This window comes from Harpia harpyja, chromosome 4 (assembly GCF_026419915.1).
Source record: "Harpia harpyja isolate bHarHar1 chromosome 4, bHarHar1 primary haplotype, whole genome shotgun sequence".
Lineage (NCBI taxonomy): Eukaryota > Metazoa > Chordata > Aves > Accipitriformes > Accipitridae > Harpia > Harpia harpyja.
This window is the reverse complement of record NC_068943.1, coordinates 64,252,543-64,496,335: the sequence shown is the minus strand read 5'-3', so window position 1 is coordinate 64,496,335 and position 243,793 is coordinate 64,252,543. Positions and strand designations below refer to the sequence as shown.

At 39.3% G+C, this 243,793-nt stretch overlaps 1 protein-coding gene and 1 long non-coding RNA gene across 3 annotated transcripts; one reads left to right on the top strand and one right to left on the bottom strand.

Moving 5' to 3' along the window:
* Nucleotides 1–298: 298 nt before the first annotated feature.
* Nucleotides 299–183,536, bottom strand: PDE7B (phosphodiesterase 7B). Of its 2 annotated transcripts, XM_052784442.1 has the most exons (14): nucleotides 183,407–183,536; nucleotides 183,157–183,271; nucleotides 118,732–118,792; nucleotides 38,252–38,335; nucleotides 24,775–24,926; nucleotides 23,445–23,508; nucleotides 21,748–21,843; nucleotides 19,939–20,039; nucleotides 18,332–18,463; nucleotides 12,051–12,142; nucleotides 10,231–10,375; nucleotides 8,135–8,231; nucleotides 4,635–4,715; nucleotides 299–4,080 (listed from the first exon to the last, which is right to left on the bottom strand). In XM_052784442.1, the coding sequence occupies exons 2-14, from the start codon at nucleotides 183,175–183,177 to the stop codon at nucleotides 3,863–3,865; spliced, it is 1,344 nt and encodes a 447-aa protein (XP_052640402.1). In that variant the 5' UTR covers nucleotides 183,178–183,271; nucleotides 183,407–183,536; the 3' UTR covers nucleotides 299–3,862. The 2 variants fall into 2 exon arrangements, with proteins under 2 accessions (XP_052640402.1, XP_052640401.1); XM_052784441.1 differs by lacking the exons at nucleotides 118,732–118,792; nucleotides 183,157–183,271; nucleotides 183,407–183,536 and adding an exon at nucleotides 84,572–84,970.
* On the top strand, nucleotides 85,217–90,591 carry LOC128140528 (uncharacterized). The gene is made up of 2 exons (XR_008234767.1): nucleotides 85,217–85,625; nucleotides 86,210–90,591. It is a non-coding gene; the product is annotated as an uncharacterized LOC128140528 (long non-coding RNA).
* Nucleotides 183,537–243,793: the final 60,257 nt, after the last annotated feature.

Genomic DNA, 243,793 nt, shown 5'->3' with positions numbered 1-243,793 from the left:
AAACCAATAGTTTATACAAGCATAATTGACCCATGTTGTAGATTAGGTTAGATACAACTGCAGATCATGTGGGGTTTTTTTCTGCTATAGACTCTAATCTCAGCTACTCCTCTCTCTGTTTCTGTATTTCAAAGGTACACGTTTTCAATAGTCTTTTTTTTTCCCTTTTGACTGGTGGCTGGAGCACTGACCCTTAAAAACCCAAAGGTAGGTAAAATCTTTACTTAATGAAAATGCATGCATATGCATTATTTTAACCAGCTTAAAAGTTTCACTTATCACCACTTTATTATTATTATTATTATTGTTATTATTATTATTGTCGCTATTTATACAGTGCCTCTTTGATAGTATGAAATCTGCATATAAAGAAACTAGATTTTAATCAAATTGATTGTATTTGTGGGGCATAAAAGTGTTTTAAGCTCCTGCTTTTAGCAGTTTTCTGCTTCTTTCCTTATATGAAAAACCTAAGTCAGTTTTAAAACTTCAGAATCTTTTAGCTGCACTGGCCCAATAAGAAAGAAAAATAATTTACAAGGGCTTTCTGTAAAGTGGCTAACAGGGCTGACAGGACAGAAATTTGCATTGTCTGCATAAATGCTTTTCTATTCTGTGCGTCTAGCATTCTGTTGGCATCCTGGGGAGAAATCCCAGTACAGAGATGTCCTCCAAACTGGAGAATACCCAATATATATCACAAATGCACATACTGAGCACTAGTGCTGTTGGGTTGGCTGTATCAGGTACGGTTTGGCTGCTTCTATGGGAAATCAAATGGTAGCATTTTGCATTACAGACCCCAGTGAATCTGGCTGCCAGGCATCTGCTGCCAGAGCCTAACTTTTCAGTGCTCTTCTCTCTACAGCACCTGAGGCAAACTGGCCCAGACCCAAACTTGTGTAATGGGTTTGGCGTGCAAGAACAGAAGCATTTCTGGAGCCACCCTGAACCGATTTCAAGCATTAGACAAGGTGATTGAGATCTAGCAGGTATGTTCGGTGCACCAAAAAACCCCACAACCTGTTCATTTTAAGAGCAGCTTTTCAAAGTTGGGAAGTTTTAACTTGGTAAGAGCAGACTTGTATTGGACCCTGTAGGCTCTAATTACAGAAAAGGTCTTGGTTTTATTGTAGCTGTAACAGAACTTGATTTGTACCTAAGCTTTCCTGTTGGACCTATTTTCTGGAAGTTCCTCAGAAACAGCTCAACAATGTATCTGTCAAGAGCTTTTTATGCTGCTAGACACTGAGTTTGTTTAACTAAACCTCAGAACATTTAAAAAAAATTCTTTGAACTAGATGGAAAATGGCTTCCATTTCTTAGTAAAAAGACAAAACAAGGGAAATTATATCCTTTTGTATCTATTTAAGGATACTTAACCAGCACATTACACTGCTCACGTAATGTCCTAGTAATTGTCCTTAATCTGTCAGGAGAAAGAAAGATACACCTAAAAAGCTGCAAAGTGGTGATGCTCCTGCCCCCACCATCAGGTGGTTGAAAAGACATTTTTGTCCTGTAGTTAGGAATAATTTTATTCGACTACAACTCTCTCTTTGCTTGTTATGGTACTTCTAATATGCAAGTCCCATTTACAAGAGGGAGGAAGAAGAATGTTTTCTACTGCTTATAGCTTACAAAACAGCAGAGAAGAAAATCATCATTCTTAGGATGCTTTGTGTTCTCACAGTGATTTCCACCTTCCTACTTCACTGGGTTTCATCTCTTGCTCTGAAGATACATGTCCAATGAATTAGTAGAGTAAAACATCCTTTACTAAAGCTTACGCTTTTTATTTTCCTTTAAACATATTAGTGACCTCATGAGCATGAACACTTTGTCTAATCAAGTCAATATTCCCCGTAATTGAGAAAAATTCTATTATATCTCCCCTTGCACTTCTATGAGTAAGTATTACCTTTCTCAAGTGCCAACTTAAATAGTTCTTTCTTTGTTGGCCTCTCCAAGGTATTCACGTCCAAACATGATTATATGGCCATATCTGCTAGTTCTTTTGGAAAACAGCTATACAGATTTGATGTACTGGGGGTTTACAACACTATTCTTTACCTGAATGCAGTTAATTTTTCTGGGGGCAGAGAAGGGGACAATCACTGTGGTGCAATGCAGTAGTGTCCGAGAATACAATCTCACTGAAATGATGGAAACTTAAGTGAAGTTTTATAAAGACTATCTACGTGAACTGAGGTTGTTTATAGCATAGATAAGGCCATGTATCTTTCATGAACATGAGACCATAGAAAATTCCTCAGCTACTATGATAGTTAAGAGGATTTTTCTTAATAGTCTGACTGCAACACTTTTTTTTCCTTCATTGAGTGAGACTGATCTAAAAGTCAGTTGAAATATTTTTTTAATGAAAAGAAAAACACAAATGCATTTTGATGCTGGCTATCTAAGGAGGGAATGTGGGGAAAAAGTCTGCTACACTTCAACATCACTCGAGAAAACAACTGGACTCCAGAACTATTACAATGTGGTGCTTTGTAGATCACTAAGCTATTTAATAAAAATTCACACTCTTTAATTAAATGATAATCAGGTTGAACTGTCAAATTATGTGTTGTTGCTGTGGGGTTTTGGTTTTTTTGGACTTAAAACTTCAGGCTCTGTGAAGCATTTCCCCTAGACCAAATGTGCAAGGTGCCATGGATTAACAACACGGACCCATATGGAATGTGTTTGAAGTTTTCAAGAAGTTATCCTGCCAGACTTCATTCCTTAATGACCTTTGATACACCTTGGATAGTGGAAAGGCAGTTCAGAATCATATCTTGTGATCATATGATTTTGGCAGCTGTCAGAAGATGAAGGATGCTAAAAGTTAAGGCTTTTATCCACAAACAATGGTGTCTATTAATAAACTCTATACCGTATTTACAAATGCTTTCTCTTGTATTAAAACTAACAGTATTCTGTTCACAGTGCCAATGTTTTTACAGGTAGCAATCCCACAGTACTCCAGTATTTTGGCATGGGAATCAGTAGCGCTTTGTATTTACAGAAAATGTACACATATGAATATAAACATGTTACTTGAACCAGTACTCAAAAGATAGATCTGTTTGTGTTTCAAAGGTTTAGACTGTACAACACCTTCCCTTTTGGTTGTGAGGGAATACTGTTCCTTGCAACGAGAAGATGCCTGTCTTTTATCCAAAGTGGCATAAAAATGATTACCAAAATGAGCCTTGTTACACTGGAGTTGTGTATACGGAGAGTAACTTCAGTCCAAGGTTTATAGATCTGTTGTTTAGTGCACAGAATACAAAAGTTAAAAAGGTTTTTGTTTTAATTACTAAAATAACCAGACTCTCTCTGCCCTCTGTGAGCGCTGTCTCACTCAGCCAGTGTCCTCTAGATGCTGAAGATGCTGGTGGTTTAATGTGCAGCCCAGCTGCCAGCCTGGAAAGCATATGGCGCTCTGGGCCTATATACATATGTCACAGTATGAATCGTGGTAAATGAATATATAACCTAGAGTGCCTCTATCTATCTCCCTCATTCTCTCAGCAACCCTCCCTGCATTGCAGCAGCCGTAACTGGTCTGGCTTCAGTACTGCTGACTGGGATTCCGCATTCAGGCAGTTCAAGATCAGAAGTGATGAATGGCATCAGGCATGTGCAGAATGAAGAGAGGGGAGAAAAACATGAGGGAGATCCAGAAAGGAACCTAGCAGAACCGTGGGCTTGTTCGTGAGGACCCTTACAGCTTCTGCTTTGCCGTTTCTTCCCTTTCCAGGGTGTTGACAACAGGCTCCTACCTCCCCGGGATTTTGTTTGCTGCTGTGATCAAGACAGAGATAGCAGTGCTATAAGGAAAAGTGCAAAGCTGCCACTAAGGAGTCTCTTCCTTATTTAAAGTCTGTTCTTGGCTGCCAGTCACTTGACCTGAGTGGTCATTGCTCCTACTACTGCTGTGTTGCTTGTGGAGCAAGCTCCTCCACTTGGCCTTGTTCCTCCTGAGATGGTTTAGCATATTTTCAGATAGGGGGGTATCGCCTGTAAACTGGGCCCACCTCTCAAAGAGTGGCTCTACGATGTACGTCATGAACCCTGGGGAAACACAGAAAGGACAGCAGGTGAGGAACAAATTCATTCCATGACTCCATTGCCCCACAGAGTGCCTCGAGATGATACAGCAATATAAGTGGCAAAAGCCCTGATGAGAAATAACAATAAACCCTCAAGAAGCCATCAATTCCTTCTGAAATGCACAGCTTTTGACCAGCACACATAACAATATGTGGCTCTATCTGTATGTGTAACAGTAAAATCTGTGAGAGGCAGCATCCTTCTATGAGGAGATTTCAGACTAGAAAGAAACGAGTGTTTAATCACATGTTGGCTGCAGTTTTTCTCCACCGATATTAGAATGGTCCCTTTTTTCCCTATGCAATGACTCCTTTGTCTTTCTACTGACTATTTGGCTTGGATAAGTTTCTTTTTGAACATTTTTCTTTAGAATGTAAATCATGACTCTTATAGTACCTGCAGTTCTTATTGTTAAAACAACTAGATTGGGGGGAGGGGGAAGGGAAGAAAGTTTCTCTTTGAGTCTGTGCATATGGAGATAAACATGGAGAGAAGGGAATTAAACTAATACTTACCGATCTGTATGCTTGGTATTGTATCCTTCTGCTGATTACAAAGGGGGCTTACTTCCAGTTCAAATTTTTGTTCCAGGTCACCTGCAAAAAAAAAAAAAAAAAAAAAAAGAAGAGAAAATAATTTTCTGCGCCACTTTTATCTCCTCCATACCTATGCCAGACTCTTACAGTGACTGCAACTGTGTGGATTTGAGCAGTTGGCATCTTCCACCATTGACAACCATGTTAAATGTCTAAATACCTAAAAAAAAAAAAAAAAAAAAAAAAATCCAAAAAATGAAGGTATCAGAGAAACTGAATATCCATACAAAGAAAAATCTCTCTAAGGAAAGATGACTTTTGAATGAACATTAAATCTGAGCACTTAAGTGTTCTGGGGACCTTAGTTTTTAGAATAGATTCTCTCACATGAAAGATTTTTAAGACATTCTTGTTCCTTTACTCACTGTTCAAATGTCTTCCTACTAGAAAACTGCAGAATGTAAATTTTAGAAGAAACATGCCTCCATTAGTACTGTAGTGCGAGTTGCTACTGTGTGCTTGTGGAAATGGCTGTTAAAGGGCAGCATGATGCAGCCTGGCAGTCTGCAGCTGTGTCTGCACTAACAAACTAATAAGAGCCAGAGCATGGGCTCAGGCAACATGTGTTCATGTGTCAAGAGCTATGGAGTTCAAGTTATAAATGTGGAAAAAGGATGAAATTGTGTGTGGGTTTTTTTGTTGTTGTTGTTTTGGTTTGGTTTTTTTTTAACAAACACTCTGTGAGTGCAACACATTCATCCTTTGTGACTGTGAGCCTTCTCTGCTACACTGCCAGGGTACAGTCTTGGTTACTGCATGAGGTACAGGACCTTTTCTGTCTACAGTATGGGAGGGAAGGGAGACTAACTATCTGCAAGCTAAGATGTGCCACTTGCCCTCAGACAATAATATTTCATCCATTTGTTTTACTACTAAGGATGTAGTGAGGGCTGGTTACACAAAACTTTCCCGTAAGGCAGGCAGACCTGCTAGATCAGACAAAACAATGTATTCAATCCATAAAGAAACATTTTGCTTTAAATCCACTGTTTTTGTTTAAAAGCTCATTTTTCCCCACTAATAGACAGTTTTGACTTAAATGCTATTGTGCTACTCAGGTTCTATAGCCCCACATAAAACACCATGTGCATTTTTAAGCCTGGCCTTTCTTCTCTCTGCAGCATGCAATTTCTTCTTAAATGTGAGGGGAATATTTTCAATTTTAATTAGATATTTAGAAAATATCAGGGAAATATTTTTAGCTCCACAATCAAAAGGAACAATTCAGCAAAACTGAGACAAAATAACAGTTTGTCATGTTTCTAAATGTGCAGTTTGACTGTCCTCTTCTTCTCCTCTACCCCGTCCAAAAATTTTTGACTTAAGAAAAGAGTATCAAACTCCAGTGACATCCCCTCTATAGGTAATCTGGGTTCAAAATGGTTGACCTGTCTGGGTCAAAGTGTATCAACACCTTCTTGTCTTTGACACGTCATTTAACTGACAAAAATAAGATTTTTTCCTTTGCATGATAAGAGCTTAAATGATGGTGAATTTTCTTACGTTTCAAGTTACTATAAAAGTAACTGCATGAATTAGTTGCTAAGAACTTTCACACTGGGGAAAACCTTCCAAACAATTTTAAAACCTTACCAGAGAAACTGATCATTAATGTTCCTTAAACATTAGCCATTTTCTTGAAACTTGCTTCTTGCCAGTCCTAGTTTTATATAAACAAATCAAGTTGCATGACTTACCCTGTGTGCCTAATTTACTTTATCTGAGAACAACATAAAGTATTTTTCTAGGAAAGGTTCATGTTAGGAGCTGCTGTAGGCATCAGGCACTCCCTGAAACATACCCGAGTTGTATATTTTATTTGCTAATAGATGTAGTGTAGATGCACCAAATGACTGGAAGATCAGGATCTGAGTCTCTATTAAAGTGGCACTAGAAATGTCTGATACAAACAAATGTTGAAACTTTGTATGCGTTCCAGAAGGAAGATTCAACAAGGCACTAGTTGTGGTATTATCTGCCTCATCTACACTTAAAAATCAGAACACGAGCGCTATGGTTTTCAAATGTTAAACTTGGTGACAAAAAGTAGTTTCAAGCCCCAGCATTGTGTGTAAGGGAGCAGACAGGTCTACAGTAACATTTTTAAAGTGATAATTGTATCTAAATACATGCTATTTAATATTGGGTTTTGTATCACTTACCAGGATTATGCAGCCACTAGTGACAGTCAGACCACAGTTTCTGTATACTCTCCCACATGAAATGCTCTTTTTCTCCCTGTTACGCTTCTAACTAGTCTCACATGCTCCAGTGTCCCCTTTCAGAGGTATATTTTAGATGTTATACTAATAAATCTTGAATCTTGGGGAAAAAAAGCTTACGTTCATAAGAGAGTGCTGTCTTTCTCAGCATGGTCCCTCAATACACTAAAGGTGAGGTATCACACAACTGGGGTCCTGTCCTCATGAGTTGGATATTGATTATGCCTTGACTATACATCTGACTAAATAAACCTCCACCTGGCAAGTTGCTTACATTGCTTCAAAAGCATCAAAGTCAAAGACATTTCACCAGCTTAAACTGACATTGGCTGAAAATTAACTTGCTGACCTATTTGTCCTTGTTATGGACTAATTGTACCAGGTACCAGCTCGGATGTGGCTTAATTTTATAGTGCAGAATTTTAAATGAATTGAGAACCTCATTGTGCACTCTTCCAATGTTTGTACCACTTGCCTTCGGCTCTCGGGATGCTCCGAACAAAGAATTTAGCAGTGATTAAACTCGGCTGCACCCTGCGTTGTAGCACAGCATGACCTTGCCTATGCAGATGGAGCCAAATGGTGTAATTACTGCGTTTCAAAAAAAACCCTGCCTGACTGTGCTCTCTGCAGGGGTTTGAAAACATTTGCAATGGGTCCTAGCTGAGCTTTGGCTTGCCTGCTTTGGCCCTTTCAACAGCGTGCTGGGAAGTGCGTTTGAACCCTTTCTCTGCGTTTGTAGGCAGAAGAATGTGTCATATTTGGGACACAGCGAGGGTAAGGCTCCCATTGGAGTTGTAGTGGGAGTGTGAAAGGCGAGATAAAACACAGTGGACACTGGTAGGATTTTGGTGCAGTGTAGCCCTGGTGCCGTTCCAACTCAGAAATGCTAACAGTGACTGGAAGGGTCTCACAGAAGAATCCAGCTGTGGGCTCTCCAGCTGAATTCAAGCGCTGAGGCACAGCAGACCCCCCCCCCCCCCCCAACACTGCTGCAGGAGAAGCGAGGGCAAAGAAATACTTGCTGCTCTTCTACCCCTTCCCACTTTTCACATGAGGCAGAGCATCTCTTCCACAGCTCGCTCTTGAGGGACATTTCAAGACAAACTGGGTAGGCTGAGTGCTACCTCTGTCTCGCCACAAAAAAGGCCTGGAAAGCCGAGGTGAAAGGGGACTGCCACACGTGAAGGGGCTGACCTTGCCGGTAAAACTCTTCGCAGACCCGTTCGCTCCACTGTTTGCTCAGATCCCAGAGCCGGCAAGGGTTGCAAATGTCAGCGCACTTGAGTGCAATCTGAAAGCAAAGAAGAAAAGTAGCATTGAGAAAAGAAGTTACTGTCTAGCAGTGCTTCAGCAGTAAATCCGCAGTCATGAAACTTCCAGGCCTCACCAGCGACGTTAGGAAGGGCTAAGATCACCTTTTAGAGACTCAGCCTCACTCAAATACGCCTTTTGAGGAAAGAGCATTTAAGCCGCAAGCAAAACTTTCATTCAGCCCTCCACTTTACCATAGCAAGAACAAGAGGAGGGCCAACTTCCAAGCCTGTAAAGTGTTTTGGATATTCCTTGCAAGGAATAAGCCAACAAAAGCCTCAGGCTGGCTCCTGCTGACTGCCTGGCTCAGCATCCATGGCTGATGACAAGGAAGGGAAGAGCCAAGCTGGTGTATCTGGGCATCATTTCTCTGCGGTCTCAGTGAGTGACCTTGCATCTCACTTCAATTACACTTCATCATAATGTCTGCATATTTTTGTTTACAAAGCTAAGCACAGGGTTCTCTGCACTGCCCCTGGCTTAGTTTCACTTAATTAACTAGTACTTTTAAGTGCTTTGCAGGGGAATGAGTACAGGAGGGCAAGAGGTTTTTAAAATCAAGTAACTGGTTCAGAAAAGTAAACCATGTAATAGTCTGTCTGTCTTACTGCCTTGGAACAAGATGTCACATGCCTCGTTTCTTCACAGATTGAACACAGTCAGTTAGCCTGACAGAGGTCAGAAATCATTCTGGCACCCAGGAGGAAAACATAAGAAATATTTCCTGTATAAATTCAGACCTGTGAACTGGCAGAAGGAAGTCTTCAAGTCACTTTTCTCTCTGGATTAAATTGATTAGCCTTAATGTTACTGTCTATTACAATGACCTTTCAAACATTCTTTAACTTATCCTGATCAATCAAGATTTCTTGATTTTTTTTTTTCTTTTCTTCTTCCACAGCTAATCCACCAGATAAGTAAATCTCACCAAGTCTGTGCCCTAGTTCCTGTCTTCAAGAAAGCACATAAGAATCTTTTTGCCATAGTTGAGATCTGCAATCCCTCTGCCTTTGGCACTTGCACAACTTTCTTGCCTAATCTGTCCAGAAATATGATAAGCCCATCATCTTGCCCTGCATGGTCCATGCAAGAGTCTGACAGAAGACCGTGTTTGATGGAGGACAGACAAGCAGATTACTGCATTTCCCATGCTGCTGGAAGGTGAAGAATTAACAGATCAGCACTTCTTTCCTTGCAACTGTCACCTTTCCTGTAACCTCGACAAAGTGATAACCTGTAGATGTTTGTTTTATTAATGATTACTTAAATTCCTTTATGTACTTGAGAGTGAAATTAATATCATTTCTCCAGAGAAGCCTGTATATGCAGCTACTTTAATCACAATACTGCTTTAATAGGTAGAGGTTTATTCCAAAGAGCCCGTTAATGACTGCAGCTTAGCTGGAAGAACCAGTCTGAATCTATTGGATTTTTAAATAAAGTGTGGTTTCCTCATTAGCTGGGCAGACCCACCAGAGAAGCACCTGCTGCCATGGCAACAGCTGTCTCTGCAGAGGCAGTTTCTGAACATCCATCACAGGAACAGGGCTTGGGCACCTGATGTCAGGCTGTCTTGGAAAGGACACCGACAAAGGGGCTCTCCTGCACGGTGCTAGAAAATAACACCAGTGAAGTGACGTTTGCCAGAAGAGAGACTATAATCGAAGCACTACCTGGCAAGAGAAGCAGTGGTCTGGAAATAAAATAATTAATAGCTTATCTTCATTTCTCAGCATTTGACACTCTCCAGTATCTGTTGCATTCACAGCTTTTTAACTCAAGGAAATTACATAAGGAAATACTGGAGGCACCTTATGCTTGCCTGACATGCCAGATGGCAGAAGGAAAGCATTTCTGGTGATAGGTAAGGAGATGCTGATGTCCAGCTACACTATCGTATGCTATTCTAACATATACTAGGAAACACTGCAACTCGAAAAATGAATAAAAAATAGTGGAAAAATATTTTTTAAAGTTACCTGAAGCATAAAATGTCTGTCTTGTGCATCCTCCAGCCTCAAATCCTGATTGTCAAGGTGAGATTTCAGACGGATCAAAAACTCATTCTGCCTGTTGATGTCTGTTGCCAAGATCAGGGAGCCCAACTGCTGCTCGATGTCCTGTCTGCAATTAGGGAAAATAAGCCCTTTCAATCATGGAACCATTGAACATTTAATAGCTCAAAACAACCTGCTATGGATCATAGCTAGCATAAAGCTTCCTCTTTCTTTATGGATCTAGTCTGATCTGTTTGGTCAGTCTCTGCTGGGGTTTGCAGGGTACAACTGTTCTAGCTGCCTAAATGGGTTCAGGAGGAATAGGTAATGTAGAAGAAAAGTGCTTGTTGGCATAGGTGGTTCTGAAAGCTTCTGAAAAGTGCTAGGAAAGTAAAAAAAAACCACAAAACAACAGCATGGTGCATCTAGAAAAATGCTCACATCTTACTTCAGCTGCTCAGAGCTGGGTGGTGAATACCACAACTTTTTGATGTTGCAGTTAAAGTTGTGAAGGACTGGACTACAGTCCTTTAAAGTACAACCAAAGTTCTTGGTCTGACACAAAGGACTTCTGGAGGGATATGGAGCTTATTGCTTCCAGGTAATTTGTTGATATTCTTGGTAAGGTCACCTGTGATTAAAATTTAGTATTGCAGGCTGTTCATTGGCTCAATCTCCATTCCTTGGTAGGAGTAACACTGCACAAAACCAGCAGGTAAAAAGTAAGCATCGACTTGGCCAAGGTGCTCATGTTGCTGCATTTTTTTTTTTTTTTTTTTTGCTTCACCCAAAAAGAAGTTCAGAAGACTGAGCCACCCCTCCTCAGTCAGGGTATGGAAGTCCTGACCAGTCTTGATGCTACTCGACCAACTCCTTAATTTTTCTCTCTATTTAATGCTTTTTAATCAGTAAGTCTTTTCATATTCGGTTGGTGCTATGTAAAATGAAAAATGCCAACACTGGATCTGAAAGGGTGCATTCCTGCTGGGACTCCCAGTGTTCCTGGTGCTGACAGTGGCCATTGCTGTGCTGCAGAAGCAGCAAGGTCTTCGAAAATACTTCTGCTGTATAACTTTGTCTCATGATTTCATACTGGCACCAAGAGAAGGCAGGAAGTTTAGCCTACTCTGAAGCTGGGGCCTCTTTCTTTGCTAGTGTCGTGGTTTAACCCCAGCCAGCAACTAAACACCACGCAGCCGCTCACTCACTCCCCCCCACCCAGTGGGATGGGGGAGAAAATCGGGAAAAGAAGCAAAACCCGTGGGTTGAGATAAGAACGGTTTAATAGAACAGAAAAGAAGAAACTAATAATGATAACACTAATAAAATGACAACAGCAATAATGAAAGGATTGGAATGTACAAATGATGCGCAGTGCAATTGCTCACCACCCGCCGACCGACACCCAGCCAGTCCCCGAGTGGCAAATCCCTGCCCCCCACTTCCCCGTTCTTATACTGGATGGGACGTCCCATGGTATGGAATACACCGTTGGCCAGTTTGGGTCAGGTGCCCTGGCTGTGTCCTGTGCCAACTTCTTGTGCCCCTCCAGCTTTCTCACTGGCTGGGCATGAGAAGCTGAAAAATCCTTGACATTAGTCTAAACACTACTGAGCAACAACTGAAAACATCAGTGTTATCAACATTCTTCGCTCTGAACTCAAAACATAGCACTGTACCAGCTACTAGGAAGACAGTTAACTCTATCCCAGCTGAAACCAGGACAGCTAGTGTCCTTTTAAAAAGGGTGAAGGAAGCCATGGACTAGTGTCAGTGATGGATTTCCTCCAGCAGACACTTACGTCACCTCCTTGGGCAGATGGGCAAGGAGCCGTGACTCTCGAAGCATGCCTATCGTAGATCGCCAGTGATGATTTTCTAGCACTGAAACGTTCTAGGGAGGAATAAAAGAAATAAATTCAAGGATTAGGCAGGTATCCATGGCACAGATACAGATTTGCCATATCAATGATGCCTAGAGCTGGTTGGAAGTCCTGTAACATGAGTCAAAAATGCGTGCTTTTTAGCCTTTTGGATTTGAGGAATTGGTCTGGATTTCTATGGTTAAGGACCTTGTGCTTCTACATGTCCTAGCTAAGGCAGCCCTAGAGTCCTGTTCTACAGTTTTTGAGTCCTGCTGTGAACAGAGAAGCTAATCTCATCTGAGTGGGAGGTAGCTTGCATTCTAACAGATTTATTAACAAATGAATTAAAGCATGTGTGCAAAATCATATTTTTACCTCCTACTGATCCCAGGTTGACTTCTCAGCTTCTACAGTCTGAACGCAGAGTGGACAAGAAAAAGAAAACTAAACTGCCAAATTTCCCTTGGGGTCAGGGGACGGGAAGCTGCCTGCAGCTGCTCAGTGAAAGCAAGAAGAGTATCAGCGTCACCGAGCATCTGCAGGCTTCAGTAACTTAGTCTGCAACAAATTTTGCGTCCTTTTTGTTTGTCTGCTTCCAACTAAGTGGAACCAAAGTTAGGTGGGAAAAAATTCCTAGAGAACAGAAACCCAGCTTTCTAGGTTGTCCGTAAATTACAACAAATTGGGTATCTTGTGTCTGATGACTTTATGTTACTATCGTAACACACAATGCATTTGCCGATCATCACTCATTTAGTTCACAGAGTACTTTCTACCACTGAACACCTCAGAAATGTCACTTGTTCAGAAACCTCTAACACAATTCTTCTAATTCACAAAAGCATCTGCTTGCTGCAGAGCAGCAGTCCAGCGGAGCACCCCTCCAGTGAATGGCACAGTTCTCACTTATCCAACAGCGTGCACAGTGTGAACAAGAGGACTATCACCTAGCAATAGGGACACTCTCGGGGGAGTTATGGCATCTGATGACTGTTTTGGGCAGTTTATGGCTTTGCAGTAGATGAGCACTGGATTAAAAAAAAAAAACCCAAACGCAACCAAACCTTTTGGGCAGGTAGCAGAGCAAGGACTCCACCCTGTCACTGCCAACTGGGAAACTAGAGTCGGAATCCCTTTCTCCAGCCACTGTTAATCTCTGGCTCCCTTCTGCACAGTCCCACAGCTCTGAGGTGTAGCTGCGGTAGTGCTGCCTTTCCTGTTGGATGTAATGCACAGCTTCCACTTCCCAAGAGGGACTGAACAGTATTTTCTCCTTAAGGCTTCCCCATCCTCATTTGTAATCCTGTCATATCTAACAACTGTTGAGACACTAAACATTGCCAGTAACCAAGTTCCAATTTGCATTTCGATCATCTTGTCAGTATTTTTCTTGAAATTTAGTGCAAAGGTGAGAGTGCAAATTGGGTTGTTTTCCTGTTGCAATATTTTCTGCAGTACATTCTGTTGCTTTTGAATTCACACAATCACTGATATGTTGCTTTGGTATTTCTTAAGTTGTTTTGGGGTGGGGTTTTTTTGTTTGTTTTGTTTCGTTTCCCTAATAGAAATCACAGATACCAGGGGAAAAAACAAAATAAAACCAACCCCAAAACTTTCCAACCATGCAAAGACTAAGTCCTTTTCCTTGGACGAGCTAACAGACCCAGAACTCAGGATCAGCTATGCAATATCTGAATTACTTTTGACAGCAATTCTGTTCATTAGCCAGCTTAAATATCCCTCCTCCTTTTGCCTAAATACATCAGGATGGACTTCTGCAACCCTACACTCTGACCAAGAAAAACAAGGGAATGTAATGGGACATAACAACAAATTTTTTTTGCTTCTTTCACCTCCCCAGTCTCAGAGCTGAACCCCGGTCCCAACAGTCACCCCAAGTCCACAGGCTGCCACCTTCCCACCCTAAGGTAAATCAGACAAACCCTGCCTGCCTATCACCTTTGGGTTCTGGGAAGGCTTACAGTCGTTTAAGACAGTGCCGGTGTGCACAGTTCCTGTGACCCCTGAAACATCCTGAGTGGGGAGATCCCCCTCAGAGCACCCTGTGCCCCCACGTCCCTCCAGCACGGCAGTGTTACTTGCTGGGAGAAGCTGCTTCAGCAGCACCTACCTCAACCGGGGAATTACACTCCATGGATGCAGTTGCTCTTTGGCCATGCTCAAGGCCAGCCAGAACAGGGCTGAGCATGTAGGCATCCAAGAACTTTCTTGCATCCAACTAATAGTTACTCAAAGGAAAAAGCAAAAACTCAGGTATCCATCCTAGAGTATTTCTGCTTCTGTAAGTTTCTGCTCTTCGCTTGCTGCTATAGGGAGAACTTAAATGGAAGCTGCTGCACTTAAAGTACATGGAGGAGGAAAAGGGAAAGGTCAAGTTAACAAGCAACAACTGAGCATGAAGTCATATGACTTCCCTCTTAAATGCAAGCAGCCAGAATCCCTGAAGCTGCTGCCAACAATTAGTAGAGTCAGCTATTCCACCTAGGAATGCTCTACTGCCTTATTAAGACTAATTGCCATGAGCTACCTGATTGCCTAGGCTGGTGGGGAGATAACCCATGCAGGGAAAAGTCTATGTACTGGCTTGCAGACTGGGGTTCTCAGCTCTGCTTCCCCTAACTTTTTTTTTTTTTTTTTTAAAAACTGACCAGCACAGCTTTGTTTTAAAGGCTGCATGATAGGAAGCGTCTGTCACACCTACTGCCTGAAACTCGTGGATTGCTGTAACACAGACTTCAGGACTGCGAGGAAAAACCCTGGTTTTTTTATTTAGACTATCACAAAGTCTCCAAGCTGTGACTTTCCCTGAGCCATTCAAACCACTGCATTTGACATACTCATTTGGAAAAGAATAATAAATTGAAGAGAGGAAGACTTGCTATTAACTAGATGCAGAGAAAAACTTCAATTTTAATTCGGAGTCGAAGGGGATCTAAATTTCTTTCAGTCTGGTCATCTATTCTTAGTTATTGAGCAGTTGGTTTAACTACACAATGTTAAATACCTGAAAATGACACTTTAATTAGAAATGGTACTTTTAAGGAAGACTGCAAAGTAGAACTGTCATAACTGATGCCCAATACATATTTTCCTAATTCTAGTTTATATACATCTATATTAAAGTTGTAAAGTGTTCTTTCATGTATTTCTGAAATCTGTTTTGTACTACAGATGTTGTATGTGATCATTCCAGACTTCTAAATTATTACGCTTCATTTAAGAGCCAGATAAAGACAGATCTCAACTCTCTATTACTGAAGTTAAAAAATAACATTTTATTTAAATCAATGCCATTCGTTTTCTTAGGAAATTCGTAAATAATTTTCAGTAAAATAGAGTTTCTTTTTTTTTAAAAAAAAAAGCAGTATGACTTTTTCTGGTGTTAGGTTTCATGTGGAGTTTTGGATAACTACAAGGCGGGATTGTATCATCTGGCTGAGCAACCTTGAATTGTATGCTGCTTTCAATCAAAAGAAGCAGAAATAATGTTCGATACGACAAACATATCAACCAGAATTTGAGTTAATTGTGACTTTTAAGACTAGAGAGACCTAAGACAATGATTATCAAGCAAGAATAAAACTTTTATTTTTCATTTTAATGGCCAGTGAAAGCTAGAAGCAAAGTCTGCATCACATAACAAGGAAAGCTGTTGTGCTCCCCACAGGAGAAACAAGTGACCTCCAGATCCCTGCTATCACCTTCTATACTCTCAACTGTCTTTGTAATGCTGGAGACTTGAATGAGGCACTTTTTCATTTTTGGTGGAAAATTATGGTGCCTCACATGGAATAGACTCTTGTGGAAATTAGATTACAAAAAAAATGTCTTGCATCGTAAGATATGGATTTAGCTTGAAAATAAATATTGAAAGTTCTGAACTCCTTGGTGATGACACCTATCTTCCTGAAACATGATTCTCCTCATATATACACTTCAGACTTTGCATCTTTGTCAAATACTGACTGACCTTGTTTTGTAAAACCTTTTTTTCAGATAATTCAAATGTAAAGTTCTAATTTAAATGTACAAACAATCAAGAGCAAAGAGACGCCATAAACAGATAACCCTTAGTCTCAGCTACTACTGTCTCAGTGACAGATGCCTACCAGCTATGTTAAAAGTTACTTACTTTTGTTTGATCATTTTTCTGATTAGTCACAGCAGTTCTGTGGCTCTGCTACTTAAAAACCGAAAACCTAGAACCTTTTTGTTTCAGTTTCAAGCACATGTTAAAGTACTAATCTTGAGAGGAATATAATTTATTGTTTTAAAGACTATTCACTTTTGACTAAAAATGTTTTCAGCGAAACTTTTTTACAGCATTGTTATTTTTATTGGCATCCATGTATTGTATACTACTGAAATCTTTGGAAACAATCTGGGATCAATTTCAGATGAAATAAGTCAGTCAAACTTGCCAGTGAAACAGGATACTAAACAGGATACTTAAAAATCACATTTGCTGTTGAAGGATTGCCTTTTCTGTATTGTCACTGCCTTTTCTAACCAACATTTGAAAGAACAGTCAAGCCCAGTTAGCTGAGCAGAAACCACCTCTCCAAGACACTAATATTTTATTTTAGCTACATTTCTTTCAGATTAGCCTGAATTTTCAACCTAATTATATATTACTGTTTCCCACTATTAATTTGAGAAGGAGTTGTTTATACCTTTTCATAGGACAAGGGTTTTTGTGGAACGGCTCTAGCCACTCCTCTTCAAAGGATCCTTAACATAACCTTCCCAAAGTCCCCTGGCTTAGTCCCTGGCTTTTCTCCCTCCCCACTCAGCTGGCCTGACATTTAGAAAAGACTGGAGCAAAATGCACCGGACACCTATGGGTATGACTTAATAAGCTGCATCAGCTTGTGACGAGGCCAGTCACAAAGTATGAAGTGTCTGAGCATCACTGTGCCCTGGCTGGGGCAGCCACAGTCCTGCCCGTCCCATATCTCGGGGCAGGACAGCTGTACTGTTACACAATCCACTTCTTATAGGAAAACCCAAACGTTGCTTGAGTAGGGGAAAACAAGAATCTCTTTTCAAGTAGTAAGCACATCACAGCAAACTCTCGATTTGCTAAGTATGTGTAGAAAGGTACGTAGCTATTAGTGAGTCTTCTTCAGTTAGATTAATTTTTAACTTGGGATATTCTGTTTCTGACCCCTTATTACAAAGGCTGAAGTTGACTCTTTCAAATGCTAGAAAACAGTACCATCTCCATTTATTAGCTATGAATTACACTTAGTGCAACCAAAATGATTTACATCATTGCTCCAGCATGTGTCTTAAAGAATAGAGATGTGCATATATAATGAAGTACACATACATGCAAAGTTTATACACATAAGACAGTTGTAGACAAAATCCAGAGCTACAGTGGTTGCCATGGGCCGGAACTACAAATATGTTCAAAAAGAACCACAAAAATCAGGGCAGGATGGGTTCATTGGTAGTTATTGAACAAGAAGGTCTGTGTTTTTGTTTCAGGAAGTATTCTACTACTGCTTGCCAGAGCTGGGAGGATGTATACCAGGTGAAGGACAACTCTGTACTTATCCCAGGCTTATGTTTCTCTCTGAGATCTTTTACTGGCTGCTCTTAGAAACAGGATACTGGTCTAGACAGCCTGTGGTGTGACCTACAGTGGCTGTTTTTAAGTTCTTTCTTTTTATCTCTAGACACGTTTCTGTAAATATCTACAACTTTTCCTTTGGTTTCCTCTATCTTCTATTTTTCTTTTTTTAAACTGAAGTATTCATTAAGTGTTTAATTTTACTAGAGCCACATGAAGCAAAAGTTTCTTTTAATGCAACTCCAATTTACAACATGCCTGCTGCTTACTTGCTCACTGAAGGAAGATGAAGTACAAATTGTCTCACTGTGATTTTAAATCTCCTACCCACAGTTCCTTACCCCAGATGATCTACAGCAGAAATAACCCAGGCAACTGATTTGACTTAAATGTCCTCAAAAAAGCTGACATTTCCACCTTTTTTCTCATGTGCATCAGCTTTGCTGTAGGAAGAGACGCTCAGTAAGGAGCTTAACTGCAATTGTCCAGACTCTAAAGTGCAGGTTGATTTGATCAACATCCTCCCAGCTGCCAGATTTTGGCATTAAAGTTCACTGCAAATTGCTTAGACTCTCCTTGACACCATTTTACATATTATCAACTTGATGAGCAGTTTTACCTGGTACAGGCTGGCAAGGTGGTGTTTAGTTTTGATTAGAAAGGGTTGGTTGACCCCTGGATGATCCACGTCATGAGCTGCAGCAGCTAGCAGTCCGAGCATGATGTCCGATGGGGTGAGGAAGTTGGCAAGCTGAATCACATGCGTTAATCACAACAAGAACATGAACAGTAAACACTTTTTTTTTTCTTTTGGCAAATAAACAAACCAGCTGACATCATGGCATTGCTCAGGTTTGTAGGCATTTGTACACAAATGTCAAATACAAAATAAATAATATGTGAACAACGGTTTTAAGGTGACTATTGAACAAACATCTATAAAGATATCAGACTATATACTCATATTTTATTACAGTTTGTATTTCTTATCTCTTCATCATTCATGGCAATATAAGGATGGTTGTTACAGAAATGCTTGAGCAGAGTCTAAAAGATTCAGTTTTAAAAAGTAAGTAAGTATACTAGCAGGTTGGCATACATCAGCATACACAATAAGAGCTCTGCTTCACACAGTATTTAGTAATACCAACAATACATCAGGCTTCATTTTTCTAGCACAGCACTGTGTTGTAAAATGCAGAGTTTATAAATTTTTGAGATTTCAAACTTGGCTATTAGATATCTCAGTTCAAATATAGGTATTTTATTAGAGACCATAATTTCCCTTTCTAACTTCAGACATCCAAGTCGGAAAACCTGCCCAGATTTTTTTCTTCTCTACAGCTTATCATTCAGAAGCAAATTTTGTTATCACTGGAAAAAAAATAGGAATTCTTAGCATTTTCTATTTCTGAGAGTGAGGTAGTTATCACCAGCCCAACAGGGTACAGGTCTACGAGCTGAAAGAAGCATCCTGAGATGAGAAATGAAGAGCAGTGTGGTATGGATTCTGGATGTTGGCTGTCCTCCGCACTTCCAGACAGAAGGGACTTGCAGATCTTGCAGGAGATGGAAATACAGGAAAGCTGGGGCCTGCTCCTATCCTCACCTACCATTGCTATATTCTGGTCTAACAATTTGCTAATTCTAGCAGAACTTCCTTTCATTTAAGTCAACCCAGGAAAGATTACTTATATTCTTACACTGTGGCTCAGCATTACAGTGCCTTCCTTCCAGTAATGCATAAAGCAACATCACACCCTCACGCCGAGGGCTTGCTCCAGCAGTCAAAAGCTGCTGTTTGCTGGCGCAGAGGAGACCCTGCCAACAGACCCAGTCCAAGGGACCAGTTTCCCCTTTTCTGGTGTTGCACTGCCTAACTTGGTATTTTGAAATATTGATGTGAGGGGCTTATGCCCCGAGGTGACCGAGGCACGGGCACGCGTTGCCTTCTGCTGGCTTTGATGGGAGGACGGCAGCCACTGGTGGGTGGCTGGAGCTCATACAACAGCACTTTGATACATTGTCTGCATGATGAGAAGTGACTCCGCTAGCTTGTTTGAAATGTCTGTAATCTGTAGCTGACTCTGGTACCGATTCATTGCTGACTTCAAGCAAGCAATCATTTTCCGCTATCTAAAAATAGCTTTTTTTTTTTTTTCAATCCTGGGAAAAAAAATTTGAGAATTATCTGAAAGCAACATCAGTGTGAAAGGTTGTCATTACCTTGGGCTCCCTCAGATAGCAGTGCATAGCTTGTGTGACATCAGCAGCATGGACAGCATTGTGGTATGGGTTTTGGCTATGGTAATCTTCTTGGACCATAACTGGGAACCAAAACAGAAAACAAAGATCCTTTTGTCTCTGAATGCCATGGCCACAAGTGGGAACTGGATTTAAAATACAATCTGAGGTTTTACAGACAGCTGCCTAAGGAATTTCTTCAAATAGCTGTAGCTTACTTAGACTGGTGCTCTTATTGGGATACCTTTAGAGAAAAAAATGCATGAAAGGATTTGTGAGGCCCAAGGGGATATACTGGGTCTAGTTCATAAATCAACTCTTTCTTGCCTTAGTGAAGGCTCTCATTCAGGAATAAAATAAATAAGGAAGAGAGGCAAATTTATCCACAACGGAGTGTAATTATTTAGGCTGCTGTCATAGGGGAGTAATATGTCATTAAGGCAGTACCACCTATTTTACAGCAGCAGGGGGTGAGGCCTTGATATCCTGGCATCATTTGTTATTTGAGTGACTAACTACCGTCAAAGGCATTCCTATGTCCTCCAGGCAGAGAATCAAAAGATACAGCATTGGGGTATTCAGAGCAAAATCGTCTGTGATAAATTTAGTCACATCTGTGTGTTCATTTCAAAATACCAGTCCCTCTTGTTTTAGTTTGCAGTGCTGGAACTGGTCCAGCTGGACCAGGAGCACCAACCTTCTAACTCTCAGCTTTCACTCGCACAGAAAATCATCGAGGTGCGTGCTTCACACTCATCTGTTCCTTGCAGCAGTGCCTGCACCATTAGGTGGTCTCGGGGCAACACCACGTGGACACTGGAAGCTGCCCTTGATCTTGCCCAAAGCGCTCTCTTAGACACTATCAAATCAATCAAACAGAAAGGTAATGGGCAAATTTCCCATGGCACTCGTCGCCAGCATGGGGAACGCCAAAGAAAGTCCTAGCCTTCAGTTCGTTTCCAGCTCCACAAGCATCTGGAGTTACAGTGGGTAATCCTTTAAACCCTGAGTACCACTAGCTCTAATTATCTGAGCGTCCACTTCATGGCTGCCCGCAGGAGCTAGAAACGGCGGGGAGATTTCGGGGAGATTTTGTCTGTCTCCACACCGGAAGAATGCTTTCCAGATGCGACAATTAGGCACTCTTAAAGAAGAGACCCTGCCTTGGAAACTCCGCCTGACAGCCTAACAACCCGGCATTCAGCTGCATTCAAAACATGATGCAAAAAGTAATTGATTTTGGCCAATTTCTTCTTTTGGTTCACTGACAGCATGGGGCTAATACTTCTGTTGGCAGTAACAGCAGCAGGGGCTTTCATCAACACTATTCAGTGCAGACAGCTTGATATAATTTGTTAAATTTTGCACATAAGCTTTTAACTGCCCTGGGTCTCAGTGGTCTATTACTCACTAAAATAATTACACTGCACCACAATTGTACTGTGCATGGGTAGGTTCTGCAATGTCTGTCTGTCTGTGTGGGCCTACTCGGCCGGCGACATCTCTGCACGACATACTTTTTTTTTAAATCACCAATGCAATTGTGGTACTGGGATGCTTCAGCACAATGCAGAGCCTTTTGAAGTCCCTCCATTGACTTAATAGGTACTGAACCAAGTACCTGAGTGTCTGTAAATTGTATGCTAATATATATCACAGAAATATTTTACTGAAATATTTGCAACAACATCATGATTTTACATAGATATGCAGACCAAGGCAGTGCCTTCTTTGATGCCCCTACTTAAGCTGTAAACTGCATTTAAAGATGGCTTTGAGGTGAGCACTTACCTAAAAACCTGTGTAATGTAACCATATCTAACTGGAAATGGTGAATAAGTCCATGCACATTGAAGAGGTGACAAAGCAGTGTTACGAGACTGTTTCCTAAAAGCAGAAAGGAACAACTCTTAGATTCCCTTGACATGTAGTTATAAACAAGCAAGACTAAAAATCTCAGTAATTTCCTATCAGTCAGCTCCTATCACCTTAGCTCCTACCATACGAGCTTAGATGACACCCATATACTCAAAAGTAGCCTATATAAATCACTCCTGTATACAATCAAGATTTGATGGTATGGCTGTGTGGAGTGCCATTCCTGTGTCTTGACACCATAAAGTCACATTTGCCGTTTCAACATGACACAGAAGGTGAATTGATATGGCTTTAACTGGAAATCTTTTGACAGGCTTGTCTGAGAACCACATCATCTTCATAATCCAGGTCTACCTCCAGAAATGACAGAAAGGAGAATGGCTTTTCTGCCACTTCAGTTTGCCATACTGTACTAATTAATTAATTACTGAGAAATCAGCCATTTGTAATTAAATTTTGTATTTTACACATGGCTGTACAAACATGTAATTAACCCACGTATCTAGCTCAGGTACAATTGCATCTCATAATGACAATGTAGACAGGAAAAATGAGGTGCAGCATTTATGGTCTCAAGTCCCATTGTAATGTTATGTTGGCCTTACTGTGAATCCAATACTGGGAACACTGGCAAAATTGAGCCCAACCAGTATTATACGATCAACTATACATACACAGAGTATTTAAAAAAGTTTGCACTGCATAATTCAGCAGCAATGTTTCCAGAAAAGTTAGAAACGCCCCCCCCCCCAACCAACCAACCCATACAACACATAAACAATGTTTGAAGGGAGTCTTTTCTTATTTAATGTAACTCAGGAAAGAAAATAAATATATGTACGAAGAGGACATGAAAACTTATTTGGCCTTGACTACTGAGCAGGGGCGCAGAAAGGTAATTTAGAAGAATTATGCTTCTGCTTCCCTTGCAGTCCTTTCCACTCTTCACTGCCAGTCACTCAGCTGAATTACCCTCCAAACCAATGTTTTTCTACACCTTCTGCCCCAGCCAAACCTAATTAGACTGGGGGTGAGGAATAAGGGATCTCATTCCTATGAGCAATACAGAAAGGAGAAAGGTGTGATCACGACCCTCTTTGGCAGTTACCTGGTCGAGAGGTATTGCCTAGGCATTGGGGGGTGTGTGTGTTGTTACAGGTATACATTTAGACAAAACATTTCACAGATTTTTACCATCCTAATGAATCTCCTAATTTTTGCTGCTGAACAGAAGCAAGGGTATCTTCAGTTAAAGGTATTTCATGTTGATAGAAAGTGACAGATTATGGAGGTCTGGACTTACAGACCAGTGTATCTAATAGGTATACTTAAAGTACCTTTAAAATTTCCCAGGTAAAGCAAACTAAAACACCTCCTTGAAAAGGTGACCATAACAAATGTAGGAGATTAGATTAATACAAAAACATACTTTAAACATTATCCTATAGTTCAGGAAAATGTTCAAGGATATGATTTTAAGAGAAGTTAACTGCATCCAATTTCTTTTCAGTAATCTAAACTGGAAACTTTTAGCAATTAATTAATTAGGTTTTTTTAGAATAGTCATATATGAGAGATAGTAAAATAAAAACTTTTTAAAAATCACTTACCATTTGTCAAGCGGTCAAACAAGAAAATGTCAAAATCCCACATCCCCACTTTGGATAGCATATGCTAGAAAAAACAAATATGAAAAGGCAAATGACTGGTATGTCAAACTAAAGCAAATTTAAATTATTATTCCATGTTAATCAATCACTGGATTGATTGCTGCAGCTTTAAAGTTTTGTTTGGGAAATCTATAGAGACGTAGTTGAAATATCAGACATCAAGAACCAAATTTAGCTATACTGTATAGAATACCATTTGCACTTTTAACTGAGGAGGTTTTGAACTTGACACTAAAAATACCTTCTAAATGGAGCTCAAAACATGGAATAATATAAAACAAAATATTATGAAAACATTCCCTTTTACTGCACAACTTTTTTATTGTTCTTTCATGTCCCCAAATCAATTCACTACAAATTCTCTTAGGTTTTTATTACAGTAAAACACAATCTTAGCTCTTATGGTGAATATAAATTACATTTTGCTAAACAAACCAATACACAGGAATAGCTTTTATAAACTTAGGCACAGTGCTTCTCTGAAGCCCGCTAAGCCACAAAAAGAATCTATCATTACCACCATACCCAGTGCTTTTACAGCTACATCAGTTCAGTCAAGAGACTGAGTCTGGACTAACTGTATGACCTACAATGGCATATGTGTGAATGAAATGTGCGTTCACTCCCCTTAGTTAGTCTATATTCAAACCAGTTCTCGATTCTTAATTACTTTCCAACACCCAGCACGTAATCTTCTCTTGCAGAGAATAAAAATTGCCTAGGCACATAATCCCAACGCCACCAGTTGTGCAACCTTTGTTAGAAAATATCAGCCAAAGCAAGTATAAGAGCTGCAAAATAAGAGAATTATATTTTGATTATTGTGAAGTTCTTTGCAGTGAATGTTCCCTGCTTCCTAGCCTTTGCTAGGAAGAGCTATTGTGAGTTGCCTAATAGCTGCTCCATACCAGTTGAGAGACAGCTGTCTTTTTTCAAGCGGATGAACTAAATCCTGTATTGAGGCTACACTTACTTCAATCAGTAACTCAGCCAGGGATCCTTCATCCTTTAATAAATCCAGATTATAATTTCAGTTGACAGAATCTGAAAATGCTGAATGGACTTAGACATTTTCTCGTTGCTTTGAGACTAAGCCTTTAAAGCTGTAACCATAAAAGAGGAATGGACAGTCTGTTTGCTGTAAGGCAGGCAAATAACATGGGTCATTTAAGAAAGATCAGCCATACATTGGTTTATCTGAAGACTGAAACAAAACTGACACTCTCTGGAATATTAGTAAAGGAAATGGAGATCTGGAGACCCGTCTTACCCTTGCTTGCCCAAGGTAGTCCTCATCCAGTAGGTACAGAGAGGCTTGTGGTACAATTCCACGCAGTAACCGGGACGCATGGAAATACCTCTGGAAACTTAACAGTCTTTTCACTTTTTTCTTGGTGCCGATTTCCCCTGAGAGTGTAGTATCTGTGAGAACCAATCAATCAGTACAGAAACCATGAAACCCAAGATGAAGGATGACATTCTCAATTATTTAATAAGAGAAATAGCAAAAACTTTAAAATAGTGATACAAAAAACGTAAAGTTCATGCTTCTTGCCAATCCACATGAAGGAGCAGTATTCAAATCCCTATACTTCAGCATAATACATGTGTTCATTTCAGAAAGGAAATACGTTCCAGTAAAAGAGTACTAATGTAGGACTTGGAAGATCTGAGTTCAATACACTGCCTGCCACAGACTTTAATGTGATCCAGACTGTCACTGGGGAGGGGTGATATATAAGTCACTGAGGGGAGTGATAGATATATGTCTAGAGGCAGCCTAAATGACTAGGCAGAGTTAGGTACGGGAAAGCTGCTCTTTCTTACTCTTCTGTGCCTCTGTTCCCTAGCTGTACATACAATTGAAAACAGCATTACCTTGCTACCTCACAGGAGTGTCATTGGAATATATTCAAATTGCATAGCACTAGCATACAAGGTGATCTTGGATATAAAACCAAGAAAGTGACACCAAAAGAGACCTCAAAATACAGTTTGAAAGCAGAACTGTATGACCCACTTTTGGAAAATGAGAGAAAAGAGAGGAAGAAGTAAGAATAGGTTAATAATCCTATTGTATTGTCTGCTGTCCTTCCTACATATTAAGGCAAATTATAAATGAAGACAATATTTTAGTTCTACAATTAGGAAAGCAAGTATATTCACGCAATACATACATTTCTGCTTACACAACAGAATATGTTCATTTCACTCAGTACCAGGATAATTCTAATTCCCTAATGCTGTATTAGGAGATTTTCATATAGGGCTAAATGTGACACAAAACCCAAGGCAGTTTTTATACAGTGATTAAATCAGTAATTAAAGTAATTAAATTACCTTATTGTTAGTAAGAAAAATATGCAGGCTTCCTAAAACCGATAATGACTTAGGTAATTTCATCTGAACTTTTAACAGAAGCTTGTACAGTTGTGATGTTTTCCTTTTGCAGTCTGGTATAAGTTTTGGAAAAAGCAAGGACAGAAACTGGACATTCAGTTCAAAGGCATTAAGATTCAACACAGTTTTATTTGTAAGAGGAACCTTGTAAGAAACTGAAGATTAAGCATTCCTTCTAGGGAACAGTAATGATTGCTTGAGATGAGAAGCTGCATAGCAATTAACTGGATTTCAGGTTTAAATAAGAGCTCAGGAAAAATATCCATGGACTGAACGTGACTCTCTCTATTCTGCTATTTCCTTTTATGAAAAAATGCTGAGCATTTTTGTTCTGCTGTGAAATTAAAATATGACTCTGTATGCTGTTTTATGAGTATTATTATTCTGAGAGGTTTTTCAGAGACGTCATTAAGGTTTTTTTGGATGATAGATGGTTCTAACATGTCCAACAGCAGATGTGTGAGCACCTTCCGGAGCAAGTTTCTTCCTTAAGTAATCCAACAGCTATTGAGTGACACAAAGTCAGTAACAACAACAAAAAATACATACTTACAAACTGAGTATCAATAATTAATATATTTACTTATACCTGTAAGTCTCACCCTTCTTATGGGCAGCCCAAAGACCCCACTGAGTTTTAATATATAAAAGCACAAAATAATTTTATTGTAACTTGACAAGCCATGTGTTTTCAAGAATGCAAACAGTAACAATGTCACTACTGTACCAGCCTGAAGGTTAGATTTTCATTTATGGTGTGCCAGCACCTGCCTTAATTCTCTCACACATTTTAAAAGCTGGTACAATTTCATGGCCTGTTGAAGGAGTGACTAATGTAGGTGCTAACAGTTACCCAGTGACAGCAACATGTGGAGGAACTGGTAGACTTGTTTTCGCATTTCTTTTCATTTATATAGTGCTGCTAAGAAGTGGCTGACATTCAGTTTAATTCCTCGATAACAAAACATTCTCAAAATTAATTCACTTTTTAAACTCGTGTCAGCTGTTTCTTGACTTACCAACTCTCCTAACTCCATCTTTGCCCCCAAACTGTCACTGCTTTCAAGTGACAAGTTTAAATTTTAAAGTACAGAAAACTTCCCTTTTGTACATTAAAAATGAGTAGTTGCTCCAACTAATTTTTTATCTAAGTTAATATCTGTTTTTTCAGTTTAAGACAGATGACTGAAATTACCACCTATGTTCCCTAAACTGTCTTTAAAATTCACACGTAGAGTTGCTGTGGATGATCTGAAGGTCAAAGTTTGGCCCAAGTCCCAACAAGCAGCCGTAAGTTGGATTATGAAGAAGTGGTTATTTTATCCTTTGGATTACCAGATTATTTCAGTAGCACAAATAATCTACCAAACCACAAACACATCAGGTAGAAATAAGTAATTTGTTATTGTGAAACATATTTTCTGAATTGAACCATCAAACTTGTTGCCACTGCTTTGTCACATTGCTCTGTATGGTTGTCACAGGTCTCAACTGAAATTTCATCATCAGCAGACAGTGCCTCTGAAACATGACTTGCTGCTCAGATGAGCACTGTATTGCGATACATTATGCAAAAAAGATTTCTCAACAATAATCTGTTTCATTCGTAAGTGAAGGAGTTCATAATACTGATAAAGAACAGTAGGAAAGGTATTTTCAAAGTTGGGCTTTTGACAGAACAGCCCAAATCCCACACTGCAGGCTATCCACATGCAAACTCTGGATGTTGACTTAAAGGATATCATGTTAAAATCACATCTGTCGGGTCATTTCAGTAATAGTTGATTTGTCTATGAATCACAGGACTTGTCAGATGATTGCTATGACCCACAACAGACTACTATGCCATCTACAATAATGTACCTTATTATGATGGTGTCTTGCATAAAATTGGAGTAAGACTCTTCCCCTCTCTGAGCACAACACTCCCCAAACTATTATAATCTCATCAGCATTTTCTCTTTCCCCTCCCAAGATCAGTGTCAAACAAAAAAGAAAAGCACAGCCATATGAAGTTGAAAGAAAAGGGATGATTAAAAGAGCAAAAGATGAAGCAGCTGAGAATGAATGCCTAAATTCTGTCCTCAGCTCAGCAATTGCACCTGAATCTCCCAGCAGCAAAGAGCCATTCCTAGCATATGGGATCCACCAGATGACACAGATCAAGATGCAGTTTTAAGATGAAATTAAGGGTTTATGTGAATGACTTGTAGTAACACACTGAACATACCACTTCTTTATTGACAACTGTAAATTTCAATTTAAATTGTAAATATAAAATTTCAATGATGACACCTGATCTAAGTCATACAGTGACTTTGAAACATAAAGAGTTATTGATAGCTATTTCTAATTAGGTTAAATTGAATTACAAGTAAATGAATCAAAAATATCATTACAGATATCACTGAACTTCAATTGCAGAACTTTGGGTACTAAAACATATGCTATATTATCTAGTTAAAGAACACAAGCTGCAAGGCTCACATGGGATTTAGTAATTATGTGCAATTTTGAAATGAATGTGAAAGACGAACAAGAATGTCTTTTGTTTATACCCATAAAACTTCCCTTGAGAACTGTGTTTATCTTTAATCACTGTAGCAACTTCTGAATGTTTTGTTTATCTAAAAAAAAGCATCATCTGTATCTCTTAGAAGATGCCCATTCTCATATCCTGTGGAGTTACTGCCTAGCACAGTGGGTGGAGAAACCCTTCTTTGTATACCGAACAAAGTTATTGCATGAATTACATAAACATATTGTATGAATTACATACATATTTACAAAAGTGTCGGTATAGGCACTCCTCACAAACCTTAACTTCTGCCTTCAAAAACACAGGTGGCCTGAGCTGACAGCGTACCTCCTGATGTGTTTTTAGCAGGCAGCAAAAGTGGTTGCATTTTTCTTTAGGCAATTCGATAGCCACATCACATATACACACTATCAGACCATGGATGATGTCTGGATACTGAACATGGCCCTCAAGACGTTAATAAGCTACAGGAATCAATGGTTGCCTTCTCTCCCCTAACAAAGTTCCTCCAGTTACACAGATCTGCTCGCCTGAACATGATCTACAGCTCGCTACACCCCAACCTCTGTTATTTCAGGGAAAGAGGTTTCCTGCACTAGGAACTGCTACCAGTTTTCTTTCAGATTTCTTTCACATTGCTACACTAGCACGTGCCCACAGGCAGCATGAATATAAAAATGATGGAGGTTATGTTAACAATGGTTGAGTTAACATCCAGAAACGATCACATAAATCAAACGTGCACAAGGATGTACTTAACTCTGCACCAGACATTCATTACATTGTTATTGTTCTTACAAAGTAAACAAACTTGGTTATGCATTCAAATAAGGCCTCTGAGTTTTCCTTCACAGTATCGCCTTTTTTTATTTTATTGCACCTCAGCGTAGTACAATAAAAACAGGTCATTCAGCAGCATGAGTGGATAACTACAGGTTCATTAATTTTCAAAAGCTAACTGATTGAGGAGCAGAAAATGTCTTTCCTCTTCTTTCCAGAAAGATGTAGAATAAATCAGGTCGTCAAGCACCTGACTTTGAGTCATACGGTTTATAATACCCTTTCCCCCCCTTCCAAGGATGCAAAGACATTCTGTACTCAGCCACTGCTTCTACAACTGTATGCCTGAAGAGTCAGGCAGGATTGGTAGAAAAGTGCTGGAATATCTGGAAGAGAGGGTGAGAGGATCAGACCTGCAATTTACTATCATCTGGACAGTTTGCAAACAGCGAGGACTCTGGGAAACAATTTGCCTCTGGTCCTATACGTTATGGAGGTAATTTCCTGCACTGCTTCCTGGCTTGACAGCTGATTAGAATGCTTTTATATGAGAGCCCAAGAGATATGTAATTGACTTATGAGGAATAACTGGTGTTTGTCCATTTTTTTTGTGTGTCAAATCATGCCAGGCATTTAGATCACCTTTACTGACGTCTTGTTTGGCATACTCATTGCATGACCTGGTTGCTAAATTTTTCGTATAAAGAAGAGTGCATAGCACTGATGATAGAAAAAAAATTGCTGTGCCTTCTTAATATCTTCTTCTTACATTATGGATTTATCATATTATCCAAAAGACAACAGCAGCATGAGTAGGGACAGCAGAACTAACACAGGTAATCTAAAAATCAATTTCAAACTTAATATTTCAAACTTCAGTTTTGGAGAAGGCACTCCTAAACTAGAAGAACAGATAACCTCTTCTCTCTGCACTGTGTAGGCTTTCCCGTTACCTTGCACCTTGCAGTCCAAAAACCCTTCAGAAAGGAAACACTGCAGTTTTCAAGAAAGGCCTGAGAAAACGCACAAAGCACCAGAAACCTATGTAAAAGGATTGTTGCTTGAAAGCTTTCAGTCTAGTCTAGAAGGACCCAGTTGTACTTCCCAAACTTCTGCGGCTGGTGTGAGAAACTGACAAACAGGTTTGATTCAAAAATAGTAAGATTGTGTCAGTTTTATCATCTGAATATATAGTGGTCACCGCAACTAAGATGACAGAGCTCAACACCTTGCACTATATCACATCTACAGATATCTTGTAAATGTAGAAATCCTCATGAGTCTTCCTCAAACTACATGGGAATCCAAAAAGGTTGTGTTATAAACATTTTGTTTTTACTTGCTTCTGTAATGTCTAAAAATTCTTTGTTCCCTGACTTCTGATAAAATTCATAGAGGTCAAGTGCCTTCTGTCAGCTGTCATGGTTCATATGGGTTTCAACTGTATTATTTCTCTTTAAATGGGTAAACATATTTTTTCAATTAGGAAGAGGCTGTGGGAAAGAGAGGGGGACTCTGAACACATCAGAGAAAAGCAGAAAATTAGAAGAAGTAAAACAAAAGATCTTTAAAATTTTCCACTTTGAGTCAAGATTCCATTCTTCAACCACCTGCACAAGTGCACAAAATCCATGCAGAGCACTGTTTACAGAAAAGGTGTTCATGTACTCCTTTGGCTAATGTAGTTAATATAGTGTGAGAGGTTCTGGCACACCAACTTTCTAGGTAACCTTGCTGTGGGGTTTCCTCTTTTTTGATGGCTTGTAACAGCTCAGCTTCCAAATCATAAAGTTCCTGCATAATTGTTGGCATCTTGAAGAACACTAGTCATGCAGTTTCCCTCCCATCCCAAAATATATTCCTTTTGATACTCTTTGAAAGAGACTACAGAACTAAAGAATTATGCTGGTTGTCCCACTTTTATATACTGAGTTATCCCATTACACCATGTTCTGGAGAAACTAGAGTTTCAAAGACCAGTTAGGTAACAGAATATTAGCCTTAATAACAGGAAGAAGAATAGATTAAATCCAAATTTAAGATGAATTTAGATGTGTTTCTCTTCACAATTTGCAGCCTTTATTGAGGTCATCAATCATCTTTATGCAAACAAACATCTTGGCATCTTTTATTAAGCCTCCTACAAGTTCTTAGGAAAGAGCATGTTGTGTTCCGTTTCACCACAAAGTCATTATCATTTCAATATGAACCTTCACTTTGCCACTTCAATCTTCATACAGCAGCACAGTCAGGACCTTTTTTTCCTAAAACTGCAAATGTTCTATAGCTGATTATAGTTTCTCCAACAGGAAATGGTACATCCCCTCCCCCTTCACTCCCCTTGAGAAAAAGCAACATAACCTGTAATAACAGCAAACCTAACTTTCATTTATCATCTTAATGATCCCTTCTCCTTGTTCTTTCTTTTCCTCTGGTCATTTGGAAAGTATCCTCAGTGTTATCTTCAGTACACCCTTTCCCTTTTCTAATCAGGGAAAAGAAGGTGGGGTGGCAGAATGGGTCACGCATCATTTGGAAACTTTTTAAAGGGACATTCTCAGTTGAACTGAATCCCAAATCTGTATTAAAAAAATAAGTTACAAACCTGTATAATCAGGTCAGTGTTCACTGAGACTTTGTGTGTGAAGCACACCTAGTTTTTTGTTTGCTCTGCTTGCTTTCATGAGTTCTCCTGAAGCATTCATAACCCAAACTGCAGCATTTTGTTAGCATATGAGAGCATGTGCATCAATCAGTTTTACATTCTGGCTTTCACTTTCTACAAATGTAGTGTAAAAGCTAAACAAGGAGCATGAATGTCAGGAAGGAGAATATACTTTTCAAGCTGTCTTGTTATTAAATTTTGCAGATAACAACTCTTAAAAACACTTAAAAATCCAAACAACACCCCAAACCAAAAAAACCTTGCTGTTATTTGATGAAAAGGGGGAACCAGACTGATTTCCAATGACAGGAAGAATTTTTTAATATAGTGAAGTGTTACTAGAAAACAGAACAATCTTTGTCCTGAAACATTATTAAGAGAATCCCAATTCCTCTTCCTTAAATAGGTAACCAAAAGCAAGGCCATAGGCTGACTTCAGTTCTGAAAATGTTCTTCCCATTCAAACCAGACACAAGCTAACCAGATTAAGAAGCCTGTGTGCCTTCGGGATGTTGATGAGTATCTTTTGGATGTGCTTATCCATGAGGAACTAAGGGAGGTATGTAGAAATGATGCAGACCTCATAAGATCTCTCCCTTTCTAATTTAATAATCATCTGGAACTTTGGATTCATCTCCACGGGCTGGGTTGGGATCCGAGTAATCCAATCAGCCCTTGAAACTTCCTCACAAGACCTTTAGTGTCCTAATTTAACCTGGGTCAGAAATATCTAAAAAGGCATCTCTCACTCCCACTTGTTTTTCTAGCCAAAGGCAACAAAACAAGACAGTTAACCAAACTCTTTTTAACCTCACTCATTTGGGTTCAGGTTACTTGATGGTTCAGTTTTGGGTTGGTGGCTATGGTTAAGTTTTATTTTCCCTGGAGATGGGCCCTACCTGAAAGCCCTGGAGTGTTCAAAATCCAAAACCAAAAATGAATGTAAATTTTGCAAATGGACCCTTCCGTAGGCAGGCAGAAACCACAGATTCAAATGTCCACAGACTTTGGTTCTCTGAGATGAAGACTTTTTCATGAGTTCCTATCTTCCCTTACTAACCCTGACAACACTCTTCATTTCTGTAGTACCTAATTTATCACATGCCTGCAAAGCATCACTTTATTTGCAAACAAACTGAAAGCCAGAGTATTTTGCTTGACTCAAATCAGACAGCAAATCAAGGACAGAGACTGAATGGTACCTAATATCATCGTTCATCACCATCTGGCACTAAACTATCACCCATACTAACTTAATTTGCTAAGCTAAGCTTAAAGCAGGTGGGGTTCTTTTGGACTCAACTTCTGCCTGCATGACAATACCAAGATCCTTGGTAATACCCAGATATACCTTTGGAGTGTCTAGAGACATGTTTTGACCTTTCAAATAGTCTCAGGTCCCACTCTTATGTTCCTGTTGTGCAAGGTGTAAGGAAACAGAAATCTCTTTGGCTAACACCATTTTGGTACAGACACTCCACTTTGCAGGTCACATACTACATCCTTTCCCTTTCCTTGTTATCCCTCCTAGATCAATATATAGAGAAGTGAATTCTGTCAGACACCAGGATACTGTGGATGGCTTACTGAAAACACGTGGGTGCAAGGTAACGAAAACAATGGTATGACTGATACTGTGACAAAAACAAAGTGCCCCTAATGAAGAATTTTTCAGAAAAAGTTAAAAATGCAAGCAGAAACAATTTTAATTATATTACTCCATGACAGACATATTTAAATATAGTCAAGTAGAGGCTAATAATTTTGTCATTTGCAAGCAAAAATTCAATCCAGAGAAAAGCTTAGCATAAACACGGTGGGAACTGGAGAATCACTGTTTTAAGTCTTAAGAATCTCCTTGTCTTCTGACTTAAAGCTTGACAAGCAAATTTGTAAATAAAAGGTTACTCATCTCAGATGTAAACTATGTTATTTTGTTACTCTACTATTTCACCTGGCAATAAAACAAAGTATCTAACATAATTGGAGCAGGGTGAGGTCGTCTTGGTTATTGCTGCATGTTTACCTACAATTCTAGATTTATCACAAGGAATTCCCTCAAACTTTTGGTTAATGCAATGAAGAAATGTACCATCACAGTCACCAGCACAGCTCATCAGGAGATAATGAAATCTATTTTAATCAATACTGGTGGGATCTGGTTCAATGACTCACTGAGCAACTTTGTCAATCAGAGAACTAAATTACTGCTGCCTTACCCTATAGTCCTTTATTTCTCAAATCCAAACCACGCTTTGCTAAAGAAAATTGGATCAAGTTAATTTTCACTGCAGCAATGTTTCAAATTCTAACTTACTACCCTGCAAATATTCAGTTTAACTCCTTTTCTGTCCTGTGAACACAAAAAGGTTCATTTAATTCACAGAAATGCAAAAGTGCCAATAAACTGCCATCATTGATTTCAACCTGCATTATGTTCAGTTACAAGCTAGAGCTACCAAGTTCGGAGTCAAACTTTCCTAAAGTTTGTGAGGTTTGGTTTGGAATCAATCTTACATCATTTATACATCGTATTCAGCTGCTCAATGGCACCTAACACTTGCCTATTTCATCCATTTACTCCTTCTGGAGAATAGGTTTCTAATGCTAAGTCTTTTTTTCTTCTGCTGCTCCTATTTTAAGGAATGCCTTATTTGCATGAAGAGAAAACCCTCTCCCCATTTTCCTATAAACCTGTAGGGCTGTGAAAAACTTGTATCTTTTAGTTTAGGAGTTTGTAAAATCTGAATATTTGTTCATAAGCACCCTAGTGAACGTGGAGCCTCACGTCTGCCTTGTCCAGCTTATTTTTTTCTGGGGTATATCTGTGGCTATCAGGAGCAGGTGGTACCCTTGCCTTATTACAGCAGGATGGAAAAAAGGATGGTCGGCTTGCTTCCTGGGGGTCTTCACACCGGCCTGGCTAACACGCATCGGATGCCGCAGCTTCCCTGGGGAGAGGAGCTGCTAGGTCGCTTCCCCTCAAGCTTCTGGCTCTATACTGTCAACACAAACGAGTATCTGGTTGGCCATGTGGGTCTCCACAAGTTGCAGGGACTGACTCAAGAGACTGAGGCAAACATACGCTCCTTGCAATGCAGAACCGAGGAGTTCTGGGTGACACAAGGATATTTTACATTCAATTTTGTATTCCAGAGTCATCTTAAGAGTCCCAAAACCCACCAGTGCAACTATGCCTCAGTGAAAACTTGCAACTAGGCAAAGACAGTTAGATGCTAAAGTCTTGCATCTCCTCCAGACAGGATCCTGCAAAATCCTCATGGTCCTGACAGCCTGGCACTGACAAGGTGAAATAACACTCACTAACTTTCTATATATTGCAGAGAGGCACCGGAGGAACGTGTAGATGGCATCACAGACGTTAGCTCAAACAGCAAGAAGCCAACATTAATCCTGTTGGCTTTGATGAGGGCTACAGAAGATCCCATTTTCAGAGTGCAGGAAGTTTTCCTATCCAAAAAGACTTAACGGTGTCTTAAGTTACACAGCGGACTTTACTGCAGGGCTCCAGAAAAAACAAAAGATATGGTCTACCCGGTGTTAACCCTTAATATCCCTAGTAGGGAAAAATCCACTAGTTTGACTGAATCTGTAAGTATGTTAAAAAAGTTACATTTAAGTAACCTTTAGTCTGACATTAAATAGCAATGCCCTGAATTTTTTCTTTAAATGTCAATTTTCAGAATGAATGTGAACTGTGTTCAAGAATGAGCTTCAGTGTTTTCCCTTACTTTAAAACAAGGGTGGTACTGTTATTTGGAGTAGTATTTCAGATGGTAGAGGGAACAATCACTATTTAAGCTCAGTTTGTCTGAAACTTAAGTAATGTTAAGAAGATGGAGTAATGTTTATGCTGCATTTCTTTATAACTTCTGAGGATATTTATGATAAAATTTTCTCTGCCTCATCCCTCCCTTACTGTAACAGCTTTCAGTATACAGCTGCTGCCTGTCAGTTATTGCCCCCGAACAAATGTAACATGGTGCCAAAATTTTACTGCAAGTATAAGTTAGGCACTTTTCAAAAAAGTCTGCAGTAGCGACATTTGTGTATGTTTCTTTTGGATAGGCACCATGGTTTTTGCTGCTTATATGGTATGCACAGCAGAAATGGATTTCACAGATAGATTTATATGAACAAATAATAGAAAAGTCTATTTACTTCCTGGCAAAACACATGTCTGTGTGCTCTGACACTGAGCATCTTCATTTACCTGTAGGTCACCGAGTGAGCCAGGCCCAGTGCACTTGCCATCTACAAAATTAGTAGTCAAGTGCCTAGAAATCTCACTTCATTTTGCACTGAAAAATTAAGCCAACACCACTCCCTAGGCAGAAAGCAGTAAATACATAAAAACCTGAAAACAACAGGAAATCCAAAACCAGGATCACTGGTTCTCCTTACACAGAGATCATGACTAGCCGTAGTGACTTCCTTCAGATTACGGAAAAGCAGTAAAAAGGAGGAGTAAGTCAGAGGTCCCAGGGACAGTGAGCACCGGAACATAAAACCCCAGGTGCCCCACCTCTGCGGGACCAGAGGTGCATGCAGAGGGAGGCACTGCTTTTAAGTTCAGCAGTTACAGGAGAGGGGTTATGCAGAGTGCCCTGCTCCATGTATGACCAAAGGCTGAGTATTCACCGGTACATCTCTCGCCATGGATCTCTCCCTAGACAGCCCATGGACAGCACCAGCACCTCCCAGAAGCTGGCAGGATCTGAAGGATGGCAGGATTCATCTACAGGGGATAAAAGTGAAAGCCCTATGACCAGAAAAAAGAGCTGAAGAGTTTTTGGTTTCTTTAACCAGGGAAAGGAAAAAACATATGATGAGAATTTTAAATAATGTGTATGTATTCAAAATAAAAAGGAAAGACCTATTAATTTCTATTATTTTAGTCACACTCGAATGTGAATATACATTCACTTCTATTTCATGAATGAAAAGAAGTTTTATTTTGTCTCAGTCTTTTAAGGCCATCAACGGTAATATTTCCAGCTAGCATAAACCAGGTTTTTCTTCACATTTTTCATTGGCAAGCCAGGACTAAATTATCCTCAGAGCTCTGCTCAACCAGTATGTTATTCCCTTTGTCCTGGGAAAACTGCTGGACCCATCTTACCCCTCGTGTCCTTCTACCTCAGCCATAGCAAGTACGCTGATGGACTTACGACCTAAAAGACACCTTTTAGTGGCAAGACTGAAAGCAAGCACTTTGCCAGGCAGTGGTAACTTTGCCAGCTTGGGTGAATGCAGCCGATCAGAGCCCAAGTCCTCCCCTTCCTATTAGCCCCTCTTTTCTCCTGACCCCCAGCCAGACCTCACCCTTTGCGGCTGGGCTTCTCCCCAAACTCCCTGCCACCTACCTCCCTTCCCCACGCACTCGGGTAAGCAGTTACAAAAAGGAGACATAAAACTTTGGTTTGATAATTGCTTTTTAATGAAAAGCATAATCGCTAGAAGCTTAAAAGTGTCATCACTAAACAAACTTGGAGTTTCAGTCTGTTTTGACGAAGACGGTGAATAACTTTTATTGAAAGGCTACACAGAGTGGTCTGTGCAGTACACAAGCACACATCGAGATCTGCCTGTGCCTGAACACTGGAGTTAACACAGCATCCAGACTGAATGCTACAGAGCCCAAGACTAGGTGCTCTCTGTCTTTTTATTTTATTTTAATTTATTTTTTACACACTGGTTAATGGGTCTGCATCAGTATAGAGAATCCATCAGGTGAAAAAAATCCAACAGGATCTCTTTTTCTTTTCTTTTGTTTTAGATTTGCCCTCCTTTATTTACAACAGTGGCAAAATAACTTCAATCAAAATGAGGTTAAGATTATTTTTAACAGATGTTCACTGCTGGCCTGACCCAAAATCCATTGACGTCAATGAGAAGACTCCATGGGGCTTTGGATTGGGTTCTAATTGTTGGAAAAATTAATGTTATTGTAAACCACTGGTCAGTGCTGTCACATGCTCCTCTTCTGTGCCAATTCTATATGACCGGATAACAGACTCACATAAATCTGTTCCAACTGTTGGCTAAGAGGCTAAAGGACACAGAGGTTTATCTTTTTAATTCTGAAGCACCTCCTGTCCCCTCCAGCACATCCCATGGCACTACTGTATTTACTTGACAGACTCAGCTTTATGGACAGTATTCATACAATCAAAACATTTCACAGTCAAACACTGGGTGGGAATAACAGAATTATTAATGCTGACTGTGTGAAGACAGCTGAACTACAGATACGTATGAAATGAGATAGTTTGGTTTGTATACTTTCAATACAGATTTTTTTTTTTTTTAATGCAGACCTGAAGGAAGGGTTGCACTTACTGTTAAGAAGACGGAAGTCTATAAACGGGTAGGAGCCACGGCGCTCGGAGAGAACCCCTGTCTGACCTCTCACCCGTGCATCTCCTGCAAAACACAAAATCCCCAGAGATGTTAGAAGGGGCAGCTGCCTTTCTCTGCTGTTTAGATCTAGATCTATTTTCTATTCAGAGTGATGACATTACACTCCTCTAGTGGGAAAACTAAGGTCCAAAAAATCATCTCCCATGACATCCCTGGGTAATTGGGTAAAGCAGTACAGCTGATCCTCTTATCAGAACAAAGTGTTTATCATATTGAACAGCTTCTTGCCCAGTAAGTAGACTCTCACTGCTTCAAGAGTAGTCCATTTTTTTGCCCATACAAGACCAGTTGGATTCTGACTGTCATGGCATCACACACAAAAGTCTCAACCTTGGACTAGGCTCACAGTCCAACTGACCTCCAAAGCTGTGGGACTGGTCTCAAAATCATGAGCTGATGAAAAAAACCCCAAACAAAATAGGACCTTTCTTTTTTTAAGGTGTTTTTGTTTGGTTGGTTTTGTTTTACTTTCTGCTCTTTAAGCACTCTGGAAAATGTCAGCCTTCTCCTCAAACACTGAAGCTGCTTTGTGTAAGTGAAACCTGATGTTCTTAGATAAGCATTACTCCAGAGCTTTAGGATGTATATTTAAATACCTTAAAGTGACAACACAATACTAAGAATTAGCATTGCTGTGTAACTCACATTGATTAGTACCTGACTTACCATGTAATACTGATGAAATAGGCAAAACTCATTTAAGGAGAAAAATGCTACTCAGGATGAGTAAGAGTTACAAAACCTCTCCCCAAGTAGATAGGAAGTAGTCGGAAGCAGATGTCATTTTTATATTTCCATAACCTTAAATAACTTGTACTGTAATGTAATCGTTTCTTTATAGGCAAAAAACAAGACCAAAATATTAAAATTTCTTAACTAAGATTAAGTTTGGAGATTTTGGAGGTTCAGGTTAGAGTAGTCCAGTTCTTCACAATATCAGTTCCTCTTCTACAGAAGCACAGGCCATAGTGTTGAAAGCATACCCACTGCACTTCCTCAGACAGCTCACATGGTAGGCCTCTCAAAGTTTGCAATAGAATGATGAATTATTAGTTTGAATTGTTCTTCCTCTGGGATACGAATATAGCATCTGACTAATCTAAACAAAAATAATTCAAGAATTTGGCTGCTAGTGCTAGCTTCTACTGCTTGTGTTTAAAACCAAGAAAACATCTTGCAGCGTAAAAGAAGGACCTAGTTAGATGCTGTTATTTTTTTCTATCTAATGTTCACTTAAAATGTGCTTACAATTATGTTTAAGGGATGAAAGCCAAGGAGACCTATTAAGTTAAATATTCGAGGTGGAGAAAAACCTCCGTGCCCTCTAGGGGTCCTTAGAGGTATGAAAGACACAGGAGCGTGCACTCAAATTAAGAATATTTCAAACACAGTCACTTTTGATTATAAATATAAATCTATTTTCTCTCATCCTTACTTTCACTTTGCTTTTTTGTTTCCAGAGACAGAACATGCGTTCCCTGTACTCAGCTCCTGCTTGCCAACCGTTCACTCTAAGGAACCAGCCCAAAACAGCTCAAGCTGTTGTTGACCCCACTTACCCCTCCTGATAGCAGGGGCAGGAGGTGCAAACCTCTGCCTGCTCTTCAGCTGTTGCACTTCAAAGGTATGATAACAGCACGGGTCTACCTTCATCAGCAGTTTAAAATCACGTGCAACTTGTGGCAACAGAGGTATATAAACCTATTCCCCTGCGATCCTTCTGTTAAAGGGCAGAAGGGTGGAGCAAATAGCTGGAGAGTTTGTAAAACACCGAAGCAAGATTCATCAGCACCCACGAGTCAGAGCTCATAAGGCAGCACCCAGACTTGAAAGCATTGCTCTCCGCCACAGGTAGACCCATCAGATTGGCTGATTCGTGCAGAACGAGTAAGAATGGCAAGCATATGGTACACATTATATAAACCCCCCAAAACCAGACAGGCTTGAGCCTGTCACTAATACAAGCATCAGCAAATTAAGAGTGGGTGTAAATTCAGAGCACAGAGCATGCCTTGATTGAGGCTTTTGTTTCTCTGTAAGCACCAATGAATTAACAGGAAACTGCAAATAATCCCCTGCATTAACACACTGATAAACGTGTCACTCCTGACTAAATCAACAGGTACTTCAAAAAAAGAGAGCAACTTAAACTCCAAAAATCTGAAAAACACCCAAGATGTGATACTGCAAACCCAGAAAGATCAATTTTCTTTCTGGACATGAAATAATATATCTATCTATCTGTTCAAGAGTGGTACCATAGTACTAGAGAATAACAAAATCATACACATTTACATATCGGAAAAATTGCCTAACTCTGATCTTAATAGCATGACCCCAAATTTTGAGGAAGAGATCACTAAAGGTAGGTAGACAACTGGAACACAGAAGAAAACACAATGTGGGCTTACCAAAAGTAGACCATACAAGATAAAACTTGATACTTAACTACCTTGAATAAAATAGCTACCTGTTAGACAAGAGGAAAAAATCAATACTGTAGTGCATTTCAACCATATGCACTTTGTTAAACATCTAAGAGAAGGCAAGAGATGAGTACAAAAACCTAAGTCAGAAAAGACTAAAAGTAAGAAGATAACAAGGTGCACTGAAAGGAAACTTTCGCTTGGGACCAATTACTGCATGATTAGAAGATTCATATTGCGAATGATCTTCAAACTTTTTAGTGATGATCTTGACACAGAATTAGGAGAGCACTAGTGAGACTTGCTGATAACACAAAGCTGGGAGATACCAGGTATATACAGCTACAGTTTTTAAAAATAAAGTTCACTGCTACTGTCACCTTCTCTGCCTCAACTGCTTTATGGCCCAGCTACCTGCAGCTTCCACTTTCATTTTACTGCTAGTCCAGCTTCCTCTCATGGTGCTGCTGATGTCTCCCACAGAACTAAAGACTAGCCAGCTCAGACACGTATGTGCACTATTCAGGCAACGTAATTCCAGTAAAGAGAAGGAAAGCAAGGGAGGTATTGATGCTATTAGTCAAAGCACACTGTCTATGAGAAGGCTGAATTCCTCCTGGAAAAAGTAGAAAGAAGGACCTCTAGGAAGATGATCAGGGCACTGAAGAACCATTTCATAAGACGAAAATCACCCTGGACTAATGCCCACCATTGCTAAGCAGCAGAGTAGGAAAAGAACCATTTAGGTGAGCAGAAGAATATCATTCCGAAGGAGGAGATGAAAACAACTGAAGCAGCTGATGGCATGGGCTTTATACATGCTGAAAGATGACCTGAAATACTTAAGGACTATGCATGATGATCGATAAACTTGCTACCAGCTCTACGTTCTTCAAACTAAGAAAATGTGAATAAGTTTTACTTTACCAGCAAAGCTGAGGGCCTGCAGTCATGGAAAATTACTGATGATTCCGATCGGCTATTTGTGTCATTTTACATTTTTTACAGACAATAAAAGTTTGGGCTGTCTCTAGCACTATCGGAATCTATATGCAGAATAAATCTGCATCCTCGCTGACTTAGTAAAAGCCACTAAAATCCTTATATTCGAGGACTATTAACTTTACCCTCAGGGAAGGCAAGTTTCTGATGAGTCAAAGATGTTATCAAGCAGCTCTACCTCATGAATCTGTTATTTCAAAATACTTTGCCAGGTGCCACCTAGTCTTTTTCTACATCATTAGAGAAAGACTAGTTAAGAAGCGATGGTGGGCTACATCAACCACACCTGCCTTCCTCCATTTTTTCTTGGCTCACTGATTTGGAAAACATTTATATTCTTCCCTATTACTTTTAATTACCTCTAAGTACACTCAACAGAGAGGCTAAAAATAGGGATTGCACCAGATGTACACCATACCAGATGATTTTTACTGTCTGAGAGGCAAGGGTCGTTCATGGCAACACACCACTCTCTTTTTCGCTCTGACAGAGGACTTTGAGGGTGATTTTCACCAGTCCAACAGACCTTTACATCTCTTTGCTCTCCACCTTAAAATCAAGCTAAACAATTGTTCTGACAATTTATGCAATTAGCAGTTTTAGATAAATAATCCTTTTTGGAGCAAAAGGAAGGATTCTGTGGAAACAGGGCAGGAAATTTTGACAGCTCATTGTGTTCCCAAGTGAAACAAGCAGGGTGAAGGGAAACGGCAAGGGTACAGGTTCTCCTTGGCTGCTTTGGGCTGAAGATACAAGGGTGGAACATTTGCAGCCGCAAACACAAAGGGCTGCACCCTTGCCGGAGCCAAGCTGCCACAAGAGCTTCCAGCGGGGACATCTCCCAGGGGCCACCGTGCTCTTGAATTTTACTTTGTCCTCATTAAAACAGAAGAGAAAACAAACCAAACAAACCAAAGCAACCTACATTAGATAACAGGAGCCCGTGTGGTGCATGCTGCAACGGACACGCAGGACAGCTTATAGTCACGGGAAAATCGGATACGGGGCAAGAACCACAGTACTACTGCGGCCACAGTGTCAGCGTGATTTCAAGAAAAAACGAAGCAGCTCTTAGCTGCCTGTCACATCTGGAAGAAAGAGCCATCTGCACCGAGGAAAACAACTTCTCCAAGACTTGCCTGAAATGATGTGGGATTCAATTTCACTGAGCAAGCACAACAAATTAGGAGAGAAAACAGGGCCATAGCTGCGACAAAACAACAGAACAGCTTCATGGAGCAGAAGTTAGGACCAGCCACCAAATTACTGATTTTATTTAGTATGCAGCTCCATGTGGTAAGTCAGGAATACCACAGCAAACTCATGAGAGGTTACAAGTATTTATTCTAGTCAAGCTTTTCTACAATTTTCATCCAAATATTTCTTAAGCTGACTGTTTTAGGACACATACTGCAGTGGCTGAGTACTTTCCATGGAAAACCGAGTGGCAGTAGTGTAAGGCCTCTTGTGGATTCCATGGAGACCCTGGCTCCTTCACTATTTCACTTATGAAAAGGCTTGGGATTTCTAAGATGAAGGAAGATGAGCTGTTGATGTTTTAAGCATCATTCTGGTTTTGGTGGAAACTTTTTCTAAAAGAGGGAAACGTTGTTGTGTAGAAGTAGCAAACTTAGATGAAAAGTTAGGTTAAAAACAAGTCGCAGAATTACTGGAATTATTTTTGATTTGAAGATGTGTAATGCTTGTTCATGGTGATTTGTACTTGCTTGGATTATTTTCATTCTGTTGTATTAGTGTTATAAAGGTTACTGTAAATTCTTGTCTGCAGATTTCTTCATGTGCATAAGATCTTCAGTGAACAAGAACACTTCCTCTGAACAGACACGGTGAGACTGATGTTGGAGGTTACAGAGACAGGATGACTCTCCTTTCCAGCAGGAGAAACTGGGGCAGCCACCTCACCTCACCGATTGTAAGCACTGAATTTTTAAGCATGTAAATATTCCAAAACATGAGGCTTTCTGTGCCATACGATGCATGGTTCTATTTCTGGTAATAGTCCTAATGAGCTCTTAAGTAGTAATTTCATCCAATGTGTTCTGCAGTTTCATTTCAGAATGCCCTGCAAAGGAAGGTAACTGTTGGTACTCCCTTTTTACCAAAAGGGGATGAAATGATGGTGTAGAAACCATCATTTGGTTTTGCAAATGTTTTTTACACAGAAAATCACTTAACTTCCCCTGCAGTGGTCCTACCCCATGAATGATTTTTTTTTTTTTTTAACCAGTGAATTACTTGAATTTCAGCTACTCAAAGTTCCATCTCCAGACTAGCAACATTTGCAGATGAAACATTTCACTCATCCTCTTGTTTTCTTACAAAACTGTATTTTGGAGTAAATGGTGGTTCTTATGCTCAACATAAACTAGTGGCACTGCCTGACTGTACTCGCCAGCTGTAATTTCTGCCCTCCTTTACTGACCAAAATCCATACAACTGCTGTATCTTCATCTCTTAAACAGTATTATCACCACTGCTTGTGCCAATGAGTAAAAGGCAAGAAACAGAAGCTGACAACCTGTTCATAAAACCCTCCTCAATGTTAAAAGTCTCCTGTTAAGTTTGCTTTTGCACTGAGGCATAGCCTACCTGGAAATACAGCCAGAGGAAGATGCTAGGATTCACAGGCATGCCTTTAACAGCTGGTCATATCAGATCACATCAGCAACTCCGGTGAAAAGATTTTGAACTGAAATATCTTGAGGCAAGGCTATTACAACATGCAGACTTTGGGAAAAGTGCTTGCAGACAACTGAAATCCAAGATTAGAAAACTGCCATAGAGAACCAGCTAACAGCAGCCATCAGAAGTTCAGATATTGAAGCAGTACCCACATTGCCCTCTTCACAGACCTGTTTGTTGCATGAGCAAACATAGAGCCTGCAAAACTAAGTAGCTACCTCTGACTGAAAAAATGGTCAGAATCAATTAGGATAGATAATCCTGCACATGCCAAAGAAGGTAGCTTTCCAAAATGTCAATACATTACACTGCACTGGAAATGCTTTCAACTGTTTCTGAGTTTGATAATGGGCTATGAATTATTGCCTTAAGGTCAGATGTATTTCAGGTACTCGTAGGTGTAAGTCAGTGGAGAGAAGTAGGTGCCTCTGCCCAGTGACTAACGCTTAAAGAGACTGAACTGCCTTTCAGAGTTACATGTTTTTGACTTTGACTGCAGATGGAGTCTAAGACACTTCTGTTCCTAAATTAAGTGCCACAATTATGAGCACAGCATACCGGGGGAAGAATCTGAGACCTTGCCTGTGAGGATCGTATTCAGACAGCTGAGACCACACCAAACCTCTTACCTTTAAGTATGCTTTTCACTGTGATTATCCCTGTGACTGTTACTATTTATTTAGTAATAAGTATAATAGATGCATATACCTTCAGTTCACAGCAATGTGGGCACACCTGCAAAACACGTACTGTGTATGCTCATACAGTGTAGTATTATCCCACAGCTCAGTTAAACAAAAATCAGCACTTGTTATGCAATAGTAACTGGAGTACTGTTCTCTATAAAAAGAAATAACTAGCTCTTTGATACTATTGTGTGATACTTACTTAGCTATCAGTATTTTCTAGACAAAACCACAAAAGTTAATATAAAAGTTTACATGAAGTGCTAAACCACAGGACACAAAGACAGAAAGGGAGCATAAGAACACTGGCAAATTACAGACTGCTTGTTCACGTACAAACTTTTCATTTTGGAGACATGAGAAATCCAGATATAGGAGTTTGCCAGCACAAATTTTGCAAAATTCAGCCAATGGCTTTCATATGCAGAGGAAAAGACAGACAAATGTTGGTATCTAGCTGCAAAGAAGAGAGTTATTGAACTAAAAGGAGGAGACAGGTCTTGGAAAAAAGAATCCAACGAGAAAGCACAGAGACTTGTATAAATACAGCATTGTAAGTGTAGAAGACAGAAGTCATCTATCACCACCTCCATACCTGAAAGGAACAGTTTAGATAACCATCCTGACTTTGGTAAATATATCGCTGGAACTATATTGCAATGTGCTAGCCATCTACTACTACCTACGGGGCTGAACTCACCAGTAAAAGATGAAAATGAAAGCCTGGGAGAACAGGCAGCTTGAAGGAGACGTTACTCTGCTTTTTTTTTGAGTGATCAAAAATACAGTGTATAATTCCCATTCTTGCCTGCAGTTTATAGTACTCACAAGCAGTAGCATATGACTGATGGCATCCCGAGTCTCACTGTTGCTGTGGTCCTGAATGGCAGCACTTTGGCTGACCTGAGGCTTATCATACTGCTGCTGCTCAGCAGGGTCCAGGGTACTAAGAGAGGTCCCAGGGCACTTTGCTGGAGCAGGAAATGAGACTTGCAATGGACAAGATCCTCTTAGTAAATTGGATATTACCATTTCTAGTGCTAGTGCAAAGGACCACCTGTCTGTATTTTGAAGTTTTTATACTGCATTATTGTTGGGGCTTTAGTCTTTTCTGTCTCCAAATAACGATCACTGACTTTCCAGGGAAAGTGGGTATTAATATAGATAGGGCACTGAACTGTCTTGATAATTCTTGTCTTCCTAAATGGTTAGATAGCTTGTAAATGACTCTGCGTTAGAAGATGGGAGCTATGTTAGCGGAATCAGGTTCTTGCACTGCTGTCATTGCTTTTGCTCTAGACCCCTGCTGGGAAGTGGCAAAACTTACTGGTTTTCTTAACGTATGAAACTGAATCTAAAATAACACCTTAAAAACTAAAGGATACATCCTGAAATGTTAAGAGGTGTAATAGAAGTAATAACAGCTACAGCATGTTCTTAGCAACAGGTAGTAGGTTGCATTACCATGGCAACTTTGAAGATAATACCTTACTGACATGCTACTCCCATCCCTCTTCCAAATAAACTACAGCATAAATAAAAACACATTATTAGTTACTGAAATTGTACTCTTTGGATTCTACTCTTCTGCTAGACTCCCAACTATTAAAATAAACATGTATTTAATAACAAGCTTCTAAGACTTGTACACTTCCAATTCCATATACACCAATTTCCAAAATAGGTTAAGTAGTTTCATATAATGACATTCATTTTGTGTAAAAGAAAAAGCACAAAGAATCTGTGTTTTGTCCAAGACTAATGCCAAAAAGAGGTATAGAGTTCAGATCTCTATGCATAGTGCATTAGGTCAAGCTACTTCTATTGCCAGTGCCCAAAAGATATGATTTTCTTCACTCACAGTTACACCCAGACTAAGTTATCCAAACTATAAATTATATTTTCTTAACTGTAACAATGTTCTAGATATAGCTGCTCTTTCAGAGACCCCTTTGCATTTGCCTATGTATTGCAACTTAAAACTGAATTCTCTCAAACATCTACATCTTACTCTATTACATAGATTTCTGATTTGACCATTATCAGCACTTTAAATGCTTCCACTGTGAGAACACAATTGGAATCCTTGAATCCGCCAGTGAGGGTTTTGCCATTGAAGAACAGATTCTCTTTCTGCAGAAAGTTGAGGTAATTGTCGAGCATTTATTCAACCAAGTTTGCTTTACTGTTCTGCATTCTCATTTCTCACCTACCTATAACATGTTAAGTGATCTTTTTTATTAACTTTTCATTTTTTAATTTACAGTTTCCTCAAGAACCACTGTTTGCAAGTATATGCATTTTATGGGTTGCACTGAGGAGCTATCCGAGCCACAAGGTATCATTCTCATTTTCTGCTAAGGCACTATTAGGTAGACAAGCAGAAACTGGTTGACACTAAGATCCAAGTTTACCCAACATTGATTAAAATTTGGTATATTATGTATACTTATTTTATGTAAAATAACAATGGATATAATGACATACATATTAATAGAAAAATACTGATAAATTCCACTGATAAGTGGAATAGAACAAATGGAACTTGTTTTGGGGAAATGTTCAATAAGCTGAGATTGACATTTTTTATTTCTGAGAGAGAAAGAGAGGGCACTCTTGGAATTAAAATGCAGAATGGCAATAATAAGCTCGGAGCTCATTTCCTGATTTCCTTTGGAACAAATTGTTTCCTTTCCATGCCTCAGTTTTCCACTTCTGTGTTTTGTTTGTGCTGTGTAGACAGTGAGTTCTCTAATGCAGGGCCTCAGTGGTTCAACAGCATCTTCTACCTGCAGTCCTGGTCATGGTTTCTACATCGCCACAATGCAAACTCTAGTTATCTCTGCTTTTCGTACTAGCAACAGTTAAGTTAGACAACATTCAAAGAAAATGACTGCAGAGGCTTTTACTCATGCCATCAAACCAAAACTTGCTTTCAACTCTTAACAGGACACTTAAGAAAATTTCCCTCTATTTCCACAGCTTTGCCCACGAGATTTCTACACCCTCCCTCTCCAATGAAACTACAGAAGATACGTGTTCAAAACTCTAAGTGGTAATACAGCAGTTGCCATTATAGCAACACATCACCTACTTTTGAAATGCTTAACATCAGCCAAAACCTGAAGTCTGTCAATAGTTTTTACAGAATGGCAGTTTTGCCTGTGGAGGATCCAAGTAGGAAAAGTACAAGACCTTTGGGAGTTGCTCCCTTCTCATTTTGTGCTAGAATTGCATGGCTGCTATTCACCTCACACAAGAGGAGACTCAGTCTCTACTGATTCAGCCTGTCTCCCCGTATCTAAAACTTCTGTCTAAAGATCGTATGGTGCTTGCACAACCCTTCAAGATACATCAGTACAGAGTCAACTTTAGAGGTAAACTGAGACACAATAAAGTAAATGAGTCTCAATCTTGTGCATTTACCACAGGATGATCCTTCTTCATCAGTCTCTGCATGTTCTTCACCTCCTCTTTTCCAACTCCCCTCTGCACTATACATATATATATATATATACACACACATATTCCTAACTCAGGTGTGACCCTTCTTCTTCCTCCCCTTCTCTCTGACTCACTGGTAATTCAGCCTCCCCTCTACTCAATGCCTTCTCCTGAGGCTGGAGTACTGCACGGCTTTGTACCAGCAAGCCCAGCAGTGTTGGCCACTTACTCTTCCTGATGGGGCTGCCCCAGGAGTCTCCATGGCTGGGAGAGAGCAATGAAAGGGGGAAGGAGGAGAAGGAAGTGCTGAGCGTTGGCTCGGCAGCACAAGAAGCTGCTTGTAATATCTTGCAGGAGAAAACTTTGCTCACCACCAGAAGCTTTGCTCTGATTGAGAGCTTTATCTACAGACGAGACTGCAAGAAAAAATGTTTGAGATTAATGATTTGACTTTGTTTGTACGTCATATATTGCAATAAATTATTTTTTGTATTCAGAAGCAGTATCTATGGCAAATAGCTGAAAACCTTCTTTCTTACTGGTTTTAAATTTTGTTTAGTTTCCTTGTGGAACATACAAATGCCTCCATAACTCAGTGAATTATTGAACCATAAGGCAAGAAACCTTTGTCCAAAATAAGTACAGGTAACCTTAGTATTATTTGCTTGTTCAAGATAAGTATTTCCTGAGCTAGCCCACATTTTATCATGTAATATTTCTTCACCAGAGAAAATTATTTTGATAAAAACCTCTTTTTCTTATAAGAATGTTTTTCTGTTTAGAAAAAAATAAAAATAGCATATCTAGGTAATGTAACTATTTGGAGTGGAACCTTTTTAATTTTGATGCCAGACACAGGAATAAAGCTGCATAAATTGGAAGCTGAGCTTGACTCTTCTACCATTTGAAAAATGCTCTTCTCTTCCTGTTTTGACACTGGATTTTTTGGGGGAAAAAAAAAAAACGCAAACCACCAAATCCGGAACCCTAACCTTGCCAGAATTTAGCAAATAAATATGCTACCTCTTGCACTTAAACAGATCACTGATCTGGACTATCTTTGCTATGTACTATGCATTTAAAATTTAAAACTATAAAAGTGTGGCATAAGAGAATCAACCTCATATTACTCACGCACTAGCCTACTCTCAGTGCCCCATTCTCTGTTACGGTTCAGTTGCATTAAATATTTACTGTCTAAAGTACAATTACATAACAGTTTACCTTCTTTATTCATTGCACATTCTTAAGAGAGGTGAGCATGAGCTGCCTCAAAGAAAAATAATTAGCTACATATTTCTGTAATTACAAAAACAGTTGATAAACAAATCTAATTAGGTGCTTGCCATTGGCAAAGACTGGTATTTCCCCAGAACCTGGGGAACCTTTGTGTTTTCCTGACCGGGACGTCAAGCAGCAGCAGGAGCAGCTGGTGCCCAGGATTCTTCCCCAGCAGGTGTGCTGGCAACCGTGGCCTCGCTGAGCCCATCAAATGTGCAAGCTGCTGCCAGGTAGCCTCTGCCCAACTTGTTCTGGTGACTCTGGGGTTCTGTCCCTGCTCCTTATTCCAGAAACTGCAAAACCTTAATATCTGAAAGGAAGAACAACTAGCAAGATATGCAGAGAGGCTTAAACACAGCTCACTGTAAACAGAGGCCCTTTCAATGATCCTTTACATCACCACCTTCTTCCCTCATCCTGTAATTATGTACACCTAGTCTTGATTTCACTTTGACACTGAAGTTACAAATAGCAATGTCACATAAGGGACCTGCACCAAACACTACGCTTTGGGAGAAAAGGCCAGGCATACCTGAAGGGTGGGAAACCCTGTCTTGCCCTGGGAACAGAAATGGATCATGCTTGGCCCCTTGCTGAGGAGGATGGACAGAGCAGGGGAAGGAAAGTATTTTCCTCCTTCCTCCTACTCTGTACATCCTTCCAGAAGAAGTGGGAAAAAATCCTGGTTTTCAGACAGTCAACTACTTGCTGCTCAAACTTTGCACCAATACGTGTTCTTTTAATAATCTTCCAAAACCACCGTGAATGGACAGAAACATGAATCAACTTTGTAAAAATTGTACTACTAATTAATCTGCTAACAGGCCTAACCAGAAGTCTCCATTCATGAACCACTATGCTGGAGCTATACCTAGAAGCCAGGTCTGCGATTTGGGCCCATCACTGGCATAAACTTTGCCAAAGCTTCATCTATTGCGTCAGCACCAAGAATGCTACCGGGAGGCATGTGCAGGCACCCCACGCCCATGGAGCCAGCAAGGCAGCTTCCCGGGGATGCTGGCAGCCCGGAGTGTGCCGGCATCATATCCCTTCCAGAGGCCAAGACACCCTGTAAGAATTTCCTATTTAACGTCTTCCAATTACTTCATCATTTAGGAAGTGTCACTAGTAAACATCCTTAATTGTACTATGTACATTACTTTGTATTTGAAGTTAACTAAAAGCCCTGTGCATTTTATCCCTGTTTTTTGTTAATATAGAAAAACAACAAAACCAAACCAGCAAAAAAAATATTGTGAATATTTCAAACTATTTTACATGAGAAGTACCTGGTCCTCTCACTGACAGCACGTGCTGCAACACTGCCTTTCTCCACAACTAGGGCTGAAAACAGAAGCTGAGGTTTTTGTCTCCTGTGTTTTAACATGTTCTCAGGGAATTCAAATAATTGTTAAAGTCTTTCAGAAAGCGGAGGAAACTGCAATCTAAAACTTCTAATACAACAAACAAACAGACTTTTTTGGGTGGAGGCAAAAAATACTGGAGTTGTTTTTATAAATCCCAAAGGAACAATAAACTGTACAAACAATAATTTAATTTTGTTTTGTCTCAAAGTTTACCTTTAAATTACAGCTTAGCAACTCAAGAGTTCTATCTTACATATTCATTGAACAGATCCTTTTATGAGCAATCCAGCTCCTCAGGCTCCTCCTCAAATAGTATTTTAAAGGAGAAAGAGCAAGACAGTGCTTCAGTATTTGCTCTTCACAAACTCCTGTAAATTCCAATAGAGAATAACTCTGGCAGGGACTTCTTGGCATGTGTGTGTGAAGGCATATAAAAAGTATTTCTCGACTCATCATAGTCTTGTGCAATTCATACTAAGCAGAGATTTTTTTCTTTTTGGTTTTTTTTTTGTTTGTTCTGGGAATTGCAAGACATTAACACAGAAAAAGCAGTAAGATTACTGACTTTTTCTTCAAAACAGATCGGCTTGTATAAACATTGAGTATAACTTAAAGTAATATCCAGAAAAAAGTTGTTTTTCCTAGACTCTACCTGAACAGTATATTCAGTAGCTAATGGTTACCAAAGAAAAATCAAGAACTGTATGAAAAATAATCTTAACTAAACTACTTAGACTCTACTCACAAATGATATCTAATACAAAGGTTCTGCAAATTAGCTTTTGAATTTATTACAGAAAAGCAATTCAGAAACTCTGCTAGAAAACTCACAAGATCCTTCTCTCCCCAAACATTTGGCTAGGTCTCACTGAACCAGTGAAACGCTTACCTAAACACTTGAAAACTTTGAAAAGGTTAAATTTTAATTTGGTTATATACTGAAGAGAAAGTCCATGAAAATTTGTAAGAATCAGCTCATCATTGTCACATTACTGAAGACTGTCATAAAATTCTGTCTATAGTTGTAAAACTGACTAATGTTTTGGACCAGGCTCTAATACCAGATGTGTATTACTGGGAAAAAGGCTGTACTCTGTTAGTTCCCACACAAGTGTAGCAAGGTAATGTACACCGTATTCATGGATATTCAAACACAGATCTGATATCAACTACATGGAGAAAAACATTGATTAAAATTCTGCCAGCAGACAGAAGCATGCCTAAAATACTAACGAAGGATGTATATTCCAGTTCACCTTAAACTAAGTTTCCTGTTTTATTCCTCCTCAAAACCTAATGGCTGAGTAATTCTCTCTCCAGAATGCAACAGGATCCATTGCAGCACGAAGGGACTATTATAGAGAAAAATAAATCACTTCTTCCAGGACCATCTTATTTGTGTGGCAAGTATACTGCAGCTGTGAGCCCATCCTTCAGTTTTGTTGTTTCAGTATGAGATGTTCCTGTTCTCTCCCTTTTTATGAAATAAAGCTCAGCAACTGTTTTCTTCCCAGATCTAGGGAGAACAGTTTTTCCTACTACCTGTGCATGCAGTCCTTGTGTTGGCTCCTGCAGTTGCTCTGAGATCTGCTGGCCCATCTCCAGGTCTCTCAGCAGCCTTGGATGCAGATGGCTGCTAGGCAGAGAGATCTCATGTGCACAAGGGCTGGTGGAAGTGGCTACAAGTGGTTACTCCCCACAAGGGAGCTGAACAGCCTGTCCTGTTTTTTCACCTGAAAAGACAAATCTCATTTTCCTGAACTGACTTCCCATTTGTATATAAAAGGGGAAAATTAATTTCAACTCTATGGAAACGGGAATGAGGCTCTGGAGGTGACCCAGTCACTTTCCCATTGCTTGATCTTCTCTGCAACCTCATTTTCCAATCTCAGTAACTGATATCATCACTGGGGCTCCTGGAAAAGTAAATGTCTTGGTCTGGGGAGGTGTTGGGAGTAACAAGAAGAAAGGAACACGTTGCCGTGAGCCTTCCACAGGAGGAGCAGCCCAGCCAGTGCTCTCCCAGGCCCCTGGGGCAGAGGCAGCAGTCACTGTTCCCAAATCTTTCTTTTTCAGAAACTGAGTGGCTGCATGTGCATTCAGATGCTGCAGAGTCTGCAGATACTGCAGGAACCACTGGGGTCACTGAAAGAACAAAAGTTGTTGGGGCTGGTTGGGGGTGGAAACAACCTCAGGCAAACAGGGTCCTATCATAATTATAAAGACACGCTATTCTGTTTGCATATGACTGAGGAGTCTTGACATTTCAGATCAGAAACTGAGTTGGAAATTACAACTTGAAAAAATCACATGTATTCAAGACCTTGATCCAGCAGCCACAGAACTCCATCTCCTGAAAACAAGCAGTGACACCCTGCACTCCTAGGGCAGTAATGTCAGGCTACAAGGACAATTCAGCAGAGACCAATACAGTTTTCAAAAAATACATCCAAAATTCACTTCTTATCTTTTTTTTCCTAGTCAGGTAAAAACCTGGAGTGGAACAGACAGAAATTGCAAGAAATTGAGGTTAATATTTACTTTCTAAAATGGAATATATGTAACTGTTAGTAAGAAGTAAGGCTTGCATCCATCCTCAACATGCTAACACATACAAAGGAAAAATACTATATTATACACTAGCATCTATTGGAATTCAGAAGATTCTGGCTACAGAATGTTTGTCCTTCAGATATGGATCCCCTTCTTTTTTTTTTGATCGGTCTAATCTGATGAGAGACATGATGGAGAAACTCGGCTATTAGCAAATCGCGGGGTTTGATAGGGTAGGAAACTATTGCTTTGAGCAATAACTTGCCTAGCAGTTGTAAAAGGTAGCATATGGATTTTCTTTCTCTATAAAATGAGCTTCTCAGAGAAAAGCATAGGTAGCTAAACCAGAGTGGTACAGAGGCTGTTATTTGAGTTTCTTCCACAACTACAAGGTACTGCAAAAAGAAGCGCCTTTGCTAGCAACCTCTGTAGCACTACTTACCATCACCAGAAAATGTGCATGATCATAAAGAGAAACAGTAGCCATAGAGTACAAATGTTTTCTTTACACTGCAGTTAGGAGAGGATTGAGGGAGCGGGGGAGATCCAAGGCAACTATTCTACATCTTTCCCTACTTGTTTAGTTCAAACTTCTTTCCTTGATTTTTTTTCTCTGAGATTTTACGTGCTAAGTCTTACCATATTTCTGTTGAAGTCAAATAGATTTTAGCTCTCATGAAATCCTATGTCATCTAATCAATAGCGGAACACGTAGTGTTATGAGAACTTTTCTATAAATATTAACATTACATACAGTAAAAATAAACATACTGAAAAACCCCTCCTACACCATAGGGTATCTTCAAATATCTCCAGATGATTTCACACCCAACTCCTGGCAAGGCACTATATTCCCTGACCAAAACAGGCTTACATGTTTGATAGATTCTGAGAAGAAATTCTTTAACAATGTTAATTCTCTAATTTTAACAACAGCAATAAATAGGACAGGTGTGAAATATATTCATTTTACTGAAAGCTATTCTGCACATCTGAGAAAGCTTCATCTCTACCCATTCTTCAAAGGCTTTTACTATTTTAAACAGTACAATAAACTTTCAGTAAGACCTTGTGTTTTTCTGTCACAGTAGCATGAATTCTTACCCTACTTAATGAATTTGAGGGGGTTTTCCCCTCCCAGTGTAATTTTTTCAAAGTAGCAGGCACTTAACATTTCAGATTTATCATAATTAATTTTATACCCAAAGACTGCCAATGATATGTGTTTGCTATTCTATTGCTTTTAAGAGGAAAAGTGGGTTTGTATAAACAGCCCTCCATCATCTGCCTGGCAAGCTATCCGTTCCATCTGTGAGCGGCCCTTTAGTTTGGAAATTCCTGCCTAATTGCTGCAGACAGATGTTCTCCTGCTGTAGCTATAGACACCAGGGAGGTTCCTGCCATGTGAATTAACCAGCTTAAAGATGTTCCTTTCCCTATTTCAAAAGCCTAAAAACTCTTGCACACAGCAGAAATGCAAGGTCTCACCTTACCTCCAAAGCCACATTTTCCTAAATGCAATGTTTCTAAATAACCCCTCTAGCTGCTCAATGGCATTTTCTTTGTCAGGAGACCCCCAGATAACTTACATATTATTAGTCTGCGTTGCATAGCTCATGGTAGAGCTCCTCTATTATTATGTGAAATTTGTCCCCCTACCATGAATCCATACTGCACTGGGTATACATACCTAACATGTTACTAGTCTGTCAATACTAGTGAGAACTAGTCAATCAGCATGAATGAAATACGTATAGATGACAAGCAGTCTCTTCTTTTAATAGTATTACAAATATCTTTGCTTTCTTCCAGGAGGAAGGAGTTTCTCCCCCTTAAGAGCATTGATTAAATAAGCCTTACAATGAGTTTGCTAACTTTTCTGTATGCTGCTTTGTGTAGCTATCAGTCATCTGGATTGATCAAGGGCTAGACTTGTAACCTGCCTACTGCCTTTTCCCCCAACACAGACTACTCAGGAAGTATTTCCCCCAATATTTTGAGGAGAGGAGACTGCGCACAGCAGCAGTCCTCATGTTCTCAGGTATCTCCTTCAGGCCACTCATAAATGCATGTCTTACAATGGCACAATAATACATCCGTCTCTTTGCTTCATATAAAGAAGGGCTTTTCATCCCTTTAACAGTTACTGAAATAATTTTTATTGGCTGATCTTTTCCACCATAATTTACTAAGTCCCTACCCTTTTATTCTCTTTGTCTTCAGGACATAAATCTGTTCCTCTCATAAACGTAAATCCGGCCAATGCTTTTATAGACCTGTTGAATATCACCAACTGCAGTAGCAAGTTCATTGATGAAAACTGCCTTTATTTCTCTGACATAAGAGGGAATCATCACCCAGGTTACTTTTCCAGTCTCTTTAATTAGGCCTCATCTTCTTTTGCCTCTCCTTTATGTTTTCACCTTAAAATGTACTATAGTAAGGCAGTCACAGTCAGCTCCCACCTTTGTCAACCACTCAGTTGTACATCCCATCCACCTGATCCTTTCCTCTTTTCTTTTTTTCCCCTCTTTCCCATAATGTGGAAATTCAGCCTAGCTTGGTGACAAATATGTTTAACCTCTGCTCACCCAAGCAGTGGTCTCCTTGTCAGATGGTTTTGGGCAACCACTCTGAGACACCGGTGGCGTACTACATTTGCCAGAGACTACTTTTCACTAAAGTAGCCTGGGACGATGCCTGAAACACTCTTACGTCCGTCCTCCCACACAAGTCGGAAGACTCTAGCTCTCTCTTGAATTTTCTTGAAGAAGAGGTTGCCCGCTGAGGCTGTGCAGTCTCCATCCTCAAGATGTTCCTAAGACCTGGCTGGGTAATGTCCTGAGCAACTGGGTCTGAGCTCACAGCTGAGCCTGCTTGGAGCAGCAGGTTGGACTGGAGACCTGCAGAAGGCCCTTCCACCTGTGTGGTTCTGGGGATTTTAACTCAGTGTTGTGGCTCTGGGCTTGTTTGAGAGTAGAGGATGGCAGAGTTGCAGGCAGCTCTGCGCAATTCTTTACCGCTGCAGCTGCTCCTGCTTCTGGAAAGGAAAACATGTCTTGCTTTAAATATTTAACAGGATCTTCCTTCTCCACTTTGGGAGATTTTAAAGTTATTACTTTCTTTCATGAATCTGTATATCCACTATATTCTCTGAGACTTCTGCTCCCAACGTTTATCCACATTCTCTAGGTCACTGGCCCCACTAATCATTCTTTCTACATCACATTTAATCCCACCAAATCTCATTTCTGCTGAAGATTTTGAAAGAGTTCATTTCTGAGATTAACCTATCAAGACTCTCTCTGGTAGTGGTGTCAATTTATTTTCCATCTTTGCTTTGGCAGGAAACAGAACAACATCTTGAACCCTACAAACCTCGCCTGCTGTAAGATCACATTCTCCTCCCTGAATTTCTTCTGGCGAAGCTACTTTTCAAACTGTCCCCTTCTTCTCCTCCAGTTGTCATTCCACGCACACGGGCAGCACAGGCAGCCTCCAGGCTGCAGAGAGCCTGGGCAGGTGCAGCGCTGTGCACCATCTGATCCCATGGAGGTCTGGGTCCAGGCAGCCATTTTGCGACCTGTCATAGCTTATCTCCGCATCAAAAAATTCAACACCCCTCTTCTCCTCCCCCACTGTTCATTTTTTTTGTTCGTTGATGCTTCCTTGTACGTTCTGGGTTCAGGCAGTGCTGAAAAACACCACTTTAATATTGACCCAGCTGCATCAGGAATGGAATAGGCCAGAAATCCTACAAGAAATCTTGCTTAAGTGTTAACCTCTCTTCATAGCTGTTGAACGGTTAGGCTGCCAAATTCCTGACGAGAAAATGGTTGTTATTAAAACCCTATCTTCTCATCTACAAAACCTTACTTCAAGTTCTGTAATTGCTAGGTTTGGGGACACATTTCACACCACAATTCAGCCTCATGTTCTCTGAGCCAATGAACTTTTTTTTTGGCTCCGTGAGGTGTTAGGCCTTCAACAAAGTGCAGGTGGGTGGGTGGTGGTGTTCCAAGTCTCAGCCCCTGTCACTCTCTAATTGTTCAGATTTTATTTATGTTTTGATTTTGTAGTAGCTTTCCCACAGCCTCTTGCATGCACTCATTAAACCGCTTAGGCACATGCAAAATCTTGCTATATAGAATCATAGAATCATAGAATCATTTCGGTTGGAAAAGACCTTCGAGATCATCGAGTCCAACCATTAACCATGCCCCCTAAACCATGCCCTGGATGCATATATCTTGCTTCCCAGATATTTCTCACTTAGAGGTGTCTAAAGGGCAACTAGTCACGTGTGTGACAAAGTTTTGAGCAACAGTTTCCTTAACCAACACAACTACGGAAATTCACTACATATGTTTGCAGAAATAATTCAAATCTTGTGAGAAAAGTTCCTTCTCCTACTCCCTCATCTCAGTTGCATGCCATCGAATCAATACTTTCTAACTGGAGCTATTCAGCTAGGCAGATTTATGCCAGTAATTTGTAAGACTTTGAAAAATAAAACATTCTCAGGTTCCACTCGGGCATTTGGCATCTTTCAGACAACATGCCATCATAAGACATTACACCATGCGTTGATCTGTGAAGTTTCCCATGCATTAAGTGATTTTTAGAATGCAATTGCTTCAGAGCACATGATCTTTTTAACTCCCACAGTTAAAAATACATGCTTTAAAACCCTGAAATAGATAACAGGGGTGATGTATCCGATAGCAAGACCAGTAAAGATGAGTAGACTAGTCTTATCATAGGCTAGAAGTCAAAGACAATTCAAGGTAGCAGCTGGAGGGAATGGTACTGACCTAACATGTATTTTACTCAGCTTGGCCAAGTCATCTCTACTGCTCTCTATATTATCTGAAAATTCCTGTCCCTGAACTGCCTCCAGTGTTTTACTGCTACAAATATTTGTGTGGCAGCCATGATGAAAACTGACTCGTCTGAAAAGGAACAAAAGCAGTCTGGTACAAATTTGGTTCTCTCAGCCACATCAGTTTCCCAATTATCACTTGGCATCAGCACAGCGATGAGAACCAGTGAAGTGAACATCACCACTAGCAACATTTACATGGCAATTCTGCCCAGGAGTAAAACCCAAGTACTTTGTCCTTGGTTATTTTTTTTTTTTAAACCACAGGACAGATCGCACATATTAATTATTCTAAGGACAAACTATTAATGCATGGCAATAATCCAGGACTTCTCTAAAGGCTATATTGGCAAAGCAACAAGTGGCAAAGTTGGCCATGAGTTAAATCAGACTGGTATAGCATTTGAGCAGCCAGCTGCCTGAATGATCCTCCAATGGGAAGAAAAGCAAGGCATCCCCCCCCCCCAAATATAAATATATATTTACACACTTTTAAAATACATATTTATGTGTTTAAATATATATTTAAACACATTTTAAAGATTTTCAAGACGTGATGTCTCCCACAGCACGTGGGATGAGAGGGGAGTTGATGAGGTAGTCAAAATGGTTTCAGCGTAAATTTTTTTATCAAGGGAAACAAAGGCTTAAACACTGCAGGTATTTAGGAACATGCTCCTTTCCCAAAATTTTATTTTACAGTGTGATTCTAAGATGAAAAAGTTTGACAAAAAGATTGAAATCAGGAAAATAAACTGTCTTCTCACTCTCTTGTTTACACTTTTATTCACTGGGAAAACAGATGTTTGGGGATAAACTGAAAGAAAACACATATGCCCTGACCCTGTTATGTCTTCAGGAAACACTGAAGATTTTTTATGTGACTAGTGATTAAGATCACAAAATACAGATTTTTTTCAAATAGTATTGTTAGAGGTTGCTTTGCTTTGCAAAGCCTTCTACAAATGGTCAGATGAATCCTGGCCAGTCCAAAATACAGGAAGAACACCAGCCTTTTCCAGTTAATGCAAGCAAGGCATGAACGTAACCTAGGCTCAGTTAATTCTCATGTAGCTGTTACATATAAAATCCTGGTTCTGGGCTCCAGTCCACAAACAGGCAGAGTAAGTGCCATGTCCTAGCGCCGCTTTCTTTTTCCACTTGGGTGCAATAAAAGGTGAGCCTAACAGCAGGTACAGTTGAAGCCTTCCATCTATCAGGTCAATGCACACTGCCCTACAGTAATTTTTCACAATCTGTAAGGCAGAGGCAAGAGGCAAGTGGCATTAACTAAAACCCACTCATAACTAAGGGAAGTGCTGATACAGAGAACTGAAAAATCAGACGAAAATTAACAGAATAGCCAGAAGCAAATGGCATTATGTCCTTGAAGCAAGGGAGCATTCAAATAGCATCCATTCCATCTTCATAAGCTATGGATAATTATCTCTCACTAGAGTTTTGAACTTCAAATTACTAAATTTCATTAAACCTTCTCAGACCTCAGTATAAATACCACTGTAGAAATAGGATGTCTTTCCTCTATGGGAGGTATTAGTCCTGAGGAGGTCACATTGCTAAGTAGAAAAGAGGTCACTTTGAAAAAGAACTTGCACATTGGCTGAGGCAAGACAACAGGCAGCAGGCAGCATGGGTCCTAAGTGGCTGCAATGTACCCAGTAACAGGTTACCAAACAACGGCGCAAAATGAAAATGGTAATGTACACGCATACCCAAAATACATAGCAGGCACACAAATGCTGCAGTACAGATGGCTGCTCTAAAATGTATAAAGGCAAACAAAACACCTCACTGCCTAGAACATGATGTTCTTGAGCGTGTCACGGCCAGTGTGACATCTTTAAAAATACCTCATTTGTTAGGTACGAAAGATGATATGTAATTACTTCTTCACAGCTCTACAGTAGGTCCAACATCCTCCCTCCTTCGTGTGAAAAATCTATTACAGTCAACTCTGAGCCTCCATAATTGTTCTCCATTAGTAATGATTTACATGATATTACAGCTGTCACTGAATGTCAAAGTAATTTCCCTGTTTTCTTTCTTTGAATCCTTTTAGAAATTCTAGTTTAAAAGAGTACCTACTGTAAACATGTTCTAACAGAGGAGACTGCTAAAGAGAAAAGGACATGAGACAGTAATTTTGAAATATCTTGTCACTACAGAATTGACATTAATCAGTTCTAGCTATGAAGATTTGTATTTCTTTTTGCACCCAAGGAAACATTGTGAGGAGTGAAGAATTCAATTTTCTTATCTGACAATGGCACGAGGACAGGGTGGAACAATCTGTCACTCCACTTGGAAAGTTGGTAACGTGGTGTTTTTAATTCATGCGGCTTCGGTGCTTCTCAAAAAACGCAAAGTTTATTTTCATAAAAGGCACTTCTGAGGATTACAGGATTAAGGTCTGCAGGCCTGAAAACTGCCAGAAAGAGAACAGGCCATGAGTTGCCTCCAATTTCCAGCTGCAAGCCTGGAGAAGAAGCAGGCGCTGGAAACGTAGGCTGCCTCCCACACCAGTCCCGCTGTTGGAGGAGTGATGCACAGTGGTCCGTGACATGGTAAGCTGGCAGAGTGGCATGGAGCTAAAACATCCTGGCTGTACACACACCTGTCAGACACCAGACCCAAAAGAGACGTAGCATAAGCATCCTCTCATCAAAGGAGCTGTTCTAGATTACATGGGATAGACCTGAACTTGGTGGGTACAAGAACCCTGGCTGCAGGTACAGCTTCTTGGGTGGGTGCGACTGATACAGCTGATTATGGTGGTGTTTTCAACAGATTTGTTAAGAGTGTCTTCTCAAACTCTAGAGATCCAAGTTATATCCTGCATTTCTTATTGACAAACGTAGTCAAAGATGGCACTGACTTCTAATCAGGAAGATTAAGATTCTGAAAGAAATACATATGACAGTGCTTTATAATGCCATTTAGATACGGAAACTGAACAGTTTGGAAAATCAGAAAAGGCAAGAAGAACGACACAATTGGCTGACACAATTGGACCACTGCTTTTAAAATTGTTCCTAAAGCAAATGTAGACCTTGGCTGATTTTTTTTTAGTATGGGTGGCTCTTTACTTTACACTTACTAAAGATTATTCAGGAACTACTTATGAAAGCGTAAGTGAACTTAAAGAGGAGTAAGATCCATTGGAAATCTGCCCTGGGCAGATTTGGTTTAATTTTGAATAATCCATCTTTCTTCCAAACACAAGTACCATTGATGATCACTATGGAGGAAATCTGATTTTCTTTAAAAAGTAATTAAGAATAAGTTGGTTTGTGTTCCCTTCTCTGTAGCCAAGTCTCCATGTCATAAAACAACCGCTACCATTTAGACTACTGGGTGAACTTCTCAGGGAGATTAGTAGGGAGTTTTGAGGGCTCTCCTGGCCCAGAGGATGATGCTCTCTGTTATTCCTGAGGATCACACTGTGGATCAGGACAGAAACACGTAGAGGGAGCTAAAAGGGAACAGCTGCAGCCACCACTGACCATGCTGTGACTGAATAGAGCAATTCACTCCTAACGGCTCCATGCTGTCCATAATGACCTATCAAGACTGGCACATCCTACTTCGAAAAAAATAATTATCTGTCAAGTAGCAATTTTTCAAAGAAAATTAAAGAAGCAGTTCTTGGAGGCTTCCGACTACGTCAAACATTGTTTGTCCCTTACAACCTAAGTAAGTGGGGAAAATACTGTAATACTATTCTGTGCTGAGGAGGGAGACCAAGAGAAAAGCAGAAGGCTAGACTTGTTTTAAGCTGTAATTCATGGCAGATTTTAAAAAAACCCACCACCCCCAAACCCACAAAAAATAAAAACCTGTTTCCTTAATGCTTTAGCACATGGAAGGAGAATACCATTTATCAAGAATCAGGAACTGTCCAAAATTGTGGTCAACAGTTACACACGTTAAGTATTTAGTAGAGACATCAAAATCATGCCTGAATTGCTAACAATTACTTCATGAGAAGTTAAGTGATAGACAGACATAACTCTGGTGAAAGGAAATTTCCTTTTGTTCTTTGTTTTACTTTTTCCTATTCTTACTTTTCAATGTCACACCAAAGGAAGAACAGTTGCTCAGGTCAAGAGGTAAGAGCATCGGCCAAAGAGCAAACCTTCAGATGCTGTAAGCTTTACTAAAAATTATTTTGGCCAAAATCCTTAAAAACAACTTCGTAAGCTTTTAGGCAGAAGTGGGGCAAGCCACTTAAGGCCCATCCAGGCAAAGTAGCTGTGTGTTGGGTCCCACTGAGTGCTGGGTCCTGCCACACCGACTTTTCCTCCAGGACTCAGGCGGGAGAAGGGTGAAGGAGGGGGAAGGACTGATCCCTTTCCCTGTGACTGTAATGGGAAGGGATTGGGGTAAGCAGCAAGAGCTGTATTTGCTTGCCCTCTGCCTGGTTTGTTTATGCTTTCGGAGCTGCCGAGTGCTGGCAGCAGAGCAGGTGGGCAGGCTGAGGGGCCAGGCCTGCCATGCATGTTGCGTCTGGGGGTACGAGAGCGCTCCTGGCTGCTCTTAACTCTGGCAACATAAGAAATAAAGGCAGCTTTGGGAAGGGAGTGGGCTTGGAAGCCAAGATGAAGGTTTCTCTTGTGCATCTGATCCATGCTTCATACTGCCACCGAGGTGAGAGCCCCCATGGACCCATCCCAGCCTTCCAGTAAAATCTCTGCGGAGGTCAGTTTGGGGAATGGAAAAACTCTCACTCACAGCCCCTACATCCCTCTGAGCTCTCCCAGCCCACTTCTCCACATGCCTGTCTGCTCCTCCCAGAGCTTCCACCCCTCTGCATGGTCTGACAAGCCCTACCAGCCTTTCTCAGCCTTCCTTGTCCTGAATTTCTTTTACTGGCACCAAAATACTGAGCTCTGCTGCCATCAAAGGTAAGGACAGAATGTGTGTTCCTGTGTCTTTGTTCCTGGAGTGGCCAAATCCAGTTTTGCCTTCTCCATCAAGAAACCTTGAGCTGGCTCTAGACCAGACCATGACAAACTAACCTCACCAGAGTGGAGCAGAACCTAAGGGCTGAGAGAAACTTATCTTCCTACTTCAAATACTTAAATGTTATCATCTGCATGTGAGCTAGATGTCTCAGCTCCCATTACAGTCAAAGCCATAAGCTGGTGGAGCCTACAGAAATATTCACTTGACTCGATTTCCACTGGCTACAGCAGGAACTTAAGTACCTAACTTCAATACCTTGAAGCATCTTAACTTGGAGCTGAATCATTGACCCCTAGTGACCACAAACAAAATTCTCTAGGACTACAACTCCAGGACAAGCTGTATAGAAAGGAGACAACTATGTTAAATGCTGGGGGTAATTTAGAATGTGTAAAATTCTATTAGAGTCACCTTATTTTTTGTGGAAGGGATGCAATGAAATATTTTCAAATGTTATCTGACACAAAACTAATTGGATTTAAAGGCTATTAGTTCAACAGTACCAAGGGAAAAAAGACATCTGAACAGGTTTTCAGCAGAAACCTATTTTCTGGATATTACCCAAGAACACTTTAGCTTTCACTATGCTTTCTCATTGTAAATTCATACTTTCCCAGTCTTAACTCAGGAAAACCGAAACATACTAAAACATTTGCTTTTCATAGCAAGTTATGCTTAAACTTGACTAATTAAATAACCCCCTAGCAACCAACTACTAACAGTACACAACTATGCTTTGTGAAGTCAAAACTCAGAAACCAATGATGACCACAGTAATTATATGATAATTGTGGTCAAATTCATTGAGCTACATAGCATGGTGCCCCTATCTGAATAGTCACTAACTTAGAGCTTACCACAGTTCATTAACTACCACCTCATACATTCTTGAGTAGCAGTATATGAGATGCTTTCAGGCTGTACAAACCCATTGCAAGACAGGAAAACATCCTTTGTCAGATTGCCTAAATCTATAAATCTTTGCTATCTGAAATGAATGAATACTAATTTAAAGGCTCCTGTTGTCTTTCCAAATTCAGTCACACAATGTAAAAGTAAAAATTACCACTCTTGTGAAGTATCTAATACTCCTACTTCACTGCACCCACACAGCAGCTATATGCAACAAGAGAAAATGAGGATTTTCAACAATAAGGGAATAAAAAAAGGATCTTTGAATTGTGTGTGTGTGGGGAAAGTGCAGTTTGATTCAATATGACAGTTTACTCAGCTAACTGAGGAATGCTATGATTTGCCTAGACAATGTTCAGTGCATTTTCATATATACATGAAGTTCTGCTTGCTTAATGGAATCAGTGCTAGAATGAACAGCTTTCATTGCTGGAGATACGGTTTTGCTTTAATTTCTTGCCTTTAGGTGGAGTAGGCTAATGGAAAGGCAACATTTTTGGTCTCAGCAGAGTCACAAAGAAAGTTAAATCACATTTTGGCTGGATTGGAAATACTGAGGGAATAATCCATCTCAGTATTTTTGTTCAGTTTCCACTAGATTTTAGGTAAAGAACTTTAATGGGCTATGATAAAATTAAACAAACCTACCATATTCAGGTCAGGAGTAAAATTACTTTAAGACATTTCTATATGAGCACACATATTAACATCTATGGCTTTGGCTGTTCCACATACGTAAGGTAGACTGCTAAGGCTGACCACTTATTTTGGTCCAAATCCAGTCAAGGATCACGTAAACAGGCCTTGTATGATTCACAGCCTTCACATCCTCAAAATAATATTGAGATAAGACTTCTTTTCAGGCTTTTGTGTAAGCATGCATTTCAATTAGTGTGGGCCAAACCCAGAAACTGTAGGTGAAACAAGTAAAGTGCTAGAAAAACCAAAAAGCAAAGAAAACTTTCTTCCAGCTCTCAGAAGACACTGTTCTCAGTGTGTGGTTTATCTGCCTTTTGGGGTCCCCCCCCTGCAATTTCTAAGAAGTGGGTCTAAAATAAGAAACACAAGAACCAAATGTATTTGAACCATGGGTGCGCCTGCAACAGGAAACTGCACTTCAATACAAATTTTGCAAAGGCACCTCTTGTGACAGCAAACAATTATATTCCTCTGCTTTTCTAGATTTTTCTGAAACTCCATGACAGAAATGGAAGTTTTTAAAAAAAGTGCTGACATACTGACGGGTTATCTCCAGTTAATTACAATCACTAGCATCTCTGCTATTTGTAATTCTGAACAGATAAACTTCCATAGAACTAGTAAGTGAATGAATGGAAGTACTTTAAGTCAGGAGTATTCTTATTACATATTTCATTCTTTATAGTCTTTTATCAGGATGAGAGAAAATAAGACAGAACTGTAAGAAAGGAAAGCTTGAGTCGTTATGTGATTATTTTCTGCAATTCTCACCCTTACACTCACAAGAACTCTATGGAGAGGATGATATTCTCATCACTGCTGCAAAGAGAAACGGGTGCATGCTGTGCTCTTCTGGACAGATTTTTTTTACTCTTCCTGCTCTTGTTTTCAATCTAAAGCAAATTCTATGCTTAGTAGACACCTATGGCCACTCATCATTATTTTCTGAAGTTCACGTCTCAGTGACAAAACCTCTCATTAGAAGAAGGAATTTTTTCTCTCCTCAGGATGTTTTTCCACCTGTGGCCTCCTGCACTTCCTTTGTTCACCTGCCTGTCTTTTCAAGAGAGATGTGTAAAGTTAAAAATATACAGCACCGGGCACTCCTCCTTTCTGCAACCTATTTAGCGCTGCCAGCCACTTTGCGTGCACAAACTCCGCACTCCAGCATTAGCAGCACGGTGGAGCCCATGGGGCACCGCATGAGCGGGCAGGGGGCTTCTCCCACCCAACAGGTTGTGTAAACATGTGTTCGCTGCACAGGTGACAAAGTCTTCCACAGCTCAAAGAAGATTAAAATCTCCAAGAACCTGGAATGTACCTCTGTTTAAGCAGAAGGAAAATGGTAGGTAAATAAAGCAAATTCACGCTTACCATTTAGCAACAGCTTTTCTCTCTTCATGATTTCAGTTTTTGTAATCTTCCTGTCAAAAGTTGTTTATTTCATACAGAGACACTGCTGCACAAAGCCCTGCTAATCTGCCCTTGCCGCCTCCTCCTGTGCTTCAAATATAACAAAAGGTAATTTTCTTTCCTTATTTTTGTGTAATTGATTAATGTGAAGGATGTGTGCTTTTCATTTAAAGCCTTCTTTATACAAGTCTGAAATACCATGTCTTAGATATAAGCATTAGACATTTATTAGATATAAGCAAAAGTACTGTTAAACCTGACACTTGAAACAAAAAAATTCTCCTTTCCCCGACAGCTCTCTGTTCTCCAAGCTACCATATTATTTGCTGTACTGAGCTTCTGACCATAAGAGACTGTTCTCGTTGGTAAATACAGTGTAAGTTTCCAACTCTATTAGCATCCAGCACATCTGCTTGCCTAAAAGCTTTCCTTTTGCCGTATTTCATTAAATACAGAATCATGCAGTGAGGTGAAACAGATTTGGAAATATAATGTTCATGCTTTCAGGCTGGGAACATCACCCAGAGCATGATGAGATGTTACAACTGCACTTTCAGAATTCCAGGACAGAAATAAGAGTTAATTGGATAGGACTGGCTCTCTTCTGCACCCAGCCACTCCTTCATGATGCTCTGAAGCTGGCTTTCTCCAGCTTTCCCTTTGTTAAGAGTTGCTACCCACGTCCAGTCATGATAAGTTGTTGGACACTTAGGAAACAACCAATGTCAGCGTGCTTGGACTGACATTTTGACAATTCAAAGCCAGGAAAAGGATCCACAGCTCAGAGTGATCCAATGGTTAGAAAGGACAGAAGTAGAGAATGCAGCCTAATGCTTTTCTGCGCTAGCTCTGGTTCAATCCCGTTCTACCTAAAAACACCTTCAGGCCCAAACCCAGTACAGCCCCAGATCCGCAGGACAGACAGGTCTGAAATGTGTATGAACTCACCAGCCGAAGAGCAGAGTAAGTCTGAATTTTGACGAAGCAAGTGTATTTCTCTAATTAAAAGAATCTTTTTTTTTTTTTTATCCTGCCCCAGTCCCTATAGTGTAAGTTAGATTTACAACAGGGAGTTATAACTAAGAATTAGGACCCTGAGCTATTAAATTTCATAACTTTTTCATTTGCACATCTGTGCATAAGTATCACTCACTGCTGCTTCCAACAACTTACTGTTGTGTTCAGTGACAAAATACGTAACCTTGAAAAGCCTTACCAACCCTGCATTTCAAAGGCATTTCATAATTGTTTACCTCTTGGCCTGAACAGTAGTACTGTATGTACAAGGCCCCCTTGAACTTGTGTAACTCAAAACTGCTTAGAAACTTTTCCTCAAATGATTCTAATTTCTTCAGGAAAAAAAAGCAAACAATAATTATAACATATTCAAACAAAGGATTTTTGTTAGGGCTTTTTGTTAAAAATAAAAAATTCCTTTTTCTTTTACCCCAGAAAAGCAGTTTTCATTCCTACTTATTTCAAAGGAATGCCTGCAATTTTGCGGTATTATGCAAACCCCAATTAGCAGTCCACAAGGTGTTTTGAAAAACAGTGCCTAATGTGTTACAGACACATTTAGTGGCCAACTTCCAACAGACTGAAAAAATGCCTTTTTTGAAAGAAAGTTTGGGAATTAAGTCACTTCAATTTTACTGGGAAATGCTGATAGAAATAATTCTTCCAACAGTTAATAAAACTTTTTTTTTATTAGTTGTTGGTTTATGTTCTTTTACAGGAACAGAGCAGGGTATTTGTGGCAGCTGAGCAACTTGGTTTCCTTCAAGTCTTTCCTTAAAATCCAGTTCTACAACTACTTACTGCTGAGCAAAGTAGTTAGTCTTACAAATCGTAGTCGTTACTTGAGAACAGCTCCAAACACCTCCATTGATTACATTTGTTTATTTAGATTTTCTTTTCAGTTTTCTGGAATCTAATAAGTGTAGGGTGTTTTTCACCTGTACAGCGCCTAGCATAATAGGGCACAGGTATCTCGGTTGCACAACAGGGCAACCTCCAAGATTGGGTTTTATTAACAGCATGAACAGTAAAGGATGGGGAGCACTGTTTATTTTGCGAGTTACTCTGAGCTATCAAGACTATCACTGAGCAGAAAGCCCTGCCTGACACAGCTTATCTGCACTTCAGAGACAAGACCTTACAGACTTAAAATACCAAAGCAGCACTGACATACACAAGTGACAGAGAAGGTACCGCTCATTCACAGTGCTGAGCTTTTATTCCTCCCTTCCTCACCAGAACTGCGGAAATGTTTTATGAATGCAAAAGTCAGAAGGAAGCTAAAGGATGTTATACATATATGCATCTCAAATGATCGTGACTGTATTATGCCGTGTATTTTATATTCCTTAATCTCTCTTCCCTGCAGAGGAAAAAATCCTCATCCTGTTGTTAGTAATCCTTTACAAGTGATGACACCCTAGCCAACTCCAATAAGCACTTTTTATTGCTCAATTAGGTCTTTATTTCTATCATGCCTAGGAACAGAAGCTAGATCTTCAAAAGTTTAACCCCCCCCTTTTTTTTTTGGTTTACATTCTACACACACTGTTTCTAAACCCCCCATCCTTTCTCACTGACACATAAAAGGTCCTGGTCTCCTTTTTGCAGTTTCTAATCGTGCCTCAGCTTCTCATGAAACTGCAAGAGACCCTGGCAGGCTCAGCTCCTTTCTCCCATTCATTTGCTAGCATGAAGTGGGGCAGAGTGGGTCCTACTGGACAGAGGGACAGAAAGGAGAACGCTTTATTAAAGTCACACTTGAAAGATTTTAATTACCCTCAGGATAAACACAAAGGGAACAAGTATCTTAAACTTTGATCATTTTTTCTGAATGTATAGAATAATGTGCATCTCTAGAAACTGATTTTTGTGTTTGTTTACCTGAGAAGTCAGCTTTGCTGGCCAACTGCCTTTTTACTCTTCCTTGTTTTAAAATTTGCAAAAGGAAAAAATACATTTTAAAAAATGAAAACTATAAATCAGTAAATTAAACGTTTCTGAGGAAGGATCAGAGCTTCAGCTGAGTGATTCTTACAATGTTGGCTTTACTTTGTGATTTACTGGGCCTCAAGCAGCCAAAATGGGGTCAGACGGTGAAAAACTTTCCCTTCTGGTTCACTCTGGTTCAGTCAGGGAAACTGGGAAGTGTTGAGTCAGTTACAAAATACGGGGCCCAGTCTGTTCTATTACAACCATACTGGTAGCTGGTCTTGGTAACAGGCCACTGCTTTCAACAATGCAAAGTCTTCCAGGCAGTCACCAACCTTCAAGTATGAAGAAGATTAAGTGATGGTACTTTGAAGTGTATATTGACTTACGAAGTAACTGCCATGCTGCTGAAGGTACCATGCAAACACACCCACCCTCCTTTAATGCAAAATAAGCTATTTAACCTGACTAATGAACTTGTGGGGCAGTAACTTGAACCTACTACCGTGGTTTCCAAAGTTATCATCCACCTGTACCCACATGCTGCAGGCTGGTTTTAGACGTGAACTGTTACAGGACACTATAAGACAAACTCTGTTTTCACCTTGCTAGTAGGCATAATAATCTCTGTACTGGAGATCAGCACTGATGGCAAAGTAAATCCAGAATGAGAAGAGGGTTTGGCCCTCATTTTACCTGTTAACTAACACAAAGGCTCTCTAAGTCCATCCAGTTTCAAAGCTAGAAACTCAAAGACAAGATTATAAGCTTTTTCTTGTTGAATTACAGCAGTAAGAAAAGCTGCCACTCTGAGCCTAAAGAAAGTGCATTTAGGGCTTGGGCTCTATTTCAAGTTCTTATTAGCTCCTGGAAAGGTGCCACAGCAGCTCAAAATCTCTCCTGCCTGAAGTTGCTTAACTCTGCTGTACAAAGAGGTCTGCATCTGCACGGAAAGAAGACTGTTCCTTTTGATTCCCCATTTGTGGCGCTGCTTAGCTCTATACAACTATATTCTTGATGTGCTGAGCAGCCCAAGCCAGAGAGGTGGGTCTGCTTTCAAACTCCATGTCTTCCTGCAGCCCAGGAAACATAACCCCCTGCCACACAGCAAGAAGGCACCACCAGACCACCACGGATCCGATGCACAGATCACCTGTGACATGTCAACACGTTAGCCCTGAGCAACTTCTGAGTGCCTCATGCATAATTCATGCTTCCTTAAAGTGGTTTCTGTGTGTATTTTGACGGCTGACACTCCAAGCTCATTTCTGATCTGTTGCACACTGGAATCTAAGAGCTCTAAATGCTAGCTGACTTCCCCCAGAAGGCATTAAGTTACACACAGAGTCTTTGTTCTCCACCCCCCCAAAAAAACCCCTAGCACCTTTCCTGTAAACCGTTCATGCCTTCAGTAGCTAAAAAAGAAATAGAAGAAAGTCAGTTCTCTCCCCCACCCTGCATCTTCTAAGACTCGTACAGAAAACCCATCGCAGTGGTGACCTATCCTCCTCCCATCTCTCCCAGGTATCTTGTCAAGCAGTGGAGACCACTCTTTGAAAGCCATCTCTTGTGGTAACAGTTTGCAGTTGCATTTTCAGAGCCTGTCACTGGTGATTTAGGATAATCACAATCTGCGGCTCCACCAGCTTGACTTCTTGCCTCTCTCAGCTGGTCATGCTTTCAGGTGTGGCTTTCCAGTCAAAGCAAGCAGGAAGATACACCACTCAAGGCGTGAGAACAGGAGCTGGCAGGCAGCTCCTTTTTTTTTTTTTTTTTTTTATAATTTCCCCCATGTTTCTTAATTTGTGGAAACATCCTGTAAACAGAGACAGCAAAATTAAATATTTGCCCAGCTCTTCCCTGGTTCCATTGTAACATCTGTGTTTGCAGATTTTACATTTAATAACAGACTGAGAGAAATAACAGAGAAAATAGATTTAATTCTTCCACCTCCCCCTCCCTTCCAAAGAACAAGTATTCCTGTCCCCAAAGGGGAGAGAATGCCACCTCTTTTGTGCACTGCTGCCTCCTGTTGACTGGCCACCTTCCACCAACCCCTGTTTCTATACGAAGTTTGTCCACAGACATCTATTCATGCATAACAAGCCTTAAAGAAAGCATTTTCTTATTTTATCCTCAAGGATGACAGCCTGCAGTGGAGGTGATACACACCCTTGCTTTCAAAGAAGTTTTTGATTCATACAGCATTCAAGTAAGATGGGCTACTTAGATTTGTGATGTCCTACAGCACTATATAAGTAATGTCTAAAAAGCCATTACTTCCTCATGCCAATGCAGCTTATTTTTGCGCTCTCCTTATCCAGTCCGACTAAATTGCTGTTTTCCCCCTTTAAAAGATTTTAAAACAGTCATCCAACTGTTCTGATTTCCCATGGATTAGCTGCACTCAACCCCCCAAGCCATCTGTCTGGCATTCATATTTTTACATGCTTTTCTTTTTACTATCATGCTGCTTCATATTATTTGATCTCTGCTCCTTCCACTTCTGCCTCTGTGTGTGGCTCAGAGTGTCCTGTGTTATTTTATCAGCCTCCAACTGTAAGTGCAACGTGGGACAGATACAAAGTTTTGCTGTTGTATTTCCTACTTGTGCTTCCTCACATGAGGCTGAGGCCCTTTTGATAAAAAGATGTTTCTGGGAAAAGGAACAGAACGTTTGAGCAACAGTATTAAAGCCAAACAAGCTTCTACTGGCAGCACCTTGCCAGTTCACCTGGGAAAGCTGCTGACTCCTACAGGCCATATGGTTTTGGTGGTTGCAGTGTTCGAGATCCAGAATATAATGAGATTTTCATAGAAAATTAAGTTTCAGTACCCACTCTCTCCTTGCTCCCAGGGCAAAGAATATACACCTCCTGGCTGAGACACATCATTTAAATAGTTGCTGGTTGGTAGCATGCATGCCTTCGCATGGTGACAGTCGTCCCAGTAGCTTCATCTACCCTAACTAAAAGAAGGTGTGGGGTGATTATCTGGGGATAAGTAAGGAGTTCTAGTCACTTGAGCTAGGGACTAGACATTTGTGAGACATTTCACAAGCCATTCACACAGTGACAGTGAAAGCTGTATTTGTAGGGGAGAGTAACTGTCTGCAGACTCCAACAGGACACAGTCTTCTCTACCATGTGCTGTCCTTTGGTAAAGGAAAGGAGCAGTAAGTAAAATTCTGCCTGTAACAAGGAGGAAGGGGGGGATAGGGCACGTCAATCTTCTGTTGAAAGAAGCATCAGTGAAAATCTGCTGTGCAGAGAGGTGGAGGCTGCAGGAGGGGAAGATGTAAAAGGCCTGAGAAGAGGCAAGTAAGATTGCAGTTCTGGGAGTCAGTTAAGTTGAAGACATAGGTGTGCATTGCAAAAGAAGAGAATTAATTGGTAGTGAGGTAGTCAGCCTGGTCATAGTAATTTGGAAAGATGTTCAAAGGCATGGTGGCTGAGGAGTACACCAGGACAGCAGGAAAGGAGAACAAATGACTAAGAGAAAAGGAGGACTTGACAGTGATAGTGAAAAATAAATCCTGTATCAAACTGGTGTTCTGGCTTTCTAACAGGGAGGAGAACTGGACCAGGAGACTGGATCTTCTAGCTGTCTTAACTTTCTCACCCTCATCTCTTCATTGGATCTAGAGGCAGCATGAAAATTGAAGTCACTAAGTCTAAATGGGAGAACAGGGGAAAAGTTAAGCAGGTGACCAGAAGAACACAAATTCTCAATTATGATCTAAGCTTCAGTAGCTCTGCCTCTACTTCGTAGTGTTGCTCTTAACTCATGCTGTTAACAAGGTCACATGCAAAACATGTCTGTCTGTATGACAAGACAGCTAAGTATAGAGTGCTTTCCCCTTCTAGTCATTTGATCCTATTCAAAACATATAATCTCCCAGGTCTCCAGTCTGTGCAAAGCCAGACATCAGCACATTTTTGGCTACAGGGCACCTACAAAAAGATTAGTGACAGTCTTGTGAGGCTTGTGTTGCCGATTCTGTCAAGGGGCCAACAGTTAAATAAGGTACCTTGCATTTTCATTATGAGAATTCCAGCCCATTATTAGCAAAGTTAGTTTAACTTTTAGTCTGTTTTGCCAGCTACTAAGTACATATTTAATGATGTGCAGTGCTGGCAACGGGGGAAGGGAAGATCTATTCTATTGCTGTTCCACTGGGAAATTAACTGAGCTTGCAGAGTGCCTAGTTAGAGGTTATAACTTTATTCTGAATTCCATGTCTTTAATGTAACAATGATTTAATAGCTACGCACCTTCAGTAGATGATCACATTTTACAGACACCATCTTACAACTCAGAAAACCAGAACACTGGATTCTGTAGGTAGCTTAAGCATTTATTTGACATTAATCAGGTAGCTTCTTGGACACTTACAATCAGACTTGTATCTTAATGAACCAGAACTTCAGACCTAGTTACTAGGGGAGGTCTGAGCATCCAGGTTCTACCAAGGATCTGTGAAATCTTGTCTAAGATAATACATTTCTCCTGAGTACACCAAGTGGGTAAGCCATGCAGACCACCCAGTGAACACTAGTTCCATTCTAGTTAAGACAGGAAAATCCCTTCCTCCCGATTCTCTTATTTTCTCTCCAGGCACAAGAGGGTCTTTAAGCACACTTCTGTCTTAAACTACTTAATATTATTTGCTGCACTTCACCTTGCATGCAGTACGTTATTTGCACTAGCCAGTTAAGTCCTACTATTCCTTTCACTTCTACCATAAGTTAACTAGCATTGAGAAAGAAACAGAAGATATCATACCGAAATCTTCTGATTACTCACGAAGGTGAGCTAGTGTAGTCCTGTAACAGCTCCTCTATCCTCATGCCTGCAGCATGTCTTCAACATGAGCCCCCATGCTGCCATAACTTGAATTGCTCTCCTTGCTATTTTCTGTCACTTTGGCTGAGATGCATGAAGCTAGAAAAGCTGCTAATTCACAACATTCATGAGATGCTCCTTAAAAAAAAAAAAAGTCTCTGAGAGTCAATGCACAACTGCATCAAGCGCAGCTTATCTGTGTCACCATGCCCTTGATCCACAGCCATAATTATGGTTTCCAGTAAGAGGGCAGGACTACTTGACAGAAAGAAGGTGGGGAAAAGGCTGTGCCAGCACTGGTATATAGCAGTGATCGTTGCCTTATTCATGACTGACAAGGAGGGAACTTGGGACTAAACTTAAGTGAGACATGCTAGTGCACTGAACAGCACTAGAGAAATTCCTCTTCTCTCCTTCCAACTCCTGCCCTTTGCTAGTCTCCTGTAAGTTCCTCACTGCTCTGCTTTCTTCAGAGCTTTCAGTCTGCTGACTCTAAGCAGGATGTTAAAACTGACCTCACTTGGAAGCACATGCTGACACTGTCTCACCTAAAAGCCTGGCTCCTCTGCCATTTTAGGGCTGTAGTTCTCAGCTGTGCAGTAAATTCTTCTCTGCTTAGTCTCTTTTCCAGTGGTCATGGAAAGCAACACACCTCTTTTACACACACTGAACTGGAGTTCAAGAAAGGCCCTGAGCTATTGCCAGCACTAATTTATTCAGTTAGCTTTAGTTCCCAAATGAGAGCACGAAATGTATGCTCACTAGTGCTTCCAGGAAGAAGAGAAAACAAGTGTAATAGCTGTGCAGCATGTATAAAGTTCAGAATCTCTCACACGTGGTTTTCTGTTTCTTGCTGTTAGTGTGCTTGAACATCATCTGAATCATTAAAGTAATCTGCAAGCAGGGCATACAGAATTCTTTTTTCCCTCCCTTCTTTTAAGGAGACAAACCTGCATGCAAAACCCAAGCTGGATCAAATCACTCTTTTCGGCATTTCACAGGAGCCCAGTCTCTCTCACCCCTTTATTCTCTCAGTTCCATTTGGAATTAGAAACGCAATTGCCGAATTACTGTGAAGGCAGCTGCTCCTGCAGTATATGCACTCAGGCTGGAAGCAGGAAATAAGAAATATTCCATGAAAGCCTACAATTCGGAGGTTTCCAACTTCAGTTTTGCACACATGAACTGTTTGGAAGATGTTTGGATAAGCAAAGTTTGGAACGCACAGCTATTTGGGTAAGCACCTGGGTGCTTCACTGAATCAGGTCTCCTCATAATTGAGATATATGCGCAGATAACCCCCCAAGGACTAACTGCTGCTAACCTTAACTAACGGAAAGCTTGTTCAGAGAAGCACTTCTTATTGGACAAGGAAGAACTTAGCCAACAGCTATTAAAAACAGGCTAGTGGACTGTGCACTTAAGGTGTTCTCTGCACCTGTCAAAATTTGGTGGCTTAAGAAATGTTCTGTGCCTGCATTTTCCAATTATTCTGTATGATTTTTAATCAAATATTCACCTGGCACATCTGCCCAACACACTAGTTTTTGACTGTTTTGGAACATAGTTTCCACCAAGCTTAAAACTAAATCCTTCTACTTAGATGAACCTACTTTACAATTTAACTTTCAAGAGCAGTGTTCAAACACTACTGTGTAGTACCTAGTTTAGAGTTATTCTGGTTGATCTGTAATTCCAGCAGCTGAAAACAAAACTTTCAATCTCAAGGCAGTGCTTAAGCAACGGGGAATGAAGCAACACCTGCCATAGCACAGTGCATTCTGAAAACCCTTCAGGTTACCGCTTCACTTCTAACTGCAGCTGCAGAGAACACCTTTTAACCAGGCCTCAGAGTTAATACTTTGCCCTTATCTTAGGTCAGGGATAGCAGGAGAACGCTGAGATAACAATATTTGAAGGGCATTACCTCCACACAAGCCAGAGGAAAGAATTTCATACTCTCCCAAGGAAAGCGGAGCTTTACATGCTTCCCTTTCAGAAGGGATCAGAGCTGGGGAAGTTTACAGCAATTTCTCCAAATGGTCTCCTGTGTGTGAAGAGACACTTAAGAGTACACCTTCCGCAGGGTTTCACCTAGAAGTACCACTGAACATCCCGGTTTAGAACAAAGCCCATCCATGTCCATGGAAAGACTCTCCCTGGCTTCAGCGCAATCTGAACCAGGTCCTCAGCTCCCTGGACAGGGGAGTGCTCCCGCAGGGCAGCACACACGAGGATTGCGAGCAACCTCTGCTAAATGATTTAAAAAATTTCATTTTCTGAGAGAACTCTGAAGGATACGTGAACTTCAGGATATTCTGTTCAAAGAGCAGCGGAAGGGTTTTGCCCCTTTATTGCTACTGTAGTATGGGGCAGATCTGACAGCAGTACTCTTGATGATGAGCCTGCTAAACCCTTGTTGTGTTGGACCTTCCTCTTTGTACACACCTTAGATCACACTATGTTCAGCTTTGTAGCATCAGGAACTTTCACAGGACGATGCCTCTTCCTAGCAGGTGACAGGTTAAGACAAGGAACTCTTATGATCTTACAGTGATTTGAAGAGGGGAGAGGGAAAACCATAGTTGGCTGTCCACAGAAGAGGAGCCAAAAGTATGCTTTATTCAGGAGGCTAATAAGAAGGATTTATTCCTTTTCTCATACAGAATTTGTTTGTTTGTAGCCATAACAGTGACAGAAGAAATTTTATGTTGCAAGCTGAGGAAAAAATGAAGAGCTGAGACATTTTTGTCTTGTGTTTGCAAGTCTACACCAAGAACCAGTCAAGTACTTAAAAGTTACTGTAATTTATCCCATAATTAAGCAGGCTAAATGCTCTTTTTGAACAAGGTTAGGATGACTTACAAAAAGTTTTTAACATATGTCAAAGCATGTTTCAAGCTGGAAGTCTCAAGAGGGTTTCTTTTAAGGATTTGCTCTCTTTAGTCCAGACCAAAGGAAGACATGAGGACTAGCATGTTTTACAGCATCATGGCCAGAACCAGGTGCCTAATTGCTGTAAAGAAACAGCCTGAGGTCAGTTGAGTTTTTTCAGTCAACCTAAAGAAGCTTACACTGGGGAGTTCCTGCAGTATGACTCCAATTCAGACAAGTTTGCACATTCGTAAAGATGCCCCTTGGAAATGTGACAGCAGTTAAGCAGCATGTGAGCAATCGTAAGTAACATGGTTTAACATATTCCGAATGCAGAGCTCTGGGGAGGGGGGTGGAATAGACCATAGCGGAGAAAATGGTAACACAGGCACCGTTTTCCTTGTGCTGCCTGGAAAGCCAAACTCACACTTCATAAAGCAGGACTACAGAAAGCTGTCTGGGATGCAGGTATCCAAGCAAACAGTTTTAAGAAGTATGATAGACCACAAGCTTTAAGTTTTTTATGAAGGAGTGATGAAATAGCAAACACGTTGCATACAATGCTCTACTCCTACTTTAGAAGAATTGGAAGTTACATGCAGTATCAAGCCTCCCACAGTGCATTTTAAATGTTTCTCTCACAACATTTAAGCAGTACAGAAAATTATCACCACTAGGCAGGCATGGCTAATATCACTACTTTCTATTGGTAGCCGTTTATCAGTTTAATTCTTCACAGAGTATAAAGCACTTAAGAGTCAATTTACCAAAGATAAAGGAAAACTATCAGCTTTAACCCTAATGAAGCAAACAAGCATACAAAAAAACCCCAAACCATCAAAAAGCGTGTTTGTATTACAGTGCAGTAGCTTTTCCTTTAGAAACACTATTTTTATACATAAAGCCACATCTTTGGCTTTATTTAGAAGAGCTTCACTGAAAGCAACAGATCTTACCACCGTTTTACAGCTCACCGGAATTTGCTCTATTTGTGTTTATAGTTTTTAGCAGACTGCTGATTTGTCTCTGAGTTGACATATCAATAAAACCTCTGTCACTTTTCTAGAACACCAGCAGCATTACCTTCTGCATGCTGGCCAACACCCAACCTGGGCAATTACATTTTATCTGCTAACTTTATCCTGAAGTCTTAACTCTATATTGTAATCTTTTTCTTTCTGTTGTGGCTCTGCATAGTCGAACAGCTGCTCGAAGAGCTTCTCCAAGTATTTCTGCAAACAAATTTTGTTTTCCAGCATTCACAATAACGCAAACAAAAAATGTGCCAGCAAGGCTGAACTGAAAGACCATTCAGAAATTGTTGAGATTTTCAGATTATTTCTTCTCTACTGTTTACCCGTGGTCTACCTCTTATTTTGGTGGACATGGCAATGCTAGGTTAACAGTTGGACTTGGTGATCTTAAAAGTCTTTTCCAACCTAAATGATTCTACGATTCCGAATATCCCAAAACTCTAACAAATCCACAACAGAAAATTTACATAAGAATGAAGTAGGAGAGAGTGGTTAAGCACTTAAAGGTAGGGTGGAATGAAAATTTTCAATCCCTAAATAAACAGAGAGTTTGGTTGACAAACACATCAGCTCATTTTGACATGTTCAGAGACTTCTAATATCAGTTCAACTTCTCATTCTACACTACATTTTAAAAATACTTCTAAATAAAGAGTTAGATGCTCAGAAAGGACCCGAATTTGAACAGTGACCATGATTTAATGTCTCAAAAATTTTTTTTTTAATCTTTGAAGCCAATTCTCTAATTAGTAAAGTATTTTGGAAAAAAACCCCTCCAAATCACATGTGTAACTAACCTATGTTCAGCCAGTAAACTGAACAGTTATGTTTGAACAGCACTACCTACAGATGTGGTCTGAATTCTAAGTCTTTTATTGCTTGGTCTACATACACACACTATAGAAGTGGTACTGCATACTGCCTAATTTCACTGTTAGTAATGAGACCATCACACACAGTTCCACTGATTTAACCAGCTCTTCACAAGAATAGAAGAGCATATTTCCTGCTCTCAGGGGCTGGAGTTTCAACACAGCAGTCAGAGAGCAGTCATGGTTGCCACTAGTAGCTTGATTCTATCAAATTCGCATTCTTTGTCCCTAGTAAGTGTAACGGATTTAACAAGTCTCAACACAAACCTTAAAAAAAAAAAAAAAAGACAAGGAAACCTAACCTCAGAAAGATATAGCAAACTGCCCTTCTGCCTGCTGTGCATCTCTCAGTAGGACACAAAGCTGTTTTCAATCTAAGGAATAACACAAGAGACCGGTAAGATGCTAAGACAATACCATTTGATAGCTCCTCTGTTTTATTTATTGCTGGGATCTACATCTGTGGGACCTACATGCTGAACATCAACTACACAAAATGTTGAGCTTCCTAAGCTGTTAGCCAAACCCCCATTTGCTTCTCAGTAATACACAGATTCAGATTTTAAGCATTTTATGATTATTAATTATTGCAGTGGGACTACAAAAGCATGCATGAGTTTCAAGACATCACAACTAAACATGGTTCAGCACATCCACACTAGAACAGGTTGCCCAGAGAAGCTGTGGATGCCCCATCCCTGGAAGTGTTCAAGGCCAGGCTGGATGGGGCTTTGAGCGGGCTGGTCTAGTTAAAGATGTCCCTGCCCATGGCAGGGGGGTTGGACTAGATGATCTTTAAAGGTCCTTCTGACCCAAATCATTCTGTGATTCTATAAGTAATGATGGGAAGGGGAAGCATGAAGTTTATTTTAACATGCACAGCAAAGCTACTGCACAGCATGATAAAAGTTGTTCATTGCAAAAGAAAAATTAAGTAGAAGGCATGTTTCCTTGGATATCATGGAAGAATGGAGTCTTTGGGAGGTCTTGTGAATAACTTTAGGGAAGACCTTCAAGCAATCACTGAACTGCACCGGTGATTTAACTCTGACCTCTCTAATAGGTACATCACAAGATTGCTCAGCATGCAGCTGTAAGGTTTGAAAGAGCAAGGTCAGTTTGGACGATGGAAAGAAGTTTGAATAGATTACTGAGTTGGAAGGGAGACAGTTGATTGAAGAGGAGAAGTAAATGGACACATCAATAATTGGGGGAAATTTTCCCAGCAGCAAACTGTAATAGGAGTGATGTGTGGTACTGCTTGTTTTTCCTCCTCATGGCAAAGGGACTCATCAGTTAACAATGAACGTGATGCATGCATGAATCAGAACCTACATTTCTGAGAAAACATCCACAGACTGAGACAGGTGGAAAAAAACATTCAGAGTTTTTTCAAAAAACCCACAGAGACCAGTGTCTCAATGGACCTCAATAATTCTAAGTACCTCTGCACCTTCTCTGAAAGTCTTGCACGTCTGCACACATGCAAGACTCAGTACAGAAATTCTCACTGGAGTTATCTGGCATGATCACTGTAAATGTAACAGGTTGCTAATGCTCATAAGGAAGACTCTTGGAGGCAGACCTGTACCCATTCCCTGATCAGGTTCGTTTAATCTGCAAAGCTGCTGCTGAAGTCTAGGAGAGAGTGATAAGAAAGTTAGGGTCATAAACAGAACATAGTTGCCTCCTAGAGATCAACATGGTTTCAGTTAAGAATTATTTGAATAATTCAACTGTAATAATATCAACACATGCTGTTATTTTATTCAAGTAAAAAGCATGGGCTTGCAAATAATCTATTTGAAACACTGTAAGGAATGACACTGAATTATACCCATTTCCCACCCAACACTTTTCAAATTATATTCCATTATTGCACTTTCTTACTATCACATGGCCAGTTTGAGTATGTGAAATGACTTCTGGCACAGCCACAGACCGACTTCACCAAACTACAGTTTTGTGCTGATTTGGTCAGGGATTGAAATGGGAAAAAAGAGTTACTAAGCAACAGCAGGCCAGGAGCAGGAGAAAGTTCTGCAGTCTTAATTGATACTAACTTTAAAAGGCAGTGCAGCAATAAGAGAAGGCTCAAGATGTGAATTTTACTGCTTTGGAAAGGAAAATAAATCATTATTAGAAACCCCAGGCAGACAGTCTCTATGAGATCTGGGTTCTTCGTCCATCCCAACTGTATGCTGCATGATGTATTGCCAACACTTTTTTTCTGCAGAGAGATTGAGTAGCTTATTCTCAATATGGAACAAGAAGACGGAAGACCCAGATACAGCTCTTTTATTTGAGAGCCCAAGAGACACAGACAGTTTTGCTCTCTAGCAGCTCTCTACTCCTACCTCAGGAAAGAGGAATGTGGTATGCGTTACGGCTATATAGGTCCCCAAGACATTGCCATCCACAGAACTGACATCATGTCCAGATATAGCTCTCCTTCCTCCTTGCTACCTGTGGTTAAGAGGGTTGTTCCTTTCTAGAAAGCCAGTCCAAAGCCAAGTCCAATCACTCAGGCTAGGACAAGGGAATTTGCTTAGCTAAATCTCTATTAACATGATCAAGGAAGGCAGAAATCCTGACTGTTTCCTTCCAGAATCCATATCTATTTCATCCTCTTCTACTGTAAGCAGTTTCATGAGGATGTGATAACAGAACATGAGTTATCACATGAACACTTAGAAATTTAAATGAAAAAGCCCTTGATGTGGAAAGTGCTGTGAACTCTACTACTGAACAATCAACCTTTATTTGCCTAGCTAGCAGTATCTTGAGCAGAAGTTATTTGCTTTAGCTTCACCTGAAGAAACCCGATTTCCTACTGAAGTACTGCCTTTTTGTAAGATGTAATTTATATAGGGTTGGTTTTTTTTTTAAAGGAGCCAAACATGTACAAAACACCATACAGACATGAAGCTGAGCACCTCATACTATGGATCCTTCCAAACCATTATCTTTTCTTCCCATTTCTGCATTCTTTGATTTTGCACTTAAATAAGTATACTAGATTTCAGCATTTACTGGTTTTCCCGCATACTCCAATGTACTTAAAGTGACTAAAATGAAACCACAAGAGGGAAAACTACTAGGATGACTGTTGCTGAGGAGGAAAAACCAGCAACCCAGGTCTGGTTCACTGAAACTGTCTGATGATTCGTATTCGAAGTGTTGAGAGTTAGAGTCATCTTCTGCTCTGATTTGTACTGGTGCAAGTCAATTGAGCTTATGAAATAGGATCTGGCACCATGAAGAGGACTGTCCCTTCACAGGATACGAGTAATAGCCACTTGAGTAAACGCAAGTTACTCATATCCTGCTCGTGGACTAATCTGTCTCTGTACATTCATGCACATTTTTAGTTGCCTCCAGGAATCTGAAGGCGAATCTCATTTGTTACCTAATGAAACTAATTTCACCAGATATAACATGAGCATACTGAAAAACCACCATTACTCATACATGAACTGTAACCAATGCAGCATTTCTTAAGTTCTGTTTGATTAGGGTCCATCTCTGAACACTCACCATTCACCACACAAACCTCAATCTCCCCGGTTGGCTACGGTACAAGCTGATTTGCTCCAAGTCTTAAAGAGCAATTTGACCTCCTCTTTCTTTATCCACCACACTCTTACTTATTATTCTTTTAAACTGAAGTGATTCCCAAAGAGTGGGGTGGCAGGTTGTACATCTTTATCGGAGCCTGAGAACATATCTTCCTTTTTTCAAAACAAAAGTGAACCATACATTTCTTAGTTTAACTGCAAACATCCGAAATATTGGACATACAATGATCAACCAGCTACCCTCGCTGGGCATCCAAAAGTGATACACAGATACTTATTTACTATTCAAGTTTATATATACAGTCACACACACAGAGAATACATACCTACACAGACACGCACTTTGAAATACCTGCAGTGAGGTTATTCTACATAAGAAATTACATTATTCAGGTACAAAATACTGTAAATTAGGTTTCGATAAAGGGTACAGCAAAGAAAGATGAAGGCATCATCTTTGAAGACCAAATGCACTGGAAGAGTTCAGTGACCAGGTTGCGGAGATGAAATAATCCAGAGTTCTGAAGGAACGAGCCACACAGTTTCAGTAAGTCTATTAAGTCACGGTAGTACGACGACAGGAGAATAAAAAAAATTATCAACTGATACTGAGACAACCGTAGGCCTATGAGCCTGACTTCAACAGAAATCAAGAGGTTTCAAAGGAGGCAAGAAGTTGCCTCCGACAGAAGGCGAAAGGTTTTGAACCATAAGCAGCGTGGAGCATGGGGTAAGATGTGGTATCGACTAATCAGAAGTACCGCGGTAACATGACAACTCATTTCTACCAAATGAAAATGCAAGAAGTCTAACCTGGACTTCAATAAAGCATTTGACATGGTGCCGTATGGCTCCATCACTGTTAGTGAGTTAGGAAAAAACTGACATGCAAGATTTATACCGCTAATAAAAAAGCATGTGATCTTTAGCCAGTAATACACCACGTTCAAAGAGAAAGTAGTGGGATGGGGCCGCGTTACTCCAAGAATGGGTCTCAAGTTTTTAATACTAGCTAGCAACACACAAATCGTAAGGGTGTCGCTCCGCTTTGCCGATGGGAAGCACGGGAAGGTCATGTGAAACGAGCCAAGCGCACTCCAAGATCAGGGTGAAGTTTGGCGGCGTAAGAGAGGCCATGCGCTTAGAAAGCCGCAGCGAAAACAACCGGGGAAGCCCTCGGCGCTGGGGCGGGCGCAGCCACCCCGGCTCCTGCAGCGGCCGAGCTGCCCGGCGGCCCCGGGGCACCCCCCGGCCGCCCCCCCCGGCACCTTGACCGCGGGGCCGCCGCTGCGGAGCTCCCTGCGGGCCGGGGAGAGGCTCCCCCGCGCCAGCACCGAGCCCAGCTGCCCTGGCTGAGGTCAGCCTCAAAGCCGCGGAGCTGCTCGCTCTAGTTTTTAGCGGAGCTTTTACCACCCCGCGTGTAAAAGCACGCAACAGATTGCACGGGAGCGCGCCCTCAGCAAACGGACCTGGCTTCCCGAGCCGGCACAAACTCCGCGTGTGCGTCCGCGGGGGGAGAGAGCGAGAGCTGCCAAAAGCACGTTTTTAAACCCGGACGCCCGTCGGGCAGCGCTCCCCGGCCCCGCGCCTCTCCAACCCGCCCCGCTCCGGCGGCGGCAGCCCCGCGGGCCCCAGCGGCTCTGCCCGGCCCCGGCCGCGGCTCCCCGCCGCCCCCGTCCCCCGCCCGCCTTTGCCCCCCGGCTCCCCCAAGCAGCAGGGCGGGGGAAACCTACCTGCCGAACAGCCCAGGGCATCCTCGCTTTCCAAAACCCCTCTGTGCTTCGCCCCGCGGAGCTCCCCCTTGGATTTCCAAACGAGCTTTACCATCTTGATCATCTCGGGCAAGTCCCAGGCCAGGGTCCCCTGCTGATAACCGGGCAGGCTGCCCATGGGAAAGGGCATCGGCTCTTCCCCCGTCCTCCTCCGCCTGCCCGGCTCTGCCGCGGGGAAGAAGCGCTCCAGCACCGGCATCCTGGCCCGCGCCCCCCGCCGGGGAGCCGCAGCCACCCCCCGGCCCGAGCAGCCGCGATGAGCATCCAGAGCGGGGCGGGGGCGCCCGGCCGCCCACCGCCGCCGCCCCGCGCAGGGGGCGCGCCCCGCCGCCGCCCGGCCCGGGCCCCGGTCCCTGTCCCGGTCCCGCGCTGCGGGCGCGGAAGGAAGGAACGCCGGGCTCCGGCCGCCGCGCTCGCCGCCCGCCCTCTGCGCGCCCTCAGCCCGCCGCCAGGCGCCGGCAGCCGGGGCGAAGCGGCTGGCGGGCAGGCGCGGAGCCGCCGCTCATGCCGGCGCGGCGCAGCGCCGAGCCCCGGGGGCGGGGGCGGGAGCTCAGGCCGCTGCTGCCGGCGGCGGCGGCGGCAGCACGGCGGGGCGGGGGCGGCCGGCGCAGCCCGGCGGCGGCAGCCGGGTGCAGCGGGGCTGGGCGGGCTGAGCCACCCCTCACGCCCCGCTGTGCACTAAGGAGGAGGGCAGGGAGGAGGCGGTTTGACTTTATCCCTGCCGTGATGCCGTGGGGGAGCCCCCCCCCACCCCCGCCTTCCTCCTCGCCCTCGCCGGGCTGGCTACGGAGCCGGTGGGGGTTTTGGCTTCTCAGTCAAAGCCCGCCGTAACCTCGGCTGCCCTTGGGCCGGGGGGGGGAAAGGCGGTGATTCACGTCCCGCCGCTGGCTGCGAGGGCCGGGAGCGGGGCAGGAGCCCGCCGGCGGCGCGCGGTGCCCCCCCGCCTGCTCCGCTTTGGGACGGACGGCAGCCCGAGGGGAAGCAGCCGAGCGGAGCGTCCAGAAGGGCTGCGAAGGTGCCGGCGCTCGACGAGTTGCTGAATCGCGGTTTGTGGGGAGGGTGCGGGGTCTGCCCCGCGTCCTCCTCGCCTTGGCTGCAAAGCTCCACCTGAATGGGTTCACGTTAGGACGCTGCCTGGTGGCAGCGATCGCTCACGGGCTCCAACGAGAAGACAATTATTCATCGCTAATCTTTAAAAACAAGGCGAAGCCGCCCGGGAGGGTGCTGTGTCTCATGCAGAAATGAGGTGGCGTGCCGGGGCTCTGCAGCCGTGAGCGAGCACTTCCCTGCGCTTGTTCGCTGCCTTTGGCCAGGCACCGCAGCAGCACCCCTCCCTTCCAGGGGATCCCTGGCCGGGAGGGTCCTTGCGATTTTCAGAACTTTTATTTTGCCTTTATAGAGTATCTCCCTTTCAGCCTGCTGTTGGTACTGGTCCGTCCTTTAGCTGTTAGTTTATAGAGCGTACAGCAGAGCGGTGGGGGGTGGGCCCTTGCACCAGCACTTCGTTTTTAGTAAAATTGCAGAAGACTTATTTAATGGGATTTTAGTGGGCATTATAATATTTCCTAGCATGCGTAGTAATACATTTGTCTTCTCCAGGTTACATTCAATGTTCTGCCGTCTCTCCAGATGGAAAAATAAACTGGCAAACAAGCAGGATCTTCCTTCACAGATGAAGAGGAGCCAGGAGAATGGACTGAAAGTTAACAAACACCCTTCCATGTAGAAAATGGAGTGCACAAGCCTTTCCTCCTCACGCCAGCATCAGCAGGGGCAGCGTGCTGTTTCCCCTGTTCTAGGACCCTCTGCCATGCTTATCTTAATGTTCCCACCTCAAACCGACAACTCTACTGCTTTTCAAAAACTAGCCCTATGTTGACTGCAGGCTGTAGTGCCATACTGTTAGCATACTGCACTTTCAGGCGGCTCTGTCTTGAAAATTGTGAAGTGCTTCCAAAGAATTATACTATTGTTGTTGTACTGTTATTTTGCAGAGTCCGTAGCATCAGGATATCCTGACTCTTGGAACAAAGGGGTTAAGAACAAAGAAAACAAATAGATGATGTGCAGTACAGTAGCGCAGGCATTAACACATTCATACAATCTATGCTTATAATTTTGTGGAAAGGGAAATGTTACTGGTTTTTAAGTTTATATGGCTTCTTGTGATATTTTAGGTTTTTCATATTAGTGCGTGTTGTGCAATTACTCTTTAAAGCAATGTTGTTCCTGTTAGAAAGGGATAAATAGGCAACTGAAGTCCAAAAGTCTTAAAAGACTACTTGCCTACTGGGCGAGTTAAACCTTACACCCCAACTACTTCATTTTGGTTTTGAGCTACCAGGACTTGCAGTAACTTTTTTTTCAGTTATTGTTTTTCCTCTTTGTTTACCTCTGCACTTCCTGCTCCCTGCTGGGGCAAAGAGCAAGCAGAAGTGCCAGAGCACTGTGAAAGAAAGGCTATCCTTGTGGCATTTCCAGCTTCATTGGATGCAAAAAAATACCAGACATCTTGGAAGAGCATGTATTCACAGATGCCCAGCCCAATTTTTAGATGAATATCTGAATATTTAAGTGCTTAACAGAACTTAGCCACCAACCCTCTTGATAGCAGCAGTAGCAATTCTTCTGAGTTTTCAAAACCTACACTACCTTTTTATATCCTTAGAACTGTGAAAAGTTTTGTGCCACCTGTAGTTGGGTCACTTGGATACATACCTGCCTTGTGGATAGGATCAGGCAGTCAGAATCGAATCATTAATTGCTGTATTTGTTTTCGCTTACAGTTCTACAGGTGCAAAGCAGGAGGACAGTCAAAAAGCAAATGCCTGGAAACTGAGGTCTGTTTTTGTTATAGTTTTAGTATTTCAAGAAGCTATGTAATAAACCTAACAGACACTATTTTTTTTTTTCTGGGAAAGTTAGTGTCAAATGAAAGCAACTGCTCTAGGTAGCCTGGAGTTTCTTTTTTTCCCCTGCTTTCTGGACGGTTTAAGGATCAGGAGTTGCAAATGAAAAAAAAAAAAAGTTGTGTAAAAAGTGTTGCCTGGCATTGATGCGTAAGTCTGTAAATTAATACATCTTATTCTTACTAAACTTGTGCTTCACAATTGTACTACAATTCAGTGATTACTTATCCTTAATTCATCCAAGATTTTGCTGTTGCTGATTGACTTTCCTTTTGTCTTTTTTGTTATAAGAATGGAGCCACATAAGAGCTGCTCACAGGAAAGCCTGGCAGATACATATTTGATTATGAGGTTTTCAGCATCAAAAATCAGCTGTAGCATCACTCTCAGAGACTTCTAAGAGACAAAATGCTCAGATTTTGCAAGTTCTCTGTTTCTCTGACTTCAGTTGTGCTGTGATGATTTACCCAACTTGAAGATGTGACCTCAACATAACACTTTTCATTGCGCTTGAGAAAAGCCATCAGAACTAAAACATAACACAGTCCTACACAGCAGTGTACCCAGCCATTTGTGACTGCATTTTAAACAGTCCTTAAGCAAGATCGGCTCACCTAAAACTTGTCTTTTGCATTCCCGCTTCCAGCCAGACTTGAAGGAAATCTTTCAACAGAGATGGATGGCTTTATTGCTACTAACTGCATTTCTCTCTGACTCCGAGTCAAAGAAGCTTAAGTGATTACAAGAGAAATGTAAATGTAAATGTATTAGCTCTGGCCTTCGTTCATCCTGAGAAGCAATGCCAACGAAAAGGCGAACGGAGTGATCTGAAAACCTGACAAGGCAGTGCATATTTTCACAGGTAGACATGAGAACTAGGAAAGACTTGAGGAAAGGAATACTGTGGTGGGAGAAAAGGGAAGGGAGAAGCTGACAGATTAATAGCTGATGTTTCATAATTGGTGTCTCTTAAAAAGTTTTACTTGTTTGCTTATTCACTCCAAAGTTATGTACTAAGAGCAGCAGCAGCAGAATTGCATGCCAGATGGTAGAGGAAGTGCCTCGTGTATCTTTCCAGTCTACTGAAGCCTGCAGGGCCGTTGTTAACCCACTGCTCTGGTTTTCATTGCAACTCCCTTTCTTCCCCTTTTTTCTTTTCCTTCCTTCAAAGAAAAAGGAGGGAGGGGGAAAGAGAAAAAAAAAAGAAAACCCATGGTTTAAACTGGCAATGGCACCATCCTTTTGGCTTTGAGCTACCCTGTCCTGTGCCAAATATACTGTCTCCAGCAGCTCTCCCACAACAAATCAGTCCAGACACACAAAAGCTGTAAAAAAAGAATGGTGAAGAAAGATCCTTGATTCTCCCCCTCCACCCCCCCAGCCTTTTCCTTTTGCTTTCCTCCCCAAGCTTCATTCCCCAGCAATGACCTCCTGCTTGCCAGTACTTTAAGTGATACTGGGACCTCCAGCCTGCAACTTTGCTGACAGCTTCCTTAGAGCAGAGGCATCTTTGCCTTTCTGTATTAACAGAGCATTGTAAAGGAGAAGTTATATTCTATTATTCCTCTCACTTCTATCTGATAGCCGATGTTTGAAAAAAAATGGCTCATGAATTAGTAGAGTGGCAGATTCATTACTATTGGAAACTTTGTCTATTCTTCCAACTAACCCACACCACTGCATTGTGGCACAACTTACTAAGACTACATTTCCAAACAGACACCTGAAAAGATTTGACATTGTCTGTTTATAAAGTAAATTATAAAAAAAAAAAAAAAATTGGAAAAAGACTGGCAAATTTTTAAAGTGATTAGCAAATGTTAAATATTCCAAATGTAGGGACCAGTTTCAAAGACTATCAGATACCGATTTTTAGAAAGTGTAAAGCATGCGTCTTTAGACAGCGCTTATTAGCAGAACCATCTTAAATCAGTAGTGACTTATGAAAAGTATGCCTTTGCCTCTGTCCTAGGGGTCACAGAGTCACGCAGAGACAATAGGCTGGGCCATGGCCTAGGGTCAGAACCAAGTGATGACACCATCACTGGGATCAAGTTTTAGAAGGCTTCAGGGGTGTGATGTGAGTTTAAGATAAAAGAGAAGATGGTGAATGCTGGGGGGCAGTCCTTACACATAAAGTGAAAAAAAAAAAAAAAAAAAAGTGCTGCACATTTGCAGGGCAGCCTAAAAGGAGCAGTAGAGAAAACAAGAATGTGAGTGAGTAACTTTTAGAAGGGACAAGGGAACAGAGTGCCTGAGAAAGTTGGAGAATATGACAGAAGAAACATAAGCAGGTAGAGTTATGCAGAGCTTGCAAGTATTTTTCTAATGACCTCCTGGAAGGTTTCTTTGATTGGTTTAAAAATCTTAATATAATTTTCTTATTCTTTGCCCCACATTTGTCTCGTTCCAGGTGTCTATTATTTTTTATTTTATTCTTACTAATAAGAACAATTACTCTTAGTTATCTCTATCATTGTCATTACTTTATTAAATATGAATAATTTTATATTTATTTGGGGACAGTTACTATGTCTTTGCTCTAGACTGGACATACTAAATTCTATAAAATCTATCTCAGAACTTTTTTCCCAATCCTGACATCATTTTAATGTTGTTACTATGAATTCTCATCAATGTACTAACATTTTTTTGGATGCATACTCAAGGTACATAGTAGGAGACTTTTTTATCTGCTACCATCTCACTGTCAAGAGACGGTGAAATGAATTTCTAAGAGAATGGCAGGATGTACTATTTGTTGTTGCCTAAGCTGCACATAGCATCACTCCTTGGGAGTCTCACCTAATGGGAAATGTTGAAGACAGGCAGTGGTGTTCTGTGGGTTCACGGTAATCTTTTAGTTGTTGTCATCAGTCAATCAGACTCCTTGGGAAAAGGTTCTGGAAATGGAGGAGTGAGGATTGCTTGAGTTCTGTAGGGCAAGGAGCCAGTTCCTTTTTCATTCTTAGAACATGTGAGATAGATAGCACATTTTTATGATTAACAATTTGTACTACTAACTAAGCAAAAATGCTTGTGGTAAAGGAATAAACAGAAGTCCATAACTAATTGGAAACAGTGAGGTTGTGTAATTTTTCCACTGCCTGCTTTGGAAAATTAAAAGTTCAGCATACTGAGTCTGATGCTTAAACTCTCCCACAATACAGGGTGAAATTCTATGTGGCTTTAAAGGAAATAAAAGATAACAGATAATAGACTCATATCACCTTAATAAACCATAATAAGAAAATAATAACGATAAGCTGAAGGAGGAGTAAGAAGGGAATTGCCACCACTATAGTTAACTGTGTTGCACAATGTATCTGATGGATTCTATTAGTTTATCTCCTCCCTCATTTCTTATGTGCAAGCGAGATTTACCTGAGCCAAGGTAAAGAGATTTAAGAAAATCTCATTGCCATCCCAAAAGAAGCTGTTACACAGTGATCATTGCAACAGTTTTGCAACAGATGCTTAATAATGGACTAGGGTAATGGAGTGAGAGGTTAAGAACACTGCATTTAATTGAAAATGTAGGTAGAAATCAGGTAGGCAGAAAATAATAACCTATTATATGTGACAGTGGAAATGCTAGTCATCATTTTATGTAATAACCCTATGACAAGAATAACTGCTGCATCCTGCAGGATTCCTTTTTGTGAATAGGTGAAAAAAGACTGAGTAGAAAAAGGGACTAACCAAATGAGAGAGACTCATCTCCCTTAAATACGTAACTAATGTTAAGTAACTGGATAGTCTCAATGAATTCAAAAGGATTACTGCCGTCTTTAAAGCTGAGCATGCGCATACATATTTTCTCAGTTGGGACATAAGTATCTAAAAATTATGGCAGCAGTTTGAAAGACTAGAGATGCGCCACATTCGAAATGTTTCTTATTTCACCTATTACCTTAATGAGATGGCATGAGTGGCCGGATAGCCTATGGTATCCTTGCCCCTTGTGGTATATGGAAGAGACTTGCAACTATGATTTCATCTTTTCCTGTCTTTTGAAATTATAAAAATAAAGTGAGTAGCCAAAAATCTGCATTAAGTGATATCTAGTTTAAATTTTTGTCAAAGAAAGCATAGTACAGTAAGATTAAATGTGACATAAATATAATGATAAATATAGAGGAGTAATGGGACATAAATATGATGATAAATATAGAGGAATAATAGGACTTGCTCCTTCATTTGTAAACCAGATATCACAAGATCTGATAACTTAGTTTTTCCTTTTAGCTTTCAAAATGGAGAGGAAATAATATTTGACTAGGAAAAGAAGCACCACTTGAAATAAAATTAATACATATTCCTTAACTTTTTAAACTTGTTAGATACTTGATGGCTGCCCATATTAATATTGCAGAGTATCTACTCATTATTCTTCAGTTTTTGTCTTTTTTACTTTAATAATTAATGGCAAATTTATCTCTGTGTGTAATCCCATTTAGACCTTATAATGAGCATTAGGATAGCCTAAGTTAGGGATAGGCCTTGTGCAGACCTCTCCCAAATTTATTCCTATTGCAATGTGTAAAGTAATACCACTGAACTGGATTTTGCCCGATGCCATGTGCATTCTGATTGCAGACATATTACTAGCAGTGACTAAATAAGCTTGATGCTTTGGGCAGGTTGAATACCTAGGCCACTAAATTATAGCGAAACAAATACAGATGTGTATTTCAGATGAAATATCTACGGTACTCGAGTACCATTTCTACATTTATGCTCATGCTGTAACCACACTTAGTGTGTCTTCATTCTGTCTGCACATCAGCTTTCCGATGATGTGCATAACCCAAAGCTGAGGTTATTTGCCCTCTCACAGAAGTGCTAAGGCTTCATTTCCCTCTTTGCATCTTGCATGACAACAGCGAGTCCTGCGGGGATGGACAGGAGATACAGCTGGGGAGTCGTGGGAAAGGTCTAACAACGATGCACAAACATCCTAGTGATAAACTAAGCTCCCTCTGACGTAGTTTCTCATGACTACAAAATCAGGCCATACTTACTGTAATCAAGCTCTTTGCACTTCTTACAAATGCATTTGTGTAAATGTAGCTCCACCAGGATCAGCAGCTTTGGAGCTCTGCTGTTACCCCTGTGCTGGCATTTTATTACCATGCTATCAAACCCCAGTGATAATCAGGCAAACACATGGTGGTTCTTTTCTTCACTGCAGCTTCCACTTGAAATGTAGTCTTACCGATTATGCTGCAGAAAGAAAAAAACTCCAAGTAGATAGCCTAGGAGGAAGAGCTATCTAAAACTGGTTAAACGCATCCACTAGATCTGCAGATGGAGGGGAGGCTTTCTGGAAAAACTGTTTCTCTCAGATGTGTTTGGGCAGGCCTCTCTTAGTAATGCAGTTCCAGCTGTAGTGTGCTTTCCAAGATATCCTGACCATATGTAAAACCATAAATGTTTTCCAATGTTTCCTAAGATATCTGTTACGATTTTTGTTTTTTCAATCCAGCCAATCACACATCATTTTGCAGGGCTCTGCACAGCTCTTATGATAGCAATATTCATTTAGATACACAGCAATTGTAACATACATTATTTTAAAAAAATCTATAATTGATCAAAAGCTTAGTAAAAAGAGGAAAGCATTCAGGTTATTTTGATAAGATGGTCATGCAAATATTGTACTGTATACAGACTTTTCCCCAGACCTTAACCACACATCAAAATGTGAGCTTTGGTCATAGTATTGACATCCATAAACATCTCCTTCCATCAGTAGCCATGCGATTTCAGAAGTTTTCAGCTGGGATAGTCAGGACAAAATTTCTGTTTCCTTTTCACTATCTGTTCAACACTAATGACTATATTTGCCTGTGCTTGATCTGTTTTTCTGAGGCCTGCAATATCATATGCCAAGTCAATTACAAGACATCACTTAATCTCACAATTTAAGACTTTTGGGTTACTCTTTTTAGTTTGTCTTCTGCTGACAGAGATCCTCTAGAAACAACAACAAAACCATTTTCAACCACCTTTGGGTGGGATGAGAGAGCTAAACATAAGAGTGATTGCTCCCACAAACTTCTTCTGCCACCCACAGTTGCAGTCTGAATATGCTTAATTCAGAAACCAAGCTCAGATCCTTAGAATGACAGGCACTGTCTTCTCTCTAAACACAGGCTTGGCAAAGTGTCATCCTTTTTTTGAAGTCTGCAAAGTTCTGATCACACTCAGAGAAGCTGACCGAAGGAGATTGCTATGTGTCTCCATTAACCAAGGAAAGAAAATTTGGGGGCTTCAGGGAGCACTGAACTGCCAGGGACAACTGTGCTCCCCAGTTCTGTATTCACTTTCCATACAGCTCTGTTCATGCTCTTGAGTGCTTTGAAAAGTGGAGATATTATAGAGTGTTTGTTACTGTGTCCCAAAATCAGAGTTAAAAAAAAGTCCAAACGATGCTCTAGTCTATCTTCTTGCTAATGCTGGCTTGTTTTTAATGGGATATTATGCATATACTAAATAAGTAAAATGGTTTCTGTTATTTTTATCAGGAACTTCTTATGCACTTCAATGAAACCCATTACATATTTTTTGCTGTTATTTTTAAAGTATAATATCAATATTCAAGTAATACCAGATGAAACTGGTTTCAGCCACCATTAACTTTGGCTTTTCAGAAAGGGAAAGAAATCCTCCAGTATTTCCAACTTCAGCTGGAACATTGGCACAGGAAACAATTTAGCGGGGCTAGTGTGCAAGGAAGTGATGTAACTTTTACCAAATTTTGTGACTGTGTGGAAAAAAAATCAAACATCAGTTGGCCTATCACCCTATTAAACCACTAGTTTCCTATGCCAATGAACTGGAAAATGAACTGTATCTCCTTTGCTGACATTTGCCATCTACATCAGCTGGTTTTTTAATGACTAAATCTCAGGTTTCCAACTATGCCATGACATGTGCTTATATAAGTCCAATAGGAAATATTTATTTAAGTCTCATTTCTGCATGAACATAAACTTCCTTTGCTAGTCACAGCATAAACAGGAGTGCATGCTCATCTAGGACTGCCTGCTAGTTCCTTACTATTTTCTGTTAAAAAGTGTGGTTCCTTAGTTCAGAATACAATTGCTAACATAATAAAAATAATGTCAGCAGTAGGAAGTTGGAAAGCAGAATTTGTTTTATGAAAATGTCAGACTTTGTTTTTATTAGAAATTAGAAGTTAAAACCAAATGTCCATCAGGCAGAATTTAAAAATTTGCAGTAATTTACTTCTGAGAAAATATTTTTTTCCTTTTGATGTAGCAAGTATTCTGTTGAGATAACTTCAAAACATTGCATTAGAATAACAGATCTTATAACCTGATATTTGAATAACATTTAACCTGGTATTTGAATAACATTTGAATAAACACGTTAGAATATTAAAGTCTAAATAAATTAATGAAACAATAGTGAAGGAAAATTACCAGAAAATGTCAGAATGTGATGCTGGTTGTTTTCTTAACAAAATGAGAAACAAGAAGCAACTTTCCCTCATAGAAAAAATGTCAATAAAAATAATTTTTTCAGAAAAAATTATAACACTACCTTTTCTGAGGCAAAATTACTCCACTGAAAAAATTTCAGCTTGCTGTAGCTATCTTATTGAACATTTTCTATCTGAAAGCATGTGGAAGCAAGAGCAAGCACTGGACAATGTGAATGCAAGAATGGGGATACATTTGGGTAAAGAGCTCAATGGTTTGCAGGTATCTTGTATGTGGCACAGAAGAGAGAGGAAGACGTGATAGCATTTCTGTAGCACTCAAATATCTTTGAACCAACAGTGGTAAAAAACCAGCCTTAGCAGCTCTGCATTTAATGCCCTTTCCTGTGGCTGGGACCAATGGGACGTGATGTACCGTGGTAAGAGGGACTGGCAGAAATTTCCCTGTTGAAGCAACGTTAAACTATGGAAAGAGAAACAGGAGACAATGAATGGTAAAAGAGAACTATATACATTCAGTGCCTGGTAGCTATTTACTACGGTTAAATACTTTTATTTTATAAAAAAGATAATGAAAGGAGCAGACAATTATTAAGCAGGCGATAGTTGGTCTAGACAAGATGAAAAATACTAACTTAGTAGATTATATATTTAAATCTTAAAGGCAAATAGAAGTTTTATTTAACATGCACATCAATATTAGGTTATTTTTGTCATTTTCCTGCAGCATAAAGCCAAATATAGCTTTCCTAATTGCTTTTTTTTCTTTATTACTAAATGCCAATATACCTCAGTGTGTATGTGGGAGTACAAATCATTTTGGATTAGATCAATTTGGTAACAGATGTCTGGGTGGTTGGAGCCTTGTTTTACTAGATGTTATACAGACAGGTCCTAATTATCATTCAAAGGTCAGTGTAAGAAACAGGGAGACTTTTACAATGCCGACTTTAGATACCCAGCTTGGCCACTAACTTAAACGGAGAATGAGGCAGTCACCAAGGGTACAATTCAAAGCACCTAAATTAGCCTTCTGCTCTGAATTACTGTATCACAGAGCCTGTGTCTTCCCTTCGACTCAAAGAGGAGCCATGGGAAAACAGCTAGATAATTTAACCAGCCAAGTTTTGTGCTGATATTTGGGTAAGCAAGCTGCTTGCACCCTAAATTACAATAATGCACAGCGGAGTAGCATTTGGCACAGACCAAATGCCCTAAATTATAACAATTGCTGTTTAACAATTGTTTAGTACAATTCATCACATCTTTGGCAGAAATCCAAGCAATGAAACTTTCTTTCTTTTTGTTTTAAGGTTCAAAATGTTCCATTGCTTTCTAAATAAATAAATATTGGAGTCAGCTGTGCACCTCAGTTTCTGCTGAGATCAGAAGTGGAAGGATGAGAACAGTGCAGAAGGTGCTACCCTTCAGTTGTTTCCAGGGAGGAGAATCTCATGAGAAAATTCTGATCTTAGGTTTTCTGTCTGAATTCCAAGATGTTAAGATAAATTGAAACAAACATGCAGAATTTTAAATATTTTTTTTTTTTTTATAAAATGGACTCGCCAAAGCTTTTGAGGTTTGCCTGTTACCTACTTAAACATATCAGCGGTATTGCTTGAAAAGTATAGATTTTGCCAATTCAGACTTTGAAGCTCGAGAAAACAGCAATGGTAATGGCTGTATGAATATTCATAAGTTAAGAGAATAACCAAACCAGTCTTGTTTTCAGCAGTTTTCACAATATCTATTCTTATTTATGGGGTTTCACTGTATTAATAGCATTCTCTCCCTTCCCCTTTCTTTTCTACAGTCCTTATGGGAAAATAAAGGAAAATGAGCTGTGCTTTTGTAATGGTCTCACATCTCTACAGATGTCAGCTCAAGAGTATCCAAAATATCTGTCACACATTATACATACTCTTAAAAAGTAATGTACTTCTTTTCTGAGCAGATACGAATTCAGCTGCCTGGTTTATCACATTGCCTGTGTGATACTAAGAAATTAGTTTTAATTACTTTGGCTGTATCATCTAAGCTGCCTAAACTCAGGAGTTCCTCCTGGTTGCAGGGTTGGCAATGTGAGACACCTCAGGGCTGGGACGAGATCTGGAGCCTATTTCTCCTTTCTCTCTTGCCCCCTGACTTCTCTGGGAAGATGTCCAGGGATGTAAGCTGCAAAAGCACTGTGCTGCACTGGATAATGTTGATTGATTGATAAGAAAACCAGAACTAAGTGGCTTCTAGCATCTTATACCTGCCACATTGTATATCTGTAACTCTTTTCTTATGGCTAATACGGGAATGGTCTTACCTTTCTTCAAAGGAAGAAAGCAAACATAGATGTTAGGAGTAATGAACCTTTAGCATACTGTAGGAACAGAGGCCTTATACCTCTTCTCAGATACTTACATGTACTTTTAAGGCTCTGTCTCAAACATAGTTATTCTGGACTATCAAGATTTATAGCTATCCAGTCACCCTCAGGGTTCAAGTGCAATTGGCAAGACAGTAGAACTAACAAATAAATGTTGAAATGTAACACTGTTAGCCATGTTCAGAAATGGTGGTGTTTTTTTCAGGGAGTTGAGTAGGAGCCAAGTAGCACTGGCAGCCCTGCATGACCTTGCAAAGTGCCGTCTCCCCAGCCAACCTCCAGGCCTGAGCATCTCGGTTTGCAGGATGTGTGAGCAGCTTTCCCCTGGGCCAGGTGTGGTCAGGGACAGAGTACTTGCAACCACCCCTGAGGTCCTCGGCAGGTGCAATGTTCAGGAGGTGTTAGATACGTCCAGCTATCTTATTGTCCAGTCCACTTACTATTGAAAAAAAGTGTCTTGCATCTGTAGCGGCTTTTATTCTGAAGAAGTACTTAAAAGATATTTTTTTGTTCATTGATATTTGAACATATTTTTTTCTTTTATTATTTGTGTTGTCTTGCCAATAATATCTGGGTTATTAGGTGAGAGGACAGTTGCAAACTGTGCTAATAACTGTAAGTTCTGCTGTTCACCCATGGCTGAAGTGTGAACACTACTGAAAAGTGTTGGATATAAATGCTATTTGTATCTATGTAACCTGAATATATTATGAGGGAAAATTTAAAATAGCATTGTGGCCAATGCAATATTTTGGTCAGAAAAGTGGGATAAGGACCAATTCTAAGAATCATCCTTCATAGCCACAAGTAACAAAGGCCTCAGTTACTTTATCCCCTATATTGTTTGGGACAAGTCATTTCCCTTAATTTAACACAGGGAAGAGTGCTTCCCTAATACATCTTTTATTTCAGCCCTGCCACAATTGATGGATCAACTGAATGGTTACAGCTGGCAGCTATAGCCCACACCTGCAGCCTGGCTCATGTTGGGCAAAGCCGTGGGACCGGCTGGAGGCTGAGATGCTTTGGAAGCGCGACGTGCTCAGAAATTGCCCTGTCTGGCCTATCGCCAGCACTGCATGCTGCAGCACTGAAATCAGCTGCAACAGATCCTTGCCTTCCCACTTAAATACCGAAAAAGTACTGTTGATGTTGAGGCAAGCCAGTTTGCTCTGCATCGTAAGTGAAGGCACGTGCATCTCTGAGAGGAGCTAGCACTTAAGTGCTCATCAACATGAGCTAAACTGTATGAAGAGCTGTGAAACAGTAAGACAGGGAGGCAGACATTCCTGCGTGTGATTTTTCTGCTCCTGCTCTGTGCAGCCTTGGGTGGGAAGAAGATCTTCTCATCCCATCTGAAAGTAACGGTCTATTGTTCCTGAGCAGAACTGATGTGCAGTAATAGAACTTGGAAAGTTGTCATTCTGAATAACTAAGCAATTTCCATGTATTTCTTTCACATATGCTGTTTTCCACATTACAGAAGATACTTGTTTCATTTTGTTGTTAAATTTTGCTAAGAATTTACATAAAACTCCTCCAATTGTGCTACACTAAAAGCATTTAAATGTATTAAATTCCTTTTCATTATGAATCGGTAGATTTTAAAACCTAGAAGCAGTGGGTTTCTAAGAGATCTGCTGATTTGGGTGTCCTGATTCCAGACAATGCAGTTAGAAGCATCCAAAATGAATTGATTTTCAGGAACTAATGAAGAAGTATTATCTCACTAAGAAGGATATCTTTTTAATACGTTGCACATTGATATCATAAAATCATAACCTGAGGTTTTAAGTTATGATGGAAAAGATACAATAGCTGGGGAAAAGGTATCATCATTCCTTAAAGAGCCAAATTTCCTTTTTAAATATGTGGTATCATGTTTCTTGGCTGGACTAATTCGTCCCATGTCATGGAATATTATCTGCATTCATGGACCATGTCCAATTTAGTGATTTTTCTCTATTATACCACATAAAATGCCTTTTACATACACAATATAGTACCTTGCATTTGCTTAGTATTGCACAATGGGCATTGTATGTTTTCTAGAAAACATCCACTCCCACTAATGCTCATGTATGTGGAGTAGGTATGTGTGCAGACATAGAAAGACAAGGCAAACACCCCCCCCCCCCCCCCCCCCCATGTGGGACACTGAGAAATAGAACCATAAATATCAGGCAATGTGTGACTCCCTCTCTACACCTCTGGCTGATCATTTTTAAAAAATAAAGATTGGACACCAGTTGCAATCAAGTGTTTTAAAATTCCCTTAATTATAATCAGAACTGGCTGTTTTTAAACATGACTCCTCAGTAAAAGGGCATCAGAAGGTTTTGAGCAAACAAGTGGTGTCTTGGACATCTGATTCTTCATACATGTGAGCCTTCTCAAAATCTTATTACCCTCTCTTATTATTATTCCTCCTCACAGAGGAGGAAACTCTTGAGCTAGTCATCCTCGGGTCCCTTTTAGTTAACCAACAGAAATAGCTCATTTGATTCATGTGAGGTATTTACATTGCTATATTGTGAGCTGAAAAGAGCTCTCAAAATGCCTGCGTCTTTCTGTTGACTGTCAGGAAGCCTCAGATATGAACATTCTTCCTGTGGACATATAAAGGTACAAAAGAGGTAAGGGGAAAGCACGCTGCTCCCCTGGTGATGCTATGTGCTATCTGTGAAGAGAATTTACCACTCCTGGTACTGTGCAATATAAATTCCTTGCTTAGAGCTGAGATCCCTCATTTGTACTCTTCAACCCCTTCTTCCAATGCGTTTCTATTACTTACTGCCTCCTGCCTTCTTTCCTTTTCCTAGATGAAATTCCTTCTTAAGCAGTAATTTAATGGAGCAAGAGAAAATAGTCAAAGGCTTCAGAACTAGGAGATTTTTTTATCATAAAATTCTGTAATTTCTTTTGTAAATTTATTTAATATGTTGGATCTATGCATGAAAAAATATGCATGAAAATATGTTGGATCTATGCATAAAACATGACTAAACAAGCCTAGAATCTATATGAGTCTTGATATTTTGGCTCAGTACTAGTCTCTTACAAACTTTTCCCCACTTCACTCACCAAAAACAATCTAGAGCTTCAGCCAGGGTTATCTATTTCCACATGCAGCCTATGATGGCAAAAGAGCTTACAAACATTAACAGCTATTCCATAATGATAAGGCAATGAAATTAAATACCTCCAAAGAACTCTGGTAGGATTTTTTTTTCCCTATATAAGCCTAAGGAATTACATCAAATCCCATTTAGATAGCCCAAGTTTCAGGGGACAATTAATGACAGAAACAGTAATTACAGGAAAGGCTGCCTCAAAGAGCCTGAATTCCACATCAGTAACTAACTGTTACTGATGGATCAAGAAGATAAGGCTACCTTTACGGAAAAACGGGAAAGGGTCTAAAAACAGATATTCCTGTCAACAATGGGAAAATATCTGGAGAAAAGCCAAAGCCTCATTTATTTGTACAGCCTTTAGGGAAGAAAGTATTGTAATGTATGGTTACCATGCTAGGAATGTTAAAAAGCAAATGAGCAGCCAAGAGGCTGTTCGAACAAAAATCTATCTTTAAAAGTAGCATATAGCATTTGTAGGATTTGTATAGGATGAAGGTTTTGTAATGCTTATGTGGATGGTTTGTGGATGTTTATAATGAGAAACACGGAAGTGTGCGTTAGTATGTGAAAGAGAGCGAGCATTGCAGGGAATTTGACTTCCTATCACATGATCGAGCAAAGCATTGAAGGAGAAGAGATATATCAATTTTCTGGTGCCAGGAGATGCGAGGGAGAAGGCTGCTGGGATCTGCAGCTGGCCTGAGCCAGAGGAACTACTTTGTTTGGTGTAACTTTGTGAGCTTTCATGTGTTTGTTTCCCTGGGGGCAGGAGCTAAAACCTGTTGTGATGTGATAGTCCTTGACTTCCTGGAAGCAGGAGATAGCCCACCGGATGACTAATTGCCTCAGCACACTGGGGCAGCCAAGCCAGCTGCTTCTTAGAATCTCCTGGGTCAGTCAATGGGCAATGTGATAAAAACTCCCACTACAGTTCCAAGGGGATGATTAGGACTGGTGGGACCCAGCTCTAACACAATTTCAGTGGAGGGATGGCTGAGCAGCCAGAGAGCAGAAGCAGAGACAAGAGGTAGGTGAGGACAGGAGTAGGAGACTGTCTAGGTCTTGTGAGGTTTCCCATCATTTGGGCAGCCCAGGGTCAGCTGAAAGTGGCAAATTTGGGCACAGTTAATGACAGACCCCACCTGTGCATCAGCTGGAATTTTTATTGCACTTGTAGGGTGAAATAGGCCAATGTGTATGCAGAACTTGATGGCATTAGCAGGTATTCACTACACCTGCTCTGTGCTGGCTGGAGCTAGAACTAGACCTCCACATCTGCTGGGGGATGTATGTGTTCCTTGCTTTTGTCAGCTGATAACTTCCTGGACTTCTGAATTAGGAGAATCTAAGTTTTACCCTACCATAGCAATGACATTCCAAGACTGCCAGGTCTCTAATTTAACAATAATCATGAAGGCAGTAAGTCACAGCTTTGTTTAAGTAAGACCTGGTTAGGTCACATCTCTTAAATGTAAACGAATAGGAAAGATTAAAGCGGATTCAGCAGCAAATAATTATCTTTGACCACGTATTATCAACTAGATGGCCTTATGCCTTTAAATCTGGGATAATTATGTTTTTCTCCAACAATATCCAATTATATGACGAATAACCTTGGCGTATAAGGCAGGAACCTCTGATATGCGTCACTTCTTACCTCAAGAAGACTGTTTATCAGAGTTATCAGTGCTGGCTGCTGAAAAATCAGCCTGCTATTGTTACATTCCCATTCAGAGCACGCCGTCTTCCAAAACATCCGAGCAGACTTGACAGACTGACGGCTGGGAGTACTTTGACATACTCTACCAGAGGGAACTCCTGGGGGGAATAAACCAACTGCGTTCATTGCAATTCCTCCTTTATAGTGTGTGATAATGTAGCTGGGGAATGCAGGGGCAGCCTCTCCTGTGAGAGACAAAGCAGCAAATACATATAGGAAATCTTCAGTGCATATTTCTGATTTCACTGATTTAATTCCAGGTTCTTGTTAATGCCAGTAGTTGCAAAGTACAAAGACAGAAATATCTTGCACTGGGAAAAAAATTTCTTTTATATACTGGGATCAATCACTCTCACACACAGTGAAGTGTTGCATTTCTGGTTAGCCTTAGATCCCATAAGCAATAAAGACTGAAAATTGTTATTAGAACAACAGGTGTTATCATTAAAATGCTTCCTAAGAATAGATTAGAAGGTAACATGAGCGAAGTTTGTACAGTAACATCTTGTACTGTGTTAGAATAAGAACAGTCCCTATAAAGCAGAAACACAAGGCATGAATTTCATTACAGAATTGTTTGGGATATTCTTTAATAGAAATAGCTATTTGATATATTATGTATTTAGCAACTTAGCTATATAATGTGCTAATTATCTGGGGATTTGCATTTAATATATTTAAATCTGGTTTAAATTTTGGGTTATTGCTTTAAAAACATCTACTGTTAAAAAGAAAAATTATCTTCCCAGCCCTTTGCCAGAAAAAGAAAAGCTTTTGACTCATGGCTAATAAAACTTTTATTAATAATTAAAGAATGTTGATGATTAGAAGCATCCTACAGCTGCTATGCATGGATATTACAGATGAGACCTATCAGTTTCTGTTTCTTACTGAATGTGAGAACATTGCATGGGTCATCAAGATCTTAAGGACTAGATCCAAAAAATGTTCCTGAAATGGGATTTAGGAATTCAAAATAGGATTTTGTGCTTAAATACAAGGGTAAGACGCTGAAAACTCCCACTTAGCTTTTGTTTGACATTGAAAATGCTTCAGCACTGTGCCTGGTGCAAATTTCTTGCTTTGCTTCCTTGCTTTTTAACCTTAAAACCCGGTTGGTCTCTGAAAGATCTGAGTGTGAGCATACTCAAAAGCACCTCAGATTGAGTCACGGCTCAGAATCCACTGCTGCTTTCATGTTTCCATCCTATCTGCACCCAGATACGAAGCATTCATCTACTGTAGTCCCCTTGTGTTCCCTCCAGTCGGCATTCTCAGCACACGCCAGGTACAGGGTGCGGCTCATCGCAAGCGCTGGTGGTGACCGTTACAAAATAGGACCAGGAGAAAAAGAGAAGCCTTTTCTTTATATAACAAAATGTGCTTGGAATTTATATAGCAGTTTAGCATTTACATGGGTTATCTATAAGGGGGGGGGGGAGGGGGGGAGGGCAGATTAAATTTCATTGCCTGCTGGGGGGGAATGCTTCTTCCACAGCTTGTAGCTCCCAGCAGAATGCCTTGCCTGCAGCTTTAGGTGTGCTGAGCAGGAACAGTCCGTCTATGCAACAAAGAATTCAAGGTTTGTTTTGTATGTGTGTACAAGAGTGAAATGGCTTTGTAGTGTAATGGTTACGACATGCCCCTAGGATGAGGGAGAACAGGGGCTTGCCTATGCTTCACAGCCTGCTCTTGGATTTTGTTACACAACTTTCATGGGGACTTCTGGTTCAGAGACCACAGTGTAGGAACACTTCTTCAATAGTGTAAGATTTTAATTAGAGCAAATTATGCTGTAATTTTTAAATGTAATTTATTTTTGGCTTTTAAAGTCAGTCTTTTTTAATTTAAGATTTTTTTTAAAACTTAAATTGGCTTTACAGTAGCTCTCTGTGGTTTAACAGTTGGTCAGGTGCTTGTGAGCCAAATCAAACGCAGGAGTGAGAGTCCTCGAGTGAACAGGCACTGTTTGTCATTAGTTTGTTCATATTCTTTTTCTAACTGGCTGATAAGATATATCCAGATGCTTTCAAAGCCCCATTGGGTCTGGAGTGATTGTTTCAATACTTAATAACTATAGAAGACAGAACCTACCAATTCTCGGTTCCAGTGTTGCTACTTTATTTTGTTGCTACATATTTGAGTTCCCCCTTTGAATTGACATTCGCACTTCTCAGGTGCTCTTGAGACTCAGACACAAATTGCTGTGGTATTTTGCCTAGGAGAAATTACAAATAACTTGCTGCAAAGCCTTGCATTACACACCAGCCAACGCTTTAGGGTAGCTTTATGAAGACAGGGAAAATGTAGACAAAAAAATGTTCTACCAAGACAGATGCACTCATTTTGATGGCCTGGCTTTGGGAAACTTGGTGAAAAACAGTTTGGTGGGTTTTTTTGTTGTTGTTGTTGGTGGTTTTTGTTTTTTAATTTGTTATAGTCAAAGGGTAACTGGCAAGTGTTTGTGCACCAGCACTCATGGGAGAAAGCAGCCTGGAATGTGGGAGCAGGTGTTGCATTCACCAACCTGAAATGGAGGGAGGATGACTAAAACCCTCCTTTATTCTCGTCCCTTGCCCAATTAAATCCAATTTAGAGCAATGTGTTGCTACACATTGCACCAACAATTAAAGGGGATAAAAGATCTACTTACTTATTTTACAGCTGAAGAAGTCCTTTTTTAGAGTACCGTAATAACTGCTCTTATGAAAAAGATGCCACAGGATCATCTGCAAGCAGACGGCATTAAGAGCAGAGTTTTATATCTTGTCAAGCAGACAGCTCCTCCATCAGCTGGACACTCTCACAAGCTACACAATAGCACTGAGCTACAGTTGACATAGGCACTTTCTACATCAGCTCCATCACTCCCATTATGTCATCCACGTCCCTGTGTTAACCCAACTCTGTCTTACTTTATGTCAGATAAGTTACTACCACAAAGCAGGGTCACTGCATTTGGGTAGAGATCTTAGTTATTAGCTCTAAGTGAATAAGCTCAATCAAGAAACATGGTAGAAAACTGGACTTCTGGCTACAAAAAGTTTCTGAATTCCACAGGGATCATTTCTACTGGTCAGAGCAATTTAGTGCTCTTTTTCTCCCACAAACAAAATTACAGTTTCCATCTGGAAATATTGGATTCAGAGATGCCGTAGCAATTCCTCAGGTGAGCCTTAGTGTGTCTGTCTCATTATCCCATTTTCCTCTGTAGCTGAGGTTACTCAGCCAAGCTGAACCTGCTGTGAAGTGTCACCAGGGACTCCTGTCATATGCTGGAGTAACTCAGCGAGAGACACAGTGATGCACATCCCACATAAAAGACTAAAGTGTACAGACCTTCAACGACCGTGCCTGTAAAATGCCGCAGCAGCTCTTCTGAATCTAAAGCTTGTTACTGGCCAAAGGACTTCCACTAAAAATTATTGGATTTGGGTCTCAAGTTTTCATCTTTTACTGAAATGTAATTACAGGATCTAATTTCAGGAAGATAATTTTTGTCAAACATTTCTGAAGAAACTCTTCCTCTAGCCAGCTTAGATGCATACTTGTTATCAAAGGCAGGCAAGTTTTTGAGTAGAAGAGAAGCAGGCGTAGCGGCAGGAGAAATAAAGACAGGAGCTGAATGATGAGCCCTGCCTATGTGAACCTGTACTCCTGGTGTAGCTCCTACCGAGGGAGTTAAATGTGTCCATAAGAGGAGGTCCTGCAGCACATCTTGTTACTCTTGAGGCAGCTTCAGCAAGGATATAAAAAACAGATGGACAAAGGTGCTAGTAGCTTAGTAATTCCTGCAGATGATCTTTCCGTGTCGAGGAAGAAGCTTTCTGGCAGGACAGTGGTAGAGGGATTTATGCTGTTCCTTCTTCAGAGCCTGTTTTGCAGAGGGAGGGCTTGAGGCTGCACAGCTGCCAGCCTAAAATCTTTCTAGATTTACTACTGGAAATTCACTTAAAATTAAACATCAGCGACGCCCTCCCCCAACAAAGATTAAGAACAAAAAATGTCAAGTAGGAAATGTTCAGGGTGAAGAGAGAATTGTGGTGCTTCTGATTAAAATCAAAATCAAACTCTCCCCCATCCCATCCTAGGATTTCAGAAAGCTTTCCAGCACACATCTGCCTCCAGTTTCCTCTTTGTTTATTCAGTCATCAATTATCAAGAGACTTTTTGTTTTGTCTTAATGAGCTGCACAATTTGAAGCAACTGTGGTATCTAAGATGGTTCTGCCTAAACCAAACACAGATTCCTTCATGGCACAGAGAAACTGGATTGGATTAAAATAAAAATATCCAAAACCAACAGAATTTTCTCTCTAAGCTCTTCTGAGGGTTATTATAATGTCATTTTTCCCCGTGAAACAAATAATACACAGACTTCAAAAGCCCTGAGTGTTGTTCTCAAACAACAGAAAATAAATGAGATTAGACATCATGATTTATGACACTTCCATTCCTTCTTTTTAAGAAAAGGGAAATATGTTAATAATTGAAGTCACATGAACTCGGATTCTTTTGGCTCCTAAAGTATTATGACATGCACTTGCCTAAAGAGCCCTCTAGGACAAATGTACAATGACAGCAATTGCACTTGTGCCTTGGAAGTGGTAGCTCCCTGGACATATTATTACCTCTGATTAAGCCAGTGGATTAATGCCTGTTGTTACGCTCTCTGCTGATAGCAAGAAATTACAATGGAGCATCTGCCATTCATCTTCCCTTTCCAACGGAGCTCTGTCAGTGACTGCTATTGCTGCTACATCATGTAGCTACTGACCAGGGACTCAAATAATTTATGCTACCCCTTAGCTTACTTTCACATCCTCACAACTCCTTCCATAGGAGCAGTCTCGTGGCGATTTTAATTGAATATCCACAGAATGGCTGGGTGTATTGGCAACTCTATTTGAGGTTTCCAAAGCAAAGCAAAATAATATGAGCCAGCAGTGTCTGAATATGAGCCAGCAGTGTGCCCAGGTGGCCAAGAAGGCCAACGGCATCCTAGCCTGTATCAGAAATAGTGTGGCTAGCAGGAGCAGGGAGGTGATTGTTCCCCTGTATTCTGCACTGGTGAGGCCGCACCTCGAGTACTGTGTTCAGTTTTGGGCCCCTCACTACAAGAAAGACATTGAGGTGCTGGAGCGTGTTCAGAGAAGGGCAACCAAGTTGGTGAGGGGCCTGGAGCACAAGTCTTATGAGGAGCGGCTGAGGGATCTGGGGTTGTTTAGTCTGGAGAAAAGGAGGCTGAGGGGAGACCTTATCGCTCTCTACAACTACCTGAAAGGGGGTTGTAGTGAGGTGGGTGCTGGTCTCTTCTGTCAGGTGGCTGGAGATAGGACGAGAGGAAATGGCCTCAAGTTGAGGCAAGGGAGATTTAGGTTAGATATTAGGAAAAATTTCTTTACTGAGAGGGTTGTCAGACATTGGAATAGGCTGCCCAGGGAAGTGGTTGAGTCACCATCCCTGGAGGTATTCAAAAAGCGAGTAGATGGGGTACTTCAGGACATGGTTTAGTGGGCATGGTTGATGGTTGGACTCGCTGATCTTGAAGGTCTTTTCCAACCTAAATGATTCTATGATTCTATGATTCTATAATACCAGTTCAACAATGATGTTGTTGCATGGCAGATACTGACCCGAGTCTGTAAATATAAAATGCTGGAAACCAATAGGTAAAGAAATTAGGTTCCATTATAAAATCTTCTCAGGGCAGTTAGAGCTGAGGGAGGTAAAATTTCTGTCTTTTTCTTAGACAAGCAATGACCTGTCTCTTGACAAACGCCTGTCTCAATGACCAAAGTGCCAGAGCACATTCTGGGATTTGACAAAGTGCCCAGTCACGTACCTTAACTATAAATTTGTCTTCCTACTTTTGTATAAACCCGAAATACAGCTCATGGAGTGAAAATGCAGAGGCTTCTTTTTAAGATGATATTCTAGATTTCATACACTATTTAGTAACAAAACCAAAAATAAGACAAAAGCACTTATATCTGTATGGGCTATCTTTACATATTGTTATCTAACTGGCTGAAAGACACTGAAAATAACTCTGTCTTCTTCTTTCAGCATGGTAATATTTCTTGTTATGATAATGTTATACAATTCTGATGTCAGTTTATTACACTATTTTTGGATGGAGAAGTCAATTCTAGGCCACTAGTCCTCACTTTCTTGTAAGAAATATCAAGTGTATGATGCCAGTATTTCTGAGTTCCTTCCGTTAGCGCTCTCTGTTATAAAACGAAAAGGTACTACAATATTAATTTGTCTTGTATATGCATGAGTAAAATGTGAGGATCTCACTATTGTACGTCAATAAACAAAGCTCTGGAATAATAATAATTCCTTTGAATTAAGTGCTAAATTAAATTTGCTCTGTATTAATCTATAAACTCAGAGTGAAATCCTGACCTAGAGTTAAAAGGCATTTTACCTTAAGTTTCAAAAAGGATAGTATTTCACATTGGACTAAATCACATTTGCCATTCCTCATTTCAGAGTATAATACAAATGACTGATAGAGTTTTAGGTTGCATGCACAAATTGGTGGCACATGTACTGGAATTAGGCAAACAATATCCAGGAAAACACATGCTTACAACCTATCATAAATTACAATTGACCTACATCCTGTGCATCCACAGTTAAACCTTAACTGAGCTGAATGGTCCTGAAGGCAATGTGTGGGTACAGAAACCTGTGTGTCAGAGCAGCTGTTGGGTTGAAGTCACAACCGGTGTTGACTCTCTGACAAGGTTCACAGAAGCAGGTAGCACAAGAAGAGCAGATTGCTTGAGTTAAACAGCCACAGCTGAGGCCCCAGTGTCTGCACTGTATATGCTTCGGAGGATTTGGTTTGGACTACTTCTCATCTATTTCCAATGGATTAAATGTCTAGTAGCAGCTAGAATGCACTAGAGGTGCTCCCAGAGCACATGGCTTGCTCTGTTTCATGTGAAAGTAATCCAGTTTGTCTGTTCTGAGACTGCTCCATAATGCAAACCAAAGTTTGCAGTAACTTGGGATAGCATCTCAAAAACACACCCCTGATCTGGCCTAAAACACTAATGTAGACATACTCTTTACAAGGAGAGGCTATAGAGTACCCTCCTTAAAAATTTTACCATGGGAGGAAATGTGTATTTAAAATATTATGAAAATCAAAACCATACTTCCCATATTAATGGCTGAATTTAGTCTTCATATCCAAATATTTCATGATATAGTCAAATTTTCTACCTACAGGACAGTGTGATCATCAGGCCAATTTGGACCCCTCAAGCATCTGAAAAATCTTTTATCATGCTTTCAATTTACTTTATTCAACTAAAATTCAGGAGCTATTCAGATGTCAGAAAAGGTCCTGCAGCTATGTCACAGGACAAGAGAGAAAGAAATTAAGACTTCACAAAGGTAATGAGGAAAATAGTTCAATTAATAAAACCAATTTGCTACCTACATTACTACAAATATGCTGAAAACTTAGAAATTGTTTTTATATTAAAAACCAATAAATTACAGATGAGGTTGATTAGCCTGATTTTCTATTATCCCCCACACTTTAAAGTTTAGAGCTTTGAACACCATGAAAAACAATGTCTGTACTCCAGGAGTAAGATTAATCTCCTCCAACTGCTCACATCCACACGTCAGCTTCTTTAGCAGTCAACAGAGAGAAACGGGCACACTCTGAGCAGGGTTCCTCAGACCAGTTTCAGACGTCTATTTTGCAATGAGCTGAGTCTGAAGGAAGTACCTCTTTCTCATTCTTTTCAACCACAAAAGTGAAGATTAGATGATGGCTGTAGCCTTTAAAAAAATTTTTTTTACAGATGTTTACAGCCATTCTGCCAGATTAATCGTATCCCAACTATCTTCAGCATTATTTCATCTGCAGAATGAGAGGAATGCCCTATAAGGGAAATCCAGTAGAAGCACTCTCTGAACTTTTCTGTAAGAAATACAGTAATCTCTTGACATAGCTATCTGAGATTCAGAAATTCCATTTCTTGTTGCTAAATTGAGTTCCTGTCATTTACTACCAGTATTCATAGTCACACTCCATGATTTCATAAGCCCAGAGTCTCAAGTATTTGGATCAGATCAGGGCTTGAGCATGCCCAGTCCTAGACACTGTGACTGACCCTGGCACAGGAACATATTTCAGCCTACGCATTTTTTGGCTTCAGTGAAAGTATGTAAATACACACTTAAGTAGTTTGGTGATCAAGGGATGATCTAAGAGATCAGCTTAATGCTTTAAGAAGTATGAGATGTACAAGGGAACAACAGACTATCACCAGAAATGATAATTTATGAAAAAAAAAAAGAAAAAAAAAAGAAAAAGAAAGCTAAAGCCGTCAAGGAAAGATAGCTACCCAGCTAGCAAGGCCAAAGAACAGCAGGTGTTTGATTTTGTGGGTTTTTCTTTATATACTAAACGTGAAAAAAAATCCTACAAACAATATACTCCCAGTTCTCAGTAAGAATGGTAAAATTATTAACAACATTTCAGAACAGCAAAAATTTTTATCTCCAGAATACAATGAGACATGCTTTACAACAGAGAGCAGAAAAGAATATAGGAAAATGCATTTTTAAGCTGAGAAGTATATGAACATTTACAGCCAGGAACTGAGTGCTTGAAAGCACAGGAACTCCATGGCTTTCTCAGACATAAATCACTCTTACTAAGGGTAGCTATACAGTAATCTATAGGAAATTGCAGGGACTGTGAAACTGCAAGGTATCACCAAGTAATAATTAAAGAAACAATGATTAATTGCTAGAGATGAGCTCAAACCACAAAATATAAATTTGAAACATTTAAATCTAAGTTTGGAAATTTTACATCTGGAGATTTTATTATACTTATGCTGTTATGAAGGGATGGCTGGCTGTTAAACTATGGATAAGTGTTTTCTTCTCCAATTTGGCCCCATTAATAGATCTAATAATTGCTCTTTTCCCCCCTTCCCATTTTTTTGAGAGAGTGTTATTACAGCAGTATGGTTAGTCACAGCGATTTGCTGTACAGCAAGTACTTTGGGTGAACACATCCCACTCATAACAGTTTGGACAAAGAAGATGGGAAATTACGTGAATGCAGTCCATGTTTAGGCACGAGGTTAGGCACGAGGAAAAATCAAACTGTGAGGCAGCAGACTGAATAGGCACTTGAAATCTTTTTTCCAGCAGGGGATCAGCAATAACTCATGTGACAAATACCATGAAATAAGATATGAGATCATCTTCAGTAAATCAATCAAGCAACAATTTCTCTGCTTTATCTAAGAAGTGCCTAGTTTAACAAAAAAAAAAAAAAAAAAAAGGGGAAATGTCTGGGAAACAAAAGTCAGGATTCTTCTTGTCTTATACGTGTGTGCTCACCCGGATGGGGTGCAAGTCATAGGCCTATTTGTTAGCCTCCTGGGGCCATACCCAGCATTTTTCCTTGTGCAGGGTCGATAGGTGGAACAGAGAGCACCTAACCCCAATCTGTGTTGCCTTTAGTTTGGTGGTTAAGAGAAAAATGGGTACTGTGGGTTTTAACTACTTAAGGGAGATGAAAACCCAGAATCCAAAGTTTAAACTTTCACTAGATTGTTACATAAATGGGCAGCAGAATGCAATCCTTCTGCCTGCAGCATAGTTTGGACAAAAAGAGGGGTACTTCTTGGCTTCACACTGCACTACATTGGCTAGTATTTGTAGCCATGCTTTGAGTCCAACTGCTGGATAGGACTTACAAACCTGTGTAAGTCCCTTCTAAACCCTTCTAAATGGGACATATGGTGAGATTCTCAGCCAAGTCAAAAAGCCTTTTTGATAGAAAGAGAAGGTGAAGGGTCAGGGGTTTGGGGTATTTTTAGTTGGGGGGGGGGCTTTTTAATAATCTCTTGAGCTTTGATATCTCAACTGGATCCTGTGGTCCCAATGAATGGCTTTTGTAGATGTGGGCAACACGGTAACTCTCCCTTCTACAGAAAGCCATCATGGTGTGGTACATCATATTGATGGTGTCAAATCCTCATTATTGCGTTCCCTCCAAGTCCCTTGACACTCCCATTGCTTTTGCCAAGTTCAGGCATAGGATAAAACTATATATGGTTCAAGTTAACATTTGAGTGATAGAAAAAAAACAACAAGAAATTACATTTTGAAAAGTGTTTCATATGCCTACTCAAAATGCCAAGGCTAGTTTTTGTCTCCTTCAGCACCCTTCTGAAAGGTAGAATACTGCAAGACAAGTGTTTTCAGTCTGACCTGATTTACAGGACAGAACAGGATAAGCAGGTGGTCACTGTCACTCAGCTACCAGGCTATATAATTACCTAAAATAGTAATTAAATCAAAATTACTTCAATAATAAGATGGTATTTGAGAACTGATCTTTAAAATATACAATTTATTTTATCTTTTTTATAGTTTCTTAGCCAAATTAATCAAATAGTCACGAAACTAAGATGGCTTTGATATTTACATCCTTTGTGGTTTTGGGCACAAATCTCATGATAGTAGGAGGTCTTAAGTGACATGAAAGAGCAAGAGGCCTCTATTTTGATGGTGGCAAGGTCACAGAGATACCAATTTTTAAATGCATTTACAAGCATAATTGTAAGATCAGGAGTTGAGACATTTTTAAAGTGTGTTAAAATATTGGAATGATATTTTAGAAAAAAGAAAAAGTATTAGAAGTTGTTTGAAAATCTCTACCTTTTGTCTACTCAACTGGGGAAGAGCTTCAGTTCCAGAATTCTTATCTAAATCATACTGTTCTCAACAGAATAAATTGTTGGCGGAGAGACTTTCATTGGCAGTTACAGTATAAAATATAGGTGAAGAGCTTCTAGGGTGGGCTTATATGTTTAGATTTGAATTTATCTACATTAACAAAATATCAAAAAGAGACGTAGTGTTTATCTTTCTGTATGCATTCGCACCGTTGCTTTATAGTGGAAAAAAACCTGCTTCCCTTCATCCTGTGTTGCAAGCTGCTCATGGAATAGAAACCTATCTTTTTGTAGCAGACATCCTAAGCCTCCCCCCTCCCACTGCTACAAAGTTCTGAGTTATCCTGATGGGCAGCAAAGCGATGAGTGCAGATTTCTTGCTAGTCATTGTAGATTTTAGGCCTTTTTCCCATAAGCATATTGCTTAATTTTACAAAGATTAATTCGTGTGCTTATTGTGATGTTATTTGCACAGATGGAATACTTAGTCTGCATAAGGTCAAGTGCACGTGTAAGTCTTCGAATGACTGGGATATAAATAGTCCGTATATTTGGCTATTTAGAACACCATTGCTCATGCATGGCTATCAGTTTCAGTAGAAGTTTTGCGTGTGCAAGAGATATAGGGTTGCATTTCAAATTATGTCAGTGAGGGCTCCAGAAAGCTTTGCAAAACTGCAAAGCTTGACCAGTGCAGAACCATTTGACTACCTGCCTCATTTCTTTTTCTCCCTCCGGTGAAGGGCAAATCGACACATTTAACTAATCTTCAATATTTATTTTCCCCAGTAAGTTATACGGTTATTTACCCGATTAGGTTTCTCAAAGTAAATTTTAATAGATCCCCCCCCCCCCCCCCCCCAATGAAGGTGAGTTCAACGGTTATGTAAGGCAGAGGCCAGCCAGGCAGAGCCTTGCCAGTACCCCTCAGTCCTGGCTTTCAACACAGTTGTTATTCCAGTAATGTCTCTCTCTCTTAAGCTGTGGCTGCCAACTCTGTTCAAATGTGTGGTGGTTTTCTGCTGTGGGCAAAGAGCCACCAAGACTGAAGCTGGATCCATGAAACACATTTCATGGCTAAATGCCGATACCTTTAACCATAACTCTCCATAGGTAATAGACGGTGGAAGTACGCCACGAAGCAGACTTTTTGGGGGGTGAGGGAGGTAGGCACCTCTCTCTGCTGCAATATGAAAAAGTTTGTTGCCCCAAACGAACAAAGTTATGTTCTAGTAGTCTGGAGAAGAAAAAGAAAAAGTTGCCACCCCCCACCTTTTTTTTTTTTTTATTTTGATTGCTTTTTTTCTTGGATGAATTTTAAATGGCTATTTGTGAGGAAACTACTTTTATTCCAAACAAGGATTCATCTGTCTGCTTTTGCAAGGATTAAGTCTACACCAAAAGGGAAACAAAACTCACCCACATTATTCCTGTCTGGATGGAATTTACAATAATGAAAAGAAAGCACCTCAGCCATTTGCCATGGGGCATCTGGAAGGCTTGTGTTTTCATCTTACTAACTAGCTCCTTAAGGAGGGCAATTCACATTTCCCCTGGAAAAAATCTCTGCAGACAGCAGAGTTGGCCAGCAAGAGATGTGACCTCTTAAAAATCTATTCAGCATTTCAGTAAGAAGTAAAGACCAAATCTGGTGGTGGAAGACTGGTTGCTAGAGTAACAAACTAGATAATTTGCTTTTATCATCCATACCCCTTACTTCACTGTCATCAGTAAGGTTGAACAGATTTAAACTGATGGGATCATTTAATTTTGTATGTGTTATGATGACTGCAGCTGCCTACTTTCTAAACAGCAACTATAAGGATAACCATATCTATTCTGTATAAACTGGTATTTATTTATACACTGAAGTTTCTCTTCTAGTTGGCAGACCTTTTTCCTTCTGTACTAATCCTAGAGCCTGATATGGGAATGTTATTCTTTCTAGGATAAATTCATAAAACTCGGTGCTCTGCCATGTAGAGGTTACAGAGTTAGCTTTGGATGAGCTAGTTAAGATGTGAGAACTGGTTAAGTTGCCTTAAGTTTGGACTCTTCCAAGCTAGTATGCAATTCTTCCCAGCAGAGTTAATTAGCTTAGGCATCCAACCAGCAATTTTCACAGCAAACTAACCCAATTATCTCTGCATGATATGACATTGTGTCACGTCTGAGCCCAGAATATGTCTGTCTACATATGGGAAAAATTAACCACAGGTTGTGCCATTGAAAATATCAGTGGGTGCTCTAGGGAGAGGGATAGTTCCCTTCTACCCTTCATAATATGAATATCTGGACTAATAACAACATAGTAAGTACCTTGCTATATGCTCAATTTTTTTTTTTAAGTCAAAATCATTATAAGTAAAGGGCATGAGGAGCCCAGGGTTATAATTCCAGAATGTAGCATAAAGCAAAAGCTTTTTGACACCCAGTTCAGCATTATCTAGCAATTTTATCATGGTCGAGTGCCCTCACTAACTTGATAACAGCTGCAATTTAAGCAGAACAGTGCAGATTTTCTACCTTGCACTGGATGTGCTGATGAGCTACCGGTGGCTCCAGAGAGACTCAGAGATTCAAGGGAAACCTCTGACAACACACTTTTATTGTCAGTGTGGTATTTTTATGACCTGCATTACATAGTACTTCAGCTTCTCATTGTACTTATAAATTTATTCTTGTTGTTCCTAAGAAGTGAGGAAGCACTTCTCTTCCCATTTTTCAAAGGTCAATCGACGTGCAGGGGTGTTTAAAGCCTTAGCCAATGCCAGGCTCAAGAAATCTGTGGTAGATTTAGGATCTGAACAATGGTCTTCAAAAGTCTAGGGTGGGCCACTGACTGACTTTCTTCTGTGACAGTTACAAAAGTTGTGTTGCTTTAACTAGTATAACATACAGAATTGTAAAGAAACAAGCACAATATAAAGCATAAGAGGGAGAACATAATTTTCTGTAAGAACTGTAGTACACATAATTACACTGATGCTAAGCATATCCTGAGCAGAAGCACATAGTTATTATCTACTATATCCTCAGGAAGCATTGCTAAATGACCATTTAATTTAGTTGTTCAAGATATTTTTCACACTTGCCTTATAAATATCCATCACTCCCTTGCTGAAAGATGAGGCATTAAACTGATTCTTTTGCTCTTAAGCTCAGGTTGAGCGATATCTAGTCAGTCCATTGAAAAGTAACCTACTTTCACTATAGCCATTGTAAGTGTTTAGGCATTTCTTTATCTATTATTTCCTGTTTTCTAGCAGGAAGATAGGAATAAAATAAGATTTTCACTGCAAACCTCTCTTCCTCAACCTCTATAGAAAAAGAACCTCCCCCACATAATCCATGTTAGCTCAAGGAATGTGGACTCACAGTAGCAAGCCTAACATTACTCCTAAAAACCTTTAAATTTGAAGCTAACCCAGAACCAGTAGCATAACCTAGAAACAGACCTTTTCTGACAAAATCAGCTGTTACCATTTTAGAGTACTGCTCGACAATGTACCGTTCCAAGTAAGGACTGGTCTTGCGTCAAAGATCCCTGAAGAAATACAGTCAGTACTCCAGACTCCTGTCTTTCTTTTCTTACTAAGTAATTATCCTCTTGCAGTTGTTGGGACTTGCCCTCTAAATTTCTGTCGGCACTATGTCACTGTTACAGTAAATGACAGCACGACTGTTTCAGCATATTTCAAAGACCATGCAGTCAAGAAAGATGTCCTTCTCTGAAGGCACGTTGTGCTTTGTTCACTAGTTACACCCACAGATGTTATAAAGTCAGCTTTGCATTGATCAGTGACAAACTTTGTGTTTCGTTCTCTTGGAAATTCAATTCCCTTGTAAAATCTGAAATTGGACGTCACATGACGCATTCAGCACAAAGTCTGAGACCTTTTAGTTTAGTTTGCAGGAGTCTCTGGCTCCTGCTCTTCCGTACAGAGTTCAGTATGAAAGGAGAGGTACCAGAATGGACACGCTCTGGCTTTATAGCACTACCAGCACCACACACATTTATGTGATAAATCAAGACAGTGGAGTTTGTCTCCAGTTGTTGCCCTCAGACCAACCATATAATGCTAGTTTCTACTTCCCATACCTCTTATAGAGCCAGTTGTGGGATATCCACTTGCACTTAGAATAATCTCAGCTCTGTACGCTATGAGATACCTTGGGGTGAAATCTAATATCCTATATTATATATGACACTACAGTCCTTAATTTGTTAGAGACACTGAAAAATAATAAGAGCAGGTGAAATATTTTTAAATACAATAGATGTAACCTCTGAGAGCCAGTCACACCTTTGGCATGTCCCCTTGGAGTAATTTTTACATTCCTAGCAGCTTCCTTACAGAGCCTAACATATGTTCTCATTCTTGCACATGCATATACTACAAGACATAGATAAGAATATATGCAATGGAAACAAGATCTTGTTCTGCTCCCTGCTCCTAAAGAATCATTTACATTAAGGATGGTGCCAAACTCCCAGTTTTGGACTGACTTGTTATAAAAATGCCAAACCAAATAGTGAATGAACCTGTGCAGAAAACTTTCATCTTCAGGTAATTTTTTTGTTGTCCCCTCTTCCACCCCTCCTTTTTTTTCCCCTAATGGATAATAACATTTGTATGGATATAACTTCCTTAGAACTAGAGTATTATGAACCCAATGGTATTTAAGCTGTAGATTATAATTGGCATGATAAAGGATCACAAGTGTATCTTTTCTGTCAGCTTGTTCCATTAAGAACCTCTAACCATGGATCACTGATGTAACAGATCATTACGACCCATTGTGTCAGTTCATCTGTTGGGATCTGTGCACCATAAGCATGACAGATTTCCTCTGCAGCAATTATAGTCTATTGTGGCAATAGGATTTAATGAATATAAACAACAAACCACATAATCTGTTATTACAGAACACAGCTATGCAGCCAGATGGGAATTAAGTTCCTACATGTTGCCAGTTGCAGTTTTTAAAATTGTGACTATTTCAGTCTTCATGTTATTAGATGCAATGCTCTAATTTACAGTGTACATTTATCTCAACCCTGGCAGTTGAAAGGTCTTCAGAATTTAAAGTGTAATCCTGCAAGTGTTCTATGATTTCATTTTTTCTCAGTAAACATTATCTTTTAGGTTTTTAGACATTTACTCCCTGTGTTTCACTGTGATACTAGCTGTGCCGTTAATGTTTCAGTACTAGCATTGTAGGTGAAACAAGCAAATACAATAAAATTGGTCACAGAAATTAAAGAAACATAGCAGAACATTCCTGTATTGTTTCCAAAGAATAGACACTTCTACTTAATATTAATTTTTACAAATGATCGGCAAAGTGCTACACCAGCGCAAATCTGTAAAATCACAGTGATTGAAATTTTGCTGATTGATGCAGCTGAAGGTCTGACCCGGAGGCTTTTGATACATTGTGAAATTAATACTCTCTTTCAAAGTACAGATTTTCAGCTTTCAAATATGAGTTTTGGACTTAAGTACATCAGGGGTTACAACTATAGTGTTGGTACAGCTATATTTTCATCTATGCAGATGGGCACTACTGGAATATATATATACTTTGTTTCAATAACTGAAAATTCACCATAAAGAATATATTAATGAGGAGTACATGTGGATGAGCTATGTAAATGCCATTGTGAATCATCACGGCCATTATCGTGTGCTTTTGAGAAGAAATCCCCAATTAAACATACTTTCATACACTTCTCATATCAAAAGGGGAAAAAACTTTTAGCCTTACCTAGCATGCGAACACATTTGGCATTCTGGTCAGGACTATCAAATGAGATTTCTCCGCACCTCTGAAAAAAACCACACGATATATTTAGTTAAAGACTCTGTGATAGTATCCCTGTCCTTGTCCTCTGATACCTCTGTGTATGTTTTGGAACTAGAGATGTCCAAAGACACATTGTAAAAATGTCAAAATCAAAAGATTTTCAAGTAGCCAAAGTTTGAGGAAGAATGGACATTGCTAATGTGCAAGGATAGGTCAACACTGTGTTCCAGGGTGTTCACTGAGAAAAACTCAAGGTATCACCTATCACATTTGTATCTATGGCTTAAGCTACTACCTGATCCACATTACTCTGGTACCATCAAACCCAATTAAACAGGAGGCCTCATTTACCACTGGTACACATTGCAGCCCTCTCCAGTATAGTGATCTAGTTGTCACATGGCTGCACCCTAAACAGGATCTGTGAAATGATCCAGTTGAAAACAAAACAAACAGCTATGCTGATCCAACAATTTGTATTTCTGTGAAATGAACTTATCTGAAAACCCCCCACAACTCTTAAATATTTATTAAGGAAAGCTGTCATTTCACAAAATTTGAACTCTCCATAACACCTATGAGTAAAATTGTTCTTTGTGAGGTGCAAATAATTTATGTCTCTATGCTAACATGTTTTGTTAAGGAAAAATAATATTCACAGGTACATATATAGTATCAGGGCTGATGTTCTGTCCCTATAAAAACCCAGTGAAGGAACATCATTAGAGTTAGGATCAGAATACAGAGGTGTTGTGTTGTTTTCAAAGACAAGACATCATTTTTGAGTCCTTTATGCAGACAGGCATGTCAGTTTAGCTGCCAGGAGAAACATAATTGGTGTGGCTCGTGGGTCCGATCCAGCTCAGATTAAAGTCCCTCAGTGTACAGATCCCACTCACTTCAGTAGTGGTTGCTTCAGGTGCTACAAAAAAGATTCAATTTTTTATCACTACACTCAAAGCTCATGATAGGGGCTTAAGGATAGCCTCATATTTTATAGGTAAAAGTGGTCTGTACTTCCTTATCTACATATTTATGGTTTTGGTATCTATGACCATGAGAATAATGGGAATAAAAGCACAGTGGTTCAAGTTTGGAAAAATCACAGAGAGCTCTCCATTTCCCTTCCTTTTCCTTTCTCTCCCTTTCTTATGCAGTTTCCTGTTTTCAGTGCCTATGGCTTTCTCTCTTATGTAAGACAAAGTGGTTTATACTGTCTTTTTCTTTTCGTTAATAAAAGTGGCATTTGCAGCAAATATTTAAACCTACAAAGAATCAGGTAAGTAAAAAGCCCCAGAGCTTCAAAGAAGATGAAACACAGCAACAGTTTCATAAATGAACAACACATTTGGAACTCACTATTTTTAAAATAGCCTTCACCTCCCTCACACCAAAATAAACACAAACAAACAAACAAACAAAAGCCCATCTCCCACACAGAGTCTTTTCATATATCAGTACATCTAAAAAGAGCAAAGCGATGCCTGTATTAACTTTCCTAGGTGGGAGCACATACTACTGAAAGACTGCAAAAGAAAAACAACACCTAGCATTTCAAAGTTAATTTTACACATGCTCTTATACCAGCTCCCTTTCAGGAGACACAGAAATTTGCTATTTATTCTTCTAGGAAGAATGTTAAGATATGGGCATCTTTTCACAGAAATATCCCAGCTTCTTCTTCATGACCGTAAGTATACTTAGACTAACACAGATGTAACGTCAAAATTCAGTGCCTGCCTCACCACTGAATTTACACTGCTCTTTGAAAACCTTCGGTTATTTTTTATTTAGCCCCTCAGACGTATTTTATGTTCCAGACATATTTATATAAACACCACATTTCAGGCTGGCAAATGATGTCTTACAATATCTAACAATACTCACCAGTCCTAGTGTTATGAAATTGGGAAAATGGCTAATGTTCCCCAGAGTCCACTAACATCCCACAGGATCCATTATGATGACGGATGAACTTTGAAAACTTTGCAAGTAAGATTCAGATAACTGTATACAAGTTCATAGCCTTATCCGAATTCCCTTAACCCCTGCAACCCACAGAACTGGCTGAAAATCATGCTAGAGTTGTCAGCCTTGGAGATTTTTCACTACTACCACTGCAGCTGGAAATACCAGGAGAAAAAGCTTCTGCAGCAATTTTCTGATGCCAGTAAAAGCTCATAGGTATACATCAATGGGATGAAAAATAAGCTGTTACCAAACTGCTCAGAGCATCTGAAAAAAACTTAGTTGGATCCTGGATGTGTAAAGTGGCACAGAAATGCGGCAGGGACTCATTTTTGCTCATTCAAAAAAAAAAAAAAAAGAGTTGGTTGGGCATTTTTGCTGTTAGCAAATGTTTTCCATGAACAAGAAGTAAGGAATGACTTCAGGATCTAATCTTTAGGATTAAACAGACCCTTTGCCACCACTGCTATGAATTCCTGCCAGGGTTGGATAAGCTTCTCCTGCCCTTTTCCTGGCCTGGTTTACTTCCCTTTCTGGTTTGGGTTTGTTCCGCCTGCTTGTATATCGGGGCTGGTACTGAGAGATGAGGCCAAGAGTCTGTCCAGTTCCCATCCATTTCCAAACTAGTCCCAAAGCAGCTGCTTATTCTCTCCTGAAAGCTTCTAAGTTGGCTACAGAGTCAGTAGTGGATCCATCAGAGAGCAGGAATAGGAATTTGACATTAGATGCTGGTTATCCTACTTTTTATTTTCAACCAGTCAGAAAGCAGAGACAGGAGGAAGAATAACCCCGGACATAGCTGCTGTACATATGCAGACCTATTGCACACGTGTAGATCACTCTATATGTCTGTTGGGGAAGCTGAGAGAGAAACATGACATCTCTTTTAAAGACTGGCTAAACAGCCTCTAGAAGCTGCTCTTATAAGCAGCACTAGCCGTATTCATAGGAGTCAGGTCTGGAAGAAGATAGCAGTTTTCTGCTCCCGTTTTAGAGAAGTAAGAGTATCAATGGTCTGCCATAAAGACCAAGCATATTATCCAGTTAGGAAGAGCAATAAACTCAAACAGGAGAGCTGCCTCTGAACTTAATTTCTTGAAATCTATGATGAGGTTGGTTTTCTAGTCCTGACCTATATTTGAAGCTCATTACAGTTCCAAGATGTCACTCTCTAAACATATGAGAAATCATATTCTTGGATCTAAATGATCCCTGAATTCGGGACATTTTAAATCTCAGTTTGGGCTTCATGGTTAGGACTACTACAGCACTGGTAGGACTGGCTCTGCAATATGTAGTCCTGGGTGTTGGGCTGGTGAGTTTATAGAGGCAGTCCTGCTGAAAATAATACCACCGATTTTCGCTTCCCCTGAACTGAGAGAGGATTTGTTGTTGAAAATCTTAAAACACTGCTGTGTTTGGAAGTGGTCAGATTTAACAAAGAAGTGGGTAAATACAAGTAAAATTCACCTCTCCGAATCTTCATTATACCTTTCTATCTCTTGAATCACTGAACTCTGGACTAGACTGTGTTTTTTTGTCTCTTTCTGGAGAAGAGGAAAGTATAGTTACTTTCAGTTAATAATATTTCCAGTAATATAGATGTATTTCCACATAGGATTGCAGCCTGCAATTCAGTATGCATGTGAGAAAGTATTTGCATAAGAAAAAAAATTAATAAATTATCTACTCTCAACTCCCTTTTTTGAGATCAGATGCATGCTGTGATGTTGAGTCTGTTACACAAGCTGAAATGTAGTAAACTAGAATGGGACTTACAAGTTCCCCATGGAAAAAGAGACCGAATCACAGAGCAGCTGAAAGTGGAGCTTAAAAAAACAAAGAGAAAAAAAAGAGTTGCTGTTAGAGAATAGGGATGAAAGGGCATGATATTCAGAAGAAATGTGACATGAACTCAGGTCCTTTGATGAGATGAGTAAACTGGTGAGCTTGAAGTCAGCCTGGTTGGCTATAATGGCCCAGTACCACCTGTTGGAAAAGGGATATACCATATTACACAGGCACCGTCCTCTATAGCCAAAGAGTCTGCTGGAGGAGGGTGTTTTCAGGCAAGATGACCTCTTTGCAAGATACTATGAGGAGTACACAGGAAAACAGGAAGTCTTCTGCAAGGAGCCCTTTGCCAAAACAGTGTAAGTAAAACTGCAGAAAAGCAAGGTGCAACTGGCAGAAAATAAGTTCATGCAGACAGCGGATGGAAAATCTACTCTAGTCAGTTGTACTAATGCAGTAATGCATCTCATATTACTTCTCTGGTATTACGTGATCATTCATAGGTTGGGTTTCCATTTCCAGCATGCCTGGGCTCACACCACCTGCATTGGAGGATTTGAGATATGTAGCAATAAACAGGGTGTATATACCCCAGACAGAATATGCCCTTAGTTTTGGGGGTTTTTTATGTTGTGGAGAAAAATTTATCTATGCAAAAAATGTTTTTGAAGTTATTGTATTCAACTTCTATCTGTATGGTAAATTAAAGCATTACACATTTTAAGGAGAGAGATGCAAATCAAGTAATTGAAATAAATAGGGCTAAATTCCTACCTATGACAAAATTCAGCAAGTAAAGATCTGAAAGTGTTTGTCATGAGAATTGCAGTAAGTGGCATGTTAATTTTCTACTTATTAAATGCATATAATTAACATCTAACTATTATAATAATTTTAGAGTGTATAGTGTTTAAAAAATATGAGAGTTTTCCTGGCATGAAATTTGAACATGCACAATTTTGACCTTTTTAAGCTGCAGACAATCAAGTTTTGAAAAGCCACCTTAGTCAGTTCAAAGGTTATTGGAGAAGGAACCACATTTATAGGTTTCTTCACTCTGTTCTCTCTTCACCTGACTATGGTGTTCAACACATATGTCTCTTCCAACACTGCGATAATCAGAGAGGTACTAGATGGACATGGTCAGCCAAACATGACAATAAATATTGGATAATTTTCTTTTTGCAGGAGGTGACAGGGATTATTATACCTCCAAACAGAGGACAACGTGTTAATTACACATTGATTGCATGCCAAATATTTTTTAAGAATCATCTGATTTCTTTTCTTAAAGTAACCTTAAGTTAACATGCTTTGCTCTTACCAATAGTAGAAAGAAGTGGATTCTACATAAAAACATTGTTTGGTAAAAGTTTTTTCTTTCCTTTTTTTTTTTTCCAGACTACTGCGTATAATTTCTCATTCCTTTGGAAATCAGAGTTAAGAGACATACTCATAGATACAACTGATTAAAAGAATTTAAGACAGAGCAAACAGCTTCTATGCTCCTATGAAAAAACAGATTAGCTCAGAGGCAAAATAATGCTACTGTTATTTATATTTCTGTTTTCCTATTATGTTCCTTTCTCCATCACCTTTAAAAAGTACTTGAACAAAGTCCTCTAGTAAGTAAAAGCATCATTCCAATTGCCTAAAGATTTATAGATGTGAAGTCTGTTAGTGTGAAAAGCAACGCTACTTCATAAGTCTTAGCAATCTTTTATAAAAACAACTGACCACTCATATAAATAGCTGAAAATTAAGTGCAATATTTCACAAGGAGTCAGGCCACATGCTCTTCATCTTCAGGCTGCCTGGGAGGACATTTAAGGTGGATTCATCCCAAATGCTGATGAAATATCCGAGTGTAGGAACTGTAGGATTTCCAATGCCTTGTTACACTTGTGGTATTTCCAGTTCTGTCTCTCCTCTCTGACAGGGACAAAAGAAAGTACAGGAACTCCCAGAGCAGACTGACATATGTAATCTGTCCTGCCTGCAGCCTTTTCACAAGCACCTCCCCCAAAATGAAAGCCTTGTAATCATATCTGTTAGTGACTAAATCAATGTTTATGTAAAACAAGGAAGTTCCCTACCAATACTCTGGTAATCTTGAGATGCACTTAAATCTCATATACTTTTGAATTTTGCTGAATCTTCACCCGTGGCCTTTGTTGGTGTTAGCAGAGGAAATTAAGCCATTGTTTTTATTTGTTTAGAGACAAAAGCTTCTTTTCTCTATATCACACCTTATTTTAAATTTAGCAGGCCCTCAGTTGATCAATTTTCTCTGGAGTGGATGATTGCAAAAAGCTCACCTTGTTCATATGACCTTGAATTACCAACTCTAAATTCTTCCAGAACTTTACTTAGCCTTTCTTACATGAAAGTATGTGTATAATGAATACAACTTGAGAATTGCATATATAAACATTCCCACTGGTAGCAAATACCACTAGAATCTTTCAGCTGATGAAATTGCCCGAGATCTATAAAAATTGTGATTGTTTACATATTACCTCCCCAGGCCTTATTAACAGTTCCCATAATGATTATAGATAAAATCTTATACTTACCTGAAAATTTAGACCTACATTTGGCAAGTTAAGTGTTCCACTAAATTGGGCTGCAAAAAAGTACGCTTATCTTCAACTGGTATGTATTGTGTGTATGCCCACCCATTTATAAGCATGGTGTAATCACAGCATCCTGACAGTTGCCTTTAAAATAGTAGTAGCAGCCAGAATGCTACATTTGCTGTTCTTCAAATTACTACTATTACATTGCAACCATTATATTGCAGCTATATCATATTTCATGGGTAAAGTTTCCAGCTTCCCTATTTAGTATCAGAACTGAGGCACACTTAAACTGAAAATTCAGGTTCTGTTAACATCTGGATGATTTTCTGCAGAGTAGAATAGCCACATCTGGGCAGACTTGTTTTGAGAGTTCCTCCCTTTCCAAGCTTTCCCAGTGAAAGAGAAGGTTTCTCTTCCCTCCGGGAAGTTAAAACACATTGCTTAAATAACCTTTCAACACTGTCAGTGTCAATCTCCAGCAGCACCTTGGCAATGCATTTCATTCTGGAATTTACCATGCTGCAGACCCTCAGCTAGTCTGAACATAAGACACAGCAAAATAAGTAATTACAACTAAATTGAGCAATAATTCCCAACCAACCATTGTCGCCAGTAGTCAGCAACTTGTTTGTGGGCTAAATAGCCCGAGGTGAACCTTTAGGCAGTTCATTTTCTCGCAAACCTGTGATTTACTATGGTTAAGAGTGGTTTGAAATGGATTAAAGTTGCTGGAAAATGGATATAGCAGTTTAACTGCTTTGTTTTCTTCTTCAGTTAAGGAAAAAAAAGTTTAACAGTGTGTGACTTCATTAGGGAGGCGCCAGTAGCCCTGACCCCCCTGCGAAGCTGTCAGTGTTTCAATATGGCATCCTTGCTTTTAAGTGTTTATAACATGGGCACTAGGAGCCAAATCTAGAATTACTAAGCAATAAAAATGTTGGGTTTTAATAAGCAATGTCACAGTCGAGTGTGCATTAACAGGCGACGCACAACTTGTAGGCATGTTCTGAGGGGGTGCCATCATCCAAGAAATGTTAAAGAGCAGACTAGTTTTTTACCCTCATGGGATGAATCTGTATTACAGTTCATTTTCTAGTTTATATTTTAAAGAATGTAAAACATCTGTAGATTACGTAATGGATCCTCCCACCACAAAAACAGTTCTAAGTGGGAGGAAAATATCACTACTAGGGAAAAGGCAAATCCATTGTCTCTATTTATTGTTGCTCTGATGTGAAACATCAAAGTTCTCTGTATTTAAACATTTTCTGGACCACATAATTGTCTTTCCTCCTCCTCTGAGTTGGATCTACCGGATCAAAGGAAGGGTCATAGCTTCAGAAGTACCAGCTGACACACCACTCTTTCCAAGAAGCAAATCAACGATCTGTGGGAGAACGAATCTCCTGAAGAGTCTCCTCAGGCTGTTCAGAGGAATGTGGGATGAATTTTGGCACCTGCTTATTTGTGTGTGCCCACTGCATACCCTACGCTTTGCATGCAAAAGGATGGTCCTGGGAAGGACCAGAAGAAGGCTGAGTGCCAGTAAGCCAACACAGGCATCAGGTTCCTCCTGCCTAGTAAGACTGTTTCCCAGACCACTTTCAGAGCGGTACCAAGCACAGGTGGCCACCTGCTTCTCAACAGCTGGGTGTTCTTGGTTCCCTAAGACATTGGCACGCACCAAGGCAGTCCTGTTTCATCCTTTCCAGGACTTCATTTTTAAGGAATGGGAGTTGGTGAGAACAACCCATGCCAAAAGCATACCAACAACTCGGTAATGTGTTCACGAGTCCACTGCTTTCACTCACCTTCTGGCACAGATGCAGACTTAGGTAAAAGAACTAGCACTGGACCAACAAACCAGGTAGGAGAGAGTTAGAAGTTACCAAACAAACCTCAAAACATACATGTGGAAGGTGTAGTCAAGCAGGAAGCTTCAGCAGAAGTGAAAATAGAGCACTTAGAGGCAGAAGGCAGGAAACTACTTTTCCCTAGTTCCTCACTTGTGCACCACACACTGCTTGGGTCTGAAGGTAGTAGGGTCCCATGGGCAGCTATGCAATGACTGCAGAATTGGTCATCCTGTTAAAAGTGAGCTTTTCCCTTTCTCTTTTCTCACTCCCTTTCTCTCCTTGCTCTTTTCCTAAGGTAACTTTGTGTTTGATGTCTGCCATCCAGGAGGGACTCTGCAAATAAAACTTTGTACAAACTAAATCCTTCCTGCAACACTGTGTCGTCACACAATGACCTAAGGAAACCTGGGCCCAGCTGCTGTGCAGAGAGGACACAAACAACGAATGACCTCAGGCCTTGTTTTCATTAGCTGTGTAGATGATTTCAATGTGTCACAACATGAAATCCTCACTTCAGACTCTATCTCCCGAGCTTATCACCAACCACTTACAGCTTTACTCCAAAATTTGATTCTGGTTATCCTTCTCAAACATTTTGAGCTCTCCTGCCTCACACTTATTTTTAAACTCTTTTGCCACTGTAAGCCGTTTTAAGATATAAGCACTATCTTCAACTGTTCTGTACCAATGGCCTGATAGAAAATTTTGTGGGCATCTGTCCAGCATGTTACCAAACACATACTGTAAAAATGGGCATCTATAGTGGTATTTTAGCCTGTTAACACAGGCTTCTACAGTCATAACTGTCAGTTAGAAGTACTCTTAATTAGTGCAGTTTGGAAAAGAAAATCAAACCAAAAAACCTAAGTAACCTTAGCACTGCAAAAATGACTATCAGAACTTCAAGTAAAGCCAGCATACATCACGTTTCTACATGCAGAACATATGGAGCTGAAAAACAGCAAGTGCTGTTTTGACAGGAAAAATTTGCATTTCAAAAATTGTCATATTAGACATTGGGGAAGAACATCTTCTGCATTAAAAGAAATTGTCATTGATACTAACTTATCTTTTTGACAGCTTTCAAAGTGGGATTAATAGCATATCTGGAGCCATACAAATGCCATTATTGTCAGGAAACATTCAGATGCTACTGCAATAATCACTATGAACATATTTCAGATACAGGGAAATCCATGGATTTTGGACATGTTAGTTACAGTTTCCAAGGTTGCAGTCTTTTGGAGCAATGCTAAAAAGACTAATTTTCTCCCTGAAAATAATTCCCAGAAGCAGAAACTTTCTTTTAGATTATTTTTTGATTTTTTTTTTTTTTTAATGTGTGCAAGCATCAGTTCAAAACAGGAGCGTTGTTGGCAAGTGCTGCACAAAGCTGCTCTTTTCCCTTCTCTCACTTCTCAACAGATTCTGGTTATAACCTCTTAGCCAAGACTACATCTATGCCTATCCTTGAGATGGTAAAAAGGGACAAAGCTCCTGCAAATATTTCTTTTACTTTCGGTAAAACTGGTCACAGGAGTTTACACAAGGAATGAATTGCCCAGGTAGCTTCTTTTTTTCTCTTGCAGGCCCAAGGCCTTCCCAAATGGTGTACATCTTGATTCCCTATACAAAAATTGTAAAAGCATTTCAGTCTAAAGAGGCTTATTACAGACTGCAGAAACAACTGGAATAAAAAACAGCAAAAAGACTCCACAGGAACAAAATGTCCCCTAGGTCTGGACTCGAAGTCTTCTTGAGCTGTCAATCACCAGTCTAGAGAAAATAAAGCCATCATAGTTTCATATCTATCTGTGACTGTCATAATCCTGTTTTGCGAACAGGTATTCAAACGAGTCTGGAATGATATTGTAGAGTTCACTTCCATGTGTAATCCAAATAAGATCATGAGCATATTGGAGGGTAAAAGACCTCTTAAATCACCCTACTGCAAACACTTTACATGCCACATTTTGTTTTCTTAATAAGTTTTCACCACCAAGGAACATGAAAGTATTTTAGACTTGATTATGAAGAACTATATTTTTGCAGAAGAAAAAAGATCACGTACCTCACACTTTAAATAACTACAACATACAGTAAAGCACATTATATAAGAAAGGTAATATTTAGTAAAAAGCAGGGTACAAATTAATTTCATAGAGTGCCTCTGTACTAAACCAGCTTTCTTTGTAATAGAAACAAGAAAAAAGAAATAGTTACTATTCTTCCAGGCATTGCTAAGAAGAGACAACATCTACTATTTATGGGAGCTAAATGAAAGTTAGAAAAGGATTTGGTTGAATGTGGTTCCCTCCCTTCATCTGGATTTACCTTCTGAAGATAAATTGCCTTGAAGAGACATGTCCTCCTGTTGTGTGTAGTAAACCTCAAGTATTTTGCAAAAATGGCAAGACCATGTCTCCTGTTACTCCCTATTCAACTAGATACTGCCTTTCTAGGGGGAAAGTGAGGATTGTACTTCATCTGTAGAAGAAAAAAGTGCTAACCTGTTAACCTCTTGTTGTCATGGGAATAATCTTACATTGTCTTTTGGCCTGGTTTTGCTCATATCTTCCACTCTTAGCTGCCAAAGTCAACACGGTGAACATATTACTGGTGCAGTTTCTATCATATATCCCCTACCCGTCTGTACAAAACCAGACAATGCCTTTGATTTTTAGGGTTAACCAATTTGATTCATTATTTCTACTCAGTGTCTGTTACCAACCTTATCACCATACGTCTGAATTTGATGCAGTAGGTGTATTAAGTAATGTGACTATATCTGCCATATATAGTTTGTTCTTTATCTGGTCCCCCAAGGGGAAAACTGGGGGTATAATGTAGCATTTTCTTTTCAAAAGATTTTATTTTTGGATGTATGTGTTTTTGTCTTGTGCTATTTAGGTGTGACTGTTATTATGTATTTATGTTAAAGATGGGATTGAAGAACAACCCCTAAGATATATTGTTTTCCAATTTTTTCTTGAATTCCCAATTTTTACATGATAGGCTTCAAGAAAAATCATTCTCCCTGTATATTTTCAGACAATTGCTAAGATACCGAATGTCTTACCTTGTTATTTCCTTAAATTAATCTCTGTTTTGGTAGAACATCTGTTTTATAAAACTCCCAAACAATTAACATCTACATCATATTTAAAACTATGGTGGACTTTTTTGAATGTCACTTGAGGGAACTGCCCTCTAGATTTTTGAGTTCATAAAGGAAGAGATGGAAATTTCTAGAGATTGATTTAGCCCAACTGATTACAGATGCCTAACTCTTCATCAGTTGAAGTTAGAAGGATTTAGCTGACTCGAAGCATAAACAACTGCTGTACATTTGGACCCTAAAATCAGTGTTAAACATGAATGTTAGAGGCTGGATTTGCACAACAGAAGAAATGTTCTCCCAGTTGCCACACGATGGCAAGGTGGCTGGCAGGTAAGCAGAAATGAGGGAATTGCGAATGGTCTCACCAGGACATGTGGGATATCCAGAATGTTTGGTTACAGAGAGAGGCCAGCACGCACTGTTTAACAACTCTAATTCATTGCATTTTTGTGAAGGAATTAAAAAGATGTTTGTAATAGTGCTTTGGTCATAGTTGTTAGGACTAATTGACCACTGGGGAAGAGTACAAGGTGAATAGCGCAGTACAGCTGTGAGGCTCACAAACAGCTAAAGGAAAATGTGCCATTTTCTTCACAGTAAACAGAACACCCTTTCTGAAGCTATGGGTAAATCCTGTTATTTCCTCTTAGCTTTAAAGAAATGATAAAGCAGTAGGGAAAATAATGTTTCCAATTTTCCCATTTTATTTTGTTATATACCTTTGTATATAACATATAATGCTTATAATGAAGTATAAAAATACAGTTATAATTTGTTGAGGGTAAAGATTGCTGAGTGAATTATACTTTGTGGGAAGCAGTGATACATTTAGAAGTTATGTAGTGCAGTGATCGAGAGAAAGGAGCAGAAGCACTTTCCTTGTCAGAATCTGAAAGCACCTCTTATTAAAAATTCTCTTTTTAAAACTTTAATACATTATTATGGTGTCTGGAGTATTTACATATGTCACCTGTCATTCTTCACAAAGGACTCATGGTTTCCCATATATTGCAATATACCTGGAGCCACGTGACTTTAATAAAACTGCACTTATTACAAGTGGTACATCCGTATCATTTTACAAAGAAAGAACAATGAAGTTTTTTACAACAGCAATTAGAAACTTTGTTTAAACTTATTTTCCTAGCATTTACAAAAATTCTTTTGAAACAGAATTTACTTAATACATAAGTAATGAAGTTATATCTAATTATCTTGGCTGACTTTTTTTTATAACTGAAAGGTACTGTTCATTTTATGCCACACAGCCCTAATTAATAACCCAGGTGAAAACGCTGTTCAGTGCAAACAAGTTTTTCAGTGGAAATGTGTGGGGTTCCAATTAAAAGAGGTTTTGAAGTACCTCCTCTTTATATGAAAACACATGAAATTTGCATTTGGATCTAAACTCTTGTTGCTCAAACACATCTGTATTTTGGATGCAGATGCATTTTGTATTATTTGAATGCTGGCAATGCAATGCTAACCTACTGACTAAAGTGACTGCAGCAGATCTCATGCTGAGACTGATACAAACAATGTAATGAGTTTTTAACAGGTCTCTGCATGTGGAAAACATTTGGTGTCTCTGTGATTTTTTTTTTTTTTTTTTTTTTAGTTCTTTCCATTTTTGTGTTAGTTATTTTTTACAACGTTATTTAACATTACCCTTGAGGCAGGCTAAGTTTTACAGTTAGGTACTGTACAGATGGGAAATGGAGGAAAGGACTGATTACATAAACTTGCTAAAGGTCGCCAACCCACTGAAAGAGCAGGGAGTAACATTCCAGTTGCCTCTAATTCTGTGTACTATTTCTTACATTAACAGTATGACTACATTTATCTTGTTGAGTAATGGATGAGTAAATACAGGAACTAATAGTGCAGACTGATGAGCCCTCTCACCTCATAAAGTCAACTGAGCAACTTAGGCCAGAAAAATCAGTTTTGAGGGGAGATATTTTGAAAACAAGTGTCACATTAGATCAGAAACACTGTAAAGATTTTCTTTCCTAAAGGCACCTCAGTGACTTAAGAGCACTGTTACTAAATCAGCCCTGTGCTTGTTGACCATTTGGTTTTTCCTTATGGACCTCTACGTAAGTAAATCCAGCACATAGAGGTAACATGTTGGTGAGCACGAGAGGCTCTGTTTGTCTCTGATCTGCAGAGGGACTAAAGACCCTGGCTGGTACAATGGTGATTCTTTAGCTAAAGCTGATCACCACTATCTCCACATCTCCCTTCCCATCTGGAAGCCACTGGATGAATCCCTGGAGTATCAGTGGGCATCACACATTGACAGCAACAGGAACCGGGAGGACACATCTAAAGGAGAGGGCAAGCATTGCCAGCTCTGCATATCAGATGGTCTGTTCTGTGTTTAGTATTGACACATTCATCTTGCATAAAGCTAATCGGATTTGTAAAAAATGTGAATGAGGACAGAGATGAAAACTGTCTTCTCAGGACTTCCCTTCAAGGGGAAACATAGAAAGGTTTATCCTAATGAAATGTCTGTTTCAGAATAATCAGACTTGGTAAAATATCATAAAACTGAAACCAAAGAGATTCTAATTTTGAAAACAATCACCAAACAAAAACTCCTTAAGTTAAAAAATCCCTAAGTAAGACTAATCTTCCCATCTGGATGTACAGTAATCCAAGAGAAGGATAACAAAGTTATTGTGTGGGTTTTTCAATGTTTTTCTTGTGTTCAGTGTGGCATTTCACAACTGACTGGGGCCTCCTTCCTCAGTACGTTGGGAAACATCCATTGCAGTATTAGATTCTATAAATGGAAAAAAAAATAGTTTGCCAGAAATCTAACTCCTGTAACATAAGAAGTTGGCTCTTTGAGTAGCTCAGTTTCCAGCCATTGCTAAATTAACCTACAGATGACAGACAGCCCTCTTTGGCCACTGGAAATCATGCTCCAGCTGAACTGGGAGGTCTACTGATACTGGGCTAATGCTGCTTAGACATTCCAGCTTCCACAGACAGTAATTGCCCCAGGGACTGGTGTGGACCACACTCTGCATCCCCCATGTGCAGATACATCAGGTGGCAGCCATCAATCCAAATCCCAAACAAGACTCAACCCTGCCTTTCTGAAGAGCAGAAAGGCAGCTTTCCTCTCTACACCTAACTCCTAAACCACCATCATTAAATAAAACTACTATCTTCTATTGTTTTAAATACCTACAAGTTAAAGAACGGATCCTGTTCATCACTGAATGTCCACCAAAAATTGAAGCCATCACACATCAGTGGCATTCTGGACATTACTGTGATCACATAACCTGTCATTCAAGGCTGCCTATTCACCTCTACTAGACACTAGCTGTTTAGCTACTACTGAACTGTTCTGGTGGTGCTCACTAACAACATCTTTAAATATGTCATGGGCCAGCCTGGTTAGTATTTTGAAGTATACTGGTTTTCCCACAATTATATTGCTTAATGAGAGAAAGCTCTGTCCTAAGTCCACCTCCCTTCTCAACATGGAGATTCGGCATTGCTTGATTGCACATTTATTTTTATCTGGAGACTATATAGAAGGAAATAAAAAAGCCTATTGTAATAACACAGAAGCCTGGAAAAAGATTAAAAATGTGTCTTGCCCATGGAAAGGATGTTAATCCAGTATCAAAAAATGTTTAGGCTGTGATATCTTTGGAAGCTTACGGATGTCACCTTACAATGGTGTGATAACTATGAAGGGTCTGACTGGAACCAAACAAAGCTGAAATTCAATGTCATCCTGCTTATCCTTTGCACGTTATATCACACTAAAGCAGGGAATTTCAAAACAGTAAATCGCTATAATCCCAATGGGAAATCAAGGATGGAGAATTTCCTGTCCTTTGATATTTAAAATCAGAAATGCTGATGTTTTCTTTCAACTCACTTTTATTGATTTTGCATAATACTTGAAACAATACATAAAATAAATATTTTATGATTTTGTTCCTGAACATTTTCACAAAGCAAACACAAAATACCACAACCTTGTCTACTCTGTTGACCTTCACCACAAGTGTCCAGGACATGAGTATCTCCACCCACCAGCCAGCTACATAAAGGATTAATACAGTATTTTTAAAGGGGAAAAACAGGAGTGTGCAAGGACTGCCTGAGAACCCATAAGAAGAGATAATGGGGAATCTACACTGTTAGGAGGTCCTCCAATCACCATTACCAAAACCACAGGACACAGTGAAAATTCAAGGCTTCTTTTATAAAGAAGAACAGTTACTAAAAAGTTCTCAGCCGTCTGTAGCTAGACCAGGCACAGTGCAGCAGTCACAAAAGTATATCTCAAGAACTTTTTCTAACCTTCTTTGAAAATTTTGTCTAATCATGATTTTGAATCCTGGCACCCTGTATCCTACATCTGACATCTGACACCTGTCACTCAGAAAAAGAAATGAACTATCTTACCTCGCCTCCTGCAGAGAAAACTAACAAAAAGAACACCAATAGCCTTCATACCAAAACACTGATACTTTCAAAGTCTGCCAGAAACGCTCTTTATCCCATGCAACATCACAACAAAGCAGCTTTACTCCCAGAGAAGAGAGAGTGTCAGCAAACCTTCGAAGAAACACTTCTCATTGACCAGTCCACATCCAGTCTGGACTGTGCTTCCAGAACACTTAAATTACCAGATATGTTGACCTTCTTCCAAATCAGAAAGGGTTAACATATTTTCATACCTCATTACACCTCATTCAAAATGAAATGAAGATGTTTTGCCCAGTATACAGGATGTAAATGAACAAGTGCAAATTTACACGTGAACGCACAAACAAGCTACAGCCTCAGTTCTTTAGTTCATAATGTGTAACCATCCTTCTGAAGAGCAAAACAAATGATTGACAGCACCAGCTCTGCAATTCAGCAGAAGTGGAGAACAGCAGATCAGATCAGTCTTTGGAGACAATTTAGCATAAGGACCTGAAACAGGAATTTGAATTCATGCTTTTGTGAAAAGTACTTTCAAATCTCTCATAATCACAAATAATTAATACTTTGCTATATAGTCTTTTTACATCAGTTTCTAGGAGCTGATCAGTGCTTTCATCAGAGACAAAGTGTTATCTAGAAAATAGTTCTTCACACAGATTTTAGTAAAACATCATTATTTTCTGAACTTTCCAGTTTGGACACAAAGGCTTTGTCTATACTAGCAAATTAAAGGTATCAGGGACTGTTCTTTAAGGCCAACTGGCACAAGAGTGCACATCCACCATATTAAATTCTGTTAGTCTCCAAAACAGTGGCTGCAACCAAAATGCTAGTGGGTCCCTCCCCGACCAGTGCAAACTCCTCAAACTGTACTGTGAGTTCTTTGGAAAAGTCCTAGTCAGCCCTGGCCAAAACTGCACCCAGTTATTGCTAACAATTTAATGATATAGTTGACAAATCCCAGGACTTTTTCTAGCACTACTTTATTTATTAGTATGGGCATAGCCAAAGAGTGAGGTTTATCTCATCCAACTGTAGCTGTCTGCAGCTGAGTAATTACTGCAGTCTCGCTCGATTAGAGTCAGTGGCCGTTTTGCTCGTAGTGCATACTTCAGGCAACCATTTCAGGATGAAACGGAGCACCCTACAAGTGTCTGTTTCTCTGCAGATTAAAAGCAGCCCGCAGTGATAAACTGAGTGAGACCAAGCCCACCTAAAGATTATACTGCTGTGAATCAAATCAAACCCCACAGATTAGCACAGTCCTCACAATTGCTAAAATAAAGAACTAAAAAGCAATGCCTGAAACTGAAATACCGTGAGACTGCTTCTCCCTGTAAGCCTGGCAAGAAAGCCAAGTTCTGAGCTTGCCTTTCCCTGTTTGCAGTGTGAGGTTTGTGTGTTTAATTACCTCACAGAGATGTTGTGAGGCCCACCTGCATAATGTTTGCAAAGTAATGTTTGTAGAGCGCTGTATGGCACATGAAAAGTAGGAAGGCGAGCCAGGCACGAGGTGGAGACAGAACAGGCGATCAAGCTCTGGATTCCTACGTTTTTGTTCACTCCTCTGGCAGCTTTTGCACTGTGGCTGCAGACATTAAGATAGCTCAGCCTTGAAGTTAATTAATTATTTTCTTGGTATGAACTGTATTTAGGGCCCCTGTATAAGACTACTGTTTACAGATAGCTTACAAGTTGCTGCTGTTTTCTACTCCATGTTACGTCCTGGCATAGCTACTGCATTTGTACACACAGAGTGGCATGGATTTTCTGGTCAGTGCCGACTCTGGACAGTTTTAGCTCCTAAGGAAACTGCCTAGGAAATGTGTGTGAAAACAGCACTATTAAGGGAAATAATACCTATCTGAATTGTAACAATCCTTACCGGTGACTACTATATTGATATTTATGCACATGTGCAGAGGAATTCACTGTGGGCTCACAGTAACTGGGGAAAGCCAGAGCATCTAGCATGAATGGTGGCTGTTTAAGCAGGGCACAATATTGCTACTGTTACAGACAGCTGGGAGGAAGTCTTAGAGGGGCATCATGGTCCACTGACCGCACACTTCTGTCTGACAGCTTTGAAAGAGGCCAGCAAGAAAAATCTGTGTCTATTAAGCAGCGGCAAACGCTGCTCCTCCCTGCGGAACAGTGAGAGCTGGGAGACAGAAATTCAGTTGCCTTAACCATTCCCTCCAGAAAACAAAAATATCCTACAATGTAAAGCTCCATTTTACCTTCTCTATGTTGGCTCAAATGCATTAAAAGAGCTGAAATTGCAGAAAGCTGGTCTCTGGCTTTTGAATCCTGAGAGTCTAAGCAGGCAGACACGTAGTTATAATCTCTGCGTATCTCCCATTTAGGCCATTTGGCTCAATGAGGCTTAGAATAAGCTAGCCTGTTGCTGGCATTTGAGCACTTGCAAAATGCTATCAGCACAGGAACATAAGACTAGTCCAAATCCAATTTGAAAGTATGCAGTCCAGAAGGTGTGAGCTCTCCTCCCTCATTTCATTAATACTCACGCTAGGTAGCCTTCTCTGTTATGTCTTGTTATACATGCTGTTATGATACAACTTCTGTGCTTTAAAACCAGTAAGCATGGCCAGGTTCAGGAGATGGCTGATTCCTGTTTTTTAAATTCACTGTACCATTTCCATTGGCAGAGACTCATGAAAGCCAAAGTGGTTTTAGCTGGTGGGAGAGTAGTACCTCATAGCCAAGTTTCAAGGTGGAAATCAGTGTAGAATTACACTCAGGGTTACAGCAAGAGCCAAGAGGGAGAAGCCTCCCTGCATTGCCAAGTGCTTCAAAGGAGAAGGATTTATGGCTCCTTTGAGAGTTTAGGACGGTGCCAGCTATTGATGGTAGCTAATAGGGCACAAAAGAGAGGTGAAATTCACACTGGATTTAATGCCCCTGAATCAACAGAATTGTACCAGTATGAATTTAGTTTGTCTTTCCATGAATAGTGTCTATAAAAGTTGATGCAAATTCTAGAAAGCATTTACATTTACCAAGCTCACTTTCTCCTCATCTGTTCTTAGGTTACAGTGTTAACCATCTCGTCTGTCATGTACATCCGGCTTCTACCCTGAAAAACCATCAGGGCTGCTTAAATACTCATTATTTTAACAGGCTATAGATATCACAATTTTTAAAGTTAAGATGGTGGATTGTTCATAAAAACTGCTGTGTAATTACTGAAATATGGAAAGATGTCTATGTTACTATTTCATATTTGCACTTAGAATAAGCTGTCCATAATGAACGCATAGATATTAATGTGATAGAATGAACATGATGTTAGAGGAAGGAAAAGTTTGAAAGCATGAAAAAATAGCTTGTTCCTAGAAAACATAAATTCTTAAAAATTAAAAGATACACAGAATTTCTATTTTCAAAACTGAATTTTGTTTTAAGAATAAGAAAAGTATTATGAAGAATACATTTAGCATAAAGGAAACATTGCTGTTTAAAGCCCTGAAAAAAGTAGTAAAATCTTTATCTTTGAGTATCAAAATATATAATTTCAGAATAGATCTGTGCCTAAATAGATGCTTGCTTGTTGATTTCTTCTTAATTTGGGGAAATTTAAATTATTGAAAATAGAAATCTCAGTATTCTTAACTTGTATGCAACAAACGAAAGTTGCATCTGCAGGGATCAGAAATAGCATATCATGGCACTGTCTTGCTGTTACTGAAAATACAATAGCAGAGAAAGGTTACTTGCCCACAGCGCTGTCCTTTGAGGTATATTCTCTGTAAGCATATTCTTGTAATAGTTGCTCACAAACAAAAAAAAATCACCATATCCATAGAGAAAGATGCAGTTACTTTGCAGATAATGCTGTGCACCAGTCTTTGTCCCTACCTCCTCCTTGCTTTGAACTCTAATAGTTCCAGAAAATAGTATGGATTGGTGAGAGAGGGGGATAAGTTAATGAATTGTGAATGTGCATATTGACAACACATTGCTAAAAAGATTAGGAAGTCCCTCTTTTGAATTCTTACTTTATAGGTACAATTTTCACTGTTAGAGAATACAGCCAATATTCTCCGTGAATCGCTATATAATGGAAGGAAGTGTTTGGCATCTCAGGCTGAATAAAGACTGAAAGTTTGCTCTTCAAAGGTGGCATGGTGTCTGGAGACTTCAGGAGTGGCATGAAAGCTGATGAAGGTGTGACCAGTGCTCCAGGCAGCAGCTTTGCCCATCTCAGAGTTAAGGACATTGCACAAGTAAGGTCACTGTTTAAGCTTTGACATTTCACCAGTGAAACGTAAGAGCAGACTTCATGCAGAGTTAGCCAGGAAGACACTTCCTACTAACATCTTACAGCTTCCAGTTGGAGGCAAATCCAAGATCACCCTGAATGCTTTTCCTTTTAAAAAGGGAAGACTGATCTAATGTGCAGCATGTGTTTGGCAATCCAACCTATAAACATGAGGGTAGTGTCAAGGTGAAATCCTCAATGAGATGAAATTTTGACACTATTTTAAGGAGGAAAAGGGGATGATACAGGATAATAGCCTCATTCCTATAAAATGCGGCATGTATAGAGTCTGCCAAACAGGCCTGAACCTCCCAAACCTTCCTAGATGAGAAAATAATCACTGGAAAGGCCACCTTCACTGAGAAGACGTAGGAGAATGACTGGACATCATATAGGTGGGGACACAGCCTGAGTTCTGTAGAGGAGAAATTGTGTGGCAGGAGGAACAGGCATGAAATTCTACAGAAACCTTACGGTATCAGTAAGGAAGAATGTTGAAAATTCTTCCTGCAGTTGACAGCCAGGTACTCTGCAAGTGGAGTAAAGGAAAGCCCTCTTCTCCCAGTTCAAGCAAGAAATCTTGGAGAGAAAATGGAGAAGGGAAACTCAGGTAGTGAATCCAGTTTTTTGGTTTCATTATTGATTAGGCAGAAGAGTTCTTGAAAGTGTGTATCAACCTCTGGACAAGACCAGAAATGTATGAGATGGGAACTGAGATAGTGTTATAAGCTTCACAGCTCTTGAAAGTCAGTCCAAGGAAGTATTTTTTTATGAACCAAATGTGCTGACAGGACTAAATCATCATTCTTATCTTTGGGTAGGCAGAAGCTGGGTCCAAAGCTTTGGGAAATATCATGAATGCTGAAGAAAGTGAATGGCAGAAGCTGATACTGGGAGTGGTGCTAATTCCCGCATAGATCCTTCCAATACAAAAACATGATTTAGACATGCAGGTTCATGACTTGTGGACTGAGATGTGCAAATTATTTGAGAGGAGTGAGTCGTGATAGCATCCTGAACTTGGGATTTATGAAAAAAATACATGCACCTTTCCAAGCTCATCACAGACCTCCAGTTTTCATTTTTGTTTCTGAAGTATTAGTGGCTAAGCCTTAAAGCAAAAGCAAAACCCTGTCAACTCACTCACTTTTCTGCCAAGTGATTCCAGGATGGAACAAGAGACCAAACCAGGAGGAATGCTCTGTTAATATCTTAGAGATGGGGACTGCCTGGGATGAGTGGTCACCCTGATGTAAGGTAATAACCCTCAGGATTAGGAAGCAAAAGTTATGGCACTGAAAATAAAGAACAATAGAATTTAAGAACTTAAGAGTAAGAAGAATTTTAAAAAAATTATCCTATCCCTAGTGTGCCAGAGGACATCCAGCTGATGTTGGAAGAAGGTGATAATCCTAGTTAAGTGTTGTTGCACTAGTCAGTACTTTTAGAATCAACAGAAAAGCTGAGGTGAAGGTTTGAAGGCTTGTCTTCATGTGTTACTTCCTGCTCGTGGGATGTTACAGTGGCATTGACACCTCTGCCTTGTTGGTCTGATGATCTGCTTCTTGCCAAAAAACTAGTAGTTTTTGTTTTGCCTGGAAAAAGAGATGTTGAATGGTTCAGAAGATGCAACAACAGAACAAAATAGGGCTTTTTCATTCTGTCAGAGCTTGAGAAGCTCATGGACTTTTTCAATATGAAGTTCCAGGGATAACACTGCCATTCACAAGCAAGATAGTACTTAAAGTCATTGTAAACAGAGCACTTCCTAGGACATGCTCCTCTTCCTCTATAGATAGTGAGTGTGGAAATCACTGGTGGTGAACCAATTACATCTAATATACCATTTGAAACCTATTGAAGAGGCAGAAACAGCAAAGATTTCTCTGAAAGAAGGTTCACTCAGCACATGTAAGTTCAAAAAAATCCCTTGGAGGAAGCCTTTGAAGGTAGGTAGGGAATTCTGAGATGTTCAGTGAAGCTCCAACAAGAAAAGAGATTAGTGATGCAGATCAGGATTCACTAAAATATCAGGTGTTGTTCTGATTTCTCTACTGCATCCAAAGCATCAGAGCTTGACGAGTTGGACAAGACAATAATGAGGTGAAAAATCTCTGTCTAACAGTATTTTGTTGGGTATATCCACACATAAATAAAGACTTGAAGAAAGACTGTGGAAAGAGCTAAAAAAATAAATTTGAAAATGCTGTAGGAAGTCATTAGAATATAGTTGAGTTTGAATAAGGAATCACAGTAAATTTAGCTGATAATACATAGAAAATATTTGATCCAATACTGTAAATAACTTAATTTGAAGAACTTACTGAAATTTACAGAAACCATTTTGTAGGGTTCAAGTATAAGAGAAATATTTTAAACATTGCTCCATAATGCTTTCACAATCACTGACAGAAAATATTTCAGCTGCAAATGCTTTATTTTCAGTGTTTCTTAATTTTTCCATAACAGGACTTACAAAAAAATCTGGGAGAAATGAATATTTTCTTTTGAAAACATCCAGATTTTTTTCCGCAAACGTTCTCATTTTTAAAGTTGCTCCTGTGTTGCAATGCCTAACTTATTATTTTCTTGCTTAGAGCCAATTTGCTGTTACATCAGCTCACCTCTGATTTAAAAGGTCAGTTAAACTGACCTTATAAGTTTAATATGCAGAAGAGGCAAATCAGGTCCTTCATCTCTATAATAATTTATGTAGGAATTTCATAGTTTAAAAAAAATATTGCTCTTATTTAGTATAATGTTATACATTCCTTCTTGTTCAGGGCTGTATTTCTTCTCCTATTGTTCCACAGCTCGCTCTGTTCAATTGTTTCCCTTCAGTCTCCTCTGTGTATAGTCTGCTATACTTTCTCCTAATACTGTCATCCTCCATTGTTTCCTTAATATGTTTTTCTTGTATCTCCACTACCTGAATCTCCTATTCATCTTTTACCAACTTAGATATAAATTAACACAAATTGCTCTAGAAACTGATGTCTTGTCATTTACAGTTTAAAGAAATTGCAGCAGACCACAAAAGTACAGAAGGTGCTAAGGTAGAACAGCTGAAATTCAGATATTTGAATGTGCCACATCAAAACCCCTGCTACCTAATTTTTTGACAGCAACTTTTCCTCTCTGCTTAAAGATGCAGTTCTGGGGATACTTACCATTGCTAAGTAGTTTGCTGCCTGTCTTCAAGGGTGTGCTGACAAATGCACATCAACCTGACATGAACTTGGATCTTCCTCAAAGAAGAAATTTCTAGGTGTGAACATGGAAGAAAAGGAGGAGGGAAGTTATCTGCTGAGCCAGCTTTGAACAGAGGTATTCCTGAGAGATGACAGTGATGACAAAGTATGAAACTTGCTGAAAGCAACTTTTTAGAGCTTGTTCACAAACCAGCTGTGATTTTAACAGAGGGTCTTACTGGACTAGGTGGAGTCACCTCCAGAAAAGTCCTGCCTGTCTCATGTGGGGATATCTCATTTGAGAACTGGAATGGGCCTTAAGGCCCTGAAAGGTCTGGGCTTAGGGCATATATAAATATACGTACATATCTTGTCCAAAGCCAATGTGGCTGCCTAGTGTGTCACAAAAGGGGACAAAAAGATATGAGTGCCTCCTCTTTTACTGCGGTTAATGGCCAGCTCAGGATATCAAAGACAGTTCAACTGCTGAAGTGGACTGATTGTGCAGTAAAGAGTGAAGAACTGGTTTGCAATAGGGAGAGAGCATGTGCGCAACGTTTGGCACTCGTGGTACTCCCACCTGGGAAAGGAAAGGCTGGGGTTTGGATTCCCGACTCTGCTCTGTATTTTGCATTAAAAAGCTATTGACCAATAAATTTAAGCAGTCCAGAGAGCAAAGACCACAGATCCTTTGGCCTTTCCTTTCATAACATCATTGCCCAAACTGTAAAGAAAGAGAACTGTGCTCACTCTCACTCCTGGCCATGGTTCAGTAAATCTTTAATTGTACCGGACAAAGAAGAACAACTTCAAGAGGTCATATGGAGCATATTCATACTCCAAACAGCCTGCGGTCTGGTGGTTGGCAAGGTAGAAGACGTTGGTCTGTCACATGCTGAATCACTGCTCCTACCAGTATATCATATCACATTGGTTACAATACAGCAGCGATGCCATTGTAATGTCTTTCACTGCTTATACAAAAATATGGTTATTCAGTTTCTCAACAGAGGGAGGATCAACTAACAAGTAAAAGGGGTTGTACTATGCACCCTGGTCAGAAGTATGTACATGGCTTATGAAAAGGGTCATGTTCAAGAGACGTTTTTATTGTTACTTATACTATTTGCTATCTGGAAGTGCTGTTGTCTCAGTTTACATAATTGGCTCAATTTATGTAAGCCTCAGAAAAACTATTTGAAGAGAATCAGCCCTTTTTACTAGCATATTGAAATGCTTTCAGATATTTTTCTGCTAGAAGTCCATGCTCTGGGAAGATTCAGATGCAAAATTATTATATAGGATCAAAAGAAGGCAGAAGTAGTCATTAGAGCTATGGGCAGCCCAGGCATTTTAACAGCTACTTAGCAACTTTTAAGCAGCCACATTTGGGAAAACAGTTTAAGGAAGAGTTTGGTAGGGCAGATAGATACATAATTTAGTGAGAAATAAACAAGAAGTCACTAGAATATAAAACCCCTGACTGTTTATTAATCATGGGAAAGAACAGTTGCACAATACAGTTCTTATAAGCAACGCGATCCATATGAAATAAATTTTGTAAAAACCAACTGTAGAGTAATGGTGAATGCTGATATTTTGAAGTATTCAGCAGCTGATCCTGTTGGTCAAATCAACCCTGTTTTCTCTGGAAAGATGCTGTAAGGCACTCTCTTCAATAAAACTAAAATGTTACTGCTAAAATATTGTTTTACTTGCATTTCCCACACTGCATATGTGTTACCTGGTCAAGCATGTAAGAATATGTTCGCATGGCAGATGCTCCATGAAATAAAGCTGTACTGTACTTTTGTTTGCCACTAACAACATCTTGGAAGTCGGGAGATATGCCAATAACCATGAGGCAGTTATGTTGTTGGGATAAACCACAAAGACTTTGCAAGCTTCGGCTATGTAATTTTTCTGCAATTGTAGTTAACAATTTCATTCCCGTAGTAGTGTTTGCTCGTTCTTGCCACAACAGTCGACCTGATTTATTGATCAAAAGAAATGAACACAAATAAGTAGCAATTAAGCGAAGGTTGTGGAGTTCCAAGCAAGCTGTGGGGAAGGAACAAGCTGTATTTGGTCAGATTTTACAAAAATGAAGACCTAGCTAGGACCGGTGCTTCCAGCTCAACACTTGTTCTCTTCTCTGTGAAAATCATTGGAGGTTTTAAAATTATTTCTCAGTTGGATGTAAACTTATGTTGTGCTCATTTCATCCACTGTTCATCATCAAAGCCTAACAATGGAAAAGTAGTTACATGGGTCATTTATGATAATGTTTTTAGAAAAACTCTTGTCCTGTGGCTACTGGCACCACAGATTTGTTTATTAGAACATAAAGTTCAACAGAAATCCCATATCTCATCATATTCTTGCTGATGGAAGTTTCTTGCCATGGCTTTCTGGGATGGTTTCAAACAACGTGCATGATTTTCTTAGCAAAAGGCAGTGAAAGAGATGCTCAAGTCAAGAACACATTGTATTCTTGAACAGGTAAATTTTATCTACTTATTAAATAAGTAGATAAAGGCTTTCATTTTCCCCACAGAAATCTCAGTTGCTCAGGTGTGATGTGTTTATGTTTCCATAAAGAAGTCATCCAGGTAAAAGTGAATATATTGCAGAGGACAAGGAAGAAACAACCTCATTTGCTTCGTTATAAACTGATTATAAAGAGGGGGAAGAAAGACAGAAGGAAGACACAGATGCTTAGAATCAGACTCAACTTCATTAGGTTGTACATAATAAGAACAAATGCAGGTCAAGAACCGAGAGGCAATCTTGGAAGAGCAAGAGCATGTAGACCTCATAATACATTCCCTGTTAAGCATTGTCTTGGAACTCATCCCTAAAACGTAAGCAAAATAGCTGTAAAAACCTTTGGCAAAATATTTCATATAACTTCTGTGGTTATTTTGCATATATGAAAAAAGTTCACTTGTCTTACCTTTACCCCAACTCATTACAGGTCCCAGGCCTGCCAGCAGACCATACAGATTTCAATTTGGTTGGAATTTTTGTTTCTTTTATAAAAGCTAAGATAAAAGTATATAATAAAACTTCACTAAAATAATGTCAAAAAGTATGTAATGCCATTAAAGACTGTGTAATACATATCCATGATGGAGTGACATTAAGGCAACCTTAAACCATATTATTTTTTTGAGGAAATGTTACTACTTTAAAGCTTGTCAAGTTTGTCATTGCCACCAAGTTTGAATCTTTGCCTTTATGACTTAAATGTTTCTTAACCTCATTTAAACAACATGTAATGACATATGGAAGTTAAAAATATAGTAATAGGAAGAATGTAAAAAAGATACACATGGAAGTACAGATGTGTATGTTGCTTCTGGACTCAGTTGATGGCAATGTTAATTGGAGCTGTGGTGCTGCAACTCTTTAGATATAATCAGAACATGTAAGAGCAAAGGCAGTACAGTATATACTTCTAAATCTAAGAGCAGGAGGCTCTGCTATTTATTGATTCTGCCCTCTTGTCTACATATTTGGGATGAAACTTATTTCTCCCAGAAATGTTCTTAGTCTTAATTATTGGAATACAAACACCACAAATCTTAGATGAAAATTACTCTATAGATTCAAAAAGCCTTATTTGCCTCATCATCAGGGGCTTCTAATCACTGGTAGTTTGCTGCAACAGTATATAGAAGAAATGCACACCGTATCGGACCAACAAAAAAAGACAGTACACATGATATGATTAGAGAAGTGGCTAGCCTCTAGATATAAATATACCAGTTGTAAATCTTATGGTTATTTTTTTTCTGTTCAGGCTGCTACATACTATTGCTACTGCCTGGGCTATTTTACAGAGGGCTCTTTATAAATCAAATCTTTATCCACATAGTATGATGTGGTCAATCATTTTTCTTAGAATCATAGAATCACAGAATCATTTCGGTTGGAAAAGACCTTCAAGATCATCAAGTCCAACCATTAACCATGCCCCCTAAACCATGCTCTTCTGCTTATGAGTTTATGTTATCTGTTACCATATATCTGTCTTTTACTTATAGATGAAGCAAAAAACAGATGAAGACATTGGGTCTTGATCCAGATCCTCTTTTTTCTGGACTGAAGCACAAATGGACTTCAAGATTCAAAAATCAAAATGAAACATTGAATAAAAAAAAAAGGTGTGGCAAAGGGGCTAACATTCGTTGAAATCACACCTGGATTTCTGAAAACATTTTAGTTTGCATTTTAGTTTACTATCGATCTTGTGGTATTTGAATTTAACAGGAAGAATTTTTCCCTGAGAGATAGACTCTGTCCAAAGAAGGCATGATTTTGGTGACTCACAAGCCATTCACCCCTGTCCTCCAAAGTGCACCTCAGTGAGGTATTTGTTATAATCTGCTAAAATAAACCAATCTCCACAGCTGTGATGTCATCAGCAACCTCCAAACTAGGTTTTACACTGCAGTATGAGGCCCATGACATCACTCCAGAATCCTTCAAAGTACGTCTAGGCTGTATATTTCTCTGCTTCGTTTATAACTTGTGAGAACAAATTGCTTTATGGGTGTAACAGCTTCACATCATGACCACACTGATTACTAGTCAAAGTTAAAAGATAAACAATTATTTTACTTTACCACAGTAAAGGTAAAGCACTTGTGATATCTTTAAACAGACTACACCAGATAAAATAACATGCTCTGTACATCTGATACTTGCGTTCTATCTCTAACAGAGCTTACAGATTCCTTCTTGCAAGATCTCACGGTCTAGAAGAACCAGAGATTTCCTTATCTGGCTGGCCAAGTTGCCAGAGCGATGCTTTGTAAAAGAAATCATCAGGGTGTTGCACAGCATGTGGCTGGGGACTTAATTACCACAGCATACCTTATCTGCCACATCTTCCCTTTAAAATAGCAGTCCTAATCTTGACCTGTGGCCCTGTGATTATACCTTCCCCATTGTGCCTAGTAAAACTCTCTTTGCTTGGTGTAGATGGAGGCATTGACAAGTGGGAATCACATTTAAAGAAAATCCTCTTCATTCAATTAAAAAGAACAGTGATACCTGGCAACCCAATTTTCAGAACATCTCCCCTGAATATTCAATATATAAACACACCAAGATTTTATCTACCTGGCATTCGCAAACTAATTCATTGCCCAACATTGTGCCCTAACAGAAGTGACTTGCATCATTTATGTACATTTTGAATATGAATAGATATATAGAGTACAATTTTAAAATTTTCTAAACTCAGATAATCTCAAAAGTTTATAAATCCCAACAGTACAATTACTAGGGCAAACTTGTAAGTGGGATATTATATCTATCAGCATCAGGTAACCCTGTTACTTGTCACAGTTTCATTTTTGGTGAAAGAATAAATTCTTCTTCTTCTCTTTGTTTTGAAGATCTTTGATAGCTAAAATATGACAGAGGCAGAAAGGTGATCTAGAGCAGTAAGTTTTGTCCCCACAATCTTTTCAGAAGAATTTTGCTGGGAAGTTGTTTCCAATAACCTTACAAAAAGTACTGTTCCCAGTATTGCCTTACAAGAACTACTCCCACAGGTGGCTGACCTTCATGTTTTCTAATTCTAGTTGTTTTCTTGTTGTCAGAGGAACACTTTTGATTTGTTATAAATTGGTCGATATTGCTTTTTCAGCTCTAAAAAGTTTCTATAGTAAATATTTGCAGACAAAGGTATAAAGCCTGCCAGAAAAATTATTCAACATTTCAACATATCCGCTTCCCACCTAAAGGTAGTTCAGCTCGGACATACCCCATCTACTTTCAAGCAGAAGTAATTATAGCATATGATTTCAAACCTGATTTGTCATTTTTTCTTGGCTACGAACCTTGACATGGACTATTTTCTCATTCTAATAGCAGAAACAGGACACAATACCATGCTAGAGAGCTGGTGTTTCCATGTTAAAGAAAAAACATGGAGGTGGCTTGGTAAATGTATAGTACTTACTTACATTTTATACGTGGGAACTGATTTTTTACTGTAAAGTGCAATCTTAGTAGATAAATACAGTATTGATGCAGAATCTTATTAACTTGCACTTAGACAGATTAAATCAAAGCCTGTAAAGCTTCATGCAAAGAGAGCATTGTCCATGCAGAAGACAACCACTAAGTATAAAACTTTGGTAAAAAGTTACTAAGTATTTCTTTCAGGCATTTTAATAGGCAAGTGTCAAATATAGCGGAAGTTCTCAAGCAGCATAACCAGTACAGTAAAAAAAGTGAACTGTATTGTTAATCTTGAAATGTATAAATTGAGAAATAGTAAAAACCTGTTTATTTTCCATTTAATGTTAGATTGTTTCCTACAAGACATGCTCCAGTGTATTTTCCAGTGCTGTTTTAAATGGCTGATGCAATAGACTTTCCTTCTTTGTGGTGAATGTTCTGATAAAGAATTGGTGGTAATAAAGATATGTGGATTCTAGGTATTTCTGATGTTACCATTTTTCACCCAAGACTGTCCATTTTTCTTGGTATTCCACTACATATATGCTGGATGGAAGTAGGTCTGTGCGAAACATTTCTTAGAGCCGAGGTATCCAAAGATATGTGCTTGCCTATTATGACAATGACAGTAAAATCTTGTTTGGGTATACTAAAATAATGCTGCTGAGTATACCTATTTATCAGAGGCGTAAAATGGTGCTTATTCCATTCATCTAACAACATTTACTTTATGTGATGGTACCACAGTAAGGGAAGCACTTCATAGCATCAGATCTCCGCTGAATCCCTGAAGTCACGGGAAACTAGCTCAGTGCAGAAACCCACTGTTTACAGAAGCTGAGGAAAGTAGCAGAAAAGCAGGAATAAGCACTCTGCAGTCAAAAGACCTGCCAGTCAAACAGAATTCCAAGGATGGGAGTTGTAGGTGGTGTTACCAGATATTCAAGGATAGGTCAGGTAGGCATGAGGGAAAACCACCCAGACTGTAACAGGCCAAGTGATTCAAGAGCTTTCATGTAACTACTTGCTGTTTAAGAATTTGTGTGAAAATAATTCTGCTGCATATATCTATAGATGGAGAACTTAAGCTAATTAAAAACACTGGAATTCATAAACTCCAAGTCAGTGGCGGAAAGGTCAATGCAAAATATATTCTACAAAATACAATAGGGGGAAAAAAAATGAAAAAAGGAAACAATTGGAGCTCTTGTGCAAAACAGCAGTATTCTTTGGTGTCACTATTCCTTTGTTAATCAGGAAAACAGCAAAATGAGCCCACTTAACTTCACTCCAGAAAAGGGTGGAAACACAGTCCAGCTGACAGCTATCCAGTCAGGCCTATAAACAAAGAAATCTAATTTTTATGATCACATTTGCATACCGTATTCAGATACGTATTTGCCCATGTCTATATTACACATACACACCATCTTTTTTTTTACAGATACAAAACATCCCATTTGAGTTTTGAATATGACAATATATGGCAAATCTATAAAGTAATACAAAAAATGTACAGAATTTTTGAAGTGATATAATTGAGATAAAAACACAATCAATGCTGCTCTTTAGTTCAGTATGTAAATAACTGCAATTACTGTAACCTCCAGGATTTTTTTTTATTTTATGGAAATTTTATCAGAAAGTGCCACCCTAAGCTTTGATAGTTAAACAACTGTAACTAAATGGTACTGGTTTCTATTTTGGATATTTGACTTTCTGTTTCTGCTCCAGTAGCACAAAGTGTTATGCTTGGTTTCATCACTGTACAAATCTGCTGAATGGTTAAAAATAAAAATGATTAAATAAAATGTAATATTTCAAAGTTAATTTATAAACAGAAAAACAAGCTGTGTTAGCAACCTAACATCCAGAGCTTGTCAAACTATTAAGATTTTTCCATCTATTCCACCAATAAATTATAAAAGAAGACAATTTAAATGTGTTCAAATTATTCCTTCCCCCCAAACAAAAATTTTGAAATTATTTCTTTTCTTGAATAAAATAATTCCATATCAAAATGTGTTTTGCATTTTTTGATCTATCACCTGTCTGTTGTTACTTGATACTTACTGAGAAAAGACAAAAATTTTTCTCAATCAAAAAAAAAAATGTTTTAAGAAGTGCCATTAGTATTTCCTTCACAAATTTAAACAAGCAGAAAAACTAATTTTTCCCATCTTCTTCCAAACAAAACTGTGTATGAGACCATTATTTCAATAATTTTTCTTGTTTCATCACACTTTGCTTTTTTCTCCTGTATTTTTCAGATAGCAAAGTGGCAAGGGGGAGAGATTAGGAAAAAGAAATAAAGTCCTGAAAATTTAAAAACATCTTTACAGGCAATGTTTTTTTCCAAAATAGAAGACCTTTTTTTTTTCCTAGAACATGTCTTGTGTGAAAAACATCGTTGGCCAAAATCATGATTTTGAAAGAAATATTGGAAAACATCAGCCACTCTTAATAACGTCTCTTTACAGTTGTCTCCTTTTCTTATTTGGAAATAATAGCTACACATTATTTTGCACAAATATTTTATTTAGCTGGTCTCTTCTTTGTAAATCTGGTGACCAAAGAGTTAATGAGTTTTTGGAAAGAATGGCGGTAGGCTGTGCGGGAGGGCACTGACCAGCTCAGGCTCAGACCCGCTCCAAGCAGCTGCGGCTCCATGGAGTTCCAAGGAATTGCAACCACTTAACGCCAGATCTAAATATATCTGTGTCTGAAGAGTTCTTATTAACTAAAATAATCAGACTTCAAAGGTGGGAGTTTGCCATGATTTCTCTATCTGGACAGTTCAATCACAGCATTCCTCTGAGCTTTCTCTGAGAAGAGCCCAAACGAGTTTGGTCCCCACCTGTGACAAAAAGTATTTAGTTTTCAGTTTTTCTGATGAAGAAAAAAAACCAGTCAGAGAAAACGGACCCTTTCCAGTAAAATTTTTCATCAAAATATAACAGTGAGCAGTTGTGCTGTGTGAAAAAGATCTATTTCTATTGAAAGCTCTTTCACAACTTTTTTCTGTGTTACATAAAGTTAACTATTTAGCTATAATAGAAATAAACATGAATATTTAGAACATCTAGTGACTATCTATAGCATGTCATTATATGAAGTCCTGCAAACTAGCAGCTAATCACTTGGTCTGCTTCTAGACTGAGCAGTGGCTATGCTATTCATGGGCCATGGCCAGGATCCTTTGCCTTTTTCTACTTCTGTTCACCTTCTTCATGTAGACCACACAAAAAATAATAAAAGGTGGCAATTTTTTTTAAAGAGTTTGCCTTTTGGTAAAAAACCAGTTATGGAAAATTCTTGAAATAATGCCATGTGTGTAAAGTGTCAACACAAGCAGATATATGAATAGTCATAGGATATTAATATATTTTTCTGGGCTGCCTCTATAAAAAAACTAAAGCCAGGAAAGGCTTTAGGAAAGGAAAGAGTTGTTCCCAACATGTTCCCTCAGACACCGGGTTTAGCTAAGGGCAGATCATGATGGTACCAGGGCTGCTCTGCATGGGAGTTTGGGGCAAAGCTAATAGGGCAGGCGTGTTTGGGGGTCCCTGAAGTTTACAATTGTTCTGCATGGCAGTTCATCCCTGCCTGTCTCTGCGTCTGCAGGTATAGCAGGATCTGAATCAGATTTTGTTCACAGTTAACAAAAATAAAACCAAATAGGATCAGGTTGGAGATCCTTCTGCTGTGTAACTTACTTTAACAATGACCAGCAACAGATATTCAGGTAAATGCCATAAGAAACAGAGAACAGGGAGAGTAAACCTCCCCCCGTAAGTAGCTGTCCCGTTTCTGGAATTCAGTAGTACTGGGATTTCCTGAGCAGGTTGCAGCTGGGCCATCTTGTTTAGCAGCATTTAATAGATCTATTCAGCATGAATTTCCCTCGTCCCTTTTTGAACTCATTTGTACTTTTGGCCTCCTCAACATCCCGTGGAAATGAGTTCCACAATTTAATTATGCATTGTGCGAAAAAGTACTTCCCTTTTGCTTAACTCTGCCACCTGACATTCTCATTTTGTGTTCCCTAATTCCTATGTTATGAAAAATAGTGAATTTCCATACCTTTTGAAACTTCTGGATCTCTGCTGAATCCTTCCCTTTCTCTCTTATCACTCTTCTCCCCTTCACCGCTTTTTTGGACCTGGAATCTCAATCCATTTATGCAGTAATGGTCAACAAACCCTACCACAACCAGAGAAGGTTGGCTGCCTTCTGGCTGGACTGGCTGACTGCCCTTGCTGTGGCAATAAGGAATGCGGCTAGGATGGATATATTATTTAACAAGCTTTTCTCTGAGATACTAGAATGTCAACATCCATCGCCACTTCTCGCCACAAAGTAGGGTTCATATGGAAGAGGTTTCACATTTCAGTACTGGAGTGCAGTTTGGTCCTTGGAAACTACTTCATCTTCATTTTTACTCTATAACTGGGGGGGGTTGGGGGCAACCAAGCATTACCTTTCTGTCTCTTTCTTTAACGTGTTACCAAATTCTAATATAGGGAAGACAACCTCTAAAAAAACCAAGGCCAAGTGCCATCCTCGGTTATACTTTAATAATATCTTTCAATGTCCACAAAGTTACAAACTCCTAGTCAGTGCCTAATTTGGTGCCTGGGGAAAGGGAAGTCGCTTCCCTTTTTATTCTGGGGAACAGAAGTCTTCCTGCTAAGTCACTCTTTTCGCTTTGACTGTTTGGAGTTACCATGGCAGTTCATTTATATAGGCTTGAAACAATTTTCTGTAAGCAATACTTGTCTCTGGATTTACATGACATTTCTGGCATCAGCTACACAAGTGCACCATAAAACCGGTTTATTTACAGAACTTTCACCCCCACTGTCAACACACAGCTGCAACAGAACAGAAGACAGACGAATACGGCCTATTCATGAATCCCTTGAGAGAAATGCATTAATCACTAAGCCTGATATGAAAAGGTAAAACCAACCTCTTAAGCACTTTCTCTGCTATGGTCCATGTTTCATTTATATTACTGGCATCTCTGAAACACATGTTCTCAGGAAAGAGGGTGAAAATGTCAGCAAGTACAAATCTTGAAGCCATTTCTTTCTGGCTGTACAAAAACTGGGCTGAATAATTACCAACTGTTTTTGTCATCAACTTTAAAGAAAGCTACACTTAAGTAGATATGGATGCGGAAACTAAATCTTTTCCTGGAACTAATCCTAGCACTACTCGGGGTTGAGAGACAGGCTGCCGTAGGCCAAGCTTTAGGAACTTTCTGCTGTGATACTAAAAATGGAGAAACCTGGAAGAGCAGCAAATGAAACTTCCCACCTTCTGCTTCAAACACCCCACATCAGCTTATTACACTGCAAAAACCACGGACATGACATCTCACTGACATAGAATGCAGAATGCAGAAAAAGAAGAGAAAGGAAAAATACTGAGATCATGAAAGAAAATTTAGTACAAGAAGTGAAGATATTGAAGAAATGTGAACAAGAACTAGTGTGAAGGGGAAATGCTGCCAAACAAGTGGAAGGAGCCATGTCAAAAGCTTAGGCACAATATCTGTTGAAATTGGCTGAACTTGAGAATACCAATCTAACAGAGAGGAAAAACCCAATGCGGTAGCAAGAGTATGTACTGACTATAACAAAGCAGATAAGGTTGGTATTTGACACAGAAAATGGGAAACAGGAATGTGGGTAAATTTGAAGCTGCTGCAGAATCATCATAAATTCTGCATGAAAGGAAGTAAAAGAGGAGGTAGTTCTTAGAAGGGAATTGGAAAAGAGGAATCAGAAAAGAGGAACTCCCTGCATTTCTCAGAAAATATGATTGGCAGTCACCTGTGGCCACTGGAAAGTAGATGATGAATCAGTGAAGAAACACAACAAACCTAAGGCAATCTGTAGTGCAGCCATAGAAATACTGGCCTTGAAAACAACAGGACACAGATAAACAAAAGGGGAAGGCAACTTTGCAGGGAAACTTAAAAAGTGGTGGAGATGAACCTTACTATTATCATAAACTATGCTGCTAAACACATAGCCAGAATTTGTGTTTAGTTCCTCTGTTGCTAAGTACTTCAACTAGAGTACCTCAAGATTATTTAGGGAAAAAAAAAAAATCTTTTAACTTACTTTCTTGTCATTTTTGACCTTCTTTTTTGTCTTTTGTCATCACGAGAATTTAGCTTCAGAAATCTGTCCACTAGTTACATGAAATTTTTTCCACTTAAAATAGTTTAATTAATTACCAGTTTAATTAATTTGTGTGATGAAATTTATAATTTGAGGTTCAGAAATTCTAATGTAAATATATCTGAAGATGTAGTACAGCCATTGTTGAACATCACGGTACAATTCTTTAAATTCAGTGGATGTGAATGTTCATGCTACGTTGAATGAATTGTTTGTCCCTGTTAGGGGGAAAAAAAAAAAAAAGGCAATAGAAATAACTTTAAAAGTTCCAGCTTAATCACTGAAAAAAATCAGACAAGCTTCAGACATCCAAAGACAAATCTCATACTTAAACCAGAATGAAAATAATTCCTTACTGTAAATTAGAGTTGTTTTCATGTTTAAATTCTGTAGACAGTGAAGGCAATATGTTTAGATGAAAAAAGATCAAAATTAAGACCTAGGAATTCAATCCTGCTAAAATAATTTGAAGTTATGTCAACTTCAAAGCAAATATATGGCAAAGCCTAAATTCATACCCTTCTATGGTACTTTCACTATTTAAATTGGCCTTAGAGTGTAGCCTTGGAGTGGCAAAATATCAGTTACAGGAATCAGATCAACACATTGAGAAGTCATAAGTATCTGGTCATACACAGATGGCAAAAGATTTATTTCAACCCACATCAATAAGGGAGGACTCAATATCCTTGATTTGTGAACATGTGAGTAACAACTACATGTACTGCCTGAGTCAGAAAATGTTAGTTTCACCTTATCACCTGCATTTGTCCCCCATATACCACATCAACATCACTTCAGCCTCACTCAGGTGTGCTTCAGTCAACTAGTTCTCATGAAGACCTTAAGCACTAGGCTAGACAATCAAGATGTAAACTGGATAAGAAACAAAACAGAAATACAGTGCTGGGTATCACTCACACTTTACACCTTACACTACCTTCTCAAACAATCCCCTCAAGGATCCCAGCACATGTTGAACAGAAAGAATGACAAGATGGACCTTGAATAGCTTTACATTATATGTCCCTCACAGAAACAAAAATCCCCCTATGACTCTCTGGAGGTATTTTGGCAAGAAGAAACATTCCTTCTCTAATATAGAAACTGGTCATAATCAAAGACATTTAGAGCTTCTGTCAAATCAGTTTAGGAAATGAGACTCAGTTTTCATCATTGTTTGGAGAAGCTTAGCTGCTAGTGCAGTTGATGCCATTTCAGTTTCAAATATGAGTGCAGAACTTCTGTATGCTGCAAGAAGTTGATATTTCAGCTACCCATTCACTTGCTATCACCTTTGCTGCCTCATTCAATGACAGTTAATTTCTAAATGATGGAGATGCAAAATTATATTGAACGAAGAGGCTCTTCAAAACCTTCATGCTACTATGTGTTTCCCACCACATATTATTTCAGTCTTAAAGTGAGCAAGGATTATGCTATATTATAATTCTTTCTAATTTGAAATGACTGAGTGGCATGTAGGACATGATATCCTTTTAGTTATAGCATGACTGTTCTCCTAAAACAGTGCATAGGATCTCAGTGGATAAATGGAGAAGAGCAGGGTAATTAAATAAAATGGAGAAGAGCAGGGTAATTAAATAATTTGTTGTTGTTAACGAGTTTGGGTTTTGGTGTGGTTTTTTTTTTGGTGAAGAGAGAATGGTATTTCTGATGTGGAGCTTAGGGACATGGTTTAGTGGTGGACTTGGCAGTGTTAGGTTAACGGTTGGACTTGACAATCTTAAAGGTCTTTTCCAACCTAAATTATTCTATGATTCCATGATTCTATGATGTTGTGAAGACCTCCAAGCTTTTAGCCAAAAAATGTTGAGTACCTGTTAATGGCCAAAAAATGTTGAGTGCCTACTAAAGGCATAGGCAACTGAGGTCACCATGAAGGGCAGTACAGATGCTGTGTCCTTGAGCAGACACACTCCTGCACAGTTAATGACAATCAACTTCAGCATGGCTAAGGCTGAGCTGGCAGAACAGACTCGCTCTTAGCTGTAGCAAGTGTTATAGTCTGAGATGTTAGGAAACAAAACAAATTCTCCAATGTCTCTTCCAATTAAGTTTGCTTTCCAATTAAGAATGCGGTGATATATAACACAGATCCTTTTAGAGGAATTTGTTTCCAATTCTCTGGTTGATTTCCAATGGAAAAAATGTCTTCATCTCTAGTTGAACAATGAATAATGCATGTGTTCCCAGACTATTCCAGCTTGTTCTGTGTTATTTCTTTCCCCTAAAAGAGCAGCAAGTTTTCTTGTTTCTACAGAGCTGTGTCTACCTCATTAGTCTCTTTGTGTCACCTAGAGATGTGGTTAAACTGCAGTACCTGATTTTCCGTTCCTGTGTCTGAGTACCCTGTCTCTTCACTCTGTCACAAACTATGAAGGTGACACCACTTCCTTCAATGGACAAGAGCAGAGTACCTTTAATGTATATTTAAGGTTGCCAATCACATTGACTGACATAGTGGGCTGCCAGAAGCATTAACTTATACCTTTAAAAAGGTGTACATTTCATTCTGTTTGTTCAATCTACAGTGGGACAAGTACCACAGAACATGAATCATTTATGCTTGCCAGGATCTTGCAAATCAATAGCAACCTTCTCTGATCCGCTATTTTGAACTGGGTGAGTTCATAAAGATGTACTCAGTCTAAATCCACAACTGACATTGTTTAAAGGCTACTTTAAACAGCCATACATTAATAAAATCAAGAAGGAAATGTTTTCCCTGGCATCTGAGGAAGCATTGCCTGCCACTCATTCTAAAGGGTTTCTTTAATTCTTCAGAAATTTCATACTGGAAGATCTTTAGGGAACATCCTACTAGCACCGAAACTGTTTTAATAAAATATTATTAACAGAGTTCTCCAACAAGCATTGTGGACTGCACGTCCTTTGTCCCATTGCTACAACAAAAATTTGTAAAGAAAAAAACTGTCAGATTTGAGGAAGAGAACAATTTCTTAGTTGAAATAAAAGCACAGTAGTCTGTGAGACATGATTTTGCACTAGATTTGTAAGTACACTACAGTAATGAGTACCATAGCTAGAAAGAGGGAAAAGTCCAACCATCCTCTAGAGTCATTACATGCTTAGGTAACAGCAATGGATGAACTAATTAAATAAAAGTGAATTAGACTGGAGCCATTCTTGGAAAAATACTTGGCTAATGACTTTGATGAGAAAATGTCAGCATACATTTTCAAAGTGTTTCCAGTTTAAAAAATCAGGTACTATTAATAAATCCTATTCCCTTGAGAAATTTCTAGACCAGTTCTTCAGACAGCAAAGACAGCAAACAAGATCCCATACTTTCGAGTTCATAACAAAGCTTAGCTACAAGTATTTTCAGATTCTGCTTTTTTGCGTACAATTTTTTTATGATAATATATAAGCATTTGTACTCACTCATAGCATCTAATTCCGCTTATGCAGTCTCTTTCCTAATTAATGGATACCACTGGGCAACATATGAAGAAGATAATCTTATGAAGACAATAACGTAGACCCAATGATTTCAGTAAAACCCTACCTGGATTTGCTGGAATGGTTCTTTTTGCAGGATTCCCTCTTCCATTTGCAACATGCATAATCAAATTATGGGAGCTCTATTTTCTTTACCCCTTTAAACTAAACAGTACACACTTTCTCTGCAGTAAGATCTTAGATTCTAATTTATTCCCACACATTAAAGGAAAAAAATAAGTATTGTGTGCAAACACTGTGTGTGTATGTATGTGTGGGAGGTATTTTGCAATGTAGATGCAGCTGTTGCTTTGTGAGCTGCAGCTAGTAAAACTAGAATTATGAGCTGAAGGTGTCAACTTTCAGGTTCCCCTTGTGGAATTACGAGGCACTCTTACATTTTTGATCCTGTTATCAACAAATGTCTTTGAAGCCTTCAGAAAATTACTTTTGTTTTTGTCTAGAGGTGATTTCCATGCAAGACGAGAAGTTCTTCTATTGGCTGTATTGGAAACCTGGATACTGCTGTCTTGCTGAATTGCATCCATAACAGATAGATAGGTTTTGGGCTTTTTTTTTTCCTTTAAAAATGCAGGAACCTGTCCTCCTTTCTTCGTTAAAAAAACATTAAGACTATACTACCAAGCATTTAAAAGAGAAAAAACCAATGGTCAGTTTACTTCAGTTCAAACAAAAATAAAAATGCCCACACTTTCCCATGAGTCTGTATTCTGAGAAAAATCTAACTTCACAACCTCCTGTCTTTTTCCCACTGGACTTCTGCCTGATTTATCAGGTAAGTGATGGCCCTGAGGATTAACCATCATTCAGTCCCCTCTGCTCCCAGAGCCTTCCTGGGTAATGGTTCCTAATTTAGGGACAGATTGTTACTTTGTTTCATAAAGATGCAAATAGCACCAACAGGGATTTCAAGATGACATACACATTAGCTTTACAGATGCCTCAGACACATTTTTTACAGTTGGTTATGAATTTAGATTTGTTACTTTCTCAGGGCCCACATTTAGCTGATGGGCCCTCATTTAAGAAATCTAAACATTTTCTTCTGGTGTAGAAGTCAACAGGGATTGTTTTTTTTAACATATAAATTTCTAAATAATACAACTAATTTGGAAATTTAAGTCCCAGGTATTTAAAAACGAGAAAACCAGACCAGAGGATGCTCAAATTTAGGGAACATGTTTATTTGTCATCTGTGAAGATTATGCCTCTTGAACCTCAGAAGGATTCAGCTTTGGTTCAGATTTTACAAATGACGTTATACTACTGATTAGCTGATCTGTTTACCCTTGAACCTAACCTGTCTCAGGAAGCCACAAGCCATGTTAGGTGAGTAAAAACTGATTACTTACATAGCTAAGAAATGGGAGAGGAAGTAGGGGAACAACAATTTCACAATAAAAGCCAGGAAGACAGAGGAATTTTGCCTGCCCAGCAAACAAAATATGATGGTAACAACACAGAACAAACTGAAATCTCAGAGAAAATATGGGAGAATATTTTCATAAAATCCAAAGGGACGATAAATGATTAAATGTTATAGCTATTAAAAGCATGAAGGAGATGGAGGCATGGACAGCTGACACGTACTGAATGCCATGTAGAAGTATTTGTTATACAGAACAAGAATCCACAGTACTAGCTCATATTTGAATGTGTCTGGGTGTATATCAGGGTAACAGCCCTGCTGTTAGCATTAAGTAGCTAATAAATGTATACAAAATATGCACATTCTCAAAGAACTCTGAAGCACACAGAAACAGAGAAATACAAGAGGCTGAAATAATTAATTCTGATAAAATGTGAGACCATGAACCCCTACCAAAGTTCTGGTTCCTATTTAAGGCAAGACCTATAAAGATACACACAAAACTTTAAACACTGCCAAGCACTTATGATATAGCCATAGCGATCCTTCCTTCTGCCCTTTTGCAAGTCTTACTTCAAATAAACAGTGATATTGAAACACGACTGAAGGAAGAACGTCCAACAAAGCTGGTAGGACCTCACGGGCCCAAACAATAGGTAAAGAGCCCATTTGTTTTTGTGTGGGCACACTTTATACTTCTTACACGGAAATATAAAAATGTTACGTGGCAACCATCAGTGTTAATGCAGCCACACGTGGCAAATGAAATGGGTGTGCCTAGCACAAAATGTTATTATGAGGTTGTGCAAATATGGTAAATGACAACTATTAGTAAGAAGCAATATAAATGCTGAGCAGACACTTTTTCCCTACCAGGAACCTGTGAGAAATGCTCAGACAAGAGACTTAATTCAAAGTTTGCTGAAGTCAAAGAGAGACTTTCCTTGTATTTTAATGGGCTTTGGATCTGCTCTTAAATTACAAATAACATTGCAGCTGAGAATAAGAACCTTACCCTGAAGAAATAAGAACAGTTCATAGACTAATACACTAAAAATTATTAACTTGAAGATTACAAAATGCATTTTCTTATTGTGGAATGATTTTGTCTATTTTGTAGCATTACTGTATTCTTCTTCTGTCTCAGGCAAACAAAGGAGATACCTCTATACTGTATACTCATCACAGCAGATTTCTCTATGTCAGTGAACTAACCAGGAGCCAAGTAAGAGTTTACAAGTGTAGTATAATTAAAGATTCTTCAAAATGACACATACAGCTGTGCAAGGACCACAAATATGATACGTAAGACTTAAAAGCTTTTTACAGCTCTAGTATTCCAATTCTGGCTCATTAAGAACTAGTAAGTCTATCATTGTTAGTGTCAAGTCTGACATCACATATTCACCGAATTCTCTTTTCCCAACCTAGTATGACTACAGGCCTGCTGCTACTGTGTCATTACAACAACTAATGTTTGCACTAGAAAAACAAAGAAAAAAATTTCTGTCATACACACGTACTGAGAGGCTTGATCAACACATTTAGAGTATTTTGAGTTTGTCAGACTGAAACACTTCACAAAATCAGCATCCAACTAATCTGTTGACTATTTCAGAAAATGCTTTTTACATGGATCCTTGTACAAACAACACAGCCTTGTGATTTATAAATTATTTTATAACTAGAATATGCAGTCACAGTTGGAAGGTTCAAATATTCTATTGCTAAAAACACACTGTAAAAACCAGGACAGAAAATGTAACTTTATGCTGATATTAAACTGATAAGGTTCCAATGTATGCCTGTGTTAAATTAAAATTTCAGCAGACTATATACATACAGAAAACATATGAATTGAAACATACTCATTCACTTCCACTATACTGAATGCTGAACCAATTTTGGATGCTAAACAGAAAAGAAACATGTTTACAGCTTCTGATTGGCTGCATCCCCTAACAGTGTTACAAACAAAAAATACTCAAGTTCAACACCAAACCCAAGATAATTATTGCTAGCAGGTGGCCAAGAATTGGCAAATGCAATTTATCTGCATCTTGTAAAGAAGTTTAAGAAGTAAGTTAAGCAGTCATTTTATCACCTAGGTGTGTCATTTCCTTCAGATATTTCATGTAGGTATATGTTTAGCGTATAGCTACCAAAAATGACTATGCCACAACACAGAAGTGTCAGAATGCCACATTTCAACAATTTCCACAGACCTATTTGTATTTCTGCATCCACATTCTCAATTTCTTATGCTGGTAAGAAGTTTCTTGGCTGATTAGTCACACTGAAGTCAAATGAAGAGGTTCCCAACAATGGGAATAAGCACAGTATAGCAATCAGCTTAGAAAAGAGAAACTGTCTAAATAGAAAACTAATTTCTTCTTGAGAACAGAACAAATCCCACTCAGATATATTGAGATAATAGATGTGGAGCTCCACATTACTGGAGTGTAAAATAATCTTGTTGAAAGATTCCTTGCCCTTTCTTGATCAAGATAAATGACATGGGCAATTGTATCAATCAAACAGGGCAGATTGGAACATGTCAGGAGATTTAGTAAGTTCTGCAGAGTTTTGGTTCCTATTGTTGTGCTAGTTCCTCATGGTAATTGTGATATTCTGGCTCTGTTGTAGTCCACAGGAGATTTATTACAGAGCTCATTACATTAATTTGATACACTTTAATTAAAGTATTAATTAAAGATAACTGTAACAAGGGACCTGGAATGTGTTGTGTGAGATCAGTTTCACAGCACGACATGTTTCTTCTCATCTTCAAATGTAGACTTCTAAGCAGGGCTGCCACACAAAAGCAGGCTTTACTTTATCTGTTGATGGATACAATGTACTGGGTTTTCCAAGGTTGTTCCTAAACTGAGAACTATTTGGGCTTTTTGCCTTACTTGTAGTAAACTTCAATTTGTGTTGGTTAAGATACCTAGAAGTTTTCAGGATGTAAATCTCTGAATTGTAAGTTATGATTCATTATTAGTTATAAAAAAATTTGCAGCAGTAGGCTATTAGAGCAGAGCACATGCAGCAGATGCTTCTCTATCTCTCTTTTATATAACCCTGACCTTTAATACAAGCAATTAATCAATGGGTTCAGAAATATTCTCCTTTGTGAATAAATCTAGCAAACACAGGCAGCAGACATGCCCGAAAAAATTAGAATTTGTAAAGGTAAATGATGTGCAAATCACAATGTGGCTTTCCTGTCTTTGGAAGGGATACAAGTAGCAATGCCTGGGCATGTGCACACACATGCATACACATAAACAAGGTCAGGCCTTCAGATTACCTGTAGTAGAAGTTATTTGGAACATCATAAGAAATGGAGCTCCTATTCATCTTCTAAAAGCAAAAATACTGAATGAAAGCATATGTTAGATTTGAAACATTTACTATCGTGTTCCTTTTGAACTCTAATGGTATACTAAGGGATGTGCCAGAAAAATATCAAAGCACAGACAACCTAGAATGCCCACCAGCAAAAGGATACCTTATTGAATGTGAATTAATGGATAAGATGCACTGAAACAGAATTTGATCCAACTAATAAAAGCAGTAACACTGTATCAGAGAATATCCTCAAAATATTCTGAAACATAATGGAAACAAAGTTTAAATTATCTGCATTGTTTTGCTGAAGAGCTAAAGATATGAATTTCTGCATTTCCTTGAAAGAATTTGTCAGCTTGGTCCTCCCTGTTACAGAAAACTTGTTAATAGAGGGATGTTCCTCCTGTCCCCTTCCTAAATGATATTACTGGCATTTACGTTTACAGCCGGTGCCTGCTGGCAGCCCTATGACTTCTGTGGGGCTTGGCACTCTACTGATCTTCTCTACTGATCTTACGTGTGCCATGTCTATCGCTCAGAATCACAGGGTGGTTGAGGTTGGAAAGGACCTCTGGAGACCGCCTGGTCCATAGTCTGGCTCTGTCATCCTAACACCCTCCATGAGTTATTTATAGACAGTGATAAGACCTTTGCTGAGCCTTCTCTTCTCCAGGCTGAACAGTCCCAGCTCTCTCAGCCTTTCCCTGCATGACAGATCCTCCAAGTCCTTACTCATCTTTGTGGTGCTTCACTGGACTCACTCGGGTAACTCCATGTCTGTCTTACACTGGGGAGCCCAGAACTGGATGCAGTGCTCTGGGTGTGGCTTCATGGCATGGATTGTTAATAAACTATTAACCTCTAATGATCTCAGTGGAAGCTGTCATTAAGGATTGTGAATTAAGGCGGCCTACAACGTTTTTGTTAAATCAAATCAAGACTGATTCAAAGGTAGGCTCACAATTTAATCTAACTGAGCAAGCACGCACCAAAAAGAGTAACTTCTAATGAAGGTACAGTTTGAATTCCTCAACTAAATACATAGTAAAAACATAGGAAAATATGTTTAATGAAAACAAATATTCCTTTGTCTTTCATGCAAGTCTGTCTTTAGTTTTGTATTTTAAAGGAAAGCCAGACTTTTTTATGATATCATGAAACGATTTAGAGATCATCTTTGACAAAATATGGTGTAAAAAAAGGGAAACACATTTTGTCACAATAGAAAGGTTCACTGGTCTACAAAAGTGCTGATGAGATTATTTCTGTTATTTGATTTTTACTGATAAATAGGAGCAGAATCAGTTTATCTGAAAAATAGTTCTATATGTCAGAATTAAGCTGTCCAGTAGAAAAATAACTTTGCATCAAGAGAAGCCATACCAGAAGAGAAAAACATCAAATCAGATATCTGATTGCCAGGAATAGGTAACTTGACTTATTCGTATAAAGATATAAAACATCTGTTTATATCTTGATGCTATACTGGTGGTGCTGGTGATGGAAAATTTCTTCCTGCTCCTGCGGAACACAAATTCATACTTTCAGATGTGAATATACTAGCCTTACCTTTTGCAAACATCACAAATGTAAAGGACAGCTTCCTTCTCACTCATTTCCAGTAACAAATACGCCTTCAGATGCTGATTACTTGGAATTTATACCCTTTTCTGCTAGTTCTCAAGTCTGTCCTTCACTTGAAAGAACACTATATTAAAAAAAATAGTTTGTTCACGGTAAGATAAACTTCTTCACCTTAAAGAAAAGGAAGCAAATGAAGCAAGACAAAAACGGTCTCTGCAGAACCCAAATACTACAGGGAAGCATTGCGGCTTTGAAATAGATGGCTCCTGTGGACTGGTCTTGTAGTAAGCTGCTGATAACTACCATGTGGCCATCTGACATTTTTATTCAAATTAAGAGAAACAGTGTTCCCCAATAGCTATGGGAAATTCTAATTTGACATGATTATGATGTATACAGAAAACCAAAGGTCACAAGATATTATGGATACATCTGACTTTGTAAGCTGTTTTTACTCAGTACTTGAAAATCAGCACTTTGGGCTTCCTACATGTACAAGGAAAAGATGTTATGGATCAGTGATTTTTTTCTTGTAGTATTGAATCTATGCCTAACGATACTCGTTTTAAGAGAGTTCTGCTCAGTTCATTCATGTAAAAATTCCCATTTGCATTCTAAAATATCTTTCTGCTGTAAGTAACATATCCATTTCTAAAGTTTTAATAAGAAGATCTCTAAGTAGGCCTGGAAGGCTAGCCTAGTTAATCATAGTATTGACTTGAATATACTTTTTTTTTTTAATTACAGTATTTCTATATTAATGTACTTGCTCTAAATCTTTACTTCTTACAGATAGTTTCATCCAATTTTTAGAAAACCTTATCTTTTAGGGAACAAACTCCTTTTCAGGTATTGTCGTGAAATGCAAGGAGCATAATTTTTTTCCTCATTTAAAATAGAGAAAATTAAGATTGTGATCTGTGATGTTTTACATATTAGTATTAAGGATCAGTATCAAAGGATCAAGTACGAGTCAAAGTCTACCGAGTTTGTACTAAGATGAATCACCAGTGCGGTCTGACTTAATGGTACCACTTCAGTTTTTCTGTATTCACCCCTGGCATTTGATTTATTGATTCCTTTCTCCATCCTCATTTTAGAGAATGTTAATCTCTGAGGTTACTCAGCACTGTTCTTCAGCTGACCATCCTAACTCACCAGTACAGGCCCTGTCCCATCAGGGAAAAAAAACCCCTCTCAATAATATTAGGTAGACACTGCTAATAAAGAGCAGTGATACACCTTGGTATATCAGAAGACCTCAGTCACCCATATCATGGGCAGAATGGTCCCCAGGGGTGGCCAGCAAGGACTAAAAGGCCACCAGATCACAAAGGCATGGCTTGGCGTGCTTTGTGACTTTTTACCTACACTGTGAGGCACAGCCAGGCAGACTTCTCATCAAGTGATGGTCTGAAGGCAGGCTAATCAGGGAGCACACTTGCTTCACAAACAGCCTTCAGAAGTCTGTGGAAGTCACAGCTAAACAGGTCTGAAGAGTAAACTTCCAGCAGGCAGAAGTACAATTAGAACTTCACTATAAAGATGAAATTGTGGAAACTGAGTTGCCTTCTTTTTTTTTTAGCAACAGATATATACATATATTTATTCTGTGTATTTGTTGCTTCTTGATAGGATATTTCTGTCTATGAAGAATGACAAGTTCTGCTGTGCAAAAAAAGATGCTGCTTGTCTGCTTTTGGAATGGACAGGGAGAGTAACTTCCAGGCTGAAATCAGTCTCTTTCTTAAGATATTAAAACAGCAAAGGCCTGGAAAAGTCTGAGAATACAAATACTTGAATCTTACTGAGTGTTTGGCTTGTTTCCTAGCAGTTAAACTATTCTGTACCAAACTGCATCTTTTATCAAGACTTCTTACATAGTAGGGTGATATTACAAGAATAACGCACAGGTAATATTTCGGGGTGGCTGGTATGAGTGGAGGTACAAGTATAGAGAAAATAAAGAATGAGAGAGACTGCAAAGGCTAGAGGCCTCATGCATTGTTTGTTGTCAAACACTAATAGTCTAGTTTGATGTTTCTGAGAGTGATGTAAAACACGGGGTAACCTTTGCCCATTCCTTACTCTGGAATTCCCATGTACCAAATGCCACTGAGGCAGAGCAGCTTCCCTGGGACAGCTGCCAGCACTGAGTACAGCTTGCTGAAAATAACTTGGTGCCAAGAAGATGCAAAGGGCAATCACTTAAAGGGAAAGGTGCCGTCAGAGGATTTAGCACAAGCACAAAAAGACTACAGCAACAGTAAGAGAGGAATATATATGTTTCAAGTGAAAGCTAAGCAACAATTGCAAAGCAACCGCTGGTTTTTAGAACTTATTTCATTAGTTACAATAATTTCAGAGGCCTGTAGGCAAATTTATTTTGAATTTGTACTGATTTCTGCAGAATGATTAAGAAGCTGGAATCTAGACAGAGGCATAGCCTGACTTGCTTGATATGCTAGTGACAAGAAGATGAGATAATTTTGCCAAACTCATTTATTTATGAACAAATGTTTGTTGGGAGATATGGTGAAGGCTGCATAACTGCTGTGTTAACCTTGTTATAGCAGAACAAAAGATAGCAAGGGAAGACATTAAGAATGAAGCAGATCCCAGAAAGACTTGAACTGTTAGATGGTTTGGGTCTTCAGAAAAAAAATGCAGTAGGGATTAGTTGCCAGAACATTAACATAGAACTTATGTAAAACACATAAACCAGCAAGGCCAGTTGATAAAACAGGCGAGTGGGATTTTTCTTGTTATCAGACTCAGATATAAACTGAATACAAAAACTGGAAACAATACTACTTTCTTTATGTAACATATACAACCCTCTTCCATACATGGAGGATTACCACAAAGCCAAGTAGACTTCTCCTTGCATGTATAAGAAAGGAATTTGGTTTGTATCTACTAAGTTTTCCGTACCATGCAGTTTTTCAGGACCCCTTGACAGGTTAAACATCCAGTCACAGATCTGATCTTTCATCTTGTGAGTTTCTGTTAGATCCTAATTTTTTTTCCTATATCTGTGTTTAATAACTTGCAAACAATTTATAATTAGAATATTTTATACTGTTATAAAATTTAGAAGGATATACAAATATTTCAAAACCACAGATATATTTTGCCAGTTTTCCAAAACAACCATTGAATAAGTATTTTATAGAATTTCTAAAAATGTTATTATAATCATTGAGTAATCAATTGCTGGTACTCTGAACTTGTATTGTCAAGACCTGCAGAGACATTGGAATTAGCTCAGTATTCAAACACTCCTATATGCAAAAATGTTCACATGATTAAATACATTGTTAGAGATCTAAAACATTCAGAGTATTTAAAATCACCATTCTCCATGTGAAAAAAAATATATGGCCATATTACTGTTGTTGTGGAACACGTTATTTGCAGGTACTGCCATCATGATTTTTCTTTCACATATTAAGTAAAATTGCCATAATAATTTCTTGAAGAATATGTGAATGGTCCAGATATTCACACGTAATGAGATGACACAAGGTGAACCAGTGAGGTTAATAAAGGTTCTGGAGTAAATAAATAATGATCCTCATTGCTTCTTGTTTCTAAAAGTCAAATCTTTAAGTTTCTAACACTCATCTCTCAGTTTTTTTTCTATTTTATCCCTCATCCTTAAGGGTGAATACTTTCTATACTGCATAAACTAGGACTACAGTATCTGTTATATATGATTTGTTGTCTCAATTATTCTCTTTTAAACATGTGATGATTTCTTTGAAAAATTGGAAGAAATGTAGCTTGCACTTGGAAAGGGAAGTGTTGAGGAATATGGTAATCCTCAGTTTCTTAGCAGCTCATTTTGAAATTTCACAGAGATGTCTCTTATACAAACAATCTTTATCCTGACGCTTTTATGGAGACAGCCTTTATGTCACCAGAATCGTGCAGTCAACCATCGTAAAGAAATCTGCGTAAAGCTGGACTCAAGCCCCCAAGCACCATGATGTTGAACAGATTAAATATTTCTATGGGCAGCCAGTGTAGAAATACTGGAGGTCAAAAGATCAAGACTTAATGGAAACAAGGAGAAACAGTGATGAAATAGACTTAATATCAGCAATTTTGTCATCAGTATTGGATGGAGGAAGGTGCATTATTACCGATGTTTAAGATAGCAAGATACAGTGCAATTTTCCCCCTTTGTTCCTGTATCCACGCTTTCCCGTTTCCTCCTCCTCCACCCTTTTTCACTCACAATCTGCCCACGCTCTGCCCACACAATGTAAAGCAGAGCTGGGGCTTTTGGGTCAGAGATGACAAATTCTCTGAAGGAGATACTGGTTGGAGCCATACAGCCTTGGATGTGGCCAGTGATGCTACTGGCCAGCAGGGCTATGGGATCAGACAATTTAGCAGTCTCTGCTGTGGAGGTGCCTATAGGGAACATAGCTCCAGGCTATGTAAGGTTTCCACCCTGCCTGCTGAAATGAGTCTGTGCTTTGGGTTCAGCAGGAGGCGGGTACAGTTTCCACTCAGTGTGCATATGGTAGGTGAACTGAACGCTTAATTTTAACTGCTTTTTTTAAAAAAAAAAAAAATCATATAGATGCTTGATGTCATTCTATCCTCAGTTTAGGAAGAACTCCAAATCTCTAAGATACAGAGCAATTTTCCATAAAAAATTATTTATTTTATGAAATGGCATACTTCCATAGTAGAAGACTCTGTCAATATAAACTGCTTATACAAATGTTTGGTTGTTCTGCAGTCAAATAACTAGATTCATACACAGAGAACAGAAGACCTAAATATTATATTTAAACATTAAATAATTTCTGAATTAAAAAAAAATATTTTTCTGAGTTAGAAAACCTGGAATGACAAAAGCTTGAATCTCCAACTCTTAAAAGATATTTATGCACAGATAGAGAAGCCATTTCCAAAAAGTAGCCTTTAATACATTTGTGTTTCCTGGGTTTCTATTTGTGGGGAACAGAGATTTCTTACTTAAATGAGTCTTACTGACCTGACTAATGTGTTACAACGTTTTTGTACTCCGCTGGTACTGCAACACACTTTGAAACATAGAGCAAGAGCCTTAAATAATCTCTTAGCTCAGTACAATTTTTCCTAGGTTAGCATTTCATTTGGTATGAGTCTGAACATGATATCATGTTCCTATTTGGGATCCAAAGTCTCTGAGACCATCTCTGCTTGCCTTTCTCCCTTTCACTCTGTTATCAATCATAATCAGAAATGTTTCTGACGTTTCACAGTAGCCTTCCCCTTACGCCTGCCTACAGTCTGCCTTAAGATGATGCCTTGACTTGCTGTAAGGATCTGCTCAGAGTTCAGAATGACAGTGTGGTTGTAATGGTCCACAATCAGAAGACAAAAGATTCTCTTTCCTTCGATATTTTTTAAAAATTAGTTAGATATAAAATTCTTTATCCCTAAATGTAGTAATAAGAGAAGTAAATTTCTTGGTCTTTGGTTTTCTACTCTCTACAGAAAAGGGGAGAATTTGAAAAAAAGTGAGAAAATAAAAAAATAGGAAGTTTTTAGAAGTAGCAAGCAACTGCTGTGAATGTGATATAAAATATGGACGGAAGAGGAAATATTGCATTAAGCAAAAGCTCAAGAGTTTAAGGGAAAAGAAAACACATATGCTTATGAGTTAGAGAAAATGTTTTTATATTTCTGAACAGTGGTGTATGTAAAATATTTGCCCCAGCAATCCTCCAGTTCTTCTGCAGAGTAGAGGGTTAGCTGAAGATAACTCTGCCTCTCCTAGTGAAATGCAAATAACATTACTTTTATTTTTCTATAGAAATTAATATTATAATAAAATGATAATCAGTAACCATTTGGCTATTTCTAGTAGTACAATGTCCAACCCTTTTAAAAACTCTGGCCTACCATTCTGTTGAAGTCTACCATAGCATGGCTGATGTGACATATTTGACATTTTGATTTTAAAAAATTCTGAGGATGTCACAAATACAGTGAAGCCAATGGGAGCATTAGGTGCTCCAGCAAGGCACAGGTTTAAAAATTATCTTCCCAAAACATTTTAAAGAAGTGGATAATTTTTCAAATTCTGAGTTTGGTCCTTAAAAGAATCTTCATTTAAAGGAAAAGTGTTGGAGTGACCAAGTCGAACTAAAACTTTGTTTCTATGCCTCTCTTTGTAAAAATAATAATTGCAAAGCTTCTCTTAAAAAAACCCAACCTTTTCTTTATTCATCAAGATGTTCAGAAACATTCTTTTTATAAATTATGGTTTTCATTAACTTATCCTTTTATACTAGACTCTTCTAGAACAGTGAATGTGATTGCATGCATGAAGCATGAAAAATGTCTTATTTCTTATACCATACATGATAGTGTCACAACTTAGGTTGACACAATTTCATATCTGCCTGGGCTAAGATGAAAGGCATTCCCTTTTACATGACTGACTTTCCAGTGAGTTCCTCTTCCAGCCCAGAGGGACTGCAGGAGCACTACCTGAGGTTCATGGGCAAGATGCAGAGGAACATGAATTAGTAAACCACCTGTGTGCTCAGCAGGTGCTTGACTCTGAAAGGCAGTGAGGGCAATTTAAGGGACCAGCTGAAAATTACACCACCACTGGTAATTTTGGTAGCAACATCTAGTGGTGGACTGACTCTTCACAAAAGCTTTCCTGATATCCTTGTCACTGAAATCTACAGGTATCCTATACCTCAGAACCACCCTATCACTCTCTATAGTGCAGATTATTTGTTGCCAGCACAGACAAATCTGTAGCGTGTCAGATGTGAGGGTAGAATATGTTGAATCTCATCTCCCAACAGAAACCGCAAGAGCAACTGTGTTGACCATGTTACTCATATTTGACTTTTTAATGTAAATTAGCTAAAACAATTTTTTCTCTCTGCTGCACTCAAGTGGCACTTCTCTGCAGAATTCAGTGGTATCACAATTCAGATCCCAGTCTGCCACAGAGACTGACTTACAATAGTGATTTTATAAATTAATTATTGTCTTGCATATTTGCAACATGGACAAGAACTCCCTGGTTTGTTCAAAGGCATTAGATTTGCCTGTCTTGAACTTAAAAAAAGTGTAAAACAGTTCAGGTAATGAATAAGTTGTTAACATCAGATTGTGACTAATTTTCTGTTTGCTACCAGGAGAAACAACATTAGTTCCCATGCCAGAACCTATAAGTCAGTGTGGTGGAAAGGTAATTTTTAGACAAGTATTCTCAGGAGAAAATGAGGCTAACAGAGTCAAAAAGGACAAATGCCCCTTTAATATAATCTTTCAAAAAACATCTGTAGAAATTGAGAAAGTCACTCAGAGGCTTTTGAAGTTCTCCTAAAATCAGAGCTGAAGAAGGTCAACTGTCAAAGTACTGTCAACAGATGACAATTAAAGGGTGGCTACATAGCACTGAGACCTCTCTGCTAATTGTTTTCTACATTTTAAACATCTGGACCTTTTGAGACTTTTTTAGAAAATGGTTTGTTTATTTGCAAACTAATTTTCATCAGCCATCATAAGAAGTTTCAATGCCAAACACAGATTGACATTAAATGCTTTTTGTTTTATTCTTTCATGAAACGTGAAATAGTTTTAACTAATACTTAGAAAACAACAGAAGTCAGCTCAGGCTTGGTCACATTAGTAGTAAACATGATTAAAAGTTAAAAAAGGATTAGCCAAGTGATGCTTTGTGGGTTTTTAAACTAAACCGTGAATACCAATTTAAAAATTCTAATGTAGTGAGACCAAGCTGCAGTCATGTCTTAGGTGGTCCAGACGCATGTGATGCTGTCTCCCCAAGAGGCTTTCTGGCCAGCTGACATGTTTAAACATTATAATCCTCCCTTTCTCATATTACTGGATTTAAAATAATGTTTGCTTCGGTGTTTAAGCAAAAAAATAAAAAAACCAAACAGAATCCCACACTCCTTTACTCTGCTAGAGAAGCCCTAAAGGGCTACATTTGGGGGAATGATTAGAAGAAGAATAATACATCTGTGGTGCACATGCAAGCCTCTTTTTAAAGCAAGTGTGTTTCACAGATGAAAAACTGTAACCACTACAAGGAAATCTTAACACGAAGAAATAATCTCTTCAGCACTATATAGTTATCACATAAATAAAGCATGGAGTGCTGTTTTTTTTTTTTCCACTTACTTTCAAAATAAGAAACAAAAGTAGTACTAGGACTATTGGGAGGAGGGTGAGAAGAAGATTGCTGAAGGATTTGGAAATTCAAGGCTTCAGTGACCTTTGAGCTTTCAATTCAGGTGCTATAAAATAAAAAGATCTAAGCAGAATTTTCAAAATGGTCACAGGATTGGAACCGGATTTTTGGTCACCTCTTCCCACTAGCAGGCACCCAAAGGAAGCAAAGTCTCTGTGCCCCTTCGTCCTCACAAGCAAGGTGGGAATTCTGTAGTAGAGGTGAGATTTTTTTCCCCTCAAAATATATCTGGGCTTTCCTCTTAAAATCAACAATTTGTTGGAACAAAATCTGTTCAGGAAGAGATGCTCATTTGGAGAAAATGCCCATTAGAAAGGTTTCTCGGGTTCAGGACAGAACTCCTGGAGCTGCAGGTGGAGATCTGCCTGAAACAACCTTCATGTGCCACTTCGGCAGTGGAGAAGCTCTGATTTTATGCCGGCCGGGACTGAGTGTGGGGCAGTGGGCTGTGGGCTCTGTCTGCCAGGCCCCATGAATAGAGAGTTCAACCCTTGGAGGACACTGCAGTGGTAATTCACCCTAGGAAAGCCAACACAAGCAGAGAGGGAACTTGAATCTTTTTCTCCCATACCCTCTTGAGAACACTAACTACAGGCTGTTGGCTACTTCCGTCTGAGGTAGAATGGGAAAAGATTTCCCAGGCAAGCTCTTATACACAGCAGTTTTTCAGATCTGGCCATTTCATTTAGAGACTAAAGTGACTTCGAGCTTTTTTGAAAGCTTGACCAATTCTATCAGCTTTGATGATGATATATAGCATGAGCTTCATTCAACATCCTCATGCTGCACTGGTTTTTGTTCCTATACTATTACAGAGGTTATATTTTGGTAGTAGATATTATTATTACAGACATAGTTTCATGGTTCAAAGAGACAGGATGTTACAGCCTTACTACATGAAAAAAAACTTGTGATACACTGCAGTATATGTTGGTCCCTAAACAAAATTACTATTTCCCTGTTATTCCTCAGCTTTTAAGATTATTGCTTACATAGCTGTGTCATTGAAACAGTTCATAGTCTATACTGAAAACAAGCGAGATCTGCCCCATCTGTATTACAAATATATACACTTCTGCAGATGCTAGCATGTAAGCTAAAAATTAACTGTGACGTTGCGATTTCAAATAAAATCTGGTAAACATTTTTTTTTTTTTCCTGTGAGAAAGAAAAGGAGAGAAGGGAGTTTTATAGGGTGGTGGAAGGGAAAGAATACATCGCAGCTTCTGCGGAACCATCAAAAGCAGCCCGATGGTACCACAATGCTGGAGAAGTGGTGGAAAACTGGTATGAAACAGGTATGGCAAAAGGCTAATGAGCCTAAAATTTGATCTTACTGGTGAGGAGAAGGAGTGCTTATAAGACCTGAAAGCTCAGCAGGTCTGATCTTTCACAGATATAAATTGATGGAGTCCTTTTAATCTCAGTGGAACCATGCCATTTTATGCTTTCCCACACCAATCCAATTTGAGTCTTCTTTTTATCTTTTGACTGTTCTGCTTTTTAAAGCAGTCCTACAAAAACAAAGCAACTGTGCACCTGAGGAATTTGCTTGGTGAAGAAATACATTCCAGTTTTATCTTTCTAGCTGGCACTCATAGTTTGTTCAAGAAAATGAAGGTTTTTTTAATAACAGAATTTTATAATTTGGAAATATACTTTCAGTATAGTAGTTGTCTCTCTACAGGATATTATTTTCCACTTTATTTAGTATTGTAAGGGCATTTTCAAGAGTTTTTTTTTTTTAATAACAGTGTCCTCAGATCTGCTAAAGCAGAAATAAACTCACTGTCCTCCCAAGCCTTCAACAGGCAAAGCTCCCTCCTCTCCTTTGCTGATGCGTGCAAGTTCTCCTTTATTAATCAGGACTAATTATTGTTTTCCTGGCTGTCTTACAGTCTTCTAATGACTATATTGATTAAACTGGAGATACACTGCCTAATTAAATTTATGATGGCCATTCTGATGCCACTTAAACATTGTTATTAATAGACACTCGGATATTATGGCAGTGTGCAAAACAGAAATGCCTATGAATAAGTAACACAGAGCCAAGTCATATCCCAACATTTGAAACAGAAAGGGTCAGTAGTCTGTTTCAACATGGCTGTCAGTTAACACAAAGCCAGAAAAGTGCTTTCTCCACGAAGACCTCATGCATCTGCTTTCATGTCTCTCTGAGTGCCTATGCGAGGTCTTCTCCTGCTTCCCAGCAGCCTGGTACACAGCAAGTCCTCATTCTACCTAACCTTCTCAGAGGTTTAAAGCCAAGTATAAGTGGTAAGTGAGGGAAAGGCAAAACCAAACATCAGGTGTTGCCCATATTTAGGGTACTTCAGTGTTCAGCCTGCATACGTAAGTGAAGCTCACAGCACTGCTACATCCTCAGTTTCTTGTGGAAAGTGGTAGTCTTCTACAGAAATATTAAGCAGATGCTGTCCCCTGGGGCTGTCTAAGCAGAGGTCCTAGTTCTCATTCTATACCAGGAACAGCTGAACTCCTGGGAAAGTACTAAGGCATTTCATGTGAATATGTGTTTGTTTCTAAAGCACAGCAACCACCCAGGAATCGTCATCCCTCTTTCCAAGGGATGAGTCCTTTCACACTAATGGTAGCTCTGCCACCCCATATTAGGACAAGCCCCAGAGCTTAGCCAGTCTTATCATAGAATCATTTAGGTTGGAAAAGACCTTTAAGATCATCGAGTCCAACCATAAACCATGCCCATTAAACCATGTTCTGAACTGCCTTGTCTACATGCTTTTTGAATACCTCCAGGGATGGTGACTCAACCACTTCCCTGGGCAGCCTATTCCAATGTCTGACAACCCTCTCAGTAAAGAAATTTTTCCTAGTAGCCAACCTAAACCTCCCCTGCCACAACTTGAGGCCATTTCCTCTCGTCCTATCTCCAGCCACCTGACAGAAGAGACCAGCACCCACCTCACTACAACCTCCTTTCAGGTAGTTGTAGAGAGCGATAAGGTCTCCCCTCAGCCTCCTCTTCTCTAGACTAAACAGCCCCAGTTCCCTCAGCCGCTCCTCATAAGACTTGTGCTCCAGGCCCCTCACCAACTTGGTTGCCCTTCTCTGGACACACTACAGCAACTCAATGTCTTTCCTGTAGAGAGGGGCCCAAAACTGAACACAGTACTCGAGGTGCGGCCTCACCAGTGCTGAGTACAGGGGAACAATCACCTCCCTGCTCCTGCTGGCCACACTATTTCTGATGCAGGCCAGGATGCAGTTGGCCTTCTTGGCCACCTGGGCACACTGCTGGCTCATATTCAGCCGGCTGTCAACCAGCACCCCCAGGTCTTTCTCTGCCGGGCAGCTTTCCAGCCACTCTTCCCCAAGCCTGTAGCACTGCATGGGGTTGTTGTGACCCAAGTGCAGGACCCGGCACTTGGCCTTGTTGAACCTCATACAATTGGCCTTGGCCCATCGATCCAGCCTGTCCAGATCCCTCTGTAGAGCCTCCCTACCCTTAAGCAGATCAACCCTCCCGCCCAACTTGGTGTCATCTGCAAACTTGCTGAGGATTCACTCGATCCCCTCGTCCAGATCATTGATAAAGATATTAAACAGAACTGGCCCCAATACTGAGCCCTGGGGAACACCACTTGTGACCCGCCGCCAACTGGATTTAACTCCATTCACCACAACCCTCTGGGCTCATCCATCCAGCCAGTTTTTTTACACAGCGAAGAGTACACTTGTCTAAGCCATGAGCCGCCAGCTTCTCAAGGAGTATGCCATGAGAGACAGTGTCAAAAGCCTTACTGAAGTCAAGGTAGACAACATGCACAGCCTTCCCCTCATCCACTAGGCGGGTCACCTGGTCACAGAAGGAGATCAGGTTGGTCAAGCAGGATCTGCCTTTCATGAACCCATGCTGACTGGGCCTGATCCCCTGGTTGTCCTGCACATGCCGTGTGAGCGCACTCAGGATGAGCCACTCCATAATCTTTGCCGGTACTGAGGTCAAGCTGACAGGCCTGTAGTTCCCCAGATCCTCCCTCCAGCCCTTCTTGTAAATGGATGTCACATTGGCAAGCCTCCAGTCATCTGGGACCTCCCCTGTTGACCAGGATTGCTGAGAAATGATGGAGAGTGGCTTGGCGAGCACCTCCGCCAGCTCCCTCAGTACTCTTGGATGGATCCCATCTGGTCCCATAGATTTGTGAGTGTCCAGATGGCATAGCAGGTCATTAACTATTTCCTCCTGGATTAAGGGGGGTATATTCTGCTTTTCGTCCTTGCCTTCCAGCTCAGGGGGCAGAGTACCCTAAGGATAACTGGTCTCACTATGAAAGACTGAGGCAAAGGCAGCATTAAATACCTTATCCTTTTCCTCATCTCTGGTGGCAATGTTCCCTTCTGTATCCACTAAAGGATAGATATTCTCCTTGGCTCTCTTTTTGTTGTTAACATATTTGTAAAAACATTTTTTATTGTCCCTTACAATAGTGGCCAGATGGAGTTCTAGCTGAGCTTTTGCCTTTCTAATTTCCTCTCTGCATGACCTAACAAGATCCCTGTACTCCTCCCAAGTTGCCCACCCTTTCTTCCAGAGATGATAAACTCTCCTTTTTTTCTTGACTCCTAGAAAAAGCTCCCTGTTCAGTCAGGCTGGTCATCTTCCTCAGCGGTTTGTCTTGCAGCACATGGGAATAGCCTGGTCCTGAGCCATTAAGATTTCCTTCTTAAAGAACGTCCATCCTTCCTGGACCCCTTTGCCCTTCAGGACCGTCTCCCAAGGGACTCTCTCAACCAGTGTCCTGAAAAGGCCAAAGTTTGCCCTCCGGAAGTCCATAGCAGTGGTTTTGCTGACCCCCTTCCTTGCCTCACCAAGAATTGAGAATTCTATCATTTCATGGTCACTAAGCCCAAGACGGCCTCCGACCATCACACCTCCCACCAGTCCTTCCCTGTTTGTAAACAGTAGATCTAGCAAGGCCCCTCCCCTGGTTGGCTCACCTACCAGCGGTGTCAGAAAGTTATCTTCCACACACTCCAGGAACCTCCTAGACTGCTTACTCTCTGCTGTGTTGTATTGCCAGCAGACGTCCGGAAAGTTGAAGTCCCCCACGAGAACAAGGGCACATGACTGTGAGACTACTGCCAGCCGCTTGTAGAATGATTCATCTGTCTCTTCAACCTGGTCGGGCAGTCTATAACAGACTCCCAGCACAATATCTGCCTTGTTGGCCTTCCCTCTCATCCTTTACCCATAAGCACTCAACTTTATAATCACAAATGTGGAGCTCTGTACAATCAAAACTCTCCCTAACATAGTGAGCCACCCCACCACCTCTCCTTCCTTGCCTATCCCTTCTGAAGAGCTTATAGCTATCCATTGCAGCACTCCAGTCATGAGAGTTGTCCCGCCATGTTTCTGTGATGACGACTAAGTCATATCTATCCTGCTGCACAATGACTTCCAGCTTCTCCTGTTTATTGCCCATGCTGTGTGCATTGGCACAGATGCACTTGAGCTGGGCTATTGGATCCACCCCCAACATTGGCATGCTGCTCCCAGGCTCATCTCTGGTGAGCCTAGTTTTATTCCCTTCTCCCTTCAAACCTAGTTTAAAGCCCTCTCTCTGAGGCCCGCCAACTCATGAGCGAGAATCTTTTTCCCCCTTTGAGATAGCTGGACTCCATCTGTTGCCAGCAGGCCCGGTGCCGTGTAAACCTCCCCATGATCAAAACCCCCCAAATTCTACCGATGGCACCAGCCTCTGAGCCACGTATTAATCAAGTGTGTTTTCCTGTTCCTTGTCTTCACAAGCACTGAAGTGTGCTGTGGGAAAAAGGTTGGGTGATGGGACAGAAAGGGAGTAAGAACATGAGAGTACAGACTCTTTCAGAAGGAATAAAGGGCAATTTCCAAAGGGAGCAGAAGTGAGTACACAGTAGCTCAATATCATTCTCCAGGAGTTCTCTAGTTGAAGTTGAGGTTTCTTAATTTCACTTTTACGGAAGTATATTTCTCTGAGCCGTCTGAGTTGCTGAATATTCAGTCAAAACATGCCTACCTCCCACTTAGATTCTCGGAAAGGTAATGTTCGTCCTTTCCAAAACATCTTTCCTACATCCAGATGGGTTAGTATCATAGACTCTGCTACGAACAACCATATAGAAAATTGTATATAGGTCCTGAAAGCAGTTGCTCCACAAGTGTGTTTTTCTGCCTCTGACAATTAGCTAAACTTAGTTTGACAGGAGATTCTGTACTCTACTTTAAAAAAAACCTTACACTTCTGGCATTAACACATGCCACAGTGAGATATTAGTTGGTGAGTTTTCTCATACCAGGAATTTTTGTGGGTAACTAGTATAAACCTACCAGCTAAGGAAAAAAGTACCTCTGCGACTATCTTCTTCTAAATATTTGTTTCTTATTTTTAAAATAACCTATACAAAGAGAAATAGAACTTGCTGTTTGTGTCTGCATGCAATTCTTCTTTAGCTAAACCAGAACAAATTTGTCTCTGTGTGCGACTGGGAGAATCCTAACTGCTCCTCCCCACCTATTAAGAGGGAGAGATCATCAGCTATGTTTATCCATCCAGGCAACCTGGATGTCTTATTTGGCTGGATAGTAAGCTAGCAGAAACATATCATATACCACCATGAGACTATGTGGCTTAAATAAGTATCTAAACTGAGTTCTCATCCATCCTCACTCACAACTCCCACTGGGAGGAAGAACAGAATAAGAAAATCAAACTCAATAGGGCCCTTTCATTAGTTTAGTTTCTGTAGTTCAACACTATTTACATAATAAAATGATAGTTATACATTTTTCACTTTCTAAGAACAGAACAAGTAAAAAATGTATATCAAAATTACAGCATTGCTGGACTGCAGATACCACACTATTAAATGTGTGCAAAAGAAATGCTTAAATCAGTTGACTGTTGTTTTTTGAGAATTGTCTCTGCCCCAAACTTTTCACTTACAGTTTTGCCACTGCAGTCTGGCTTCTAGTACTGCTCTCTCTTCTATCTGATCTGGCTCTGATTTGTTAATTTTCTGCTTTAAAACTGGAGGCTTTAAAATAGATAGCTATCACTAGCCCAGATCTGAGCACTGTGAATGCTAGCAATGTATCTCCTGAATCCCACAGTCTGTTACAGGAAAACAGAAATGATAAATTCAGAGGTTCAGATATTGTTTTCTAATGCAATTTTCTTGGAATGCTACTGTAGTAAAAACAATAATAAAAATAAAATTAAGTGTTCTAAATTTTCAGGAAGATAGTGAAGAATTCTTTTTGCTAAAAAATCTTTCAGAAGTTGACTTCGCATTTTAAATTTTTATAAATTAATTAATTAAATTGTCTTAACTACAACAAATATATTCCCTCTCTTTAGCATTTACACAAAGCTAATACTTCAGACCTGACAAATACCAACTACTATCAGAAGACACATTTTTTGATTTCCACTCATTACTGTGAAATCACAGAAAAAGGTTACCAGCCACCCTTGTCTGGTTGCATATGTGATGCTTGGCTTTGTGGCCCAGCTTTTCAGCTACCGTTGTTCATCTTTAGCTACCTAAAAAGATGGACCTCATGTTGGCCAGAGAAAGAAAAGGCATTTGAACTTCTGAACTGCTCTGGACACTTAGGCTACACGTCTGTGTGTCTCAGTGCCCCCAGGGTATAAACTCTAAATAACATCAGTTCCGCATCCTGAAGTTTGTGACTGAAAAGTGCAATGTTCACACTAGATGCAAAGCCAATGTTTCACTGAAAGTGTAAAAACTGATGTCCCTGCAAGGGTAAGCCTGCTTTCTGGCTGAGGAACAAGAAAAATGAATGCTATAATTCCAACACAGAGAGTCCCATCTTCCACCCAATATGGATGTAGGAGGAGAAATACTGAGCCATCATTTCGTTACAAAACACTTAATTTTGTTCTGGCAGCTGGTAGGACCCCAGCTGTCCCTTTCACTTTCACCCTGTGACAAACACATGGAGCTCTATAATAATTTCAAGCACGAAAATGAAGAAAAGATGAACAATAGTGAGTTGCTAAGAATGCTCATTTACATGGGATGTCTTCCTGGCTGCCTCAAATGACTTGTTTTTCTGTCAGCCCAACTGCATCAAGGGCTTTTGGCCATATATCTAGCTTGATTACAGGACAGATTAGGTCTTAAACATTTCTTATCATTAAATAAAGAGGCATAAGGTTTTAGTGTATTAACAGTAATATCTTGGTTAGTAGCTGGCATTTCTGCTTCATACAGCTCCTATAAAGGAAATTACTGGTACAAGAGAAGTTTTTTCCCTAGGAGACTGAGAAATTACAAGAAAACCATATATATATACACACACATAAAATATCAATTTTCAGGCTGTTTCTCATTTAAATATGCTTTAACTATTGGTAGAAGAACCATGGGGTGAGTGAAAAGGAATGACGTATGATTGAATGTCTCAATTATACTTCATAATTGCAATGAAGACACCGGAAAATCAGTCTGCTTTAATGACCTACCTAGAGGTGTGATAAAGGCAAGCAGAGGGCTGGGTTTCAAAAGGGAAAAGCACATAAACAGGGAGGAAGGGGAGGAAACAGGTGCTGTTAGAATGATATATTTATATACCAGTTTACAGAATTAAAAATTTCACAGTTTAAAAAAGTGATCTGCAATACATTGGATCAGACTCAGCAGAGTACGCCTTACTCTACTGGAATCACTAGAGATTCACTAGTGACAGGTCTTGTCCTCAGAATGAGCAGCCATTCATATGACATGAAACTTCTGCAATACAGACTTTTTTTTTGAGGCAATGTGACTGCAAATGTCAGTAAGCATTTCATCCACTGCAGAAAGGCCAACCTTAAATTATATTTTGTTCCTGATGCTGAATTAAGAATGTTCAGAGAAAGCATTGCAGGTAAACTTTTCTCACTGAAGTAGAAAAACAGTGTCACTTCCTCAGCTGAAGTCTACTTCACATATTTACTATTAGTATTACCAGTAGCAGTTGCTACAAAACAGATGCAGCAAGGTGTAGATTATAGAGCTTAAAAACTAAGCTTCTCAAAAAAATGTTTATCAAAAGAAGTGAATAATTTAATTCTAGGAAATTATTATAAACAAATGTCTTTTGGAAACTTGGGTATCTTCATGTAGTTACAGGGTTGTTCCTTACAGAACAGACTGTAGTCCCTGTAGACTGAGGCTTCCCCTTAGTCAAATTTACTAATTAATTATCTAACAAATACTGTGTTAACCTTTCTAAACTTGAGGCTAGAGGATCAGTGCTTTAGCTTTTGAAAACAGCTGGCAGTTCACATAGTAATACTTCGGGGAGGGCAGAGGAGGAGAGAATGTTGTGGAGATTACAGAATAACAGTTCAACTAACAAAGCTTGACTTTGGGTTGTTGGATGATATGAAAAAAAAATATCCTCAAGTATCTCCAAAGAGATGGGGCCCTAAAGAGTTTATCTGTGACAAGCCTCTTTATTTCTGCAGTCATCAGTGAAGATACAGCAAAGGAAATGGAGGAGCTGCAGTTATGCATTTGCAATACACAAAGTCCTTGTTTTCCCACTAGGCACTGCAGAATAGCAATTGTCCATTCACAGCACATATCACATCCTCTGCATTTCAGAGCTAATATTTTTGCAGTCCTTAAGCTAGCATGCTTCAGCCTAGTGTAGTTAATTTTTGTAACCCTTTGAGGTGCATTGCATGAAGTAGGTGTGCTTATGTTGTGTTCCTTGTTACATGAATTTTCAGGTATAATTTTTTAAGTTAAACTGAAAGGTTTTTGAATTGCAGAGGGTTTATATCTACAGCAACATCTCAAACAGAGCTGTAAAAAGTCTCGTTTCACAAACTGGGAAAATATGAAGATTGCTAGTCATTGAGCATACCTGTATATTAATCCAATTCACAATATAAATCCGCTGTGTTGGCTGAAATTATTAAGACCACTCATACGCACACACACACGAGGTCTGACAAGTGGCTCCTCCTCTTGTATTTTAGAACCACAGTCCTGAAAACAATGTTAGTTTTATGCTAGCAGTTGCTTTCGTTTCCTGCAGCACACACTGTCCACTGTAATGCTGCAATACTCATTCAAGGCAGATCACTAGCTCAAATATGAATTGAACCTATATGCCATCTAACAGACATCAGGCTACATTACTTCAACTTCCAAGCAAATTTCCACTCTTTGTTTAAGTAGCAAAAGCTATCTGAAAACTGGTGTTGATGTAAGATGATCAGCTCCCTCCCTTCCCACTGAGGATCTGCCTATAAGCCAAAGTGCAGACTGCTTCTTAACTAACTTCTGAACCCAAAACAAGTAAAATAATCTAAGCATGTAGTAAAAAAAAAAAAAAAAAAAAAAAAGAGAGAGATGTGGTATATGTACTCCTAAAAATGAGGCCGATATTCTTTTCTGCTTGACCTGTTTATTTCCAACTCTTTCTCTCTCTGCTCTAACTCTCAAACTCACAGTCCCCTCAGGATAAGAATGAGTTTCTGCTTTCTTCTCCCTTCATCTAAGGCAGCCAAGTCCCAGGTCTCCTCTCCTGACACAGAGCAGTAGGAAAGCATATAGAAAAAACAATCACCCTTTCCTCAGAGGGGTCACAAAGGACAACAATAACAGATTCTTTCTGCAATCTTCTTTTGCCATCAAATGGTTAAATCAACATAGGTTAAAATTTTCATCTAGTTTGAATAAAGAGAAAAAGGGAGGAAATTCAAAAACCGGTTGCTGTAGTAACAATCACCAGTAAAAATCTTTTCCCCTAAATAATAGTATTATCTCCCTCTCCCCGTCACAATTTTAGTTCCCCCTCAAAAATAATCATGCTGCCTCTTTTAGATTTGCTGTACATACCTCAACCATTAAACAAGACATTTAACCATAGTGGCAGTTCTGTGACCTTTGAATGCCGTGAAATCTCTAAGCGGTGCAGCTTGTTCATGAAGACTTGTACTGCAGAATCCAGTAACTGCATCCAGGATTAGGAATAGAATTAAGTAACGACAGCAAACAAAAATAAAATTAAAAAAAAAAAAAAAGGAAAAGGAAAAAAAAAAAGAAAACAAAACCTCCCCAAGTCCCCCAACCCAGCCAATAAAACCACCTTAAGAAGCAAAAAGACTCGGGAAGAGAGTGCACTTTTCTGCCAGTGTAAGGGCTGGGGTAGAGCTGAGCTTGCTGCAGTCTGCCTGCCTGTGTTCGGAGCCGAAGGCCGTGCAGGGCTGGGAGGTGCTGTCAACTGCCACAGGCGCGGGAGAGCAGACCAATCCGCGCCCGCACTGTCAGCTCGGTGGAGCGAAGCCTTTTCTGTTTATGTTTCCTCATTTCGGGAGTGACGTCAAAGGGTTTAGTTTTTCCTCCGCATGTGCTATTAATTTTAAACAACTACTATGAGAAGAATGTGGCAGTGATTTAGGCAGGCTACCCTATGCAAAAGAAATCAGAGTCATGATTTATATGTCCTGGATTTAGCTTAGAAATATTTTATAATGAGAGGTACCAGAAAGATCCAAAATATCCTCACAAAATGGGGAAAGGCTGTAAATATGCTTATACATATTGAAGTATTCTGAAATATACCCAGGATGTTTCCCAGTGAAAGCTGGGTTATCTGTATGGGTTGTGGTGCAAAAATCAGACCTGATTCTGCCCTTGCCCTGAACTAAGTCAGGAACTGCTTCTCTAAATTCAGCAGTGTCACACCAGTGTAAACTTGGCGAAAGAGATAAGACCGAGGCTACTGTACACGGCCCTTTATCAGTCAGCAGTAGCTACACTGCAAATTAGCAAACTTCTTTCATTAGCCATCAGTCACGGATGCAGTCACCCTTAAGGTCTGCTGCTCTAGGCAAACACTCTTTTGTTCCACCAGCAGATCGCAGCCCAGCCATGCTCACCTACGAGCTCCGCTGTTGACCACCACACGGGGTTTCATTTCATACCAAAGTCCATATCAAAAGGCAAGAGGCAATGGTAAAGCCTGGCTTCTGGTATCACCCCATCATTGTCAATGGAGAAGCTATGCAGCTGAAGCTTCAAAAACAAGTAACTTATGTCAAGGTTGATTACCAGGGGCAACAAAGGCCACAACACCACAAGATAATTGATAGGAGGTCAGCTGACAACGATAACTGTTTAGCTATCTTCATCATTTTAATTTTATTGATTTGCTTTTCTAAGGATTCCTTTCAAAGAGATTGGTTTATGAGGCACAGTTCATTCCTAAAAAGTCTTAACAGTCTAGCGTTTAATTTTAAAACACATACAAGTGCTTTTGAAAGTGGATAGGCTGACAGCTTTTGAGAAAGAAATTTCTCAGCGATTCACAGAACAGGTACAAAAATAGTAGAAGTAATAGGAGCTTCTCTATGACCACCACCTGATGCTACCAAAATGTTACTCCAGAGGCGCCAAAATATGTAGTGATTTTTTTTTCTCACTGAAAAATCTGCCTGTGCTGTCACTGTTAATGTCATCAGCTTCAGCAACAAATGCAAAGGGTTATGGTGCTATAAATGCTGGAATAACATATTAAAAAGTATTAAATAAGTTAGAGATTTACAAAATCAATTAGAGCTCATTAAGTTCATCCAAGAGTACTTAGAGAATTGTGTATGAAGCAATCTGGAATGCATAAATAGGAACATTATTTGTAGTCCACAGAAAATCATGTTCATCTTCACTCAGCACTGGTGAGGGGGCAGCTGAGTATTGCACTTTGGGAATTGCACTTGAGGGACTAGTTTTGGGAATGTCAGTTGAAAACGACATGGGTTCTAGTGAGAACAACCTGGTGTCTATGAAGAAAGGCTGAGATTGACATTGTTTTGTCCAAAAAAGGAGAGTTGATAAGAATTAACTATAAAGGGTACATTTATCTAACACCCCCCCCCCCCCAACAAACCAATACTAGAGTTTATTCTTTGGCCTGGAGACATTATCTGGCCTTTAAACTCTTTTACAGCCTTCATGATGACATAGCTGCATCTGAGCTGGTAATAAGTCTCAAACTGTGTTTGGGAAGTTATTAGGGCAATGCCCAAACTCCATGAGGGCCCGTTCTAGGAACATGACATTGTAGATAATCAAGGTCCACCATTCAGGCCTGTGTTCTGGCTCTGTTTATTTTACCAGTATACATATAGGCAATTTGCAAAGAAGAAGGGAATAAGTTTTTCTCCATATTCATTGTGGTTAGAACAAGTAAACTGCAGCAGAGGAGAGTTGTTTGACATAGGAAAAGCTGAAGGTAGGAGAGTGAAGTACTGAAATAGATAGGCTGTAGTAGTCCACAGTGTCCTATTACTGGCTATTTTTAAAAGTATGGTTAGGCAACCATAATTTCTGAGCAGTTTTTATATAGGTGATCCTACTTTGGAGCATAGAGGTAAGAGTAGGAGATTTTTGAATGTCTATTCTGATGCCATTTTTTCCATTTTCTCCATTTTAGCATTGATCTTATTAATAACATTACACTGTATTTCATGAATTAGGGTCCTGGTACATTCAAGTTTTGCACAAAGTCTTAGACAGGTATCATCTCTCTCCTAAAGAAGCTAGAGGTTACTTCAGCCTCTGGGAATCATGTGGCCCTCTGACAATAAGTGGTCACTGTGGTTTTTGTGATGTAGATGCTTCCTGGGTGAAAAGATGGAGAGGCCTAGAACCATTTATGATTGCAATTTCTATTTAGAAAAAGATAATCTCAAATGAGTACATGCATGTAAGGATGGGAAACAGAATGCATGGCTGTGCAGTGTTACAAGGAAAACCTTGGTTTCCTCAGCATAACCACATGCTTCCATGATGGGATGGAAAGGACTGCTGAGAAGAAATGGACTCCATCTAACAAAGAAAGAAGGAAAAACTTTAGTATAGATTTGCTAATCTAATCAGCTATGTGCTAAAATATCCTGTAAGGCTGGTGATGTGAGTGTCCAAATAAATGTGACCCACACTGGCCTAGACAAAAAAGCTGAAAAAAAAATGAAAACTCTGTGATTCTTTAAAAAATGTCATTGGAGGAAGAAGAAAGCAAGCCAAATGATGCTCAGCCTAGATGTCTCTATACTGATGTAAAAGGTATTGAAAATAATAGATGGAGCTGGAAAACTTAATGCAAGATCAAAATTACAACTTAATTGACATAAGAGAAACTGGGTAGGTTACAGTCATGTGAATATGTGACTGGAATACTAATACCAAAGAGCACAGCTTGTTCAGGAACAACAGCAGGGAAAAAGGTGAAGGAGATTATGCCACATATCTCACTCAGATGATCAGAATGCAGCAGAAAACACATACTGAAAGTCTGAATGATAATACAAAGGAAAAGAATATAGGCGTTGTTGGGGGATCTGCTGCAGATCCAGGCACATCAAGTGGATAACTCTTTTTGTTAGCAATTAGCAGGATTGTCTGAAGCACAGAACTTGGCCATAATAGGAGAATTTTATCATGCAGCTCTTGGAAAAAGAACTGAGCTGGACTTACACACCTTGGTTTGTTCTCTCCAGAATAAGCGTTTAGAGTGCATTTGGGAATCCCTCAAATTTATGAGCCAGGAGTCCTGCTTGACTAAGTAATTTATTTGACTTCCTTTTACAGTCCTGGCCCAGCACTGGAGGCACTTTAATATTTGTCTTTAGCTGTTCACCCTTCTCAACATAAGTGGCACACCAAGACATGCTATCCCACCATGGGATGGCATTCCTCTTCTCAAATCTTCAACCCTTCCATTGTCGTCTCAGAAAGGAGCTTGGCTATTGGAGAGACTGCTTAATCTGCCTCACCCAAACCACACTCCTTATACCTAGACATACTCCCTGAAACCTAAAAAAAAAAAATTCATCCAAGTGCCAGTAAAACTTCTGTTTGCACATGGTAGAGTGGCAGGCACTGTGCATGGACAGGCAAAAAGATGCCTCCTTCCTAAGGTACCTCCCACTTTCTTCCCACCTCTTTATTTCTACCCTGGCCATCTTTAGAAAGAGCTCCAGCATGGGACCACGTATTGGTCTTCATATTGCTGTCAATGACATCTGAGGCAGTACAGTGGTTTTAGAGTGTGGAAATAAGGAATGGAAAAAGATGCATCCTTTTCAAGCTGCTGTCACTGCTGAATGAGCTCATGCCTGACTCTTACTTTCCACATCCCTCAGCTCTCCCTGAAATTGCTCTGAAACACAAGGTTGTAGATGTTACAGTAATTCCCAAAGTTATTGCTACTTTTCCCTAGAGCATGAACATGTAAGTCTGAGGGTGCTGAATACTCTGTGATGAGACTTGTCCTTTACTAAGTCTGTTGCAGCTTTCGTCAGAGGACAATGAAGGTGAAGAATTAGTGCAGAAGCACAGTCTTCTGTAGTCATGTAAAGAAAGGAAGGAGAGGGTTGACAACCACAGTCAAAGCAGTATAGTGTCAAGGAAGTTTATGCTTATCCCACCCCAGGACAACAGATACTACTCTTGCAGGTGAGTTTATATGTTACACCGGACATATTGCTGTTGGGAAACTTTAAGGCAGATTTCTCCAGGCTCAATCACGTGGAATGGCTGGATGGTGACTAGATGTGGATGTCCTGTGCCTGTTTGTTTGCAAATTAATGCCCTCAGTTAGCTTTTTAATCTTGTTACAGATGCAGTGAATGGCTGGAAGCACCCTCGGTGCGCAGTCTGTGGAACAGCCTCCCTTACAGTTCTTCTCGTCACCTGGGATCTGTGCAATGTTTTCAGTGTCTTACAGACAGCCTGTGTGAACTGTCAGAAGATGCTGTCGGCTGGTGATTAGCTGAGGTTCAGGGCTGCCGGGAATGACCCAAGGCCAGGATGCAGAGGGCAGTATGACTCGGACAAGCATGGAGATAGGTAAGAGCATGATGTTGTTCAGAGCGAGGTAGTCCCCAAAGGAGGACACAAATTGCTGATATGACTGTAGACCTCATTTATCTGACGCATAAAGCTGGTGTGTTGGTGCACAGTTTAGACTTCTGGGCTTGACTTCATCTGACAAAGTGCTGCCGTAACAAGATTACACTGCTCCTGAGAAAGATGTCTACAATAAGGGAATGCTCTCCAGCTCCCACAAACTTATCTGTGAATTATTCTGTCTGGCCTTGATCCTACCTACCTATTGTCAGACATCTTTTCCAACACGATCTAGAAATTCAGCTGTTTCTGGCAAATAACTTTCCTATAACTGTCCCCTATGCCCTATCAGGGTTCCCAATCTCCCTTCCATTCAGCATCTGCTCTAATCTGAATTACTGAGTTAAAAAAAAGTCTTTCTTTATATTATGCTGTTTCTTTTAGCTTTCTCTCTCCTTGGACAGCATGAAGCCAAGGACATACACAGGGGAGAAATGTTGCTCTCTTATAACATTTGTTGCAACTCAAATACAGTTCAGGAATCTCAGTTTGGAAGTGGCTGTGGACAACAGTTGCGATCTGAGCCCAGCTATTATAGTGGGTTCCCAGGCAATTTGGGCTGACCTTAGACATTTCCCTGCCAAGGGAGAACACAAGGGCATTTGGGCAGAGGGTCAGCACTGTGGATTTATGAACAGCCCTCTGTTTCACAGGGAAAAAAAGGAAATCTAGGCATGTACAGAGTTTTAGGTGCCCATACATAGGTACCCTTGGGATTTAGGCAGGTAGAGTACTGAAGGAAGAAGGAAATTTACACAGTAGGAGATCTGGAGGCATGAAAGTCCCTAAGTAACAGTAGATGAATTAGGTATGAACTATGTGTTATTGGTGATAATTTTTCTATCAAGTCTAGGGAAAAAGTATCTAGATAGAAGGCTACTTCTGTGATTCATAAAAAATTAACATATCACATTACTGCTCTATAAAATTTATATTGTCCAGTGTAGTAAAATCTATAGAAAAGGAGTAAAATTCCAGAACTTTAACTGGGTTTGGTTAAACCTAAGAACATTTGGATTTCTGTAATGTGACCAGATTTTTTAAAAACCTCTCCACTTACTTCTGTATACTTATTCATAGCTTTTAGTTATTGGAAAGATCCCTAATGAAATGGATTTTTCTTCTAATCGAAAGAGTATGGAAATAATTTCTCATCTATGGATTATATAGTTTACATAAACAGCATTGGATAAGCTCAACAAGCATCATATTGGATGATGAAAGCATCACGAAGAGAGTTTCAACCGCCCATTGACTTGGGGCACAGATCTAGAAGATAGCGTGTATCTTGCTTTTCAGCAGACGTGACTCCTGAATTAATTAAAAAATAACTGCATACATGAATATAATGAACTAATTTATGGTCCAGTCATAATCTGGTTTCTGTTTTACGGTGTTTACATGAGTTTCAAAGGGTGTCAGTTGGATTACTAGTGAAAAGGACCACAGCATGTCTTGCTCTGAAAGTCAGGCTTCCTGGCCAGTAGTGCAGTGGTAAATCCCCCAAAGTCAGAGTAGAGCCATACTGGCAGAGGTGTAGTTTGTGATGCTACTGCAAATGCTGTATATAGGCACAAAGGACTTCACTATCTGGTACGAGGAAGGCAACACACAGTTCCAAGGCACTGGAAAAGAAGGGTAAGAAAACATCTTTGCAAATGACTCATATTTGTTTTAGTGATCAGACCATATGCAAAAACATTTGTTTGCTTCATAATATGACATTTGATTTCAAACCCCGGAAAACTCAGAACAGAAAGGTGAAAGGTTTAGTGTTTTCCCTTACCTGAAAGATGACAAACTTTTATTTTGGCCAATGCTGAGTGCTTTTGTCTTCACCCTTATCACTCATAGGCGGGTGGCACAACTTCCCTCTAAAATTCAAACATGTTCAGAGAAAATTTTCAGTCGTAAAAAGCAGCAAGATCAGCAAATCCAAAACTTTATCTTTTTAATACTACTGTTGCTGATACTTCTCCAAATTAATCCAGCCTTAATTTGTGCAAGCAATTTTTTTGTTTATCTGCTTCTTTTCATGGATTGTTTTGAGAGGCTCCTGGTGTTTAAGACAGTTGAAAAAGAAGAGATAAACCTAAAGCAATGTTTTTCTATGCCACAAAGGAAGTTGAAACAACAGAAAAACAAAGGAGATGCAATTCTGCATTGAAGGGTTAAAAGCAGTGCCAGAAATCTTAGTATATCAACTGGTGAAATAGAAGTGAAAAAGTACTGCAAGAAAAAAAACCCAAAACCCTTGTTTGTTCAGTTGAGTATCTTATATTCTATGGCCAACAAGTAAGGAGAGGTAGGAAAATAATGATATGGTGGTTTCCAATTCAAAACCTCTTTTTAAATATTTAAAAATTTGTACTGCATCACTGTTTTCCACAGAAAAACACACAGGTAAATGTTTTCTTGAAAAATACTGAGGAAAAGAGTCCACAATTCCTAGATTTTCATTTCAACATACATAAACTCCAAAGACCTTCATTCTTGCTTTTTCTCTGGTTTTTTGCTGCCTTCTATAAAATTTTAGGTGCAGAAGGACTTGATTGTTGCCTAAGAAAATCTTTGAGCCAAAGTTGGAATTAGACTGTAGAGTTGATTTTGTAGAATACAGTGATTTTCAATCTATTTTAATAATTTTACCACCTAAGCATTTCACGATGTTTTTCAGAATTTGAAGATTTTTTTTCTTATTCCATTTTATTTTCTGTGAAACAGACATTACTTGAAACGGAACTGAGGCCAACATTTTTGGAAGAAGATTATTTAATCTGTCAAAGGGAATTTTAGCTTTCGCAAGAAGTTAATAATGATTTACTTTGTTATCCTGTTTCAGTTGTATAGCTGTCCACCTATTTTCTTCCTCCTCAACCCCTTGCACCACAGCCCATATCACCCCTGTGATTTGGAATTTCATAGAGTCTGCAAAATTTAAGTGGCCTCTCTTCAAACAATCTGTGTACTCCACAAAGTTGTACTTATTTCATCATATGTTATGTTTTTAATATACAGAACTGAACACAAATCATTCCTCTGTTTTATGTGTTTATCAGAAAGAATGAAAGAAGAGTAAGTGTACAGTGTAAAGCACCATTGCCATGGCTGGTGCCCCTTGCCAGCACTCGGACTACACAGACTGAGTAGTAATCCTAACTCACTGAAGCCTTCAAGCTTTTCATTATTTTGTTTCATTATTTGAAATTACCCAGCGTAGTGATAAAAGTAGTATAGTCAGATGAAAGAGAAAAACACTCCCAAGCAAAAGGGACAAATTCTCTTGCAAACATACAAGAGTCATAAATTCTCAGCAGATCCAAGATCTCAATCTCTTCCAGACTGCAAGGTTTGAATCTCAATCTTTCCTCTTTTTTTTTTTTACCTATCTTGTTTAAATCATCTCAGTGCTATGCTGTCTGAAATGCAAGCCAAAACATAACTTCTTTCCACAGAAGAGAAAGGACATTGTTGAGGTCACAAAATTCCATTTCCTTAGCATCTTAACACAAACACATCCCTAATGACCATCACATACATGTCAAAGAGTCTGCAAAATTAAAGCATATGTAGCAATGTACAATCAATAACATTTATGCAATAATAGATCAGTTGCTTTAAAAGAACAGTAATGATTTGCAGTGGTTTTCCATGCAGTTTGAAACTTTAAAGGAATCATAATTATAAACTTTTTAAAAGAGGAAGTTGAAACTGACATGAATTCATTCAAATGCTAAAGATGTGAATGCTAGGTAAGGTAGGTAAGAGCCATGAAAACAGTGGAAATGTATTGAAGATACATAACAGATAAAATCTTAGTTTGATTGAAGTCAATGGAAGCTCACCATTCACTTTAATGGATTATACCTGCTATACTTTATGATGACATACTTGTGGAGAATATATTCAGTGTTAACAATGTAGAGATACTTCAGTCGTGCTAATCTTCACATTTTCTTTACATATATTCAGAATCTTGATAAACAGGCAAAATAGTTACCTAAGACACAAAACGTATACATGCTCACCTCCTCTTGTGAAGGCAGACCCATTAAGGACAAATACAGGTTGCTTTGATGTTGTGCCAAGCATTTTGTAAATAACAGAATACAGTAACATTTCGAGACAACTTGCCTTGGCAACATTGACAGAGGACAAACCATTGATTTAATGTCAGCTGCCTTCCTCTTTTTTCATCCTCTATTTCCAAGCATCTCTGATCCACCACATCTTCACAGACCTTAACCAAGACCATAGCCTCCTCCCCCGGCTTTGTAGGCAATAGATGCAGTTGGGTGATGGAAGTCATTATTCCCTTAGCTCCTCAGCCTACCTATCACTTGCCCCCCTTGCACTGATATGCTTTTTGGAGCTGCTTCATGTACAATTCAGTTGCTCTTGATGTGATAACAGTGACCTCTGGGAGAAGCATCTCCTCCAGCAATCTGACTTCATCTATTCCATGCATCAATACATTACGTTGATTTAAAACTCAGGGTATATAAGAACCCAGGTTACTGGAAATTATGGGGGACTACATATCATATTGCATATAGAAATACTTGTTTTAATGTGTCAGTTGTCTTTTGCAGGCACAGATTAGCTTACCTAATGCTTAGATTTTATTTATGTTTAATGCTATCTTATTTATACATGTATTCCAGACTTGCAAACCCATGTAAATGATGATTTGAAAAGCTGGTTCCCTTCCTATAAAATGCTATGAATCTCAGGAACCATCTCCATTTTTTCATGTAGAAACGTTATCCATGGATAATTCTGGTAGGACATTGGAAAAGTAAACTCCAATAATTTAAAGGCAGTATATAACATTAGATGTAAGAAATAACAAGTATACTTTCTTCGGGACTATATGCGGTGCATTATGCATTCAGTATAAACTTCTGATGACACAGATGTGGTCCCAAATAGGGTAGAATAACAATTACAACAGTAACACACTGATCTGACAATATGAATATTTCTGTTAACTAGCATCAGAGACACTTTTTAGCACAGCAATAATTACAAAGTTACTGTGGCATCTAGACACTGAACTACATTAAAGATAGGACATAGCTACCAGGGCCTCTTAGATTTTGGACTAAAGGGCTCATCTTTAGAGTGATTTAGGCTGAATTTTTAATGGCATCAAACAGGACCTCAATTAATGCTCCCTGTTACTGCATGTAACCCACCCTCCTCCTGCACACACACTTTTGTTTTATGAGCAGAGCTCTTTCCCTGTGATGTCTGCAGCTCAAGCCCACAAAACAGGCACTTGGTGTCCCTGCTTTGCACTCTTAAATATGGAATCCCCTTCCCAGATGCTTCCAATGCCGAGGTACGTACAGTGTAGCTCTCTGATTTCTGTCTTTCACGGTCCTTCTGTCTGAATTTCATTTTCAGAGTCACAAGGTTTGCTAAACACATGGAAATACGTTTCTCCAACTATTATCCAGGAGTAACTATTAGGAATCATGGTCAAGCCAAGCTAGGGGATTGAAACTGTCTCCCAAAGGTCAATAAATACATATTAAAATAGTAGCTAAATAAAGACCATTAAAAGTAATTTCTGTTCTATGCAATTGTCAGGTATGGCTACATATCCTGTGCTTCTACAGTTTGGTTTGCATCTGAAACTCCAGGTTATTGTGTAGCGAAAAGAAAACACAGAATCAAAATGCTAGGAATTGCAGCTGTCATGCTTAAAGAACCCCAGCCACTCACACTGAAGTGCAATTACCCTTTATCTAAGATATTTTTCTAAGTGATATTTTTCTGTGATGACTGAGATCACTCAGTACCATGAAACAAACCAATCTCTAATAAGGGCAAACCTGACATAAATGGAAACTACCAAAGAACAAAAATGAGCAGAAAAGAGGGAAAATTTTACCAACAAGCATTAAGGAAAAGAGAGACATATTTTCACATGGTCCTAAATCTTTCCAGTGTGCTTAACTTTAAATCCTAAAGGCAAAATGCCTCACCCATGAGATACCATAAACAGGCTAAACATGACCCAGATTAAGGGCAAAAGCAAGCACGTTGCCTGCACTGACACAGGGAAAGAGATGAGCTCAATGATGCTCAGGGATTAACTCAGCTACACAGTGAGGATCAGGAGAGATTTGATAGCCGATGCCTTGTTAAAACAACAGCAGCATTACAGACCATTCTCACACACTGAGGTGTCCAGTTGTCTGTTCAGGATTGTGAAACACACTTTGGTCTAATCAGTCTGGCTGATCTCTTAACATGAACAGTGATTTTTATTTCTGAAGTCGCAATTTAGACTTCCCTACCTACACACAAAATCCTCTCTGGACTGCAGCTCTGTATACTCACAGGCACACAAAAACATACGTCCATGTATTTCTCATTCTTGTTCAAAATGTCAGTTTTTACCGTTGTAAAATCCAAGTGATCTTTACATATTCCAAAGAAGGGCACAGATGAAAGTACCTACTCCTTTTTGCATTGGTTAGTCATCCTGTGGAAGCATTGTTTTGTGAAAATCTCCTTGTTTATTTTTCAGTCAGCTACACCATCCCATGCCTGGAATTTCAAGGTCAGAGGACAGCAGGATAATTTCTTACAAAGTTAGCACACATTTAAAGTGAATTAGTTCAAAATTAAACTTCCTTTAAAAATATTTAACATTGACTGAAGGAGCAATTCTTTAAAACAAGACACTATTATACTTTGTATGATGTGTCTTTATCTGCACCTTTTGTTTTCACTGCTGTCTTGCTTAGATTCATTTGTAATTACCAGATAGACAATGATAGAAGCAATAAGCAATTGCAATCATTATTTGAACTAGTATTAAGGAATAGAAGCGGTACTGGATGAAACACTGATATTAAAGATGACAGCTGAAGGTTGGGTCAGTATAAAAACCAGGAATTCTGACTCAGGGCCTTACATTTTAGTCACAACATGAAGCTAAACCAGACAGTTTATTATTTGTTGCGACTGAAAAGTTATGAGAAAGATTTTCCACTGTGACTGGGTGCAGAAGCACTAGAAATCTTCTGAGAAAGCATCTTCTGCCCAAATAATGAAAAGCCCAAGACACTTGCCTTGCTGAACTTGGATACAGCATTATAAGAAATGAGCATGTGTCCAAGAAACAATGCTGAATTCTGAGGTTTGCTGCGTGTCATTCATCTCTACCCCACTAAAGAGCTATAGGAGCAAAAGAACCTGTCCAGGGTTTGCTGCCATCCCTGTATCAGAAGTTGTGCTCATGTATTGAACTTTTTAGTTGCATTGCGTACAATGAGTCTCTTACGTAGTTGCCATTCTGGGAAAATAAAAGTGTCTTTGCTTATTGTAGTAAATGGACAAAGGAGAAGTGCAATAAGAGCAAGCAGTAGGCAGAGGAAGCAAGATCTGGCTTGTGCATTGGATTCAACCTAGGACTTGAATTTGTCCATTGCATGAGTACAGGAAGGTCCCACCTTTTTGGCTCACCATGCCGCTTTTCCCCCACTCCTACCAGATGTATCTATTCATACCACTGCATGGTTCTCTTTCTTTGGATGCTATGGTGCTTTCCCAGGCTTCCCACACATTGTAGAATAACTGGTGGGACACATCCCAAGCCCTCAGGGGCCTGCTGATCACACTTGTCTGCATCACTTTGTAATTGCCTTTCCACCTTCAGATCCAGAGCTCTATAGGAAATGGATTTGGGTGGAAAGGAATTCTTGGACAAATGGCAAAGTATGATGGGAAGAAGTAGACAGTCAGGTCTGCCTGATCTCTGTATAGATCAGAAATTAGAGCTATCCTCTGCTATCTGAAATACAAATAGTTCTTGGAGGTCTCTCAAGAACCAGAGGCAAGGTTTCCAAATCCAATTAGCCAAACATGGTGCTTGCTGTCTCCTTCTCCAACAGAGACATAATGTTTTCTGGTTCTCCCTGACTCCAAGTCTAGAGAAGAGAGGAATTTACAAGTCCCCACAGTTCGGAAAGGGAATGCTGTGATGTGTGCTAGGCCATGTCAACACAGACAGATTCAGACTGCCCACAATGGTTTTGTCCATGTTTTGTGCTGCTGCTGAATGAGCCAGTTTAGACATGAGAATCACAGAAATGCATGCAGGTAGACAAGATCTATATGCAACACCTAAAGTCCCACTTCATGATTTACCATAATAAGTCATAAAGCCACTTAGATCTTTGTACAGCACCATATAGCTGCTTACAGAGCAAGTCACTGCTGTTCTGAATGATGGCACTAGCCGCAGCTCAGCAGGAGCTGCTGTCTTCCAGAGAGGCAGGATTCAGCTGGGGAATCAGTGACTCTTTTGAAGTTCTTGCAGACAACGCATCCACATTGCTGTAGACAACTGCTTTCCAGAAAGAACTGTTGGACCCAGCAATAACTACACCCAGCATGTACTAGTAACGGCAAAAGGCTGGAACTGAGTTATAATTTTTTGTCTATATCATACTAAAATACTGAAAAATAGTTTTAAAACAAAAGTATGTCCCATTAGCACTACCAACAACATGAAACTGTTCGCTGTTTCAGAAAGAGGGTCACACATTTTACTTGTGTTTGCTCAGCACCTATCACTATAAAATCCTGGTCCATGACTCACAAAACACCACCACTAACAAGCAGAAACGTCTTCTTGCACTTCCCTACTGCATTCTCTTATTGCACTATGAGCTTTCTCAGGGGATGAAGGTTTTTTCAACAATTAGTAGTTAGAAAGCATTTGAAAGTGTAATAGGCATGCACATTCAACACTTTATTAATTCTTTCGCCATTGAACATTTTACTGAATATACCTATTAAGTAAAGCAGAGGTGCTCGTGAAATTGAGTGGCTGCAAGGCACAGAGGAATTCCCTATACATCAGCTCAACAAAAGTGTGAACCACTTTGATCATTAGACACACTTCACTTTGGCTGGTGTGCTCAGTTCAGCTGAGTCACTTCCATTAGGTCAACTGTAAGTTTATTCAGGACCATTGCAGAAAGCTACTGATTTATTAGGAAATGTGTACAAGCATTACACGGGAAGAGAGGAAGTATTTAAGCTTTTGCTAGTATAACACATGTTTTATAAATCTGAAACTCACTAAAGTGGGTATTGCTCTGGAAAAATAGAACAGGATGATGATAATTACTAAAGACACTCATTACAGTAATCAAGAGTGGTAGAGGTCATGCAAATGAACATCATTCAGAGAACAGGATATGAGACACTCTGACTTCTCTGGATGGAGGGCAGGGAAAGAGACGGGCGAAAACATTAAAGGGCAGTGCAAAGGAAGGAAACATGAGACAGAGTGAAAAGAAGGCAAGTCCATATCGTTTACGTCAAAACTACCTTAAATAAGAGCAGCCAGGAAGATATTTCAGACTTTTTCCGTTTCAGTGGTACTGAAATAATTTATGTATGAAATTTGTAAAGAATCTTACAATCATTTGGTTTTAGAGTAAGCCACAGATGTTTGAGATCAAACACATAGGACTTGATCATGAACAAGTTGACAGAATAGGAAACTGATGGGAACAAAATGAACCGAACAGATCTGATTTTGTCACTACAAATACTCTCTGAATGGATATGCACATTATGTCTCTCAGCCCTTCCAGGGACTTTGCATCAGTCTGGCTATAAATGAGTGTGCTCAGCAGTTAGAGGGATTGTCCTTGACATGCTCAAACAAAACTTCAATCCTCTTCCTAGGCTCAAAGGGAATCCGTTTCTTTTCCAGTTCTCCCAAACAGGCCTGATGGTCTCTCTCCTTCTGTAGCTCCTCAGCAGTTTCTGATCAGCAGAGCACAGCAGAAACTCAGTACAGTCCTGAGCCTGACATACCAAGGTTCTCCCCAGCTCACCCGCTACTGCATCTGGATGGAAATTTCCAGAGGCCAGGGAAGGCCTCTGCCTAGAAACTTCCAGCAGGAGTGGATATGTATTCGGATACACCCTGAAAACAGTATTCACTACATTCATATGTACCAATGATTTGCTGCTGGCATACATATTAAAGAAACTTCCTTGAAGTTTTCTTCATGGAATTCTGTTTCCTTCCCTGAGCTGCAAGAGCAAAATCAGAGGTGTGCTGGCAATGCCATGATTTAACAATTTAACAGGCAATTTCTCAAGCATGAAGTCATAAACATGGTTTTTATTTCACTTGTTCAATTCAGTTCAGTCTCAGGAAAATAAAAAGCAGGAGGTTTGGTGGGGTTTTATTTGTTGTTTTGTTTTGGTGTTGTTTTTCTTTTCCATTTAGAGTTTTGTTAGAAGACATTTCTTCTGGCTGAATTCTACACGTAAATGAGGCTTAAACAACAGTTATTTTCTTTAATGTTACTCTGTAAAGATTTGACTGATTGATCCAGCCTTCCTCTTAGTTAAGTGACAAGTGAAGGAAATCAGTGTCATCCTTTATAAAGAGCCAAAGGCTGTCACACCAACCAATGTTTTGTTAGATGTAAAGCTAGAGCCATTGAAATTACATGCAGAAGTTAGGCAAAGAGTGTGTGTAGGAGTTATCATGATGTCCTAATAATCCCTCAGTGTAAGAACATGTCTTGGGGAACAGCCGGCTCAGAAATAGAGAGAATATGCACGTGCACAGAAATGGCTATATTCTTACTGTCTTCAGTGGGAGCACCAAGATCTCAGAGAGATGTCAGTTCCTGCTGGTTTTCTTGTGTTAATGCTAATTCCTTTTACCTGTGTGCACCCAACAAATTTGTAGATTATCTCTACCATTCTGCATACTAGTGCTTACTGCACTGCTTACCACATGTTCCTTTTTCCTTGTAACTCATCAACAGACCATTCCTGGGGAAAAGCTCATGAAAAAAAACCAGTGTACAAATTCAGCTCTGAATATAGTTCAGCTCTGAATCAGTTGAGAAAAAGCTACTACTGTGCAATTGATCAGTCATGTATATTTTAAAGATTGAATATTTCATCTGAATTCTGCTCTGCTTATCCATAAATACACATTAAAATAAAGTGATGATAAAACATCTACAGAAATTCATGTTCCAATGCTCTGTTTCAATTGATTCTCGAGATACACTATTCCCTTAAAACACCAAAAGTTAGTAATTTGTTAGTATTGTTTTCCACAACAGGAAACATCTGATTTGCTGCAATTAGGCAAGGCAGCAATACATGCCATCACTTCGCAAGCTGAACAGCAATTGACTTTCATGATCGTTTGCCAATCTTCAGGCATTAATAGGAAGCCAACACAGTTTCTTTTGATGTAATCTCTATACAGTAAATAGGGCACTTGTGCAAATTTGATGGTCTTCATTAAAGCTTGTAGAGCAAGAGAAAAGGAAAAGATGGTGCAGCGTAATGGAGTGTAGCCTTGGGACATTGTATTCTGTGATAGTAGAGAGTTGCCAGGGGAAACTGCAAGATGCAGATTCCAAACATGTTTTGTAAGGCAAAACACACAGGTGGTGGAATGGTGTCCTTTCTCTCTCCTTTTTCTATGCATGACTGCAGTATGTTCATGGAGCTTGTATCGAGTGCTCATATTACGCCTTCTGTACTGTTAAGTCTTGAAAGACTGTCCAGTTTTAAAGCAAGTGTTGTATGAACGCTTAGCAGAAGTTTGTTAGTACCAAGCTACTGCATGGTTTGCCTGACAGCAGCTTAATTTTCAAATGCAATGCACCCAGCTTCATGTGTGCCATGACTCGCACTTGGCAGCCTCTAGACAGAGCAAGAAGAGGACTACAGTCAATCAACCTTCCTTCCTGTTGTTGAGGTTTTTTTTTAACACCGATTAGATCAGCTGTTTTTCTCCAAGAAATGCAATCAAATTTCTGAGATGGCCTTGTTAATTAATATATACCCTAAACTCCATTTTTTTTTTTTTAACTATGTACTACACTAAAGGTAGGATTTTCAAGCTAACTAGAAACAGATCTATTTTCACTGTGCTTTGTACCCAAATACAGTACCTTTCTAAACAAAAGTACATATCACATGTCAGGAATGCAACTGAAAGCTCTAAGTAGATCAATCAACAAAGTCAGATAATAACCACAGCTTTTCTTTCTATCCCTTCCTTATGACATCTGACTAGACTTAAAGATTGCACATGTGCAAAACACATTCCTCCCTTGCACAGGCAACCAAACCAGAGAGCACAGGGTGATCTTCCCATGCCCCTCGTAATACCTATATCTCTGTCAGCCATCATGGCAGTTAGTGACATTGCATAGTTAGATAGCATGAAACATGTTTTCTGTGAGCATCCTGAGCAGTCATTTTCAAGAGAGCAGCAATGAAGCAGAAAGACTATAGCTGAGAATTTAAATCACTTTTTTTTTTTTTAAATGAGGAAGCAGAAAGCTTGCTGCCTTTGCATATAACACTCTCTGAACATAATGCCATACATATCACGCACTGGGCAGGGCAGACTGGCATTGCCTAAGTGCTGGCTAATAGTTAACATGCATAACTAAGCCAACCACTCAGTAAAACCTCTGGGAAAAAAAAAAAAAAAAAGAAAGAAAAAATTCCCACCCACTCCCCTCAAGGCAAAGTGAATAAATCCTTCCATTTATATCTAATGCGCTGGCTGCCCCAACATACAGCAATCACCCCTGGATTGCCAAAACCAAGTCTAGAGTTTTTTATACAATTGTTAATAATTTAGTGTTGCATTTGTGAATATCGCCACAGTGTCAGAGGAATCCTTCCTTGTAATTAGCAACTTTGAACATAGGTTGTAGAATACAGCTGCAAACCTTGTGATTTTATCCTGTCTCTGAGGAAAATCATGAGGGAAATTTTTCCTTTCTTTATCTCACAGCCTAAGCCATCTAGTCACCTTGAAAGCCATCAGGTTATGGCTCCTGATGATGAGATATGCTCTTATGTAGAAATTAGATTTATCAGATGCTGAACTGAGCTGATCTTTACAATAAGAAATAGTTAATCCATTTTCATTAAATCAGCAAAGCTCTTAGTGAAAAACAGCTAGCATATTAGAGAGATAACTACAAAAGGAATGGATTCTTAATGCCAAAAGTACCAGTTTCAACTTTGTTATAGAAAGAAAGCCAGTTCAACTAGGAGCTCATGGATGTTCATAGGTCATCCCTAAATTTGAGGTGCTCTGTAGTGTTTTGACTACCACAGTCCTGTTTTAAATCCCTGCTTTTAAATATGTCTATGCTCTTTTCCCCAATGCACATCATAACTAGCTTTTATACACTGTTTTTATTCCAAGCTATTCAGAGATGCTTGTATCTAAATATTATCTTTCTTACTGTCTTTGTGTTTTACAGATTGGGAAAGAGGCAGAGTGCTACTGTGATCTACCCAAAACAGTGAACGAGGCGAGAGGTACAGATGAGCGTTCTGTCCAGGAAATTACATTGTTTGCAACACACAGGCACAAAGTGATACATTTCACTAAGAAATACTGAAATCGGAAATCAATCTGTCCGCAAAATACTGATACAAAGCCAAAACACTATTATTAAAAAAAACAGACTAACACTTGTGAAAATGAACAAAACCCCGAAAACATCTGAATACAAGGACTATCCCTAAATACAGTATAAATGCTTTGCTAAATTGGAATCTGTGAAGAGACAGGGAAAAACTAGTTAAAATGAAGGAAAAAGAAATTTATCAACTTCCAACCATTTCACCAATAGCACTAGCAGTTGAACAGAAATACACATTACTTGTAGTGATTGAATTAGTGTATATTGTTCAAACCGCTCTGATTTACTCAGATATTCTGAGAACGCGTTTAATCTCTTGGATTACTTGTTACTGTGTATTAAGCAAAGGCTTTCAGCCTTTAACTGAAATAAAAGGCTCACAAAATGAAAAGAATTCAGAGTAGTTCTACAGGAATTATTTCAGGTCTGGAAGTCATGGCTCAAAAAGGCCAGTCTTCCCTGTATCAAGTAACTGGGTTACTTATTTGTTCTTGATTGCCAAGTACCTTCACAGGAGAGACATTTCTGAAAGTAAATGCCTGAACTGCTTCAGAAAAAATTAGATTTAGTGGTTATCTGGATTCAGTTTCCAATCTTGATGTGGAATAGGTAGTTAGCTAGGTACATGTAAGGGTCTCTATCATCTGGAGTCTTCAAATAGGTATTAGATGGGTTTCCTCAAAGAAATACCATAGGTCAGACAGAAGTGATGGACAAGTGCTACTTCAACTTCTGTTTCCCTGTTGTGTAGCAGTTCTTAGTAGATCATGAGCACAGCACTAAAACATAGCTCTATGATGGAGAAACCTTCTTTACATTCAACACATAAAAATACTGGTTTGAGATTAAGGCCCCTGGGCTACTATTATGCTTGTAATTCAAGCAAGACCAGCAGAGTCCATTCCCTGGTGCAGGCAACCATCACAGTATCTGCTGATAGCAGCACTCTTCCCCTTTCTTTGCCCTGTTAAATACCAGAACATGGTAGTACACTTCCTTCATGGAAACAAGCTGTGGTCTGTGCTGTCACCTTAACTGTGCCTGTGTATTGTCAATGAAAGCAGTAGCTGTCATGAGTCAAATCATGCTGGGGGAGCATGCACTCAGGTAAATAGCACAGATATTCCTGGGCTTGAGCCCTGCCCCTGTTAAATGTTTTAGAACAGCTGTAGCCCTGCATTCTGTAACAATGCAAGTAATAATATGAACTGGTGAAAATACTTTTAAATGAAAACTTCTCTTATGGCTGATAGGATCAAGACGTGATGATTTTAAGGTAGGTTTAATAGCAAGAGTTAGAATAGCCTATTCCATGCTGTATATCACACTCATCTTCGAGAGGTTCCCCTTTATCTCTCTACCAGTTTCACTTGGGAAGACCTTTTTAACCATCAAAGTGACATTTGATCATGTATTGGCCTTTATAGGACACAATGCCAACACCAAACTGTAATTTCAGGAAGAAAATATTTATTTCCCTTTTTAGAGTTAAAAATCTAACATGTCTCCAGTAACATGTTTTTCTGAAGAAATGGAGCCTCTGAAGGAACTAGCTTTGTGCCTATTTTGATACGAATATAGGATTAGCCTTTACTTATTGCCGTGTTAATATTTGCTCGCCTTTCATTATTTAAACCTCTTTAGGTGGGACTTAATGCTGCCTGGGAGAACATCAGTGATACTCCTTCTCACAACCTTTCAAATGTCTCAAATTCTTACAAACATGCTGACTCGCTGTCTGGATATATTTTGGAATATACATACTTTCTGTGCCCCAGGTTACTAAAATTTTACACAGAGAAAAACTGTGACTTTTTTCTTACACACAAAAGTGATTTAAGTGGAGCTCATTGGGCAATGCCAGTGACCTCAAATGGGGATGGCCCATCCTTATTCATCAGAAAAGCAACAATGGAGAAGTTCCAGCAAAGAGGAACTAGCTAGGCTTTGTTCTTAAAAAACAAAAACCCTCAAAAAACCCCAAACCACAAAACAAAACAAAAACAAAGGGAGAAGTCTTAGCTTCCCGTCGGCTTTTTTGATTATGAGGCTTGTTAGTGGCCCTATACCAGCCCCCAGCCATGCTGTGACACAAGGTCAGACAAGATGTATCCTGGCTGGTCACTGATTAGTAGGAGTCCAGCTCTGAATAATACTCAGTCTGCAAAAAAACCCCCAACTTTGTGCAGTCAGAAAGTCCATCAATGTTCAAGTGTTTTAGCTTGTAAGTTAGCCTTGTTTCCAGCTAGGTATCATTTTCTGAAGAGACCGCAACATCAAGAGCCATGATAACTGTTTTCTGTACCATCAGAATTCAGTTTTTTTTTTTTTTCCAGTGTTTTATAAATGGGCATATGCCCTGAAAAATTCTTCTTGTTGATAGTGCATGAAACCCTTAGCATGTATTACTGTATAGCATTTAAACAACAGTTTTATAAAAATCCAAGTAGCTTTAGATGAACATATTATTTGTCAAAAAAGACCACATACCTGTATACTTTTGGGAGCAGCTATATCATGTTCAGCTGTGAAATGACCAAGCCAAAAAGCAGTTTGAAAAACAGCTTGCAAAAGACATACAGTTAATAAAAATTACTTTTTGTAAAGCTTCCTAAAGTGTTCACAGAAATAAAGCCACAGCAAAAAAAGCTTAAGTAGACTTTTGCTCCTGAGTTAATTATAGAGGAGCATGAGAGAGTTCCAATGCTGTAGGGCTTCTTTATGGCAGACACATCAGGTTATCTGATGCATATTGAAAACTCATTAAAGGAGATTACAGAACAAACTATTAATGTTTATTTTGTCAAATCACAAGACCCAGGTGGTACTGCTTGAGATTTTTAAAGAAACTCAAGAAACAGCTGAGATTAATTGCGATGTGTAACCTCCTGCTTAGAACTGCTTCCTGCCTGATGACTGGAAGGTAACGAGTATGGTAGCTTGTTAATGAAGTGGTTTCAGGGGTGGTCTGGGGGAAGTCTACAAGCTAGTCAGTTTATGTCTGTGTTGGGCAAATCAGTAGATGTTATTTTAAAGATGTACGTAACTTGATGCTGGAAGGAATATGATATATGTGCTACTGGGTATCGTCTTTGGGTTTTGTTTTCCTAACAAAAAAGATTTTCACTAGGCAAGACGTATACTGCTGCTCAAGTGATGGAGACCTTCTGTGTCTCCTAGTGTCTACAGACCCACTGCATAACTGGGTCACTGTTTCTCCTGCATCAGTCAACAGGCTACTTTTTGCTGTATTTCAAAATACTAATTTAGATGGATGGCCCTTTGGTCTAACCTAGAACAGCTATTAGTAAAAAAAGAAAAGTTTTCCTTATGTCTGCTATTTTCATATTAAATGAAACAAAATGTATCATCTCAAACCAGATTTTAACTTTGTGTACTTTTAGCATATTGTCAAATATCTAGTAAATCACAATATAAGCAGAACAGTACTCTCAATTCTAACTTCAACCTAGGTGCTTTGTATGTTAGTTAACTAAATGGAACATATATAGATTACTTAGCAGAGAGACTGAGAATAATCTGTTATTCTGGGGACTAGTGGGAATATAAAGCTGTTTGTAGAAAAGGACATACAAGGAATTGTTGGACTGCTTTATATGGCTAAATGCAGCTTTAGATAATATTAATCTGCTGATCTGCCACAAACAAATTTTTTAAAGAAAATTTCTGTAGGCTGATTCTTATATTATGCTTTTGTGCAGCATGAAGTTACTCCTTATCTTGCTTAATTCTTTGTTTTGAATATTTCTGTCCCAGATATCAACATCCAGACAGGCGGTCTCATAGGAGAAATAATAAGGCTACTTTCTGACTGCATAATACCATTTATCCCCCTAAACCCTCCCCCTGTACTCCCATTATATCATAATGATAGACACTGTTATTTCTCGGAGGAAAGTCAGATTCTACCATTATTGCTTCTTTTAATAGCTGTGTAAGTTCCAGAAACTTTTGGTCATCAAGTGCTTGATAACAAGTTATCAACCAACAAGCCTACGTTATTCTTCTTGTAATTTTTACAGACAAATGATATTTTTTCCATTATTTACTACTGTAAACAAATTATGATAAAGGATATAATATTTTGGCAATACATATTATGTTGATTGTTTTGAAAGATATCCTACTAGAAGTAATAGCTCTAATATGCTGTTCCATGACACGTATGTCACTTCAGCCACAGATTTAGGTTTAAACAAAATTTATGGGCTATATGCTTATCTTTAAAAAAGATTTGCACCAAAAAAGTAATTATTTTTTCCAAGCTGAGTGCCTAATCATCCATACTGCTGAAGACCACAGACTCTCAGTAACGGCACAGTACTACCTCATTTTTTAAAGCATTTTTTCCCTGCTTTGTATTAGCTTGAAATTTGTTCTGACAAATATTTCAGAATAACTCTAGTTAGTTTCAAACACCACATCTTCAATATGAAGTCCATGACACTTTTTTATGGGTCAGTCTCTCTAGGCAATGTTTCCCAACATAACCAGCAGGGGTATCCCAGTACTGGTTTTATCTTTCTGTTCAGTCTGGCAACTACACTATAAATATTGTCAGTAGTGTTAAGTCTTTATGATGGAGAAACAAACTGTTTTCTGAACTGAAAATTAACATTGCTTAAGAGCAGAACCAGCAATAATAAGATGAGCTTATGACTTGAGTAAATGTCTTTGATTACATCTGAACATTCCTCCATTGCCTGTCTACCAGATAAAAATCTCAATATAAGTAACTTGGCTGGGCATCAGAGCTCTGCATGAGTGCTGCTTTGCTTCCTGGAGGAGAGGTAAGGATTTAGTGTTCCTGTTGTTTTGATTTGGCAGATAGGATTGCTCTTCCTGAACTGTAGCTGTGAATGATGACTTTTGGATAAGTTGCTAAACTGTAATAGATAGAAATCAAGTGCATAAGATGGCTGGTTAACAATTTGCAGATGATCTCCTGGCATCTGTGAATATATTTCTGTATCAGAAAAATGTATGGATAGCCTTCACTTCATTTGGTGTTTGGGTTGGGTTTGTTTTTTTGACAGACTTTTCTCAACTTGCAGTATTTTCCCAGTAAGGGGTAAGAAAGGTTGTTTGGCAAAGGAGAAAACACAAAATAAATACCAACCTCTTCATTATTCTCTATTGTGTCAGCTTTTGCTAACAAAGAAAAAGTTAGTACCTCTTGGGTTTTCAAATGAAATACTTCCGGTGTGATCCAAGTGTATCCAATGTAACTAATTTCTTGAATATGTAGAAAGATTAAAAACGAAACCACGGTCTGAGGCGTGAACAGCCCCATTTATTGCAAGACTGTTACCTCATGTAGACAGTATTTTAAAATATCAGTGCTCTTAACTATTTTGTTACAGAAAGCATGTAAGAACAGAAAGGAACTACAATACGAAGACTTATGCAATGCACTCTGAGAACTGTTCATTTGAGAGAGGCTTTTAACAACACGCAGCAAAATAATAATTTTTTTTTTTTAAGTTCTTCTAAAGAACTAAGACCCAGCTTTCAAAATGTGCTAACTGTTGCTGGTGTCTTGTCTATTTTCCATAAACAGCCAAAGCAGACGGGGCACAAGTTCCCTATGCCACCTCCTCAGGAGCTCGGGCAGTTAGGGTGCCAGTCGCTGTGGGAGGTGCTGTGCCTGCTCCCAGCTCTGCAAAGGGAACTCCGTGCCTTTCCAGTTCCTGCGTCACCTGAACGGAGCAAGGCCTGGCTGACAATACTGCACCAACCAATCCTTCCCATCCTCTTGTGTAAGGGCTGTGATAGATGGAGCATTGCAGAGCCAACATGTGAATAGCATAGGGGATTGCTCAGCAGTCTGAGACCTGGAACTGGCTCAGCCAGACCAAAAGAGGGAGGTTCATCGCTGTCCTGACAGCTTAATTCTCCACCTCAATTTCTTTTCCTGTCCAATGCCATTCAGAGCCAAATCAAGCCTCGGTGCAGAAGAGTCTAGAACAACTACAACCTCACTATCTTGGGAGAAATACAGGATTACTTCCCTTAATTATGTGCTAGGTGACATGTCAATATAGTCAAGGCTATAGATATGCACTGAAGGCAAACTGGGAATTTTGCAGCCCCTTCTATTTAAGCAATTCAGAACAAAGGAAGGTATTTCATCTCTTTGTATTTGAACTTCTCTACCCTTCATAAATTTGCGCCTTTCTGACTAGGAAGCTGCATTTTAAAGTCCTTAACAGGTAGCTGTTCAAATAAGATCTGGCAGTCTGTGGTGGGTGTTATATTCTTGTTCCAAATAAATCAGCAGTGTAATTATTAACATTAGGGTTGTTACTTATTTCTAGTATTTATAATCTAGTGGGCCTTGAATTCTTTAGTGTGACTTCTACATCATAGCTTAGTTCTATCTGTATCATTTCAATGAGTCTTGTTTGCATGAAGTCAAACATCTATAACAGAGTATGGATGTTAATCAACCTTCTACATACATAAAGTGGACCTTTTTTCTGTAAAAAAAAAACCCAAGCCAACAAAACCCCCCAAAACACAAACCCACCCAAAACAACAAAAAAACCACCACCAAAAATCCCTAACCTTTCACGTTGATCTATAATTTGGTTTATACAAAAAATGAAAACAGTTCTTACATCGTAAGTACTGGTACATGGATGTTCACTCCTATATGATATTTCCAGGTCAGCCACGTACATGTCATGACAGAACCGCAGCCAATCCTTGTGCCCTTACTGCGGCTTTGGCTTCTTTCACAGTTGCCCCAGCAATTACAGGCTGGGACAACTGTGTTACAGGCTGTTACTTTAGAAGTCACCATTCCCTTAGGTAATGCAAGCCAGCGACCTAAGCAGGGTGAGAAAGATCTCTGTAGCCAAAATAAACCAAAGAGTGAGCTAAAGCAATGGTCTGGCTTGGCTGAACCGTAAGGGATGAAAAAGGCAAATCCAGCCCAATGGAACCAACTGCACATATAAGAAAAAGAAAATACATAATGTGATACATAAAGTTCCTGCAACTGCCAAGCAGTAATCCCAGAACAATCTTACTGCTTCACAAACACAAGCTTAATGCAAAGCCAGGTACCATGCGAAGCCTGGCTTAGATCTGACATGATGTACCTTTGGCTTCACTACCATCACTGGCTACATATTAGTATTTGCTGCATTCTGTGCTGTGCAATGTGCAAAACTTTTTGAATATTATGCTATGTAAGGCACAGTCAAGTCAATCTCACTGTGGAATACAGAAACAGCTGTACTGATGCACTTGCACACAGGCATCTTAAAACTGATTTTACATTTGTATTTCCTACTATCAATTGTGATTTCTGTTACTGCTAAAAGACACTTGCAGCCTTTTGCTTTCACTGAAAATGGATGATTTGCAAATTTTCCAAGACCAAACTTGTTCTTGCCTAGCTTGTACTTCTTGGCATTGCTTTCTGGAGTTTCTTCTTTTTACACTGTGGTTTGAGAAAAAAAAATAGCACTTCAATATGTTGAACCCACTGACAGTAAAGGACCATTATGAGGAGGGTTTTCTGCTTTAACCCCATCTCTTTAACTTATTTAATCATATCTCCTTAAAACCATATTATATATTTATCAGCCTGTAATACTATTGCAGGAAAGTTCATAAGGACTAAGAGACAGCGCTATTTTCAGTATATGTATTTAGCTGCCATCTTAAGCAGTAACTATGGTGTCTCCTTTCTCTGAAACAGGAAAACCCAAGGATGAGCAACATTATGACTGGACCAAACTATTTTGCAGCACTCTTTGCATGCATTAACTAAAGTATGGCCTTTCTTTTTCATCCCTTATACAGAGCTGTATGGTTTTAGATGTATCTTTTGGACACATCTGACATACATCTGACTGGAAGGGTGCCTGATGTACTGTTATAAACATATAATCAAAAGCAGAAACTCCAGGCCACATATCTGTGGTGATTTTGACATAAGGTCCTTTTGCTCTTTAAATTCATGCATGGTTTTTGAATCAGAATTTTTTTTTTTAATTGGTATATGAAAAAGATGGGTTTCACAACTCTATTTTAACACACACCTATTAGTCAGTTTTAATGCATTTAACGTGTGAAACATTAATTTTGTATCATCCTAACTGCTTAGCAGAAAGTGCTATTCTACATCAGGTCTCATGTTTCACTGAAACCTACACGTACTCAATCAACAGCATTACCTTTATGAGCTAAACTTAACAGCTCATTAAAAGACATAATTTAACAAGTCCTATTGTCCAGATACTCTTTTTATAAATTTTTATATAATTTATATAATTTATAAATTTTTATAATTTAATATAAATTAGTATCATTTATATAAGCCTCTTTTAATTGAGTTTTGTATCAGCTTTTCCACTGTTTTTCCCAGCATTGATGTTAGTCTGCCAGACCTAATATTTCCTGAATTAGTTTTTTTGCTCTTTAAATGCTGGCTTCATTTTTCTTGCTGCCTTGTTGGGGTTCTGTAGCTTTCCAAGACAAATTCTAGATCCTCTTTGTTGGTGTCTGCAAGGGCCCATTGTAGCCTGTGACCCGCCTTTTCTGATTATTCTCTGCTCTGCTGGGACAGTAACAGAGACAGGTGCAAATTACCAAAAACAGTAATGAAAAAGTTGGACATTTCCATCCCATCAACAGTGCTAAGAGATGTAAAAGGTTCAGGCTCCCTTCCCCGCTGGTGAAAATAATGTTCTTTTCCTTAACATTTTTTTCTCTTTTTCCTCTGCTGCCATCTATATCAACTCCCATAAGCACAGAAATGTGTCACTGCCCCTGTCCCTACCTCTTTATTCTAATGCTGAGAACAGAAATTACTCTGGATATTCTAGGAACCAGGTATTAGTCCACACATCCAAACATTTAGTAAACACTTCAGGGAAGGAAACGCAGGGGCTGCAGTTCTTGGAAATCAGACAGTACTATGAAAGTGATATTTTTTCAGTGTAACGTGCAAATAATTTTTTGTCTCTGAGGTAAAACCAGACAGAAAAAATGTATGTACTGGATAACTTTGTTGTTTATCGTCTCTCTTCAGACTTACTCTCACAGTGTCATTAATGATTACAGTACTTTAAAGACAAAGAAGAGATTAATCTAATGCTCCACTCCTATGAACTGTTTGTCTTAGGTAGACCCTTGAGCCATATCTACCAAACTGTCCCTTTTTGAAGGGGATCAGGTCTTGGAATGTCCTATTGGCTCTGAGGACTGACTGTCAGAATATGTGTGAACCATGTACTATGAGGAGATGCTTAATAAAATGTGTAACAAAAATAAATGACCTCAAATATTGGAGGAAGAGACTGCAGTTCATTTCAGTTGCATTAATAATTTATTGTGGCTGGAGAAGCACCAATTCTTCTACAGAAATTTTTGCAATTTTGATGTTTGAATTCATGTTACTCCCTTCTGTCTATAATGACTCCAATTTTTTTGTATTTTCGGTGAAGGTAACTTGCTTGTCTTTAACGCTCTACGTTGCATTTAACTTGTTATTCAGTGAATACAATTCTGACCTCTGAACTAAGTGGCCAAAGAACATGGAGCAAGGATTTTATCTTCATTGTAGTTCAAAATTATAAGGGTACATTTCCAAAACTATTAAAAAGGCAGTATGACAAAAAACTGCAAGCGTTGGTTTGCAGTGGAAATGCCAACAGGCTACACAATTACCAAGGGGTTGATATGCCACTATGTTTACAACATCTACCAAACAAAGTGTAACAGTAATGATGAGGAATGCATATGGAATCATAGAGTGCCTGTGAAACTGGTTTATGAACTATAAATGCTGGGTTTTGTGAATAAAGTCACATTAATGAAGTGTCAAGAGGTGATGGGATTATATTGTCAAATAGATGAAATCCTGATTAGTTTTGACACAACACCAGATTAAATGGGCATATAATGGCAGAATCTATACTGGAAGGACCACAGAAGTGAAGTTAAATGTCAGAAATATACACAATAGTTGCCTTTTTTCCTGTTCTACATGCTGTAAAATTTTGATTCCCTTTGCTATTTGAATTCCTTACATGAGTGTAAAGGCTGGATCAGTTTTAAAGGCTGGAGAAGGAATACACATATGCCTATTATTTTAAAATTTACTGGTTAATAATCTAATCAGATTGAGGCCTTCACAAAGGAGCAAGTCTTGAAACAAGGCAAGATTGTTGTTATTATTAATATACTTTGGCTAGTCACACTGGTATTGTTTAGAGTCTCATACTCACATAATCACTCTTCAAACTCGCTATGTTTCTGCTTTTGTGAAATCATATTTCACATTTTTGATATCGCTGGTTTTTGTTGTAATTAATGTCAAGATACTTTTCATATATAAGGACCAAATATTATTTGTTACTCAATGGGATCCTGCTTAAAGTGGAGTAACTTATCTTCTGATCAAGTCAGCAAGATTGAGACCAACAGTAAGTCACAGATTCATGCTTTTCTTACAAGACCAAGTAGTAAATAAGACTTATTTCAAGATGCCACATGATCAGGTTGCAGAGGCAGACACTTTCAGCAGGTATAAGAAAGGATTAGACAAATTCATGGACAACAGGTCTGTAAACAATATCAGGAAGAGTTCTGCCCTCTGACATCCCTAGTACACCAACTGAGCGTAATGGTGGAGTAGGAGGGGAGTGGATGACTGAAAGCAGCCAGGCTCGGGTGTTCTCCCTAAGCAGCATCTCCTACTGCCATTAGAGTATTAGGATAGATGGATCATTGATCTGACCCAGTAGGGTAATTGTCATGTTCTTATTTATTTAAACTCGAATAAAGATGTTTGAATTGGATAAAGGATGTTACAATAAAATTAGCAAAAAATAAGACAAAAATGGTTTTGGTAATAGAGAAGATGAAGCAAAATTTTTTACAGTGGACACTCAACTACTGTGATTATTACAAGGACAGATAAATAATATGTAGGGGCAGAGTAATTAGAAATACATAAATGCAAGGAAGAAAATACAATAAAATTTTGAGAAGAAAAAAGCAACGCCACATAGAACAGAGAGAAACATGAAATAAGACTGTTGAGAATAGTAACCAACAGTACATTAGAAATGAACAAGGACAGTATGACTTCAGATTTCTGTGCCACTATTAATCGTAAGTGAACAGATAATCTAGATTAATTGACAGATAATGTGAAACTGGTCTTATTAGAAATCTCCAGCTTGACTTCACATGCTAGGTACTGGGGTCAAAGATATAACAAGGTATCTGAATCCAGTGGTCCAATAGACAGAAGTATTGAGGATCTTATTTTCCAACTCCAGTAGTATTAATACTCAACATTCCTTTAAAATAATCATGCATGCAAAGTCAAATCTAACAAAAGATCTAACATGCTGGGCTACTTAAACACTGCTTCATTTTAAGTATCTGAATAACTTCACACAGTTTAATTCATTCAGTTGCATTTAAAGTTAGTAATATTCCACCCATTAATTTTGCTTTAAGTATAGTTCTGGATACTTCAGTAAGCAGAGCGGTAAGGATTAGCAAAAGAGGATTTGAAGAACAGTGATTATTTATGAACTTGGAAGTTTGTTATAATGAAAGACTGAATGAACTAGATACAGATCCAAGTTCTGTTCTCAGTTATACTGCTGTAAATCCAGAACAATTCTACTGATGTCACTGGGCTCTGGGGTGAGACAGACAGAAAAGCATGTGTTTCAGTACAAAAAGCTAAAGGAAGACTTAGGTTAACACAGGATGTAACTGGACAAAGTCACTGAATGTTTTTGCTCTAAAAAACAAGCAAATACTTTTCTCTCCTTCCAAGTTTGCTCTAATACAAAAACGCTAGTCAAATTACATGTCCAGCTAGCAAATTTCCAAACAACAAAACATGTGTGCATGTGTCTACAGCCCATCTCCACCCTTTGGAAAGAAATCACATAGCTTTTACATGCAAAGGATGAATGCAAATGCCAACGCCCCCCCCCCCCCCCCCCAATATTTCATGGCACACATGACAGGATGAGAAGGGAAGCTGCGCAGTACCTGATGCATCTCTTGAATCCTATCAGTCTTCCTGACAGTTGCGTGCGTCAGGTTAGCCTGCCTTTGGGTAAGAATTTAGACTACACATAACGTTAGTGAAGTTATCCCGGATTTATATTGCTGCAATCAAAAGCTTTCTAGACTTTGAGAAAACTATGAAGTCTGCTATCACAAGAACTTAGAAACCATAGGCAGAGACATCAAAGAAGATATAGGACTTAGGGTAGATAATAAGGCTGAGTGTGCCAACTCTTGGGAAGCATTATTTAATAAAGGCAATAGAAGGGCATAGAGACCATCAACAAGAGGAATTGTTCAGAGATAAAAGGAGAGAATGAAGCGTACATTTACAGCAAGACAGGTGTCTGCTGAGCATCATGATAAACCTCTTTTATTTTACTCTGAAGCACTCTCTATATCCAGTTCATAGTATGTCATTGCACACTTAAGAAAAGTGGACTGGACAAAGCACTAAAAACCATGAGTATTATGGAATTCTGCAGTGAAAATGGGAATAAACTGGGTTACCTAATAAAACACCTTAAGTTTAAATGATGTGGGTTCATAATTTATAGCAAATGGTATTTATCACATTTAATCAATCACAACTTTTCCAGTCTTTCTTTGTCCTCTCTTAGTCTATTAGTAACCTAATAAGAGGAGTAGATCAAAGCCCTCAAAAGTAGTAGTACTCTTTTCAAACTCCCTCATTAAAATGATTTCTTGCCAGATATTTTCCCCAATGAGAAGTATTTATACCGTCACTATTGCTAACAGTTCAGACAGGTGAAAAAGACTTTCCAGATTTACAGGTTTGATCTGGGCAGTGTGAGCTTTAAGGTTTTTTCAGGTGCCTGGGGCAAAATGCAAGCTATACCATTAAAAACTGGTTACGCCTGACTCACAGCTTGTGCAGCCAAACTTGTGCACCGGCAAGACGCTTCACTCTGAATGTCACAGTGGCTCCCGAGGCACTTTTGGCTTGAACCAGTAAGGGAACATTTTCAAGCTCCGAGTGTCATTTCTGCACCACAGACTTGGCAGGAGCCAGGCTTGCTGCAGTGATATCTACAGAGCTGGAGAGAAGAGGACTAGTGCTACCCTTGCTTTGGTCTAGACTGATCTGGTAGATCTGCCTCAAGTTAACTTGGGAAGATTTTAATTTCACATACTTGTCAGTCTATTTCTGTCAAACTGATTTTTGGACAGTGAGTAAGCCTTGCTGCAGTATTTTTCATCCATTGAAGAGGCTTTGCAGATGAAATATTGTCTGTAGCTTCACCTGCTGTTCCCAACGTGATTAAAAAAATAATTATTTTAACATTTAATTTGCATTACTTAATTGCATTAATGAGCAATGACTAATTAACCTGTAAAATCAGACACTTTCCAAACACTTTCCAAACACTTTTTGTTTAAGAATATTTGTGGGCTGTTTAGAACTTCCTTGCTTATCTGTTACTATATTACACTAATAATGAGTTAACTTCTTGCTTATTTGATTATAATCAATAAGTTATGCTGAAGCCAAATCGCCTAAGGACTTTTTCAGTTATCTTCTCTTTTCCTGAGCTTTTTACTGAAGTTATGTCTTCTTGATCTATTGTCAAGCCAACATGTTAAGTATATTGCAATCTTAGATGTGAGAACCTACTGTTGTATTATCAAATTAGACATTAGGGACAGATCCAACAGTGAGTTGAGGAGCTACAATTCCATTTTAGGCATCTGACATCATAGAAACATAGAATATTTTGAGTTGGAAGGGACCTATAAGGATCATTGAGTCCCACTCTCTGCTCCTTGCAGGACTACCTAAAACTAAACCATATGACTAAGAGTGTCATCCAGAGGAGCAAGTCAGAAAAAAATGCGCTAGGTGCTAAGGATTTCAGGCAAAAATCTCTGGTAGATCAAAAAACCTCAGGCATCTCTCTGCCCAAGTTTCCTGAAGAGTTCAGTTTGCTGACTATGCTCAGAACAAGCCTCAGTCTAGCACTGAATTAAGTTAAAAATGTGTGATGACTGGGATGGTCTTCCACATACTAGAGGAGGGACGAGGATCCCAGGACTCTTTCCTTGCCAGATGTGTGCTCAGGCTGCAAGACTGATGTCAGGCTTCGACATTGGCTGCTTCCCTGCCAGACCCATCATTTTTGCGTTCTGGCTGCGCCATGGTGCAATTCAGAAGGAGTAGCAAGCTACCCCATAGCCTGGGCACGACAGTGTTCTCCTGGAAAGTAGGATCTGTGAGTAAGGACCACAAAGACTGAGATCCAGGCAGAATCCAGCCCTCTCACTGCTCTAACTGCTGTTTACTACTCAGAAATTGGACTGTTTGCACCAGGAATCGGACTGCCATTGTCATACAACCAACCATTTCAATCGGTGTCACTGAAACCTAATACACAGAATATAACCACTGGTGTCACAGATGATAGATTATATCTTCAGATGTTTTTCCATAGTTTAAGAAAATGCAAGTATATGAACCATATTTACCATTGAGAAAAAAAAATATTTTGCCATATTCTGTGGTTCTTTAGAAGTTTGGTTATTTTTAACTCCTGCAAACTTACAAAGCCTAAAGAAGTTTCATGTATCTATCTAATGAAGACCACAGATTTCAGACACTCAGAGACATATCTGTGCCTTCAGAGAGCTCTTCCACTATGTGTAAACCTTTGATTTTGTAGACAGGTGGGCAGAACTTCTCCTGGCAAGTATCTGCTACTCAGTCATCTTCTTTAGACTCCCTGCTATTTAGACATCTTTCTGACAGAGCACTGGAAAATAAAGGGGATTATGTTTCATAAGATAGCCACATCTTCTGGATTTTCACTGGGAAGTCTGTGGTGATACATATATCACTGGGCCTTTCTGACTTTGCTGATTAAGTGGATACACAACACTCAAAGACAAAACTGGCTCCTGATGCTAGGGAGCAAGGACACAGTGACTCCTGTCTTTATATGGAATGTTTGTTTCTGCAGAGGGACTGAAGTCCCATCTTGGCTGTCCCCAAACCACGTGATGGAAAGGGGCAGAACTGTCAGCATTTACAATATTCAAGAGGACTGAGCTTGACTCCAAAGCAGAACATAACCTCCCACTCTTCAATATGAGCCACTTTCCCATCCTCGGCCTTGCGCTGCTGATAGGAAAGCCCTGGCATTTTGATTTAGATTAAAAGTTAGTTAAGGCCTAGCGCTTTGGTAATTTGTCTCACATTGCTAAAAAAAAGGTTCTCACTTTGGCTTATGATTTTGCAGCTCAAATGGGAACCTCTTAAAATGCAAAAAGAAGAGAGTTTTTTTTATAGCTCTGATAACTAATGCTTAGCTGTGTTAATCCTATATCTGCAATAATATATAACGAAACAGCTGAGCATTCCTCACAGGGTTTTGCTGGGGTTTTGAAAGACAGCCTCAGGTTAGATCTTTCTTTACATTGAGATTGTTAATAAAAGCAAGCAAGCAAACAAGCCTACAAAGCCACAGCTCCAGATTGCCTTTTAGAGGATCCAGTCCTATATATTATTAACAACAATTGAAATTTTTGGAAGAATATGGACTCTTAGCATGTTCTTAATTTTCATTAAAAGTAAAAATATTGCAGCTAACATTGTTGTGCTGTACCATCAAACCATAAAAATCCAGTGAAGCATGATGTCAATAAATTGGCAGAATGCTACATAAAACCTAGTGAATATTTTACGAATAACACTAAAAGCCTGACCTCAGTGAAATCAGTGAGTTTTACCATTCAGTGTGACAAGGTTTCACTGAAACAGTGTATTTTGTTGTTATTTATTTATTATTTATTATTTATTTATAGTGTAGTGCTATTCAGAGACTTGGTAGTTTATTCATAAAAGAGTTGTGAGTCCCCAAAATAATTCAAAAGTTTACACAAATGAGCATTGGTTGCATTTTGTCTTGTTATTCATTATTTATCAAGGCTTTCTTATAGCAACTCAGAGGACAAAAACAATAACATGACTCAGTGAGTGATACCATATTTCATGTAAGTGAGCACAGAAAAAGCTATCCAAAAGATGAAATTTGTTTGCATAAATTATTTGGTGAATAATTATGACTAACAGGAATATTAAAACAAAATCTGGATCATTGCAGAAGATGGCAAAGAAAAATAGCAGCCAAGAACAAGATGAATTAGCCCATGCAGAGCGCTGTAGTGCCACAGCTGAGCTGCCACTGGTCTTCAAGCTATGTCACATCAAGCTAGCTTGGGTACTTCTCCAAGCTGCTGCTGTCTTGTCTAAATAAACCATTTACAATAAATGATTCAAACAATTCTAAATCTCAAAACATGTCAGTTTAATGATAGATACTGACTCCAGAGGTTTCCAAATGTCTGTCACTCCTTACTATGCACTTTAAACTTATTTTTTAATTAACACGTTTAATCATAGTAATAACATAGAGACAAAATGTCTTACAAATGTTTGAAAACATAGAAAAAGAACAACTAAACAAGAATGTGTGAGTTATTTTTTCTCTGTGGTACTCGTGCTTGAAACATGCAAAGGAAGATCAGGTTTAATTTGCTGCTAGCAGTTTCTCCATTTTTTTTTCTCAGTCTGCCTAGGTTTCTCTATGGCTGAATGGTAGGAGTATAAACTAGCTTCAGAAGAAAGTACCAGGGTTTTGAGCTGTGTGAGGTCCTGCTGGGTTTTCTATGTGGAATTGCTGTTCAACCAAATAAATCAAATACAGTCTAATAAATCCAAATACATTTGAAATATTCAGCCTGATTGCCATATTATTGGAGAGAAACACTGCCATTTGCTTCTTCTGACTGAACTTAATTTAAAAGAGGAAGCAACACCTGCAGAAAATGAAGGCTCTTGCTGGGTGCTACAGAGAGCGCCACCCCCCTCAATTTCTGCCACTGGATATCAGCAGATGTTTAACAGAAAGCAAATGCAGAAAATAGAAATCTTTGTCTTAATATCTAGAACCACATGAAGCAGAGATAGAAACTAAACTCTGTGGACGATGTTTCCTTAAATGGAACATGAAGCCAGAACATACTAGCCTTTTTCTCTTACATTACTTAACTTTTCCTTTCATGGAACATAAGCTTAACAGAGCCTTAGGTCAGGATAAAAATATTAAAGACTACATCTTCTGCTGGGTGTCTGCTTCCACTTGAGAAGGCCTCTTTGCCAGGAACAAATGCTGACAATTTGATCTGCTTTGGGATCCACTCAAGACTGCTTGCCCAGCTTTTGCTCTGAATTGTACATTATGGATGACCAATTTATACTACAAAAGTGGTGATTAATGTTTGAGCTATAGTTTTTAGTTGTGATTCTTTCTTCTTTTGTTGTTTGTTTGTTTTGTTTTACTACAAAATCATAGTAGCTTTTGCCAATCAAGGTTTTGAATGAGAAAGTTCTGTGTATTCCTGAAAAAAACCCAAGGCTTTTTCCTTAAATTACCCTAAATGGTGCAATGTTTGATGTACTCCATTTGGGATTTAGTTGACGCTGAATGAACTTGCTGATCTACTACAATACATATTGTAAAAACTCAGCAAGTATCCTGGCTCTACAATGCTTTTGTTCTCTTATAACGAGATTATAAAAGTATTTCTCTATCTCACAGGGGCTTCATAAAAATCAACACATCAAAAAATGGGGGTAATGTAAATTACAGTAGAGAGAATATAGGTAACAGCTTGGACAAAAAGTAGAGGAGAGAAAAGCTATTTCTGTGATAGCGCCAAAGGACATCAGCGAATTATATTCTGAAGTAGGTTGAACTTAATTTCCTTGTTTTGAAAGCCTCACTGAGGATTTATGTAGCTTGCAGTGCTTGTTGTCAATAGTTCCAAGTGGCCATGTCCACCCAAACTGCATGAAGGTTTTAGTCATGCAAACATCTTTTTTATTTTCACAGTCTAAAACATAGTCCATAACTCTATATACATATTATTTTAAAAGGACAGAAAGGTTCATATGTACTTCAGGATTTTGTAAAAGTAAACTTTTGAAAAACTTGAAATCATTATAAAAAGTTTCCAAGATTTGTGTTTGTTTTTTCAAATGCCAGTGAGGGTCTGTATACATTATAGAAATATATTTATATAATGTAATAAAATGGGGGAAAAAACTTTAAGCCAAACGCATTGAAAATTTCACATTTTTCTATGGCAAGTTTGTTCAGCTGCTGTCAATAAGGTCATTATTTAACTGTTTTCTAGATGGAGACAGTTTATCTTATGAAAAGGTTTTATTTTGTTTTTTAAAGGACATAGTTCAACTTTGGCTTGGCTTTTGCAGTGGAGTACAGCAAATCCTTTTTCTACAAACAAAATGTTCTAATTTACTGCCCTCGATAAGATCCCCAGGCTTGCTTAAATTGTTCAAAGTGTTAGAGGTGTAAACTATGCCAAAAACTATACTAGAATAAATATTGCATATATTTTCAATTTGCGGGTGAATGTAATGCAAAACAATTTTGGTTGTTAGGCACGTTGCAGGCAGGCTCTGTGCAGGCTTCCCACACACATTGCTACCAAAGCAGTCCTGACAGTTAACACCATATGATATTCCACTCTTGAATTACCTTATGAGCAGCAACTGCCAACTCGGTCTGCAAGTTTTGGAATATTTGAACCCTATAGACCTGATGACTTGTTGGGTTTTGGTTTATTTTCCTTAGCACCATGCTTTTTACACAAAATTGCTATGAATATCTGCTCATTGTGAAGGATTTCTACTGCATACTTAACTTTGCCTCCTAGAAAGCCAATTTTCCTCAACTTACTTTCATTTAAAGTCATGGGCCACCTTCTTCCTGAATGTAGCTACTGGATTTTTTCTCCAGCTTCTATTAATATAACAACCTTGTGTTTATTGAGAATATGAATATGTAAATTGGTCTTCAGTCTCCTTCTAAAATTTCTTAGAGCATAAGAAAATGGTTAACTGTCTGTACAAGTTGACTCACTTGACTATTAGAAAAGATACACTCAGTATTTTGAAATGGGAATGGCCCAAAAAGTGTCTCAGACGAACAAAAAATATTCTTCCTCCAGCAGTACTGGAAAGAAAAAGCAGCAGGTTGTGGGGAAAGGACAGCACGCCTGGTTTTATGCATTAACTTAAATTTATGTTGGCTCATTCTGTATTACACACTAGACATTTTCCAGTTTTGTTCCACAGTGGTCAGATGAAGAAACCTTAGAGAATGGGGAAAACAGGCAAAGTGAGGATAGACTGCTTTGGAAAGACACTGAAGACCAATAAACATTTCCTTCATTTTATTCTACCTTGCCTTCTATCATTTGTGCTATGAGAGTTGAGTGTCGCATGTGGCTTTGGAGCATTTGTCGTAGCAACCAAACGAATTTGTGCATGCCTAACAAGACAAATTGATGTCCAGTCATATTTCCTTCAGACTTTTGCTGTCAAAAAAGATTTGTAATAATGACAGCTATGACTACAGTCTATCCACACGTATTTCAGAGAAACTTAAAATAATCACTATTAGCGCATACATGTAGAAATACTTTACTTGTTTGAAAATGTAATCTGTACACCTGTAGGATTAGAGAAAACCGTTGAATTAATGATGTCAGAAAGTCTACCTACCGCCTACACAGCAGTAAAATAAAAAATACAGAAAAACATATTCAGCTGAAGCAGCGCAGAGAATCTTAATTTTATGCAACAGTCTAAGTATTTTTTATGATCCTACGACCCTTTATATTGAACTTGGAGTCAAATCAAACTCACTAGGGATTAAGGGTGTTTTTACAAACAAATCCTGCTGCAAGGTACTGCCAAGGGCATGCTGACTTTCGGATGGGCATTCAAATAAAATTTAAGTACATGATCCTCTTTAAAATGTAATGGCTACAGAACTCATCCGTTTAGTTCATCTGCTATAGGTGTAGTTTTTCCTCCTTCCTTTGGCTAGTCTCACTATGAGAACCTCTCTGTTTTCCAGTCTTCTGCCTCTCCTGGAGCTGGAACAGTATGGTTCTCGTACAGCTTAAGGTTAGACCACAGCACCTCTCCACTATGCTTAACTAGCATGCCCGCTGGTTTCTGCTCTTTCCGTCTGGTTTTGGGAGGTATGAAAGAGGTGAACAGGGCAATTTGACAGTCTTATTGTTCAACATTGCTCAAATATGTTCATTTCTAAGTTAAAACCAAAGTATTTACAGGAAGACAATAAACTAATAGCATGCTGGTTTTATTCCACCTACAAACACCCTGCTTAAATATATTTGTTAGATTTCTCTGAGCAGTTCCTCAGTAAGAGCCATTATATTCACCCAGCCAAAGTTCCTCTGCTCTGGTTCATTCTCAGGTTTTGCCTGTTTGTCCAAACCCGTTCATCAGGCTCACCAGGACACCAAGCCCAACATTTTCAGCCCAACAGTTATGTCATTATCATTAATGGCACTCTTACGTTTGCTGAGGTGTGACCTATCTTGAATACATCTTCCTTCCTTGTTTTTAAGTTTCACTAAAAGAGTTTATTTGTAAAATAAACACCTCATAAACCTAGTCAACTTTGCTGTTTTGTTGCTGCTTTGTTGAACCTCACTTCAGAGCTACTCTTTGCTTCTCTGTGTTGCCCTCCAACCTTAATACCCATTCCTCCTCCTCTTCTCATCCCTTTGCTAACTGATAGCCATCCTGTCTTCAGTTTGATTATATTTGGTCTCCATTTCAAAGGACATATTTTAACATAAGAAATTCCTGCATGCAGATGCACTTGGGTAGACAGCTGCCCACTAGCATCATTCACCCATGCTTCCTCTTTGGAGCAGCAAGAGAAATGAAGTGAAATGGAAGATTCTTCTCCCTCTCTTGAACACTCCCGTACTCATTATAGGTCTGTGAAATTTCATCTTTACCCTGCCTCATTCTTGTCCTTTCTTCAATCACAAATACTGATGGGAGACACAGAAAAATTTTGCCACTCACATATTCACCACAAGTAGATACAGTAAGAGAAGAGTTCAGTTATCCAGAGAAAATCATCCTGATGCACCTTGTTAAAGGCACTAAAGGGAAACAGCAGACATCTTAGCTGAGCAGACAGTGCTGCCTTAAATGGCTGTCAGAAATGGAAGAGAGGACTGGGAGAATATTGATCATGTGGCAATCTAGGAGGCAGCAGGACTGATGTACTGTTCATGTTGACATAATTCAGCAATCTTTTGTACACAGTGTGACAGCCATGCTAATCCTCCGTGAGAGCCTGACAGGTTTATACACCACAGCCTGGCTTCCCACGTAAAAAACCTGCATAAAGATCCTGTGTGAAATAATGTTTTGTTACAGAGTTGCTGTTTTGGGGGTACATCATACCTAGCCATCCTTCCATAAGAAAATAAGGTAATATTCAAAGACAGTAACTTGTCAAAGGGAATAGAACAAAGTATTCCTGTGGCAATTCCCATGTTAGGCTATCAAGATAAAACAGTGTGTTATATGTGTAGGAAAGAAATTAAAAGTGCTGTTTAAGTGTAAGAATTTTTTTAATTCACCACTCAGGGAAAAGAGCTTTCACACAGAAGAAAAAAAAAAAAAAAAGCTTTTCTGTGCTGATCTGATTATATGTAGCAAGTAGCAAGAGAATCCTACCTGTTCTTGGGATGGAGTGAAAAAGCAATGTAATTCAACTACAGACAATAAATGAACAGAAAAAAAAGAATTGAAAAAGAGAGTGATGCACTATAGGAATCCTGTTGTAATTACAGGATAACTCCTTTACTCATTATTAAGCATTTTGGTTTAGGAGAATGGATGAAGCATGATTTAACTGCAACAAGATTCAGTATGTAAATTGCTCAGGGCAAAGATCATGTGGGGGTTTTTTTTGGTATTTATACATATCCCAACCCCCACTGGAGTTTCTGGGGACTAATATAATACAAAAATTAATGCTTCTAGTACTACTTCTGTGGTAGTAAATGCTACAAAAACATTTATAAGCAACAGAAAACTGATAAAAATCTTCTGTAAAGAAAAATAAAATTTAAAAATGGCTGTAAATTACATGGGTTATACTGAGATTACAGCACTTGGCAGTTTATGGTTCCTCTCTCCTTTGGACCATTACTGGTAAGGGGGCTGACATAAAATTTTGATCCTGTTAACATGAGAGCTGCATGACCTATTTTTTTATGGAAAGAGCTTAAATGATGGCCAGTAGAGATCTATTCAGCCTGGGCTAACATACTACATCTGGCATAGACAGCATAGCCATCTCACAATTCCCAGTGCTATCCTGATGTCTTCCCCTTAGCCTTGCATGCAGCCTTGGGAGTGTGAGCGGAAAAGGTGCCCCAGCTTTGGGGTCGTATGGATCTCTGCTCTTCATCATGACATCGTTCTGCTTCTTCAGTTTTCAGCATCTCCAAGTGGCTCAGCATTGCAGCATGTCATTGATCACCCATGCCACAAGTGATAGAACAGAGTCCCAACCAGTCACAAAACTGGGGTAACTTTTTGTCCCTCCAAAGCTGAGTTTCCATCATGCTGACAGTGGTCCCGTAATTCAAACCAGGCTGAGCCTGGACATAAATGTCAGCATCCATTTCTGTATTAGGGCACATTTCCTATGCCAGGTGTGGAGTCACACTCTTTCTTGTGACAAACTTCCCTACCTGAGGTATGAGAATCCTCCCTGTTGCTAAGCTCTAGCAGGTCTTCTCGCCAAGTGCTAGACCCAAACTCTAACAGCTTCTCTCTTGTATGTGGCATCATGTCTTCTTCCTCCTGCTCTCTCCCTTCAGGACCAGTTACCCCCCCCCAAGTATCAAGTGACACCATTCCCTCCAGGCATTACTTTCCCTCCTCTGTGTTGCATCTGGTGTTTATCCCATTTCCCACGCTATCCTGGAAAGGGGAGGAGGTACTTTCCAACGTGCACCATTCTCCCAAACTTTTTAATGGATTAACAGTATGCCAAATTTCCCCTCCTCCAGTCTCCTTTTATCTGTTTCTCTTTTCCTCCCCCTCAAATAAACCAGCTACTTGAAGACCCTGTGGCTAGTATGCTGACATGAAACTTGCACGTCATGCTGACATGCTGCTATCTTGTAGAGGAGAAATGAAACTACATCTTACTATTTAGAAATTAAAAAGCATGTTTTATTCCCTTCCCCCTCCATATTTCCTTGCCAGCTTCCAATTTGATTGCTAGCTTGGTTTTTTTGTCCTTCTTGTACACAGCATTCTGCTGAAAGCTTCTGTGTACCTTTTTGGATGCAGAGAGCTGTAATGTTCCACCCACTGCATTGCAGTTGTGATTGAGAAATAGTCTGTAAAATACAGTGGGACTCCCAGAAGATCTGAGACACTATTATAAAGATATTTAATGCTAATATCCTATGATAATGTTTATTTAGGAATCATATATGACATTAAATAGTGGCATTATTGCTCCCCACAAGGTCTATACTCTTCTCCTTTATTTGAAGAGGTTCACTCTTTTTTTATTTCCATTTGATTTTCATGAAAACAGCTAGCTGCTTATTCCTTAGCGACCACTCTCTTACTGAAGAAACTGTTGTATAACAATATGCTTTATGCCTGAAAGGCAAAGCTTGTCTTCAGTCCGAGCCCAAGTGAGAGAAATGCCCACCTTAGAATGGTCCTCTGCTTTCCTGGCAAGTCCAGGCTGTGAGCCATCACTACACATGGTGTAGTGGAGCTCACAAAAAATCTTGAAAACAACTACGCTAAAGCAATTCTCAAGGGGCCTGAAGAGTAAAGCCCAGGCCATTACAACAGGTCAAGAGGTGGATATAAAACTGTAATGAATATAATTTCACACTCTCAGATTTTCTCCAAAACATGGGCTACAATCACAGGAACGACCGAAGCAACCACGTAACTTAACAGTGTTACCAACAGGTGAGATTTTCACATTTCATACGTTTGAGGTACTTCAGAATTATTTTTCTAACAATATGAATATCATCCTAAAAACTAATTGAGCTAGTCATTATAGGTTATTTTAAAATGGATTTTCTTAATTGTTTTGCAGTAGTTTAAAATGAAGGAGCTACAGTACACAGAGGAAGAGCACTAGACAGGTGTCTTGCTGGAAGGGGAGGGAGGAGGGAAGGGAAGGGAAGGGAAGGGAAGGGAAGGGAAGGGAAGGGAAGGGAAGGGAAGGGAAGGGAAGGGAAGGGAAGGGAAGGGAAGGGAAGGGAAGGGAAGGGAAGGGAAGGGAAGGGAAGGGAAGGGAAGGGAAGGGAAGGGAAGGGAAGGGAAGGGAAGGGAAGGGAAGGGAAGGGAAGGGAAGGGAAGGGAAGGGAAGGGAAGGGAAGGGAAGGGAAGGGAAGGAGGGAGGGAAGGAGAGAGGAATTAAAACTCCCTCTCTTCATTTCTGTCTCTACCCACCCTCACTGAAGCAGAAAGTGATGTAATACTTTTTTTTTTTTTTTCCAAAAGACTTGCAATAGATTTTGCTTCTAAAACCTCTTATCCCTGGTATACAGGGGACGGTGTTATCATAACAACAGAATTCATGACATACTCTTCTTTCTATATTGTCTGCTTGAAAAACTGGCTCTGCCAAGAACTAGTTTATTATGTGAAGAAAGTACTCGCTTTATTTTCTGGCTAGACACAATTCATTGTTTTCCTATGGGTGATGACAGGTCTCCTCCCTGTTACAGTTGAGATCTGGCAAACAGCTATTTGATGCTGTTAGAAAAAAATCTTTAAGACAAGTAAAGGAAATGTAAGCCTGATTTAGAAACTCCTTTAGAAGGTGAAAGGCAGAAAGATGTCTGTTTACAGGTTAGTGGGGGACAACAAATCAAGGTTAAGTGAAGAGTATTTCAACATCCACCTGTTTCCTATTTATACTAATAATTTTGGATGTGTCTTTGTACATGTCTGTTATGAAAAGATTTCTAAATGCAAAGCATAGTTTGGGTTTTGGTCTCTTGGGACTTACAGTCCCTGCCTGTAAGAAGAAGATAATTATAACTACATATAACATAGCAGTATTTTGTGTTAATTTGATATGGTGCATTTTACATTAATTTTATATTTAAATATATACGTGCATCTATGTAAAAGCCTCTAGGGAAGACTAAATATTACATTTCATGCTCTATATTATGTTTCATAATCTTTAACACTACATTCCTTTTCATTAGATGATGAGCTGTTCCTGAAAATGTCTTGAAAAATCATGGAACAGTTACTGGGGGACTGCGGTGATGGTAAATCTGTTGTTATTCAAATTCAGAAAACCTTTTAATCTCCTGTTTCTGTCCAAAACTGAGAACCATCCATGAGGTAAGATGACCATATAGAAAAAAGGTGAGCCTTTGATCTACAAAAAGATTATTTGTTTTGAGTTAGTATTATAAAAAATGCTTCTTAAGTGAAGTGCCAGGGTGTTCTGTAATTAACAGATAAAGAAGAATTCTAGGACTTATTGCCTTTGGTACAAACGCTGATGAAGGATTCACAAATAAATTGGCAATACTTTGCAGAAGATATACCAAACATTCTTCATCAGGAGTAATCTACTCATTGAATTCAATAGCTTCCTCCTTGAAAGAGAGGTGATGATGGTGACACCACCTTGATAAATGCTCACAAACCTGCCTTTAACAGTTGTTTTCATTTTGAAAGACTAAAGAGTGACTGGAATAACAGCAGTGGAACTGCAACAGGCTTTCTTTACTCTGTATTTGGATGGTGAAGCCAACATTCAACACTGATTTGAAACAGATTTCCCAGAATACTTCGAAATCTTGCCAGGTATTTATCATCTTGACCACACCCAGTACAGTAAATCAGAAAAAATAAATTGTATTTGATCTTTTGATTATCCTCCTCTTGAAGAAGGATTATGCTCTGGGTGGCTTGACACCTCCTTTTCTGACAGTTGTCTGTTGGGCCATATTCTGCAGTTGTGTGCTACTTAAAAACACATTATACATCAATGAAGCAAACCCAAAACACCTGGGATCTAAGAAAGTCAAAAGTGTGGTGATTTAGATTGTGCAAGCAAACAAGTAAAGCAGGTATATATTTTTTTTCCCAGAATATATTTGCTCCTATAATTTAAGGTGTATAAAAACCCCTATTCATAATATCTACTACATGTAACTGGAGCTGTAAATCCTATGGGAAAAGATGTTGTTTGACAAAAGAAAACAATATTGCTATCCTGAACTTTTGTGGAGATTCTGCCATAAAAATGAAACAACTGTGCCCCCTGCTCCCACCTTCTTTTCCCCTATCTTGAGCACAAAGTTGTTGTATATACGTAATATGACACCTACAGCTAACAAAAATACAGTTAAACTCTGTACCCAGATAATAAAGACCTCAGGAGACTATGTTTTTTAGGAGTGATGCTTCAGGCAATATTTGCATGTCCAGAAACTGAGAGGAAAACTTGTCCAAACACTTGTTCTTAGTTATTCTATCATTTACCATTCTGAAATTATTATTCTAACCAAGAGGACAGGAAAAAACCCTTCCCTACATTCCATCCTGATTTATATCTAAACTCTAAAGAGAGACTCTAAACTCTCCTCTCTTACCCTACATCATCTGTGCTTGTATCTCAGCCTCTTAAACCTAACTTTAGTAATACAGTATGCAGTCTGACTTTTTAACACTTTCTTTGTCATAATGTCTCCAGCTTTAAGTGTTTGGGCTGAAATTTTCCCTGCTGAGTATCATCTCGGGGCTGAGCTTTTAAGTAATAAAATTATATTGGAAACCAAACGGTCTATTATTTCCTTTATTTAAAACTTCTTACAACAGTTTTATTCAGAATCTTTTTGGCCTCCACACTATGAAATGAAGATGGCAGATTAATTCTTTTCGTGCCTTTTTATTCTGCAAGAAAGACCACTTCAGCTGGGCAAGCTGTAAAAATCTGAAAATTTGCAATTCATGTATGTTTAAAATAGACTTGACAGAGCTCTTTAGTTTATTTTTCTGAAACTTCTGCCTGCGTTGAGCATAGTCAAAGCAACACAAACTTCTCCTGAATTTCTGCAGACTGTTGTAGGACCACTCTCTAGGACTGAGATCAGGAAAAATAGCTGCTGCCTTAGACTGTTGCTCTTGCTGAGGTCCAGGCAGGTTGGAGGGAAAATTAAACACTTTGGAGAAGAAAAAGAGGGAATCATGTGACCCTATAATTAAAGACTTACTGTAAATTATATGCAGAAGTAAGCCAAATTATGGCAAATCTCTACTCCAGTGCTGTTCCTTAGCTTTGAGCATCGTTTCTGAAATCTGGTGTTCTTTTGACATTTTTGGAATAGATGCTATTGATCATATTTATTTTCATTCTTCAGTTGTCTACTAGCAAAATTCTTACTAGTTTCAGTGTGGAAGCATTATGGAGTAAGGCCCTCTTCTGTTGATCGGTGAATGATTCATATATATGAGCAACTTAAAAAGTAAAGTATATAGGTTTAAGTGCATATTACCTGAAACCAGCTACAAGTTATTTCTCAGCACAGAAAGCCAGGCTACCTATGGCATCTTTTCTGTGACTCTGTATATCCCTGTAGGCAATGGATGATGATCAGTGGCTAAGTCAAGACCTAGAAGGCACCGATACTAGTTTGTCTCACCCTTTTATTTACCACTATAACCCCAATGCTAGTCTCGGTATTCACCACTGTTTGCTTTTCGCTTTCCCATTTTTGCCCTACAAAATGGCATCATCTATTTATGTTCTCCCTTTATCTGAAAGTATCAGTATAGTGCTACCGCTATACTATAACCTTTAATAAACCCTTAAAATACTTGAAGTTTTCACAGGGCTTATTTCATCATTATGAAACAAATCCAGGGTCTCACATCAAGATAATTAGTAGGCTGAACTTTTCGTCCTGTACAGAGTCACAGTTCTGTTCAGACATATTATGGATAATTTTTTTCAAAATCAACCTCTTCAACTGCAACTATAAAAACTTAGCATAAAACACTGACACCAAGGAACAATTTTTCAGTGTTTTCTAAAAACCCAGTTTCCTGCACACATACACAATGGCTGCAGATATCCTTTTTTTCAATCACAAATATAGGCAGCAAAGTTCAGCAAAAATAATATCAAATGTGTTTTAATGAAAATAAATTGGTTGAAGCGTGGCTTTCCAATTGCAGCCCCTTTAGGAACATCAACTGTAGCACACTTTCACAAAACATGCATAAAAAAAAAATAAAAATCAGCCCTGAGCTTAAAAAATCTTCAGCAAATACATCTGCAATTCAGTTATCAATATCTGGTAACAAAATACATGATGAGAGCACATCAGAAAAACACTGAATATGGTCAGATGTTGAGTTAACTGTTTATCCTGGTTAATTATAAAATTGTCAGTGTCTTCTGTGTTATTTTTAGAACCCTGATTTAATACAGAGGAAGAGAGTGTGAGAGGGAAGAACTTGGTGCAGGATAAAAGACAATTTTATACTAAATTCAGCATTTAATGCTAATAAATATGTCATATTAATGCCACAATAAGAAACTAGCATGTAATGCTTTCCCATGCAAAAAGCAGCAGACCAGCTTTTCATGGCTGTTGCTCTTTGCCTTTCACACCCGCCTCATCTACCAAGTGGATCTATCTTGAAGGAGAGACCTTAAATTCCTGCAAGCAGAATGTAAGGCACATGCAGTAGCAGCAGTGTACTGACATTTGCTAAGCACCAGCGTCCCTCAAGTGACTGGGAGCGAAGCCATTGACGTCACTGAACAATAGGCAAAATATTTCCTCCTCCTCCATAGTCCTGAACTGTAAACACCCAGCTTGCACACAGCAGGCTGAACATTTGGGGAGAGGCGGGGAAGGAGAATGTGAAAAACTCTCAAGTGATGCTACTGAAAACAAGCAGCTGTTCCTGTATAACCAGTCTCTCCTTATTCCTTCCATTTTGCTGTGAAGATTGCTGGTGTCCCCTTAGTGTGGGTCACATGGTATAGAAGATAAAGCTAAAATAAACTATAAATAAAACTGTGTCTACTGAACTCACAAGGAATTTTTGGAAGTAAAATGCCTAATATTCATTACAAGAAAAAAGCACTCTCTCTCTTTCTCCCTCTTTCTATCTCCATTATGGATAGCTATAGTATTGTAACAGTCATCCTTGTATTTTGGGCAAGGTGTGGTGGACTGAATGTAAGAGAATTTCCATCTCGGTCACCCTCCCTCCACAGACCTACATTATTGCAAGCCAAAGAGAAAAAAAAATAAAAAATTCAGAATTATAATTACAAAATTACATATATCAGTATATGCTCTAGATTCACTGTAAAGACTGGTTTAACTCCTTGAGTTTGAGTGTTATGCTTATGGCATAGGCAGAAAATAAAAAGGCAGAGTTAATCCTGAAAATTGAAACCTAACCACAGCTTCTTGGGACTATATCTTAAAAGTACTCATGCAGGGATTTGTTAAGATTTATCAGTTGTTGAACAGAATATTTTACACCGGTATAAACAGTTAAAGAATGCTGGCAAATAGTAAATGCAGGGAACCTAATTCAGCTCTTTTTTTCTGCAGCCTCTTAGACGTAGCTGCAACCCTACAAGTAGTAGTAAATCTTCCCTGTTTCCAGAGCATCCCTGGGAAGATCCCTGGAGTGGAGGAAAAGGAGACCTCTAGAATCTGGGAGTAGTGCGAGGCTGAAAAGAGGTAAGAAATGCTGTACCTCTAAAAAAGCTCAAGGAAAACACTGAATCAGGGATCCCTGAAAGCTGCTGTAAGCTACCTCAGGGAATACACTGGCTTATTTGGTCCATCAGTGTAAGCCAGAGAAATGAATCTCACTTAGAGTCCTCAGCCTTGGATTTGAAAGCCAGCATTGGAAGAAACCCTAAGAAGGAGCTCCATAAAGAAAAAAAATTTGTTTTTAAAGGTTTATCTGAAAACATCAGCTTGGTGTGCCTGGAGAGAACCTTGGAGTGCCAGAGAAAATACTTGTGTCACCTGATTGCTAACTGAATAGTCATCTCCATGGAAGTCAAAGTGATCCAGACAACCATAAATTCTATCTTACTCTTGCTTCATTTAGTTTTTGCTCACTTTGTCCACAGAAGGTGGTGAATAAGGCCCCTTGCATCATATTTGTTCTCAAAACAAAGAATCACCCCCATTACCACATTCTGCAGAGGGCAACATGTAAGAGCCAGGGAGAGACACCTTTTTTCCCTGTCCAATGCTGCTCTCTGTTGAATGAAGCTGTAGGGGGCACATCACATTTGCAGCCTATATTGATTTATGATTTCAAAGTGCTAAACAAACAGCTCATTTTTTCCAAACAGACCACAAATAATTACTCATCCCCCATTTAATGTGCAGGAAAAGTAGGTGGGCAAATAACCTAGTCTGCTGTACAATTAACCTACTAGGACAAAATACACTAACGAAGTTGCTTCATGTTCAGCTGCTGTGCGGAAATAGCTCTACTGTTGGAAGTATCCGACTGAAGAATAACGAACCTTATCACCTCTGCAGAGGCACATGAAGAGCTGCACACGTGCAGCAACAGCACACACGATTGATTGCACTTCTGGGGTTTGACATCTCCTGTTGCACATGTTTTGCCCTGTTAGTCAATGAGCTGGCACTGAACTTCTGCACCCTGCTTATGCTTTCTCCACAGCAAACAATGGCCAAAATGCAGCTTCTCATCTTCGCAGGGAAAGGGCATGTTGCAAAGTAACACTTTGTTGGATTGTTTTCCCTTCTTTGTCATTTTTGTCTTTGCTTGGGCTGCTCTGTGGTCAAATACCCCCTTTCTGCTGAGCTAGGTGGCAAAATCAAAATATGTGTGGAAAAAACCAAGCAGATTAAGTGAATAAATGGCTGCCTGGCATGACTAGGTGTCGTGGTTTAACCCCAGCCAGCAACTAAACACCACGCAGCCGCTCACTCACTCCCCCCCACCCAGTGGGATGGGGGAGAAAATCGGGAGAAGAAGCAAAACCCGTGGGTTGAGATAAGAACGGTTTAATAGAACAGAAAAGAAGAAACTAATAATGATAATGATAACACTAATAAAATGACAACAGCAATAATGAAAGGATTGGAATGTACAAATGATGCACAGTGCAATTGCTCACCACCCGCCGACCGACACCCAGCCAGTCCCCCGAGCGGCGAATCCCTGCCCCCCACTTCCCCGTTTCTGTACTGGATGGGACGTCACATGGTATGGAATACACCGTTGGCCAGTTTGGGTCAGGTGCCCTGGCTGTGTCCTGTGCCAACTTCTTGTGCCCCTCCAGCTTTCTCACTGGCTGGGCATGAGAAGCTGAAAAATCCTTGACATTAGTCTAAACACTACTGAGCAACAACTGAAAACATCAGTGTTATCAACATTCTTCGCTCTGAACTCAAAACATAGCACTGTACCAGCTACTAGGAAGACAGTTAACTCTATCCCAGCTGAAACCAGGACACTAGGTATAGTCAGAAAAATATGTTTAAAACTAGCATAAAATGCTATATTTCTGATCTGATTGAATCTCACCCTTGTTTTACTTATACCTGAACAACCACCTACAGTGCAAAGCATTGCACTTTCCTCATTCATGTACATCTTCTTGGAGACTGGGTAAGCCTTGTGCTGTTTTGGGAAGCCAAATATGCTGACGTAAATTTGGAAACTTGTGCTTTACTGGACAGGTGCTACCAGAGAGCAAGTGCCAAAGCCAAGGCAGAAATGTGAATGAGTGTAGCCTGTGCTGCACAACTGAGAAGATCTCAGATCTTGGTGTATGCTCTAGTCCTATCCTGGTCCCAGAGTGGTGCAATAGCGAGGTGTTCATCAGCTGTCTTTAGCAGTATTGTTTCCTACAGGAGGAAAACTCAGGCATCTGGACTTGAATGGGACTAAGACCCTAGGACAACCTGTAAAAATATTTGCCACTCAGTCTAATGTCTATCTTGGCATCTTCCTTGAGTAGAGCTGTTGCTGGGAGCCAAGTGCAAACTAAGAGAGAGCTACATACTCTTTGGGGAACAGCCTAAAAGAACAGCCTAAAATGTTAAGTACATTTACTTCATTCATAGTAATGCACTTTTTAAGCATACCTTTAGGCAAACATTTGTGCATTTAAGTTTTACTAGTACAAATACTCCCAGAAAATACATCTTCTCTTGGTTGCTTGCCCACACAGATATGAATACCATTTGATATGTTCTTACTCTTGGTAACTTCCAAGGTTTTCCACCTTTTCCCTTTCACACAGCTGAAAACATATATTTCTCAGGAAATATGGTGTATAGGACAAACAAACATTTCAAGTTACTCCCTGAACATGTGTGTCGAAGGAATAAGGGATAGGGGAAGGAGTGACAGAAAGAAAAGCAAAGGAAAACTTCTCTCATTGAAGGAAACATGCTTTTTGCATTTCGATAACTCAGAGTGTGTATAGCTGAATGGATTCTACACAAATTCACCTTCAGGCAGAGCCTGAGAGAATAAAATGCGGTGAAAGTACCCGAAAAGTGTGCACTGTAATGAAGCCTCCTACAATTATAACCTCGGTGAGTATGCATGAAATTAAAAGAAAATGGAACATAATATTTCCTCTGGTTCCCATGTGAGCTAAAACAGTAGAAAGTGTAATATATTGAAAAGAGTATAAGCAGCATTTTCCCTTCTGTTAATTGGACCTACGACAATCAGAAGAACCGAAGGTAAATCTAAACCACAGGTGTATAATTCAAAACATAAGCAGATTCTTTAACTTAAGCACATAGTGTCAGAAAATACTTTGGTAAATAGCATCACTGTGCTCCCAGGAAACCACAGCAGAGCCATTACATGGCTAAATTCTCAGAGGCTAATGAATCTTTACACAACAGTGTATAGAAATTTGTTCTATAGATCTTGCTTTAGTGTCTATCACATTATAGGCATGTCAATCATTTTGAATTAAGACTTGTCTTTCTTTAATGAGTCCTTCAGCAGTCATGAGGGGGAATTTTATTAAAAAACAGGTTTCTACGTGTCCATAAGTTCTTGGTATCCATAGGTTAATTATGTAAGTACCCTTATTAGGATTTAGAAATCTAAACTTGAGACTCAGATTGTGAATTTTGGCAAATATGGTACAACCAGAGGTCTAGACCAAAATGCAGTATGCGAAGCAGGTATTGCTACTTAAAGTAACGGAAGAAAATATTATCCTCTTCACAAGACAGAGTTTTGACATGGAAACCAAAGCATTCTCTGAATAGCTTCTTGAACTTCTCTGGATGCCACCTTGAATTCATATTGCTGTTGACACACAAGAATTTGATGATTGGGCAGTATTTCCAGTCCTTACATAATGGCTAGGTTTTTATCCCTGGCAAGAGTACCTATGTTGTAATCATAAAGTGGACACAGCAGGTAAAAAAACCCTTGTATACCATCAGAAGTGACGGAAACTAGATCAGCAATGATAAAAATCAAAGACAGAATGATGTTATATACTTCTTAGCTGTGGGGGTTTTAAATACTACTGATATACTTGCCTCAAAAATTAGTGCCTTGGTTCAGAAAAACCTAAAGAGCTATAAAATTAAAGCAGTGTGATTTCTACTACTTGGAATAATTGAACCCAGTAGAGACATTGGGAGAAGCATCTTGGTGCTGCTGGCCCAGTTTTTAGGAAAGTCCAACAGTAACATGAATGAACACATACCTAATAAAAGGTATTCAGAAAACCTTAGTGAACTGTCAAAGAAAAGTTGAATTCAGTCTTTCATTGAGGACCTAAGTTAGCTTTTATCCAGTAACTACTGAACTGTAGAAACTCGATTAGAGTTCTGTTAAAGTCAGTACAGCTTTGACAAGTCAAGGAAATTAAGCACAGGTAGGTCTATTGTTCTCACTCTGACTAATTGCATGTTTAAAATTAGACATTAATTAAAGAACACTTAATTGAAGTACAGAACTGCAGTGGGAAGAGGATTAGTTCCTACAAAACTTCCATTATTCACTGCTTTGCATATAAGCAAAGCTTCTTTTCTGGCTCTGTGTCCTATGCGGTAGGTCAGAGAAGATAAACTTTTATAGTGAGCACAGTGGCTTCAGTTCACGGAAGCTTACGATATGGCTACAGTGTTTGCCTTGTATGGGAGTAAACTGGTGTAATTCTCTTTATTATGAATTACCTGTCAGAGACCTCCCAAGCAAACCTCCTAGGAAACCTTATGCAGTCTGGAAATATTTGCTATTTTTTAAATTTTCCTAATATGTAGCAAAAAGAAATAAAATTACATTAATGTCAAACTCAAGAAATTCCATGTTGTACACAAATCAAACACTGATAAAGGCTAAGATGCTGACATGGAAGGTCACAGCAGCTGTGCTAAGACTTGGCTTACCCCAAGGTTGCCCTGACATTCCTCATGTTATTTATAATTCTGGAAGTTAAGAGCAGATTTATTTACTTAATAGGAGGCTCAGTCCATTACTCCAGAGTTACCATTAGTAGTAAGGCTGATATACATCAAAGGCTGATGTTTATGGATAGCTGAAAATATAAGGCAAGCAAAACAAAACAGACTGCAAACTCACTGAGAGTTTTGAGATGTACCGGTAAAGAACATAATTCTTTTGGCTAGATATTCACTGTAGATTTAGATGGTTTCATCCAACATTTTTGTGGTTAATTTGCAGCCAGGATGTTTATATGAAGTAAATAGCTGGAATTGGAAATTTGATTCTTTGCTTACCGGTAATATCTCAAATCTGAAATGCATTTAATGAGTTTAGCTCAGAACATGGCTTATACACAACTAGAATTTTACATTCACATCTAGAACTCACTTAGTATCTTTCTCCTGACCCTGATTATTCATTGGCATCCATCTCTTTCACACAAATGCAAAGGAAATAGAAAAAAGTTATAAAATATTATGAAAATGTAAAATGCATTCACACACTTTAAAAAAAGTGCAAAAGACAGCCATGCAAACCCATGAAAAAAGTTTCATGTTGGTTAATTCTAGAGGAAATTATAGTATGAAAAAAGTATGAAATATTTAGAAAGTAGTCTTTGGAGTTACTCCATTTTAGGAATAGAACAACACTGTGTATCACCCTAAACTAACAACTGATTCAGCTGATCAGTAATGAGGATGTGGAACACAGTTATTCTGTACAATACTGACGTAGGGAAAAAAACAGACAATTAAATGTCATGCCAATATATCTTTTTATTTCAGATTAAAGGTTCCCATTTTTTTGCTACCCCTCTTTCTTCTTCAGGATTTTTTTTTTTTTAAGGATGACTGTATTATCTAGAAGATTTTACTGTGCAAACAGCCTGGATTAAATTTAGTCAATAAAAAGTGTTTAAAAAAAAACAGATTCTGGTTTTAGAAACCATGTTAAATGGACATTAAATCATGCACCTTCAATCTAGAAGGGAGACCAGAAAATGAGGATTCAATCAGCTATTACATTTATTTTCTTTTCAAGCATTCCCATCAAATACTGGTATTGGTTGTGGCACTGCTTTACTTGAATGCTGCTGCTCTCAATTGCACTGAAAATTCTGCTGTTCTTTTGCTTTAAATGAAGGAAGCTATAAGAAGGAGCAATTTCATTTAAACAGATTTCTAGAGGAAGCTCTAAGAGAACAGAAGCTCATCCTGCATGAGAGTAAGAAGCACGTTCATTTAGCGGTTGCCTCTGGCTTTAGGCATATACCACCAAAGCTGCTAAGCTTCAGATGTCAAACATCAAACTCTCGGAGTGGATATTCTACAAGAAAATGCAATGAAAAAAGCTAATTCATAGCTATCAGTAAAGGCTTTGAGTCTTACTTATTCACAACTATGCAATTGCAGTCTCAGGCCATGTGATTTCCAACCTGCCACAGGGTCTTACAATTTTGAGAGCATTTTTCGCTTTGCAAAGGTCAGAAATCTGAAACTGAACATCATATCTCACAATAAGTATTTAAAGCCATGGCTCCTTTATGTGTCTGCATAGTTTTTTATTAGAAACAATACTATGGCCAGTACCTTAATGGATTCTGTTCTTTTGACAGAAAATACTAATCTAATATTTGTCAAAAAGATGCACCTTAAACCAGGCCACACAAAAATGAGACTTTTTGTGATTAAGGCATTCAGAATACATTTTTTTCTAGTTCAGAAATTCACTTTGTATTAATTCTTAAGCACTAGAGTCTTTTTCATAATGGCATACCATTGTTAATCAAAAGGTCTCCTCTGTATTTCTTGAAATAAAGCCAAAGGAAAATCACATTATGCCTGAAGGGCAATGCAAATGATCTCTCTTGCTTATTGTCTATTTCATTTAATTTTTTTTTTCAATGAATATTTGAATTTTCTCTCTTAAATTACATTAAAATACTGTTTTATATACGTACATCTGCCATTCCACTGCCCTCTGCTGGAAGGAATATAGTCTATAGCCTATTTATGAAAAAGTAGTTAGTGTGGTTGAGTAGGGGCTGGTGTTTCTGGACCCCAAAACTGGGCATTCCTCCCCTGCTGAAGCCTGCAAGCAGTTGGCTGCTACATGTTGTGTGTATCCACAGGCAGATGTTTGATCATTATCTGTCCGCAGCACAAACAAACATTCCATTCAAAAAAGTAAAAACACCAAGTTAAGAAAACCTGAAGACCGCACAAAAGTCAGGAAATGCCAGAGGTAAAGTTTCACGTGGAAATGTGCCTCTAATCCCATGTGCATATGCATTTACAGTGCAGATTTTAATTATATGGAGGAAAATCTAATTATTTTTCTACATGGTTTAGGGGTGCTCTCAAATTCAGGTAGTTCTCATTATGGTTAGCCATAGGTAAAGATTTGTCTGAACTTATTCTCTACATTAAACTCCCCAAAATAATTTCAGGTGCTTTTCTGCTTTTTGTTATTGAGACCAGCCCATCTATAAACAGAAGATGTAAATCAAATTAATTCATAAACAGAATGAACACACAAAGTCAATTTGAATTGTTTGAATACTCTGATCTTTAGTTAATAAATTATTTTGTAGAATAATACATTTAGCCACCACTTACTACCAAGCCAAATAACTATTCATAACTAGCATTTTGCATAAGCAAAGGGCAATTAAATGAGGACTCGCCTCACTCCGTAACCACATAACTGCCTGACGTGAATGACGGATGAGTTACAATCACTCGTACAAACACAAAACATTAAATGAAATGAGCAGATCTCTCTAATGCGCTATCATTGTCAAAAAATAATCAATAAGGCAATGCTGATTAAACATTTATCTTGCTGCATTTCAAAATTTCTCCATGTTTTTGACTGGTGCAGCTTCTCACTGGAAACTACTTTCAGGTCAAGAGGCTGGTAAAAGAGACTGGGAAGCAAACAGTATACAGAAAGGAAAATCTTCATGTATTTCTTACTTCTGTTTTTTATTTAGCTTGCAATGACAGATCTGGAAACAACTTCTCCTATTCTGACGAACAGAGGGGAAAATGAGAATCAAAGATCTTACTTGTTCCAATCTGAGATATTCTCGCTAATTAAAATTTATTTACAGATTAACAGTGAAAAATGGTATGTGTGCTGCTAGGTTCAAGGTAATACATATCCTGTGACAGCTATAAAATCTATTTGTAAAATCATTTACATTTATTTCGTCTACAGTTTTGCTATAAGACAACTGAAGTTAGTCACAAGTTACACACAAGAAATATTTTTGTTTAAAATCATACCCAGCATACAATCCAGTCATTCAAGTTTTCATCAGAAACCAGTATTGTTCACTTGCAGCTGCTTTTTGTCAGACTAAATTTTATTTTACAGAGAATTACAGTAACATGAGTAAACTCCTCCTGGCAGGAGTTTGTTACAGACTGGAGAAGCCCTTCTCCTACATTACCTGGAGGCAGCACAATGTTCAGCAAGTCCCTTGGATCCAAGTGGATGTGGTGGGAAAATCTAATTAAATATATTTTTTTTCTGGGGCCGGTGGTTTTGCATTGCTCTGGAGCAGAAATGCTAATAAAGCAGCGATAGACCCAGCCATGTTTTGCTGCTGAGAAGTCAAGAGTACAGAGAGTACAAAGACAACATGCTCCCAGACCTCAGATGGGGAGGCGTGTGTAGCCTGGCGTTACCAGCACAGTTGGGCAGTGTAATTTCTCCGCTCCAAGGCTTCAATCACAGACCTTTAAGGTTTGTTCCTTAATTTACACCCATGAAGGAAAACAAAACCATCCTGACTTCCTTTGCTAAGGAAAATTTGGGATTGGGGTATGTGTGTTTGACACATGCTTACCCATTCTTCCAGGTCCCAGAGCTTTCCAGCAAATGAGCCACAAAGCCATTCCCCGCTTGTTCAGGCAGGAAAATCTCCTGGTACAAGAACATATTTTTCTTTCCCTTCAGTTGAACCTTTGCCCATCTTCACGTAGTGGGCCTCACTTTAATAGAGGGATTATTCCCTGTGTATTTAAATACATAGGAAAAAGGAAATTGTCCAGAAGTGCAGAGTGATCACATTGCTGTATCACTTTTCCCACCGGCCTATTTTGGAGGGAAAGGCAGGACCCTGGGGCTTGCAGCTCAAAGCCACCCGACCTAAGAGACTGATCATCCTTGTGTTCCCTCTCTCAGTTCTCAGCCCAGTGCAAATGAATCAAGAAGCTTGTAAATATTTTGAGTAACATAATATTTGAATGTTAACGCACGTGATGTTGCCTTAATTAGTAATTTCCTTGTCAATTTGGTGGCATCAGGGAATGCAGTGGAGTGCAGTGACAACTGATGAAATGCAACAATCTCGGTCTTAAATCTAAATGAAATTACTGTTGCTTTGTGTGTGTACAGAACTAGCATGAAAATTAAGTTTAAAAACAAGACAAAAAAACCCCCAAACAAAACCTCAAGCTAACTAGAAGGGACTGGGGAAGGAATGATTTAAAAGGAGATTTTCATTTCCAGAACCAATTTAAATCTTCAATGGCTAAAGCCAGGCATGATAGTATTAGGTAACCATTAGTCTTATAACAGCACCTCACAAGCACTGACAGGTGTAATAATAAATAAGATTTCTCACATTTCTGTCTTACAATACAAGAAAAATGCATTAATTTCTAGAAGCTTTGGGAAAGACATGGTATTATTCTTGTATACATTCTTGCATCCTTATGTGAATAAGTTATTAAGGGGAGCTATGTTAAAGAAATGAGTTTCAGTATTAAAGTATTTTGTTCTACAGTCGAGAGGCATGGGATGGGGAGGAGGAAGGGAGTAAATTGATGAGTCTTCTGCCATGAAAATTCTCTTTTTCTCTGAAGCACCTGTTGGTTCATTGTTTATATATTTCAATGAACTATAGCTTTTATGAGACCATCTGCAAAAGAAGAATGTCCCTCACCAGTAGCTTGAACTTGCCTAAGGGAAATTCTGAATCCTAAACCAAAAATCTTCCAGTTGACTTGGAAGCTTGTACATGCAACAGAACACCAGGCTGGTGAGCTCTTTGCAGTCTGTGTTGCTAAGGAGACCAGGAGCTGATTTTGGAGAGCAGTGTAAGTACATTTATATAACAAGGAGTTGCAGGTTTCAGTGCAACGAGTGTACAGATTTCTCCAGTAACATGTACTGGATATATTTGAGAGGGTTGGTTTCCCCCCCACAAAACATATACCTGGGAGAAAGAATGGTGAAATATTTGAGACAACTTTAAGGGCATTTTTCATTTATTTATATGTATTCTTGGTCTCACGCTGTTTGGGCAATCAATAGTATCAAAGGAGTCCAAAATTCTGAATATAAGAACAGAATTAATCTGAGCCAGGCCCATACGAAGTACTGCCTGAAGGTTGTACAGTGCTCCAGACTCATTTGTGTGGCCAGCCCACAGCTGACAGGCAGCAGCCATCTGTCCAGTGAGGATTCTGATCAGTGAACATGCCTCCTTCCTCACCCGGCAAGCAGAGGTAGGGCTGGCTGGGACAGAATAGCTACAACCTGGTGTTGACTAGCTGAACCATTTTCTTGCCTATCCTTAATTTGCAGGTACATTGGATGACCAGGGGTGTTCCAGATAAAACAATTTTTCTAAAGCATTCACTCTCTCTTGCCCTGGGTCAGTTTTATCTAGCTTTTTCCAGTTCAGCTGTCCATTTTGATAGGGTATTGAAAAGGCTATACTTCTCATGTTTGGTTGAAAGGACATGTAGAGTTTTGTAGGTTTAATTGATTTCCTATTCAATAAAAACACCCCTAGCATACTAATAACTTCTATTTCATTTAATAATTTCAACACAATGTAGTAAGAGAATGACATTGAAACAGATTTTTCTTGTTTGGCACTTCACATGGAAGCATACAGATATGTTTGTATATTGGGAAACATGGTTGTATATTGGGGAAGTACTCACTTTTACCACCAATGCTGTCACAACAGTTCTGTAGTTAAATCAGGACCTTTGCTAAAATACTTATTGAGGGGAAGTTAATTTGAAGAAATTAGTTTTGCATTTAGTTCCAAAAATTACTGGCATTGTGGGATTATAAAACTGCTGCTCTAAGAGCTTTTGTGAGCACTTACTTCATACTGGAACATACTAGCAGTCATATTAATATATCCACTACAGAAATAAGTGTGAACAGTTCAATTTATTCACTTCTTTATAGATACATAAGATTCTGCCTAAATATGGGAGACACAAATTGCTTACAACTGGCTACTAAAGTTAAAATTAGTAACAGCTGACCACACTTTCCTGCTTCCCATGTTGTCTGGGAAAAACAGACATTACTTTCTGCTCCCTAGAATCCAAACAAAAGAAATCATAGTCCTTCCATCAAGATTGTGCAGTTGCAGAATAAGATACTTCAAACTATATTCATTTGTATTGTATTATCTTGGTATTTAAACACCCTAATGAAGGCAGCAGCCAGATACTGTAGAAGCACATGCAAAGTGATAGAATCTGAGTCAAAAACTTACAGACTAGCAGAGAGTATCACAAAGACTGGAAGAACAATTTCCCTGATATCTTATTTCTCCAATGGCAGGAACAGGAATTTCTTAGGCTTTATAATCCCCAAGTGATTTAAAATAATAAGAGAAGTATTATTAAAGAGAAATTGTTCAGATGTATATTGCGAGTTCTGTGTTCAAGGAGTTGCCCACATCAGAAAACAAGTTTAGCCCAACCTGTATAAAATAAGCTCATATGACTCGCAGCACCTTTTTGAAGACCAGTGGTGCTGTAGGTAATCTAAATGGAAGGGCTTTTATTTGATAGTAAGTTCTGTCCATCGTGACACTTGAGAAGAAAGTATTTAGATATGAGAATAGGTGTCCTGCATACCGAAAGGCACAAACCAATCTTTCCCAGAACAGGTGAAATAATAGTGGACAAAACTCAACTTCTATATAATGCAATAAAGTCTTCTTAAGTCCAAGGTGTTACTAAAAAGTGCCTCACTTTGGAGCACTTTGCTCCTATAGTGTTGCAGTTACAAATGATAGATTGTTCCCAGTTTACTGTATAAATCCAGTGCATATTTCCTGTTATCTTAAAGAGGTTGCATGGGCGGCAACCAAGAAGAAGGTTGTATGTTTACCTCACTCTGGCAGCTGTACTCTGAGTCAGACTGAAACTTCAGGAAAGGAGAAGGAAGGGGGGAATTGCTCCTTTCCTCAAGGGCAAGCTCAGCTCTGCAGAACTTTCCGAATGCAGAGTGGAAAATGCAGCAAGAGAAACAGTAAGCAGCATGAGTACAGACTGGGATATTCCTGAGAGGACCAAGCTGCTTGCCTACAGCGTGATGCTGACTCAAAGCCAAGCTCTGAAGAAAACAGAACAGAGAACCATTCCTAGGAATACAGAGAAGACCTCAGGGTTTATGTCAACCCACAAAGTCACTGCCAGCTGCTAACCTTAGTAGGACTTGGAGAAAGGACACCCATCCTGCAAGAAACGTTGGTTGGGATTGATTTCTTCATGCTTCCCTCATCCAGTAGGTCTGATGTTCCCTACTTCCTGAGTTGTCTTCTTCA

Coding starts and splice junctions, on each gene's coding strand:
- PDE7B (XM_052784441.1), bottom strand. CDS start 84,809: ATGCCGGTGCTGGAGCGCTTCTTCCCCGCGGCAGAGCCGGGCAGGCGG. Junction 38,336..84,571: donor TGCCCTGGGCTGTTCGGCAG/GTAGGTTTCCCC, acceptor TGTGTTTTGCAG/GAGATGCACGGGTGAGAGGT. Junction 12,143..18,331: donor ACCTTGCCAGCCTGTACCAG/GTAAAACTGCTC, acceptor ATTCCTCCCTAG/AACGTTTCAGTGCTAGAAAA.